Source organism: Larimichthys crocea, chromosome XXII, assembly GCF_000972845.2.
Source record: "Larimichthys crocea isolate SSNF chromosome XXII, L_crocea_2.0, whole genome shotgun sequence".
NCBI classification, from domain to species: Eukaryota; Metazoa; Chordata; class Actinopteri; family Sciaenidae; genus Larimichthys; species Larimichthys crocea.
In genome coordinates this window covers 5376358-5588773 of record NC_040032.1, presented here as the reverse complement: position 1 = coordinate 5588773, position 212416 = coordinate 5376358, and the positions used below count along the sequence as shown (strand labels likewise).

General features: G+C 40.2%; 1 protein-coding gene across 1 annotated transcript; it reads right to left on the bottom strand.

Moving 5' to 3' along the window:
• Positions 1-19247: 19247 nt before the first annotated feature.
• jade2 (jade family PHD finger 2) lies at positions 19248-204319 on the bottom strand. Its single transcript, XM_010737760.3, has 14 exons — positions 203994-204319; positions 179383-179446; positions 174181-174266; positions 149601-149758; positions 111493-111647; positions 108374-108585; positions 104587-104754; positions 100150-100266; positions 93024-93521; positions 91699-91863; positions 59100-59217; positions 45338-45469; positions 33979-34124; positions 19248-32158 (listed from the first exon to the last, which is right to left on the bottom strand). Exons 2-14 carry the CDS (start codon positions 179444-179446, stop codon positions 31358-31360), a joined length of 2820 nt encoding a protein of 939 aa, XP_010736062.2. The 5' UTR covers positions 203994-204319; the 3' UTR covers positions 19248-31357.
• Positions 204320-212416: the final 8097 nt, after the last annotated feature.

Here is a 212416-nt window from a genome sequence, read left to right as displayed (position 1 = left end):
GACTTTCCATTACCCATAACTTTGCCTCCCATGTTCTCGCTTCCAATCAGCATTCAAGACACACCTCAACCAAGCCACAACAATACACAAGACGTTTACAAGAACCGGTCAGACATCAGCTTATCCATTTAGAGGGAACTGCTATCTAATATTTCATCCTAAAATGTACTTTATTAAAAGTAAATAGCCTAATAGCCTAGAAATTCAACTGCATTGAGGTGTGAGCCTTTTATACGGGTAGTCATTTGGTCAGAGTTCATGAAAGGATTTGAAAGGTTTCTTTGGAAGTCTTTATACGTGCAACCCACTCATGCAAGGATGGAGATGAAGAATTGAGTGATTTATTAAATGGTTCAGGCTTGTGAAAAGACGTGATTTGCATTTTCGGAATCTTTTGCTCATTCTTAGGATTGTTACAGCAACTAACAATAACCGCTCCAATACAACAATGTGTCCAGTGTTGAAATGAATGAAACTGAAATCAGCCTTACACGTCACAACCAAACTAATTTTTCATGACCGAGAAGGGAGATTTTATCATGATCAATATGCAGCTATTAAATGAAACAGTACTCAAAACAGTAAAGACTGATTTATCTTTAAGTTTTGCCTTTTTCTGGTTTATTTCATGGTTTTATGTTCCTTCCATAAGACAGAAAGTGAAAGAGATATATGAAAATGTCACAGGTTCTTAGGTTAAAGGTCAGAGAAGATTTGTGTGTAAGGATATAAAAGACAGCCTATTGAAACATATTTATAATATGGTATAATTAATAACTGTGTTCTGTTTATGTGTGTAAATATACTGTAGCCACGGCAAACAAAGTCACATCTATAAAAGACTGAGAGTGTGAAGCCATGTTTGCAGCTCTGTGAGGCTATACGCACAGCGGTAATTATCAGAGCTAAATGCTAAACATTAACATTTGTTAATTAGCACTGAACACAAAGTTCAGCTCACAGGGTAATGGGGCTGTCATGAGTTTTGACAAATATGGTCATTTTTTAATTTATTTATTTATATAGGCCAATACCATAAATTACAAATTTGCCTCGAGAGGCTTTACAAACAAAAGGACTCTCTGATTAAAACCTTTGAAGTTGTCATATGTAAGACTCTGAAGCATTCTACGTATTGATTTGACATATTAATAACTTACTGCCAGTTTATCAACAGGTTGTATTGTAACCAATGAGCCACTTCCCTACAGCATCAACAGTGTTCAGGTTCAGGTTCAGGTTTCTTTATTTGTCTCCACCAGGGAGAAATTTGTCTTAGAGATAGGGAAGGTTACAGCACCATAAACACATACGAACATACCACAAACAATACAGACAGAGCAACCTACAATATACACATACCAGCATGACATGAAATGAGATAGAGGGGTAGGCACGGGCACAGACACAGACACATTGGGTGTTCTCACCCCCTGTCTCTGACTATCCTAAACCATACCATCTCCCGCTCCAGCATTCGCGAAGCATTCACATCACCGCACATCACATCCATCCCTCCATACCATCCCACTCCCATACCAAGCACATTCACAGTACATATACCAGTAACATTCATCCTGCCATAAATATAGCTCATTCATACATTCCCTAAAAATGATCACACTCACAGCCACCAATCCATTTCCACACCAACATACATACACTAATTTCATAAACTTTATAAAAGTTAAGAATCCGTTCAAAACAATTAACATTAATTTCTGGTCATTAATTAGCTTAGTGGATAAGGGAACAAAAGAGTACTTGAAGCGATTGTGCTTGCTTGTTGAATACTAGCTAATGTTAACTCAATGTAAAACATACTGTGATATTGTGGTTTTATAAGTTAAAATTATATTAAGGCTTGAAGTTATGCTTTGATCGACAGGTGGCTGCCATCAAAGGTGGCTTGTTTGAGCAACCAGCCAGGCATCATTCAGCCTGCCTCAGCTCCACTGATGATCCACGTCTTTGCCAGTTTTTAGATCACCGGGAGGAGGAAGAGGCAGGACTGCCAAGATGGCAGCGGCCAGAGCCACCACACTCACGGCTTTTCAGAAACCTGTGGGTGACGTCACAGATACCACGTCCATATTAATACTATCTATGCTTTCTACACAATGTTGCTTTAACAGAGAAAAATGACTCAGGGAAAGCAGCAAAGGAGAGGCCTGTCTCCCAATATTGACATTAGGTATTTCTATCTAATAGCATAATAATAAATAGATGAAAGGTCAGAGGATCACCAAAATGATCACAATTCATCCTGAGGGGGATTTTAACATGTGTACAAATTTCATGGGAATCCACCCATGAATCTGTCAGATATTTCATTCCGGAAGTGTTCAACTAACAGACAGACTGGCAGAGCCATAAAGATCGTTCCTAGAAATGCAAGTAAGTGGAAATCCAGATCAATACCTTTATTTATGGTATTTGAACCTGACATAAAGAATTTTTCCCCCGGGAGCTGAAGCCCTCACACTCTTTCAATTTATTGACTGAACGTTGCAAGCGCAGCTATATTCATTCTTATAAATCAGATGAATATATGATTTGAAAAAAATAACCTTGAGATGAAAAAGAAAATTCAATCAAAGGACATTATAACATGTGAGACTCATAGGCTTTGTACTCACTTTAGGTTTACTCTGAGTGCACAAGTTACTGATTGAAGTATATTAAACACTGGAATGGAAACTTATTGAACACTTATTTTCATTATAGGTTTTTTTAAGAGTTAAGTTTTATAAGATAAACTTATTTTTGGTTACAACTCATTTGTGACCCCCCCTTCCTTTGTCCAGCCTTGAGCTGGTATCAAAGAATGAGAGGGACCTCATTATAATACAAACAGAGATGATATGATAAACACTTTTATTGTTTGTGACCTTCTGAAAAAAAAAAACAACAACAAAACTTGGATCAGATAAATAAGGAATAACGTCAGAGACGGAGCATGGAATTTTCCGTCTGAATTCGACTTCCTTGTTACTGAGAAATGAGTCAGCTACATGTAAACAGCCATGCTCACAGTATCCGACTACGGACAAAATAACATGAACATAACTGTACATGAAAAACAAGAAAATTACAAACAGAAACTACACTAGAAATTAAAAACAGCAGCTACGTTAGAAAATCATATTCCACCCACAGATCCCATGTAGCCCTCTGAGAAAGCAGCCATCTACCTATCATTATCAAATTACCAATTACCTGTTAGAACAGTGTAAATTGACCTGGCAGGTGCAACAAACTCAACAGAGGGTGAGGGAGATGTCAATTAAGTGCGGCATGTTAAGTGGCGTAAAATCCCGAGAAGAGGTCTAATCAGGCAACATGTATGAAAAGAAATGTGAAAACTACAACTCCCTGCTAAATGTAGTGGGTAGTAAAGAGTGCGGTCTCTGCCACTGAAATGTAGTGTATAAAGGATAAAGTAACTTGTTTTGTCTGTGGAACATTTGCTTTTTGAATGTTAGTTTTTTGGAGAGACTTTCATAACTGGCTCTCAAATGTCCACCTGCTTATTCCTTTCTGAGGTGAAATTTTTGTTATATTTATGTTAAGTCTTTAAATTGTAGGCAGGATTTTTGCTTAAAAAGGTGACTTTAAAATCGCTTATCAAAATGTTTTTCTGATTGAGTAATAAAACCCGGTTTTTAGGCGACAGTATTAAGATGATTTTTATCCCCTTCCTACTCATGTTCTCTTATATTCTTCCCTTCTTTCTCTATGTCTCTTTCACCTTCTCATAATCAACAGTCTGGTAAACACGGTAACAAACATATACACACAAACACACACACACGCACACACTGCAAAAAACACTGGAAGCTATTTATAGTAGGAAACAGAGGGGAAAGGTACACAGGCCATGGAGATGTGTCCTTCACCACTGCGGTGAACAACGCTGTCTGCCAAACTCACACCACACATACACAAGTATGCGCACACTCAACATGGACATGCAGGGACCTCAATTAGTGTAATATAGTGTACAGACCAACATAGCAGCATACATACAGCAAATGTAAACGCTAAAGACACGTGCACACAAACACACACGTACCACACACAGGAAAACCTTTACGCATGCACACAGAGAAAATAAAGGTCTCACTACTGCTTTTATTTCCCCACAAGTTGGTGATGACTTTAAATATAAAAGTATTCCACAAAAGAATTATGGTATGAAAGGTAGAGCGAGTTTTAAATGAAGTTTTCAGATGTAACCATCATGAGAATGTAAACATCAAAATGTGTCCCAGGTAGCTTACTTTCTATGGTCTTTAACTGCTAACACAGGAATGGAAGATCACATTGTTACTGTTGTTGGTGTTCATTTTATATCCTCAAAGTTGCAAAATAAGCCGTTTTTGTAAAAAAAAATAAAAAATCTTGAACTTGAATCTCTACCGCTGTGTCCCAGTGTGTAAAGATATATTAATGTTGGTTGCGTTAACCATACTATATTTTTAACAGCATCATAAAAATATTTTGTGAATTTTGAACATGGAACATAACAGTCTTGTAAGGAGTTATATGTAGAGTCCACTGCTCATTGCACTTGTCTTTTTTGTACTTTTAGTAGGAATATCTATGACAAAACTCTTTAAGCTGTAACCCTATACACTAATGCAATAGTTAGATAGATTTAGTTTTGCATTTATTTGAAGTTAAAGCAGGTGGCTCTGTGGTGGAAGAGGAATTTAATTATGAAGTCATATCATGCCACCAGAGGGCAGTATAGGCAGGTGCTGGAGGGCCACTGTCACTGTCTCCATCTTTGAAGTCTTTTTGCTGTCAGTGATGTAAACTCAATGTTTAACTGGTGATTATCAAACTATCAAACTTTGGATGAAGACATATTGCACTATTGTGGACATATTGTACACATATTTACACAACAATCACTCAGACAATGTCTGTGATATCACATTAATTATACATACATAATTATATCTATATGACTTAAACGTTAGTTCAACACTACAATTTGTCAAATGAACATTTAGGGACACTAAAAATCATTTAATATCCAGAAAGCCTGGATGAATGCAGAAGTGACGGCTCTGTTTATACACACACACACACACACACACACACACACACACACACACACTGCAAAAACACTGTAAACTATTTAAATAATTGCAGTTATTTGCACACCATTGTGTTAAGGGTCCTGCAGCATCCTCCACTACTACAAGGTAGTTTACCAGTACAGACCGGAGTCTGTTAACAGGCAAACAAACGCTCGTCTCCTCTATGAAACCTAGTCTGTCTCTTCACTGCGCTGCATTCTTATAAACTCGGTTCATCTCAACTCATGATCAATACAGTCAGTTAAATGACTAAACAGTCACACACATTTATTTACAAAGTAGTAAATAAATGTAAGACCTTTTGCCTTCAAGGTTATTTAAAATTTTATTGAATAAAAAATGTAATTATTTTTTTTAGAATTTAAGTGGAATAACATTATTGTGAAAGGATGAACTTGTGATTTATACACTTCCCATTTGCATTGTTGTCTACTATATTTTCAGTCAGAACCTAAAATCCATTTTCAAATTCTCATAACAAGGCTGTCTACACTCAGAGGTAACCTGGCTAACATTATATCTGCTTATGCTATTTATGGCCAAGTTTAGCTGAGTGATTCACTATCTGTATCAACAATTTAGATTTGTTTTATAGTTTTATTTTCTTCTTCTGTACACGGCTCTGTACATTCTGTTGATAGAACGAGTTAACAAACCCCACAGTGCAGAGATAACATTATCAGCCATCAGTAATCAAAGTTTATTCAGCCATGTGGCCTTTAGGCAAACAGACTGCCTACATACATGAATGCATATCAGATTTAATCATGTGGTCTGTCCCAGTGTGCTGTATCACATAATCATTAACCTTTATGATAATAATATTTAGCTCACAAGCTCTTTGAATGGAACCACACTGATCATGATCTCCTGCCTTTAGGTCTGCTGTGTTTCAAGATCGATTGTGTTAAACTTCTGGTTCATGCAACAGTACCTGGAATAATTAATGTACATGCTATCAGATATATACCAATCATGACTTATGTACATTACAAGTTATCATAATCAGTTTTGAATTATGTTTGGTGCAAAGGACTGTGGAAGCAGGTTTTTGTCTTTATTATAATTTAAATTCCCTGCATATACATGCTTGTCTTTTAAAACTAGATTTCAGTTTAATTATTTACTGTAGGGAAACAAACAATCACCTGCTGCATTACAAATGAGGTTCAGGTGCATAGTCTCTTGTAGTGTAAGAAAACACTGTAGGCAACACTTAAAATCAAATCAAATTGTATTTGAATAGCCCAGATATACAAAACACATTTTGCCTCTGAGGGCTTTACAATCTGTAGGTTTGAGTGAGGAAAAACTTGCCCACAAAAAAGAAGAAACCTCAGGAAGAGCCACAGAAGAGGGATCCCTCTCCCAGGACGGACAGACGTGCAATAGATGTCACATGTACAAAACAAATCAACAGAGACATATTGTACAATTACAATGAATGATAGAATGACAATGAATTACAATGAATGATAGAATGATTACATTAGCAGTGCCTGTGATAGAGATAGAGAGACACAGATGCACAGATGCACAGCAGAAGCAAGTCATTAATTAACTATAAACTGTAATGGAGATATGGTAACAATAATGACAGTAATAATATATGTAGTGGACGTCGTGCAGGACCACAGCAGCAGCCACGATCCATGAGAACCTGCTGGACGAGAGAGCACAGAAACTCCAGGAAAGAAGTTTAGTTAGTAACATGCATTAATGAGTCCCCTGGCAGTCCTATAGCAGCATAACTAAGGGATGACCTGAGCCAGCCCTAACTATAAGTTCTATCAAAAGGGAAAGTCTTAAGTCTACTCTTAAAAGTGTTGACCGTGTCTGCCTCTCAAACCCAGAATGGTAGTTTGTTCCACAGAAGAGGAGCCTGATATCTGAAAGCTCTGGCTCCCAATCTACTTTTGGAAACTATAAGAACCATAAGGATTCTGAGTGCACAGTGTTCTAGAGGGGTAGTAAGGTACTATGAGCTCTTTTAAATATGATGGTGCCTGACCATAAAAAGTTTCAGTCCGTCAGGAGGATAATTTTAAATTCTATTCTAGATTTAACAGGAAGCCAATGCAAAGAAGCCAAAATAAGAGAGATGTGATCCCTGATCTTGGTTCCTGTCAGAACACATGCAGCAGCATTCTGAATTAGATGCAAAGTCCTAAGAGGAATCTTAATTAGAGCAGCCTGATAACAAAGAGTTACAATAGTCTCTACAAAAGAGAGTTTCTGAGGTGTTTGGGTCCAATTACAAGAACTTTTTGTCTAAAAAGTTTTGTCTGAATTTAGCATCAGAAAATTGTAGGTCATCCAACTTTTTATATCCTTAAGGCATGCTTGGAGTTTAGTTAACTGATTGGTTTCAGGCTTGATCGATAAATATAATTGGGTGCCATCGGCATAACTATGAAACTTAATGGAGTGATTCCTAATAATATTCACCAAAGGAAGAATATATAAACTGAATAGAAGTGGTCCTAGTACAGAACCTTGTGGAACTCCGTGACAAACTTTGGTATGCATAGAGGATTTATCATTGACGTGAACAAACTGAGATCGATTCCTTTGATACCAATTTGATGTTCCAGTCTCTGTAAAAGAATTTGATGGTCAATGGTGTCAAATGCGGCACTAAGATCTAACAGGACAAGTACAGAGATGAGTCCTTTGTCAGATGCCATTAGGAGGTCATTTGTAACTTTGACTAGTGCGGTCTCTGTGCCATGATGCACTCTAAATCCTGACTGAAAATCCTCAATAAACTGTTCTTATGGTATCAGTCTGTAATTGGCTAACTCTGGATTAAGAAGAGGTTTAATTACAGCTACTTTAAAGGACTGTGGTACATATCCTGATAATAAAGACAGATTAATCATAGGGCTAACTAGAGGTAAAACATCCTTGAGCAGCCTGGTTGGGATGGGATCTAAGAGACAGATTGACGGCTGAGATGAAGAAATTACTGATAAAGATCGATGAGCGAAAAACAGTCTAAATATATATCAGGTTTTACAGCTGTTTCCAAATTTGTTGTGTAAGAATGCAGATCAGTGCCTGTTGAGGGCTTTTTTTGTCTCTAATAGTTATAATTTTATTATTAAAGAAGTTCATGAAGACCATTTCTCTGTCAACTTTTTCTGAGGTGGTTACTGGCATGAAACCCACGAACTGTCCCTTAGATATCATTCCAGCCAAGTTTTTGAAGGAGGTCCTGAGTTCTGTTGGGCCAAGTCTGCTTGTTTTTATAAACACTTGTCTTAGCTCAGGGTCTGTTCCAGCTGTCTTCAAACACGCTATGGTTAGGCCCCTCCTAAAAAAACACATCTTGACCCCTCTGTGCTCTCCAATTTTAGACCTGTCTCCCACTTGCCTTTTCTTTCTAAGGTTTTAGAAAAAGTTGTTTTTATTCAATTACAGACAGTCTTGGAGATCAATTCTATCCTCGATAAATTTCAGTCTGGTTTTAGATCCCGACATAGCACAGAGTCAGCACTGTTAAAGGTGCACAATGATATTGCCCTGTCTGCGGATGCTGGGAATCTTGCTCTGCTGGTGCTGCTGGACCTCACAGCAGCCTTTGACACAGTTGATCATGCAGTCCTTCTATCTCGCCTAGAGCACCACACTGGCATCCGTGGCACCACTCTCCAGTGGTTTAGGTCATACCTGGCAAACAGGAGTTTTTCTGTCATGATTGGTGACCACTGCTCCTCAAGTGCATCCCTGCCCTGTGGGGTGCCACAGGGATCTATTCTTAGCCCTATCCTCTTTTCATTATACATGCTACCTCTGGGATCAATTATAAAAAAAACACAACCTCTATTTTCACTTTTATACCGACGATTTGCAAATATATTTGCCCATGAGACAGAACAAGAACACTGCACTTGCTGAGCTGTTGGATTGCATCACCGACATAAAGCAGTGGCTGGCACAGAACTTCTTGCATCTAAATGACAGCAAAACCGAATGCATTTTGTTTGGTTCACCATTTATGCCAAATGTTTTCACCACAAACTCTGGCACTCTGGCCCCTCTGTTTAAAACACATGTCAAAAACCTTGGGATAACATTTGACAATTAGCTCAATTAATTAATAATTAATCAATTAGCTCTGTTGTCAGCACAAGCTTTTTTTCAGCTCCGTCTATTGGCAAAAGTGTAGTCTTTTCTCAGTCAGCAGGATCTTGAGAGGGCAATCCATGCTTTTATTAGCTCAAGACTGGACTACTGCAACGCCCTTTACGTTGGACTCAGTCCTCTATTGCTCGTCTCCAACTTGTGCAGAACGCTGCTGCCCGATTTTTAGTGGGCATGTCCAGATGCAAACATATTAACCCCATGCTGGAGTCACTCCACTGGGTCCCAGTCCGTTTTAGAATTGATTTTAAACTTCTATTGTTTGTTTTTAATGGCATTAATGGCGTTAAAATAAACAGTGGGGTGATAGTTCCTTGCTGTCGCTGCTCCCAGACTGTGGAACAAACTGCCCGCCGACATCCACACTACTAGTGATCTCAGCCTTTTTAAATCAAAACTTAAGACCCACTTTTTTAGATTGGCGTTTTATTCTGACTAGGGCAGTGCCGTTCCTTCAGGTGTACTCAACTCTGTCTGCTGCTTCTTACGTATTTCTGGAAGGTTTTTAACAATACAGCACTTTTAATTTGAATTGTATTTTAATTTAATTTTAATTGTATTTATTTGTTTTGTACCTGTTATGTATTGTTTTTACAGCTTTGTTGTAAAGCACTTTGGGTACCGTCTGGTTATTGTAAAGGGCTATATAAATTTGATTGATTGATTGATTGATTGATTGATTGATTGATTGATTGATTGATTGAGTAAGCGAGATTCTTCTAGTTTAGTGGCACACCATTTGTGTTCAGATTTAGGTGCCTCTTGCTTTAATTTGCGAGTCCGCTGGCTATACCATCGCGCTAACCTCCTTTGTTTAATTATCTTCTTTTTCTTTATCAGTGGTCACATTGGGCAGGGGTCACCCAACCTGAGTAGACCGTCCAATTGTCCTTATCGTTAAAAGGTGTCTGAGATGAAGGAACATGGCAAGGAAATAACTATTACGGCAAGAGGACCCAAGCTTTTTGTACTGTGATTATGTCCGGACAAGCGAGGCAATACCTGCAATGTGAAACTGAGTACCCATAATCACAGTGGAGAATATTCTTAAGGGCATGATTGCTTTTATTATATTAACCAACACATTGTCTGGAAATCTTTTTTTCAATGCTCTTGAAAGAAGCTAGACCTGTAAGCACCCAATATTAACTTATATTATTATTATAATAATAATTCTCACATATTTAGTGCCGGAGAGCCTATCCCAGCATGCATGAGGTGAAAGAAATAAACCAGTTTTTCAAATTGCTAAAGTTTCCAGTTTGCCTAACTCGTCTGTTGCAGGACAGTGGGGTGAATTTCTGGGTTTTTTGGGGGTGAATTTTTGGTATTTTTTCCACAATGTAAACCTTGTCTTGTTGTAAACAACTTTCCAGACAGTGCGTGTGCATCAGTAGGCTAACTGCTGTGTAAACGTCTTTGAGGATATTCTTTCCTGGGATTGAAGGCATGTCTGTGTGTGCATCATAATTAGCTGTCAGAATTACTTTGAAAAATGCTCTGCAGGATATTTTTCTTTAGTGAAGAAACTCATTGAGGAGAACATACAGTTATAGCCTTTGAAAAGTTGGAGTTGTCACCCCCCCACACACTTTCTTTGTCTTCTTGTTTTACAGCTTTTTATTTAAATGACCATTCCTATTTTCGGCATAGTTTTGCACGTTTACTATAAATCTAATCTGTATGTTTTACACTTGATCAGACCCTCTAAATAAAAACATTGACTACTTGAGATTTGAATGGTTTCATGACCAGTTAGCTAATTGTGGCATGCCTTGCTGCCACCGTTGGTAGTCAGCACAGATTACACTACAGACCGATGGCTGATCTTATTTTAATTATATTCTACAGACACACAATTTGTTACAGACAGTGCAGACTCCCAGTGCATCTTCCCTTCCAGGTCCAGCTTGCTACTGTGTTAAAAGGAAGAGTGATTAGACAACTAGCCGTGCCCACACCTCTCCTCTCTCTCCTGCAGCTGAGTGCCAACCCAGGACCCCTCCACGCTAACAGAAACACAAATTTCACAGATATTTGAACAAAAAAAAAAAAAGTTGAAATGTCACGTCATTTTAATTGTCAACATTTAGAGAGCTGAAAGACTAGACTTATGATTTGCTTGAGACTTGAGTTGGGCTTATCCGAAAAGATTTATATTAGTTTGGCCACAATTCATGTATATTTTACATTTCAACAAACCATTTTGCAAACCACGTGGTTGTGACAGTTTAGACATTTCAATGCAATTTCCTAAATATGAAAACTTTTTGGCAGACTCTTGACCAGTGAATTTGATCTCAAACTGAACCACCACAAAGTACATAAGTGAATGAAAACCAAAAAATGTATGTAACCATAGGAAACATTCGATATATTGGATAACATATGTTGTTTTATATGTTATTGATGTCAACTTAATTCCCAGTTTTAAATTTACTGTAGTATTTTCTGTGTTATGTTAAAGGAATAGTTTACCTTTTTTGGAAATAAGCTTGTTGTTTTCTAGTGGAGAGTTAGATGGGAAGATTAACACCGTTCTAATATCTGTCTGTGTTAAATAATAAGGCTGCAGCAGTTAGCTCAGCACAAACATTGGAAACAGGGGAAGAAGTTAGCCTGGCTCTGTCAGAAGGTAACACAATCCACCTACCAACACCTCTGAAGCTCATGATTTAACATGCTTATCTTAATCCTGACTAAAACAAAAGAGTAAACACAACAAAGAGATAGGTGGCACAATTTGTCTTGGACCTGAGCAGTTGCCAGGCAACAGGCAAGTCGGATATACATAACCTATAACATACAATGTCAAACTGTCATTTTTACACTTTTTTAAACAAACCAAAATATAACATATTAATTAGTGATGTTTACAGGTCCTGGGAGGCAGATTTTGTTATCTTTGGGTTTCCTGTCTTTGTGCTAAGCTAACTGGCTGCTCGCTGTAATAGATTACATCAGAGACATCAGATCTTCTCACGTCTCTCTGTCTCTCCCTGACAGATGGCAAACGAGCTAATTTCCCAAAATGTCAATCTATACTGAACTCTTTCATAACCAATAAAGACTAATTAAAGATTCATCTAAAAAATGTTATGATAAAAAAGAAACTACTAATCAGGGTGGGAGGGGGAGATTTGTATAACTAAACTCTTGGATATAAATATAGTTATAGGACTCATAAATCCAGTCTTAGTCAGGCTCTAATTTATAGTTAAGGAACTAAAACTTGCCAACACATTGCTCTCTCCATCTGGTGTTTTTTTTCATAGCTGCTCTCTTTCCCACCTCACCTCCACCCTCCTTTGACTCTGCTAAGTATTTATAAAGGGTCTCATAGGGGAAGCGCTTCGTCACTTACTGCAGAACGTCCTGGACCTGGACCAAGAGCAACAAAAACAAACTATCTTTCATGTCCACAGGGTCTGTTGTCTTTCTTTCTTCTTTTTAGGCCAAGCCCTCTGCTGAGTCCATTGTTTGTTGCTTTAAGAGGAACTCGATGACTTATAATTCATCAGGAACACACTAAACCCCAGTGGCCTCTTGACATTTCAGCGTGCTGTTGTACTGGATGATTTCAACACCTAACGTATGAAAACACTGGTCTGGGCTGGATGTGTTAGTATATGTGATAAGGATCACCTGGGAGTAGGGAATGAAAAAGAGATTTCAAGTACTTGTGTCAGGATTATGATGATCTGCTGGTGTGTATATGTTGTCGCTGTGTGTGTGTGTGTGTGTGTGTGCACGCATACAGGACAGTATATATATCAGATTGTAGCAGATAGAATTGTTCAAACCCCCTGAGCAGAGCCGCCCACCTCCTTCCTCTGTCGGTTGCTGGACGTCCTGAAACTAATGTGGATTTCACGGTTTCACAATGGTGGATGTCAGCTGCCAACAGTTTATCCTAACAGTTTTTCTGCTCTCTATTGATTTTTCAACAATGTGTCAGATTAACTGGCTGCCAGCACAAAAGGCTGTTAAATGGATGCCTCGACATTTTGAATTTTCGTCTGTCATTTTTCTTTGCCAGCCACTTGTCACATCGTGGAGGAAACTTCTTTCTGCCTCCTGTCTTTCGGAGCAGGGAAAAGCATATCAGCATTTCTCATTGAGCATGTGTGTTTGCTGGAAGGCTAATGAGCTAGCTGATATTGTGGGTCTCACTGACACATGGGAGGAGTTACTTATAAAAAAAATAATAGAATTACAGGAGATGAGTTTTACCGAATTCCTTTTATAGAGTCAGGAAAGAAATAGAATGCGCTATTAAAACTTAAAAGTATAACATGATATGACAAATTTCTGAAAAAGAATACAAAAAAATCTCCCTGAAACAAAAAAGCTCAGAGAGAGAGAGTCAGAGAGAAGTGCCCATGTATGTAATTAAATCCAAGGATCCATCATCCTCAAAGCTTCTTTAACTCAAATAGTCTTCAGTTATCAGCCGCTGATCCCAATAGATTTCCCTCGTGTACTTCTTCTGTTTCAGTCAGTCAGGCTTAAATATCTGCACTGTGGGGGTAATGGATCACTTGACAGACAGTGTGAGAGCTGCTCTTGAGTACATGAATGATGCTGCAAAATTACTTGCCACAGTCCCCCACTTCAAATAAGAGAAAGGCATCTCAAAAAGAACTAAACTAAAAGCTGCAACTAAATCAGGATCCGGTGATCTATGTCAGATTGAAATGTTTGCACATTTTCTCAGTTTCATCTCGTAGCAGATGTCATTTGTTACATGTATGTCAAGACTTTTAACCTCCACTTCGATTACAGTGAATTAAATTTTGCTTGTGGTACTAGCAGCATTGAAAGATTATATTTAAAAATCAACAGCAACAGCAGCTCCTTACAGTTATTACGCACTGCCTGCTTTGTCAATATGAAATAGTTCCAAACAGTGGCGTCACTAGGCCTATTTTAGGGGGGGCTTCATAATTTGGTGGTGTTTTATTATTATTTTTATTTATTACATTTTTTTTTCACAAAAAAAAAGCCTATTTATGCAATACAAAGTGGCCAGAATATGAGTTTAAACCAATAATCATATAAACTGTCATTATTCACTTAAATATGATCATAAATCTCATTTCATCGGGTACGGTAGAGAGAGCCCCTTCAGTGCGTCATTATACAATCCATTCCACTTTTTCATATAGAGAACGCCCACATCACTGAAATTCCAGTCCATGTTTTCCATGCGACCCTGCTCACTGCCGCTTGCGTGTTTACCTCTGAAGTACACAGAGCCGAACCTCACAGCGGCAAGAGCAGAGCGCGAACGCATGGGTGAAGGATGGACATTAGAGCCTTTTTCAAGAAAGTAAGCATTCATCACTGCTGGTAGTAACACTTAGCTAACAGCAGAAAAGTTCCATGTAATTAATAAACCAAAATGTTCCGTGTTTGAATCCCAGCTGGCCAGCTCTGAAAGTTCCTAGCTGCTGCTAGCTAGTTGAGATGACTTCTGTTAACCATTCCCGCTATTCGTTTCCTGACCGTGGTCGGGAAACACAGGGGAGATCTGTCTTCTCCAGGGCCGAAGTAGTTTCTCCGGGGTGAACTCCCAAGATTCGACTCCACACTAGTGATGCGCGGGCCGGCCCGAAACCGCGGGCACCCGGGTCGAATAATGTATATTGGGATTTTTTTTTTCTTCATTTTGTGCAGGTATGTATGGCACCTGCAATTGTTTTTATTTGTATTTTAGCACAATTTAACTGGTGTTGTTTAGCTGGTAAAGCAGCTGAAGGTGTATGGAGGCATCATCGTCTTAGATTAATCAATTGATTGACAAAGCTTTAATTGGTGCTCTGAAAAAATTTTCGGCGCGCGCTAAGCTTTTCTTTTTAAACTTTTCTCCTCTATGGGCTAAGCCACCCCAGTTTCTTAAACCTAGTGACGTCCCTGGTTCCAAAGCTGTCGATTCTGGCAAGAGATGTTAAATTTGTAAAATGTCATTTTCAATCTCACAACCTGTAAGGCGAGATATCAGTAGAGATCAGTGCTGAAATATGTGGTTCGACAATTGGAATGAACAGACCCTTTCAGTTACAATTATTTTAAAGTGGAAAAAACAGAACAAAAAGTCCCTAAAAAGTTCCTAGTTTTGATATATAATTGTGACAAATGGAGTTATTCCTTGCTCATTAGCACTGCAAACTGTAGAGTGGCGAGTTTTACAAACTTGTCATCTCAGGAGTTATTGAGTAGCTTTGATTTTGTTGGACTATGTTAACTAGCCTCATCAAAGTATGCTTAAAAAAAAGTTAATTAGCCTTTTTTTGTTGTTGTTGTTTTTTTTTTTTCCCAAAACACTGACACACAGAAAACATTTCTGGCAGCAGTTGACTAATGGAGCAGGGCATGAGTCCTCTAGACTACAGACATCTAAGTTCTCTCAGACTCTAGTGCTAAAATAAGAGTTTTGAGAGTTATTCTTTGAACCAAAACTCAGAATCTTTAAGTAAGGACTGACACAACCATTATTTTTTAAAATGAATTTCTTCAAACTCAGCCACTCAGAGCTACTTTTAGCCTCAGGGTGAAAATGACCTCAGTATATTATTAAGTTTGGAAATGTTCACTCTGAATGCCTGTGATGTGATTGTGTTACATATTTCAAGAAAATGGTCTTATGGGCTGTAACGCTGCCATTTCGTTTCCATTCACTTCCTGTATGATAAAGAAATTAGTAATATCACAATTAGTGGGATAGAATAGATGTGTAGCTATTCTGCACTGCAGTGTTACTTCAAGATGCAGGCAGATAACACAGGTGTGTTTTTACATAAAAAAAACAAGAAAGAAAAAAAAAAAAACTTGCCTACCGCAGCTTAAATAACTGCTGCTTGTAAAAACACCAGGCACTGTGGCAGGTGCATGAAAAAGTTTGCTCGAGTCCCCTGTGGCACACTCAGCTCTGAAACTTCAGCCTGCTGTTTCCCAAACACCATCTGATGATGTGAACCTGTATAGCAGACACAGTAAATAAGACTGAATTAATACAAGAAAAAGGTCCCTGAAGTTGAGGTGGGATAGTAAGTGTGGTAGTGGTTTAACTATACAGCAGATTGAGCCAGTTAAGCCTTCACAATAGGCTGGAAAAATAATATTTAGATTGCAAAACAAAATGATTTCCAAAAAGGCCACAAGGGAGAAGAATGAAAATGAGAGCTTTGTGAGAAAAGCCAGGTGCATGAAGTCTCTTCAGGTTTTTTTTCTTTGTGCTGCTAAATTGATTTCCATTATTATGAGTATGTCTGTCTGTTTGGCTTGTTTCCAGGGAGTGTCAGATAGATGAGAGAGTGGAGGCCTATCTGAATCCAAGGGAACATTTTAGATCATTTATCGTTTTTAGATGATTAGGCAGTAGAGCGAGATCGAAAATAGTAATACGATACGTCAGATTGTGATGGGAAAAAAATTATGTTACAGTTAAAAAGCTAAAACAGAAAGCAAAAAGGGAATTTTTGAAGGCTTGTTTCTTGCTCTGAAGCCCTGAAATAAACCCACAGCCTTGATTTAGAGTGCGATCATAAAGTATTAAAGTAATTCCCCTGCATTTTATGATGCCAGCCTAGATTAAAATATCCATTTACTTAAATATCCTAACTTAATTTTTTTTTTTTAAATCACAAACACAGAGCTCGGGAGATGTCAAAATCAAACAAATCTGTGTGCATGATTTCATTATTTGTGCTCTCAAATTAATTTGTGGTCTTGATGTAGCATTTATCAGCTTCATAACTCTTGCTATGGATTGCTTGGATTTAATACCTAAAATAAAAACTAATCTTAAGATATGTGGATATACTTCAGATTTTGTCTCTTAGTTATCCTATACATTTCAGGGATCTCAAACTGTTAAACTTGCTGATGATGTAGACGTTGTCTAGTTTATTAAAACAAAAAGTCTTCTTTGTTGTCGTCTTCAGACTTTTGGTTGACTGAATGCCCCACACCAAAAGGTGGTTACTTTCGTCTACTGAGCTGAATGATTCTCTGGTCTGGCATCATCAGACACGAAACAGCAGTTCCTTGATTGAAATGATTGGCCCAATGAGCGCTGCAGGGGACTAATGATTAGCCAATCAGCACCACAGGGTGGGGTTAACACTCGTCAGCTGTGCACTGACACCAAAAAGGAGTAATGACAACAATGTCAATGACTATAGACAAGATATACATCATCCAGGCTGGTGTGTACGCTGATCTTTAGTGATTGGTTAAGGAAAATGTAATCCCAAAATAATGGGCTGAAAGACGCTAAAACGGTCAGGTCAGAGCAGATTGAGTAATAATGCTGTGTATTTGTCACTACAACAGACCCCTTTCACACCATTGATAAAAAAAAAAAAATGCAGATTGAGATGACACTGTCACAGTAACTCTTCTTGGAAACATTTACATTGGCTCGACTCATTTGGCTTCAGCTGATGTGGCTTGATCTTCAAGTCATTCCACAGATATTCTCTGGGATTCAAATCTGCTATGCGAGGCTGCTGAAGGACTTTTACATTCTTGTTGCGAGGCCACTCCAACATTGACTTGGCAGCATGTTTGAGTCCTGTTGGAGGAGAAATTTGTTGGACCCCCTTCTCAGGCCTTTGGCACTCAGAAACCCGCTCTCCTCGAGATTTGCCTGTGTTTGGATCCCTCCATTGTTCCCCTGGACCTCTGGCAAAATCTCACTCTCCTCCCTGGCCAAGTCTAAAGCTGCACGATCGTGCGTCAAGGTAAGGATCGTGTTAGAGGGGTGATAAGCTCTGCCCAGTTCCAGTAGACACAACACTTTGCATCAGCTGAACCGTTTTGAATTTAGTTTCATCAGACCACAGAATCTTTTTTGCGTCATACTCTGTCTTTCACACGTCTATTGACGAACTCAAGCCATTCTGCCAAGTGGTGTTTTTCAGGAGAGGCTGGCATCTGAATTTATTTGAAGGCTTCTGCTGACAGTTTCTGTCCTGGCTCATTATTCTATCACGATTGAAGAACACTGGAGGTTTGTCAGAATGGTCTTGATGTTTTTGGCTGCCTTCCTGATCAATGTCTTTCTTGGCAGGTTGTTCCGTTTGGTCAAAAACCAGCTCTATGAGTCGTCCTGGCAAAATTACATTTTTGTTCCTCCCTTAATGTTGGGGTCTGCTGTTGACTACTAACCCTTTTTTATGGTTCTATTCTATTTCCTAAACCTGACCTCATAAGGTTTTGCATTAGTGATGTCAATGTAGAGCTGAAACATCAGTTGATCCATGGAAAACTAATCAGCAATCACATCAATAATTTTGATAATCAGAATTGTTTTGTGCCAAAATTAACTGGTTCTGACTGCTTAAATGTGGATATTTACTTCCTCTTTAACACTCAAGCAAATGGAAGATGTCAACCTTGGACTCATGTATCAGAATGGGAAACTTTTAAAATAAACTACAGCAAGGTGACTGTAGGAGAGTCTTGCATGTGATTGACAAAGAACAATTTGGCAGTGAATGTGTGGGTTTAAATAGTGACTGTCAATGGAAATCAGGTGTGTGTGCAGGTAAGTAGCAGGTGCGTGTGACTGTCCTGATTGCAGTGCAGAAGAGTCAATGAATAAAATGAACTGGGAAATGCAGACTGTGACGAAACTAGCAGTCTGTCTTTTTTTGAGGGAAATAATTAAACAAAGACAAATTCAGTTTTTGGATTTGTGAAACGTTTTTTTTTTTTTTGCAGAAAAGGTTAATGAGAGAGCCCCTTACAGAACTATTGTGCATAACCCTTGCCAAGCTTATGCTCCCTTAAAACATCAATATTTTTCTACTGAACCAAAAAGATTTAAATATGGGTTTGTCATTTAGATAATTCAGATCTCTTCATGAATATACAGTACATTTTAATCCGGAGCTTAAATGCCAATTTAAATGAGAAAATAACTAAGAAAGGACCAGTGAAACATCAGTTTGTGTGATGAACAGAGAGGCAGAGAGTTTTGTGTACACAGAAAGCACTGCTTTATTGACTGCACTGGACTGGACTGGATTGGTCTAGACTGGATCAGGTGGGACTGGGACTCCATCAGATGAAGGTGGAAGTTGGGAGGGGTGGGTTCAGAGTTGGGGGAGGGAGGGGCCTGACAGGTTGGGGGTAGGGTGGGGTAGAGAGGGATCAAAGTGGGACGCAGCCATCATTAAGGCAACACAAACAGCATGCAGATACAGTCACAGGAAACATCGTCATCATCGTCATATTGCTTTTCAAAGTCTCGCTTAAAACATCGAAATTGTACAAAAAGGAAGAAAATAGGTTTTTCGCACTAATGAAAAATACATTTTTTGATTTTTCCCTCCTACAAAGAAGATTCTAATACAAGAAAATAAATATAGCAAAAAAAGCCAAAAAATAATTTAAAATAGCTCTTCTTTTTCATATATGTTCAATAGTTCTCTTTGCTATTAACAAATGGCACAACATTCTTTGAAACAAAGAATACAGAAGGATAAACTCCTGCAACATTCATATTATTGTATTGAAGAACCGATGCAGAGTGGAGGAGAAACTGGACACGACAGCAGAGATTTTAACACTTTTATAAGGACAAATAAGACAGGACGAGGAGGAGACAAAACCTGTGTCCAGCTCTGCTTTGATTGGATGAGGCTGATTGGTATTCAGATAGTGCCTAAATATGACCAATATGATGCAAAACAATCCCATGTTGCAGAATGATACCCAATAATGTTTAAAAATGTCACGAGAGAGCAGAGAGGAGGGAGAGTAACTGTTCAAACAAGAAGCAGCTTAATCAATTAACCTTATTTCAACAAATGAGGACATACTAAGTGCTTAAAATAGCAGATTAACATAAAATTGGATATTTATAAGTGCTCATAGGAAAAAGGACTTAAGAGAAGTTTATATGAAAATGTTGCTGAAAACCTGCAAACCAAAACTCCACTGAATTTTAGCTGTGAATAAGTTTTGTTTTTTTTTAAACCTGAGGGAGAAAACTTGAACCTGTGAATCGCAGGTCAGGAGAGGAGAGTGAGATCTTTTTATTTTATTAAATTTTTTTATTATGAGAGTCAGAAACTGCCTGCTCTGCACTGAGGAGAGAAACAGAAGAAGAAGGGAGGAGAAAAGTGAAGCTGAGAGTGCGACAGAAAATGTCAAAGCAACACAAAGTAAGAGAAAGACAGACTGACTATAAATAGAGAGGAGAGGGGAAATGCATAAAAGTACATGCACAGGAATCCATTTTGGCTCTTTGTCCACACTTAGCCGGTGTCCTTCTAAAACAAAGCTTTTTGAAAGCAGTCACCAGAGTGGGAAAATGCCAGCCTTGAGTTACCCTAACCCTGTGTGGCAGTAAAGATCTTTCTGTTGCCTGCTCTGTGGTCACCCGATCAATCACTATTTTCTGCCCATTCAGTTCTCTGAGAAAAATACGGATACTACTATATTAACTAAATCATTCCATCAGCAAATCCTGCCATCGTGAAGGTTACATGTTCAGGTTTTATTATTAAAAAGAGGTGTGGATTCTGAAAGCTGTAGTCTGTGTTGTACTGAGAAACGAGAATATATTTAGTCCACTCTCACTGATATAAATGGGGTAGACGAGTCAGTATGTTTACATGCAATCAAGAAACCGGGTTATTTAAAGAAAATCAGGTTCTGCATTCCCTACCTAGGTTATTGAAAACGGGTTTCTAGTTTACTGTAAGCCATTTTTTTGAGGGCATATAGAAACAGAATTTTACTTGTATGGCCCAATAGCACATATACCACATTAGGTACAGCTAACCAACTACCAGTTAGAAGAATATGGTTGTAGATAGGATTTTTCCTATTGTTCAAACATTTAGTGTGGATCTTTACTTATCTGACCTAAAAAAAAAATGCTTGAGTGAACTTTTCAGTTTTCTTAGGTAAACAGTGTTTTCAAAGTTAGCCAGCTTAGTGTGGAAATAGCCTGAGAGAGAGTGAGAGACTGTTCCAGTTCCCTTCAGATGAGGAGGAGGAGGAGGAGGAGGGGGAGGAGGAGATGGTGGTGATGGAGAAAGAAAAGGAGGTGAGGAGAACAAAGGGAGACTGAAGCAAAAGATCAGTCACCTCACTGGGAGAACAGATGACCTGCTGGATAGTTTAAACTAGATTTAACCCAGTTTCTCTGGCTCACCGTGTGCACATAACTATACTCCTATGCCTTCTGCAACCACACACACACACACACCTGTTTGGATACAGTGTATTATCACAATAACACATGCGTACAGAGGGACAGCACTTTCCCCAATTTATGTAATCAAGAGGCATTTTTCTTCCCTGCATGCATCAAAGATCGGACCTTGGAGGCAAATAAATACATATTTGCCTCAGAGGAAGATGATAAACATGCACTAAAGAAAAAAAGAAGTCAGATTACAAAAGCATTGATGGGGAACAGTGAAAAAATGGGATAAAATAACCAGGAGAAAGAAATAAAGCAGTGACAGGCAGAGCAGTGAAGTTATGACTAGAAGAAATAGCAGAAACACAGTACAGAGGGCCTCTTAACCTGCGTCTTAAATTCAGATTGTGTCTAGATGTGATTTATCCAGATCACATTTACACCTGGAAGTAAAGTGTCTCCAGTGCCTGCGCTGAAATCACTCTATTCTTCATAAAACAGACTCCCACCAGTGTCCTTTTCGTTATATTTACACTTTGTGTGCAGTTCCCAGCCAAACTCAGAATTTAATGCTAACAAATGTTGCTTTGACCACCGGTGGGGGACGGTAGCTTCAGCCAAATGGATCTTCAGTGCGTTCTTGGTTCCATTCACACCTCAATTTGTCTGCTGTGATATATGTCTGAGTCCAGTCTGAACCTCCCTGGAGCCTAATTGTAAAACCAGATGTAAAGAGGGTGAATAAATTGCTCAGATTGTAAGGGAGGAACCATAAACTCAAGCCATGTTTCCATCAAGGTTTCAAGTTGCCAAAAATGATATAATACTCGATTGTGACATTTAAAGAATAAAGCTGCTGCTGTGCTGTATTTTTCTTACTGTCAACATTTCTCCCTGTCTGTGGCAGTCCAACTCAAGCAGGGCTGGGTGATATGGCCAACAAATAAATATTAATAATCTTAATTTGTGTTGAACTTGGGAACAATTCAGGATTCAAACTTTATAAAATGCACCAAGACAAAACATGTCTGAAACATCTACGTACTGTGCCAGATAGCAGGAATAACAAAAGGACCTGCACCACTTGCAAGGCTGTCATTATTATGTACATTAAGAAAATAGGTTTTGGCAGCAACACAGCTAACTGGATTGTCAGTACCAGATGCTATAAATAAGTATAACACAGACATCCACTTTAATAATCAGTTTCAGCATAGATAGAGCTCCTGCTGTTTGTGTTTCTTTTGTGAGTCAGTTTGCACAAAGGATAACAAAGATATGCACAGTCAACTCAGACACAAACAGAGCTAATTTCAGTCTGTTCCTCTCATAGATGTGACCATTAAATTCACTAGTTAGCCACCTGAAGTCATCACAGTTAAATGAACTGTGACAGGTGTGCATATAGCCTCACCTGGAGTTTACGGGATAGTCATAACTCAAGACAGTTATCGTAGCCAGCTATACATGTTACTTTTAATGTACATTATGTGCTGCCTAGCTAAACTTGCCTAGACAAGCCCACATGTCCCTAATGAATATTTAAATATTCAGTATATAGAATAATATTAAAAAGTAAAAAAAAAAAAAATGGCTGAAAAATATATAGTTTCATTTAAAAAATATGTTTTAATATAGCTGGTTGGTAGGTTTAGCAAAAAGGAGTAAATGGTGCATTTGTTGGGGACTAGTTTTAGCTGCGGATTAAAACACAATTGACACATCAGTACTTACAGCAGCATGATGGTGTATGCTGCACTGAGGTTTTTATATATGTTTTTGTTATATATAATATAATGGAGGTCTATGCCATTGAGGAATAAGATATATCAGGGTTGGGGTACAGCTTGGACGTACTTAGTTGTGAGTTGGATCAATTAATTGTTGGTTTTGTTGTTGACAGTAAGGAGAAATAAAGAACATGGACAGCCTTCTCCTTGTAAGCCTTCATTATTATCTGTGGCTAAATTTGTTGTTTTTTGTCTGAATAAAAATAAAAGCATCATCTAACCACAGAGGGTGATTCATATTAAAAGTCAAGGTCGATAATAAAATATCTTCCCACAAAACTGAGTTGTTTTCCGGACTGGCCATGCCATTAAATGTAAATTTGACCAGTTTCCGTTCTGCTTTCCTGATTCAATTGTTACAGCTTGTAAAGGAAATACTTGGATGGAGACCTGGCTGTACAGAGGGAGAGAGAGAGAGAGAGAGATAGAGAGCACAGACAGAAAAAGAGAGAGAGAGAGATGAGGAGGCAAGAGGGCAAGGAGAAGGGAAGGGCCTGGTGCTGTTTATATTAGCTGCTTGTTAACTTGACTGTGTGGACAGGCTGCAAACACAACACAGGGGAAAGAACAAGTTGTACTCTTTCTCTGTCTGCTTCTCTGGCTCCGGTTCAGTAAATGTCTCCCTCCTCTCCTCCCTTTCTTTCTTTCTTCTTTCTATCCATCTCTCTTTTTCCCTCTCTCTCTCTCTCCAGGCCAAAGCAGAGTGCAACATTTCCCCCCTCCTCACACGTACTTTCACAACACGTGCCTGTCATTATTTGTCCTTAAAGCTACAGAGATCCTTTTTTCTTTTCTTTTTTATATCTTTTCTTTCCTTTTTTTTTTATTGTCCTATGCTTCCAAAGCATTTCGAATAGAGCCACATGCCGGCCAAGGAGGCTGATCTCCAGAGATAGGAGAGGAGAAGAAAGGAGAGAGGAAGAGTTGTGGGCAGGAGGGACACGACAGGAGGGATTTTTTTTTCTGTTTATTTGTTTTTTAGGGATTCAGGATGGAGGAGAAGAGGGGACTTTGCTGGTGGTGGGAGAGGAGAGGGAAAAGTGAGCAGGGAGGGGGAAGATGTTGGATGGCAGAGGCAGAGTAAGGTGCACAGTTTGCACAGATGGGAGTTTTAGTTTTAAAAACGTGCTGGAGCTGCTCTGGAGGCAGATCTAATATCACAGTTTGACATGAAAATACACATCTGCTTTGCGTGGTGCTATTGGAGAAGTGGGTGCTTTCAAAAGTGGATAAAGGTCTAACTTGAATCATGAAACAATTGATTGACTGATACGTTGAGCTATAGATAAATAATTCTGTGGCTATTTTAATAATTGACTCATCCTAACATTTGTTTATCCAATTGTTTCTGGTTTCAGCTTCCAAAGTGTGAAAATGTGCTGTCTTTCTGGGTTTTTCTTTGCGCGTTGAGACTGTTGGTTGGATTAAACAAGGCATGTGAGCAAAACTTGTGTTTGGAATTTTATAAAACAAAAGATTAAAGAAAAAATAATCTACAGATTACTTGATATTTCTCAGATATGGATGCAACCACAACATCCCTGTTTTGTGCAGCAACCTGAGTGGTAAAATTCGACTCTGTAATCTGTAAGGCTGCAACTAATGATTATTTTCATTGTCAATTTATTTGTCATTTGTCTAAACAATGGACCAAAACACTAAACAATGTTTTACTATCATGTATGACGAAGAGCAGCATCAGTTTCTCACATTTCAGCAGCTGGAACCAAACAATATTTGCAGTTCAACTAATCAGTTGTCATCAGCTCTAAAAATGACTTCAATGATTATCAAAGTTGCTGCATAATGTTTTTCTGTTGACCACCTATAATTGACTAATTATCAATACGAGCTCTACTGATCTGCTTTTTATTTGTCAAAACAAGATGTGGCCCAGTCATAGCACTTTCTTACATATGGCAATGCACCTGGTTGATCTAGTTCTCCGAAATGACCTTCCAAATTCAAACTGACTACTTGCATGTATTGATCCAGCTCTGCCTAATATCTACACTGTAAGATCGTGAATAAATGAGAAATCACCGTGGTTCTTTGACTCCACCAATTTAGACTTAACTTGACAAATCAAGCTTGTTTTGCCTCCACAGCAGCTCCGATTGTATGACTAAACCTCCAATCTGTGGAGGGTGTCTGGGTTGTGGATATTGAGACCTTGAAGCCATAACTTTACTGTAACAGAGAGGAGAGCAAAGCGCCAGTAAAAACAGAGGAAGCAGATAATGAGTCAGCTTTCTAGTTTGATACGAGCCACGGCGGCCAGCTAAAGCATTACAAAAGAAAAAAAAAACAGCTTCCAAAGGCTTTTTCAAAACACGGAAAATGAAAATGTTTCTAGTAGTAGTATTTGAACAGTATTATACATTATTTGTAGATGTGTATAAACTCCAGTGGTACATAGGTAGGTGGGTGGGTGGGTTTGTATGGCTGGTGTAGAACAGTAAAGCAAGGATTAGACAAGATCAGACACAGGAAGCACTAAGAAGTAGGGGTTACCATTATTTTCATTAGTAATTAATCTGCAGATTTTAGATTAATCGATTAATCGTCTGGTCTATAAAATGTCAGAAAATTGAAAAACTTCAAAAGTCAAAAGGTGACGTCTTCATGTCTTGATTTATCAGTCCAGGTTTTGGACTGACAAATCAAGACATGTTTAGTTTAATATGATATAAAACTGAAAAAAGCAGGAATTCTCCACATTTGAGAGGCTGAAAACATTACAGATTATTACAATTATTAAACACAGACGTAGTCTCTTTTTATAGACAGTACATTTTATAGACAGACAATAACTTTTTAAAAATCTAAATTTAATATCGATAATCTGAAGATGTGTTGTCTGTAATCCTACTCACCTTTTGAGGTGCTGTGGCATTGAAGGAAATATATATTATCACTAAAGAATGTGGAGCACTTGCCAATCCTGTCTTTACTGACCTTAGAACAGCCTCAAACCACTTTCTCATCGAATGAAGCAGCAACCACAGAGGAAGAGAGACATCCTATGAACAGTATACTGATGTCCTTCTGGTTCCTCAAAACCACCTCAGGGCAACAATCAATTTTTGTCTGCGGAAATTCAACTTTTTCATCCAATAAGTGCGACACAAGGTTTTTCCTGTTCAAATCAAAAGATGGTTTTCTTTGCGAAAACTGGCTTGTACAACAGATTTTGTTGCTGGATGATCCTAACCTGCCTCCCTGCAGATAAAAAGCTTTAAACGTGACCTTTGCCCATCTGAGGAAGATCTGAGGAACCCAGCCCTGCTGGTGCAATGATGTCTTTCCAAGGGGTTTTTACAAGTGTCGGTACAGTAGACAGCAGCTGTGTGAATTATAGGAGAGGTTCCAATCGCCTGCAGCAATCGGCATCAGACTTTAACCAGCTTTTCAGCAGAAGTCTGGGTGGAATGCTTCACTGTGTGTAGGTGTGTTTCCGACCTGCTATTACGTGCATGATGCCCACCAGCTTATTTCTGTAGCGTAGCATTCATGCCAACTCCAGGGGGAGAGGGTGTTGCTCACACACATGCACCAGCTCAACCACTTACAAAACAAAAGTTGTATATTTATCCGTTATGCATAATATCTTTACCATGCACACTAAGTGGCGAGCTTGCTTCCAATATTCCACAAGGTCTTCTGCTGGTACCGACACTGATGCTTCACTCTGAGGCAAAAACTATTTAAATGCCATTATTGATATCACATGTTAAACCCAGAGAAGAAACAAATCTGGATCTCACATCACGTGGATATCCAAACCTGACAAGAGCTGCAAAATTCGAAGATCATCAAAGCACATTTTGGGCTACAAGCCAACACCCACACCGACGTACCACACAGAGGACAGTGATGCTTTGAAGTTGTATTCTAGTGGATATTGATAAAAAGAACCTGCAAAAGACTCCAGTCTACAGCATCTATGAAGCGGAAGGAGAGGGCATTGAAGCCACACTGTAAATATAGAATAATAACCAGTTTGTGTATGCCAAGGCTGCACAGCATCGAGGAGAAAGAACATCTGAGCTGCAATTTGCCTGACAAGGTAGTATGGTGCTGTTCTTGGGTTCAAATCTTTTAGAAACAGCTACCTAACTACCTCTTCATCTTTCTGTAGAGGAAATTCAGCCAAAGAAATTGTTCTTTATTCCTGCCTGCGCTGTGCAGCCTTAGCATTTGCTACTACATGTTAAGGCCGTAAATGTGAGGCCTTGTCTAATACCACTGTCTACAAAGTCAGGCTACTTTGAACATTGAATATTGAAACCAAGATTACATTTTTCTGTCTTCGCAACACATGAATGGTAACAACCACCCAGTGGAGGATAACTTCATCACGTCATTGCTTCAGAACACAAGCATTGTTGTAGTTGTTGTATGTGTTGTTATGGTCAGTTTCCATGGGGGTTGTAATAACAGTAGCCATCATAGAAGTCCAAAAAAAAGTCCACCTGTACTCTTATCTATGCTGTTTTACAAATACAGCAACAGTATTAGACAATACTTTGCACACTTCAACACAAAACCTTCTCAAAAGAGACAAGCGTGGACTAACGAACAATATGAAACTTCTACAATGGCTACCCCTGAAGGACAAAGGAGACAGAAATGCTGTGCTGTCACCAGTAATAATACTCTCCTGCTGTTAGGGGGCGTTTCACTCTGAGTAAGCTCATACTTCCTGATGCAGTCAGGACCACATATACATAAAAAACTAGTCATCTTGTACATTATAACCCTGTTATACCAACTCTGGTGTGTGTGTGGGTGTGTGTGTGTGTGAGAGAGAGAAAGAGCTGTATGTTGTGTGTTCAGTTCAGCAGCATTTGGCATTTCCTGTAGGGGGTTAATATGTGAGTCTGTGTTTAACAACCATCGTCTGCCCATTACTGCAGCAACAGTCTTTTCCTATGTGAAGCCCCCGTGAATGCAGATTTGGAAAAATCCAAGTTGGTTTTATTGGTGGTGGATTTAACAGTGCCCCCTGCATTGGAGGACGTCACATAACACCACGTTTGACTGAACCATGTGGAGCCGGGTGGAACCAGGTTGAGATGTGGATTAAACCGAGCTGACCTGTACAGCGCTGGCAGAGTCGTCTGACATCCTCATCTAACATTTTTTTTCATTATTTAAACCAGAGACAGAGCATGTGTAAGTGTGTTTGTGTAGGTAAGGTGTAAATATGCTGCCTTGATACACAGATCTGTTCTTTGGCGTGGTCACTTCAGAAGACAGGTTAGAAGCTGTCCATACAAAAAAACAAAAAAAAACAAACAAAAAAAAAACAAACAAACAAAAGAAAAACCCAGAGGAAGTAGATTGGACTTGCACCTCTACCTAAGCGTCATCAGGCCTGGGTCAAGCAGCCCTTAAAAAACCCTCAAAAAAACACTTGAGATGCTTTATTTCACCCTAATTTGGGACCAGACGGGTGGGGTCTTAGTTGCAAGAAAGCTGAAAGAATAAAAAGAAAGTCCTTCCTTGTAGTTGACCACCGAGCCAATATTATCTGACCTGTCCCACTCACATGGTAACTCAAACAAGCTAAAATGATCATTAATTATTGGTTGAGACTATTGAACCCAGGGCTGATGGTCAAATGGTCATACTGAGAGAAGGAACATGCTCAGTAGTAGTCGTGTAGGAGTTCAAATAAGGAAGTTTCTAGACATACACACATCACTTATATATATATATATATACTGTATATGATATAAAATATGTATGTGTATATATATATATGCATCTATGTCTTACGTCGCTTTTTCCATAAATTTTTCTAACCTTTTATTCTTTTTTTAAAGTTTTTTTTTTTAACCCCTGAGAATACCATGGACTGCTTTAAGTACAAAATACAACTCTCTGAGAGAACAAAAAGGTTTTTTCTCCTTTTTAAAAGCAAATTTACAAACGACTCAATTCAAAAACTTAGGAGCACAGGCCTCTGAAGCTGATTATTACATTGTCATCATTCATCTAACAGGAGAACAGGTGCAGCAGAGCCATCCGGGTATGAGAGCTTGTCCACGTCAAACTAAAGTGGCCACCATGTTGGTGCCATAAATCTGCTCGGTGCTTAGCTGAATAAAACATGTTGGACATCTTACGATACTAAATTGCATAGATACACCTGGGTGATATTAAGTATGGTTAACAAGTTTCTCTTGATGCCTGTTGCTTGAAAACTGCACTGTGAAATCCGGTGGCCTCATATACAGTATTAACCAGAAATAAGTGTGACTTTGAGGGCTTTACTACCTATAAATCATCCAATGACTTGGAACACAGTGCACACCCGTGTAGTCAGTGATTATTTTATATGACCAAGACAAGAACAATATGTTGAGAGGGAAAAGCTGTGTAATTGTAATTTCTAAGATACTCTTATGTCATGAGTTGACACCCAGGCCACTGGGAGTTGTGGTTTCAAGCTCCAAAAGCTTTCACTTGGGTTTGTCTTGTCTCGTCATTTCTTAAAATGCTAAATGCTTTTTTTTACATGAGGAATTCTGAATAAAGAAGCATTATTGATCCATACCACTGACCTGACCGCTGGCAGAGGAAACAGTCTACACAAAATACAAAAAATTCATGTTTTATTTTCTGTGTGTATTTTTTTTCTTTTCTCCATGTGTATCTATGGTTGCAGCAACATGATGGTCACAGTGTAACCTGACCAAACTCTGTTTATTGATGGCTCTGTACTGCAGCGATCTAGTTAGGGGGGCACAGAAAAAAGTAGGCAGCTCTTTGCGCTGATAGTACAGTGTGGCTCTGCTTTGCTAACTATTGCAGATGCTTTGTTGATTAATGGCAAACGCTGCATTTACATCCTTGTTTCAGGCACTAGACAATTAAGGTGACAAGGAGCCCAATGCTGGCTACGCTCTGTAACCAATCCAACGGGATATCCTTTTGGTTTGATTGTTACAAATCCGATTGAGAAACGACTGATTGATCTACTTAGCGATTGTTTGGTTGAGTGATAAGGTTGAGGGGTCGAGGGGAGGTAGGGGCACAGGGCAAGCGACAGAAGGCACAGAGTTTCTATGATGAATTTTCTCCAAAGGTTCAGGCTAAAAAAAAAAAACCTCCCCCGAAAAAAACAAAAGGAAAAAAAAAGAAGAAACAAAACAGAACGCAGAATTAGGAAGAATTTGAAAGCAGCTGACAAAAGTCAGATCAAATATTTCAACGGCTTTTTTTTTTTTTTTTTGTGAGCAAAAGGATTTGATAGTAGTATGTATGTCAGTATGTCTGTGTGTTTGTGTTCGTGTCTCTGTGTGACAATCCGAATGAGCACCAGGGTTGGGGTCAGTCAATTTGCTATTCAAAAACTGGATTAGTTGGAATTCTGTAAAGATTAATTTGAATATGACCGCTTTAGTGTGCATTTTACAACTGAGTCAACATAATGAGAATTGACCCCAACCCTGAATGAGCATCTATTATACACAAGAGTGCTTACATTACAGCTCTTACGACTAGCTAGTTGTGCTTTTCAAGGCTGAATACATGTTGTCCCATGTCACCATCTGTACATATTCAGACCAGTTCTGGTGTGAAATTGTCTTTCCACTGAACATATTCAAGAAAACAAGGACTCATTGGATGCATCTCAGGCCATAAAGACCAAGAGCGAAGCAGACCCTGAAACCAGCTTGAATAATAACAATAATAATAATAATAATGCCCCAAAGTGTTTGTTCCCAAGTCTGGCAGATACCACAGACATGAGGCCAGAAATGGGTACTTCAACGCCCAGAAACAAAATGGATCTGAAATACAAAAACAAAAAAAAAAAGACTAAAGGTAATGTTTGTTTCCTATTTGTTGAATGTATCGCATCTTGTGGTAAGCTAACGACAGACTACAGTCCGGTGGAGAAGCTTTACTGTACGACAGGCAAACAGCTACATTCAAATTCACCCCAAAAACAAAGCAGGTAAGAGCTGAAGAGATTTTCCACTGGTAAATGTGACAGCGATTTGGTTGAACAAAGCCATACAGCCATGTTTTGTAGACTGTATACTGGGCACAGATGGAGAAACAATTAGCCAGCGGGACTGCTTGGATAACCGTGTGTGTGTGTGTGTGTTAGTTGGAGTCTCAGTGCTTTAGGACGCCAGCACGCTCCTTCTCAGCAGGTCCTCATTCCCAGAATGCAACTGCGGCAAGCGGAGTTTGCGTCCGCCAGAGCGCGTGTCCGTATCACTCTGCTCGCCATCAGAGAAGTACCCGTCAGTCTCTGCAGTGTCCAGCAGGGACGTGTCCTTTCCTGCCAGTGGTAGGTCCACAGATCCCAGCCCTGCTATGCCTCCACCTCCAGTGAAGCCCCTCCCTCTGGATTTACCTTGGCGGGACAGACGGAGCCGCGGGGCTCCGCCACGAAGAATCGCCCCTGTGTCGGGCACCATGACCCCAGGGCTGGAGGCCAGAGGTGGAGATGAGCTTGCAGTGAAACCAGATCCACCCCCTGATGTAACACCGTTTCCTGTGTGGATGCTGTCCCACCGTCCGGAGTCCTCTGAGATGTGACAGGAATCCATTTTGGAGATGGGTGGCTGTGGTGGAGGGTCCCTGTGCAGGTCAGAGCTCCTGGTCTGGTGGTGATGAAGATGGTGGAGAGCCTTGGAAGATCCCCTGAACCTTTCCCCTTTCCGGCCCACATGGCTGGGCTTTTCCTCCGCCACGCTCGCCCAGAGGCTCTTTGCAGTGGAGGGGCTGCAGGCGGCGGAGGCAGCTGCAGCAGACAGGAGCGTATGGGGGGTCTGGGTAGGGGTTGTGGACTGCGGTTGTCCTCGAGCACGGGGCTTGTTGCTCCCTCGTGGTTTGCGGCCCAACTGGGGTGTTTTCCAGGTGGACTGCATAGAGTTCTCCATCATAAGATTTAGCAGGCTCTCCTCGCCCTGCAGGAGCTGAAATGAGAGCAGGAGAACAAAAGGGGAGGTGAAAAAAGAAAAGGCAGGCATTGGAAATGAAAGAGGAGATGGGTTATAGGTGTAAATCAGAAAAGAAGAAAAGAGAGCTGCATTAGTTCATGTTTAAAGTTTTATACAAAACGTTCATGATAGACTACAAATGTTGCTCGTTGATCAAAACAACAATTTGCCTATTGCTTGCTTTCTGGTTTTTGAAACCTCACATTCTTGCCGGTAATACCAAAATCTCCCCACCCACCACCACCACCTACCCACATTTCCAACAGCTCAACAATGGAGGGTGTGAGCATCTGATGTCGTAAGACATTTTGTTGTCAAGCAGAAATTCAAATGACAAAGTATCTTGTGTTGTGATGTTTAATGTCTTCATGAGAAGTTTCTGTCGACTTCAGGCCCTTTTTCAAAAAATCCTTCTTAAGGATATCAGATTTTCATATTAACATCTGACTTTCACTAAAAAATGACCACGTTCTTGTGTTTTTTCCTCGAACAATGGAGTTATATCATGCATTCTGGTTGGAGCCCCCTGCCAATCAATACACAAACAGAGCACATTCCTGAGGAGAACAGCAGGTCAGCCACAGGGCAGCTCTGCTCTGACCATCAGCTCTCTCATCGAACTCATCAACCCACAATGAGAAGTGAGCAAAACTCAAAACTCCACTTATAAGGATTCAGATGCAGAGTTAGATATAATTCTGAATAAAAAGGTATTTCAATGTGGTTTCAAGGATGGAGGCCAAACTCTTTTCTGTGGGTTTGTGGGAATGATTTTCAGTTTGGGAGACTTGACAACTTGATACAATAAAAACTATATAGAATACAATAAAACTCTTTCACTCTTTAGTGGCTTAAGTTATATACATTTTATTTATATAGCCTCAAATCACTAATTTCCTCAAAAGGCTTATTAAAAGGACCAGTATGTATCTAGGATGATGTATTGGCATGAATGGAATATGATACCCACAAGAATGTGTTCATTAGTGTATAGTGTAAAGTAAACATCACAGTTAGCATATGAAATATGATTTGCTGTTTGAAGAAACATTATGTATCTTTTAACTTGTGTTGTTGCACCTACTTGATGTTTGGCTGTTTCGTGTCAATTTCTCTCCTGTACTCTGAAACTGGAAGCACTGAACTGCAATAATATTAATTTCTATGCAATGTTTCTTCACATTACTACAACAGTCCTCGATTTTACATGGCATCTAAACACTGATGCAGTAACATAACTTTTAAGGGAAATGAGTTAGAATGAGCAAATATTTAGAATATTTAGAATGTTGGACAAACATTAAAAAATATACTAAATGTATCTACTGTATGTATTCTGTCATACACAACAGGCAGTATGAGCTGAAAAGTTATTCACCCTTTTTTCTGCTCACTTTCGTCTGGAGCCCTTTTGCCTCCTAGTTAAGTTTTTTAACTTGCAACTTGATGTAACTTTGGATGTCCATCTTAATCATGTCTGCACGAAGGATAGTGCTGCTGGCACTAGTTTTGTCCACCGGGATTCAGTTCAAGAGGTGATGGACAGTTTGACGCTGCTGCTGATTTCAGCTGTTTGAATTTTGCAATGTGTGCTGGTGTTCACTGCCAAGACCCAGACTGCAGTTCTCTCAAATGTAATCCTCCTCCTCCTTTAACTGGTCTGATCTGTGTGGTGTCTGCACACACTGACACTGTAATTATGTTCAGTTTGCAGATCACTTTTTTTGTATTATTATGGAAGTACTGAATGAGTAAAAATCTACTGTGTGTTTTAGTTATCACCACATCAACCCTACCTGGTCGGAGAGCAGGCTGCCGCTCTTGTCCCGATGTTGGGCACCAAGAGCCCACTGGCTCAGCATGTCATCAGCGGTAATCTGAACCGACTGGGCGAGCCAGCTGTCGAACAAAGAGTTGTCCAATGGGAAGGACTTTGACAAACCTGAAGAAAGGGGAAGGGAGACAGTGGGAGAGAGAATGGAGGATACAAGAGGAAGGATGGATGATATCAGGACAGAGGGAGCAGGGGTGGCGAAGAGGAAAAGGGATGAAAGAAAGAAAGATGGAGATGGAGAGAAGGGGGAGAAAGACAAAAGAAGACAGGTGAGAGGTGCTGCACATTTTTCACAAATTAAAAAGAAAATACAGAAATGGTTGTGCTAAAAGCATCAGGGGAGCTGTTTCTCAAAAGAAGCTGAGAAGTAAAAAGCATGAATAGAGTACAGCTTTTCAGAGCTGCAATCCCAAGACGTTTGTGCCAAACCTTAAATCCCATGATTCTGTTAAATACAGGGTTAGCGTAGTCAGTTCCCTTGATTCAAAAGTGACACTTCAATCTAGGCTTACAAGTTCATATTGAATACATTCACATATTTTTGCATATTAAAGACAAACCGCTCAATTAGGATTATGTTTCCAAAGTTATACAGTCAGTGCATGAATCTTAAACTTCTTTCCTAAAATAGGACGGACATGTCTAAATGCACAGAGACAACATACATGCATCCAAACAGCTACAGTCTACACACTACAGGGCCATTAGAAATCGCAGCATCTTCCAGTTTTGTGCCATAAAGCAACATAACAGTTCCCTACACTTAAAGTTCCCAAAGTGGAGGCCACATCAATTCAATTTATTTCTATAGCACCAATCATAACAGAATGTTATCTTTCCAAGTGAAGCAGGTCTACACTATGTGCTATTCATATTGATCTATATTATCTTAAAATGAAATATCATTTAAAAAGTAATAACATCTCTAAATTGATCATGTCACACATAGCACCTGTTAAAGTATTTGTATTCTATCATAATAATTCTAAATGGAAAGAGAAAACACCTCCTGACACAATGACATTTACAGTATGCGTGATAAACTATAAATCCGAACAAGCTGTTTCTGTCGCTTCATCAGCAATGAACATATAAACCCATTCAACAGCAGAAATCCATTTCCAACACTGTGGTATGTGTGTGTGTGTGTGTGTGTTTGTTGTGTGTATATAATTAGGAGATTTTCATGGCTCCTTTTCTATCATTGTGGGCTGTGAAAGTGCTGCCAAAGCACTGTGTGTCTGTCTGTGGCATTTTAGTCTTTCTTACTCTGACACGCACACGCACACACACACACACACACACACACACACACACATGCATATACAAAGCAGTGAATACAGTTGAGGCTAAGGAGAACAGAGAATTGGGGGGGGGGGGGTTCATGCACTAGTTCATGCACTTCTTCTCTCCTGTTCCCACAGAAGAACGTGCCCACATTTTGGCTTGCCACTCCTTCACCCCTCGCATCTTCACAACCTCAAACACTCAGAGATAGACAAACTAACTTTGTTTTTAACACTTTATATATACTTTATTTTGACAACTTTAAATTACACAATGTAATAATTAAGAATTGGAGTTTTTTAGAGTCAAGATAGAGTGCATGTGCTATATGCCTACACATTGCTTATTGCAGAGGAGATTAAACAGATATTTTTAAATATTATATTTGAGACAACGTCCAAAAAACTTTCTAGTGTTGGAACCCCAGATAGATGCACACAAGACATGAACCCTTCTGACAAAAATTTGCACACAAACAATTATGTGTATGCAAAAAATGTTCTGGCCTGAGCTTCTTTACTTTCTTTTCTTTTCTCTTCTCTGTCTTTTTCAGCCTCCCTGTAAATCTTCAGTGCCTATAATGATCTGCCAAGCAGGACGGCAGGAGGTGCTGTTAGGGTGGCTTTAACACCAGCTACACACAGACACACACACACACACACACACACACACACACACACACACTGAGCCGGTCGTTTCCATGACGCAGCATGTCTCTGCAGGAGTCGAGAGAGCTCCGAGGGAGAGAATAGGTGACAGAGGGGGGAAAAAAAAGAGGCAGTGAAGAAGTGTGAGGAAGACAGGAGGGGATGATAGAGGTGAGGCGAGAGTAGCGGAGTTCAGAGACAGGTAGGAAGGTAGTCTGTTCAAATCACATAACGTACATGGTGACATTATATTACTATACCACAGCTGGAAAAAATACAGAAACAAGAGAGTACAGCCATGCTAGCAGCATATACTGAGACATATCTGTGGTCTGAGCTAAATGCTAACATCTGCATGTTAACATGTTGATGTTTAGCAGGTGTAATGCTTACCACATTCTCAATCTTAGTTCAGCTTGTTACCATGCTTATTAACATATATTAATTAGCACTAAATACAGAGTACAGCTAAGGCTAATGGAAAAAAATGATCAAAATGACTAATGGTGCTTTAATTCAGGGGGGGTATTGCATAATGTGTTAAAAATGTGTAAAAATGTAAGGTAATCTATCCAATGGTTGTAAGGACATTGTATTCAAAAGCACTAATGGCATCCTGATAGGAAAAGTCAGATCTCAGTAAAATCCTTGTCTACAATAGTTAATGCCTCATCTCATCCTGGCGTCACTTTGTTGTTGTTGTTTCTGCCGTTTCCACACTTTACACTCAATCTCGATTGATTATAAATGTTTCGCTAACTTCTTGGAGGACATTTTTGTATTTTCTATTTTCCTAAATGGTAACCTAGTATGTTTTTAAGTGGTCACAAAGGGGTGGTTAGATGTTTCTTTAAATAAAAACATATTGCAGAATAAAAACATACTAAGACCAGTAATGAGGAACCAAATAACATTTATTTCCAGAGGAATCTGACTGATGTAGCTGTATCTTTTAAACCAGATGATGACGCTGCCGACTCCTCCTCCTCCGGCAATGGCTAACATGTTGAACTAATGGGATACTGTGGGCTAATGCTACGTATCAAAAGGTGCTCGTGCTGTTAAAGCTAATCTAAAGCCCTTGTTCAAGGCTGTGTTGCGTGACAACTACAGTCTGGGGAACAGCCGGCCTCGATGCCGGTGCACACTAGTCTCACAATGACGAAAAACCCCAGTATGGCATTACAGAACAGCTGATATTGTAGCAACGGGAAAGGATTTGCTAGCCAGTGCTACTAAGGCAGTGCGGGGTAAGGAATGCACAAGCAGCGGGACAGGGCCAAGACCAGGCCTGTACATGACGGCGTGTGTGTGTGTATGTGTGTTGCTAGGTCTAAAGCCCTCTGATGATTGTTCTCGGGTGCTAAGCATCTGCCTAGAAACAGAAGCAGAGAGGCTGAAACAGAGTAAAGGTGCAGGGGGAGCAAGTGAGCGATCAAAAGACCCATCGGAGCGATGAAGGAGAGATGAGAAGTCAGCAGGCCAAAAAAGAGCTAAACACCTGAATAAAGGAGTGAAATCACAGAAAAGGACATAATAATGGCAACCAGAATAAAAAGCTCAGCGTGAACCTGTCAGATTTGTTCTCTGCAACAAAAGAGACATTTTACTTTTATGTCTCTTAGCGTATTGTGTGAGAAATTATCTCACACTATTCCAATCTGTAATTTCTCCTCATATTTTTTTAACTACCTGAAAGAAATTTCATTATTCACATTTTATCATTTTATTTGCTCTATATCAACAGAATGGTAAAGGAAAAATCCACTCTCACACACTTGACAGACAGGCACTTCTCTCACTCCTGTCCAATGTTAAGATTTCAAGGCCCTTTTGCTTTTACTGTCACCACAAAAGTTAAAGAAAGGGAATCTCTAAAAAATATTAAAAAAGAAAGAAATAATAGCACAAATGCTGAACTGTTCCTGGTAGATTGTTGGAACCATGTGTAAAAAGATAAATAATAACAGAATGGCATAATTTGCAAATCCTTTTCGAACCTATATTCAACTGAACATTGTATGAACAGAAGACTTTTTCACAAATATACCACTTGAATTGAATTTGTCGCCTCCAATACGTTCTAAAACGTTGGGACGGAGAACAAAAGACTAGGTAGTCAAGTAGTCCAACAGTTTAAGAACATTTCTAAATACACAACTGCAAGATTTACAACCGCCATTTACAACCAATAAAATCATGAAAGGATTCAGAGAATCCAAAGAAATCTGCATGTAAAGGGCAAAGCCCATAACCAACGCTGAATAAAAGATATAAAAGATGTTACTTCATGGGCTCTGGAACACCTTCGGGAAACCGTTGGTAAACACAGTTTGTTGCTGCATCTAAAAATACAAGTTATAACTCCACCATGCATAGAGAAAGCCAGATATTGACAACATCCAGAAACACCGTTGACTTCTTTGGGCCAGATGGAAACTGGGAACGTATTACAATCGTCCAGAATTAAAAATTGTTTTTGGATACCCACACTCACAGTGAGTGTCATGTCTTCTGGGCTAAAATAGCATCCCAACTTTTGAGTCAGGGTCCTGGTCTGGCAGTGCTTAAAGTGGATTTGCTTGGGTTAATGGTGTCATCATTTGACAAAGACCACAACTACAAATGTGACTGCCAATGTGAAGATCAAATTTCTCTTAGATGATCTATTGAAATACTGTACTGTACTGAATAAACTCATACAATGCCCAGTTTAAAAAAGGTATGCCAGGTTTCATAGACTGAGAGACAATTAGTCACCTCATCATCTACTCCTAGTTTGCCAGTTGTTTCTTTGTGGATGTTCTCCAGATATTTTAGATTCATCACTCAAACAGCAGATTCGACTGGATTACATTTTCTCTCTGAAATTCATTATGGATCTCAGTTTTGAGGATGAAATTCCTCAGTGACTATGAGGGTGACAACAAGAAGATTTCGGAACAGTCTCCCTTTTCCAAATCACCGCTGGCATATGGGCTCCACTAATAAACAGTGGGGATAGGGGACAGTACATCTGAGAAGGAGTTCTGGTACATATCTGTCTTCTTGATCCCAGAACACTAAGAGGAAGACAAAGCCCTGGGAGTCAGGACCAGACCCGACAGAGAACAGATGGCCCGGCACACAAACACACACACTGAGACTGTGAGATATGAACACATACGGCATGCAAAAACAAACACACAGATGACACACTGAGACAGGAACGATATATATACAGTATATAACGCTGGCAGAGGGAAGCATTGCTACACACGCACAAATGCAGACAAACGATATGGTTGTGCACGACATAAGTGCACCACTTGCACAGAAGGGTTTGTTTGTCATGGAAACACAATGTGAGGGATGATTTCCCGGCATCTATTCAACATCAAGTTGCAGATCTTATCCTTCATCAGTAAGATGGAGAGATTGAGACAGAGGAAAAAGATAAACAGAAAGGGAGAGTGTTATAAGACAGAGCCAGGAAGAGAGGGAAAAAGGACAGATACAGAGAGAAAAAACAGATGAGAACTAAGAGAGATAATAGAAAAGGTGAGGGAGATAATATCACAACAGGAAGCAAGTGAGGCAGAACTAAAGTACTCTCCTGTCTAGTGTAATCGTCTCTGTTTATTGATCAAATTTACTTCAACAGGAAAATACTGTTGGCTTCGAGACCCTCTGCTCTGGTTAAATAAGGAAATGAGAGAAAGTCCTGCGTCATCGCTGATAGTCACTGGGCGTGTGGGTGAAAATCTCAAAACATCACTGCCAGATTGTACTCTAAGATACAAACGCAGATACTGTATGGTAATGATAAGAGACCTGGTACATATACTGTATATTAAACTGTATATATTGTGCTAGAGTTTGACCTGGTGAGATGTGTAACCATTATTATTCCCAATAAATCCCCCCGAAATCAAAGAATTCAGTATTTTCTTGAGAACATGAAATACCACCGTGAGTAACTGCTAAATTCCACCAGGTAAAGCTGCGACGCGTTGTGGGTGCGCCATGACCACTAAAGCTGATTGCGGCCATTCTAGGCAATGTTTGTAACTCCATCAGAAGCACCGCAGTAACGGCATAGAGAATCCAGTTGATTTTCAAAATAAAACACCCTCTGCAAATATCCGATCGAGAACCAGCCAAAAGGAAAACAATTTAACTACATTAACACAGCACATTTACCCATGGCAGAAGCACATAAACCAAGGTTAGTTACGAAGTCTGACAGGCAAAACACTCCACTTCTGAAATGCTTCTTGTGGGGTTTGAAGCTAAACGTTCCCTGTGGGATCCAGATGTAAGAGCTGCACCAGCAGCGCTTCAACATTTAATGTACAACAGACAGTTTAACATTATTCAAACTATTAAAGGAAAAAAATGGTAAAATTAGGGAGTTGTTTACAATACTTTGCTTTTGTTACGTGCGGTACTGGACTGTAGCTCCATCTACAGATAACAGGCAACAGATAACAGGTATGTGGGGGGCTTTGCAGTAAGAAGGTGAAGTATGACTGTGATCTTCATTAAGACCAGTTAGCCTGACTGCTAGCTAAGATTCATATTGCATATCAATGGACTAAATATACAAAGTGAATGGTTTGGCTTTATTTACTGCCTACTTTGGTAATACTACTTGCATTTTGATATTAAAAATAAAAAGAAGTAGAATCAAACTGTGAGATTCCCAAAGACAGCCTCTCTGTATAAGCCAATAGGAATGGTGGCTAAAATGACAAAAGTAAAGCCTACGTTGCTCTAAAGTGGAGTTGCCTTTTGAGGCGAGTTTGGCAGCAGGACCCATTTTAAGTTTTCTGAAGCCACTGAGTAAAATCTGCAAATATGCAGGTCTAACTCCAGTAAGGTACATGACACCACTTCACATTCATGCAGGAGATTCAGGCTGACAAACCATCCACTTGGAGACCTATTTCTCAAAACTCTGCTGCTGACACACAAAGCCAAAACTCAGAAGTCCTACAAGTGGAAACTGAATCTTTGCAGATGTATGGCTGGATTTCATGTTACAGAAATGTTAACAATAGAGTGAGGTTAAGCTTAGCTGTATATAATTCCTACCAAAATGCTGTAATCCCACAAAGGCAGAAGCCTATTTCTTTATCGACAGAGTAGCTCCAGGTTTTGTCCTTTGATGACAGCGTGAAGTCTTTGTTGGGTGGTTTTTGTAGCTTTGAGCAACGTTCTGTCATGTTCGTTTTCTGAGATCACACGAAGGAGCCGAGTGCCTCACATTTTACATGTTGTTCTAGCGCTGCTGCCAGTGCACCAATACGTCCTGTTAATGTACTTTTAATGCTTCCATGTGTTGTATGTTGACGTTTGTTGTTATGTTATCATTTACACTGTTGTTTAGCTGTAGGACTTTTTTACTCATGCACATAAAAAGGAGGATAAATGATATTAGAGAGCACAGTTAGTCACCAGAACTCATTTTCATTTAGACTCTCAGATATAAATCATGTACAGTAATTGTCTGTGCAGCCCACCGCTTTTTATTCAAAACTTATTAAATCCAGGTATATGTAAACAAGAATTATGCAATGCTACAAATACACCCACTTGATGTCCTACATATAGAAGCTATTCACACTGGAGTGTTTTTAGAGGAAGCCTAAAGATATATAGGACTTTGTTTTCCATTTTAGTCGCCCACACAGTATATCATAAATTGTGTTTCTTTCACTTACACAAGAACAAAAATTTAAACTAAAACTAAACTTTAGAGTTCCTAAACGTATTACCCAAGGGTCTGCATCTGATTTTTATTGAAGGTCCAGAACAATTGGTGATAAGAAAATAATATTTAATCTACCACATTTACAAAAAGAAAAAATGCATTTACTAGTTTTAGAAATGATCTCAACCAGCACGTGAACTCGGCAGCAACAACGCATTTTCTCTACAGTTAACATCGCTATGACAGTAATGTTAACGCTGGAGACATAAGCTACATTCGGGATTCGGTTTTTCAACTTTGGGATTCGGATCTTTGCATACACGCCTACACATCTACCTTTTCTACTGCACACACACACCGCACTGAACCACCCCACCTCTTTTGGTTCCTCTCCGGCTGTATCTGTATAGACAAAACAAAACATGTGTTTTTCAGATTTCTTCCCCAGCGATTCCATTTTCAACAACAACAAGAAAGTCGCGTGTGGAGGGGGCTTACATCTCTCTCTCTCGGGAAGATAAAAAAATAATAAATAATGCTCAGCACCCATCACATTGTCGGCAAATGTTACACTGCACGTGTGCTGTATTCATAAATCGAGGTATGGGCTGGGTCCTTGAGAAGGCCTGCTTTAGAGTTTCATCCGCAACATAGATAATGCATAGTATAGTCACACAGTGTATTGTGTATACATATACACACTTTTGTAATATAAAATCTTCATAGAAGATGTAATTGTTGTCATTAACACTTTTTATAGCTTTATACGACTGTGTGATCTAAGCCATCCATGAAATGTTTCACTTCATTTTCACTACTAACAGTTTTGATTTTATTTAAGATGCTATTTCATACAAGGAAACTGCAGTAAAACTTTTTTGTGCAAAGGATCCAGTCTGTATTTTGTCGACCATGTGGTTCCAACTGCTCCTTTTTGATTTTTACGCTATCAAATGTGAGGTTGTTACCTTTTTTTTTATGGCATTGAATGGTTATGTAATTTTGGGGGAAAACATTTTCAAAATAAAGCCTGAAAAGAAAAAAAAGCCTTTTGAGGGGAACATTTCCAAAATAAAATCCTGAAAGCTATAACCTGAAAGAGAGGAAACACTGTGTTTGATCCTGACAGTGCGCTCTGGTTCTGCCAAAACCGACAGCACTAGCTCTCATCAAACTGTCACAGCTCTACTGCCCCATGAAGCAGCTGTATCTGAAAAAATAAACTGAGGACGTTTTCAGGATGTCAGGAAATACAACATTACGGGAGCTGCCGACACATCCGTGAGTGGCACTTCTTTCAAAACAAGCCTATCTACCTCAGCAAATGCAGATGGAGCGGTAAACAGATGGACATGAACAGAGGGATGGATATTCAATTTAAAACCTGAAACTCCCATGTTTGTGAACAGAGAGGCTTTAGTACATCAGTCAACATGTTTATACCCTTGCTAACATGAACCTGGAATATTTCCTGAGATATTTAAGGTCTTAGCCACAAAAAAAATAGTTACTCGTCGACTTCGCCAGGCTAAACATGTCACTTCTGCTCAGCAGAAAATAAAAAAAGAAACCTCTGTCACTGCTTAGTGATGGACAAATCGCTTTACAGTACAGTAGTAGACTTTTTATGCATATGTCGTTCATTGAAATGTTAATTTGCACCCCAATAGTCAGGCAGGTGGCTTGTCTCGTGTTGACAACTTAAAAGCTACAGATTCAATTGTGTATGCATCAACAGTCTATCTCATGTCCCGAGCCTTTTTCTTCTCATTCACTTCAAGTCGTCGCTGATACGAGCGTCAGCTAAACGCCTGTGAACTGTCAGTGTTATGAACAAATATCTACATACACATAATCTGGGTGCTCAATTTCCATTTAATATCTGTCTTCTGTGCATCATATGTAGCTGTAATGATAGGTAGTGGAGAATGGATCACCTTCTAGCAGGATAGACAACCATTATCATCCATCCTCATCTCACTAATGATCGGGATTGGCAGTGACAGGCCTCTCTCCTTTATTCTAATGGTGTCTCGCTCACAGTTACCCATTAATGACTAAGAGTGACGCTGACAGAGCTTCTTGCTCTCTTCTCAGTTTTACCATCATGGCCATGCTTGTTTTCGCCATCTCTTATTCCCAACTATTAAAGTTTGGATCATGGGTCAAACTTTTTTTTTTCCATTTGATTCCATGCGGAGGGAATGATGCGTTTAGCACTTCGTTTTACAAAAACAACATTGCCGGATTTATGGTCAATGCAAGGGTTAACAGGAATTTCACCATAGAAACCTCAGGGAGTTTGTTTTTATGGTTCACAGTCAGATTTCTCCAATTAATACCACCAACGCAAGACTAGACGGATGTATCGTACATAACGAGGCGGTATTGTGCTTTTATTATATTCCCCCATACAGTTGTAATTGTGTTTACATCATTTCCTGCTGGGTTCGGTAGTCTTTCATCCATTGTGAGAGTTAAGGTTCGCATTAGCTTTGCTTTGTTACTGAAAATGAGAAGATAACTGAACTTTTTCTCAGCTTGCTTCATGTTCTCTTCACTCTTAACATGCTGTAAATCTCCATTGGCATCAGAAAGACAAAACACTACAGTACCCATGACCCCCATGAGCCGCAGCACCACTCTGATTTGAGCTTGTTATATTACTTTTTCAACTGTAAGTTCCTAGAGATCAAAGTGACATCCACGGTTTGGTTCAGCATATTGTGTTTCTGGCTTGATAAATAACTCAAAACAATAAATCTATCAAATCTATTCGTCTGTTCTTTTCTGTTAATCATTCATTTCGTGTTTGCTCATCCACGTGTCATTTTGAGTGACAAAACTTTAAGGAATAATGCTCAGGCTTTCAATCTTACTGTTTGTAGGATGGTTTAGCCATTAGTCCCTCGACTGGAGTACTAAAGCTCAGTCCCAATATATCCCAGGCTGATTGTTACTCGTGTTTTACCTCTCAGGAGGATGTTCTACAGTTCTACAGGCTAGAACAAGGTGATAGTTATTACAGCAAAGCTCAGAGGTCTGCATGATTTTGAAGGATGACATCTTATAATATCCAGTCTTGCTGCATTACTCTACCTCTCTGTGAGTGCCAACAGACTGATGCATCAGATCAGACCCGCTGGACCAAGCTACTGTCAAGTCTTATTAAAGATTTTACCGTTGCCCCCGACACCTGATCTACACTGAGCGACACACAGCAAATGTATGTCAACACTGATGGTGGAGGCATGTAAGTCTGTAAAAAAATACACACAACAACAAAAAAACAGAAAACACACAAGCATGGAAAGGATGGTCAGCAGAATAAAATGGTTTGTTTGCATCCTTGATGTACCAATATTTTATTTAAGACAAAGGTTCTACATATGAAGTCTTTATCACTTCAAAATAAATTATTTCAAACTTTGTTTTTGAATTTAGCTCTAAACACTACCTCAAATAAATTATTGATGCATCAAGGTTACCAATGTGCTGTAAGGTTTTCATCAGCAGGATATTTATATGGACACACAAACATACGTTCAGCCAATGAGGTGCATTTGAGCAGTTTGGAAACACTGCAAACACTGCAGGGCGTACACCCACCCACGCACACACGCACACGCACACGCACACACACACACACACACACACACACACACACACACACACACACACACACAATGTACCTAGCTCTTTTAGCAGGGAGCCGTTCTCTGACTTCAATCTCTCCTTTTTCTTCTCAGGGCTACTCTTCCTCCTCTCCTTCCCTTTCTCCTTCACTCCATTCTGCTTCCTCTTTTCTCCCTTCTGGGTTTTCTCTGCAGGGAGACACAGAAGGGATTTAGTTGATTTACTCCATTTAAGCTTGATTTAGCTGTAAAGTGTCACTGAGCCTGGGGAACTTCAGGTAGAATTTGAGTAAGAAAGTAGCATACAAACATTATAGCTGGAGAAATGTAGTGCAAAAAAAGACCCATACTAATCGATGATTTGGAGTTTTTCCAGATGTTTTGTTGACATTTTAGGAAAATGTTTTATTTGGTACTATTCAGCTGATGGAAACACATTTAAATCTGTTTTTTGACAATTGGATACACACATAAACACACATTAAAGAACACCGTGTTGGATTGTGTTATTGCCCCCTGGCACTTACTCTGTTTACTCATGTTTTAAAGCACAAGTGCACAAAGAGCTTGTGACTGACAACTTTAAGTCTGATTAAGAAATGTTTGTACAGGACAGCTGAAGGCATTCTCAAAGGCTTGTAAGCCAATTTGTGGTTGCATTAAAGGGTAGGTGTCACTGGTCTAATGTAATACAGCCGTAGTTCATCTTCAGCAGCACATTTACTCTTCTGCTCTTCTCAGATAAAAACCTGAATGCCCAGGATGCATGTTGATTCTTCTTCTAAAGGCCATTTAGTATTCTGGTTCAGGTTTGAGGTTAAGGCTGTCAGATTTAAGACCCATGTGGCCAATACCTCAGTTAACCTCAGACTTAAAACCAGGGTTCTCACACCATCCTAAACATCAAATTCAAGAACCTTCCAGGCCTAATTCTCTCAATCTCAAGAACTCAACGTGGCACAGTTTGAGACACAGATCAGGGTTAATAACTGTTAGAACGCTGGTCATTTTTATAATGAGAAGTAGCAGGCTTTCCTGAAGCTTTTTGTTCAAATAGCTACATATCTCGTCTGGCTCATGTAGTTGATTTTTTCAAGTATTCAAGGACGTATGGGAACCATGTAAAACAAAAAAACACAAACAGTTTAAGTGTGTGTCTCTGTCTGTGTGTGTGGATGCACTGTGTTGCAAGATCCCTGTAGGTAAAAAAGAATAAATAACAGTGTTTATGTAGCACATACTTTATGTATATATATATATATGTACACACAGACTAACACTTGTGTGTTAGTCTTCAGGTCTGTAAGCATGCTGACACACACACTGTTCGACATGTACCAGAGCCCTGCAGAGCGCCACCCTGCTGCGAGCTGTCCTCTCACTCCGGGCGACGTCGCTCTCTCCCTCCAGCTGAGTGCGTGGCAGGTAACACACCAAACACTGACATGTACACATGATGATCAAAGACCAAATAAGAACAACACCTCACAGTCTAATTTAGTCCAATACAGTATACTAAGTGTAAATACTAGCTTAACACAGGTTTTATTGTTACTATATACTGAAACTGTCGCCTGCATTGTTGGTAGTTTAATGTAAATGAAATCCTATATTTTTTTAAATAATATAATCAATGAAGTTATTTAAAAAGGAGCTATACCGTCTTACCAATTTCTTTGTATTTAATTTCACTTGTTAACACACCACTGCAAATAGGTGCAATAATAGAAAATAGCTCATTTATTCTATATTTCCATTTATCTGGTGTTACCAGGGTGTGTAACTGAAGGTTATCTCCCTTCTTCCACATGGGGTGGATGTTACTTTATTAACTATCGATCATACAGGAATTAGGGATATGACCAGAGGGAGGGTACGTTAAAGAAAAGTTAGGACCACTAAAATTAAAATTTTAACGTAAGCATTAGAGATGATTTTATTAAACATTAACGATCTATCAACACAGAAAATAACAGTAAATAATGAATTTCCCTGATATTACAGTACAGTCAAACTTAACTTTTGAGTTCATGAATTTTCATTATCGATTAATCTGTCGGTCACTTTCACAATTAATAGTTTAGTTCATAAAACATCAATAAATTCTAAAAAAAAACACAATGTGACATTTAATTATTTTTAGAGAATTGTTGGTGGTTTTGCTTGAAAAATGACTTAATTACGATTATCAAAATAGCTACATATAAATGTTCTGCCTATTAATTTTTGATATTAATTAATAGAACAATTGTTTCAGCTCTCTACTATAAAAAAACACTTTTATTTATGATACGATTCTACTGAGGAAGAATTGATTATTGTTGAGCTCTGCGTTTAACATAAACACACACATACTCACACACAGCATGTAAGGAAACAATGCAGTCACACTCCACTGACTCTCACATATACAGCACAGTGATGATCTCTTTCTCCGTCTCTCATTCTCTGACATGGGAAGCCCTTATTGTTGGGATGTCTTGTTGTTACAGACTCCAGCTGTTTACACAAACACAGTCCTGACTGCACGGCTCACCAACTCTCCTGCTGCTGCTGTGTATCGTGTTTATATACTGTACATGTCTGTGTGTGTGCGTGTGTGTGTGTGTGTGCACTGGTACAGCAGGTGGCAGCTGCAGGTTCATTACAGCTATACTGGGGTTTAGAGAAGCTGAATTTACGTGTTTATGTGTGTGTGTATTGCTCAGCAGTCACTGTAGGGTGAAATAGTCGACATGGATGATCTGATACCATAAGCAAGTTCATCAGTAAGTGTCTGTAAAAAAAAAAAGTAAAACACAGTACACATGCAAGCTTACTGTTTGTTTTTCATTATTCATATAAAGAAATTATGTTAAGTCTACATTCCAAATGTGCCATTTATTGTTTTTAATTCCTGGTATTCTGATGTGCAGAGTAATGCACAGACCTTTTGCGCGTCACTCTTTTCTTCTCCTTACTTTCTATTCCTGGTAGCAGCTGCCTTCACCACCAGATGACCCCGTTTACAGCAGGAAATGGAACAAGGTGTAAAAATTTCAACTCTGATAAAATCTATATACAAAGACTATAGCCATGCTAGTGGCCCTGCGAGGTTGTGTTTAGACACAGCGCCAGCGATTTGAGCTAAATGCTAACACATATAACCCCTGGATTCCAGCTAGGCTTTGTTAACTCCTCAGATTTGGTCATTTTTCCTTGGTTTATGTACTTCTACCATGAGTAAGTAGGCTGAGTAGTTTCACTTTTAGTATTTTTTTATGATCTGAAGTCTGCACAGGTATTTTATTTTGAAAACTGACCAGTGTCTGTGTCTGATTTCCTAACAGCACACCGTGGCGCTTCTGGTAGGATCACGATCATTCTCTAGAACAGCTCCAGAATGCGTTGCCGCCATGACTGATGGGATCAAGCCTTTGTTTTTCATTTTAGCACGGCAACAATCACTAATAAGCACCGAACACAAATTACTGCTGAGTCTGTGATCATTCATTTGGTATGAATTTAGTCATAAAAATGTATTGCACAACTTAAAATTTCAATCTGATGAACATCGTTGTAAACATTGTTGTAGACATTTTAGTGCAGAAAGTTACATATCATATTTTTTAAGTAAAAAAACAAACATTGCTATTATATTGCAGCTCTTCTGTGGCATCCAGTATAAATAATTTTTTTAAGTTGTGTGTGTGTGTGTGTTGGTCAGTACAATACATGCCTATGCTGCGTGTGTGCCTGTCATAGCCAGCAGTAGGCTGTCCTCATGCTTGCTTTAGCATGGAGGAGCAGGACATGCATGAATGGAGCTGAGAGAGACCAGAGAGAGATTTCACACTGAGACGACCCTGTGTGTGTGTGTGTGTGTGTGTGTGTGTGTGTGTGTGTGTGTGTGTGTGTGTGTTTGGAAAGAAAGAGAAAAAAAGAACATGTATGTATATTTTATGTTTGTGTGCACCTGAAAAGTTTCCATTTTTGTTTAGGGTTATTCATGTTTTCAGAGAACATTTTCATGTTGCACCTTCATTTCAAAGATGAAATATAAGGTGGAAGAAGAAAGAAGTGAAAGAAGAAATGATGTGGAGACGTGAAACATAAAGTGTCAGCGTGAATGTTGATCAGGAAGATGTAATGGGGTGGAATGAGGTATTAAAAGTGCAGAGGGGTTTGATTTCCAAGTCCATGCCAGATCATCGCCTGGGTTATGAGGACGCATGAAATAATGTCTTCCTGTGAAGAAGTTATTTGAATGAAAACTGCAGCTTCTAAAAGAGTGTGACAAACACTAAAAGCAGGAAAAACGTGGAGGTGGAGATGTAATTTAGATTGCAGTGAGTTAAGTTTGTTAGATGGAAGCATGGCACAGTTTTTCTTCACGTTAGTTAAGCTTGTTAGTCATTAACTTATAGAGGTTAGACTTTTATGTGATTTTTGTATGCTCACATAAAGTAGCATCTCTACTAGGTGGAGCTTTGCACCAGAAACAATGCTAAACTATGCTTCCTGTTCACAGCAGCATTCTACATTGTAATCTAAGCTCCTATGTACATAATAGAAAGCCTTTAAAAACATTTTAGGGATAGGTTTTAATCCAGATTCAAAGTCATTTAGACTTTCCTGAATTGGGTATGAAATAGGTGCGCCCAGGTGGCCGAACGGTTGGCGTCCAAAGCAACGTTGAGAAATTTCATGTACGCATGCGCACAGCGCTAGAGATCCGCTGGTCGCGAGTTCGAGTCCAGCGAGGCTCACAGTTACATGCACTTCATTTCTCTCCTCTGTAAGTCGCTTTGGATAAAAGTGTCCGCTAAATACAATGTAATGTAATGTAATGTAATGTAATGTGTGGTTATGCTCATACGTTTATTATGCATTATATCCTGCTAACCAATAAAAAAAACTCTCAAACTGTCAAGAAAGGAAATATTCTTACACCCCTTTTCTTTATTAAACAGAAAAACTCTTTTATCAAACTAAGATTGTCTTTATTGCCTTGTTAACTCATCGTAAAACAACCTCATTCAAATGAGACAGAAACAGAACTAAACTAACCAAAGACATCTTGGTTAGTCTTTCTGCTGTTTCAACCATTACCAGCTCTGGTCTGGTCAATATAAATTCTTGATTCAGCAAGTTAGACGTGAAAATATTCTAGTTAAAATGATTTTTTTTTAAAGGAATCTGGTCCGGTGTCTTTAAAGAGAGCATAGATTCCTTCAGTTCCCTGTCGGAAAGGGCTGTCTGACGGCAAAGTAAAGTGATGAAAAGATTCTTAGTAGCATACACAGATTTTGTCCACAGCAGGTACCATGTTGGTACTCGTGAGGGAGATGCATTTAAAATAGAATCTGCCAAGCTGAAACTTCTGCGGATGCTCAACTTTGATATTACATATGCATTGTTACTACTTCAAGCCACATTTCTTTAAGAGACTTTAAAGACTGAAAATAGCTCTTTAACAATGACAGTTCAAAGAAAAAAAGTCTTGAAATACACACAAAATCTTATAATAGAGATATTAGCAATAATATAGATATAGTTTTATCTGACCATGACAGAAATTAGTTTTGACAAGCACTTGCATGTAAAAAAATCTTATTTTATTTAAATACTGGCTTTAAACTCTGGCTCATACAACCTTGTTTGACAGTGGGAACGTTACCAGGAACTCAGAAACCTTTTTAGGAACTTTCTCTGCATGAATTTTCTCTGCATTTAAACCAGAGAAAACGGGGTATAAATTTAGTTTCTTGGCTGTGGTTCAGGTGTTTTCAATCTCATTTTCTCTGCCTACACTTTTCCTTTCCAACATTCGTTCAAACATCAGAGTGAACCCGAGTGATGAAAATAGGGCTGCAACGATTTATATTGATAGTACGAGGAAAATTACTGTACTTCCAACACTACGGATGTATAAAATCATGTATAGTTTTTTTTTTCAAAAGTCTGTTTGTTTTTACCGTTTTAGTAAAATAAAGGAAAGAAATTGAGAACATCTCTAGGGCAGGTGGATGAGGGGATGACATACAGTACTATTCTGATTTTTTCAAAAAAGGTTAAGTCTGGAGCAACTGGACGGTTGTAGATCTGACGAATAAGCTTCTTGGCCTTTGACTGACTGCTGAGGAGATCCCAGTACATATGATATATATATATATATTAGGGCTGTCAATCGATTAAAAAAAATTAACTAATTAATCGCAAAAAATTCTGTTATTATCGCGATAATTATATTAATATATATATATATATATATATATATATATATATTATATATATATATATATATATATATTTATATTATATATATATATTATATACAACCACATATAATATATACACACACACACACACACACACATACACATATGAAACGTCTTCAAGGATCTACAACCAAGTCCAGTTTCCCCCAGACTAAACCTTTTTTGAAGAGAGATGACCTGGATGACTGAGAACCTTCACAGACATGCCATTCCGATGAGTGTTACATTTATAAACTGTGCAGTGCTCGTATTCCATTTCATTTGTTGCTGTTGGTTGAAAACCCAACTCTTGACTCAGTGCTACTTCGTTGACTGCAAGTGACAGAAACACTCGGTGAAGCTGAGCTTTTACGGTTACAAAACCATGATGGTTTGAACTGCAGTTTAATGGCTGCATCCCTAGATGAAGCACGCTAGAATACCAATGTTTCCATCGACAAACACAGTCCATCAATGTTTCTATTAGCCGATTGCCTACATTTGCACAGTCAAAGTTGAACTTACATCAGTTCTGAACTGTGAGTCTGCTGGAGATCACATAGAAATGGAAAACAATTTGTTCCTTGTGCTAAGCTTCAGTAGAAGTGAGTGGATGGATGTGAGCATAATAAGACTGCACTCTAATGGTTAAACTAAACCCTGACGTGCAATCGGTGTGAAGATGGCAAGAGTACTGTATGACTGCATTAAACTTTTTTTTTATTAGGAGGTTTTGTAAAAGAGTGCAGGTACCTGACATTTCTCCCCCTTTTCCAATTTATTTTATGGCTGTTGCTGAAATTGCGGAGGCCATTAACGCCAGGGGATCTTTGAGGGAGCTCCCAGAGGGAACGCTTCCTCACACAGCTCTTAAATTGTAATTTCTTTCTCTTTTTTTTTTGTTTTGACAGGAGGGACTATCTTATCCTCTGATCTCCCAGGGACCATTTTTCAACATTTTCTCAATTTTTTTTTTGTCTAATCTGATCTTGTTCTTTTATATGTTCTACAGCTCGGAAAACTAGTCTTTGGGTTTTCAAGGACGCCTGCAGGCTGTGCTTGAGCGTGTGGAAGCTTTCCGCCTGCAGTTTGTAATCTCAGCACAAATCCAACTATCAGCAGTGGAAACCTTTTTAAACACTTTTTTTTGTCAGATCTGTGCTTTTTTCCCCCCTCTTTTGTCTTTTCATTCTGCTGTTGCATTTCTCTCCATTTCTGCAATATTATCCTTCCCTCCGAAGCCCCTTCCTTCTCTTGTTTAGAAGGTGCAACAGCACCAGGGGATTCGTCTTTTTGAAGTGCGTGATTAATTTCCCCTCTTTCTAGGTGCACTGAACTGCAGTGAGTGTATGTATGTGTGTGTGTGTGTGTAGCCACTGTGTCCCATTTCTTACCTGAGCTCATTAGTGCAATGTGAGAACGTTTTTTACTGTCTTTTCCTCCCTCTCTCCACCCTTTCTTCTGTCCTTCCACACTCCCCTCCTCTCTTTCTCTCTCATCGCCGCTACTCCTGTTTCTCTCTCTTCTTCTACTCTTTCTTTCATCCTATTACCTTCTTGTCCCTTCTCATCCTCCTCTTCCTCCGTCCTTATTTTCTCTGTCTTTCTCTCACACACACACACATGCCGAGAGCAGATCAGAGAGGCCAATACTAACCACTGTCAGCTTGTCACAGTTCAGTTTGAGCCAGAATGTAAATGCAGTGCACTTCCTGCATAACAATAATACTCTGCGTGTGTGTGTGTGTGTGTGTGTGTGTGTGTGTGTGCAGTTTCAAGAAAAAATCCTAACTACAGTGCAGAATATAACTAACCCTGTATTTTTTATGTGCATCAATATGTATCCAGAAAACATCACCTGCAGAATACTGTGCTGCAAACAGCTACAAGCTGATACATGTATAAATAAGATTGTAGTGACTGTCAGCTCTGCATTAAAAACAAGCTGGGACCAAATTAACTGACAACAAAACCTGCTTTCACCATCAGGTTTCAGCTGATAGCAATAAGGGGAAAATCCTGTTATCTGTTCTGGAGAGAAGGTTTATCTGTGTACAGAAATGACTCAGTGTCTTCTTTTAAATGAGTCAGCTTTTTACTAATAAAAGAACTTTAGTCTTATCTGGCATCAAAATGTGACTGTCACCAGACATTAAAAACTTTGTGCATGACATCTGATGTCTGATGTCTCTAATGTCAAGCCAAAATATGTTATGAAAATATGACCTCATGCATGCACACTTTTTTTTTTAATGACAGCAGAGGCTCTAGGGATGTACAGTAAATGTAGTTCTGGCTGCCACTTTTATCCAGACTGAAGTATCTCAACGAATTTGATGGATTGCCATGAAATTTTATCCAGATATTCATGGTTCCCAGAAAATGTATCCTAATGACTTTCCCTGACTTTCCCAGTAGCACAGAGAACAACTGTGGGAATGGATTATAACAGCTTTGGTGATCCCTCAAGTTTTCATCTAGTGCCGTCATCAGGTTCAAACTAAAACTAAACATATTTCTACCAGCCTCGACTGTACGTATGGATTTTGTTTTAATTAGCCAACAACAGCATAACACCATAAACTGCGATGGTAAAGAGGCAAAAAATTATACTAGCTAAAGATCTGCAGGCCAGCACAGCTGTACTTAAGTCCAGCCTCAAAGAGCCGCTAGCATGCCTGTAAACTCTCCAGCCTTGTTATATTGTATTTTTTTTCGGCTACAGGAACAACCTTATTGCTCCTCAGAGATCAAGTTACATTATATTATTATTATTTTAAAAAAAAAAAAAAAAATTTTAAAGATATTTTTTTGGCCTTTGCTTTATTGACAGACACAGCTGAAGACTGACAGGAAATGTGGGGAGAGAGATGGGGAATGACATGCGGAAAAGGGCCACACAGGTCGGGATTCGAACCTGGGCCTCTGCAGCGACTGAGCTAAACGCCGCCCCACATTATATTATTTTTTATTTAATCTTACAAAGACTCAAGTTAAGCTCACAGAAATCGGTAGAGAAAATCTTGGGACAACCGGATCTTGAAATTAGCCATCTTCACTTGAATAAAGGTGGTGCTGGTATGTCTTTGTCCTTCTGACAGAGCTACAGATCAGCAAACTACTCAAACAGATCAGTTTGGAAGGCAGCAGCAGTTAATAAGTTATATTAAGGTATGAAAACTTGTTCCTAACTCTCTCTAATTCTAATTATTTGCACATTCTCTCTTGTAGAGGTTTTTACTTATGTTATCATATAGGTATTGCTTGCTACAGAACGATACCGTATCATCATATCTTCCTTTTATTTTCAGCATAATGCCTCCCTGTCTGCATGCAGGACTACAGGGATATTGCCCGCCTGCACGCCCGCCCGCCTTGTAACATGCTAGCATTCACAAAGCATGACGAGAGCAGCCCTCAACATGACAGACAGGCAGATAAACATGACAGACAGACCGTGGAACATGACAGATTAAGTAACTGTGAGAGACAGACAGACGGACAGAGGTTTGTGCTACTGTTTCAGCTGGGTTAGAGGAGAGATGTATGTGTTTTCCACATAGAAACAAGCCCGCAGGGAAATGAGGGGAGGAGAGCATAGCAGTGCCGGTGCATGGTAAGCTCAGTGTATCTGAAGGTTTCTAAAAGTCTGATTTTAGTGTTATAAAACCTTTCTGTGTTGCCTAGAACTGGACGTCAGACTGACAGCCAAAAAGATTAAACACTGGCCAAAACAACCTTTTTTTAAGAATGAGAATATATTTTTTATCACTAAATCTGCAGTGTCAGCACATTCATCATAGTGACACATGATATCCAGCTTATTGTATTACTCCTGTTCTGCATTTATATAAGACCAAATATGCATTTTTGTTTTTTTTATCAAAGTCAACATACCAGTGACTGTCTTGACCAATCTAACCATTTCAACACAATGTATTGGTAGTACTGTCTGAAAAAGGTAACTTTTGGCTATGTTGTCACTCACTTTAACATCACTTCAGTGTCAAAACATCAGTTTATGTGGCCAGAAGGACAAAAGGAGAACAAACTGAGACAAGTGATGGACTGACTGAAACTCGGTGTTGGATGAGAAAATGAAAATAAGGTAGAGGAGAGAGAAAAACAGGGTAATCATAACCCTTGGAGGACACAGCAAATGAGAGAAAAAGAAAGAAACAGATGGAGGAGAAAATAGATTAAAGACGAGGATGAAGAGAAACGGAGAGTGGAAAATAAGACAGAAAGATAAAAGAGGCAGAGAAAAGAGGTAGATACAAGGTGAGGGACACGACAAATCATTACAGCCGACAACCTCATCCTTCACTCCCTGGTGCTCTCTCTCTCTTTCACACACGCACACGCACACGCACACACACACACACACACACACACACACACACACACACACACACCAACTATCCCCTCTAATCTAGAGTGTGAATAGATATGGCTGTTTAGTGCCAGCAGCACAGCTCCTGGTACCTGATGGCAGCAATCTGCTGAGTCAGGACCACAGCACTGCATGTGTGTGTGTGTGTGTGCGTGTGTATGCCTTTGGGAGTGTGAGTGTGTTAGTGAGAGACACAGAGGGAGTTAGAGAGTGAAAGTGTTTGTAAGATTTAGTGGAGTGCATAGATGTGTGTCAAGCCTTCCTCGGGAATGATGAGCACTGCAAATTGAGGACTTCAACCACGCACACACACACACACACATGCACACAGACTCTACAACACAGCCACAGGAGCAGGCTGACAAGAGTTCACCATCATTACCATGCCAGCAAGACGTCAATGGTATTACCATGACAACAAGCTTTCATTGTCATCGCCATGACAGCTGCAGGTCATAACTACGAGAACTGACAGGGTTTTTTAACATTATCCCAGACAAATACAGGTCACTATCCGTTTATAACTATAGTCATCACCATAACAACAACAGCTTGGAAGTCTGGCAGCTAAAGTGAAACTGAAAATCTGGGTGGTGGTGTTTGACTTGAACCTCCTCCAAGATTCTTTCTATCTACTAATGACTAAGAGGGAGTTATTTCTTGTTCTTTTTTAGAGATCTGAGCTTACTCAGGATATCTTTTTGTTATCTGGCTTTGCTAATTCTAACAACCACAATCTCGCCAAGCGTTTCCACTGCAGTGATTTACTCACTAAGTCAACCCAGGGTTTCCTAGTCCAGCTATGATTGTGCTCACGTGAAAGATTAGGTGTTCGCGGCATACGATAAATTGCAAACATGGACAGGTTGCTGCGGAGCAAACTATAATATTAGAGAAATATGAAAAGTGATACAGGCGTGAAACAACACAGCTGCAGGTGTCAAATGCAGGAAAGATGGCTAGCCAAAGACAATCCCTGACTGTGTGAATGTAAAAAATTACCATACTTTTATTTATATATATACACACTATCACTACGCCATTAAATGTCGCCTAGATGTATTCTAATGCCATGTGACAATTTTACCTTCTACTACTTTCAAGAACTTCTTGTCACTTCAAAACTGAATTGAATTAACTTCACATAGCAATAAAACTGAAAGAGTTGAAAGACTGCACCTCTTCCAAAGGTTCAGTTGCTAACATCGGCTGAAACTCATCCACATACCTGAACCCAAATAGTTCATGACCAGTGTCTATATTAAGCTGTAAGAAACACATTCAACCCAAAGGCATAAACAAATTCACATTTAACTGCAACGGCTGCAACAGGCGGTGACTTATATGAAGTACCTATATGAAAGTATGTCTACTCACCGCCTTGAATTATGTTTTTATATTTATTTTTTATTTGTTCCCAAGCACAAGGCTTTAATACCTTTAGTTAGTCTGTCGTAAGACGATGAGTCAGTCACTGTGACTAGATTCTACATCTGTCATTTAAAGGGCTTTAAGAGACTGTGGGATCTTCTCATGTATTATTCAAACATCCACAGAATCTTTTATTAATGATGTATTTTTCTAAGAGAATTGATTGGCCACTAGGCAGTGCTTTTATAGCATTGATCTTTTGTCTCAAACATAACTCAAACTTTTTTTTTTCCCCAACCACTTTCCAGTCACAGTACACTTTAAAAACATGCATGACTTTTTGCATATTCTCAACCCAGTCTACGATCTAAACTCTACGCTCTAGAATTGCTGTGCATCCTGGTAATATGACTGTCTGGGCAGTCATGTGTGATGTCTTAGACTTTGGTAGATAGCTAACCTCCAGTACTTTCTATATAGCTGTATTTATGTAATGCATAGTGACGAAATCATTCGCTGACCCGGCCGTTGTGACATGAAGAAGGGGCATGTGAGACAAATTTTAGGTAGCAAATGATCTGCATTCTCATGTTAAGTAGTGGCTTAATTTGAAAGCATATGAGGAAGTACTGCAGACATCCTCTGATCCTGGGAGATCCTATAGTCTATATACACTGCATGGTGCTGCTCGTCTATATCAACTTTACCTGATGAAGGTCTAAAGACTCCAACATCATGAATCACTACAAGTGATGGATTTTTTGCTTTCTTGCTCTTCTAGACTTGGCTATTACAATTCCCTGTCCTCCTGTCTCAGCCACAGCTCCGTTCATCGATTTCAGCTGCTAGGCTAATAAAACATGTTAAAAAATAAAAGAAACATGACAACATCACACCAGCTTTTGATGCTCCACATGGGCTCCCAGACGGTTTTAAGAATTGATTTTATGATTTTACTGCTAACTTTTAAGGCTCTTAACAGTCTGGCCTCTGGTTACATTGTTAAAACACTGACCCCATGTTCCCATGTCTACCAGAGCCTGGTGCCATATGCCTAGATGCAATTTTACTAGGCGTAATTAAATCCAAATTGGTGTCAAAAGGTGAAGTGTCCCCAGCTCTGGAGTTGCTCAAACAAGGGACATTAATCCATGCAGTAACTCCTTGTTTTAACTCATTGACTTTCTTGCCTCTGTTTAGTCTATGCTTTGTATAGTTATAGTAATTTCAATGAATCTATAGATCTATTATTTGGAAAACACTTAGAATACAGTTATAAAGATGATACGTATGTAATTCTTCTTCTTATTGTTGTTGTTTACTAGCTTCTTTATGAAAAGCGTTGATGCTTCCAGTTGAAACAATACTGATGCAAACAATCCACCGTCAAATTTAAATAAAATTCTCATTTTGAGCTGATATCTAGCAAACACAGCAGCATCAACTCAAGTTGCCAGCTTCATCTTTCCAGCTGCATGAAATGCATCAAGTCATCTTTGTAGAGTGGTTAGGAAATCGAGCTCCATTTATGTCGATGGTGTGCATCGCAATATCTGGCTTAACTGTTATTGCAGTGTTCTTTGCTGTGCAAGTGTCAAGTGTGGCCTGCTGTGCAATAGTGATGACAGGCCATTTCCAAAACTGTCCACCCACTACATTCAGTCAGCAAAGGTTTGGATGTAACTGTTATGCACTTGAGCTTTCTAAATTGTACTGTTTTTTTTTTTTGGGTGGACAGAGTTTGTGTTGGCGGCCTTGGCTAGAGTGCGAGAGTGGGTGAAAGGTAACAGGTTTTTCTACTGGTGTGTTTTTCTTACCGCCAGCAATGTCCTCTTCCAGTAGTTGTATCTGTAGGTGGAAGATTTTCTCCTGGAGGTCACATAGGGTGTGTTTCATTTTCTCCCTTCGTGTCACCATGTAGCACAGGTTACGCACCTGAAACATGAGACATCAGTGTTACAAACAACAGGACAGATGTCTTATTTCAGCATGATTTAGTGCAGGGATGAACATAAACCGGACAGCGAGGATAATGGACACATAAACATAATGTCCAACAGACATGTGGATACAGATATGGATATGTTCAGTTGTGTTGCTATGTCACAAACATCATAACTACACGGCAACATAAAAATATATTAGATGTACAAGTGGCCAAAACAAGATGAGAGTTTTGGAAAATAATATGGTTTAACAACCTCTATGAGACATTGATCTTTTAGGTTCAAACATAGGAGCGCCTGGGGGCATGTTCCTCCATTGATATTTTTTCCCCATTCACAGCAGCATTAAGCACTGTTTTACAAGCCAATGGAGGTAATAGAATACCTAAAAATGTGTACATCATTTAGGAAATCATTTAGGAAAAACATTATAGTTGCCCAGGAGAAAAATCCTATTTTCTTCATCATCATGAAACTGTAACACAACAAATGTTGAGGACGACTCATTTTTACTCCTACCACCTTAAAAGGCAAAAAATGTCTGATGTTACCATTTAAAGTAGCATAAGATAAGTAGAGTAGGGATTTGACATAAACATACAAATCTCAAAACCAAAATCTAATGTAACCTAAAAAATATTAATGTTTAGTTGACAAATTGTGTTTTTTAAACAAAATCTTACACAGAGGTTTTATGTGCATCCCGTAATGAGACAATAAGAGGCAAGAATCATGAGGCGGCTTCCTGTTCCCTGCCAGTAAACTGGATCCCAGACTCTTCTTCCACTCAGACCCAAACTCCAGCTGAGCCCTCCTGCTCCTCCATAATGCCAAATTACTATCATATGGCCCAATAAGTAGTATATGAGTGTGTGTATGTAAGTGGAAGAAGAGCTGGGAGATAAACATGTGAGTGTACATGTTTATGTTAAGTGCATACGGATGCTCAAAAGAAAAGCCGTGGTTGTAAATGTGTGTGTTGCCATTTTAAATTGGGCAGAGAAGAAGAAGCAAGAAGGAGACGGATACAAGAAAGCAGGTAAAGAGGCCGAGAATGTGACTAATAGGAGGACAGAAATAGATAAACAGAGAGAGACAGGTAGGGAGAGAGAGACGGGTGCAAAAGGCTGAGTAAACAAGATTCAGAGATATAGAAATAGAGAGCTGAAGCGCGGTCCCCTGGCAGCTGTAGTTGTTAAACGCTAACAGAATAATTTTATCTACAGATAAGACAGCAATTAGAGAGAGTAGATGTCCATGTCTTAGAATATGGACAGAAAACTCCAGGTTTCTGCTGTTCCACTTGCTTTTGTATATCTGAAGGGAAAAGGAGCCCAATACTAGTAAAAGAGGACGTCATGATGAATTAACTCCACCTCCATGGCTTCAATCCCACTTTTATCTGACTGAATCTGTAAAATTATCAGTTCACCCATTTTTTCAAGATAGTTTGGCTGAAGAAGGTAGGACTGGCCTGTCAATCTGGAAATGTTGATTGTGCCCAGTATAATTTGCATAACAGTGTTTTCATCAGGGTATATCTACAGACGCCGTGGGTCCTCTTCCATGGAGTCCACAAGTGATGAACTGCCATGTTTCTACAGTAGCCCAGAATAGGCACACGAAACACTGGCTCTAGATGGCGCCTTTTGTGTTTTGTTTTTTTTAGTTTCATGGCCACCATAGTTTCTCAAGGAGAGGATTGGGAAAGGCTTCGCTATACTGTATGCCACTAAATTCTACAGCCAATACAGCCATGTTGGAAGAATTATGTGTTTATACGGTAACTATTCCGAATGACTACACTCAAAGCTAACTCTACTAGAGAGGCAAGATACAATAATTGTTTAAATACAGAGAAACCAGCATACACTTTAGGACAATATTTCTTGGAAGGCATTCATAAAGATGCAGTCTGTTGTATACATGAAAAGTGATAAATAGTTGTGTAAAGAATGAAAAAAAAAAAAGGTTTGAGAGAAAGGTTCATACCCTGCATACTTTTCTAACTTCCCCAAATCATGGCATTAAGTGGGTGTAACTGGCAGACTCTCAGTTTTGGAAAGTTACAAAAACCGTAAATCAATTCTGTTGTTTTTCAGGTTGTGAAAATTTCCAGTTTGTGTACAGCTGTGAATATACTGCACATAATATCCCAAATGACAACAAAGTGACGAGAGAGAGAGGGAGAGAGGTAGGAAGAGAAACTAATTGGGTCCAAGCCAGAGCACTTGAATCCCAAACTAACAAGCCAGAAACTGGATCTCTGCCAACTGGATTTCTCTTACAACGGTAAATCAGTAATCATGTGTCTCAAACCTCATCTGTGTGTGTGTGTGTGTGTGGCAGTATCACGCATCTGTGAGGCTGCAGATCTGCCATGGTGCTAATGGGACAGCGTGCAGACTGTGTGTGTGTGTGTGTGTGTGTGTGTGTGTGCAGAGTGTAGGAGGGCACAGATTCAGGTATTTAAGAGGCAGAACATACAAGGGAATACAAATATAAACATATATCAGAAAGATATTAAACTGGAAGTGTGCATGCGTGTGAGTGTGTGTGCGAGACAAGAAAGCGAACAAGGGTTGTATTAGTTTGCATGAGTGTTGACTACTTTATGGCTGATAAAGAAATACAATTGATTTATTTGTTTATTTAACAAATGTGTGTGTGTGTGTGTGTGTGTGTACTGCCGGTCCAGCAGGCTGACTCTTTATCTGTTGGTCTTGATGGATTCGTCAGCCTGGCCTATCTGACCCATTCCATCCCTGTTAGAGCGCTACAGATAAAAATAGCTGCTCAACTGGGACACAATGTGCAGAGCCTGGCTTTGATTAGGACACTCTGTGTGTGTGTGTGTGTGTACCGTTTTCAAAAACAACTACCTCTGCTTGGACACATGACAGGGGGAGTGGAGGGCAGGATGGGAGGTAAAGGGGAGGAAGAGCGATGTAAAAGGAGAGGAGTTTGGAGTAAAATAAAACTGTTGAACCAGTCTGCCATAGTTTACTTTCTCCATTCTCAAGCCATGACCCCCTGTATATATTTCAACAAATGTATAAGCAAGTGAATGAACGTCTAAGCCTCTCCTTCCAAGCATGTAAGAAAAACTCTGGCTGCCAAATCCACATTGAAAGCAAAAGGTCATATCTAGATCAGTGTTTGGTTTGTCTGTTCTGGGCTACTGTACAAAAATGGTGGGTCAACATGGCAGACCCCATTGAAAAGGACGCGCTCTCACTGTCGATATAAACGAAACACGGTTCTTATTTTCAGGTGATTAAACATCAATGGACTGTATTACATTCCTACCAATGATCTTACACACTGGCCCTTTAACTAATAATTTAACATTAACACTGTCTTCAAACCAAATCCGTGTTACAAGGCAGCAGAGTTTTAAGATGAAGATTTGAATTTCTTGCTTCTTTGACACAAACCTCGGACGTTTTCCCACTCCATCTCCTCTGCCCATGACCAACTCTTTCCTTTGTCATTATTCTCCACATTTTAATCTTCCATCCTCCGATCTGTACTGAAACGTATCTTCCCAACAATTTATCTGCACTTCTGTCAGGCTTTTTATTCCTCTTTCGCTCCATCTGTCTTTGTCCCGTCTCTGTCTGAGTCCATTCATCCTGAGCGGCTATCCATCTCTGAATCAGCAAACACAGCACTTCTCCATTTTCTCTGCCCCAGTTACATATATTAACCCACAGACACAAATCTGAGAACATGTGTTGGGGGGGGGGGTCGATAGCTGTCTTCACTGGGGAGACACAAGTGAGAGTAGATTACTCAGAGCAAAGGTGGTACACTTCTGGCGAATAAGTCTGCAAAGAGCACTAAACAAGTGGAAACCTCAAGTCGCACACACCTCTGCGACGGAGCCAACAAAACCAAAGCGAAACAGCACTTTTACGTCATGATAAGGGAGTGGATGAGATTTCATTGTTTTTATTCTGATAAAGAGAGATGTTATTATGCCTAAAGTATCAATATTTTTACAAGTCTAATCAGGAGAGACTTATTTGCCTCTGGATATCTTCACCAGCCTGAAGTACAATGACAACATGGCCTTTTTTATGCTGAGAGGATTTCATGTGAAAGCGGAGATGGGTTGTGAATATAATGTTTGTGCACTGGACATGTCAGGAAATGACCATGTAGACAATTTCCCTGATGAAATCAGCCATGTTGGTGTCAGTGACAAATGTTCACATGCATTGTGGTCAATGGACATTCATTTGGCCAGTGTAAATCAGAATCGACAGGTAATATGCTGTGTGGCAGGCGAGCTAAAGAGGTGATTTAAAACACTTGTTGAGACCAGAGAGAAGTAACAAATGAATTCAAAAATGAATCCATCAATGTAATGTACATTTAAAACACAACAGCAACTAACAAATAAAATGAATGCTTGAAACCAGGAAACAGATTGAAGATGCATTCCTCTTTTTCTTCCTCTAACCATCCATCTACTACTCCTCTTACCGGTTCATCCATCTTTCCTTCTCCCTTAATCCCTTGACGACAGAGCCCACCTTTCTATCTCATCCATCCATGACACGACAGGCTGGAGATAATCGGCATTATAAGTGTATTAACTGTGCTGAGCAAGGCCAATGCCTGTCATACCACACTGTCCATCTCTCGATCTCTTTCTAACCTTCACACAATAAGGCTCTCTCTGCGCTCATCATGTCTCTCTGGCACTATTACTAAATGACTGGCAGGAGCAGCTGCCAAACAAAAGCCATAGAATTATTTTCATTGATAACATTACAAAAACCTATATTTCATATATTTTTATTTTCATATATTTCTTTACACCTAAAACAACAGTTTGGTTGTAAATTTACAGATAATGTCTGTCATTTTACACAGATTTGTATACAATTTTAAAAAACAGAAAACAACTGTAATAATTAATGTTATCTTCCGTAATTAGGTTCCAGAGTTTAAATGTGAAGTTGCACATTCATGTTACCCAATTATATTTGTCTTAACATTTATTAGAAAAAAGTTAAATTGCTAGTGTAGACATAAACATTAATATAACAAGTCACGTATTTAATTACTGATCAATGCTGCTATTTTTAGTAATTTGGTTTTGTTAATTTTTTTTATGTGTTCTCTCTCTCTCTCTCTCTCTCTCTCTCTCTCTCTCTCTCTTCTCATACGTCACACACACACACACACACACACACACACACACACACACACACACACACACACACACACACACACACACACACACACACACACACACACACACATGCAAGCCTGCACACAGAGCGGTCAACAGACCACTGGCTGTCATCAACCACTAATTACATCAACAGGTGTCTGGCAGGAGGGCACCATGCCCTTTGTGTGTGTGTGTGTGTGTGTGTGTGTGTTTGTTTTCCATCCAAATACTGAACAAATTTGAAGCACATTTTCAGGAGATCAAACATTATCTATTGAAGTCCAATTGATTTTTGGACCAATATAACCAAAAATAATTTGAACACAAATTGGACTATTCGCGAACTACATTTACGCATTATGATTATGTTTTTTACAACAACAATAAAATTCATTACTAAAAGTTATTTCTCGTTAATTTTAACCAATACATGTAACTGGAAATTATAATAGGCCTTTTTCTCAGCAACACATTTTGACTTGTCATAGCAGGGAAAGCACAGGTGTTAGTAATAACATTAACGATGTCTCTGTTGGATTCAAGTGTCCCAGTAAACTGTGACAGTGTGACAGCATGCACCGAAACTGAAGCAGCTACATGGAATTCAGCCATCATTATTCTATTATTTACACTTAAGCTTTTCCTACATGTCAAAATGCCTTCAGTAAAAAATAAACACTAAATATAAAACACATGGCAGTGAAACTTATACTTGTATTAAGAATAATAAAGGTCATCAACAACAGCCTATAGAAATGTAAAAAAAACTATCTTATGTAGTTATTTATTGTTCATTTAGCAGGGATGATGCACAACATATGCACCAGATATAGCTACAAGCTCATTTTAAACTGTAGTACCTGTAAGGGGGGCAATATTGGTTGATAATATTAATCCTGCCAATATATAAACCTATATGTAAAAGCATGTTTTTGCTGCTCTTCAATAAACATGATGTTGGGTTTGATAAATGTGTTTTCAGTTTACCGTATGGTGTTTATTTGTTTAACACATGGTGACAATATGTCAATGGTGTGTTTACAACAACAAAAAACAAAGAAGAAAAATGTTTTAATATGCTCTCTCTCTTTAAACTTATTATTATTAATTCATCCATCTATTCATTATTGACACTGTTATTTAACGCACACTCCTACATAACAACAGGTGGGTGGAAACATACAGTTTTTAATGAGCGTCTCTTTCCATTCAGAGGCAGTGTGTAGATGAGTTTGTGTATTTGTAGCATTGTATGTGTGTGTGTCTGAGAAAGACAGTGTGTGTCCAAGTGTGTGCTGCCCCGGGCGGAAAAGAAGGAGCTGCGTCAGAACTAATTCCCAAACTGATCTCTGAGATAGAGATAAACCCAGTGGGACCAGACAGGGAATGCATGTGTGTGTGTATTGTGTGTGTGTGTGTGTGTGCGTGTCTAAGTGTCTGTGACTAAAAATGGATTTCATGGTATTGACTTAAGTGATATGTGACGCACATGTGGTGAATTACTGTGAAGACATACTATCAGAGGGGGAGAGTGAGGAAGAGATACAAGAAAAATAAGACAAAAACCCCTGATACAATACAGCTAGTTTTTTATATTTTTCATTTTACTATTCAGTTATATCACTCAGTCAGAGAAGAAAATAAGCTAAGAAACAAAGGAGATAAGAATATATCTTTTCCTTTACTTCCCCAACTAACTTTCAGCTCAGATCTATATTGACCTGACACTCTCAGCTCCGAGCATATTGGCTACAAACCTGTGCTGCTTACTAATGAGCACCATCGACTGTTCGTTGGCTCTGAAATACATAGACACCACTGTGAAGAAGCGGCTGGCTAAAGATCAGGATTATTGATCTTTAATTGGCCCAATATCACCCCGAACCTAATATGGAGAGCCCGGGTTAATTACTAACAAGACAATCCTAACAGGAATAATTAAACGGGACTGTGCTCTTAAATGCGGACAGCTTGTTATAGAAGGAGCTCTGTTGTGATTACAAGTGTAAACAGTTAATCAATTGGTCACAAGTATGTTTCATCTATTAGTTACACTGCTGGGATTATTGGGCTCATTTACACATGAGTGTGCTGCTATTTACATCTACATCGATAACCATGAGGACAGCCATAAAAAGGTTTAAATGATTCGATCAAAGCATGCTGTTGTTTTTCATAGACAGTATGAATGTGTATCCGTGATGTCACCCATAGGTTTCTGAAGAGCTGCCATCTTCACAGTCCTACCTCTGCCACCTCTCGGCTAATTTAAAAATGGGCAAAAATGTGGATTGTCATTGGACCTGAGGTGGGCTGAATGATGCCTGTGCGCTCAAAAAAGCCACCTGTGATGGCACTCACCTGTCAATTAAAGTGTCCACGCTTTTAATTGTGCCTAACTTTGGGCCTTAATATAATATGAGTGGGTGAATTATATAGAAATCAGCCTCAGTCCAACTGTCATGAGCAGGGGACTTAGCTATAGGGACCAAAACTGTTTTTCGTACAAGGCTGTAAAAATGTTTATTTCTGCTGTGTAGTTGGACATTTTAATGTGGGGGCTTATAGAGATTGACTTGTTCTGTAGCCAGCCTCAAGTGGACGTTTGAGAAACTGCAGTTTTTGGCACTTCTGTATTGGCTTTGTGTCACTGCTAAGAAGTTTGTTGCTTCTTCATACTGCAATGAAAAATTATGAATTCTGCATATTTTAGATAATAATTGCTATCCTATGCAGCTACTTATGGACTGCCATACAACAAAAAGTACACTTGTCTACTTTATTTATCGGTTTAAGCAAAGGGAGGGTAAAAAGTGAAAGTCTGCTTACTAATTCATCTGCGCTATCTGTATTGACACCAGCCTGATCAACACACTAGCTAGCCCACAGACAGCTAGTCAACGTCCTCTGTATCACATATTATACCCAGTGATAATATCTCCTTAATAAACACCAACCAGGAGTCGAGAGATCAATGTGTGGAGTCGTTTTTCAGTTGGCTCATCATTCTCGTAGATGCGATCTCTCGATCGTGTACAAGATAGCCAGAGTCCGTTAACCATCCTGAGTCATGAACCCATAAACCGCTGACAGGTCCATGAAGGCTGAGACTATTGACGCTACAGTTTCCGTGTCCATGTAGAGTCACACTCTATATGACTTTCTACTCCTAAATTTTCTCCATTGTAATGACTAGACTCCACAAAGAAGTAGAGGTAGGGATAGGAAACTATTGCAAAGTCTCTCTGTGTTGTCCAATGAGTACACAGCCAAAGATAAGGCAAGGACCGATGACTGTTTCTTATAGTTTCTCATAGTATGTGTACTACCACGTTGGAGAGAGGAAGATTAGGATCGGGGATTCATTTATAATAGGTAACCACTCCCTACACATTTCAGAGCAGCGATTTTAGGAATCAATATCGGATGATTCAAAGTATCCAAATTAATAGGATTTAATGGGAAATCCTATGACATATATATATTTTTGCAAAGGTTTAAATGACCAGATTTCAACACGTAGCTTCAAATCATCAAATAAAAAACAGTGGTACCTATAAGATTCTGAGGCATTTTATTGGTAATACTTTGCCTGATATTGGCAATTAACTGGAGACTACATCTTCTAAAAGGTGCCTTTAAAGGTTTTCCTTTACAGTCAAACATTAAAAAATACACCCCAGTGACCAACGCCGTCAAAGCAATAGGTCTGTGCACATCACAAGTCCTTTTCATGATCCTACAGGGACAGTAAAATACCTCCCACACCCAGCATCCTCATCTGTCACAATATTACAAATTTATGAGGGAAAATAAAAACCTGTCTCAGAGACGTAAATTTGGTGAATCTAGTGCTGCTGCCGCAGCGCCAGAAAAGAAAGTTTAGTTTATGGTTGTCAAAAAGCTTGACCTGGTTTAGAAACAGACTAAACAAATGGTGTTTTAATCACTATTGATGGACCAACACACACCACAGACATGTCAAGCTACTGAGCCAATATTGGTGCCCTATGACACAGACCTGTGGTGAAGAAGCAAGTAATCAGGAGTACTGACCTGCTTCAGCACTTTACTGTTGATAACCTTATACAAAATGAGAGCCAATTAGTTAGAAAACACACCAACGGAGAGCTGACTGATCTATATGTCTTTGGCTAGATTCAAGTCAGAGTAAACCTATGCTGTTGATTATTTAAATATATATGAATATTTTCAGGTCAAAATCTCTGATTGGTTACTCAATAAAAGAGCAAAAGAAAACAATAATAGTACCTCCTATTACTAAAAAACCTTCTCAAGCTCACTGATTAATATTTGTTTGTTAAGAACATTTCAGGATTTATGTGGGGTTAAGTGCTAGACTATTACTTGGTTGAGAGTATTGGTTGTCTGTGAAAGCCTTTTACCCAAATATTCTTTTACAATATTGAGAACTAAAGGCATTGCAATATTTCTAATGAAAGTGCTTTTATTTAGGTAGACTGGATTAAATGGGTGAACCTGTTCACGATACAGCACAGGAGCAGAACGCATTACTCTTTTAAATCAAGGCTAAAGACCTTTCCTTTTTTTTCTTCATCAAAGTTAAGGCACTTGATCACTGTAATGTGTTATCAACTCTTTGTGTTTTTGTTTTTTTCCCCCATTTTTCACGCTCATACTCTTTTTAGTGCCATCTCATGCCATATGTAAATCTCTCTGAAACGTCTTTGTGTTTAAAAGGTGCTATACAAATAAACTTGCCTTGACTTGCTTTGCTTTGCCAGATTCCCTACAAGTCCCTGCAACATAAACAGACTGTATAAAATACTGTGGGCTGAAATAATAGCTGCCATAAAAGCAGATCTTGGCAGCAGGAACACAAATACCCGTGTTGTGGATTGTAAAGACCTTCAGATAATATCAGCTACCTAAAGGATAAAGTAGCTTGGTGTGAATTTGTTACCATCCCTCTGTAGTACCCTTCAGAGGACCCTAAAACAGTTGGTGACTCGATTTAACCCACTGAAGCTGTCAGAGCGCAGATCAATAACACTGCTCACAGTGGGGAACGCTGGCCAATGTGCATTATCTTGCTTCTTTAACTACTGGTCACGACCCAAATAGCTCATGTAAGGAGAGTGAGTGGGCGCGCACAAGATAAGAGCAGCAATATCTGTATTCAATAAGTGTGAACGCAAGGGTGATATTACATTTCTATCTTGAGTCCTGTGCACAGAAGGACTTCCTTTTTTTCGGCTTTTGTGTTTGTGTCTACATTGTCCACAAAGAAATGCAGTTATTACCCAGTTATTCTTGTGTTAATTTCGATCCTAACTCTGCTCTGGAAATATAAACACATCATTTCTTATCTACCTGAAGAGCTGAACTAGCACAGGAGAGAAATTGTATTTATTTTGAAATTAGCTTTACTATAGCACCTGTTTTTCACAGCATTGGAACTCACAAAAAAATCCTGATGAACACAAGTTAAATTCGTGACAGTCAGCAGTGTCTTCAGCACATTTATTTTTTTTACCCCCCAAACTTTTCCGGTGACAGTAAGTTAAGTTAAATTCTATATTTATATTCAACGGATAAGTATTTTCTGGGCTGTGGTTTCTAAAGTATCTGCAGCTTCTCAGTTTCTAAGGGGAGGCTTTTCCACAATACATCTATGTCTTCCAGATTTAAAGAAAAGTAGTGCTTTGCATAAAGTCTGTATCTGCACGTCAACATCTGAACAGGATTTTGACACCTAATCCTAACATAAACAAAAATATGCAAGTTCAAATGCAATTTTGAAAGAATAACTGCACTTATAGGCAATGGGTATATGCAGAATGTCACTGAAATTAAAAGCTTGAAGCCATAACTGTGCACTTAATTTACTGTCAGCATGGGTACCTTCATAGCCATGCTTTGACTTCAGCTCACAGTAGAGAGACTTAAAATAGGTTGTGGGTCTGTTACTTATGATGTTTCCCCAGCAGGACTACTTTTTATTGGACTTGCATCCACAAGGTGAGAATGAATGTAATAAAAGTTTAAAAACAGAAGATGGATAACTCATGAATAGCATATGAGACATTCAGAAAGACAGATGGGCAGCGAAACAAGAATAAACTAAGAACAGAGAAAGAGGGGTTCTAGATGCGCAAAGCTGGACTTAGGCATGATGCAAGGGAGTCCCACAATAAATGGCATGAGATTTGATTTACAGTTCAGTATCAGATTTCACCACGAGATCGATGAATGAATGTGATGAGGCCATATTGTGGTTCTTATCATATTCCCCACAGTAACCGTTTTAGATTATGATATTGAGTGATAGTGCGCACATAAAAAGCTAAATCTCTTCAATAGCAGTATCTATGCGAACCACCTCAGTACATGAAGAGAAGAGAGAAGTCAGTCATGACAGGAGCCCAGGAGTCTTATGTAATTGCTACTCATCTAGCTTTACTCAATGACTCCATTGCCTGGGCTCTGGGCTGTGCTGCAGAGTGCAGGTATTGCCATTTCTGTAAAGAGACTGACCGTCATGGATTATGTGATTCTCTTCCTTCTCTTAGAGTTGGACGGCAAAGCTGACAGCGCCTCCATAATTCTTAGGTGATGATCACTGTATTCTTAATGGTTACAGATTTTAGTTTCACAAATTCACTGTATTACTAAAGTTTTTGATTTTTGTGAGGTAGATTCTACACACAGCATGCATATTGTCCAGTTTCTGCTTTCCAGTAAGTTGTGCCCTGATGTCCGCTTTCAAAATGTTGGCTGTGTTTTATATCACTTGCTGCAGCCATATCATACTTATAAGAGTCACTTTTGCCTAAAGTTCACCTATAATTCTATGCAAAAAAGTTATGTTGCAGCATAAAGATGTAACTCCATAACTTTATTGTCCAGCTGAGGCCAGAAAATCAACATGTCAGCTCTAATTCTAGGTCTCAGCCAATTATGTGCTATTACTGTATGGATTTTTCACATCTGCATTATAGAAGAAATTCCCACAGGTAGCTGTGCACAGCCTATACATAGTGTAGATTTGGTGCTAAGTGAGTAGGTGCTGTACAACTATAAACCAAGCTTAAGAGGAGGGATAAAAGATATGTTGAGAAAATAAATAAACACAAAGGGGGAAAAAAAGGAATAATATGCTGTGGGTTGTTCATTGAGTTCATGATCATCTTCAGCTTGTCAAAATTGCAAGACACATAGAAGTGAGGGAAGAGAGAGATTAAAGGCACATGAAAGAGATAGAGGAAGAAAGGACAGCAAGATGGAAGGACTACAAGACAAGAAGAAACGACAAAAGGAGCTGACAAAGGAAGGAGGGAAAGAAGGAAAGGGGAGAAAGTGGGTCAGACATGCAGACAGACAGTGGAGGCTGCTGCAGCTGGATACGGCAGACTGAAAATTTGTGAAACCCTCCCTGATGTGCAGCACACATAGCCGTCAGACATACACACACACACACACACACACACACACACACACACACACACACACACACACACTCACACACACACTACAATCAAGCACACACGCCAAAGTCTATCACTTCCACACAAACACACCCAAACTACATGATTTATTAACTCCTGCTAGTCAGTCACTGACAGTGTAGCCACGCCCATCTGGGATCCATGGCAACATCATTCTCCAATCAGAGCGTTTTGGTTGTGTGTGTATGTGTGTGTTTTCATCACATGCATCTAAATGTCAAATGTAAACAAATCTTCATGTAACAGTTTGCATGTTTAAGTGTGTATACACATATAAAGATTATGTGTGTGTATCCAGCAGTACACACACACACACACACAGACACACACACACACTGATATGCCTGCTGGAGGAGTGTGAGGAGGGGGTCTGGAGTTCTGCCAAAGCAATAAACTCTAAATAAACCGTGTGACACCAACACTCTGCTCCTCTTTCTCCTTTCATTCCTCTGAAATCACATACTCCTCTTTTCGATGGGCACTACTAATGTGCACTGCTCTTCCTCCTCCCTCCTTGCTTGCACTCTTTCATCCAGCTGCCTACCCCCTGTTCCATCCTGTCTTTTTTCTAATTTTTTTCAGCCCCCTCCAACAGCTCCTCTACCTTTCCTTTCTCCTGTTTTTTTTTATCTCGCTCACTCCTCCCTTTCTCCAGGTTCTTCGTGCACAGTTCATGTAGAGATGAAGGGGAAATGAGAGAAACGGAGGGAGGAAAAGAGAGAGAGAGAGAGAGAGAGAGAGAGAGAGAGAGAGAGAGCAACAAACAGGCAAACAACACACACACACACAACACACACACCACACACTCACACACATGGTTTAATTAAAATGAGAGGAAAGCGAGGACACGCTATGTCTAATAGCAAATATGTAAAGATCAAATCCCGGTTATGAAAACCTTATTACTCCAAAGCCCTCGTCTCCATTGGATTGAGGTTTTACTGGACAAACTGTTTCATGTCAGCAAACAAAACAGGATTTAGGGAGGGATTAAATTGTCTCCAAAATCTCACTTGACAATGTATGCAGACAGCATGGATCGCCTGTCTTGCATGCAGCATGCATAAGCCCTGACAGGATTAAAGAAGAGACTGATCTGGGCTTTTGGAAATTTGCAGCTCTCCTTGTCACAGTTCCTTAAGGAATTCCTAGTACTGCACAACACAAATATAGTCTACTACTGGTAGGCAGCAGCCCTCTGCTCATTATTACTAAGTGTTTATTTGTGCAAGTTTCTTTTTCTTTCTTATTTTTAAACTTATTTTTTTGCCTTATTTGAGAGGGCAGTCGAAGACAGCGAGGAAAGCAGGGTTGAGGAGAGGGAATGACCCAGGTCACTGCTAACGTTGGCTGACTTAGTTGCAGTAGAATGTACATTTGCTGTTATTATACCATTAAGATACTGTACACTGACTATTCAGTTTGGGTTGATGAATTATGAGGTGGTGCTTGTCTGTTCAGTGTCCTTATGCTGCATTAGTAGGTGTAACCAAAAGGTCTAATCGGTGAGGGACGTGAACTATCAAGTTTTCATGCTATGATTATTCTAGTCAAAACTATCATGATAAATAGTATTATCACAATATTAATCCAACTTTCCTGAAATATTAGTATTAATATTAATATTAATATTTTAAAAATCAAATCATTACATAAGAACTATAAAAACCGTTCCACTTAAAAAACACAATACATACAAGATGTATCGACAGCTGACTACATTAAATGCAGCACCATGTCAGTGCCTCATATTTTCATACATGTTCTAATTTCTTTTGCGTATTAATGATTTGAATCTTCTTAAGAATGTTCGGAAATGCACACATAATCTACAGGATGCAACTAAGTATTCAAATAGTTGAAAGAGAGACTTCTACAGTGTCTTGAACTGCCCGGAAATAAAAAATAGAGGATGGTGACATTTCAGCAATGGATAATACTGGATACAGCACTAATGAACAGAGGCGGTGGCGCAAGAACCGGAGAAGTTTCACACTTTTTGGCAGGTAAGGTAGAGAAGTTCTTCTCTGTACACCTCTTCTAAGGAGGGGGAGTCAGGGAGGAAGTAATTCAGACTCAAATCACACTCAGCAGCAGGAGAAGGGCTTCACACAGCAAGGAGTAAAGCCTAATTGGCTATATTTTATTGCCCAACTAGCCAGGGGTAAGTGGAGGTCTGAGGAATGTGTTTGCAGATGCTACAGGGTGCTCAGCAGGGAAGCTTTATTCCATAATGGTTTGAGAGGCTGGCTGGGACAAAATTATAGCATGTGGGAACGTCTGCCAAATTGTGTTCAGAGCTATATGCTGAAACTCAGTTAGGGAAGTGATGGATTTTGGGCACTAACCGGGTGGGCCCAGCTGACTATAATCTCTGAAACCTCCCAATTAGTTTCAGTTTTATTGTACTCTGGATTTACAGACTGAGGACAAGCTTCCCTGCTGCAAGAGAGCAGTGTGGATACTATATGCCGGCAGCTAGTTTGGTCTGCTCTGAACATAAAAGCAAGTTAAGCAGGTGATCATAATAAAACCAAGCTGCCTGTAGCAGTATTGATATTTACCACCTCATTCAGCATCATCTCCGCCCTCTGAAAAACAGATCTTCATGGCAATAACAAACCTAAAGTTGTTCTGTAAATTTGAAATTACAATTACTGTCATGATGTCAAACTGTGAACACATTGTGAAGTGTTCTATGTGATGAGGCTGGTTTAATGTGTAACTGGTACGGAGATCTGATAGTGGGAAGTGGGTGATGACTGTTTTACCGACATGGTTGATGCTCTGAGAAAGTTTTGATTGGTTTTTAACAGGAAGTTGGATCAGAATGTGATGTTAAAAGTGTGAACTGACTCAACGATTTGTAAACAGTGGTCACCTTTCCTAACGTTAAAACTGTCATGACTTTATCTGGTATTGACACATACCACATAAAGTCATCACAGACAAACCATTTTCTGTAACTGCTCAACCATTACCAGGATCGTGGGGGGCTCGAGCCTATTCCAGTTTGAGATCTGGGGAGAATGTATCTGGGCAACTCGCCAGTTGATCAGAGGACAGACACAGAGATAGACAAATACGCTCACATTCACACCAACGGGCAATTTAGTCACCAATTAACCTGCATGTCTTCGGTCTGCGGGAGGAAGCCGAAGTACCCATGCAGGCAGAGAAATAATGTAAACTTCACACAGGCCCCAAAATCATATTCAAACTAGGGACTTTCTTGCTGTGAGGTGACAGTGCAAAACAGTTGTCACCTTGGATGCTCTTACCAAACTTGCTGCCTTGTTTGACATTTGGTTTTGGTTCAGAAGTTGTGTGTGTGTGTGTTTGAGCAGTTAACTTCACTCAAAACAACCCCTGATTGTGTTACAGTAACCCAGAATCCAAACTTTGGACTCCACTTTATTGTAAATGTTCTAAAAACAAAACTTACATACAAGTATGTCACCCACTTCTGTTGTCACACTTTGGATTTATAAGTCTGTGACACTATCCTGATACTAAACCAAAACCAAACATCAAACAAGGCGGGTAGTTTGCAGCAAGTTCAGTAAGAACAACCAAGGCGATGACTGTTTTGTACTGCAGGTGTTAACCAAAGAGGTGACACAATCTTCACCGTGGAGCAGCAAAAAACAGTTTGAGATGTTTTTTCCCAGTACTTGGTTTAACTTCAGTTATTGCTGAGTCACTCAGGCCATGAGACTTTCTAGAAGGTGGAACGGTCATATCGCACCCTTCCATCTACATTAAAAAAACATAAATGAGGACACAGTTGCACTGGGAAAAAAAAGCAAACATGCAAAAACTAGGTCACTGGAAACCACATATGTCTTACTTTATGCTTCAATACTGGCTGAAAATAGACAAGTGAAACTAAAAATCTAGTCTGTTGCACACTGTGTGATTCTAATCTGTCATCCTCTGCTAACTGCAATGGCACCCTCAGAGAAACACTCTTAATATAAATACTATAAACCATCATATAAAAGCTTGGTTTTGCAGCCTTGAAGAACTTCATGTTCCAGCAAATAAACACCTGTCTCCAATAAATGCACGGTCAGGAGACATGTTTACATTGCACGCCATAAACCTGCCCACAAAACCACTAAAATGTGCCTGAAGCAGCCATGATAGCATCACTGAAGTATGTCCCCAAAGTAATTTAGGCCTTTAATATTTAAACTGGACACAGTATGTCTTCAGCTATTATAGAAAGTAATGTGTTTGTGCCTGTTATTGAGAGAATTTTGTTTATAGCATCTTGGTTTTGATGTGTAGAAAAAAAAAACAGTCTGTCTGTGGTTAGGAGATCTAACGTGGTTATCTGTGGCTGATTCCATGGCTGAAACAAATTAAGTATTAGACTATTATTAGAAGTTTTACAAAAAAAATATACAATAAAAACAGTCAAATGGAAACAGATTCCATGATCAAAACTAATAAATTCTGTGCCTTGCTCGTACAACACTGCCTGTCCTTACTGGAAATGTTGCTTTGTGTGGGCAGTTGTTTCCTTGTGTGCCATGTAGAAGACAAAAATACACATACTAAACATGCACACACCAAATGTAAAATAGCAGTTAACCTTAAATAAATCAATCAATGAGTCTGGCAGGTAAACTTCTGAGACAAAAGCTTAAAAATCTTACTTTCAGTATAATCAAAACCAATTCTGATTGGTTGCCTGCTGAGTTGATCTGTACAAAGTAGCAGCACCGAAACGTTTGCTTTTGCAAAAGTTTCTCTTCTCTGAGTCTCAGCTGCCTGTGCGGTTAACAACACATTTTGATTTGAAGACAGAGGGTTGTACACTTTCCATTGTACATAAGTGAGAAATTGAGAATTTTAGTACAGAGAAGTCTGATAAGTTTAAGATAATCTGTGTGCAGTCAATTACTAAATATTCATCCTAAGATGTGCTGTTGCTGTGAGGAACCCACTGGCTAATAATAAATAATTACAGGGTCTGTATTTGTCTTCTGTCCTCGTGACTTTTGTTTTTAAATTGTACTTTAGTCTTGTTGAAGAAGTCACAGAAGACCCAAAAGTCCTTGTAATACTGCATGAACTGCACCCTGATGGCTAATTAATATAATATTTTGCACATTTCACAGCTTGTGATCTAAACTGATAGGATAAATCTGGGGAGAGAACAGCAGCACATGCCGCTCCTTCATGATTACCATTACGCCTTTGAGCAAGGCGCTAAACCCTGAGCTGCTCAAGTGAAGCTGCTTAATGGCCAAGAGTGTGGTTGTACTAATCAGCCTTTAAGTGCGAACATGTGTAGCTGTAAGAGTGTGAAGCAGGCAAAAAAAAAAGCATGCTTTGATTAAAGCAGGTAGATATCCAAGTTCTTCATTGCAGGCATACAGGAGGCTAATATGTGTAAAGCAAAATGATAATAAGGTACAAAAAGCATCAATTCCGCTGCTTACAAATTAATGCTGAAGTCAAATTACCGCAAGAAAAATGAGAAAAAGGCTTAGACTTTCACCATACATAGGATTTAAAAGTTCTATAAAGCGCTATTTGAGCTGACTGCATTGACAGGCTCACAAAGGATTTTATTAAATTGGACCCTAGAGGGAGGCGCTTGCCATCGAGTCCTGCGAAGTGAGATTTTACAGTTGAGTTGTGGCAGTGTGTCGGCTGGTACCGCCTGAGAGACCCTACTGTAAAATATTAAAGGCCCGGGTCAACCGGGGGCCCCTCATATCACTCTCATTACTTATTGATGTACCCCTATCTGTGTATAACCCTGTTAGTGAGCCTGTAGGAGTGTGTGAGCGTGTTGTCAGAGTCAGAAAGGACTCATTACTTACAAATGCACACAGGTACACAAACATTCACGCATTCATACAGCCAGAAATAGACTTCAATGGTAACCTATAATGCACACACATATGGACAAAGAGACACACACAAAGTGTGTTTCTGTTACTTAAGTGTTACTTAAGTGTGTACATTAGTGTGTGCTCAGCATATGGATGTTGTATTAAGCCTGTGTTGCCTTTTGTGTGTTAAGGTTGCATGGAAGCTTATCAGTGTGTGCCAATGTGTGCATTCAATTTCATGCAAGTACATGTTTGTTTGCAGGAGTGTATGTTTTCATGCATGATTACTGTATAACATGATATCTGTGTGAAACGTGTCAAACTCTGCATGTCTGAGAGCCCATATGCTAACTGCCAGGTGGTGTGTGCTTGTGTGTGTGTGCTGCCACACTGCCCCTATTGTATTATCAAAGTGATGTGAATTTAAGGTTTAACTTCCAGTGAATTATTTATCCCTGTAGCAGCATTGGCACCTGCACTGGCCAGGGGTCTGAAAACATGTATCAGACACACACATATTACATGCATGTATGTGTGTGTGCGTGTGCGTGCGCGCACACACACACACAGAGTGCAACACACTAACGTGCAGTATTATACAGCCGGAGCACTTATAAATATTTATCCCTCTTCCTCCTCATATTTATTTCATCCAACAGAGCTGATATCAGAGGGGCAGCGGGATGGTGAGGAAATCCAGAGAGAGAAAGAGGGAGAGAGGAGGGGGTGGTAGAGAGAGAGGAATAGATAGATAGAGATGAAGGAGAAAGAAATTAGAAAGATATTGAGCAAGGAGGACGAAATTCTAATTATTTCATGCAGGTGAAGAGAGACAGTGATGAAAATGAAGAAAATGAGGCAATGAGAAGAGATAAAAAGAAAATATGGCGCAAGGGACTAAACAAAATGAACAAAATATCAACTAAAAGTTGTGTGTTGGCAGATGGATGAAAGAAGTCAAGCAAGTACGTAGAGGAAAGAGTCAGGACAAAGACGCTAACGGCAACAAAAGAAAAAGTTAAGAGAACATAAAACGAGGTCAGAAGCAGTGTGATGGGGGGTGAGAGATTGGTTGAAGTCACTCAGGAGTGTCATTGTTGCCTCTATCGAACCGTCTAAACAGCGGTCATCGAGGTGCACAATTGAATCTGGCCTACCACGCCACTTAGCTGGGATAAAAGGCTGCATGGCCTGGCCTGTCGCTCTGACTGGAAAAGACCAGCCGCTGGGTTACAGCAGCCTGGCGGGAAATGTCACGGAAAAATCACTCTGACTCTAAAAATAAAAGTAGAATAGGAGACGGACGCAGTCAGCAGATGCTTTGTTTCCCCCAAGAGTTGAAGAAAAAGTTTCATGTTGCTCCTCGAGAGTCATGCACTGTTACATAATGCATATTACAGCAATATGTAAAGGTCAACAAGCAGAATGGGAGGTCATCAGAAACATTTTTATATGATAGTATACAGGATTCTAAAACTCACCCTTGAAACGGTGGATCTATGTAGAAAAACCTCATGTTGTACGCTAACGCAAGCAGTCCCACTGTGGTTTTTCAAGGATTTCCACCTATTACCAATCACAAGCTTTGTTTGTGTGCACACTGTGACCAAATCAAAGTTTAGAAGTTAAAAGTAGGCAGAGAAAGCCACAAATAGGTCGTCTCGGGCAAATGCACATTACCCAAACTACACATTTTGTGTAAGTAAGCATAAAGAATAGCTTAAAGACCACAATGTACAGGAAACCCTCTTACACGAACCTTCGACCGTCAAGATTACCACTACCTCTTGTCAATTTGGTCGGAGTTTCCAGTGTGCTATACCAGTAGTGGCTACTGTAGCCTTGAGCTGCAAGCTGAGGTGAGAAGCAGGCTACAGAGGTCTGTCTGCCTAGCCACAAAAAGATCAGATGTACAACAAACCATGGCAATTACTGTAGACGGTGACAACACAACAAACTTTCACAACCTCAATTAATTTTTTTTTTTTTGTCACATATAATCATAAAATAACCATTATAGTAAAATTACCCTTAGAAGCACCTGGCTGAGTACAGCTCAACATTTATTGTGAATTTTAGACCAAAAATAATTTTCAGTATTTTGTCATACTGTCAAGAATCACCATTACTGCAGAAATACCCTGAAATATTATGATATTATTTTAAGGCCATATAATTCACTCTTAGACTTTACTTGAGCCAATTTATCAGATTTCCCATAACCCTCTTTGGAGCCAAAAAAAAAAAAGCCATATGTTTTTTCACATATGGAGCAGTACTTACTCCCCAAGACCTTCAAACACACTTTTGATGTGTAAAATCAGTCAAGTTTCCCCACAAAGATCTCTGCTGTTACATACACACTGAAGAGAGGACATCGATGACTAGACTGGACAACTGAGACTGAATGACCACCCTAAACAGACAACATCAGCTGTCTAAAAACCAAAACTGCACACAGCATAGACCAGAAAGGACTTGAAATCATCGAGTCAGTGGAAAGATCAAAGAGGCCATTCACCTGCAACTCCAGAGATCATCTCTATCTACAAGCACTTCTTATCATGTGACCAATATCCGACACTGTGGTGAAATAATCACAAATCGTGGTTTGCGAAACCTTCAAAGTCAGAAGGTGGACAGTTGAACTTGTGGGACAGTAGCTGAGCCAAGGTGCAATAATGTTAATCATTATTTTTTTTAATATCGTGAGTAAGAACCAAAGCTAGAACAAACGTTGGAAAGAATTCCAGTTTCTAAGAGGAATCCTGAAGAGCACACTCAGTGTTCAGGCAAATAATTTGCTATACTAACTATACAACACATCATGTTTGGTTGATATTATTTCTTTGCTTGTATCTTTACAACAAGATTTCCTTTCAGATTTCAGGACAAACCTGATTAAACCTGGTCATTATTTGTAGTAAATCTTTCTTCCATGATTTATCATGTCTTGTGTCATGTGAATCTCTTCACCAGTATAACCAAAATACATGCTTTCATTGAAGTTGGCATAATTAAGTGTTTCTGATCTCTTCTCGTGCCATAGGAAGCCGTTCTGTGACCTTGTGGCGAAGCTTTATCAAAGGCTGGGGCCAAAGGAGCAGCTCTGTGTAAGCTTTGAAGCCGTAGGGCTGTGTTACACAGTCAGGCTTAGCATGCAGCATTTTAAACAGCAGTGGATCTCAACAGGCGGTTTCGAGCAGAGTGAATGAAGCTTGAGGCTACCTGAAGGTGTAAAGCCTGTTCTTGCCTTCAGCTCGTACAGAAAGATGCAGCCAGATTTCTGTGCAGAACAAAGAAGGGAGCAAAGGAGCATTTTCACATTTACAGTAAAGATTTTAGATTTGATTTGTATATTTTACTTTATTCACTCTCCATAGGTTGATTCCTAGTTATATTTGTGAGCTTACATCACTTTTTAGATGTGACCCTTTCCCCCAAAATCTGCCAAACCAAAGACTAAAGGTTTTCTCTATAGATTTCTTATTAATTTCTAATCAACCTTGCGTGTACACAAGCTGCTGTGACAAGAGAATTTCCACAATGTGGAATCATTAAAATCTGTCTTAGCTTTCTTTTGTCTTCCTGTGATTTGCTTTCTAACAAATAAATGTCACATTTATTAAAAGCATTACTTTGTTCAGTGTGTAGCTTAAAACCAAAATATGGCACTGTAGGTGTGTAAGTTTTGTGTAAAATACACAAAAAAATGCACGCAACAAACTTTGGACAAGGCTGACCAAAATTTAAACAAAATGTTTTTTCTTGAGTAGAACATGTAAGTGGTTCGATATTTGGTGTAAGAACCGATTAGTGAAATTTAAAATACAAACATTTTCAATGTTTGTTTGACTATTTGCAGTAGTGATATGTTGCCCAATGCTAGGTAGCAAAATTTAAAATAAAATTTGCTATAACCCATTAGGATGTGATTAAATATACAACAGTATCTCCTGCCTTTGGTGTATGGGAATGTTTTCACTTAATGAGATGTAAGTGAATATGAAAAGCAACAGTTCCAGTTACCTGAGAACAGTCCTGGCATTTTTAACCCTAATTTGTTCAAAATGTGAAGTAAACCTCAGAATATCAACTGTGCTGATAAATCTCCATGATTAGTACAGTCAGATCACAGCTTGTCCTATCTGAATGAGCTCAAACACAGCAAGTGACGTGTTGTGTTTGATCATTACTCAAAAACGATGCGTCCAAATCCCATCGATCAAATGTTTTTTTGATGTCTGGGAAGTCTCTCTGGAGAATCCATCAGCTAGCACGAACGTAGGCCAAAAATCCTACAGCAAAGGGCTCGTAAACTACAGCAAGAACTGGACTGCCTCCCTCAGGAGTCTACGTTTCTCTACCAGTAACTTTGGGAGCGAGCCAAGCATGATTTCCAGTTCCTTCCTAAATCTACAAATGAGACCTTGTTGGCTGGTAAAACACTTAAAAGTGGCTGTTGAATCTTGAGATATAACAGTGATCGTTGCTGGTGGACAGATGAGGCCCTTGTCTTGGATTTCTCTTAGTACCTTCAAACATCTTGGAAAGGGATAGCAGCCTAAAAAGAAGAAGAAGGGATCGTGTCGAGTGAGCCAGTATTAGGTTTGGAGCAGAGTTGTGTGTGTGGAGCCAGGTTGACGTTAATCCAACAGGGTGGGTCTGTCTGCTGCAAGACTCGGCCCGTCTGGCCCGCAGCTACCCCCCCCCCCCCCCCCCCTGCAGTAATGTGTGTGTAGGTGTAAGAGTGTGTGTATGCAAGCAATGCATGCCTCTGTCAGTATGCATGTATGCATATGGGTGATGAGTTATTTTATATGCGTGACCGTATGTGTACATATAAGTGGAAGTGAAGCATGTAAGTTGACATCACTGTGTTATATACTATATACTCATATATATATATAGATATATATATATATATGGTTGTGTGTGTGTTTGTGTGTGTGGAGGGGAGAAAGGGGGATCTTATAACTAAGGCGATGTGTCGCTCTTTCAATGTCTCTGTCCTCTCTCTGACCCTACCCAACGTTGCGTAACACTGGAGATGTTTTCATGCCAGATAAGTGGCTGGGTGGGTGCATGATGCACAGAGGTGAAGGGGTGGGGAGGGTATTGGAATGGTCCTGTGTCTAAAACAATCAGATGAATGTAATGACAAGAAATGAAATGAAAAAGGGGAGCCAAATGACATATCTCTCACCACCTACAACCCTCTCCCTCCTCCAACTCTCTGTTGTCCGTTCTCTTTTCATCAGCTGAAATGAGTATGCTGGCTATGAAAAGAGAAATCTCTATGGTGAGAAGCTCCAGGTAGAAGGAAAACTCATCCAGCACATATAGCACATATGTGCTGTACATACAGTACAAACAATTTCATCTGAGATGCAAAGCTGTCACTTTCAATCACTACAAGGTCATTTTTGCTTCACATTTGAGACGTTACATCAATTTTACACAACCAATTCAGTTCACCAGTCATAAGAGGAGCTACTCAGCCAGTGAAAATAGTTTTATAATGTCTTCTGTGGCTCTGGGGGAATTTCATCAAGTCAGACAAAATATCTTGGACAAATTTATAACAGAAAGCCTGTGTAGCAAACTGCAGAGTTTGAAGGGCTCTGACATTTACCAGGCAGAGAGAAGATGTTATCGGATGGCTTTACTAGAAGCATAGGATCCAGTGTTTTTGGAGCTTGACCTGTTTTTAAATCAGAATATTTCTGCCTCTGCTGCTTAAATTATTACAATTTGTTTTACTCTTGTGAATCCCACAACTTTATGAAAAAGCAATACTAAAGTTCACCTTTTAATCAAGGTGTACATGGAATAAGGAACTTTCACAGGTAAAACAACTGAATTTGATGCTTTAAAAGAAGATTTGTGCATGCCCATGATCTCTGCAGGGGTCACATCCCCTCCAATGTCCAAATGATGATTGTTGTTCAAGCTTATAGCTTTCTGTGTTTAATGACACTTAGTCGTTGGAGGCAGCATTGATTGTACTACGAGAAGTGTCGTATAAGAAAAAAAAAAACAACAGAAGAAAATACTTTGTGTACCCATGCACACCTGCCGATCGAAACTCTTACTCAAACTCACATAACAATATTGGGGATAGTAACCGTTATCATGAAGCTGGTTACCACCTAAGTCTGTTAACACTGGAGTTTCCAGCTTGTTAACTGCTACATTACAAGGCACATAACCATAATTATGAATGAAGTATTGAGGTGATAAGCAGTGACAGATGTCAAGTGTTAGAACAAATACATATTAAAGTCCTTGCATATTACACTTTTGTTCCAATTTCTTTTATGTCACACAAAAAAGCAGGACAAGAATCCATGTAGAAAAATCATATTCACAAAATAAAAGCTCTATATGTACTATTTTTATGAGCAACAAGTAATTTGAAAAAGCTGGAAGTGCAGAACGTTCATGCTAAGTTACTGGTGGTAAAGTGAAAAGGTTTAGAGCCCTAAAAAACTGAAAATGGTGTCATAAATAATGTGTTCCTTGGATGATTGTATCAAAAAAAGATGAATAAAACTCCAAGGGTAAGAATCCAAGGGTGTTTTTGTGGTTCCTTCTGTTTGAAAGACGAAATTGGTGGATTATGTGGAGCTTGGCATTTATGAGTTGTGGATGCGAGTCAACACAGGCTGCAAAAATTGTCGGACATCCATAGATGCTGGCAGTCTGAGATAATAAAGATACAAGCGAGCCTCATCTGCCAAGTAACTTTTTTGTCTTCAGCTTCTTCAGATGTGGAAAAATCTTCTCTTCAATCTTTCCCCGCCTAGATTTTTACAACACGGCAAATGCAAACTGACGAACTTCTCATCACGAGCTTATGTATACAGATATTTTCCCCTCATTCTTTACTTTGCTTCAAAACTTCCTCTCCGGTCCTTTCAAACAGAATGGAGCACCAAGGGGGGTGTGGAAAGAAAATAAACTGTGAAACTGTAACCTGTAGCCAAGGAAAACTAGCTGGTGGGCTCCCCTCCTCCACCCTCACCTCGGCATAGAGTGTACCTACAGAGTCTACCTGACAGATATCAGTCCTCAGCCACCCTGCCGTTTCCAAACTGGCAGCTAAAAGCTCGAGGTGCTGCCACTGCTGCTCTCTGTCCGGGTTTGGCTCTCTCTCTCCAAATCCCTACTTTCTCACTCTTAGGTCTCATCTGTTCCTTTCTTCAACTCTCCTTCCCATAAATACCCCTCCTTCTCAACACTCTTCCGACTCTACGCTTGTGAGTAGTGAAAGAAGATATATAAAACATATGTTAGCGACTCATAATCAAAACTTTCCTTGCTCGCCCTTCTCTTGAGTGGACTGTTTCATAAGTGTTCTACTCTGCTCTGAGAGCCTCCTGGGTGTGGGACTGCTGACCTGCTGGGCCGGGTGTGCTGCCAAGTCTTTACCGTGAGAGAGTGAAAGAGAGCAGAGGGCAGGGCACAGAACGGCAACGTGCCATCGGACACTTTGCCAGCCTTGGCTGGCGTACTGATGTACTGACGGGAGGGAAAAGACTCGCTGCAATTGTTCGGCTCAAGTAGTTATAGATGTGAAAACATACAAGAGGAAATGAGTAAGGAAAAGGGATTCTTTCACACCTGCTTTTCCCTCCGTCAGCCCCACTTCTCCCCTGTCTCCTGTCGCAGGCGGCCAAGCTCTGGCATTTCCCACCACCAATTCATCCACCTCTTCCCCAGGCCTACAGTCTTTAGCCTCTCTCCCTATATCGTAAAGTCGAGTCCTGCTCCTTTCCCCGCTGTGCTTCCAGAGCCTGAGCCTCCACCCTGCACTCCTTTTGCCGCCTCCTCCTCTGTGGCTGTAACCTATTTTCACCAAGCTCCAGCTCTCTCCCTCCTTGCCTCAACTTCTGCAGACTTCTCTGGATCAAACCTCGACCCTTTGCTTCAGGACTTAACCTCATACAAAAGCCCAGCCAGAGGATGTAAACACAGCAGTTCTAATCCACTGTAAAGGAGAACATATTCGTTGCTGCATTTGAGAAGCACATTTCATGTGATGATGATGTATCTATAGATAACATAGTTAGATCATCTATACTGCTGACTTGATCTAAACTTCTCCAACGTCATCAGCATTTAATATCTGACTAAGCGTTTGATGTCAGCCTTCCATACTCGTGCTACACCGTGTTTAATACTTCTACTACTGTATACACAACCATCTTTATTAAGTTCGAGGAATAGTTTGTCATTTTGTGAGAGATATTCACCTGCAGAGAGTTAGATGAGAAGACTGATAGCGCTTTCATGTCTGGTAAGTATGAAGCTAGACCCAGAAGGTGATTGCTTTAGCTTAGCATAAAGACCAGCCACAGGGAGGAAACAGCTCGCGTGGCTCTGTCCAAAGTTAAGCTCAATAATCAACACATTATATCTTATTTTGTGGTTTTAGGGGAACATCATCTTTTCCAAAAAGTAGCTTGAAGCCTACAGTTAACTAGTTTTTGAGTCAACTCAATTTAGAAAGAGGTCTGATACACAAAATCATTTATTTCTGCTTCATTTTAACATGACCAACATGACTATTTTCAGTTTTTACAACATATTTTCTGGCTCATGTCTTAAAGATTTAGGTCTGCACATTACTTATTTAACTGGATGATTTAAAACTTTTTACCAGAGTAAGGCAAGTCCGCCCCAGTGTGAACTATGGTTCGTGACATGTGGGGTTGTAGTGGTTTGTAAAAGGGCACTCCTGTGGTAGACCTTCCCAGCTGGTGCAGGCATTTACAAGGACAAGCTTCTCAACAGAATCAACAGAACCAGCCTTTGACTCACTCCAGCACCATCATTGTGATCTTGCTGTAACTCCACACACACACAAACACACACACACACACCTCCACTGCAGCCAAAAAAGATTTGAAAACACCACACCAAAAAGAAGAAGCGACATTTAGCAGCTAACTTACACTGCCCAATCATCATGCCACACATTGCTTCGGCATGTTGCACGCTGATTGGATGAGTGATGTGGGTGAAAGGGTAGGAGGAGGAGGGGGTGGCCGGGTGGTGGGGGTTTAGGGTGGCACTCAGGAGAGGAGTACAGAAATGGAGAAAGCTCACCAGTGCATTAGGGACAGCACGGTGCAATTCGTTCCATTGGCAGCACTTCAAAGAGGAAGAGGAGGGGGATAATCCACCCCAACACTAGCCCCCGGATTCTTCCACCACCACCAACATGCACACACACACATACACACAGTTATTCACAAAAGCAGCAGGCTGGAGGGTTTGGTCGTGGGGTCTGATTGGGTTGGGGTCTAGGGATGACGGGATGGAAGGATGGAGGGGATTTTTCAATTTGCCAGCAAATCAGAGATGATTGGAATACTCTCTTGTGTACAGATACACACACTTGCCTTGCCACGCACACACACACACACACACACAACACATATCCATCTCCACGGAAAACACCTCACACTTGAACTCAGGAAGGAAACAATCAAACAAACAAACAAAAAAAAACAGGCAGATAGTTTATGGGTTATAAATAAGGGTCAGCAATGAATGATAAGACCTTCTTCTTACAGGTTAATCTCTTCTGTGTGTGTGTGTGTGGGGAGTGCAAGGGGATGGAAAGTGAAGGAGATGGATGAAGACAAAGAAAGCTTGTATATCGACAGCCACCAGCATCAGTAGCTGTGAGCTGTCAACACTTGCTCGGCCAATACTTGACCAATTGATGATCAATCCTTCTCATGGAAGACCTGCCAGAAGCAAACAAAATCAATCCTCCTCTCACTGTCAGACCTTCGAGTGATGTTAAAAAGGAACGCTGCTCAGTTTGAAGCACCAGCAACAACTTGTTGTCATTTCCTCAGTTCAAATCGCCTCTGAACATGGTAAACATCACCTACGGATGACAGAGTAAAGAGCCCAACTGTGGAACCAACAGAAACAAAGTGTCTAAAGTTGGGTCATCATCCAAACGTGGTTACTCAAAATTGCCATGAGGTGGTGGAAGTCCAAATGGTGGAGGGAGACACAGCACGCCAGCGAAATGCCAGAATGGACGACTAATGTCAGAAATACGTAACATCAGTATTTGAGGATAGTATGAGTTTTGCGCAGATGCCAAAGCTGAGTCTAAAGATATTGAAAGTATGTGCTTGGTGCTCACGGCATCATGTTCATTTAACATTATCTTTTCTTTAGTATCACAATCCAAATCATGAACAGAGCACAGAGCAGAAGTTTTGGTGGGCAGGCATATCAGAAATAAAGTGTCAGATCCACGGAAAAAGAGACGGCAAACTGGTGTGTAATTAAGGATTTAAAATTCAGTCACTTGTGTTGATTAATGGGGCTCAGCGGGTGGACATGCCACTCAACCCGAGAAAATCTCTAAATGCACAGTAGGGTGTAGATTTGGGATATTATAACATCTTAGTTCTGATAGTGAGTTAGTCAGTTAAATTATGAGTTCAGACAAAATCCAGTCTGTAGTGTTTGAGATACCATGTGTATGATGTCTGAGCGAACAAATGGATCCAGGGCACACATTATTATTGGAGATACTGGCTATACACCTAGGGTATGTTCCAATATTCACACTTGCAATAGTTGCCAGCAGTCAAGTTCCTTTTTGTGTAACATATTTCCTGTAACTGTCAACGATGCTCAAGTGCCCGTTAAGACTGCAAGCATGTGGAAGTTTATCAGAGCTTGCAGGGATAAACTTGATTAACAGGATTATAATGTTACTCATGCTCAAGCTCAGGCGCTTTGTTGGTTTTACTTAATTTCTAGATAATGAACAAATACGTAGGATAAACCTTGCAGTACTAGAGCACAAAGATAGCAGTGAAAACAAACAGATTCAGGGGGATTGGGAGGAGTAATATAACTAATAAAGTGAGTTCTCTGGACACATGTATGCCAAACTGCATAAAAGAGACATAATATATTGAAGTTTAAGTTTAGCTAGTTATTATTTATGTCAGATGAATATTTTTGCTGTTATTTATTTATTTTTTTTACTTTACTTTTACTTATCTTAAATTGTTTTACCTTTTATTAATGGGATAGGCGGAGATAACCTTAGAGACTCAAAGTGGTATAGTTCACTTTTTCAACACACACATCAATAACGGGTGGTCTGGAGGGAGAAGAGTGCACAGAACACTGAGTGGTCAGGAGGTTAGAAAGGCCTGCAACAATCAATAAATCCTGACCACTGGAGACCACTGTGGTATCTCTACAGTTACACATGTCTATAGGAAACAGACACCTCTGTAGGGTATTGTTTCAATCACAGACTCTTTCCATTATTTTGTCCACCTCCCAGACAAAATGGTGTACTCAACTTCATTCTAGATTATGAACTCGATCAGCCACTTTTAAACTGTTAAACCCACTTATTAAGAAGTGACTATCTGCTTTTTGGGAAATTTCTCACTCCATTTTAAAGTTAAGTGGTGAGAAATTGTTATCTAAAAACCAAATTAACCCTGTGGGATGCTGGGCAAAGCACACAGAATCAGAACTCCTTGAGTCCACTCAACAAATATTACCAGCTGAGGCTAAATGAGAAAACCAATGTGCAATTAAAAAATGTCGTCCAATTATTTCCCGTGTTGGTATATTATTCTTTTAGTTTGTTACAGAATAACGGGTCATTTGGCTGATATGCAACCACCTAATTGCCAAAAGGTTCTCCTACTGTGAGTCAAATTAAATCAACCAAGCTGAACAAAACACATGCAAGCCAACTGCACCATATCAAATCACATGCCAAAGAAATGAAGGAAAAAAGTATTTAGGACACCAGATTATTTGGTTTATCTTACAGTCTACTGAAAGAGAATACATCTACACTGGTTGTTAAGAGGTTTTGTGGGGAAAACTTTCTCAACACAGATACTTTTTGGTAGATTTAGTATCAGAAAGTAAGCAAATACGGTATGACATTTTTTAGATTGCGGTAATGATATAAAACATTTGTGCAAACATAAGATGCATCACAGCAGTCTAGCCGCCTGTCCTTGGCAAAGCAGAGTTAACTGTATCCCCCTAAACTCGGGTTGCAGTCAATGTTTGGCTGTGGGCTGCCCGCTGTCATTCAGATTCTGTAGGGTAGATTGCAGGGTCAGAAAGAGGTTTTGAGAGCACTGCTGTAGTGAATGCCAATCAACTATCAGAGCACTGCGAACATGAGCCTGGAGTGAGGTTATAGGCATGCATGCAACCAATCCCAGAAACCGAGCAAGGAAATTTACATAGTGGTTAGTATTCAGCTGCCAAGTGTGAGCTATGAATCTGAAGGCAGTGGGAAAATACTTTAGTATGTGCTACTACATTCAGGTTTAGACTGAGGTACTGGGTGAGCAGCAAGCATTTATTGAACACCTGACATTGGTGATTACAATGATAACTGCTGCTGTTCATAAAACATTTTCTTTAACTTTTTGACTAGACTTTAAACCTGTGAATGGGTAAGGTGGGTGACTGCTAAAGTAAGTCCTAAATCTAAAAACCTTAAAGAATGTCCAAGTCCAAGCAGCAATGGCAGGTATTGAGACAGAAAAGAGGATTATTGAAGAATTGTGTAAACAAGGACAACCAACATCTTGGAGCGAATCTCATCCACTCTTGGCAGAGAAGACAACTCTTTGACTCTGTGTTGTCCACAGAGGTCTGTGTCCTGTCCATGCCCTCCCTGAACTTTTGTTTCCACGTCCTTCTGGCCTGTCTGATATAGTTTCCTTGACTAACCAAGTTTGATTCTTAGTTTGCCACCACACAGGCACGGGAGGTCCCACAAGGGAGGCTTCTGGCCACTAAACCTTCCATAGATGCAGAAAATATTAATCTAAAGAGTTGAAGACCTCGCAGACTGGGTCCTCAGCCAGATGTCTTCACTTCACTGTAACTGCACGTTTGGGTTTCAACCAAAATCTGATCCACCTGAAGCAAGGACCCGAGTACACAACTACATAATCGATCAATGCTCTTTGACCCAAGGTCCTGTAATAGGTAGTACTGTGAAACAGACCACACTTGAACATGTTGGCCATTATGAATAGTCTCTGCACAGAAGTTCAATTTTAAAGCACCACTAGGGCTTAGTTTAAGCAGGAAGGACCAACCTGTCTGTTTGTTAGTGTTGAAGTCCCTCAGCAGAACTGCAGTAGATAGTTCCTTGACAGTATTCTCTCTAGGACCCTTCGGCAGACTTCAAATCAAAGTCTTACTCTACATTACATGCAGTAGCACAAGTATTAGCATATTTTCTCTGGGGAACACCAACACAGTAGTGCTCAGTAAGAGGCTCATGAGTACCAAACGCACCCAGAGTCTTTCAAAAATTCCCAACTATTTCTAGTCGGTACAACTCCACCTCCCACAATATTCCATTATAGAGGTAACTTTCTACATCCTAAGGGACATACATATGCTATTTCTGTGCTCAGAAGCACAAGAACCAAAACACTCCTGCTGATTTCATCAAGAAAACTCAGATTTGAGTACTCTGTGCCGACAAGCTTTTACTTATAGTGAATAAACTGTCAGAGTGAACACAGATCAGAGGAAAACCAAACAAATTCTGTGTGTTGGGTGGATTTTCCCTTTTTTAGTTTTGAACATTGGACTATCATTCAATCTCTTATTATATCATTCAGCCATTTCATTATGCCTTCATCCTTCAGGCTATTCATTCATTTAAGATTAATATTCATGAAAGTCAAAATCAGCTTCATATGATACTGTCTATGATCTTTTTAATTAACATCCTGAAAATTTCAAATTACCCTTCAAAGCCAGCCACACTGGCTGGATAAAGCACATGCAAACACACAGACGCACACACAGATAGATGCAAAATGAAAAATTACCTCTCGTCTGCAAAGCAACAAGTTTCACACAACACAAACATATCTACTCACCCTCTCCAGGTCTTGTCTGAGGTGTGTGAAGAGTTTGAGGCGTCTGTAGAGGACGTCCTGCTCCTGCTGGGCCAGGTTGTCCACCTCATCTCTCTTTAAGGTCACCAGGGGTCGATTAAAATTGGCCTTCCTCTTCATTTTCCAGAACTGATATAAGAAGTCCACCTAAAAGAAGAGATACATATATACACATTCATCATGTTGTCTTTTTTTCGTTTATTATTAGTTCACCAATAGCATCCATAGTATCATAAAACATATTTTCTATGGTGCATTTACACTGCAAATGTGCTGCAATTCCAAAGGCGCAAATTAATATGCTTATATATTTTAAACTGTTGGAAAGTTTTATGTCTATGCATGAAAATCTGTTTGCTTACAGTCGTAGCCTCCTTTGTAAAAAAACAACAACAACAACAACAAAAAAAAACTCTTGCCTGCAGCCACAACCATGTTTGGAAAGCAGAGACCAGTTAATCATGGCACGTTTTAAACGAATGCCTGTGATTTATCAGACAGTTTACCTGTGAAGTGGGAGCACTTTATTTGATGCACTCGGGCCAGCACTCCAAATGCAACTCATCAATACCACATCTGATTACATCTAATTAATTGTGGAAGCCAAACCCTTCATCTTGACTAATATATGAACCATGCATGCATATAAAGATAAAGATGAGAATAATGTGCAGGCGAATGGGGGAACCTATCAGGTTTTTATGTACAGTATTATTTACAGTATTATTATAATTTCTTATTTACACATTACATAATAAGCCAAAATGTTTGGAAAGTTCTTAAATGCTCCATAGTTAAAGGTAACTCTTAGGGGAAAAAATAAAGAAAAATTCTCCTGTCTGATGCAAACTATTCATTAGTTTACATCCATTTCTTTTTTTTCCTGTCCTGCCCTTAGAGCATGCCCACAGCACGTACCCACAGTGTGTCCATTATAATCAAGTGAAGCTGCAAACACAGAGTCTGTGTAACAGGTAAAAAAAAACAAAAAAACAGTGCCGCCCCTCAAACGTAACGTACTGAAACACCGAAAAGTTGTCATAGATCGGGAGAGATATGGGAGATGCTGGGAGGAAACCAGGAGACGACAATGAAAAATGTGAGTCTCCTGGGAAAATCAGGAGGGTTGGCAAGTTTGCTCGTCAGTGAGCTGTGTGTCAAGCCCATCTGCAGGATTTATACTTATTTATAACTGCCTCAGTTTTAGTGCACATGGGGGTACAGCTATTAGAAAGAATAACAAGTGTATGGTATCATTTTCTATCATTTCATATGACAAATATTAAAAGTATTTTTGTTTCATGTACCTGGGAGATGGGAAGCGCCAGATTTTCAGCCACCTCTCTGGGATCCACCAGTCGGTAAAACTCATCCTCCAGCTCCTGAAGCTTCTGTTTCCTCTGGCTAACCTTCTCTCTCTCCAGCTGGTCCCGTTCAGCTCGCTCTGATGCAGACACCGAAACTGGGTACAATACCGACCTCTGCTCCGGGTCACTGCTGCTGTTTGGCTGGTGCTGCTGTTCCAGCCGGAGGTCAGAACTGACACCAGTGGTGGCCCAGTCAGGTCTGGCTGCGCTGTGTGCGCCGTTGGTGGTGGAAGTGGTGTTGTGGTTGCCGTTGCTCACACTGGTTAAACTGGGGTTGCTGTTGATGGTTGCACTACTGTTGCTGGCAGTGCAGCTGTGCTCCAGGCAGAAGGACTTGAAGCGCACCTCGTCGTTCTCTGCCAGGATGGTCCTCATCTCCAGGCCGTGGTCGAAGGCGCAGGTCACATGGAAGGCCACGATACAGGAGGGCATGGAGCACTGAGAATAGAGTAAACAGAGTAGAGAACAGAAATTACAAGAGGAGAAAAGAAAGTAGGAACAGGAGGTAAAACAGGGAATGGGAAATCCCATTTGAGTGTTTATTCTGTCTCAGGGTTCATTAAAAAGACAAGAAGATTGTCAGAAACTGGTTTTGTTATAAGCTTGGAGCAACTTCACTCATAACCTCTCTCTTTGAAACACACATGCATGTAAACACACACCCAGATTTTTTTTTGTCTTAAATGTTTCAGGCACTTTGTCACAACTATTTGTTTTAAAGTGTCATTTTCGGTCCATTTCTTCTGTTATCAAGGTTCCAATAGAAGTGCAGCAAAGCAGAAAGACAAGCCGAGTCACAACAAACACGGTTCTCCCATTTTTGCTGACATTTCGGTAACGTTGAATATACGTGTGTGTGTGTGTGTGTGTGTTTGTGTATCTCACAGTGCTATCCCTTACAGGTCATACATAAGAGTCTGCCTCCCACTGAGTCCCTCCAGGCATGGTGTGATTTGGTGTGTGTGAGCCCTTGTGGTTGTGTTGTAGTCGCTGCGTACATGTACATTTGTAAGCGTGCGCGAGCGCAGGTCGGCGCTTGTATTTTTCAGAGAGTGTTCAGCATTCAGCAGGACGGTGACTCTCTGTGTTGTTTATGAGCGTGGTGACAAAAACCTGACTGATCCTGCTGACTCCGCCATCTGGGAATCAACTTCTGTCTAACGTTTTCACAAGCAACCTTTCCTCTCTCACTCTCCGTTTCTCCCTTTCCCTGGCATAACTTCAAAAGTTTCGTTTACACAGTAGCTCTTTGTTAACAGTAAAAACCTACGCTACTCTTCTAGAGAGAGACAAATCTTACATTGAGAATTCTGAAGCTTTTAGCTGATTTAACAAATAAAAATAATAAAAGTAGGCAGTACCTGTACTTATCCCAATCTTTTATCTTGCTGTAAAAACCTAGTACTTCCTACAAAAGGAATAGTCCCTATGAAAAGTGTTTAAATGGTACCAGGCCTCGGACCATTTCCTAATGTGGTTTAGAAGATGTGGCAAAAAAAAAAAAGAAAAAACGTTAAAGGCTATTATATCCTGTTTTTGCAGTAATTACCTTGAACACTGAAGACTAGTCCGTGCTGTATTTTCCCTTTTCATTCCCTGCCACACCCCCAACAACAATTCACTGATTTTGAACTAAAGTAGGTCATCAGTACGCAAGGTAAATCAGTTCATCATTGCAACCTGTCAGCCTTCAGGATCCACCAGCCTTCTGTGTGAGGCTGCAGTATTGCTGAGAGGTCTATGTTCTTACTGTATTTGGTAAGAAACCACAGTCAAATGCAGAGCAAATTATGTTAAGCTTCTGTTTAATTTTGTTTTAATGCAGCTCAATCTCTCTCCTGCACCCTCTCGTTTCTTGGTCTGTCTCACTTCCTCTTTTTCTACTCAGTATCAAGGCTTATTTGTGTGTTGGGAAGATAAGCAGAGAGACATAATGCCTGAACCCCTACTTTCAGAATTTCTAAACAGGCATATGAACCCATGTGAAATCACAAAAAGATTGACAGGAGACCCCTTGTCTACTTCATATTCGAGGATAGTTGGCCTAATCTGCAATGAAACTGTAAATATAGAAACAGGAACCCCCGCTGTAGATGAATTCAGAGTAACACACATTGGGACACATCGTGTTTGGGAACAGATGGAGCCTTTGAATCTTTTTAATGTAATTTTTCCAACGCTTTGAGCACCACAAACATAATTACATGAACCTGGATTATAGTTGGATGAAGACAGAAAGACTTGTTATATATGTCAAATATGTGTCCAAATAATTAAGTACCTTGCAGAGCAATAACATTGTAGTAGGTGTGTGTTTGGAGTTGAACTGGAAAAAATAAGTGGTTGAGGTCTAATCTAGTCATTTCAATACCGAACTACCAAGACTTTTCTTCCTACATCAGACCACACACAAAAAACCTGGGTGTCATATTTGAGTTTTAGGTTTTTACAGACCAGATCAGTGTCTTCCAACTCAGAACATCTCCAAACCAGGCATTTCTTATCACCTGCTGATTTCAAAAGAGTCATTCACGTAACTACATCATCCAGGCATCTCTCAGGCTACGATGTCCCGTGTATAACTAGTTCATAACACTGCAGCCTGGTTACTAACAAGATCCAAGAAATGAGACCTCTCACCCCAACATGTATCTCAGAACTTATCTTCCCTATAGAACCACTACACCCCTCAGATCATCCAACGATGCCCCATTCAAAGAAAAAAAAAAAAAAAGGCTAGGTACATGCCGTTTTTGGTAATAACACCCCTGGAATATCCTCCTGGGGGCCATTAGACAGGCTGCATGCTGCACCTTAAGCACCTTTAATTCTCTGGCTTTAAATTGTATATTTAAGTTATATTTGTGTTTATGTTTTATATTCTGGGTCTGTCTATAAAGGAGACGTGTTTGGGGTTCTCTGCAGCTCCATATTCCTGTATAGCTCCATTCCATGATGTGTTGACATAGACATACCCGCTATTGATCCAATCACACGTTAGAAATTTTGAAATTTAAATCGATGTTGTGGTTTTATTCAGAAATATGTCACATTACTTACACTAAAGTGTTTAGTCTCCTTAAATCAATGAGAAAAAAAACAGTCCCAAATTTAATAAATGACTGAATAAAGACAAAGTCAGTGATAGAGGAACAGAAGGCGTGATCCAATAATCATATCTGGCCTGTGTGAGACGCCACTATACATCATCCTGTTAAAAAGTGAGTTAGAGTCAAGGAGAGTTACAGTCAAAGCTCTTCACTGTAGACCCATTTTATTGCCGACTTCTCCAAATGTCAGCAGCAGCTGCTATTACTTATTCGGTGTCAAAAGGCAAAAGGTTGAACACAGCGTGGAGCTGACTAGATGTGTTGTTTGGTACGGGCCAAGTCATCGCAAAAATACTCATCTGGCCTTTTCGACTGCACCTGCTCAGTTCAGGAAGGGATTCATTAATAATGTGTTTTTTTAACACCGCCCACGCTAACTGAGTACTTTTAAGGTGTTTGTGGATAACAGAATGTTTGTTTGACTGTGCAGTTATCTTCAATCCAGTTTTCTTTTTTACACCTATGTTGGTGCTTTAGAGCATCCGTAGGTGTAATTCTTAAATGTTTGATAAATATGGACCCAAAAGTCCAAAAAACCCATTTATATGAACTTTTCAGCACTGCCTACTTACTTACTTACTTACTTAGAGTATTAAGTATAGTGTTAATTAATCATTTTTATCATCTTTGAACTGTTTTATTTGTGTCAAAACAATACTCCCCACACACATCTGCTCAACGATCCTAGATAATTAAGGTGGTAACAGGACACACGCTTATGAGGACATATTTTGTTGTTGTGTTAAAAACACAAACTGACAGGGGCGAGACATTCGTCATGAAAATCTTTCCATTTCTAACTTTGTCAAGTGAAGAAATCCTGATGAAATCATGGACTTAAAGCGCAGCTACAGTATATCAGTGCCGATATCCATCAGATGGTTTTCCTGAAGATGTGAAATGTGGATCCTTGGATGGAGAGAGAGCCTGACACCTGAGGAATATTGATTATTTGTGCCGCTATATTTTATTCATTCATTTTCAAAACCTTTGATTTTGCTCAAATCCACAAACATTCAAGGATTTGCAATGTTCAGTTGAAATCTAGGCTTACATTTTACTTTGAAAACTTTTTCCCCCCCAAGACATTTATTTGTCTGAATCTTAGCCTTTTATGTGGTGTCCTGCTTGGCGTGGTGCTACACTAACAACTTTGTGGTGAATAAACATCCAGTTTCCCTCTCTTTAACAATGTTAAAATCATCTTATTGCACTCTGTATGGGAGAATAACATATGTTTTGGTATTTATTTGTAAATCTTTGCATTTACAATAGATCCTAAAAGAGAGAGAGTACAGTTCAGCCTGCAAAGCATGAGTTTGAGCCTAAGAACTGACTTAAGTTGACTTGATTCATTTTCAGTAAATTTTCCAACTTATTTTAGCAACAGCATAATTTGTTACCTGCTGTAGCTATAGCCTGGTTACATGTATTTAAATCTAAAGGGCTGCCATGTTCCTCTGAAATCTGTGAAGAAGACAAACCAAAAACCATGAAGCAAAAGTACTTTCTTAATTAGCTGAGTGTGTCACCTTATTACTGAAGACTGTTGTTCACAGACCGACTCTCAATGAGCTTTAACAAATGCAGTACAGGCTTGACTGTCTGACCTTTTGCCGTGCACCTTCCTTTAATAAAACTCTAATTAAGAGTCCCGTTACACTTGGAGAACTGTTCAATTAATGCAACAGGTCATTAAATACAAATATTTATGCCTGAACACTTAACACACATGAAAAGAGACGCGGCAAGGTATCATTAACGAAAACTTGTTATGAACAAATTACCAAAAGATGAAATGACCAAAGACGAAGTCTTCTTGAAGTAGAACATCTTAGAGCAACATGGCTTACACTATCAAAACAGATAAAGGCAAGAATTCTGATCTGATCTGAGGGGTCTGACCAACCGTAAATTAAACACACATACCTAGACAGACGTGCTACAGATGCACGGGAGTGATGAAGATAAATCAGCTCATATTTAATCTACAATGAGCAGACCTGATCAAAAATGTGAACGCTGGCTTAAAGCTGCTTTAACTTCATGTGAGATTTTCCTCTTTGCTCTTAGAGTATAGTGCTCGCAGAGGCAAAGCGCAGAGCGATCAACAAGAACACATTCTTCTTCACCAAAGACAAATCCGTGTAATGTAATTTCCATGTAACACCATGATGGGATTTGCTTGTGATACGAAGCTTATCCACTGACAATGTGTATGCCTGGCATAGTTAACGTACATAAACAGCTAACTTTGGTACTGGATTTAGCAAGCTGGTACGTGCACAACTGACTGTTGAAATGTTGCCATAGATTGCTCTTTCTTGTGAGATCGTGGAATGTATTTAATGTAGCGTCATACCAATGGGTATGAAAAATAAGTACATTTTTCCATCACTCTCTGCCTCCCCTGATTGTATGTGACATTTAACAAACATTTTTACATTGTTTTGAGCTGTGGCCTTAAATGACAGACCACAATTGAAGTGTGAAAAAAAGTTTGAAAATAAAAACTGGCAATATGTTTTATTCTCTCACAGACTCTCCTGTGTAAAAAAAACTTTTCAAGACAGAAAACTGATTTGGTATTTCATACTTTTCCAGACATTAAAGCCTACACAGGACTCCAGCTGCTCTCAGTGTGTGTAGCGCTGAATCTTTACCTTTAGAGTGAGGTGGCAGCTGTTCAGCGAGAGTTTGTACAGCCGGCTGCCTCCAGCAAGCGAAACATGAGAGAGGCTCTCTCACTATGAGCAATGCTGGCTCAGGGACTCACTGTTAATCTACAGCATCAATACTGGGATAGCAAACACCCCTCGCCGCTGCACAAGCATCATGAAAGATGCAAGTGTCTGCACACACACAGTCATCCAGCACACATGTACATACATCGTACGTACACACACGCAGGTGGAGCGTAGGACTTTGGGAATCCAGTTCACCTCAAGAGAACTTTTAACGCTGAATGGTCCGGCGGCTAATAGCTGTAAAGTGGGTTAGTGTTAGTGTGTCAGTGGGGGTTTTGTTTGTGCACTCAGCAGCATGTTAAAGAGGTTCAAACACATCCACCCGCACCCAGCGAGAGGCTAAGAACTACGATGATCTGTGTTGTTGAGAGACATTTTGAGTGCGAGTGTGTGCACGTGCGCTGAATTTGTACTTTGCTGTCCTTATGTGTGTGTACTGTATATAGGTAGACTAGATTGTGTGGGTGTACCTTTACGGCTTTATTTCAGAATGTACATCCATGCTATTTATAAAGAAGAGTGGGTTTGAACTCTGATGCAACTCTAAAAGCTACACCTTTATATTGAATTTCACACACAATTAAAACTTTCCCCAGTTTTTAAAAAAAAGCTTGCTTGGATTCCAGTGCCGTCCTCAGATGTAAGATACGCATGCAGATGGAATGAGGATTGGAATAGTAAGAAGATGAAAGAGAAAAAATGGAGGAAGAGGTATTGTACATGAACAGAAATAAATAATGAGATTATTATATCCGTCTTCGCAGAAGTAATTGGAACTCCCTGTGATGAAGTTTTATATTCTAGCATGCCACCTATGGGGTTTTTCACAGGGTCAAGTATATGTCCTGAACTTAGATTGTTGTGGGGACTCTGACGACGTCTCCTTCAGACACAGAGCAGTCGTATATTTGTGTTATGGAAAGCAGATACCTTATATTGGAGATGCATTGTTTGTGGACACAGAGTAGCTGTGGTACTATTTTAGAGGAATAGAGACGAGCTAAAGAGGACAGCAAAACATGAACATTATCAAAATGATGATCTAACAAGCGCATGTTAACCTAGCTTTAAGGTTAAAGAGACAAGAGTGGACAACTAAATGTGTGTTTTTGGCATGATTGAAAAAGAAAAAACAGAAAAGAAGAACTTCATTCATCACAAGCACTTCATAACACAAAGCATGACTGATTCAGTGTTTATCTGACGTACCTGTATGCAGGTTCCCGTGTGTTCTCGACACAGGCTGCAGGACAGAGCCCAGCGGCTGGCGGGGATGTGGGACACCTTGGTAATGGGCTCCATCTTCTCTGGACAGCCTATACTCACCTACAGTGAACACATAACAGGTAGAAATACATGTATCAAATACAAAGCATCATTTGTAATAAACAATCTGGACCCACCTAAAAAAAATTCCACTATATTTTTCATCGAAGATAGGTCACCATAATAACAATCGTGGTAGGCATCGTCATAGTTTCATCTTAATATTTTTTAGTTGATTCACTTATTTATTATTCAAATAGCATTTTGTAAATATTTAATCAACATGAATGAATAAATGAATGAAATTAAACTGGTAAGTCTAATGTCTTGTACCATTAGTTATTTAATTAATGTAGAGATGATTTTGCCTCATTTTTCTTTTTATTTAGCACAAAATCTCTGGATTACCTTTGGTCCGCATTTCATAAAATTATAAAAACTTATACCACCAAATTATCTATGATAATCATAAACTTATTGTAGCTTAATGATAATGATATTTTTTTTCCATGTCTTCTAATGTCAAAGCCAAGATCTCCAAATTTGAAAGTCTGTCCTTGGACCCAAAGCAGGGACACCTGTGCTCTTTGGAAAAACATTACTGTTAAGCCCAGTGTGACTCATTCTCTGTGAGCGGTCTATTCAGAACAGCTTTGGCCTCAAAACTTGCTCCACCAAATACAACCAAAATGCCATTGACCTGTGCCAACCAGCCATGCAGAATAGAGTGGAGACACTCATCACCAAAGTGCCGTTTTCTTCCTTCCTTCCTCTGCTGCTTGGTTCTTTCCAAAAATCCTTCCACCTCTTTCACATTAACTCATTCTCATATTTGTGGCATGGCCCGCTCTCCTTGTCCTTCACGCTTGCATTAACATGCTGACTCTTCATCCACTCGTCCTTCTATCGGATTTTCTTTTCCTTCATCTGTTCATCTATGGAACAAGCCCACGGCCTCGATTCTTTCTTTTATTATTGATGTCTTTTGTACAGTGCACTCAATTGGAGTAGGGGTCAATTTTCACTCCATTGAGGATGTCAATAGAAAGTGTGATTCAGACATTGATGTCACAGCTGTCACTGTCAATGTTTGCTCCTTTTATACAGTTGATCAATGGCACAGGGATTTTCAGTTTTTCAATGCTGTAGTTAATTGATTGGATTGTTCTCAACAACTATTGCCCCTGCCGCCCCTCGTACACACACACACGCTCAGATGGCTTACAGTTCTTCCATCTTCCCCCCTTCTGTTGGTTTGTCAATACTCAAAAGACTGAAAAGACAGGGCTATAGCTTTCTATGTACATCCATGTGTGTACTGTATAAGCACATGCAGGTCTTTAGCATGCTCATTCCCCGATGAGCATATTCCAACCCCAATTACTTCACATTTCAAAGCCAGGAGACAGAAAACTGACAACATTTGAAATCACTTCAGTGGAAATGGGCAGAAATCACAGTGTTAAATGAAAAGGCATTTTATAAGAGGGACTCCACGTCTTTTAGTGTGTGTGTGTGTGTGTGCAGAGTGAAAAAACGCTTCAAGAGAGACCTTAAAAAGAGGGGTTGAAGGCAGAGGGCAGAAGGCAGCTACACACACAGAGCTGCAGGGGGGCTGTAACGTTTGAAGGCTGGGTGGTGTGTTTCACGCACACAGACACAGACGCTCACATGCAGGCGAATCTCTATGAATGACACACAGAGCCTCTTTTCTGGAAATTTCCACCACTATAATAGTGAATCAAAATCTACTAGCCACTGTTGTGATGTGTGTTTATTCGTGCAGATGTCTATTAACAGCCCTTTAGCTCATGGAAGCACACACGACTGAATCTTTGCAAGGACATGCACACAAATGCACATGCAAATTACCCCCCCCACCCCACACCCCCCTTCCACAGTAGGAAGAGAAAACAAAAGCGAACGGAGCAACGAAAACAATTAGCCCAATCAAGGGTGACAGAAGGCAATTAGAAGTAAAAGGTTTGAGCTGCCAAAAGCTACTCTATTACTGAGAAATCTGCTGCTGGAGTGTGTCGTTGAATAGGCTGAAGACACGACTGACTCTCTTAACAGTTTAAAGGTGTGTGCAAAGCGTGAAGCAACATCCGGCCCTGAACCTCGGAAATGAGCAGCTGCTTTATGTCCATTTTAAGCATTCAGAAAGAGAGATGTTTCTAAAAAGGTATCATCAAAGCACATCACAACGAAATGAACGGCTGCTTTGCCGCACGCTCGACGAAGAGGATCGTCACGAATCAATTGACATTATCTGTTAAGAGTGAGGTCTTGACTGGTGAAGCTACATGAAGTATTTTAAGCATTTAAATGTCAACAAGGAAACCCAGGTGGAAAAAAAAAATAGACAGGTGTGAGTTATTTATTCTTTTTTAATCTGGGCCACATTTAACGTAAACCCTCCGATTTTAGACTTTTTCCAAGCACACTCACATGCCATAAATACATTTAAAGGATTATAGTCACTGTAATCACCATCATCCTCTCCACGCTCACTGTGAAGCAACACCTTCATCGAGAGGGTCAAAGTCAACTGAGTATTTTCCAACATTTCACTCCTCACTGCAGTGAAGGGACGCTTTCTAGTACTATGTCAGCTGCAGGGACAAAACAACAAAAATATACCAACACACAACTGTCAGGGCGAAGATGCCCACTTAAGTCAGACTGAAGCCTCATATTAGTTTTGACTGAACTTTCTTTTGCACAGAACGAGGACAGATCTTGTCCTGTTTATTGCTGTTATTACTGTTTATTTCTTGAAACCACTCCACAAAGCTATCACTTCGCAGTCAGTATAGAGAGCAGGGATTCTTACAGAGCCTTTACTCCTTTGACATACATATAGTATGTGAGTGTTGTATTAAAATACTAAAATAGACTTGGAAAAAATCCAAACCTGTCCAACCTGCTTTGCGCCATAAAGCTAAATTTGATAAATTGACCACAGAGGCTAGGAATGGAAACTGCAGCACACAGTCATTTAGGAACTGCATATCCTTTCACCACTTACCCTGTAAGAGTAATGGCTAAAAGAATGGTTATTACTTATTGATCCATAAATGTGAGCTTCAGGTAAGTAAAAATAGAATCCCTGATACGACGACAATGAAGTTGAAGTTTATCTTGTCGGTCCAATGTAACGGACCTTTCACCAATAGTTGCTATTCACTTCAATTCAATGTCAACAACTGTTGGTGGAATTTTTTGATCACATCATGGAAAAACACTTTTTTTCCCCCCCATCTTCTCTACTGCATAAAAGTATAATTATCTCACCGCTTTGGAAATTCAACTATCTCATGAAAACATGGGCGGACTGTGATAATAAACAATGACGGAATTGTGCAGATGAACAATTTTATGGCTTTATGACTATTTATCTCAGACAGTAAACGAAACAGCACGAGTTCATCAAATGCAAGAAGACAGTTTATCTGTACTTGTGTATGTATACATGCGTGAGAAAGTGAGCGCAGAGCGTGAAGGTCGCATTATTCATCAAATCTTCGATTACAGTATTCCTTCTTCTCCATCCTGAACAGGATTTTTCTTTTTCTCTATTTAGCCCGAGTGTTGGGTTCCAGCATGTTTCTGCAAATTGTGGAAAAGAAAAACCACTGTGCCTGAAAGAGTGCGCAGTACGACTAAGCATTTCCAGAGATGGATGCGGAGTCGTTTAGGGTCAGGATGAGAAAAATAAAGTTCAGTCAAAACACAAATGTAGAAGTCAAAATAAGCACAAAGTGGGTCTTCACCAAAGTGTGTCAAACACCACACGGTCTTTTAGGGGGTTTTCTTTTCCCTTCTTTCATGGTGTACACACCTTGTCCAAGAGCACCATGTTTACATACTTTTAACACCACACACCCACCCACACACACTAAATCTTCTTTGCGAATTCATCTTTACATAGTTGCTGACTCCACTGAGCTTATGTAGGATAGATTTATACACAGATTTGGACAAAGACTACAGCTGTATGCACTCATGCGAATGTAAACAACAACCATTCACTCTCTAGAGGCACTTTTTTCACCAATGTTCAACTCTCACTAAGGTAAAAGAGGAAGCAGGGAGGCGAATTACTGCGTCAAAAGTGTGCTTTAAGTGTTTAGACTCCTGAGTGTGGTGTGTGACTGGGATCACAAACACAAACACCCAGGGGTACCCACTTTGAAGCTACTGATGTACCTATAGGATTGTCTTTGAATGAAAGAAACAAGTCCAATGCTAATTACTACCTTAAACAAGAGAACACACAGAGGCTGACTGAGGACGCGCAAGTCATGAAAGGAAACCCGAGCAGTTATCTACACCAGACTGTGGATCTTTTGGCCTTTTGTCTCTCCTTGGTCTCACCTCAGGGATCCATAAGGCACAGCTGACGTGGACCCACTTGGTTCCACTGCGAGTGGGCTTGAGGGCCCCCCCTCTCTTGGGGCAGAGCAGACATTTGGGCTGGACGCCCAGAGCGCAGGTCCGACACAGCCAGTTCCCTTGGGGTACCTTCAGGATGCCATAACAGGCCTGCAATAGGAAGAAAGAGGGGGGGAAAGTTAGGAGAGGTGTGAAAAGGACAGATAAAGAGAGAGACACTGCCTTCAAAGCAACCGTTTGACATTTTGGCTGTCTGAAGGTAACAAAATCCACCTATTCAGGTTTTGTATAGATGAACAAGTGACATATGAAGACTTAGCAACCTTCAGAGGTGCTGGCACGAAAAGATTTCTTACCTTTGGATACAAATTGTTTCCCCTGCTTTAAGTCTTTATGCTAAGCTACTGTAACTGGCTACTAGCTGTAACTTCATATTTAGAGGATAGACTTTAGAGCAAATCAATATTCTCTTTTTTCCCAAAATGTCAACATAGTTTTGCACACTGATGCCTATTAACTACTAACAACACTGGACCATTTTTCTACTTTCAAGGCAGTCAGTGCTTTCAGTACATTTTATTACATTAATATGAAAATAAACTTGCATCTATTAGTAAATCTGTTACAGTCACCTTTATTATTACATTTATTATTTCTTCATCACAAATGAAGCAATAAAGCTCCAGCATATGGCAATTGATAGCCAGTTTCTGTGCCATGCATTCATAAGGAAATTAAACCCAGAAGACACAGAGTGAACACACATGGGCATTGTGAAACAGACAATGTGACTAACTGGATAACTTCTACCATATCTTTTTTCCCCTTGCATATTCAGCTGCCTGGAACATAGGCCAGTTTGGTGTGTTAATGATTTTCAAGCAATATATACTCATCATCTACCAGATGTGTGCACAAATCTTTGTTATGGTCTTTAAATGTATATTAACCTGCTTATAAAGTGAAATAAGTTGCTATCATCATATATTTTGGTAAGATAAAACACATTCATTCATTTTTTGGAACTACTTTAATAAAGAAGCCAGACTGCAGGAGAGAAAGAACAATGATTTACAACAGGCTGGATTTGAACCCAGACATGATTTTAACAAGCTACGCAAGGCTACACCAGGCCACTTCATCGACTTTTTCTGTGTCAGTCTTTTCATTTTTGGAAACAGCATACTTTAAAAAGGTCAAAAACGAAAACTTAAAAAGTAATTGCAGTCTGCTTCTTATTTCTTCTGTCATATAAAATCAGCAAATTCACTATTTTCAAAGTGACACGGAGAAAAACACTCCTCCTTTCTCCCTGTTACCTCATAGCTCTTTAGAGGTTATACTCACTGGTGCTGCAATAACACACGCCCCAGAAAGAATTACACTGGAACAATTCCTCCCCACATTATTGTCCCGTGAAAAAACTTTGAAGTAGAATCACAAAAACTGTCAGACACAAAACATTTTCAAAATGCTACTTGGTGTTGTTTTAAAGACACAGAATGTTATTGTACCACCAGTGTTCCACCTATTTCCCCTTCCGTTAATACGCTGGGTGCCTTGAGCATGTTTCATGCCGACATCATAGCACGCTGACTTATATTTAATAAGATTCAGTCCCCAGGGTCAGAAACAGAGATGGATTTTATTGTCAGATATGATTTACTCCTTAACTGTTTCAAAGTGCCTCTACTGTGGAGTGTGAGTCATTCTTAACGCCTATTTCTCTTCCATTATTCTAACTTCACTGTCAGATCTATCAGATCTAATTCATAGTGAGTGAAGTCACTATCGTTTCTTTAGTTGAGGTTCGAATGAAATTCAAAGACGAAAAAACACCCCGAGCACCCCCAAGACGTAATTTCAGGAATCACTGTTACCACTCTCTCACCCTATTCTACGGAAGGAGTTACATGACGTGTTATATGGCTGAAAAGCTAGAACACACAATCAGTTCTGATAAAACAATAGTAAGGTAAGAAGAAAAAAACCTCAGACTTCACACTGAGGAGTAGCAGACATCAAAGACTCCATCTTCATTATGAGCAATTAAAGCGCCTTATTGATCAAAGGATTTGGTTGATCGAGCAAAAAGCTTCAGTAAGAAGAGACAGTTTTTTTACCTGCTGAAGGTTCGAGAGTGAACACTCAGTGTTGAATGTGTTTACTCTATAAAAAGCAATAATATTACTTAATCCTCCCCGAGAGCATTTCCTTTCACCGCTTGTTACATTTTGTTTCCATGACACCTCAGCGTTTGGCAGTTCTTCTTCTACCTAACAGAAACTTGGAAAACACAGTGATTACGCTGTGGAGTGGCACTATACAACAGTGTTTTGATGAATTGGTCCCAAATTGATTTATATCTTGTGTACTTTGAATGTAAACAAACAAAATAGCCAAATAGTGCAGCTGTCTTCAGATCTAGTCATCTTTCCACTGAGTGGAGTTAAGGCTACAAAATGCATGAGGGACTGGGATGATTCGGTTTTTTAACCTCTCTAGCCATGAAACACACAAAAAACGCAAATCCTGTCTTGAGCCAGTGTGGGCTACTGCAGAAAAGTTCAACATTTTGTGGAAGAGTACCAAGTGGCAACATCTGTGGCTGTAAAGTAAAGCCAATGCTGGAGAGCCAAATTCTGCAGTTCCTCAAACGGACACTTGAAGCTGGCTACAGAACAAGTCAGTCTCAATAAAATGTTAAAAGCAGAAATAAACATGTGTACAGCCTGGTACAAAAAACAGTTTTGGTCTCTGCAGATAATTTCCCCCAGTTAATGACAACTGTACTGAGGCTGAATTTCTACACAACTCACCTGTTCAAATTATATTAAGGCTTAAAGTTATGCATAATTAACAACATGCCTGCTTTGACTGACAGGTGGGTGCCATCACAGATGGCTTGTTTGAGCATGCAGACATCATTCAGCCCACGTCAGATACACCAGTAATCTACATTTTTGCTGATATTTAGCCAGGAGATGCCAGAGGTAGGACTGCCAAGATGACAGCGGCCGGAGCCACCACAGCCCCCGAGCCTCAAAATGTCTGTTAAGAAACCCATGGATGACATCACAGAGACTATGTCCATGTTTTATACAGTCTACGACAGAGGACCTGGAGCATCCGTAGATATAACAGACTCATCCTAAGGTAACAAATACATACAGATTTTTTTTTTCCAGGTGACTATAGACTAATGGAAAGATACATTTAAAAAAACAATTATTGATGAATAACTTAGGTAACACATTAAATACCAGACAACATTTGGTGCTAGGTGTCGCAGGAAGTAGGCCTTTTCATTTTCTCACATTGTGAGAGATATATTAGGTGACAGCGACATGAGATTCGGAGGTAACTATTTCAATCCAGTGTCATAACAGCAGGTAAGCAGAGGCAGTCTGATGACACTGAAGGTGTGTTAGCGCCAAGGGGGCCGACAGAACAATTAACACTGTGTCAGTGTGAAACAAACACAGCAGAGCCCCTCAAGCCTCAGGTTGTCACAGGCACCATTTGTGAAACTGCTACTTTAAATGATAAATGAAGTCAGTGGGAGAAAAATATGAGCATCGCACTGTACGTTTGGAAAACAGCAACACCTGAACAACCTTGGTTTTGCATTTTAAATTCATACTTTCTGATTTTATTTTCCCAGAGTGACTTTCTTATTCTTTTTCCAAAAGGATATAATACACAAGCATGCACAAACACACACGTGTTTGAATAGAGAGATGTGCCTTCTAGTCCCTTAGTTCCTGACCTGGTGGACACAGACGTTGCACTTGTCACAGAAGACCATCTCGTTGCCGTCCTCTCCCTCTGGTGAGCGGCAGACGTCGCACACCACGTCCTCGTCGTATTCGATTCCCAGGCCTTCCTCCGTCTCGATAGCCTGTCGCATCTTCTCCTCGCACACACTCTCAAGTTCAACCAGAACACACTCCATCGTCAGCTCGTCCAGCTCTGGTAATGCTGGTGATGAGAACACAGAAAGTAAAGCTCGATTATTCTTAGTTTATTCAACCTTGACTAGAAAACTGAAATCATCTGCAACTCTTCTAAGGCACAAAAGACTGGAGAAGGAAGAATGATTAGAGATTTTTCTTTTGAGGCCTAACAATCACTCGTGATTACAGAAGCAATCAATAAGGGGCCATTGTTGGACTTGAGAGAGTTAAGACCGAGAGTAGATCTTTCAAAAAATGTAAAATGTGTTAAAAGCAGAGGTTGCGGTGACCACAGGTAAGAGGGATGAATATCTGAGAAAATACTGAGCCTGTATAGAGCAATTAAAACAAAGAGGGCAGCAAAGAGGTTTCTTTTACTTCTTGTTATCGACAAGGGCAACCGTAATGGGAAGCTGCTCCTAGGAAACTCAAACTGAGGGAGCCAATCTACCAAAATTCCTGTTATTTTTGGCTGTCTCACACTTTAATTGTAACTTTCCTTTGCAAGTACACCTCACACAGGACACATTCTGTTTCCTTTGGACTGTCTGAGGATAAAATGTGCTGAAAATGAACTGCAGGATGTGGGAGTATGTGAAGGTGCAGCCGACTCTTTGCTAAAAGCAGTGAAATGCTACATGTGCTCTGTCACTACGAGCCTGTTTTACTATCAAAGCCAGAAAAACGGCAAAATTTGCCAGCAAGCCGTTCTCGCAGACAGCTCACTCCACCATGCCACTATGTGTTGTGCATTAGCATCAGTATTCCTGCCCCATTTGCATCTCAAAGTTCAGTAATACCTTGCTGTAAGGCTGGTTAATAGTTGATGAAAACTGATTTAACTGGAAAATGCAAGCCTTTTTACTCATAAAAAATAAAGTATTTGAGGTAGTCAGTAAACAGTAGCAGTAGTAAATAGTCTGATTTTCAGGACAGTAGAAGGGAAATGCAGCATACTATTATCTCATTAAAAAGATGATTATTTGGATATCAAGACAGGACATTTTAGATGATGAATGTGTATGCCTCAAATCCTGAATACTGGCTGTAAATAAAGACCATGGCAACACAAAGTTTAAGTGCGTAATCATTTCTACGTTCAGTGTATACATTGTTCTGTCATGCTGCCTTGTCTCACTGCTCCGAGCAACACCAAAGAAACTTCTCCTATCCTGGTTTCTGTAGTTGGTGATTGTTTATTGATTTATTTGGAGGATTTCAGTGCTCAGTTGGGAGGTTTTTTTTAAGTGGAGCTGAGCATCCTGTTGTCTCTATCTATTATTTATGTCACTCAATCCCTTCCCATCCAAAAATAAAAACTAATAAATAAATGAAAAAAAAAACTAATTTATTTACCTCAAGCAGCTTATAACAAACACGTGCAACCTGAGCTGCAGTTTAAATAAACGAGTCGTACTTAGACTCATAGAAATGCAAGCAAAACACTGGGATACTTCAGTATCGTTTTGGAAATGTAACTTTAACACGGAAGTCGATGCTCGCTGTCGATTTGAGAACATGTTGACTTTTGAATCATACTGTAGGTTTTGCATAAATAAAGAAATGACAGAAGCTGTTTCTGAAGCAGCAGAGAAAAGGGAAGTAGAGTTAGATATTAACCCGCTGTGACATTTACATCACAAACACACAGGAGGGATTTGAAAATGTGTGTACGTGTCTGCACTGTGTGTGCGTGTACTTTGAGTGTATTTACTTTATATTTATCTTCTGTGTGTGCGTGTTTCCATGTTTGTACATGTACCTGCTGTGTGCACATGCAGATAGATGCAGATAGTAACAAACGTTTTTTCCTTTTACTTTGTTCCCCCGCTTTTAATCTGAACATTGCCCATGCATTATGTGCCTTTATGTATTTAATTTTATTTACTTGTTTTATTGAATGTATTATAATGATGAGTTTTTTCTATTACCACTGTTTTGTGCTGCTTTAATGGGATAGTTTCCTCAAATTTCCTCTTTGCTGAATCATCCGAAAATCTAATTAACCTCATCTCTAAACTCAATTTTAAGTGTTTGAATAACCAAAATTACAGCATGGCCAATGTCAAAGTTCAAGTCTCAAAGTAAACACACTCGTATGCATGTATACATTAAGTATAGGACTCAAAAATAAAATGCTGAATCACCCAGAGCTGTATAACCTCACCCAGCAAAACCAATCAACTGTCAGTTTGTTTGGTCTAGCATTCAAGGTTATGAGAAACAACCCACTTCTGCTCCTGGAAGAGGCTGTGTGCGTATGTGTGTGTTTGTGTGTGTGTGTGTGTATTAGATTTAAGGACAATGCGTCCCAGAAATAAGGTCTGAAACCCCAGCAGGGATTTCTAAACACAATTGCTACGCTTTATCTGAAAGGAGACGATCAGATATTGAATAAAATGGTGGAGATGGGAGAGATGCTCGGGGTCAGCAGTTGTCACCATGGCAAAATGGAGAATGTAGCAAATAGAGGAGAGAGAGAGTGACGGCAAAAGAAGAAGGAAGAGAGAAGACAGAGGTGATGATAAAGGAGGAGAGGAAAGAGGATGTACTGTACGGTAAGTTGGTGTACAGTAGGTGATTTTTTAATCTAAATTTTCACAGAAACAGCTGTGAAAGTTTAAGGGCGATTCAGACATGAAGGTGAAAGAAAATTGTCCCAAGATAACTATATAATAATTCAGTCTTTTGCAGGTCTAATCTCTCTGGGAACCTTTGATGAACTGACTGTAATGATAAATGGGCTCAGTTTTTATAACAGAAGATGGCATCTGTTTTGTTTCTGTTGCTAGTTCATGTCTTACCACAGTGTTGAACAGCTAGTCAATTATCTCGGGTTTCATTGTGGCTTGTGAAGAGCTTTTCTGCTCAATGTCAAAATGTTTTCTGGCTATTATTTATCAAATTAGGCAGTGAGTCAGTTTGCACTCACCCATCTGTCTGAACTCATGGTTGACCAGCTCCAGCCAGGCGACGTCCAGGTCATCCAGGTCATAGCAGCTGTAGCGCTGGGTGGGAGGAGGCTGGGTGCCGCTCTCCCTCTCCTGCATGTTGTTGGACAGACTGCATGTCGACTCTGGCAGCAACCTGAAACAAACACAAAAATATGCACAGACAGTTTCATCATGTGGTCTGGACACAACACAACAGCAGAACTTTGTCTGAATGTCTTAAAGAATTTGCTTCATGTTTGGTTTCAAACACAGCTTGGAAATAAAACTATTCATTGGACTTGTTAATGGCTGATAATTCCAGCTCTTGATTGACAAATTCATTAAGCAAAAACATACACAATGGAGTGCTGCGGTTGCTGGCACCTGTGGGTTGCGGCTGCATATTGACACAATGTTAACACTTGTCTGAATACGGCACAACCTCAAGTATGTTATTACTTAATGGCTCGTTTACAACATTACCAGCTGCATCAACCAAAATGAAGACAGAAGCTTTTGGACATTAACAGTTTTATTTCAGCTGTAACAGCAGTTTTATTTTTGATCTTCTGTCCTTTAAGGTATTCTGAATAAACACCTGAAGGGATTTTTTTCTGCATAATGGAAGAAATTAGATCCTTTAACTGTATTTATTAAAAGAAGATTGACTCAAACCCCCAGTCTTTCTAACTGTATAGAAAGGTTTGTGTCACATGCATACACCTCCAACCAACAAGAGTTTGTCTCTCACTCTCACCCTGTGGTCCATTCTCCATGCAGATTCATACCCCACCAGGTGAGTAAGAAGCGGAGCGCTTTGCCTGCCATACCATGTGAACAGATTTGGTCATTTTCCCTTGATTTATGTGCGTGCACCATGAACAAGTAGGCTATGTAATTAAATAGTTTCTCTTTTGGCTGTTTTTAAGTGTTTTATTTTGAAAATTGACTGCATTTTCTATGTCATTTCTGTGTCTGACTTTCGGCCAACTCGATCTGCTCTGTACTGCTTGATGCAGATGGTCACGGCGTCCAGCAAAAATAGAACAGCTGCCTATAAATCACCGATCACAATCATTGTCTAGAATGGCCACGATCAACTCCGGCAACTACTTCTACTGAAATGAACATATTCCAAGTCAGGAAAAAGTTTCCTGAAAACTGGACAAAACAGAAAAGGGTATCACAAGGCCTAAAATAAAGATTATTATATTTTTTCAAATTGTATTCATCATTGAATTAAGATTGATCAAGAAAAAATATGCTAAATATATTAACACACCGAAGTGACTAAATCTGCAAATGCTGCAACAAGGTTGAGATGTAAAAGAGGTCAGAAAAGTAATAATTAAAATTCTTGAATGTTTCAGTGGGAACTTTCTGATGAACATGTGTTATAAACAATGTGTGGGCTGAATAGATACTATCCAGGTGTACTAATATGGTTTCAACCCATGCGGGACCTTTTAATATGAAACCGCTGTCATCTGACCACTGTCAAGGGCCAAAAGAAAAGTTTCACTTTTACTTCTCTTTTCATGTCCATGCGTGCTTTCTTTCTCTCCCATGGCCACATACAGTAATACATCACTTTATATTTCTCACAAGGGGTCGGTTAGATGACATTTAAACATGATCATTGTTAAATTGCCACCTACTATCACCCACATTTGTTTCAGTGTTGTATACCATGGTAATGAAGTCACTTTAAAGTCCATAATCCTCCACCAGTGACCATACAAACTGGTCATTTCTAAAACTGTCTATGCTTGCCCCGTGACTAACTACAAAGTTCTCTACTTTTCATGACAACAGGAATTATCAGGACGCCCTTCTCATGTCTGGGGCTCTCCCTAATGTCAGGTCCTGACCTTGTGGTCCAGAAAAATTGAATCAGAGTTGACGAATGCCAAAAAAGTGCCAAAAAAATGCAATCAAAACAATGACAAATCAAGTGGTTGTAGGCAGCGGTGACAGGAAGCTCCTCCAGGCAGTGTCTGGTTCTCTGGAGCCTCAGGCCTGAATGTCTCTCTGTCAACAACAGCAGGAAATGGGGTCAGGAACTCTGCTCGACCCACTGTGAACCAATAAAGACTCAAATACACTCTGTGCACACACACACACACAGGCCCGCATGAAACATCTGGATACTCCAAGAGCTAATAGATAACAAAAGAATCGCACAAAATAAGGCAGATACGCATTAAACACACACTTGCTATCAAGGCCGGGAGACACCACACCCGAGAAAGCAGGAGGAAATTTGACACACTGGGCAGAACACGCACACACTCACACACCATTTTCCGAAACAGCTCTGTGTTTTGCATAGTAACACACGCACTGCGATGATTCACACTCTCGCCTGGTGGAGTCGTGACCTTTTTGTGAAAAGGTGAAGTGCTTCGCTGATCACAACAACAAAACAAAACAACCTTTCACTCTCTGTTTAGCTCCCATCCTCAACGCCTCATTATCATACCACTCAGTTATTATCATCATCCTCCGTCACTGCCGTCGCATCAAGCGGCACTGTGATCATCGTCGACATCATCATCCTCATCATTATCATTATCATCCCCATTATCATCACCACTACTACCGTCATCATAACAACAGCTGCCACTATTTAATTCAGTAATCTTCACTACAGTGACATTTCACGTGTGTTGCCAGCACAGTTACAAATAGAATATGAAAATAACAGGAACAATTAAATAAATTATTTTCATAATAACAGATGGAAACAGGTGAAGAATAAGACACAATCACTTATGGAGCTAGAATTAGTGTGATTTTACTGTGGCACCACTGTCAATTTTGACTCATTGAAACAATTCTGGTGTACTCTAAAATATCTAAATATGAGTTATTATACAATACTACACAATTAAACATCGAATTGGCTGATGCATAAAAACTTAATTCTTTACTCCTCTCTTTCTCCTGTAATTTATACATCATCCCTCGACTCCTATTGTCTTCCATCCATTCCACTTTCTCCTCTTCCTCTAATGCTGCTTTCTTAAAAGGGGAAACATGCAAATACATTTCCCTGGATATTTACACACTTAAGGTTTGGACTTGTGGCTTATTCTGTGCAGATAAACGCAACTACCCCTGGATCCTTGGTCTTCCAGATCAATTGATGTCAAGATCCCAGTGATTATGAGCTGTTTTCACAGCAGATGCTGCATCCATTCATCTAATAAAAAGCACAGATCTGATCCATGTCTGTCTGTGAATGGCCGATTTAGACCCACCAGTGCGGGATCAATGGAGGAAACTGTGTAATATAAATCCAAAATTCTACTATCTTTCTGTGAGGACAAAGTGGCAAATAATTGAACCCTGTTTTGGCCTGGTATCAGGCTGATATCTGATACTGAACAAACAGGCCCGGCCAGTCAACTGGCAGGGGAGAAAGGAGAGAAAAGAGAGAGACAAAGACACACAAGAGACACACACACTTTCACAGGGAGAATAGGTTTCATACCGGAGACACTGGGCTGGTTGTTTCTGTTATGTAACGTTAAAAGCAACTACAGTGTCTTATTACATTGGTGGGTGGTGTTATTGCATTATCAAAGGATACGGCTGTAGTTTTTGTTACTGTCAAACTTCATTAAAAGACAAAAAACAACGTGTTAAAACTGCATTAATGGTTCTCTTAGGAAAAAGGCTAAAGAACAACAATAACAACTAGGCACTGTAGTATGGAGCTCTATAGCTACATCAGATACAGATCAATCACACACTCAATACTTGTTACTAGGGTCAATTGATTGCTGGTTTTGTCTTTTCAAAGGATTTGTTGCTAGTAATAAAAATATATTTTCCAGGCAAAAACTGATTGCCAGGTCTATAATGTGATAACCAGTCAGTAGAATAATACACTGCTGCTGTTGCAGTTGGATGTTCTTAGCTTTGTTTATTCTAATATGGGCTTTATTACATTTAGTTTAATGACTCTGTTGGTGTTTGGCCTCTAGCTGTGACTCTGCTTTAGCAACACAGGGATGTAAAAAAAAAGAAAAGAAAGAAAGAAAGAAAGAAAGAAAGAAAGAAAGAAAGAAACAAAAGAGGTGAAAAGAGAATAAGGCCAAAAACAAGAACATGAAAAGAAGACGTGAGTGATACGCAGCCAACATTTAGACACTGAGTAAATGATATGTGTACCAAAACTGAAAACCTGAGTACATTTAGAGCAAAAAAAAAAAAAAAGAGAGTTGATATCATATCAGAAGTCATCCAGCTAATACAATCTGAGAGCTTGGCTTGACTGATATCACTTCAAAAGAGTTGAAACAACCATGCAAAGAGTTTTAAAAGAGACATAAGATCATATTTAAATCTAGTGCTATAGTTTAGTGCAATTCCTACCCTGCCTGTCAAATCTCTAGGTGTCATCGCTCTATCTTAAGTGTGGTGACATTTAAGGTGAGCTCCTGGTTTGGATGTCAGCGGCTCAGGAGCCAAAACATGAAGTGACACATGAAAAGAAGGTATCACCTCATAATAATGTCAAGCCAGCCCATCTAACAGGGTGTGAGTCAATGAGGGTACAATGTGTTCTTCCACTGGTAAGTATCATGTATCCCACACACACGTACACACACACACACACACACACACACACACACACACACACACCTTACATAATGTAGGTAAACAAAACCATGTGCAAAAGGGCTCCTGTTTGTCCAGTCTTTATCATGACTACAAAGACAAAGATATATTGCAGAGTCATCTGTCAATACTGAACACAATTACAGCTGTGTTTTTATGGAGTTAAGGCTCAGAAATGTATAAGAGCCAAAGAGCTTTAAAAGTATTGACTCAGTTGATATGCTACTGATTTAGATGAATGTACATTTTTGGTTTATTTTGGTTTACTAACTACATTGTAATGTATTTAGGGAATTTAGGACTTATTTAAAAAGTCCAACATATAAAATTTAATGGGCTCTATTTACAGATCATGACAGAAATGGAAAATAATATGCATAACTATGTTTTCATTAGTGTTTAATCACCTGACGTATCCCAGATGAGCCATGGCTGCACTGAGCTAATCGTAGCTGTTCTAGACAATGTTTGTAACTTCACCAGAAGCGCCTTGGTGTGTTTCAGAAGCACCCCAGGAGCAGCTCCCCACTCTGCTCTGCCATGGACACGTGGCTGTTCTATTTTTGATGGATGCCACGGCCTGCCACGTCAATCAGCACAGAGCAGATCGAGCTGGCTGGAAGTCAGGCACAGAAACGGCAAAGAGAATCCAGTCGATTTTCAAAATAAAACACCCTATGCAAACTTCTTATCAAAAAACAATTTAACTACGTAGCAGATTTACATATTTAGAAGCACAAACACCAGGGAAAGATGACAAATATTAGCAAGTTAACGAAGTTTGGCGAACAAAATGTTCTGCTTCTGAAACCCACGCGGAGAATGAACCTAAACAGCGTTCTGGCTACAACGTGACCAACCCATACCCAGCTGGGTTCAGGCTTCAGGCTTTTTGTAACCATAGCAAAAAAATGAAAAAAAGGCCATATCTAGAGCCAGTGTTTAGTTTGTTTGTCCATGGGCTACTGAAGAAACATGGCATATTAACACTACAGACTCTTTGTCTACAGTGTCTGTAGATATAAATGGCTCATTCTAAGGTGACAAAACATAATGATTGCACACTAATGAAAACATACATTTACACATTTTTCCCATATTCTGCAAATAGTTCCCTTAATTTGACACACTGGACATGTAAAATAAGACCTGTGAAATATTGGAAAATAGGAACTAAACACTAGAAAGTTAAATGTAAAGAAAAGAACTAGAAAAGATTTTACAAAAATAAAACAAGCTACAGTAGAAAGTATTGGAGACACACACCACAACAGATCAACTCTTCAGTGCAGAAAGATTTCCCGGTATTTGAAATTTGGAATAAAAATGTCAAGGTTGCTTTTTAATCACTAGGTTGAATATTTCACAACAAAAATGTCTCCTTCTGAAACCCATGATCACATGGGAAGAATATTTTTAGCTAATAATAATAACAACAATAATAACAATAATAAATAAATAGTTTCAAAATCACTTGTGTTTACATTTGAGGAGTCCTAATGAGGAGAGCAGCAGAGGGGGAATATTTAGATGTTCCCTCCTTGGAATAATAACAATACGACAGCAGAGTTTGCTTTGATCTTAATGGCGCGTCCCATGAAATATTTATCAGGAGGAACTACACACTGTGGGGCTCTGATTCTTAAAACAATGAAAACCAAAGTCCCTCCTCCATCCCTCTTCCAGCGCAGAGGCCCTGAGGAGAAGTGTTTTTGGTTTACTGCACGGGATGTGCCTCTTGGGAGCAGAGGAGAGAAGAGGGAACTGTAAAGTATATCTTGTGGCACAACACTGACTGAATAGGACGTTATATGAGCATGAGCAGGGAGGACAGGTGATTTATGTTATGTGTGAGTGTGTGAAAAGGAAAGAAAGAGATAGAGATAGAGACCTGGGTCAAATAACTGAAGCAAATACTTTTCTCTGTATTTGACCTAAATCCTCACGCTATATCTTACTCCTCTATCTTATGCCAAAACTCGGCCATGTCAATAGTATCATCTCCAAATTGAGAATGACATACCTTGTTACAACCTAAAAAAAAGGGACATATAGCAGTAAAAGTACTTTTCTTTTTGCAACATCCACAGCCTTCATTTCCACAGAAAACAGAAACAGCAAACCTTTTTAAACTTATTTTTTTATGCAAATGTATTATAGAAAATCACTAGGCTCAGTTACTCTTGACTTATGATCACCCACAACGGCTAGAAGCTAGAAGCTACAGCTTCTCTTCAATGTTCTTCCTCAATAAGGAAACTGGAATAAAAAAATGAAATAAACATAGTGATCTAAATAAAAATTTAAAACAAAATACTTTATAGCAAAAAACTAAATTTATGTAACTTATCCGTGACGTTACAGTCACAGAGGTTGCAGTTTGGTTAGGTTATACTAATAGGTGTTTCTAATATTTCTGTCTCCCCCATTGTTTGATAGACTTAATATTAGAATTAATATTAAACTGCAGCCTCCACAATGGCCATGAAGTTGAATCAACACCTTTATAACAGTTTCAACACTGAAAACATTGTGAAAGTCAGATTTATTGCAGGACTGTTGTATCAGACTGTGTTAGTGTACCAAATAAACTGGAAACTGAGTGCACATTTCCTTGTATTTGAGTGAAACTATGAATGTCTGGGCAAATTATGTGACAGGAGCAGAGAAAGCTACAACTTGGTTTCAAAAAGGCAGACAGATTAAGAGAAAGGCGGGTTAAGAAAAAGTCAACTTAGCCTTCTTCTCTTTCCTTGCTCCCATATGTTTCTCACCACTGTGTAAATCTCACTTTCCTCCTTTCATAAAACATCAATAATAATCTCCTCTCAAGGAGGGATGAAGTGGATGGTGTTTACATAAGACATTTCCAGTGTGGGCAGAGCGACAGCGGCTGAGCTCAACTCTTGGTCTGACTCTCTGCCCACACAGGACACGTCTAGTTTAAACAGACATCAGCTCCTGACAGATCGCTCATGAAGAGCAGGAAGTCCTTCTAAACGAGGCTGGAAATGTATGACGACAGAAAGTAAGATAAAGAGAAAGAAAAAAATGAGTGATGAATGAGTTAAAGAAAGAAAGGAAATGAAGAAAAAGACATGGAGGAAAAAGAGTTTCCGACTACTGTTCACATCTGCATTATCCTTCATTTACAAGTGACAACTACCTTGCTATCATACGTGCCAACAACATGTATAAAAGAAAAGCACACAACACTACAATACTTTTAAGAAGTGCTCTTAATTAGCTACAGCTGATTAAATGCTGTCAAGAAATGCCGACAAGTGCCTGCGAAAACTTTCACCTCTTCAAAACATGCAAAGACATCTTTGTTAATAATCCGAGCTATAATTACAATCGCAGCACTGGCAGATTCATGGTTTTCTGACAACGATTAATAGTGGGGAGAAAGTCAGAATAAATTAGTACATTTTTGTGACATGTAACATTAGGCTTATTAAACTTCAGCACGGGTGCTAAATCACACAGCAAAGACAACATATTTAATGAGAGAGGCAACTGTTTAACTATCATCTAGCAACTACATCGGTGACAAGATGAAGGCAGTGACCAATCAGAGCAGTGAAACATGAAACAATAAGATGGAGGTGAGAAAACCAGGCTAAAGATCACCAATCAGACAGGTTTTACACAATCTGTCTGCAACAAGTTCAAGTTATTTCTAAAGTCTTACTAACCCGCAGGACTAGATGATGGGAAAGTGAAAGTTGCACTCTTTGAAATCACAATTTTAATGTAGGAACGATTAATAAATCCGACATAAAAGGGAGGTGGACTGCAAGAGGAAAGGTGGAATGATATACTGATACAAGTCAAAAGCGTATCCCAAGCAAAGGAAGATGAAAGAGGGAAAAGTAGAAAAAGCTGGTAAGAAGACTCAAATTTTACACATATAGGGCCAAAACAAAACCATACACGCACAAAGGACTTATAGACATGCAAATGCGGAGAGGCAGTGGAGTGATGGGCAGCCACTTAGTGGCGCCCTGGGAGCAGTTAGCAACCAGTCCACACTGCATACTGTGGTCTATGATGGACTTGAACCGGCCACCCTCCTGTTCCCAAGCCAAGTCTCTTCATACTGAGCTACTGTGGAAGTAATAAGTTGAGAAGGAAGAAAGATGAGGAAGAGACACTTCTCCAGTTGAATTTTAAAAAGGAGGGGTCAAGTTCAGTTCATCTGAAGTCAAGACTTGAAACTCTTTCAACAAGCTCCTCTCTTCTTTTGAATTCTCCCAGTGTGATGTGTTATCCTTTAAAACATGTTGAGTGAATGTGGCTTCTAACAAGGCTGCAGTGCGCATTATTGGTGCAATAACAGAACAGCAGACAGCAGATGTGACAGAAGAACAAGTTTCTTTTCTTTACTTGCAGCAAAGTCTGAAGACACAACTCGCACCAAAAATTTAAATTAAACCGCTTGTTCAGACATACCATTCTGGTCAGATGCAAACAATCACGTCCCTGTGTGTCCACATTGTATGCGTGTGTGTGTGTGTGTGTGTGTGTGTGTGTGTGTGTGTGTGTGTGTGTGTGTGTGTGAAATAATCTCTCATTCTTGAAATACCTCACTGTCACAGTACGGCTGAGAAAACCAGCTATTCCCTTTTCTTCCCTGTAATCCCTCTCTTTCTTCCCTTACTTTTCACACCAGACTGTGTGTGTGTGTGTGTGTGTGTGTGTGTGTGTGTGTATGCGTGCATGTGAGTGTGTTGTGCCAACAGCCCCCTATCCTTGGGCAACCCGTACAAACACCCCCCTACTCTACAACACAGTCCCATATCTGCATGCAGACTGGAGAATCAGGCAAGCGTCCAACAGGGCTCAGGGTTACCCGCCCGAGGGTGCAGGGGCAACGCCTTGTGCTGGAGGGTGTCTGTGTGTACATCTGCAGAAAAGGGGTTAAAGAACCACAATACTGTGTGTGTGCGTGTGAGTGTTTCTGTCAGCATACTTTCCTATTTGCCTGTCCATCTTCATATCCCGTTTTATAAGGCTGGGTGCCGGCTGATATGGCAAAAAACACACTGTCTCTATGACTGACTGTTTATGCAAATACATACTTAAACCTTAATATCAACTAATTTGACTAATATATGTGTTACGGTCTCCCCATCACCTGATGGTGCCAGGTGTCCTTTAACTCTGGTTTTGGTCTCCGCCAAGCTTAGTGAACTCAAACAGTGAAATTGCAGCTTTAAATCTGACAGCCAAAGCATGGATGTTTGGGTTAATCCCCAAACAGGTGGCCAGAGTGAAGGTGGAAATGTTTCAGTCTGAAAACACTAAGTGGAGTCCAACCTCCAGTTTGGATGTGAACTTGCTTTGTTACCCCCAATGGCACTGGTTGCTATCATAAACATTAAATGCCACTGCAGTAATGGCAGCTTGTTTACTTCTGCCTTTCCCAGAATCATCTATGTATGTCCTCAAAACTAACACACACACACAGGTGGCAGAGTAAAGAGGACCTGGACTGACAGCCAGACAGATGTTAATTAATTGTTGATATGTGTACAGACACACACACACACGCTTTCCTGGATTGTTGCTGTATTACTTTGGAGAAATGAGTCATCTTCATATCATATTTATATGAAAACACACACACACACACACACACACACACACACGCACACACACAGCAATCCCTTTGCACAGATAGTCATCTGTTTTATTTATAAGAAATAAATGATGTAACTATATCTCAAACAAACACACACACAGAAATTGGTACGATGATCCATGGGAGCAGTGAGTCATCTTCATGTCATATTCATGTCAATAAAATCAATCATTGCCCGAACACACAAACATTATTTGCACAGTGACCTTTCAAAGATGACTCACCCCTGTGTCGCTTTTAGAGCAATCACCTCGAAAACCACACACACAGAAAGATCATGTAAAGCATGCTTCAGTCAAAAATCACCCTTTTCTTTAGACCGTGACTATCTTACTGCGCATTTCTTGAATTCATTTGAAACCTTTACTTCCTTTTAACTTTACAGACATTCAGTGGAACTATTAGATATCAGATCAAATCATGTGAACACATTAAATGAAACATTAATTACACTAGTGTGGACTAGTGTGGAAAAAAGAATCCTTGCATCAAGTACTGTAAGCAGCAGAATAGGTTTGAAATATTAATAACAGGAATATATAAAATATACTAGAACCAAGTTTTCTTGCAGCAGTACAAGAAGTTTGCTTGAGGGATTAAAAGAGAAGAAAAACAGAATAGTTAGTTTGAGGAACTATTCCAACTTTTTTCAACAGAAATACTAAGGAGAGGATGTTACAGCGCTGCCCACACTGTTTGACTGACAGTTGATCTCTGGGAGGTGCAGTGTAGAAACACCACAGTAATGAGTGCTGAGCACCAAAGATGGAGATAACATTTTTAAAAATGGGAATCCAGAGAATTTCCATTTTAAGTAGGAGCTCATGAATGAAAAATGTGGCTTCATTATAGTCTCTCCTCTCTTTCCGTTCCTCTCTTTCTCTCTCTCTCTCTCTTTATGTCAGTGCCACTCACTCTTGCTCTCTCTTTTTTTCTCCACCTCCCACTCGTTCTGTTTTTGTACATGCTTTAGAATATCTGTCCATCACAACCAGAAAGATCGTACCTGCTATCACTGTCAAGTGTCTGTCTGTGTTAGCACTGCGCGATAGATTTAAAAGATATATTATAGAAAAGACTCCACCATGGTCCATGGTCCCATACAAATATTAAGTAGATTTTTTTTTGTTTGTTTATTTTGACTTTTGAATGAAGAATTTAAAACCCATACAGCCAGAACAACTTGTCTAGGACTATTGATTTAAAAAACTTTTATGTGTTTTGTTACTTCCAGGAATCAGAGTTATTGGAGTTATTGAAGCTAAAATAAAATAAAACAACACTGTAATATTTCTTTTGGGAGCTACACTTTAGTTATTATGGTTTAGCCTATTATGGGTGACTACACAAGCAATGTTATAAAATAAGACTAAATTAAGGGTTATGTTACAGATTTAGGAGTTACAGATATATTTTAGGCTTAGGTCATATTTAGACCAAATCTGGCGCTCTGGCAAAATGCAATTTTTCCATTAATTTGAGTTTGCATAGTGCATTTTAGCTGCAGCAGTGTGGGCTGAGAGAGAGAGAGAGACAGACAGACAGACAGACAGACAGACAGACAGACAGAGCAAGCAGTTGTCAAGTGACATAGACTGAGAATGAGAGTGAGGGAGCAGCAGTATTGAGAAAGCCGGTTAATCAGCAAAATAAAAAAAAGTATTTCCTGATTGTTCCATAACACTTATGTTGAGCATGAATAAACCTCACCCTCTCACCGCCATACAGCCCTGCACCGATTCGGCTCATTTGGTCTGATTACAGCATTAGGCATTAGGGTCATAATATGGGCCAAAACAATGTCTTTTTTTTCCCCTGATAATTTTCCTAATTATTTAACCTTTTTGAATGTGACTCATTTAGACGATTAAAAAATCATGTTTGTGAATGAGTAGTAAAAGAGAATTTGTGAACTTCATCATTAAACATGTTATTTTAAAGGGTTTAAACTTGACCTTTAGGTCAAAGTTTAAGGGAATCAAGTTATCATCCCTGATATCTCACGGGGTTAAGGAGATTGTTTTTCTGGAAGCCAGTGTCAGTGTGTGTGTTACAGTGAGCTGCCATTTTGTTCTGTGGTTCAGATGCTAGTACAGTCTGCCCGTTGTCATGGATATGACTCAGACTTATTAACACCACTACTCTAAAGCACTGCAGGCTACTGCACACACACACATACAAGAACACAACAGTTACACACAGATACTGCGAGTGCGCCAACAGACACACACACACACACAATCAGAACTTAAGTTGTCAAGAGTGCACACACATGCACAAAATCAAACACGCATGACCACACACACTCCTCAATGGAAGCTGACAGACACACACAGACACACAAGTATACACACACACAACTCTCGGTGTGTCACCCTGTTTGCGTTCCCTCGCCTCTCTCCAAACTCCCACAGTTCCTCCACAAGCAGTAACAAAAAAAAAAAGAAAGAAAAAAAAAAGAAAAAAACCAAAACTAACTCCCCCTAAGCTCCTTTCTTTCAGTCCTGTCCTCAGAAATGTGCAAACAATGTTAAACAAAAGAGACGAAGCCCATAATAACAAGAGGAGGAAGAGAAATGTAGGGGGGCAGTGGAGAGAGAGGGAGGGGGTAGAGAGAAGGGATGGGGTAGTGTGTTTGTGCCTGGAGCAGGGTTTGGGCAAATGAAGCGGGGGAATGTTTTCATTCATATTTTCCACCCAGTTAGTTGGGAGCCAGAGAGGCACAGGAGTGAGAGACAGAGACAGTGAGAGGGGCAAGAGAGACTCAGCAAGAGAGGAATCCAGCACAGACAGGAGACCACAATGTTTTGTGGGCCATTTCCACATCACCTCTCCCAGCTCTCTTTCTGCTTTCTCTCCACTTCTTTACCCTCCTCACACTACATCCACCTGTGCTTGTCCTAAGGTTTGAGTTGCATAGCATTTTATGAAATCTGAACCCAGTATCTAAACGCTGTATCATATCTAAATCCTGTTGAATCCCTCACCAAATCCATTAAGGTTCAGCTTTCAACATATGAAACACTACAGGTTTAAGTGGTAGTTGAAGAAATGTTTACAACCTGTAGCTACAACCTGAAACCCGAGATGAGCAGCGGAAGATATTAGAAGTTCATTAAATATGTATCAATGTGACACATTATAACGGGTGAAGCCTACTTACTTACAACCAGTGAAACTGATTTCAGTCAAGAAGACTCACCTCTCTGCTCAACTCTTGTTGAGCTGCTAAAACACAGCGTCCACTTATGATCGTAGTGCTGATATTAGGTGATATAATCTGTAACTTTAAATATTTCAATATGTTGCCGGACAAAAATGAGAAGCCTGCTACCTGGTTGTTGAGTGACTTGTTCTTTGGTAATAATGAGAAAGGAGGAGGTTAGATTTGTTATTTTTATATAAATAATTCATTAATCTGGAAATTGATCCAAAGGATGACTGGCTAATGTCCTTCTGTTTGGCTTTGTCACCAAAACACTGTTTAATCCTTGAGTCTGCATACATTTGCACGGGCGATAATGCAGAACATTATTTATGTCAATGTTTGTGTGCTGGCAGTCTTTTTTCTTTTTTGTTGGCACATTACTGGTTCTAATTGTTGATTGGTAGAATAGCATTAAAACCATTGGCAGGACTCAGTTCATCTTGTTTCATTCATGCATGTGCCCGTGCATACATGGACGTCCTTGCAAGCGTGCAAGAAACCCACAAAATGCAGACCTTAAAAACACTGCTCTGTATCTCTCAGGGGACCACCTTAAATTTTGCATAGCTTCTAAACACACAATCATTTCTAAAGCCGCTGAAGTGAGCGATCAAAGATAGTCATTACATTTTTCTGAACATTTTGTGCAGCAAAAATCTAAATTCAAATCTCCTGGAAGAAGAAACAGTAATTTTGTCAGCCTGCTCGCTGGCAGAAAAAAAGTAACTGCCAAGTGCTTGGTTACTGCACAAGCTGTTCAAGAGAAATTAGATTATCACTTTATGCCTTTGTTGGAACCAGACCCCTTTCACTTCAATAGTTTAAAAGAAAGCAGTGAGAGACTGAAATGTATTAGCACACTCACTGGGTATGGTAGCCATATGAATTTCAATTGACTTCCCACTGTTGGGGTGGTAGCGAAAAATGCAAGAACTGTTATGCTGCGGTTGTGGGAGCTTCCAAGAAAATACACATTACTTCACATGTAATTACATACAAGTTAGTGTAATCAGAGTATGAATATCTACCTACTTTACAAGCACATATGCACTGCAAAAACAAGTATACTAAGGGCAGAAAATGTCAAAGAATTGATACTTCATTGTGTAATTTTTGTATATTTTGGGGCTCCTTGATGTCAACACATTTTGGGGCCTGAGAACTTAACAAGCCTTCCACAGTCGTTCTGTCCTCGAGGCAGGAGAGGAATGTCACCCAACTGAGCCACAATGTTCCCTATGTTCCTTTTAGGAGGAAACACTAATACCTCTTTATATAAATGATTACACAACGCTCAGCCAGTTCACAAGGAGGGGCGGCGTGTTCATGTGTGTGTGTGGTGGGGGTTAGCTGGCTGAAACAAAAACACACACTCTTTCACACAAAAAAACACATGAAAAGGCGGAAAAACAAACACAGACAACCATGCACGACAACACAGACAGACATGGAAACACACAAATACAGACGCAAGTAAACATAAATAGTCAGCAACAGTGTGTAAACACACACACAAGCACATACAGTGAATGGCACAGGCACACTGATGGGAGGCGCCTTCATTGTGCTGCTCTGTCAACAGAAACTCCTCCTTCATTGATCCGTCTGCTCTGCAGACACGCCGGTTAATTTAAAACCCTCACCTGAAAATTGAAGATTGTTCATGTTAATATTTTTATATCAATGGGTTTCTGCCCAACTACTGTGTCTGCTAGACTTAGGACGCATTCAGACAGAATCCACCACTGCGGTGAAAAGGCAGGTTTTTCCATTCATTTTAGTTGGGGTAGTATGTTCTGGCTGCTGCGGGCCACTGTGGTGTCCACTGAAACAGCAGCGACCTGGGGCTGAGAGGTTGAGCCAGATCCAACTTTTGGAAAAACCCAGCCTGGATGTCACACTGCAGGCGCCAATCAGAAAATCAGATCGGCCAAACCTCCACAGTTAGTCAGAAATGTCTCTGAAACTGAGGCTGTCCAGGTGGATTCATTGGCTAAACTATGATACTTTACCTGTTGTATTCTAGCTGTGTTCATTTTACATACCAAGCTTCTAAATCTGTGTCTCACTCACAATTTGTGCCACAAAATAGTGACACGAAGAAGAAGCATTGGTCTAGAGACATAGACAGTGAATGAGGATGAGCGAGCCTTGATAAAGCCGCTTAATCAGCAAAATAAAAAGTTATTTTGCCACAACCCTGCAGCGATCAAAGATGAACAATGATCCAGATCCAAAGGTTCATAACACTGCACACAGCACTTTATAATACCATGTGATTTTGTAACACTATCACAGTAACAATCATTTATCCTCTACATTGATGACACAGTAATACACATAGCAACACAGCAACAGATGACATCATGTTAGCAAAAGTTAAAAAAAGTCAAACTTTGCTGGATTGTTTTGCTTTTTGGGGTTTGTTTTTATGTTGGCACCTCTGTTGTGCCAATTTTATCCCATTGAAATGCATGCGGGGGTCTTGTCTCTTAATGCAGTGCTGGTGGCTAGTGGCAATCTGAATCAATCAACCAATAAGCCACTTCTTTGGTTTAACCTACAGGGGTTTTCTGATGGTTGATGTGATAGTGTTTTGCTGCCACAGAAGAAATTATTACGAATAGAACTTTGAATGTTTTTCATATTTTTGTCTTCTGATTATCACTGATTGTCCCTGAGAAGTATAATTGTTCTTTATTTCACATTTAAAAGACGCTACATAAAGGTATATCTGTCTCCCTGTTTTATTAAATTTTACCCACAACAGAATAAAAACAAAAGGCACAAACTGTTTTTCCTGTCTTCTTATAACCAACATCATTTTATGTTTGAGTTCACAACAAAATGTGGCTTTACGGAGTCTTCTGTCATTCCCCACATCAGAAACTACAGGTCTGTTACATATTAATAGATATTTTACAGCTGGACACCACATTTTAAAAAAAGAAACACATGTTTGACTGTCATATGCTATCTGAGGCTGTGTTAAAGTCCCAAGATCAATGTGAGGATGATGAAAACAAGAAGATTACTGTGCCAAATTTTGACAGCTTCAGCTGCCCTTCGGTTCTCTCTGAGATTACGGCTGGGATTTTAAAATGTGACTCCTCATTCAGATCCAATAAAACACAGCTGAAAAAAATACTGCGGAGCAAATAAAAGGTCTCGTGGAAAAAACATGTTGACAGGCTTTCAGTCTGATAGCGCTGCCTAGCCTCCGTTCTCCTCTGTGTTTATTATCGCAGGGTTTATGAATATGAGATGGCGTCGGTGCTCTTCCAAGTTTTTCTGAAAAAGAAATGAATCTGCAATGTTGGCCTTTGTGGGTGTTAGGTGTGTGTAAAAGCAAGCTCTATTTTGTTTTTGAGGACTTGAGCCCTCATTACATGCATGAGACGAATTGCAAATCGTGCAACCCTATGTGCGTATGTGTGTGTGCATGTGTTTTTGCTTCTGTGCTTTTGTAAAGACAGATCAGAGTAAGCGTGTGGGAGTTGTGTTAAAAGCTCCCTTGAAAGATAACAGACCAGCGAGAAAGGGAAAAGAGATACGGGGCTACAGAGCAAAAAAAGAAAAAAAACATAACAAAGGAATGTAAAAAGCAGTGAGATGAGGAAGAGATGAAAAAAGCTAAAGAGAGAGACAGTTAAAGGAAGGAGATAAAAGAGAGGTCAGGGAGAGAGAGACGGAAATTTCAACCCTCATATGACACTCTGGATGATGTTATGAAAGTAACCATCTATACATGTTTAGTGTGTGTGCGTGTATGTGTGTGTAAATGGGGGGGTGTGCATGTGTGAGTGAATTGCTTTTCAAATGCCATGTCAGAAGGATGAGTCACTTTTCTTCCCGAAAGAAACATAATATAATACAGTGTGTAAATGCAAGATGTGTGTATGTGTTTTTACACACACACACACACACACACACACACACACACACACACACACACACACACACACACACACACAGGTTACATTTCCATGTGAGGTTTCAGTGTACAAACACACTCACGCAGGCAGCCGGAGTTCGTTTTCATCACCTCATCGCCTCAAAATCCATCAGTTACACACTTTCACACCCGTGACTCTCTCAGTATGTAATAAGGGTTCGACAGTATTTTATTGAATCTGAATCCAGCGCTGAATCCACAAATCTAATAGGAATCCGAACAAAATCCTTTATTGAATCCATTTCAACATCTGCAAAAGTTAAACATTCAACAACTGGCCTGAGATCTGTAACCAGCTGTTGTTATCTGAATGGCCTGAAATATCACATTAATGTATCCCGTGGCAATCAGTAGCTACAACATGGAAGAGGGACAAGGAGCAGAAAACACGAAATATTTATTATTTATGAGTTATTGTTTATAAATGCGTGTCTATTTTTGTACGCCTTATTTTAACCTTAATCTGTTCCAAATGCTGGAAGTCCTGATTCAGAACTATGAAGCTAATACACTTATAATATAGATATATGTATGGAAAACTAACTGAGAGACTCCAAATATAGAAATCAACAAGAACGGCCAGATGGTTACACACCGGGACACACCAATTCGTTGGTCTTGTTATAATGTTGTTGCAGAGTGCAACTTCTCTCTCTAACAAATGACCTTTGGCCAAGTACAGACATCAGCTTGTAACGAGCACATTAACCAGACAACAAACCAAAAGTTTCATTTTGGCCTTTTGGCAACTTACTAAGGACATTATCATTAATAAGCCACAGCTAATACAATCTGCTGGTGGCTGAATTTCTCATTATCATTTAACCGGCGAAAAGCAGCAGTCAACGCTGCCTAAAAATGAGACGCCTGGAGCATCCTGGTGGCCTGGTGGATTAGATGCATGCCATGCCGCTGCTACATCCCCAGTTTACTACACGGATGTTTACTTTGTTGTTTGCCTCTCTGTCCCCATGATTCCCGCTATTAGCAAATACAGGCAAAATGCCACACAGTACCAAAATGACCAAGAGTTTACGGCTCAACCAATAGATCGTTGGGTAATTTACTGGCCAACATTAGCCTATTATAGACATATTAACCTATTATGGATATATTGGCATTGGCACTGACACTGAGAGAATGCAGAAAAAGATGCATGGGATCATCTAGTTCTATTAATTATATTTTATTTGTGTGGGATTTTCAGTTGTTTGTAGGTTAATAATAATTTTCAAGTGAGGTTTCTGTGCACTGACAGTCTTTAGTATTGGCCTGGGTATTTTAAGCAACTTGGTTCCAAATCTAAAAGAGAACCAGCTATCAGAGTCCAGTCCCATTATGCCATGATGTAGGTTTTCTTATGGTGACATTTGCACGCTTTTATTTTGGTTTATATTTCCTCCTACAGGCTGCTCCACAGTGACCCGATTTCCCCACAGGGATGATTTAATCAATGATATAATGACTTTATCTAATCATATCTGATCTAATCTAGTCTGTGACTTATAATATCACTATCTACTATTTCAGAATAACAGCCAGGAGACTCTCCTAACTCCCTGCTTCTCCCTGTCAAAGCCCAGTGTGCTGCCCTGAATACAGACAAGCGGATAAGAAAAACAAATAAAAAAAGAAACGGGTATAAATACGGAATGAAGAATTGTCTCTTCCCTGGCGCCTTAAACGCCACCACACACACACACAGACACACACACACAGAGCGAGAGAAAATGATGGGAGCAGACAGTCAAGTGTTTTCAGTTCTGTGAAACATATACAGGTCATGAATATTAACACAAACCAGTTGGTGGCTGAGGGAGAGCGACAGAAAGAGCTAGAGAGAGAGAGAGAAATGTGGTTTTGCTGTCATGTTGTCAAGCAAGAAGCAAGACTCTGTGTGTGTGTGTGTGTGTGTGTGTGTGTGTGTGTGTGTGTGTGTGTGAGTGTGTGAGAGAGTGAGATAGTTTCTGGGAAAGGGTATACAACCAATTAGCTGCAATAAACTGTCCTGAACTGGTTCATTGTCAACACTCTTTACAAGTGGAATAAAAAAATACAGTGAAGAGGGTGAAACAGAGACAGGGAGAGTCATGAGCTCTGCATTTTAACACACACGCCCATCGTGCTAATCAGCTGACGAATAACCTCTAGGCTTAACTTTCTACACCGCTTACACACACAAACATACAAACACACACACAAACACACACAGTCTGTCTATGAAAGCTATCAGTCAGGAGGTGAGAATGCTGAGAGGGTTCGGGGAAAAGAGTGAGAGGAAGAACAAGGGTTTTGGATTGAAACATCAAGGAGGGAAAAGAAACCAGGGGGACAGAAGAATGGGAAAAGATGGCAGAAAGACATTCCCATTTCTGGAATGTTATTCACACCTTTACTCCCTAAGTTATCATCATCAGTGTGTTTGTAAGGATTTCTTTTTGTGTACTTTTGGTCTGTGGTTGTTCATTGCTTGGGTTAGATCCCTCTCTACGCCACTCAATGATATTTTCGACAACAGTGTGGTTCGCCAGTTTAGGGGAAGGCCCCTGAGCACAAAGCCAGGTTCATAAAGAAATGGAACTTGACTGGTCTGCACTGAGCTCTGACCTCAACCTCACAGAAAACCTATTAGAAGAATCGAAATGACTGCGAGCAAGGCATTATCGCTATCAGTGGGCAACCTCACTAATGTTCTTGTGAATAGAAACAAATCTCCGAGGACAGTTTTTGCATGGAAATCCTTCCCAGGAGAGTTGTAGCAGCGCATTAAGCTGCTACTTACCATAAATACTTTATAGCTATAACTTTAGCTATTTTTGGATCATTCAAAAATGTTTCAGGAGTGATGCCTCTCTCTTTCTCTCTCGCCCTGATACATGTGTCCTTCTGTTACCTGGCTAAAACTAGGTGACAGTGAAGGAGAGAGACAACTAAAGTTGTCATTGCGTACAAAATAAAAAATAGGAGAGATAAAGCTTGTAGCACTCCAAAACAGCATGGTATCGACGCTGTCACTGCAGGATGGTGACATGGTCTTACCGAATTTGAATTCTGACAGTCTCACTTGAGCCCATTATGAACCTAACCTGAACCAGTCCCGCAGTCCCCCTGTTAGCAGATGCTTACTAATCCTACGAGAAACCAAATCCAAAGAGCCTGCAAAAGCAGATGGGGTGAGCAGGAAAGAAAGATGGAGAGTGAGAAATGAAGAGAGAGAGAGAGAGAGAGAGAGAGAGAGAGAGAGATGATTCAAACAGATAGAAAGTGAGAGCACTTACTCCAACCTGTCGCCATGTCTGCTCTTCTGTGTCTCCCTAAGACGAGAGTTAATAGGCCAACTTTCTGCCTCTGCTCCTCCAGCAAGCCGGTACTGAGAGCTGCTTCATTGCAGAGCCTCCAGCTACCCTGCCGGCAATTTGTCTTTTTGCCAATGCAAGGATTTTTTCCCCCATTTTTTTTTTTTTCATATTTTTTTTATTTTGCTAAATCAACATTTCTCAAACAAATACAGCACAAACTTGCAAACTGGTATATCCAAGGTGCTAAGTGTAGTGTTTGTAACATCAGTAAACCATTAGTATATTACAATTTGAAAGATTACTATAAACAAACAAGACCCTTGCCAAAATATATGGTAGCTTCCACTGACTCTTACATTGGTTGTGAAGCAAATGTCACATGAACAGGAAGGTGTGTTGCCTGTGTGCACGGGCCAAATCTTTGAAAACGTGATTTATTAGTTATGTCACCATTTAAGTAGTTACAGTTAGTTAAAGCACAGCCGTTGTATTGAATTAGCCTGAATCCTGACCTCTGACTCACAACCCACATCTCAGGCTTGTTCGGCAATTGTTCAGCATGCTGCGTTGTGCCTATCGGCAGCTGTTTCTGTCATCTGAGACTCTTCCTCAGACCAGCAGGAAGAGTGCCTGAATTTTCAAGCCATTAAGTCAAAGTGACCAAAGCATGTAATGACAAGGGTGTGCAGTTTCTGGATTCAACAGTATAGTACAATGTATGAGCTTAAGCCGGTTTGATTTTATGCCAGCAAATTAAAAAAGAGACAAGCAATGTTAATTAACCCTTAGGAGGTCACTGCAATACTCTCAGCTCTGTCTGCAGCACATTAGGACAGTATGTATCACAGCTGAGATGATGATGATGCAGAGTTAGCAGTGTCTTTCACAGCAATTTGATAACTAGTTTGTGAAATAGATTGCTGGAAAGTTAATAAACAATGACCCCATCAATTTCCCTTTTCAAAATAAACTCTAATATAACCCTGTCCCTGACAAATGCTTATCACGTCTGTCTCACTTCCATTTCCCCTGTTAAGGTTACTGCAGCTAATACAACACTTCTTTCTATATGTTTAAAATTAAAAGTCATATAGCATATCAGTGTAAAAAATGCTAACAAGGCTTTTATTGTGAAACATTTGCCGCAACATGTTGTGATAAACTGGCAACTCGAATCTCATTCATGGCTCTCATTATGTTTGATCCATTCAGTCTGAAAACAGAAGAGCCGCATGATTAAATCATTTTATCCCCATTCAAGTTAGCAGGGGGCTAAACCAGAAGCCGGTGAAAGTCTCAAGTTGCATGCTCTTTGGGCCACTTGGCCCAGTATGCATTCATATATATATTTTTGGCTTCATGCGCCACTGATAAACATTAAACTTTTAGGAAGGAACACAGACCTGCCTCTATGGCAATGAGAAAAAAAGGTTAACTTCTCCCAGTAATTACTTCTGTGTCATCACTGTATTATGCTTGAATGATGTCTAATATTCTGCATGTATATAAATTGGAGGAGGAAATATTACAATTACCTTTTAATGCAATACTCTGCAAAAGATTAACTGCTGTTCTGTCCTAACCATGATTTTGTATTGACAATAACAGGTCACAAAATGTGGTAAAAAAAAATAAAAAAAATAAAAAACCACTGTGGCTTTTTCTAGTCCTTTAACTTAATGTCTTTTATTTTAATGTCAGTTCCTCATTAACCTTCTTCCCCCTGTTAATTACAAGAGAGACCACAGTGGAGTCACAGCCAGATGTGTGAAAGGCTGACTGGTTGCAGTTTTCCTTTTGTACCTCACCTCTTTCTCCACATACACACGCACTCTCTCACTCACACACACACGCATGCGCGCGCACGCACGCGCGCACGCACACACACACACACACACACACACACACACACACACACACAGACACACACACACACAGACACCTGGCCTGTGGTTAAAGGATAAGAGGGAGGTTGATGAAACTCGCAGTAAAATGTGGGATGTGTATGGCTGAAGTTTCAAGGTTGGTCGGAGGGAGCACTAAAGCAGAAATCATTCAAAGAGAAACATGTGCAATTCTCAGCATGATACTTTATAAAATAGATGTTTGTGACTGGAAACAGGAAATCAGATTTGTTCCACAACAACTTGTAACTGTCAGAGTTTTCACAGCTGTCCGGACATCAACACCGCCAGAGTCGTTATCATTGATGTATTGATCCAGGAAATAAACTGTGAAATATGACAGGGTGTCTATTCTGGCACTGGCACAGATCCAACATCTCGGTGACACAGAGGTTAAAAACTTGAACAGAGTTAGTCACTTCCTCTGTTGGAAATCATGATCGTGTTACATTTTTATGTTACAAGTTTCAGTAATCTGATCACAGTTAGTGCTCTTAAAGATTTAGGTTTTACAATTACAGTCACAATACTTCAACCTCATTATTGTTATGCTATATATTCAACAATTCCTTTTACCTTATTCTGAACTTGAGGTGTGGCAGAAATGATGGTTTAGAAATAGGTGCATGCACATATTTAGTTGTAAACAAAACCGACAACAGTCAGCGTTTAAAAGTAAGTAGCTAAATACTTTCTCTGTAGCAGATTACTAAGTCTAAATTAATACTTGTAGCAGCTAGTTTTTTTTTAAAGACCGGCTATTATTTGTGTATGTTTTGGCTCAATTTGCTGTGAGGCTTTGGGGAGAGTATGTTACAGTTGAAAGGAAAGTGATTTCTAATATACTGCTTTGTTGAGAAGTCCAATAATTGGCCTGGGTTCTGAGAAAAACTCAGTGCTCCCAAGAGAAAATAAAAAACATCATCCCGCCCAGACTGAGACATGAAGAGTCCTGTTAGTAATCCGCAGAATTCTTTTGATTTCATCGACTCTTTTAAGGCAGCTGATCCAAATTTGATGCACAGGGACCTACAGCTGTACGCTGTACTTTATCTTTTTTTTTACATGAATTACTATGACTATTAACACATCACTCTTTCTTATTACAGATTCAGGGGAGCCCAGGATGTTTACATACCAAGATTTAAATGGGAATGATATCAGTTGTTGTTGTTATTGTGTGTTTGTTATTGCCTGTCTTCCTTTTCTTCTTGTCACTGTGAAACTAATTTCCTCTTGACGGACAGTAAAGATGACCATGGATGTTTAATGAATGAATGAATTTAATCGCAGTTGTCATGGGAAAACTGTCAAAATTCATAGCTGTGTTTACAACATTAAGTTTTTCTTTACATCCTGAAAATGTTGCCCTGTCTAGGTGCTAAACCCGGCCGAATGTCAACCTTATAAGCAGAGACACTGGGAAACCCCTGTGGACTTCAAAACTGAGACAAGGGGGGTTTGAGCCTTGAAGCCTTAAGCATGCATGCACGCACACATACTACACATATGTACACATCAAGAATGAGGGGCTACCCCAGCCCTGTCTCCATACATCTCTCTCTCTCTCTCTCTCACACACACACACACACACATACGCACACCAAACGCACACCCACACACCCTCTTCCTGCATTCCTCTCCTGTCTGACACACTTCCAGTAAGCCCACCAACACTTCAAAAACAGCCCACCACCACTACCACCAACACCAGCCCTCCAGACGACAGCGCCTGCTAAAAACATGTACAGCTCTGTCGCACACAAAGACACAAACACCGACATCTTATTGGAGAAAAACATGCTACAGGTGTGGCCAAATACTTGGTTGGATTTGGTATGTTTTCCAGCCGTACTAACCACTTTGGTGCTAGCCAGAGTTTACGATCCAAAAATAAAGTTTGCTTGTAAAAGTAGTTAAAGTGTCGGGTGAATTTGCTGCTCTATAAGTAAACATTATAGCTGAAACAAATAGTCAATGGACAGAAAACTGATTATGATTGTAAAGTCTTTGGCTTTGGGGTCTTTTGTCAGACAAAACAATGTATATGAAGATAGGAAATTTTGATAAGCATTAGATTTTATTGTACTATAAATACCAAATGTTTTATCCAGTCATGGAATTTTTCCATATTTCAAAATACATGTATGTCCTTGGTGATGTTAGAGCCTTTAAAATCCTCTCCTGCTGCTGGGCTTCTTTGATGAGCTTTGTTTCAATTTCTTCTTCTTTTTACGTTAGGGCTCCTCAGAGGTACATTCCCACTTGCTTTAATTCTGTGCCTGAAAGCTTCGATTAAACCCACATATACAGAAAACAGCGGAGAGGCAACACAAGGGAGAGGAAGGGGGAGAAGAATGAGGGAACTACTGTTATTTGATAAAGCAATGGCAACGCTCTGTTGTGTGTCCATCCCTCTCATTGTCATTCCCAGCAGATCTGCAGCCATTCATTCAACCACCTCATCTACCTGTTTGTTTACTTATTCCCCCAGTTCATCACCCATCAGCATCCCATCCCTCCTCCTCACAGTGTCTCTATCCCTCATTCCCTGGATAATTCTCTCCATCCTTACTCTCCACCCCTGCATTTTCTGCCTTCGTCTTCCGTCCACAGTCCTTCCTTCTTTCTCTTCATTTCCTTCTATTTTGTTATCTTCATTGCAATGAAAAAAGAGATCAAGACAGCAAGAGGCCATTCAGAAGATCATCTCAAACACTGGCTGTGAGCCGAGGTCCAAAGGGGAGAAGCATCAGTTCATATCATTACTCGGTTTCAAGGGCTTTCCCTGCTTGAAAATAGGTGTTTGGAGGAGCTGCTGAGATGAAGGACAGATGATTTTATGCTGATTTGTGGCATTAGTGAAATCATCTGAGGCAATATTGGTACAGAAGTTTAGCCAAAATAAATCAATAACTTTAAATAACTCTGAATGCAGACTGAAAAATGAACATTAAAAAAGCAATCCTATCCATAAGATATGTTACCCCGCTCTCCCTCTATGTCTGGAGAGACTTGCCTCAATGGTATTCATTTCCTGTCTTTGCAATGAGCAGTGTGACTCATTATGAGGCCACAGGTGCCTTCAGGTCCCCGTTTGCCAATCTCCTCCATCGCTCACCCCCTCACTGAAAGCCCCCGGTCTCTGTTTGTGCTGAAGGTCGCATGCTATCATTAGCTCGCGCTTCTTTACAAATCACACACTGAGGCGTTCCTAACAGTGTGAAAACCTTTGCCCTAGTGGTTCAGAGCCTGCATCTGCCACTCAATTTTGTTACGCTAATATCGAAGGTGCCAACAGCATTGCCTGTCTGCCGCCAAGAGATCAGTCCATTCTCACTCGGATAGTTCCACAAACTGTGGCAAGTGTGCACCCAAGTTGAAGCAGTTTAACAGAATTGCTCTAAAAGGCTTTACCAACAATCATCACAGTCAGAGGTTTTCTCTGCTACATCAGGCTGACACCAAATGACTGACGATGAACTACGTATAATATGGACTTAGACTTTAGTTCATGTTTTAAAGATCTGCATTTAAATGATCAGTTTTTACGCATTAACATTTTTTCCTTACACTCCCCAAACATGTTTGTGTGTGGGTTGCAGTCAGAAAAGCTGCTCCATGCAACAGAGATGCCACTTTCATCACATATGTTCCTTTTTAGCCTAACGGGAGTCAGGGGTCCTATTTCCAAAACCAAATTTCAAAAGACATATGCTGCAGATTCTTTGTGCTTAACAAGTTACCAAGTTCTGGTACTGGCGCCTGCTGCTCTTTTCACTGCATTGTGCCAAAATCAAAAGATTAGCTGTTTATTAAGTAACAGACTGAGATGTTTAGGTTTGACTTTCATTTTGGGAATAAAAGAAAAACACCTGCAGGAAATCTCTGGCTACTTCTGAACAATATTTACCAGAAAACCTAAATATTTACTTTGTAAACCTTCCTTTATACTGCAGAAATCAGATTGCTGTTAGTCTGAGAGATCAGTCAGTCCAGTCCTGAAGTCTTTGCCATTTAGATAAATGGCAAGGAAGTCATATTATCAGATGCTCATTTGTCTCACCCCTCAAAAAAGTGTATCTCCATCTATCCGTCAGTCAGGTTGTTTACCTTTTTTCTATTGATCCATCCATCCGTTTAAATCCAGGGAGGGGATTTTATGTAAAGCCGCAGCCTCTGGGCTCTACCGGGAGACAAAGCAGCAGTAAACAGTGTCTACTCTCCTGGAGGCAGTTGGTTTTAAGTGTCCAGCCAGGGTGCTCCAGTCTCCCTTATGGGACCGTGAAAGACAATGACCACGCCTTATCAATAAGGCTGAGGGTGCTGGTGGGAGGGACAGAAAAATATCAAAGTAGATACTAAGATAAGAAACTGAATCTAAGGAACATTTGCAAGGGAGCAATGCATACTGAAGTAACTTGAAGCAAGGCACTGGGACCAAGGGAAAAGAAAGAAGCAAATTAGTGGAAAGTGTCAACACATAAAGCATCAGGGGAAAAGTGAAGGGGAATTCCACTATCTATCAACTGTCTTCTCCTGTGATTCTCCCTTTCTTTGTCTGTGTTTCGTACGCACACACACACACACACACACACGCATGCACACACACACACGCACACACACACCAGTCGAGTGAGGCTGGCAGATGGTGAATTGGTAAAAGGCGGACAGCATCGTCCAGATGTTCCTGAAGCCACAGTGCAGAAGGCAAAGGGCTTTGATCTACCATACCACAGAGGAACTACTGTAGAAGAGGATGCTGACTGGTCCTTGAAAGGAAGGACAGGGGAAAAAAGAGAGTGAAGTGGAGTGACTAGGAGTGTGTGTGTCTAACAAGAGTGTGTGTTAGTGCAGCAAAGTGAAAGAAGAGGTGGATGATATTCCCGTATGAGATGCATCACTGTTTACGAGGAAATACCACAGGGATAACTCTCACACACACACATACTGTACATACACAATTGCACACAAAACGCACGTACATTAGCTGTGCATCCAAGGGTGCAGGCGCCTAAACACACGCAGTCCAGACACCCACACATAACTCTTGGGTTTACTCGCATGACACGTGACATCCACGTGGGAAACAACAAAGACGCATGCATACCAACACACATATACACACAAAATCAACCCACACTGAGCCCGGGGGTAGCCTGCAGTAAACACCACCAGCCACACAAGCCACACATGCTGGGTTGGAGGATTGCTTTAATACACACAAACACACATACACAACCGTTTTTCTCTGAATGTAATTTAAGAAAAGCTGCATTCATTTATCAACTCAGTTCAGTTCTCTTCATACTTTTCCTCTGAACAAGCAGACTACTTATTGCCTTTCCAGTCAAGTATATAATTTTTTTTTCTCTCTCTCTCTTTTTTTTGTCACTGGCACTTAATAACAGTACCCTGGTTAAATAAAGGTGAAATAAATCAAAATTCTGCCAACTTAATCTCTTGGTGGGGAATGTGGAGTAGGCACATGCCAACACATTTAGGTGTTGGCAAGCTGTTTCGCCAGTTCCAACACACATAACTCAGCAGGTTGAAAACTATTGTTTGGAGGTGAAATGTTTAAATTTCCCAGGTTCCAGTCGCCAGCCTTTGCCCGCACGCCTCCAGAGGTGAATGGGTTTAGCTGGAGTCTGACTCACCCACTGGAATCAAAGAATCGACTCGGTTCTGGCCGGTACTCTGTTACTGTGGTCAGAGAGCCAGCCTGCCAGTCGGGCAGGCAACCAGTCATTCAGTCACCCTGCCAATTCTGACTTCTCTGACATTTCAGTGAGGTCGGCCAGCCGGTCAGTCAATACAGTCAGACAGCTGTCCTAAAAATGTGGTCAAAATGGACCACACAAACAGTCATTCTGCTATTTGGTTGGATGGTGGCCATTAGCACAAGAAGAATGTTCACTCAGATTGCCAGATGTCAGTCAATTCAATCAGTCTGTAAACAAGGCAGCTTGTCTCTTATGTGATTAATAAAGCTCCCAGTGACCCAGCCACATACTGTGGTGATGAGAGGGCAGAGAATTATCTTCTTATTTTCATTCAACCACCCATTGACCCTTTACTCATCCATTCAGTCAGTCAGTCTAGCTGTTATGCCAGGCGGTCGACAAGCAAGCCACCCAGGCAAGCGGTCGCTGTGGTCGGTCAGCCAGTCAGGCAGTGAGCCTGAAATGTGGTAAGCGGCAGCCCCACTGACCCAGTCAAGTGGTGAGGAGGCAGAAAATGTGTGCTCGGATAATGGCAAAGATTACACAGTGAGCTTACCTCCATACATTTTTTTCATTAAGTCAGGAATCAGCCAAGTGGCAAGCAGTTCTATCAATAGGGGCAGTCAAACAGATAGCTAATCGGTCAGCCATTTATCCAATCAGTCAATAAACCTGTCAGCCAGCAAGCTGGATAGTCACTCTGCCAGTCAGTGACTCAATCAACCAAGCATGGTTCAACCAGGGAAGTTGTCTCCATTAACTGTGGTGAAAGATGTACCCAGTGACTCTGTGAACTCCTCCAGAAATGAGAATGTATTATTATGGTGCTTTATTTGCCATTACAGTACCCCTCCAGCCACAGTGGGGAGTTTGTTAAGCCCCTTCCCTCAGGAAAGACATCAAAAGCTATTTCTCACTATAACATGTTATTAGTTTTGTCATGTGGGGACCCACCAGAAACAGGCACAAGAGCCCAATTTGGCTCCTTAGCCCATACTTTAAGAAATACAGTTCTCATATTCACTCGCCCATGCAGCCAAAAGCAACCAAATCAGCCTGTGGTCAGGAATACACCCACTGACCCCTCATAGCAATGTGGTGATGAGTTAATGTGGGTGAATTTGGATTTTGTTGTAGTCCTGGTTGTCTATCAACAGGTCAGTAAGTCATCCATCCAAGTCATTGCTGTGGTTAGTAAGTCATCGGTTCATCTCTTGCCATTCATATCATCAAGGCATCCAATTTGTATTTATAAAGTCATCAAGCCAGTAAGTATCCCATCAGTCAGTCAGCAAATTACTAACACATCTAGTTGTCAATTCAAGCCAGATCTTGTTCCCCTCTTGACTTCTTGTCTGTAATTACTCCTAATTTACTGTATAATGCACTATATTTATACATTTTTCTGGGTTCAAATTCTGACATCATATAGTTTTCTGCCCTCACTGTGTAGGTGCACATTCATGCTGTGAGGTAAACTTACTTCCAATAAAAAGTTGTAGACAAGAGTTGGCTGTGTTTTACTGCAAGCTACTGTGAAACTGTGATATTGATTAACAAATCAGAAAATGTTGAGATTTCATAAAAAGAGTTGGAAATGTCGTTGGAAAAAAATTAGTTAGGTTTCTTCCTGACACGAAGCACAACAACAACAATTCGATAATGCTTCTCATGAACATACACATAGAAGTTCTCTACCATATTAGGGTGTAAAGTCGACACTGTAGTTTTAGTAATTACTAGTTAGTTCGTAACTAAATCAGCTACCAAAATGAGTTGGAGCATGATTACATGGGGTATTACTAGTTTGGACCTAAAATCTAAACTAACTAATTGCCTAAGTTATGAGGTAGTCAACCAATGATCAAAGATAGAGTTCCAATGTCGTAGTAGGCTAGCGTGAGCCACTTGGCATTGGAGCAAACCCTAGAAAGCTAGGTCAATAGTGAAATATAATATGAATAAATTAGGTTTCTGCTGTTGCTACTCAGGGAAAGGCCAAGAAATAGACCAACCATACCACCAACCTGGATGGGCTGGAGTACAGACCAATCATGCTGTTCAGTTATCAAGTTATTATTAGGGCACTTACTGTTACACTAGAAAATGGCTGCAATCAATGAAAAAAATACAGTACTCTGTAGCAAAAAAAACCTGCTCTTTCTCCATTAGTGAGTATAATTATGGGACATTTCATTACACCTACTCTGGGAGGTAAAGCATATGTGTAATTATTTAATTGTTGCATAGAGCTATGTTATAATATTGTTATCTCTGTGGTGCAACTGTTTTTACCAAAGTAATGCATGAATCAACTTACGTTGTACTAGGCTAAGGTTGAATTTACACAATGTGCCAGTTGTGGTTACTACTAACGACAAAACATATTATATAACAGTACTATAGTAATGACTGGGCTCATCCAGAAGAGATGGGCATAAACAGTATTAGCAGCATACAGCAAATAACACTAAATATAATAAATTCAACTATAGTAAAGACATACAGTATTAAGGCTTTTTAGTACACTAAGAAACAACCAAAAATACCTTCTAAAGGTCTTCAAAAATACCCACTTCATGATATCAAAAACCTCCATCAACATAACGAGATGAATGGCTGGAGAAAACATTATGTGTTTAACTCTTTTAGATAAGTTTGAAGTGGTGCAGACTAGAGATGTAGCAAAGAGCCTCAATACAATAGTATATCAACAAATGTCAGTAGTGCGTGGTGTGGAAACCATTAGTTTATGTGCACCCACTGACCCTGTACAGTGCACGATGAGGGTGATGATACTGCTCTTAGTCATCCTATTATCTGATGTAGAGCTGTTTTGGAAAGAGCACAGGATATCTTGGGGGAATTTCCAGATGTTGTTGTGGACGATACATCAAACACACTTCGATAAAACGTGTGTACATACAGCACACAGGAACTTGTGTGCTCATAAAAGTGAACATTCAGACACACACACACGGTGAGTTACTATTACACTGGTGGACGAGGCTGCAGCTGGGCCTGGCAGCTAAAAATCCCTGAGGGTCACCTAACCACCGCTCTTTTCCTCTTTCCTCTTTCCCTTTGCAGTTTTTCTTGTGTTTTTATTTTGTCACTGATGTACTTGTATTAGTGTTTCTGTCATGACCTTTAGACGGCCATTTCTCTTTCAGATACATTGAGAACGGAAAACAAAAGTTATTTATTTGTTCCGTACTTTCTTTGGTACTATAGTTAAGATTTTATCCCAATGTCAGAGTATGACGGAATACCCCTTTATGGGTTTTATTAGTTCCTGCACACCATAGATTATACTGTACTGTGACTTTTATGTTTTTGTTCTGCTCTTGAGTCTAATTGTAGTGTAAAGCAGACTTCTGTGAGCAGAAAAAAATATATTTAGTGAAAATTTAGGTCACAGAAAGTCTTCTTCAGACAGATAATGAAGATAAGATATAAATCTATTCTTAGCATTCCTCACCAACCACACTAACAGTAATGAGCTAACTTGTGGCTTGTCATGTCCTATGATTTTAATGAAATGTGCTAAAACTTCCAAAAAGCTATTTTACGCAAACAGGCAAACACATTTATTATACTCACAATATGACAAGAGCATGGGAGGAGAAAATAACTGGCGATGACTGATAATGCCATGGTTTACTTTTAAAGCTTTAAATATAGTTGAAGCTTTGCAATACATGATTGATGACATTTAGACTGTCCTCGTTCTTCACTATCCATTTGTCCTTCTCCTCATCTCTCTATCCATCTGCTGTCAGGTTCTCTTCAATCCATTATCTGTGTATGTGTGTGAGACAGTCACAGATTCATTAGTAGCCGATTAGCCTTCTGACCCGCTGCTTCACCGTCTGACTTGCCCAGTCAAAGGGTGTGTTTGTGCGTGTTTGTGTGTGTCGAGCCACAGTGCATGCATCTGTATATACAAACGGAAACTGCCTGGTTAATGAATAACAATCTGTGACTTTAGATACCATATCATGTTCCATAGACATGTGTCTATTCAAATTATGTTGGTTGACTTCCTCTCTATACCTGCACCCAAATGCAAAGCTTGACATACACACTTCCCCTCTGGAAACCACCATTCCAACTCAATCAGTTTTACTGGGGGAGGTCCAGGACAATTATAATTTTTATCCAGTCTGAACCTGCCAAACCCAAAGCTCTCACAAGTCCAGAAAGTACAAAAAGCCTTGACAAATTACTGAATGTTTTTTCAGCAGTGCTCAGTGTGAATTGACATCTCTGTAATGTTATAATGTGTTCAGTATTTGGCAGCTGTCAGACTGTCATAACACATGCAGGCTAATAGTTGAAATTGACTTTGGATCTCGTCTGCTCCTGTATTTCAGTTGTGTTTGAGTTGCTATACTGTCTCTGCATGCAAAGCAAACACTAAACACGTCTGCACGCGGCATCTTCAAATATATAAATTGTTGGCATGTAAACCATTAAAGACTTAAAGGTTTTAAAAGGTACATCAACTTTTCTACCCTTTTTTGTGTCTTTCATTTTGTCTTTCTTTGGTCTTGTGTCATGAATATTTTGACAATTTTAATTTGACAGAATAAAAACAGACCTAACTTGACTAGTAATTTAACAGTAGCACACATATTTTTTCATACTAAGGTCTTGTTGCATTGTCCATCAACATTATTTACATCCTCTCGCAATGTCCACACCTTCCATCCCATCTAGGCAGGAATTAAAGCTTGTTGACCTAAAGTTTTACATAGCGTCCATGCCTGTCTGACCAAAGTTTTGCATATGATCACAGCTGCCGGAAACCTGACCTTCAGATATTCCACCACTGGAACGCACAATAGTCCTACAATCTCAAGTGAACCTAAGCTGTACATCTCATGAGTGCTATAGATGGGATTGGAAGTTTGTGAACTTATCAATCAATATCAAGTCAGTAAAACGTTTGGCTGTCGACCAAGTGGTTGAGCACTTGAAAGCACTTTTTGTTTTTAATCTGCACAATCAATCTTTTTGTCCAACAGTATATAAACCACTTTGGTAAGGAGTCTCTCCATGTGACGCTCCCCATGGCCACAGCTTTACACGCCGTTCAGAAAGCCAACGTGTTCAGCCAAACCACAAACAACGGGTTCACATTCATCGACTCGGCCACCAGTCCGAGGGGAAAAAAATGAAGCAATAAATAAAATAACCGCTATCTCATTTCTTTCATTTTGTGAAAAGGCGCAGATCTTCTCATGTGCATGTGTAATTATTTCCCTCTCCGGCTCGGCGTTGTCATTGGGGACCGAGGCTGTCGAGTTGCTGCCAAAGCCCCATTCACTGTCTGCACATAGCCAGTGTTACGCAACGGCTAATTACTTCCACTCGGCCCCGACAAAACCGTGGAGAGGGAGAGAGAAAGAAAGAGAAGGGAAAAAGAGGGGGAAGTGGGTGATAAAATAAAATAGACAGCAGGCAGGAGAGATGGCCAGGCAGGGGGATAAGCAAGAGGGAAGTCAAAGGAAGAAAGAGAGAACTGGGAGAAAGAAAGAGAGTAGAGAAGAAGGAAGGAGACAGTGAGGGAAGGACAGCTCACTACTCATCCACCTCCTCCTCCTCCTCCTCCTCACCCTGCGTCTCTCCTGCAGTGTTTTGGTGAGGAGAGGCACAAAAAAACAACATCAAACCATAATGACCTCTTCACCATGCAGCAACATAAAACAACAGTTTTACCAAAAATCATGCAGTGGCGGCCAAAGAGAGAGAGAGGGAGAGAAATGTGGAAGGCAAGTTTTGTCAAAGCCAGACAGGGCCTGCAGCCCTTTTCCTCTCCAACAATTTTTGGAGATGATGTCATTATTCATAAAAAAAATAGAAAAAGAAAAATGTGTCTGCGCCTCTGGCTGAACTAGAGCAAAAGTAAGAGGGGACGGTGGGAGTGGAAGGAGGGAAGCCAAGGAAAGGGAGAGATGAATACATAAAAAAGGAGAGTTGGAGCAGGACGAAAATAACTAATAGAAAAAGCAAAGAAACATGACATGAATGGAGAGGGAAACAACCCCCGTTTATAATTTACTTAACAAAATCTCTTTTATGTGAGCAAAATTAAAAATGAAAGCAACATCCTGTTCACCTAGCAGTCAAAGATGCATTCGTAACCTTAAATAAAGAAGTAGATATGACATATTGATTAGTGAGCTTTAAAGCTACTGGTATGTGGCTTTTGTTGACATTCGGCAGAGCAGGCTCGCTGTTTCCAGTTTTTCTGCTAGGCTATCTGGCTGTCTGCTGTAGCCTTAAAATAGGGTTGCAACTAATGTTCATATTCCTTATCGACCAATCCGTTGATCATTTTCCTGAATAATTGATTATGTTTGATGCATAAAATCTCTGTAAGTGGGGAAATATGTTTCCCAAAAGCCAAGGAGACATCTTAAATGTCTTCTTTTGTCCACAATCCAAGGAATTTACTGTCATAGAGGACTTTCTTTCTTTTTTTTTTTAAATCACTCATAAGGATTACCAAAGACCTGGTGATTCATTTAATTGTTGACAACTAATCTATTAATTGACCAGTCATTACAGCTGTAATGTGAATGTGATCCTCTCATCCAACTTTCCGCCACAAAGCAAATATGCCAGTCCCAAAATGTTATACTTTTCCATTAAGATTCCCCCAACCCAACCCAAGTTTCCTATTGCTTTTCCTTCTTCAGCTGTCCAACAAATAATAATAACATGCAAACATGGAACACTGCAGCATATTTTATCAAGTTAAGTGAGAATATTTGAGAGACTTTTTTTTTTACTCCCTACAAGGTTGCACCTGTGGTTAGTAACTTAAGGCAGCAAGACCTCCGCCACATGATCAACAGCAGAATCACTTTGCATGTGAGCCAAGTCCAATCTTGTGGCAGCGCTACCATGTGCACTGCACACCATGCTGATTTGGCCCATTTGCACTGCATCATGGAGATTCTCTCATTGCTTTCCTTCAATTCTTCCAAGGCCCAGTTGCTTCAAATTCTTTTGTTGTCTGCCAGACAATGTATACTTTTACAGCGGATATCTGAACATCCTGTTATAACACAATGGATCAAATCTACTCAAAGGCTTCCATGGGCTTTTTCTTGAAAGACAAGCCAATTCAAGACTTCGTGGCCTTGAATGGCTATTATGAGTAGATTTTTATCACCCTTTCTCTTTTGGAAAAAGTTCAAACTTTCATTTTTGCTGGTGACTTTTTAATGCACAGCCAACAAGATGACAGCACCTGTGTTGTTAGCCTAAAGCTCAGTGTCTAACACCACCTTGAAATTGGAATCCAATCTATATATCTTGGGCTTTACAGGGATATATATGACAAAGCTAAGCACTTTTGTGATATTTTTGTAAAGTTTCATAGCACTGATTGTTGATATATTCTCCTTTCTTGTTAAACTAATTTCTTGCTTGTAGACATTTCTTACCCAATAATGAAAAGGCATAACTTCCTGTGTGGGAATAAGGTTTCCTAACCCTAATTCTACCCGACCACAGGGCCTTGCATGCGTAAAACCAATGAGAGACGCAAGCATTGCTTGTGATTTCAGGCCAAACATATTAAAAGGATGGAGCTAGGAGAGGAAAAGAGAAGAAAGGAGTGGCTTCAAGATGACAGACGACAAAAAGAAGATGAACAAACCTCTGTCAGAGACTCTGACAGAGACCATCAGCTCAGTCACACTTACACTCAACCTTCTTCTCCTCCATCTCCACATCTATCCATCATCACTCCATTTCAGCATCACTGTATATCACTGCATCATTTTATCACACATCAGATAATATATAAGCCCCCATTCATCCATCTATTCTTATCTATCTTTGCCGTTGCTCTTTCTCTCCCAATCTGCTCATCTATCTCCCTGCCTTCCAGGCTCTCTTCAATCTGCTCCGCTCCATACGGTTTTTGTGTGTGTCTGTGTTTGTGTGTCTACTGAGATATTAACCTATTAGACAATGTAAACAGTAAGGGTAACACATTTATCATCTCATATCTTAGAATCATAAAGATGATGCACTATAAAGTACTTTCATCTCTATTATTTATTACTTTTGTCGTCTGCCCCCATTAAGAATTCATTCAGTCTTTGGTCTCTGTTGGACTGCGCATTGTGATTTGTCGTTTTTGTTTTTTTTATTATGGAAACTCGATTTCTCTTCTCGAGTAAAACTGCTAATGCAAGCCTTTCCACTGGCTAGTCAAAGATTCATTTCAGTTTCTCTGGTTTCCTCATATGGTATGCCATTTCATTTGGCAACACTAGATTTGTTTTACATTGTGTTTGTTTTATTTCAAGTGTTTATTTTATGTTATTGGATCTGACTGGCTTCTTTTTTTTTTTCTTTTCAGCTGCCCAGTTGCTATTGAGCATGGTGAAACCGTTTTCAGCCTTTACGATGCAACTCTTTATTTTCTGCTATTATGACCCTCAAAAATCAATTGAGCAATTTTTCTTTTTTTTAATCTTATTCAAAATAGACTGGCTCAATAAATGTATTTAATGGATTTTTAACTTGTGGCAAAGCAGTGACTCTACTCCACTCTAGTTCTTGAATTGATTGGGCAAAAAAAAAAAAAAAAAAGGCAAACAGCATGAACTGCCTCCAATAACATGAAACAGCAGAGCCAAGGCCTTAAACTTCACTCGAGTGTAGCAATAAGAGCAACACACACTGACAAATGAAAGAGGAGGAAAACATTTACCACAGTTTTCAATTTATCATGTTCAGCAGCATTTTGGCTGTTTCATATGCAACAAAATGTTTTGTTTAGTTTTGTTTTCGTTTACTTGTCTTTTATCTGTGAGAGTTTAATCTGCATCTGTTTTTCTTAAAGCAGACAAGAAAAAAAAGAAGAAAAAAAAAGCTCATGGACACAGAACATTTGACCAAATCTCGTGTGACTGGCTGGATAATTTCTCTCCCAAAGAGAATGCATGCTTGTGTGTGTGTGTGTGTGTGTGTGCGTGTGGCCTCCCAGTATGACATGTCTGTCTAACAGGCATTACCAGGCAGTCTGAGCATTTTCATTAGTTCCTAGAATGCCAAACAAACCACATGGGCATGTGAAGCAGCTGCAGTAGTACTAGAGAGAGCCACAACAACCTACCCGGGTAATAGAGAGAGAGAGGGAGGCAAATCTACAGTGAATATGAGAGTGAATATAAGTGGGTCGAAGTGCATGCCTGCACACATATGCCTACCAGCTTGCTTGTGCCTATGTGTGCTTCATTGCCTACATGTGCACCCAAACCTGTTTCCCACAGTGTGTGTGTATGGGTTTGTTGTGAGAGTGGTCTTTGTTGGTGTCCATTTTTCTGCATTTGTGTGTGTGTGTGCGTTCCATTAACAAATACATAATGCCTACAAGTGTGCTGCTGAAACATGGTTTGCACACTTTTCATTACAGTTCAATGCCAAATATTTTCAGAATCTTTCCAAAATGTGCAACAGCTGTGTAACTTAAAAATCCTTTTATTTGTTTATTTTTAGGATTACTTCAACAACTTTGCACAATATTCCACAAGATTATTAACAGTTTTTTTTTTCAAAACAACCATTAGTGTCAACACAGGGTCAAATTTCATAACTGTGCAGTCAGAGGTTGAACTGGTAGTGAGTCACTATTAAACAGATAACACTTTGTGTGCTATCCTTATTTACTTGATATCGACCTCTTGTGTGTGTTTGCTGTGCGCCCTACCTGACCACAGGTTCTGGTATGGCCTCTAGGCTGGCAGGGACCTGCACACCCTTCTCCCACTCTTGTCTCCACGGATCAGAGAGCACGTAGAAGTCATCCGGGCCAAGCTGAGCCGAGTCCGGCAGCTTCATAGCCGTAATGAAGTCGGTACGAAATACCTGCAGAGGTAGAGAGGAGAGAGGGAGACAGAAACCTTTGGTTAAATGTCAAAATAACTCTACAATATTTAGCTTCTGAGCCAAAAAGGTGAAGTATCTTTACTGTTACAAGTTTAAACTTTGAGTATCTTTTTCTTTTATGATTTATTTTAACCTGCATATTGGCTGGTTTTTAGAACTTTCCATCACTGAACGCCTGTTGAGATCCTCAAAGGGCCTCACAGTCTGTGGGCTCAGACTCCTCATGATTTAATTATTACTGATAAAAAAACAAAACAAAAAAAAACTGTCAGGCTCATGTATGATTCCATAGTTCAGCTAGACTATAAATTTGCTGTGGCCTCAAAAGGATTTTTGGCATTTCTGCCTGACTGCTGCTCGACACTACACTTCATTCTGAAATTACTGAATACGAAGAAAGATGAAGAACAGATGTAGGAAGGCCTTGAGTGGCATTTGTCTAGCAAAGTATTAATCCATCATTTTGCATGCATATATTATATCTGCATATTTGGCTCTTTTTAATGCTCTCTTGAGTGTTTGAGTGATCTGACGACAGGATTTTGTTTTTGTAAGATGTTTTTTTGTTTTTTTTTACTTTTGTTTGCAAAGACCACAGGTGCTTTTGACTGTCATCATCTTTAAACTGGTGGATACATGTATTTGTTCTTCCTTACCATCACTCCACAGAGTTTCCACAACTCTGACACACTTTTAAATCAAACAGAGGCCTGAATCAAGATTAGGATCTTATCTCAATTAGTCATAAGTCCCCATTTTTGGGACAACATGCAGAGACTAATATTTCTGTTTTTAAGTAGGAAAGTAACTCCGCTGCTATAAAAATATCTAATGTTTTGTTTTTAAGTAGGAAAGTAACTCCGCTGCTATAAAAATATCTAATGTTTTGTTGTTGCTTGCATGAAATTTATGTTACTTTTTGACACCACACTAAGATACACTCCAAGAGCTTCTCAATAGTTTGCCCATTCAGAGTGGTAATATACAAACTATTGTCCACAGTATATCTAGCTAGGGAATAGCATAGTCTTATTTGCCGTCCGGACTAATTTGTCAACGGCTTGTGCAGTATCAGCAAGACAATGCAGCACTGTATCATCCGCATAAAGAGTATGGAGAGTGCATCACATTATCAGTACAAATACAAACTCCACATGTGACACCATCATCAGTAGATAACATTGTTTAGATGATGCTGAGTGGGAACACTCTCTCACATCATCATTACAAACATGTCTCCTCTGTCCTTTGTCTCCTCATTCCCCTCACTTTCATCTTTTCGTTACATTTTTCCTCCTCACGTCTTAAATGGGAGGGACTAAGATACAGGCAAAACATGCAGGTGAGAGAGGACACATTTAAGATACATGAGAAGCACCTACTGAGGAAGTTGGTAGAGTGGTAGAGTGATAGATAGATAGATAGATAGATAGATAGATAGATAGATAGATAGAAGGAAGGAGAAGGAGGAAGAAGCGAGGGGAAGTGATGTGGTTCACGGTAACCATTAACCAAACTGTTGTTATCAAACTTTTATAGGTTAATGCCAACTACAATATGTATGTAGAAGGATTCAACTGGAAACTTGTGTGTGATTTCAAAACGTGGTGGAGTGGGTGTCTCTCTCTGTCTGCTCTATCAGGGACCTGAAGCAATGATATAATCAGGCATATAGTCAAGGACATCAGGCAAGAATACGCACACATACAGTAAACCCACACGGGAAAATAAGCAACACACACACAGCAATGGAAAATCAACCGTATGACGTATGACATTTTATCATTACTTTTTAAGCCTCCTTATCCCTGCTTTATTACCACCATACTGCTCCCTCGCTCCCACTCCCTCTCTCCATCATCCCTCTACCCCTTCTCTCACTCATCCCTTCAATCTGTTTTGTTTTTTTGTTTTTTTTACTTTATTTATTTTTTACCTAAGAGACACAAAGTAGAAAAAGTCAAAAAGAGACTTGTGTCCAGAAAAACATGGTAATAAAAGATATATAGAAGAGGGAGCCCTGGGCGGGCAGACTGAGATAAAATGAGATGTTGGAGGAAAGAGGCAAGAGAAATCTATGATCTAAAGAGAGGAAGAGACAGATTAATAGAGATGGAGAACTGCGGTCAGTTTCTCAATTGATTTTTCATCCAATGTCCATGGCTTTCACAATCTAAAATTACCACCCATTACTTTCCTGAAATAAAAGTAAATATTTTATAAAACTTTCATTTAACAACAAGTATCTCTGCAACCTTTAAGAAGGGGACTTGTGACCAGATGGTTGCTGGTTCAGTACCTGGATCAGCAGGATGAATCAGGGTGGGAAGGGCTAACAAGCAGCGTTTGCACTTCCCTTGTTACCACCGCTTATAATAGTGCTAAAGACAGTAAAAGTACTGAACAAATAACATTATTTTTTTTTACTTGATGATGGCACAACATGATGGAAAAGCTATTAAAGTTCATTCTGAAGGCAACGTGTGTGTACAAAATTTCATAAAAATGCATCCCATAGTTGTAGGAAAGTCACGGATCACCAAAGTCATTAGGAGTCATGGACTGCGCAAAGCAGATGCTGAGATACAACAGACAGACCCTGACATCGCCATCCCTAAATCTGTACCACTACTTTGACTTAAACAGAAACTTGATGATTTCGGTTGGTATTCAAAATGTTTCAGGGTTGGACAACTGTTACACTTCCAAAGTTTGCATATTATTTGAGAAGAAACATCTGCTACTCTGCGACATAGAAGAGATGCAGAATCATAGAGAGACATAAAAAGAGTGTGTTCACGAGACGGAAGCAGCAGGGGAAAGAATAACATGCTGTACACTTGTCTTGACTCTCGGAGGAGCTTATCTTTCAAATTGGACTGCTAGAAAGAAATGACTGCCGACGGGAGGAGGGGAGAAGAGAGGAGGGGAGAGTGATGGTGATGCAGGATGACAGAAGGAGATGAGGAAGAGGAGAATGATGTTTAACTAAGTGAAGAGAGAGAGGATGGAGGTCAAGATCAGGAGAAAGGAGAACGCGAAGACAAATCACCATGAGAGGAATCAGAGTGAGAAAGAGAGAAAAGGGAATGATATTAATGTAAATGGAAGGAGAGATGAAAGACAAGGACGGACGAGCAAGAGACTGGTGTGTGTGTGTGCGTGGTGTGTGTGTGGGTGTGTGTGTTAGTGTGTGTATGTGTCACAGAGCAGTATATGAAAAGGCCATATGTAAAAAGCAGCATCCTTGCTTCTGCTGCTTGGCTGCCTCGACTGTCTGCCAGCCAGCACAGATAAATAATGCAATGAAGCAAGGGGCTCTGTGTGTGTGTGTGTGTGTGTGTGTGTGTGTGTGTGTGTATAACTGCAAGAGTAGATTTAACTGTGTGTGTTTGTTTATGTGGTGTAAATATATATCCATGTGTGTGTGTTCCTCTACAACTGTGTACGTTTCTGTGTATATGTGTGCGCATGAGCACAAGAGCATGTTTTTATGTACGTGTATGAGTGTGTTTAAAAGTGTGTGTGCGTGTACGTGTGTGTGTTTGAGCCAAGGCCATGATGAATCTTGCTTTCCCCTTCAGCCATACGAGAGGAGGACAGACAGAGACTGAGGGTGATCCACTCCTCCTTAATCTTTCTCTTTTTTTGTCTCTGCCTGTCTTTTTCTCCACTTCCACTTATATTCCCTCACTCTTTCTTCATACTCCTCATCATGAGGAGAAGAAAGGCTGAAGAAAAGGAAAAGAGTGAGAGAAAAAATGGAGAAGAGGGGGAGGAAAAGGGGAAGAGGAGAGGGGATTAGAGGTAAAAGAGAAAACGACTAGTAGAGGAAAAGGCAAAACAGGAGGGAAGAATAGAAAGGCAAAAAGATGAGATGACAGGAGGAGAGGAGAGGAGAGGAGAGGAGAGGAGAGGAGAGGAGAAAGTAGAAAAAGGAGAGGAAATGTGTGGGAAAAGGAAGAGAATGGGGAAGGAGAAGGGAAGAGAAGAGGAGGAAAGGAGAAGAAAACAAGATGAAAAATCAGGAGAGCAGAAGAGGAGAGGAAACAAAGGGAAAGTAAAAAGGTGAACGGCAAAGGAAGAAGTGAAGAGATAAGAGATAGATAAAAGGAATAGAGGAAAGGAAAGTGGTGGAGATGTGAGGAAAAGAGTGGGTGGGGAAGAATGGAGTAAAAAGGTGGAGGAAAGGGAAAGAGGTAAAGAAAGTGAAAGGAAGAGAAGGAGAGGAGTAGAAAAAGGTGAAAAAACGAGGAGGGGAAGGGAGGAAAAGGGAGGTGAGGACAGCAGAGGACAGGAGACGAAGGAGTGGAGGCGTGAGGAGAGCAGATGGAAAAGGACCAGAGGAGGAGAGATTCTCAGTATATCAGTTTTATTACTGTGTGTTTGTACAGGAATGACTGCAGCTAATTAATGTCTAGGAAACACTATTACAAGCTCCTGCAGTTTAATGCTCTGCCTTGTTTTTCTCCCTCCCTCCTCCTCCTCGTCCTCTCTCTCTCTCTCTCTAGCTCATCTCCAGCCTGCTCTTCCTCTCATCCACCGAGCGTCCTCTTCGTCTTTTCACTCTTTCTCGTGACCGACAGTTGGGAGTCACCCAGCCTCAGTGATGGATGACAGGCGGACAGATGGAAAAGGAGCATTATAAAAAGATGAGACGACTGTGTAGACAGGCGGAGAGTCAGACAGGTAGAGGGCAGGCGAGCAGTCGCTGTTGCCAAACTGTCAGGCAAGTTTTTACGCAAAATATAAAATGCAAATGAGGTGCGTTTCCCCTCAGCTTCCAGAGTCAAAAAAACACATCAGGTAGAAAAATGGGCAAAACAGAGTCCTTTAAGAGCTGATTAGATTTGAGTAACTTATTCGCCTTCTACAGAGTCAGTTAATGTCAGCTGTATTTCTTGCAAAGAAAAAAGAAACGCATTTGGCTGTATTATAACAGAGCAGCTAATGAAGAGTTATGTTCTGGAGTGACGGTACAAATGTCTGGCTGGTTTCAGTGGACAAAGACGGTTGTGCAATAAGCTCCGAACAGCCATGGAAACTCTGTCAGTAATCATTCAAACAGTGTGTTTTCTTTTTTTTTTTTCCCATTTATCACATGATTTATTTATTGCTGGAAAGACTTTCCACATCGATCAACTTTAATAACTTTTCTGAGAACATGTGATTGAATTTTGCCAGTTCCACTCAGCTTTCCAAATTTGATAAATCATAATTTGCAAATGAAAATATTGGGTGTGTGCACAGCTCGAACAGGGGGAGGCAACGATTCAGTGAATTTCCAAAACAGAGAGTAAATACCCTTTAGCGTGCAATTAATTCATATGTCATCACCATCATCCTCTGTATTTAGCTGGCCGCATCAAGTTTGTTTGCATATTTTTCTCCTGCACAACAAGGTGAACACATTAAATTATCTGAAAATGTTGTGGTGAGATTAGCTGGAGGCAATGGCTTAATTTACTCCATCTACAATTATCTACACCGTCTACATCTGCTCCTCTCTAAGCAGCACATTCTGTATGTGTGTCTGGAAAGCTGGATCGTTCAGTTTGGGAATCCTAACACTTAAATAATGACCTTCTCTCCAAATCATGATTTAGCAACAATCAAATTATTTACTTTTCCTCCGTAGAGAACCCACGCCGTCTCATTTCCCCCTGTCATGTGACAGGCTGTAGTGCTGTAAACGTCGCACTCATTTGCATTTCAGTAACTCAAGTTTTAATTTTTTTTTGTTCTGTCATCGGTTTGGGTTGTATCACATGCAGTGCGGAGTGATCCATGACTGAAACTGAATACATGAAATTCAGCTGCTCAGGCAAACATACGTAGAAAACTCCTGTGCTGTGAGGGCAGGAAAATACGCACACACACACAGTCAAACAAACACAACTAGTCCCACTCACGCAGAAACACACACACACACACACACACACACACACACATGCACACATTCCTCTGGCCAGTCAGTGAGTCAGTAGGTCAGTATGCTATGTTGAGTTATGGGCTGCATGCATGCAGGGTTCTCATTAAGTCCAATCTAGATCTGGAACGATGACATGACCAGGGGCTATGGAGTGAGTGAGTGTGTGTGTGTGTGTGTGTGTGTGTGTGTGTGTGTGTGTGTGTATTTGTGTGTATTTGTGTGTGTGCGTGTGTGTGTGTGTACTAGTAAGGGGGCTGACAGCCTGACGTGCATTAACAATCACACAATCACACACAGACTGCGTTTAAGAATTCCTGTCTGAGGACTGTTCATGACCAGTGCCAGACTTAAGGTATTTGCGGGGCAGGCATGAAAAAAAATAACGAGGGCACCAAAGTCATGATGCATTTATGGTGAAACCGTACAACTTCCATATTCCTGCACATAAACCCAACTGTGCCACGCACTGTATTACACCACAGATCAGTGGTTTAGATCAGAGTTACAGTGGCATAACCAGAAGTATGAGCCATCTTAGATTAAGATTAGATAAAAGATTTTTTGAAATGTCTGACTCTCGCAACAAAGAGCAGATCTGTGGTGTGATTCAGTGTGCGGTGTAGATGCAGCAGTCTGGCATCAAGGTAAAACTTGAACAGATAGTTGGGCCTTTGTTATGTGGTTAAAATGTGTGACCCTGTCCACAGCAGTGTACAGCTTTGCTTCTGTGCCAGGATCCCTGTCTGTCTCTCTAAACTGGGAGTGCACCAACAACCATCTACTGTAGGCAATACACTGACTATGCATATATAAATATGTATGATACTACTAGCAGTATATACACTATCACCACCACTTTAATATAAGCTGTAGCAGCAGTAGATCAGGTCGTCCAATAGATGAGTGAATGCGTATGAACAGTTGGCACCTTACATGACAGCCAGTGCAACCACTGTATGAATGTGCGTGAATGGCATATGTAGTGTAAAAGCGCTGTAAGTGGTCGGAAGACTAGAAAGGCGCTGTATAAGTACAGTCCATTTAACTGATTAACATCATTTGTACTGTTGCTAACTAATGCTTTCCCACATACAGTACTAGTAGAGATTTTCTTCTACCACCAATAGTGTAATCACAACCACTACCGCTGCTTCTGCTACTGCCAGCACTGCTCATCCTGCCACAAATAGTTGCTGGGAGTAGCAGCAGTAACTGTAACTGCTACACTGCTGCAGCTGCTGACATTTGTGCGACCTCCACGATTACCCCTAATATAAATTATAATGTACAGTCAGTCATGTACATACAGCAGGAGCCACAAAGAAAAACTGCCACTATGTATAGATATATAGAAATATAAAATCTATCCCTAGCTTGTACAAGCCGGACAGGGTGTTTTCAACATGTACTCTTCCAGGAACAACCCTCACCTTGTTCTGTAAAACTATAAACTTCTGCCAGCTCTGATTCAGCTTGTTTGTACGCTGTATGAGGCGGTTTGCCTTGTCTGTCTTATTTTTGGGACTCGTACCTCCATCTGCGGAGCGGTGATAGATTAGCACTGTCTGCTTCCCCCTGAGCCGAACAGAACAGAAACCACAGAGGATGACTGCTGAAAGCTGACATTTCAAACCAGGAAACACACTCACACACACACACACACACTCAGGCAGATCGGGATACACACAGGACATGTTCGCATTGACACCAAAGCAGAAATGCACATTCACATAAGTATACTTACATATACAGTACTGACCCAACTAAACACAACCAAACAGGGGAGGAAATGACCACACAAGTACAGACATTCACATGCATGAATATATATTGTCACATATAAATGCATTTGACACAAAAACACACACACACACACCAGCAATGCATACACACACAGGTGCACAGCAACACTGCCTTCCACCCACATAATAGTCCTTGTTATTATGGTGTTGCTGAGCCAGTTTCCTTGAAGCACAGTGACAAAGTGCTTTGAGTGCTTTTAAAGGCCAGCTGACATCACACACTATCGTTGCACTCGCTGGTTATCTTGAAAAACAATCAGCATTGTTCATGTATGACTTTGAAAGAGATAAGAGCCGTGATAGGAGGAGAAAGAGCCGGACAATGCTGTCTCTCACTTCTCATCCTGCTGTTATTATTAGACTAAACCTTCTTTACTGTGATTATGGCTGCAATAGTGGTGCGATACTTATCAACACCCCATAAGGTGCAAAGGATGGGTCCTATGTTGAGCTTGAGCCCAGCTCAACATACGGAATGTACAGTGAAGTAGAAATTTTTGTCTTGTTATTGACCAAAAATAGCACTAAAATTGGACCAAATCACACCACAGTATAATAGTGTAGCATACTAATACACCAAGTTTGTGTTTATTGCCAAAAGGTCATACATGACCCAAAAGGAGTAATACAAATACATAATTATTACTTTAAACTGAATCAAATATACAGATTCAAGTGAAAACAAAGATGGATTTATCCAGTAGTCAAAGTGAAGTGAATAGGGAAGAGATTTTTTAGTCTAACAGTGGGATATGTTGGCTTCCCATTCATAAATTACATTTCTGCAAGGACAAAACATTTTGAAGGAAATAAAATACTGATCCATCGAAAATGAAATGTTTATATTCAAACATGTCAAAATGGAACAAATTCACCCAATTACAAACCCAGCTAAATATGCAGCTAATGACATGACAGCTCACAAGTGATGCAGCATGGTTTCCGGCGAGTGCATTTTCCATGAGCGCAGCCACCGTGACAGTCGGCGCAGTGATGGAAAGATTTGTCACTGTAAATAGAGCTCACAGAAATGCTGATACAGGATATCTCAGACCTCAACATTGTCAAAGCTGACAAAAAAGTACTGAAAGTCCCACAACAGAAAGCCTCATCTGAAGAAACAGATGAACCAATTATGCAAGGTAAACTCAGGAAACATCTCAAGACAAATACCCTTAGAGGGTAACTATAAAACAGAATAAATAAGTGATGAATGTGTGTTTGTTGTCCTTGAGAACCTCAACAATAAGCTTATTTTACTTATTGTACTACTTCTACATTGACTGCATGTTCAACCAAATAGAAAGAAACATTTATATTACCATCTTTGTTAACAAACAAACATAGTAAGCAACTGGAAATATTATACTCATCTACTGACTGAACTGTAAAGGACTACATACATCATACATCCTCCAGCACTGGGACAGATTCTCAGGAACAAGGTGTATCATAGTGACTCTGTACTGTTAAAAAGTAGCACTGAAGCAGAACCAAGATCAGTGTACAGTGAGTAATACCCTGTACCTGAGATGCAAACGGGTTCAAAGATTTGACTTAACATAGTGAAAAGAGTGAAAGGGTGCACATCTACATGGAGATAAAAGAAAGGAAAGGAAAGGAAAGGAAAGGAAAGGAAATGAGATAAGACGAGAGTTAAAGAGAGGAATAAGGAGAATATTTCTCTCTCTGCTGGGCATCATGGCTACCTGGCTCTCCACAGTGAGTCATGGCGGATGTCGACTCACAGAGAGAGGAGGCTAATTTTAGCAGCCACATCACAGCACAGGGACGGGCTCTGATGATTGGCTGCTTGGAAGGTCCACAGGACTCAGGAAGAATTATGTGTGCATGTGTGTGTGTGTGTGTGTGTGTGAGAGAGGGAGCGTTGAGTGGGTGATTAAGAGTGTGAAAAAGAAGGATAAGGAGAAAGAAGGAAAGAGAGGGGTTGATGAGAAAGTGACAGAATGAGAGAGAGAGGAGAAGAGAGCTTGTGTGTGTGTGTGTGTGTGTGTGTGTGTGTGTGTGTGTGTGTGTGTGTGTGTGTGTGTTTGTGTGTGATCACTGCATTAGTACAGTGACTCAGTGATTTCAGCAAGCACAAACACATACAGACACTCGAACACACTCTCTCTAACATGCACCAAGACAGGAATCTGGTGCCTTGATACCAACAGAATGAATTTAACCAATTATGGCGATGCACATGCAGCCCGTCTGGTGTGATACATCATCCTGCTACAAAATCTGAACTGTATATATGGTGTTTACAGTTAAAAATGAACAGATCAGTATGTCTCAAAAGTAAAACATTTGGCTTTGAGGCTATTTTTGTATTTTATAATGAATATACTTACATAAAACGCACACATGGGAACGCTATATGTGTTATAAAAGATATTCTATTACAAAATGATAAAATGAAGCAAAGAGAGACAAGGACAGCAACCTGTATAAAAAACCACCTGCAACGAGGCCAGTTTACACACTGGGAATCACTCAGTTTTACTGCAAGATTTTGCGTTAAAGTCTTGACCTTCAGTAACTTGTAAATGTAACAACAGGGCTGTGGATGTGCTAACCAGAGATGGAAGAAGTATTCAGGTCTTTTACTGAGTCAAAAGTACTAATACCAACCCCACTTTGAAAATACTCCAAGTAAGAAGTCTGCATTCTAAATTTTACTAATAGAAAATGTGTAAGAATTATTAAAGAAATGTATTTAAAGTACTCATTCTGCAGTAAAATGGTCTGTATAGAGTGTTACTATAACATATAATCTTTTTTTTATTACTATTACTTCTGCATTTATGGTTATGTCACATTGTCCTGCATAGAAACACATAAAAAAATGACACAACCTAGATTAAATCTGGGATCCCCACAAAGTAATATTTACAGTGGTTAGTGTTTCTCAGTCACTCAGCTGCCAACAGGACTTGTTCAGACTTGTCTGGAGGGTGAATCACACAGATGATGACATCACCAAAAAAGTTCACGGTAAGAAAGTGAAATTAATATAAAAGCTCCTCAAATAGTACATAAACGACGAGAAAATACTGCATGTGCTGAACCAAAACTGTATAGTATTCTATTGAAGTACATATGTAACACACACACACACACATATATACACACACGTCTGAATCTCCTTACTGCACTTTACCATCTTGCAGCAGCAAGGTTTCCCCATGTTATTCTTTATCAGAGGGCCACAGGCCTCCTCTCTCGCTATTTATTTCTCCTCATACCGAGCTGGACAGGGAGGAGGAGAGAGGGAGGAGAGTTTAACGCAAGAAAAGGCAAAGATATATGCTTAACAGACGGACAGGATGAAATGGGTAAAAAAACACAGGGAGAAGAGAAAACATAAGGCTTGTTGGATGCCTCTCCAAATGCGCAAGAGATGAGTGGAGGAATACGGCAGCAGCAGAATGAGGAAGGCAGAGTAGAAGGAGGGAAAAGAAAGGAGAATTCAACTGGCTAGCATCCTTTTCTGGTGTTCTTCCAGGAGAAGCCTTTTATTCTGGATCTTGTGTTTCTCCTCCATTTTTTTCACTTTCTAATTTTCCTTTTTTCCTTTTTTTACAGTCTGGAAAACTGGGTTGGATTTCAAATAGTGGTTCAGGTGGTCTGTGAAAAAAAATGCAAAATATGAAAAAGAAAAAAGGAAAGAGGGAGAAGTAAGAGAGGCACCTTTAGAGTAAGATAGGCTATCTAGAAGACAAATATGTTCTGAGAAACTGTCCCATATCAGCCAAGAAACTGCCGAATATAATAATATAAGGCTGGATTAGTGCGTAGCCCAGATGTTCTTACAGTAAATATCTATGACATTTTTTATCGCATGCTGCTCTGAACCATGATAAATTGCAACACTGGTTCAAACTTTAACCAGTTCATAGAGCTTCTACATTAGCTGTTTAACACTATAGACAATATATATATATATATATATATATATATATATATATAATACATATAATGCCATAATTACAAAAAGTTCAGATAAATGCTAAGATACTTAAACTTGGTTAAAAGCCAGGGAGAAAAAGTGTGTTTTTGGGGAGGATGTGCCAGGGCAAGTTATTCCAGATATGTGGATATGAAGAAGCTCGGTCAAATACTGGGCGGCTAGGCCATTATTAGTTTTAAAAACAAACAGTAAAATTTTAAAATGTACTCTAAAAGCAACCGGGAGCCAGTGTAGCGATGCCAGGACAGGGAATATGTGGTCACGCTTGCGTTTGCCGGTAAGGAGACGTGCAGCAGTGTACCAGCTGCAGGCGGTGCAAGGGTAAGCAGTCCAGGCCGAAAAAAAGTGAGTTGCAGTAATCCAATCTCGTATTAATAAAAGCATGGATTACAGTCTCCAGATCTCTACGTGGCAGGTATCCTTTTACTTTAGATAAAATCCTCAAATGATAAAAGCTGTTTTTCACAACCGAGCTAACCTGGTGATCAAATTTCAGCCTGTCATCAAATATTACTCCAAGATTTTTTTACAGAAGACTGAATTTTTGGAGTAAGGGGGCCCAGAAAGCCAGAAGGAAAGTCTGCTGGACCACATCCAAACATTATGTTTTCAGTCTTGTTTTCATTTAGATTCAAAAAGTTTGAGGTCATCCAGGATTTAACATCATATCAGGGCCCACCGTACTGCCTTAATATATTTTCAATTATAAAGAAATTCAACCTCAGTACAGTTGTCATGAACGGGGAAATTAACTCTGAAGACCAAGAACATTTTCTGTACCAGACTGTTTATTTCTGGGGTGAAGTTTGACATTTTAACATGGGGGCTTATGGAGATTGACTCGTTCTGTAGCCAGCCTCAAGTGGCTGTTTGAGGAACTGCCGTTTTTGGCACTGCAGCATTGGATTCACTTCGTAGCCACAGAGGTTGCCACTTGTTCAAAACACTACAAGCACTTTGCATTTCAGCAACCACCATTGGTTTTCAAAGAAATGATGAACGATAGTCATTAAAGTAAGGATTCTTGGATAAACCCACAGCACTGAATGAATGACTGCAATTTCAGCAAGTTCTTTTGAATAACAGTTCTAATGGCAAGTAAATTATCAACATCTACACATTATACAAAGAAATATGTACACAGATACACAGTATCTCAAAAAATATCTCATTATTTGTGCAGCACAACCTTTGTTAATGACACAGTTGGTTATATTTATGTAAACTCTTTTGACAACCCACCTGTGATTTTTTTTTTTCTTACAGCTGATCCAAAAATATGTTTTTCTCTTTTTCACTATCTATGGTGTCAGACATAGTTCAGATGGTGGCTTGTTTTTTGTGTCCGTGCTGCAGAACAGGCAACATGCAGTGCAAAGAGAGCAAAGGCCTCAAGAAAACCTTTCAGTGCGCTCGCTACACCCTGCTTCAGCTCAGGACGGATGAGAGGGAAAGAGGCGTAAAAGCAACAGTGAAGGGAGTCGCCGTTATTATGCGGAAACATTACCTCTCGCTAAACTGAATCGCTCGCATCAACAGCCTTTACCGACTTGACACTTTTCAAATAACACATAAAGGATTTGATAGGAATGTGAAAAGGATTTCCTCTTGCTCTTTCTATAGTCCCCTCTCCCCATCTTAGATTTGAAATGTCACATCCGCAGCTATTAGCCAAACTTCGTACTGCCGAGCTCTGAAAAGGCACTCAGCCTACAATTTATGCCCCTCATTAGCGTGAGACGAGACAGTGAACAAGTCCTTTTGAGATTTCTCTGAACGCCGGCTCCTCATCACAAGGCTGTGGCCTGAATGACGCGTGGAGCGACGGCGCTCTCCTCCACGCCAAGGGCAGGCTGATTGCCAAGGCTTCACTCAAAGGTCATGCAATTAAGCTTTGTTCCCGCTTCAATAAGGATTTGACTGACTGACTGTGCTCCTCCGTTTGAACAGATGTGATTTTTGGCCTCGAGCAAGCTAAAACCCTGCCCTCTGTTCATGTTCACTATCATGTATTCAAAGAAATGACTCTGAGAGAAGAAGCATTAAGAAAAAGGCAGAAATAATCCATCCAATGTAAATATCAATATTAAGGACTGCGATGGTTTAGAGGTTAAGTAAACTGGACTCTGAGCCAGAGGCTTCTAGTCTGGTCAGGGGAAATCTCTTCTCCCTGAATGTCCTTGGGCAAGGCATTTAACCTCTAAACTGCTTTACAGAATCTTTGTCAAAGAGGGTAAACGTGCTGGGTAGCTTGCACAGGCTAAATCATGTAACAGCATTAGTTTTAATCAAAACATTGCACTTACATCGGATATCATTTCTTCAACTAGAAGAAGGTATTAAAAGCATGAAAGAAAAGAACCCACAATCTAATTTAATACAAAAAATTCAAGCTTTTTATACGAGGCATGCAGCCCCTCAAACCGCTCAAGTGTATCTGTTCAGTCGAGTCTGCGCTTGTACTCCGCATCTCCCAGGTGTGAATGTGTGTAAAATCATGAACATGAGGCAAGATGTTTCTGAGAGGGAAAACAGAGAGAGTTTGTGTGTGTGTGTGTGTGTGCAAGGAACATGCTCAAAATGTTCCCTAAATAAATAAAGGTTAAAAAATTGGATTACTGACAAGAAAGAGTGACAGAGACTTAAGAGGCAGGAGCAATACGCCAATTTCCCCCTGCAGAGTCCGATGCAAATATCATTCTTCATATGGCGAGCTCAGGCAGACGATCTGGTAACATGGCAAGCAGAAGCTGGGGGGAGATGTGACCTAGTTTTGGAGTTGTGTGGCTGAAAAACAACCAAAACAAATACATGATTAATGCTGCTTTGCATGTCTGAATCTCCTGCAAGTCCAATAAGGTTGTCATGCTTTTTCGCAGCAGAATTTGCTAATAGGGAATAACAAAGTTGATGAAATGGAGACCAAACTAGTAGCAGCCTGCTTTGAAGCTCAGCAGATTTACCTAAAGTAAAGCCTTCATCAACAAACATTGAGTCAAATGTCCAAATACTGTCCGACAGATCTGTAGCTTGTTTCATCCGACATGGAGCGTCAGATTGGGTGGTATGTGTCACACGGAACAATATTTTGTCAGTTAATTTTTATATACTTTTTTGTGACTTTTCTTGAATTGCTCAGATGCTGAACTCCACCCATGTGGTGCTGTGCGAAGGCCAAAGTAAACACTATGACTTGTGAATAGGAGTTGGTCTGCAGAGTCTTATAATAACACTTACTTCTCAGCTGGCCTCATATTAACGCCCACTCTAACGCTAAGGGGCTCTGAGTCATTTTAAGTAAGAACCACTCATCAAAAGATCTTTTGATTTTCAAAAAAAAAAAAAAAAAAAAAAAAAAAAAAAAGATGGTCATCAATCTGTGATGTTCAGTTTGTTCCAGGAGTTCTTTTTTTCTCAATCGCAGCACTTCACAATTTTTTTGTCCATCAATCTGTCTCCTCTGCTTCGACTGAAGTGATTCAGTACAATCACAGAAATTACTTTACACTCGCCACAGAAATTGCACATGAACATTTTGTTTTCTATATATGCGAGAGTTTTTCTTCTACTCGAGAAAAAGTGAGAGACACAACACGTCTCGTGGACGGACTGCATGCTGGAGTATTGATGCTTTTCTCAGTTTCATTGTTGAATGTCAGTGAAGCATGGGGAGGGGGGGTATAGAACGAAGCCTCCGCTCCTTGATCCTGAGGAACATATCAATTTCATATCAACATTTTGATAATCAGTTCCTAATGGGAAAATGAGCTCACTGCTCACTTAATTTATTACCTTGGTAAACAGTTTCCTTGTGATTTTTATGGTCTCAATCTCTAGTTTCAATCATCTTCTTCCAAACTGCATGATGTTCATTTTGTAAGTTATGGTCCCATTTAGAGTAGAATAAACAACTTGGTGGCTTTGATGAGACTGGTTTTAGACTCTAGTCATCGATAATAGGAGTTTGTTAAACAGCAGCTTAAAAGATGACTCTAGACACCTTGAAATCTCTGTTGTAGCTCTAACACAATGACAATTACCTCTCATCATCGCAGAGAGGGAGAACCGTGCAGATAATAGCAGGGTAGCGGAGTGAACTTTCATTAAAACGATGGAGTTGCACAATGTTTTAATACTTCTCGCTACCCCACTGTGCTTGACACTGGTGATGATGATGGTTGTTCACCACAGTGTATTTGTTTGTAAGTATGTGTCTGTGTTTGTGCAGGGCAGCAGAGGTAATGCAGAGCCGGCTGCTGAAGTCTGATTTACACATATTCTTTCAAAGAAACAGAAACCTGAGCATCAATTAGGAACACAGCACTAACATCAGGGAAGCGATAATGATGACACACATCTTGAACAACACAGATACCTGCACAGGTTAGACCTCAGAGCGACAACTTTCAAGTGCAGTACAGCATAGAGTTGTCACGATACCAAAATGAGTAACCACGATACTATACCAGACAAAGTATCACTTCTGTTTCTGGGTATTATCGCGATACTGCTGCCTTTTTTTATTATTATTATTTTTATGAACTGCAATGTATTTGTACAAGTTATAAATACTTAGTAATTACTTATAAGGTTGTTTGGTGCATGATAAACATAATACTGGTGAAGAATTAGACTGAAACAAACATGTAAGTGCCACAGCCAATCAGCTAACAGACGGGTGGACCATGTGTGTGGAAACAGCCTATCATATCCTCGGACGTCACCAGTAACAGGCAAACAGCCAATCATTTAGCAGCTGTGTAGTTCGGTTGCAGTAGTTGCCATGTTGGTTTGTTTACATGGAAGTAGCGTGCAGTGAGAAGCCGGGAGGAGAGTAGAGGAAACTGGCACCGGTAGTATAGTAATCCACGGTAGTACCGTCGTGTAGAATTTCTAGTATAGTAGGAACTGTTACGATTTGGCACCGCGGGGTACCATGGATACCGTGCAACTCTAGTACAGCAAAGAAATATAGAATAAGATAGTTGTTTTTGTGTGATAAGTAATACACCAGCTGTGCTTCTTATTCTAAGTTTCTCACAGCTTCTTTATCTCATGGTATCTATCTGCCCTTTCTCGTTCATTTCAACGCCCATAACATTCTTTCTTTTTTTCCATGTCATCATGTACTCATTTGCCATCTTCATTTATCACTCTGTAGATTTCACCATCAAACCACAGGCAGGTACAGTATGTAGCCCTCTGATGTGCTGCCATGAAGCCATCACACATGACTGAAAGTGGAAATATGGGCAACTTTACCCATGAAAGACAAACACAAACACACTGGAAACAAACAGACACATGAAGAAGATAAATGATACATGAAAAAACAAAACAAATGCTCAATATTCACTTCCCTCTCCAGACAAAGTACACACCATCTGATTATTGTTTATATTTTCCCAAGAAGTTCTCCGGCCAACGCTGTTAGTTTATGTGTCGAGTGCAAACATTAGCGCTCAGTACAAAATTGTTTTGCCACAGAGGCCAACTCTGAAATAGCCCTCTATCAACGTAGAACAACTCTCATTGGGTTTCTTAGTTTGAAGCAGTTGAGTTAAAACTATACAAACTATGACTGTCCAAGGAGAGATTACTAAAACATCTCACAGACTAATTTTTGATCATTAGGGACACTCATGTCTGGAGAACACTCGATAACAAGTATGAATAGTTGAAAGCAAACAGCTAGTTCTTAACAGGTGGTACAGTACTTCACATGAGGATGAATGATAAGATGTGGGGTGTTTTGATCCAGTTTAAATCTTGATAAAAGAGATTTTGTCAATTAAACACAAAGACTGTGTCACCGGCTCTGAGAAATGATAGTTAAACCAATATTGAAGAACAATGTCACATAACATTTATCATTTCCTCCACCTGTCATCATCCATTTCTCCATCTATGCACTAATTCCCCATCCATGTCTTCACCTCTGTATTCCTCCACTGTATTGCTCCTCGCCCTCCTTCTACACCTTTACATCCATCATTCCCATCTCACTCTGTCAACCTAAGCCATCTTTTCAGCATCCACACTTCCTAATCCATCCTTATTTCCTTTGCCCCCTTTTTTTTATTATTTAAGCACCTGGTATGTGAGCAACAGGAGCAATACTAACATTTTAATATAACTCCTAGAGGCTGTGTAGGCTTGTGTATGTGCGTGTGTGTGCATATGTTTATTTGCACTTATCTTCTCCCGGCTGGTATGTGTCGACATGCAAAGCTCTCTATCATCCAACTAGGCTCTCCATTCATGGGGCCTGGCGCACAAAGTGATAGAGGCAGAGAGAGTGCGTGTGTGTGTGTGTGTGTGTGTGTGTGTGTGTGTGTAAAACTGTAACATCAACTCTTTGCATTCCTGTAGCTGTTTGCATCTGGTTGCCATGGAGTTTCACAGCTGTTTCTACCAGAACCTAATGAGCTACAGCAGCTGCTAGACTGCACACACATACACACAGGACACACATACACACACACACGCATACATATATACATACATACATATGCTTGTATATGTACACATGATAACTAAACTATTAATACATGTCCAACAGTATTGCAGAGGAGTAGAACTCATAATGCTTTGCACGGATGTTGGCACCTTGACGAGTTAACACAAAGGCCATCACAACTCTGACAGTGATCCAGCTATAACATCTGCACATCTGGATGCAGCTGCCTCGGACTCTGAACTTAAAATACAAGCTGTTTAAAAAACACTTCAGACTGGTTCACAGAGCTTGTCAATACCCCGAGGAAATTTTCCGATGTCTTAATTTGATTGCGATATTACCTCCGCAAAGTGTGAGCAATAAGAAAAAAAAAACAAGACAAGCTTGCTTTGTTTTCCATCAGTTGGCTGCTCTTTTGATTTTAGCAGTGCATTCTGCACTTTCAAAACACCCCTCCATGAGTTTTTCTTGGCTCACCTTTTGTAAAAACCTCTGCACTTTGTACAAATTATTAATAATTACTGATGAGTGCTTATGATTACTGATATCCATTGGTATATTCTACTGTTAAAACTATTCACAATGAACAGAAAATGACCATCTTTGCAAGCTAAGGTACAACTTTTACTGACAATTTTGGTGCCCACAAATAAAACTTGTCTAACTGACTGACAAGTGTCCATTAAAATCATATAGCAAAACATATTAAACACTGCTCCTGTCAACAGCTTAAAAACAAAATGTTGATCTGCATTTTAGCACAAAAACAATTCATGCTGTATTAGTGAAAAAATCCTACAATTGATTTAACTTGTGTTTTTTGGTATATAACTGACGTGTTGATGATAACACACTCAAAGGGAGTTCTGATATCAACAATAAATAACAAGGCCTAAAAAACACAGTTATTTTCTTATATGGACTTCTTGTAATGTATTATCACTTGAGGACTGGGCTAGATTTACTGATAATGAGTCGACTTTTATCTGTTTATCATTTCAGCTCAGCCTGAACTCTACATGTGCGTTACAGATAAATGTACAGTAACTCCCACTGAATACCAACACAAAATGCGTGTTCTGGTTTACTTTTACACACCCTGGTACTGCGGCTAACGCCTCTCCAACACACTGCCACTGTCAGATTGTTATGGTTACAGTTGCATATACACACACCGCATGCACACTTGACATGCATCTTCACACACATACACAAACAATAAACACACTGCTATGTATGCTCATGTAATAGAGAACGTTTCACACCTCCTAAGCCATTATCTTTTTTGGCAACCCCTGTCAATACCACTTCCTTCCTCCCATGGTGCAACGAGAGTGGCTTTCGCTCCTGATATCACTTGTTGTTCGACAACTCCTTCTATGCTGTGGAACCTCAAACAGTAAAGTCTGCCAAGCTTAGCCTTCCTCACTTATGAAATTACTTTTGACTTGGTTCAAAGGTGTGAAATATCTGATCAGACTTCATCACGCCTCCACCAAAACACAGTGACAATTAAGTAGTTTGGCATCAGCTTGGAAGTTATCTTACAATATAAACATATTTTAAAGGCTTTCCCAAAAAATGTGGACCACAAAAACCACAAAATTCACTTGGTTCACCCATGCACCATATTGCATCATCTATGACCGTTCGCTCATTAATATTTGACTCAAAGCGCATTAAATATACTTTTGATCCGATATGACGACCATTGGTTGTGCAGACAACAGTGCATATCTCATACTCACAATAATAATGGCCCAAGAACACAGTGATGCTCATGAAAAATGCTACACAATATACAAAAAAACTGTTTTCAAATTACAAAAAGGAAAAAAAGGCAGGCTGAAAGCGCTACAAGGCCAGTTGCTGTTATTTTCAAAAGATCTGTATCTGTATTGATTTTCTGCAGCTGTGCTTTCACAATCCAGTGTCGTATGTAAAAAAAAACATATCAACACAAATCATGAACAAACACAAACTACAGGCATCTTCACATAGATGGACTGGACTGTCTGGATCATCAGAAAGAAAAAAAAAACGATTCAAATGAAACACAAATTAATTTGAATACAGACATCACCTGCCAAAGTGTGTGCTAGAAAATTTAAATATCATAAGTCAGGAAGAAACCCTCAGAGTGCAAAGAGTGTGTGTGTGTGTGTATTCAGGTTTCGGTCTCAACATGTGTCAAGCACCCTCTAATAAGTGTGTGCACGTGTGTCCTCTAACCATGCTGCAAGTGTCATGCAATCTTCTGGTCTGGGGGGATTTCTCTGAAGAAGGTGAGCTCTGCTTTTGTCAGGAGAGATGAGGCCAAGAGCTGCTTAGAAAGGTCTTCACTCTCACTGGTGACTCAGTACCAACACATTACATTACATTACAGTGTGTTTTCTTAGACACAGGGTACAGGAAAACACGAATGCACAGTTTTTTTTTTAACATGTTCTCAAATGCTGCCCATAACCATAATCACGAGACCAAAGTCATAACGACTTCCTGTTTGTCTACAAAATTGAAAAAATCCTCACTCTCTGCCCTCGTCTAAACTGAGATATAAACAGCTATATATAAAAAAAAGGAAGCATTTCACTGTGTCCTCCTTCCTCCAAGTTAAGCTCCCTAAACCACTTCTAAGAAAAGTCAAAGCTGGGGCGAAAGACTCGCAAAGGCGCAAATAGAGACGGCTCATTTTTAGAAAAGAGCTACATTGTCATTACAAGTCCACAGTGTTTACCATTTGCCACACCTCCCTTACCGAGGGTGAGTATCATTCCATAAACTTGTCCACATTGTGAGCCACTGTTCAATTTTCTTCCCAGTAGGCATGCACTGATGAGGATTTGTCACTGCCTAAAATATCACCCTTTTTGGACTTTTTGTTGGATCGTTTCAAAAAGCACTTTGTTTCAGTGATGTCTAACTTACACCATCATCAAACAACATTCATGTCCAATTCTCAAACGCTTACCAGAAACGCCTCAAACAGCCAATGTACTCCATCCCAAGTACCAAATTTACACTGGCATTTGTAGTAAACTACAAAATACGCCATGCATTTCAATGAAACTTGTCTGTGAACAGGCATAATTGATTGATGGATGTGTGTGAGAAAAAATACACTACCCAGTCCAGCAGCAAAGTTTTCAGTTCATTTCTGACATGGCACTGATAAGCATCATCTGCTAACAGGCTTTTTTCCACCAGTGAAACTTGCGGACCTGTATTCTTGCTTATTATCTAATTCAAAACCAGATGCCGCATGTAAATGTGACATATGGTGTTGGTAGTTGTTTCTCTGATCTATACTAGCCTGATTTATCCACAGCTTCGATACAAAGAAAGCTTCTGCGTCCTTTTAATTAGCCAGGTCAAAAAAGAAAACAGTGTACATCATGCTTACTGCTTAAAAAAAAAAAAAAAAAAACTCCCACTCCACTCCACTCTCAGCTGCTGTGGTTAGCTCTCTGCAGAGTGTCTGTTTTCTGTTTATGTCATGGCTGCTGCCCATTGTCTTTAAAGTTAAAAAAAGAGAGCTGGTAGTTTGGACAAAACAGAACACTGCAGATACTCGGCAGGTGAGCTCCTCTCTGCAAAGCGTTGTTGAGTCCGTAACAAGTGAAAATGAGGAACGCGCCCTTAAGTAATTTGTGTTAAAGGGTAATGACCTTTGACCTGTAAAGCATACAACAAGTCGCCGCAGAAGACTGAGAGCAATTACTAACACTTCAATACGAGTTGAAGTGCTGACATGCAACCTGTTGTTGCGATAATATAAACGCAAACGAAGAGTTGGCCTTTAGAAATATGAGAAATAACCTACAGATGGATTAAGAACTCTAACTAGCATGGAGTCAGAGAGTTTCCTGGCTCAGTCGACTAAAGGTTTAACTATGCTTCAAATGAACTAAGTCATACAACGTGTTACCTACCACGTCTAAAGGGAAAAAGTGTTTATACCTGTTCCGGATGGCCACACTTGAAGTCCTACTGCCTCTCTGATCTCTTTCCAAGACCTCTGTGTCTTTAGATTGTTTGCAGTCTGGATGAAATAAATCAAAATGATTATGAAAATAGCTAAGGGTGCACAGTTTTGGATGGTTTTAGAGTCTGTCCTCAAAGGGACTTATGTTCCTGCACATTTGATCCCACATGTTCCTTGTTTGAAGCCTGCATACTATGAAATAAGTGAACTAACTAAACTAAGCTGCTGTACCAGTATCCAATCACAAGACAGTTAATGCATTTATGATGGGTTTTCAGGAGGTTTCAGGAGATTTGCCTACAAGGTAAATGTACTGCAGATGAACTCTCTTGATTTAGATTAAGAAAATCAGACTGTGGGATTCCCGTCATTCATCCATGCACAATGATACACTAGAACAAAATGTCTTTTCTTTTTGCGGCTGAGTTGCAAAAATAGCATCATATGGACAACGCATCAATGCAACCAACAAATAAGTAAAACCTCAGGAAGTGTAAGTAACTAAAAACTTAGACAAACTGAGAGCAGCATGACCTGTCAGTAGCTCTCCAGCGGACCGGAGACAAATGCTTGCACACTTTTCATGCTCGACAAGTTAAGCTTTTCTGACATTAGTTGAGATGCACTTGTAACATCCTTGACTTGACAAAATTTTGCACTGAACCCATGTTAGATGTCACCCGCCCTTTTCTCTTTGTTCAACCTTTTCTGTCGCTCACAGCTACTGAAAAAAAGCAAAAAAAAAAAAAAAACAGAAAGATTACTGCAAAACATCATCCTTTACAAAATAGTAGTGTGCCCCGGAGAAAGGCGAGGAGGCAGCGTTATGAAAGGGAACGTGGCCCCTGGCTCTTCAGCTGAGGCCCGGGTCAAAGCAGAGAGCTACAGTAGTAATTACTGAGAGACTGATTGCTGACAGGACCTTCCAACAGCCTGTGGTTAACTGGATGGAGCTGAGGGGGAGGAAGCTTCAAATGCACAGGCATGACAGATGCTCTGCTGATGACTTGTACTTCGGGGTGGTTCAGGGGCATGCATGCCGTTTTTGCTCTGTTCGTTCTCCTTTCACGAAATACAAAAAAGAAACATTTGTGCTCTTCAACTTTAGATGATTTTTTACTTTTTTTTTCCATGTGAAGGACGTGGAGAAGTTACAACAGATGTGAGACCAAATTGCCCTCTAAAATCGTATTAATTCATGTTTTAAAAGATTTTTTTTTTAAAGTGCTTCGTGGAACATCTTCAGGATTTCAGAAGTGCCATCGGAGGCTTTTACCGCCTCTCCTTTATTCAAAAATCACCCCTGATCATTTTTAAGAGAAGATGTAATTTGTTCCAAATGGCAGATAGTTATTTTTGAATTGAAACTCTTCAAACAGCAAGAGACGAGTTCTCCTTAAACAGATTTGAACCCACTTCACTGACAGAGTGGGAGGAATGTGTGATTGTGGCAGGCAAAGCATTGCCACAACTGGTAGAGTGCACCATTTTCCAACTGGTTTATGCCAGTTTCTTCCTCAGGGTGGTCATTTGAGAGCCCTTGGGATTGTTCATCATGACCATATGGATGTTCCAACCTGGTATTTTAGCCAACCAATCTGTGCCATCCATGCGCCTAGTTGATTTAGCTGTGGTGACAGAGATGGCTGTATTTACATTGGACAGAAATGTTTGCTCCAGTTAAGAGCTGATATACAGCTGCAGTGTGGATCACAGTTTGCACAATCTTAAATCTAGGTAGGACACTGGTGTAAAGCTTGGCACTGATGCCATAAATGTCTCTGTTCATTCAATTTGCCTTTTGAATAACTGTTCACGCTTTGACAACAGAATGATCTTGTTTTTGCATGTATTGTGGTGTGCAGGCTTTTCTAGTCTGTTACAAATCTTCAGTATTACAGTAATCAGCTCTGCACAAGAAACGACCCAGTAGCAACCCTGCCATCTGAGCTTGTCCAAAAACCATACACAGCCCTGACTTTTGGATGCTAATCTGGTTTAGATTAGCCACTGGATCATAAAAGCTGCAGATCATGCCAGTGTTCAGCAACCCCAACAACCAGACCAAATGTTGGAATCTGACCATTTATGACAATTCAGCAAAGCCACAACAAATAACAGACAGACAGTGAAATGGAGCAAAACTGTGAGCTTGTAATGGCCAAACAGAGACTGTGTTTCATTAAACACATTTTTGTGTACTGTACATGCCTGAGGGACTGAACCATACTGCCACAATGACTTACCTCAGATGGTTTCTTGTGCTGGTGGCGGACCCATGTGCTGCTGGTGCCTGTATTCTTGGATGACCTGGACCACGAAGTCACCTGACCTGTGGGAATAAAAGAAAAAGACAACGATTATCAGTGTAATTATTTTTTTAGTTTACAGGTGTTTGTTGACCACAAGAGAGAGAGAGAGAAGCTTGAACCTTGTCGGACAAATTAACCTTTTCTGGCCTTCTTTTCTCGAGCATGAGACACAGCTGTAAAGTGTTTCAAATCTTCAATCATGTGGAGGAGAACATCTGACAAACACATAATCTGTCTTTGGTTTGTCAAGAATGTGAATTCATGAGCGTGAATGCTGATTTAAATTGGGGAAAAAATGAAGAACAGGTCTTTGGCTGCACATCAGACTTCATGTACACAGCATGTGTTCAAGTTCACTCCAAAGAAACTTTATTGTCCCATTGGAGAAATTTGTTTTGCAAAGGGTTTATAATATAAATACAATAAAAAAATACACTGTAACATCAGCCATCATGAATCAGCGGGGTAACAGTTACTTACTCAAGAGCAAAAAGCTGCTCATCAATGTAAAAAAAAGTTTTTAAATGAGCATGTGATAGGAGTCCAAGGCCTCTGTAATTCACACTGATGATGGCAATTTAAACACTGTGGAGAGGCACTAAAAGAAAGCAGCCAAACGAAAACCTTCCCGATGACTTTTCCAATGCCTGTAGCAGCATTACTGCATCCTGACTCAGGCCTTTAATTGAAGCAGACTGATGATGATCTATTAAGAGGTTTAATAAGTAATGACAGTATAAATAGCATCTTGTTAAGCAGTTAGTCCACTGTGGTCCTTTACAACCTCATTAATACACAACTTAATGGCAATTAACCAGACACCGGAGCCAATATCCCACCCACCGCTTCAATCAGCAGCCTTCCTGTCTGCCCTGTTTGTGTTTTCCTGTGTGCCCGTGTGTGTCAACAAAAGTGTATGTGTGTGTGTGTGCGTGCGTGTAATTTTATTTATGTCGTTTTCGTAATCACCAAACTGCTGCAACATATATAGCCGAAAGCTCATTTTTATCTGTTCGACGTGAAGGCTGTCATTAAAAATTGCATCACATTGCCAATTAAATTACATCACACTGTCATAATGGGAAACACAAATTTGCCAATACTGTGTAATATAGCACAATGTGACAGTGACTGTATGTGTGTGCGTGTTGCCTCCTACTCAACATATTTCCCTTGCCACCACAACATTACTGCCACCGTGCTAATTTTACTTGTGACGTCTGAACAACTAACACTGTCGAGGGCAGAACTGCTGTCAGGCTTGTCTTCAAAATCACTGACTCCCTCTCTCCCTCTCTCCACACACACACACACACATAATTGAGACATGAACATATACATACAGCTGCCAACACACCCATGTATTTGCCACACGTGCATGCCCAAAGTCACATACTGTATACCCTCACACATACTTTACTACATTGAGGTGATCCCTGGTTTTATATACTCACTATTACACAGAAACACACTTTCACATGCCACAACACGTCAGGAAATATGGTGTGAACTGACAGACATTCAAATTAATCCTCCACTCAGCTGTTCTGAGTGATGGTGTCAAAGTGTACCACCTAACAGACTGTGGTGGGACACAGTGTGTGCATGTGCTTCTGTGTGGGAGAGTCTTTAACCTTTAAAAGTAAAGGGCAAAGAGACTCTACACACACTGTGTTGGTTTGTCTTTTCATTAGTCACAGATTTGTTTGTAGGAGTGTGGTTATGCGCACGTGTGTGTGGTAGGTATATACATATTCAGTGGGATTGCGTGCTAATCTGCTGGACATATTTGAATGTATTCATGCATCTGAACGACACTAGTGTGTGTGTATGCAGGTTCCATCCACACGCCTCACATGAGGCAGCTGCAGCACTCCATCATTGCGGCCAGATAACCAAACGGGCTGCAGCGCAGTTGGAGGTTACCATCATGGCCGTGTGTTAATTAAAAGCCCCGCTTGGTGCAAGGCAGCCAAAATTATCATGGGCATCCTTCAATTAGAAACCTGATAACCTCCAGTCAACAGATGCAGCTGGAGCCCACGCTGCACTGGCCAGGGGAAGCTAACGGCTAACAGCTAATTATAAAGCAGACAGCATGGCCTTCAGCATGTGGCTCAGTCAGGTCCGACAAACAGCCTGTTAAACCTGCTGTAAAATATTTAATACATGCAGATCTGTGAACACATGACAGTTAAATCTGTAAGGGGTCACTTCCACCTCTGGTGGCCCCCACTGCAGTCAACCAGTTTGTCATGTTTGAATTGCTACATTACCAAGAATACATCTCCATAGATCTAAAAGTAAATTAGCTTAAAAGTTGTTTTTTTTTAATGAAAAGGGTTAGGGCATTTCCCTCCCATGACAGCCTTCAGCTTTATTTTAAGAATTTCTTTTTCATTACCAAAAGTGCCTGAAAATAAAATAAAAATGATTATACTGAAGTACAAAAAAATGTGCCAAAAGCTTTTTATTAGGTTGTCGATTTATAAAAAGTCTGAATTTATGCTTTGTCAGGTCTGTCCGCAAGACAACATGCAACTTTTAAAATGCTGTTTTCTGAACGGAATTCTGATCGCTCACAGCTGACTTGTAAAACAAAACAGCTAAAATGAAGTAACAGACACATATCTCCAAGACTTACCAAGTAGTCCAACTTCTGTTCTTACTTTTTCTCCAAACAATCTCTTTTTGTGCAAGGTCTCTAAAGAAATAGATGAAGTAGTAAATGAAATAGTATCATATAGCTCTGGGTTAAAAAATAAACTCTCTAAAGTTCGGGCTCTGTCCTCCAGAGCTCCTTGGTGCTTAGCATCTGTCTATCTGGCTCTGTTCCTGTGCTCTGCTCATCCTCCACTACACAACACTCTGCAAAGCCCAGTGATATCTCTCAAACTGAATATACTGAGTATTTGTGTCACTCACGTCCAATTCATTTTTGCATCAGGTTTGTATGTAATAATGCCATATGAGCACACCATTAGGCCTGGTGTATCCGTATTTTTTTTCACCCACAGCATTGAGAAAATGCCATTCTGTGGGTGGTCTGGATTAATGTTAATGATTCTCATAGCCTTATTCTTGCAGTGCCTGGCGTAAAGAATAGAGCACTGCCTATTCTATATTCAGTTACCATTCCTTGTAGAGCCTTGCGGTTGCATTCAGTCCTGTTTCCATACCAGGCAGTGATGTTCTCAGTCGGGATGCTGTCGAATTCCTCAGTATTAGATGGGATACCTGGAATTTCCTCAGGAATCCGAAGTGAAACAGTCTCTGCCTCGCCTTTCTCACCACAAAGTCAGGACACCAAGGTACCTGAAACTGTCTATCGACTCCACATGTATCGTCCATTAGGGAGGGAGTAGTTCCTTTTCTGTTTCTACTGTCATCTACGTAGGAGGTTGTTGTCTTGACACCAGTGGGTCATGTCCTCCATCTTTCCATTGTTCATTGCCCACCACAGCTGTGTCATCAGCAAACTTGATGTTGGTGCTGTTGTGGAAAGTATTAGTAGTATATATTTGTACTCAACGGTTTGTATCTAATCTTCCGTCTATGCTCGCCTGACAGTGTAAGGCGAGTGACCAAACAAATATATTTGCTTGTTATTGCAAAATGCATGCCACAAAATGCCAAGAATTAATCATGCTGAGCTCCCAGAAACCAAGAAGAATGACTTTTAAAAAAAATTTAATTGCTAGCTGTCCTAAATGACTAAATCTTCCTATTTTGTAGACAGTCGTCAGCTGTGAGAGCCAAGTGCGCTTGTGTAACACTGTACTGCTGTTCAAAGATGTTTATTATCAAATGATTTTCCAGCAGAAGCTGCCAGTGCCGGTAATGTGTTAGACTGGCCAGATGTTCCCATCATCATGCAGTGTATCTCTTCATGGCTGTCTGTCTGTATAAAGACATATACAGCCCATGAGACTGTCTTTATATACAGTCAGACTTTATATACAGTCTGTGTAGGTGGTTGTTTAAGTCTGCGTCATGACTCTTTAGTAGTAAATGCATCTATCAAACTATCAGGCCTATTGCCTATTAACTACATGTTGCATGTGCTTAGCATTACTTCCGAAGCACATTCGGCCAGATTTAAAGGAGGAAAATGGCACACCACAAATGTAAGATGTGGGTTTTATTCAATTTAGGTCCACAATCTATGTGTATTAAGCTCCTGATTTACTAAAGCAGAAGCTCATTACACAGTCAGCTTCCTGTCCAGACACTTTCTGCAAGTGAGGGAGAGCTAAACTAGGCGCAGATCAGCTGTGGGATTTGTCTGCGATCACCAAGCTCAGAAAATAATATGATGTAGTGCAACCTTCCAAAACATTTATTTCACCCAAGTGAGACTCCACCTAAAAAAGTAAAAAAAACAATTACTCATAAAATGATATTATTAGAAATATCACTAATGATATAAGAGTCAGACGAGTGAAGAGATCCAACCAGAAGGTCCAGCTGTTGACGTCTCGCAGGAATAATTGAGGTAAATGCAGCGAAACGCACATTGTGAATGACTTCTCCAAAGAAAGTGCAGCTGCAGCCAAATTCAAGTTTAATGAACACAAACATTAATTTCCCTGCCTCCTGTTTGTTTGTTACAAATATCAGATATAATGTACATTCATGGTACTATTATCTACTAAATATTATATACTACATCTTCTCTACCCTTCATCCACCCTGTGTCCAATGTAATTTATTTTTCCACCACAATCTTTGGCTTGTGTAGCCCTTATCCTCATCTTAACCTGATCTTTCATGGGCAAAGAATTTAAAATTCCACATTTACTAACTGCTTGGGCTACCAATCATATTTCTGTTGTATCTATGTTTAAAAAGGGGAAGTCTTAATGAGCTGAGGAGGGACGACAGTGAGACAGGAAGAAAGTCTATATGGAGAGTGAATATGAGAAATACCCTGCGGGAGTTGACTAAAACCAGGCAGCTCATCGTATAACAGCAGCACAGGAACTCACTTTTCTGACACTTTCAGGTTTCTTACTTCTCTCTCTCTCACACTCTCACACACACACTAACACACACAGGCAGCCATATACATATACACACACGCACGCACACACACTCCCTTCCCTATCCTTCCCCGAATCTCTCTCTCCAACTTACTGTCGGTGGTGTCGGAGTCGTTGCTGCTCGTGGAGTATTTTCTCCTCTTCTTTTCACTCTCCATCTGTCATGGGGGTGGCAGGCAGGCAGGGAGAGAGGTTGGGAGGGAAAGAGAGAGGGGGGGAGAGAGAAAATGACGAGTGAGAAGATGTTCACCATGAAAACACAAGTGTTAATGAAATAATGCGCTGATGGCACCAATCTGTCACAGCCTCCAGCAGGCAGCCTGCCAGAATAAACTGACTCGATCACCGTTACACATTAGCGCTTTGGACTCGCTGGGAACTTCACAATGATACAGTTGTTCTGTTTCTTTGCATACAGTGAGAGTCCTTGTACATGTGGACTGTGAATTCATTCCGCATAAGTGCTGTATTCATTGGGAGCTATTGTGCGAGTCCCTCCTTTTATGCATCTTTTTTTTAATGCTGTAGGATCTTCGTTCCCCATTAGAGCAAAACCAAACACTTTGTGTCTGTGTTTCTTGCCAATAAAGAAACCTCTATGATAAGACCCAGGAATGTAACAATTATAGATTTCGATGATACTGATAATTCTCTGCTTGTTTGCGTGTCTAGTGAAAATTAAAGTAGGGCCTTGAAAACATCTCTTATGCAGGTGTTATGCCCTTGAGGGGATTACATCCAGTTTTGGGGAGTGTTAAATTTAGAAATGGTGCAATGCTCATTTTCCTGCTTTGTCTGTTATCTTGTACTGAAGAAAACCGACTCTTAACTCACGACTACTTCTTTGATTTTAAGTGACAGAATCACTCAGTGTAGTTGAGCCTTTGCAGTTACAAAACCATTCGTTCATCCATTTTACAAACTGCCTATCTTTATTAGGGTCATGCTGGGGCTGGAGCCAATCCCAGCTGACATTGGGCATAAGGCAGGGTACACCTTGGACAGGTTGGCAGTTCATTACAGGGCTGACACATATAGACTAACATCCATTCACAATCACATTCACACCCACGGGCAAATTAGAGTAATTAACCTATTAACCTGCATGCCTTTAGACTGTGGTCTTTGGGTTTTTGTTTGAGTTTTCTGCAGCCCCAGGTTACAAAACTATGACCTTTTAAACCATGGTTAATAGTGAAATCTGTTCATGTCTGCCTTTCTATATTTAACAACCTCATTTTGTTCATTTGTGCCTTATCTTTCTAATTCTAAGAGCAATAACTGAGGGAACTCTCCAAGCTGGAAACATTCCAGCTTGTTCCAAGAAGGATACATTATTAGACGTGATTGAATCTCAACCAATAAAAATATTAAGCCAACTTAAAAAAGGTACCCCATGGAATAAGTAATAAATATGAAAGTCAACAAATCAGAAATTGCTACAGATTTAACATTACAGACTTTTTTTTTTTACTGAATAGATTCTCTCATCTGAAATGAATGAGCCTCCATTGGGACACAACAGGTGCAGTGGCATCTATGGGAAAAAATAATTCATTAATTATTTCCACTGAAGTCATATATGCGTTTCTGCTTTTCTAAGACGACAATTGGAAAAGCAAAAAGATAAAAAGAAGTCTGGTTGCTTGCTTTTGTGGATTTATGTGAGTCTACATGCTTAAATGAACCCACAATTACGCCCATTTTCCAAGAGTGACAACAAGTGTTGTACAGAGAAAGCAATTTTACTTCAATTCACAAGTAACAACAGTCGAAAACCACTTTAATTGTACTATTGTTGAGTATGAGTCTCACTCCAGAGCTGGAGAGGACAAAGAAAGATGTAAGACAGTGGTAAAAAGCAATGAGGGTAAAGTTTATGTATTCAGCGTATTTAGTGTATTCAGCAGATAGACTGGAAGTTTAATTTAATTTTCTGTCCAGAAAGGAACAGAGTGTAGGAGTGAAGAGATGTTTAGACCTAATAAATACAGGAGATGTTACAGGAAAAGATCTTTCCAAGGAAGAGTCAACAGAAGAACATCAGAGAAAGAAATCAGCGTGCATCAAAGAGAAAAAGGTCAGAAATAATCATGGAGAAACTGCCTTTATAAAAATCTGATTCTTCAGCACGTGTGGAATAAGGTGTTTTTGAAAACATTTATTTATCCGGGAAAAGCTGAACTAGCACCTTTTACATTTTTTCCAACAACACTCTGCTTCACATTTGAAATGTTAGAAAGTACATTTGGGGCGCTGAGACTCGAGTTGAAGAGAAAGCTAGATCCGGTGCCAGTGGGAGGAAAGACTGACAGATAAGGGCACAAATAATGGCACTTATTATTTCAAGTAACTGCCTCATCCCATTTTCATTATTTGATCCAAACAGATGCAGACAGAGATTAGACAAATGCTCATAAACACCACGGCCGAAGGGCTCATTGAATGGTTCGGTGATGATAATGTGAATCATATGCTACAATCTTCAGAGTCACCAGATCTCCACCTATGGGAGATTTTTGGGTCAAGGAGCAGTGAAGTTCATCTGATTCGTCGTGGATTAACACTTTATTAAGACATTTTATGTTCATTGTCCTTCAATTTGTCATCTTTGTTGCTTCGCTGTCATCATGTACTAACATGTTAAAGTTAGTAGTCCTGGTGGGCCACTAAAAAAAGATTCAATAGTACTTTCAGATAAGAACATGAACATAAAAAAGAGGGCTGAAAGCACTGAAAAATATCTGGCAGTCAACTTGTGAAAATGATTTTACATTACAATTCAAGATTAAATCAATCTTATAATCACAAAGTCTGGGATTTATGACAGAGCCTTTCAATGTCAAAGATTGTGCAGGCAAAGAAACAGCCTGAAGAAATGTTTAATCTTGTGCACTGGTTGCTTGAGGGTCAAAGGAAGAAAATATATAGAGTACCACTAAGAGGAAAAAATGGAGGGCATGGGTCAAGAGGATCTCAAAGAGAGAAAAATGAAGCAAAAGTGAGAGATAGACAGAGTCAAGAAGTCAAAAGGAGGCTTCAGCGTACTGCTAGAGCGAGGCTGGAGAGCCAAAAGAGGAGGAGGGGGGTTACAACCTTCCGTGTGGGGAACGGAGATTTATGTGGCCGTAAAACTGGGCTATTCCCTCTTATATGGGGCTCTTCCTGTACCCCAGCCACCCCGCCTGCCCTGCACACACTTAACTACTCTGACATTTATGCTGACACAAAAACATGGCACTTCTTTGCTGCCTTTTCCCCTCTTTCTGCTTTTCCTCCCTGCCTAACCCTTCCCCATCACCCCTTCCTTACAATAGCAGGGACACAGAGAGTCTGTGGAGTAAGGTTAAGTATACGTTATTGACTTCCACAGCCTCTCTCGCTTCTCTCTCCATCTTTTCCACCTCTTCTCATCTGTCTAGCTCTACCTCGTCTTCCTGCCTTTGAGAAGAGTGGTTAAGTACATCATTGACTTCCTCTAGCTATGTCTGTCTGACTTCAAATCTGCACGCTTGGATCCATCTCAGGGTTTCCCCTTGCCTATTAAACTCTCAGGCGACCCACTTAAACCACACTCAGGGTGCTAAAGGTTTTTGGTTTTGGGTTTTTTTTTTAAAGCTGCCTAGTCAATTTCTTTTCCTGACCACCCAAAGGAAAATATGAACACTATGTCATATAAAATAGTTTTGAGGATGTATGCGTTATACTAGCATTGTAAATGAGGCTCTTTAAAGGTTGTCTGAAGCATTTACACAACAGGCTTTTTTGTGGAGGAATGGTGGCAACTTTTAACCAGACAGTCGACTGAACTTGCATAAAAATCCATTTTTGCAAGAAATATTCACTCAGGTGGCTGAGTTTGATTGGCTGCCTTAGATATAAAGGACTCCTCCACCATTTAAATGAATGGGTCAGGTTACGAAACGCATTTATCTTGAGCTGGGAGCCATTTGTGTCCAGAATGCTATAAAAACACTTTACTTTGTGAGACATAAGAGGATCTAGCCATGCTGATCCCACTGTAACTCGAAGGACAAAACATGCCCTCTTTTGTCTTTTCCCTTTTTTAATCGATCAACGCAACAACTTGGTTTCAATCCCCAGCTGCAGGCTAAGAAACTCCATCAACTACATCTTCCAGAGCTGACTGCGCTATAGAATTACTGGTTGGTTGAGTATTTGGAATCTGAAGAGGAACGTCATAAATTTCACACCCATTTTACTTTGTTGGTGGAACTGCTTGCCATCAGGTGAAGAGGCGGCTGGTGATTCCACATGTTTTGGGGTAAACACACCTGTCCGCAGTAGGGCTGTACCAAGTAGTTCGAAACTTCATTCGTAATGTTGACATTCAAATCATTTAAATCATCTGAATGTTCAAATTAAATCAAACATTCAGATCAACATTTTGTTCCTTTGCATGTCTATTGATTCTGTCTAAAGATTTTTGATAAAGATTAGGCTGTACCAATGTTATTGGTATTATACTATAAGTAGAATTAGATTCCCGTGGCGGCTGCGTAGGATCGTGTCTGGCTCATGTGATCCAAACATTTCCACAGAGTGTTGCAAAGTCTAAAAGTCAGAGTTATTAGTCAAGTTATTTTGTTGGGTGATGACTGTATAAAATATGACAATAGGCATTCAACAATTGATTTGAAAACCTCACTCTAAGCTTTGAATGTTAAAAAAAAAAAGTGACATTCTGCACAGCCTAGTCCACACTACACATGTATGAACTGCATGTTCCACAAAATCGCCAAGTAATTCCCAAGTGAAGCCAGCACAGGTTTGTTTCTGTGCACCATACGCACATTAGCGACTCTTATCCCAGCCGAGTTAAAACCTACACTGAGATGACATCACACTCATCAGCCAGAGACCAGACCAACAGTCGGGAGATTGCGGTGACAAAGCGAAGGTTGAAATCCCAAATTGTGTGAAAAAACCGTGAGTAGAGCATTCATGTCAAAAAACCTTTTACAGGTGCAGGATCAAAAACCAAACTGAAGGCAAGAGACAAAGGAGACAAAAGGAATGCACACTGTACTGCTGTCACCCAGAGGATTTTATAATCAACAGGGAAGCACAATAGGCCATTTTTACCAAAGACACTTTGAAATTTCACAGTAAGAAAAACACTGGTGTAAAGAAACAAAATCATGATTGTTGAATTCCATAAACGCCTACATGCACATTTATTGTGCGTGCAGGTTTGGCAGGGAAACACTCAAACCAAGCCTTTAAAATCTCTGGACTCTAAGGTTGGCAGATATGACGATCAACTACTATTCGGTTTTGATTTAAACATCTCCGTAACTAAGACTCAAGAGTTTTTAGTGTTTATTTTCATCAAACAAGTACCTTAAGTGCATCATTCAGCATCTCCTCCCTCTGTTCAAGTTAGGCTGCTGCTACTTGACAATCTTTCACAACAGGTTTTGCATTTAACAGACACTTGAGTCTGGAACAAAAACTTCTATTTTGTCAACCAGACTCTTGTCTCCACAAAAGAGGTTTTTCACACTGACATATCAGTGAACTTGTGGCTAGCTGCTGACATTTGGTTTTCATTTGGTTTGCTGACAATGCTAACCAGCCGTTGTGTGGCTAAGTGCGAAAATCCAGAAAGTATTCCCTGTTGTGTGAAGACAGCCCTCAGTGATTCTCCCTATAATTTGGTTTTTTTATTGTGTGTGCATGTGTGTTCGTGCGTGTGTTACAGCAGCAGTTGGAGAATCATTTTGACTTTGGTTCCACATTCTGTGTTTTAGTTGTAAAACTGTGTTTGGCTACACTCTGACGAAATTTGATGGAAAGATGAATCTCCCAGTCACTTTCACAACCAAAAAACAAAGCCTTCGTAATGGATGCACAAACTTTTATTTGACTTATGCTGACTAATTTATTTATGTGACACATCCATTTTAAGAATTTACTGGCTGCTGGTTTCTTTAATGAACAGATAAGGGGTTCAGTGTCTCTGTCAAATGTAGCTGTCATGGGGGTTGAACCTGTGATAGTAAGCTGACAAGACAGACTCTTTAACCTCTTGTTCTGGTGGCAGCCCTGCATTTCTAAATGCATATGTAAGGAGGGAACCGCTGACCCGTTAAAGTCAAAGAACTGACAGTAATTGGAAATGTCACTGTATCTTCTTAAAATCCCTGTTCCTTCATTTTTGGAGCAGGATCATCTAAAAGGCACAAGGCAGACTAACAGCTCTAACTGCCAACAAAAGTCTTTTAAGTTCATTTTCTCCATCTCCCTGTCTCCACCTGATCTCCTTCTTTTTCCTTCCACTCTCTCTCTCATCCTTAGTTTCCATGTCTGCTGTATGTCTCCCTGTTTCCCCTTTCTCTCATGCAGCACACAGTGAACCAGAGCCCAGACCGTTGATTGAGATATTACTTCTTCTCTGGAGAGATGGAGTGGGTGAAGGAGAAAAAGTGGGAGCCAGCAAAGACTGAACAAATGTACAACTTCATCTCAATCAGTCCAGTGAACCAGACTCCAGCTCTGCACCGGGCTACTTCCTGAACACAAAAGCAAAAGAGACCCAGAAAGAGAAGAGAGAAATACAGAGAGAAACAGAGTTTTGCCAAACAGCTATAACAGATGGTACAGTAATCGTGTGCTTGTGTCTCGAGCAGGAATTTGAATATTTCAAGTCACTTTTTTAAAAATAATTGTAGCCAGTTTTAATTTGACTCTGATTTTGCTGCTTAGACCTCTGACTGAGAGAGAACTTCTAATTAAAATAGTTAACCTAACAATCAATTTAACAATTTAACATTCATTCTTTAAAAGGCTCGGTGTCAAATGATATCCTTACAATCCCAGCAGCAGCGAGCTTAATTCAAAAGAACAGCAGCAATGACTGAAACCTCGCACAACTGTTGTGCGTGCAAATGTTGATTACATTCAAAAGGTCCCACATTAAATGTTGATGTAGTAGTTTCTCCTCCAACACGGCCAACTGTAACCATTAGTATCCACTTTCTGTGTTATGATAAAGTACACAAACCATTGAAAAACACTGCTGTACCACAACTTTAAATATCTGGTAATTAAACACACAATGTTGGATGTACTGCTTCTTCTGCCTCCCGGATAATCTAAATATCGGCAAAGACGTGTATCATCAGCAGAGCTGACACCTGAGTGCTCTTTAAGCCATCTGTAATGACACCTACCTGTCAATCAAAGCGGCCAAGCTGTTAATTATGTGTAACTTTAAGCCTTGATATCATCTGAATTACAGGTTTTGGCATTTCTGCATTGGCTTCATTTCCCAGCACCGCAGGTTGCCACTTGGTTGGAAGAGACCGGGGGAGTCAGCACTGATGTCACACATAGTCGGACTTGTTAGAAGCTACTCATGCAGAATCCTCGGAGGCCAAGATGGCAGACTCCGAAATCATCCCACAAGAGTGAACTGATCTGTTGTTTTCAAGTGTGATCCACTTCTTACCCATAAAGTAAAACCTGAACTGCCTACATCAAGAAGTTTATCAGCCAGACTACTGTCACATGAATGATACACAGTGCTGTCCTGCATCTGTGTGCAAGTCAAACAAATGTCCTGCAGTGGCCTCATGTAAGTTATGATGTGATTGTATAGGATTATATTTTCATTCAGTATGTACCTGAGGTTTCTACATTATTATGTTATGTTGCATCATTATTCTCCATTATACTGTCATATGCTTTAGGTTGTATTATGACAGACTTACTGCATAACAATTCACTGCAACACTGTTTTCATCCTTTTGTGTTCCTGATAATACTGTTATTCCAGATTTTTTTTAGAATGTATTAAAGCCATCATAATTATATTGTTTGATTCATTATTTATTTGAATTTACTGATTCCAACGTCTATGTGATGTTTGCGTATTCCATGATAGTGAGCTAAAGCAAGTACATATGCTTGAAGTACTGTACAGAGAAATTGTAATGTAATTTTTTGCTACATATCATCAAAATAAATGTTAGTAATCACACTGTATACATACAGTATTACTGTATAACAGTGCAATATTGTGTATGTATTAGACTGCCTTATCACACTATTGTTTTTTGTTGCATTATGATCCCATACTGTTCCAGCACTGTCTAAATCTGCACTCTGTCTGAGCTGAAGCCCGACAATAGCTGGAGGCAACCATCTGTCAGAGTCAATGAAACCATGTTGTACGAGGGAGAGAACACTATCAAAGAGACCGAAATACAACCATATTGTGAAATAATGTGGTTTTGGTCTTTATTTCTGACAAATCAAAAAATCCCCTGGCTAAATAAAAAAAAAGAAGAAATGAAGTTTGAAAAGGAGCGGAGAGAAAGGAGGAAGGCTCAGAGATTCACAGATCAATATGGGAGTGAAGAGGGAAAAAAAGACGAGGAAAAAAAGAGGGGGGGGTGGGGATATCCCAATAGATGGATGAGGACAGAACGATGAGAGATAGACCGGGAAAAAAAAAAATCCAGACAGTGAGACTATATAACGCCAAGAAAAATAAACAAGTCGGAGAAAGACAGCAGGAAGCACACAGAAGCAGACAGAAATGCTCTGCTCCATCTCCACACAAACAAAATTACATTTTAAAACACAAATGTGCAGCATATAAACAACCACATATTGGAAAACAAGGAGACATATGCACAACACACTAAAAACATAATCCACCTTAAACCTTAAGCTCCCTACATCCTGTAATCACCACGCTATATTAAACAGAACTAGCTTTGCTAATTAACTCATTAATTTAAATAATATGCTGCTCGTCTGAAAATGAACTCTGTGTCTTAAAGCTACTTGGAGAAACTGCTTTAGAAAGATCCTTGTTAATAATATGCTAATTTAATAAGAGGAACCTGTAGTGCAAATTTCTCTGTGGTGTTCTCATGCACGGACGTATACAACGTAACAGTTGGCGTGCTACCTGCTGCCCTGTGGCCAAGCTACGTTACATTAAAGAGCTATGTGACTGGGTTGTGGCCTCCTTTTCATGCATAGCTCACGTTAGCCAAGGGGAAACGAATGGCAGCCAGACAATGCACGGCACACACACACACACACACACACACACACACACACACACACACACACACACACACTCATAAACAAAACAGAGGAAATGGCCAACAGCATGACTAATAACTGAACCAGCAGGATTAGGTGTGATTGAGCCAAAGGTAATCATCACTCTCCTGAAGGTTAAGACACCAGCCAACGCTACACTTCTCAGTGTTAAAGGACCACTACTTTAGTCTAGATTAGTCAATTAAATGTAAATCTAGTCTAGTCTAGATTACTCCTGCAGAGTCCATTAGTGTTTACTTTTTAAAAAGGTCCTGTACGCCCACACAGGTGTTTTCCATTACTGTGGATGATTACACTTGTAGTGAGGTTAAAGCCGGGTGGAGTTATGCTGAGAATTACATGCTGCAAAACTACTGTAGTGTATATGTACCAAAAGAATAATAACGAGGCAAATTGTCCCGCCCTAATGGGTGCAACAAAACTAACAGGAGAGTGAGGGAATTGTCAGTTGAGCCCAGTCTGTAAAAAGCCACAAAGTCCTGAGGAGAGGTATAATAAAGAGACATAAGTGAAAACACCTGAATTGGTGGACTGGATGGATGTGTAAAGGGTTGTAATCATTTGGATAACTTTTAATAATCTGGATTATTAACAATGTCAATCAGGCTGGAAAATTTCTCGCAAATCAAACACCTGGACCCCGTCAGGGGCAATGCTATTTTGGTCTGTTTTCCACACAGCTTCAAACCCAAAGCGGAGCATTTTCCCCATCAGACTTTGTGAACTTGCTCAGATTTAGTCATTTTTTTCTGTGCTTCTACCACGAGTTAGTAGGCTACACAGTTAAATAGTTTAAGTTTAGTTCCTCTTTGGCTGTTTTTACGATCAGAAGTTTGCAAGTTTGGTTACTTCAGCAGGCCCAGGGTTCAAATCCCCCACTTTCCTGTCACTCTACAGCTGCTACTATAGCTCTGGCAACTGTGGTGCACCTGGAACGTATGGCCGTGCTTACCGTGCCTGGTAAGAAGTTAGAGTGGCCATATGATGTTCAAACCCAAACAGAGACAGAGAGAAATCAGACTGATTTGGGATTTGAGTTTATTTACACTCATTCACCCTAAAGTCATGGTCATTATAGCCGACTGCCCAAACCAACCTGTAGTGAGTGAAATATTTGTCACATTAATTTAACTTTCAATCAACAGTTCTGACAATGATTAAAGAAATGTGAAGAATTTCAATAAGTTATTTTTATAAGTAGACTTACAACAGCCTCATCAAGCTTGTTTTCCGTTTGAGCTACTTAATTATGTGAGAATCATTAAACACATGGGAAACAAGGGATTAGCTGGCTAGAGCAAGGCTAAACAGAAACCAGCACCTAAAGTTTGAACCCACAGCAGCATCCATCACTAGCCTGGAGCCCTGATTAAATGACATTTCTTATCTGTACACAGCTAAATCCTTCAGAAATATCCACCTAAATAACATTCAAATTCCATTTCATTCATCGATGCCTACATTCCTGCACATTTAAGACCAAAAAAAAAAAAAAAGAAGCAAGAAACAAATATCTGAAACAAAAACCTGAAATTTAAACCTGGCTCAGACTGCACAGATTTAGACAGCCACCTCCAGCTCTCATTTCAGTGCTATCACCTGGTGTAAGCCACATTTTCTGTGCATAGTTTAATGTCAGCCCAAAACATTTACAATAAGACAAACAGTGGGAAGGTTGACTAATGCATGCTGGGAAAGCCAAGTCGCCTGGGGAGCTAATTAATTGGCTGACTATGACACCACCGAGAGCACTATGTCTGACTGAGCGTTTAAAGAGGACCGTTCTCTGAAATGTTCAACAAATCAGACCTGAGAAAACAGCCGTATCTGGACACCGAGCTGCAGGTGAGAAATAAAATAATGTGTCAGCTGTTTTACCAGTTCAGAGGATGTGTAACACAACCTTGTGCTATAAAAGTAGGGTAGGCTTCAGCACAGAAACCCAGTTTGGATGTTGGAGGAAAAAGTCGGGTGAGAACAGCTGTTACTGCTCAAAGACTAATAGTGTATAGGCTCACACTCGCAGCATGTTTATAGCAGCTTATTCGCACTCTGAAGCATTTCTTCCTTTTAGATTTGTTCATTTGGGCAGGTGAGAACGATGTTGAGCTGAGGGAACCTGCACCTGAAAAGCCGAATATGATGTGATTAAATGGTATTAAACATTATCAGTAGCCACTGAGAGCCAATGTAAAACAAAAATAGAACAGAGTAAGCAACCTTTTTTTTCTAAAATTAGTTACTAAAAATCGTGTTTCAGAAGTGGCTCTTTGCTTTGCTCTAGAGTTACGATACCAAAATGAATTAACCACGATACTATACCAGACAAAATATCATGGTTACGGGTATTATTGCGATACTGCTGCCTTTTTTTATTATTATTATTTTTATGAACTGCAATGTATTTGTACAAGTTATAAATACTTATGAATTACTTCGTTCTTGCCAGCAGAAACACACAAACGGCCAATCAGCTAACAGAGGGGATATCCCCGGTAACAGGCAAACAGCCAATCATTCAGCAGCTATGTAGTTTGGTTGCAGTAGTTGCCATGTTGGTTTGTTTACAAGGGAGTAGCGTGCAGTGAGAGGAGAGTAAAGGGGGCCGCTATGTAGCTGAAACTGGCACCAGTAGTATAGTAATCCACAGTAGTACCGTTACGATTTGGCACCGCGGGGTACCATGGGTACCGTGGCTATCCTGCAACTCTACTTTGGTCCACTGAGAATAAACAGCTGTTCTATTTTTGATGGTCACCACAACATGCCGTGTCAATCGGCACAGAACAGATCGAGCTGGCCGGAAGTCAGACACAAAAAACAGCACAGAGAAGCTGGTCGATTTTCAAAATAAAACACACCCTGTGAAGACTCCAGATCGTAAAAACAGCCAAAAGGGCAACTATTTAACAGCACATTTACTCATGCTAGAAGACAGAAACGTGCCCGGTGGGGTCTGGGCGTAAGCTATAACAAGAAAATCTGTGGTTTAGCTCCCTGACCTGGCTCCTCCTGAGTGGAGTTCTCTCTTTAAAACAGTCTGTAAAATGATGTGATGGACTGGCAAAGTGTTTCCTTGACGTTCCACTGAGTTTATGCTGGCACAGACATTAAAAAACTTTAACCCAGAGAATAGAAAGAAGAAAAGAATAAAGATATGGAATCATTTCAGAGCCTTGAAACCGTTATACCAACTTTGAACAATTTGACTTACAAAGTATGTCATGGATGAAAAAGTTGATACAAAGATGATGACAAATGTTCAGACCACATTCTGCAGAGCGTCATGATGACTTTACATTACACGGCACAGTACAAACTGGTGTATCACTTCAGCTTTATTAGCGCAGCCACTGAAACTTCATCAGTCATCACCGAGTGAGCAGATGCCACTGCAGATGAAAATGGGAAATAAAGTGTCATAAAAAAATTAAAATAAATAAACGCTTTTTGGTTTTAGAACACCTTGACAGCGACATACGGTCTACCTAAGGCAAATATAAGTGTGCTGAGAAGTATTACACTTTAGTCTGATCATATCTGTCAGTGACATCTTATTTCTTGAGATTTTTTGTCACTTTCTTCATAAGTTATGTCAGATCTTGTGATATTTGCTGCAAGCAAAATGCTGCTGAAAAGGTCACTGATGTTAATATAAAGTCCTACCAGATAAAACACAGAGTGATTTTTCTTGTTAATCACTTTCCAGGTTGTTTTCTGTTTGATCCATTCATCGTGCGATGTAGAAAATGTCCAACAGTCCAAAACCCAAAAGTTATTCCGTCCACAAAGATGAACAGCAAATGTTCACATTGTAGAAGCTGGGAAACAGCAAATGTTTGGCAGTTTTGCTTCATAAATGAATCTATTATCAAAACTGTCAATTAAATGCCTGTCGACTGACTAATCTATTAAGATAATGGTTAAAGCAGATTCCGCCATGACTGTTTTATTGATCAGCGCTGAAGCGTAGTGAGACAGACAGGCACTTGTACGAACATGACGAAGATTATTCAATTTAACAATCCGATTTATCCCGAGTGAAAACGACAGGATGTTTGCTGGACATTCTGTCTGTCTCTCTGTCTGTCTCCAAGCTTCCAAATCCGTCTGACTGGCTACGTCCCATTTGTCATCCTGTCCATCCGTCTGTCTGCCTGTAAGCTTGCCATCTGTCTTTCTGTCTGTCTGACTGCTTGACTCTTTGCCTTTCTGCCCGTCTACCCATTTGCTTGCCATCTGTTTGTCTGTCTGCAAGTATGTCACCCCTCTGCCTTGTTGTCTGTCTCTCTGTCTGGTCTGTCTGTCTGTCTGTCTCTCTCTCTCTTTCTCTGTCCTCTCTCCTTCAGTCAGCCCTGTAGATGACAGTGCTTTTACTTCAGTGGGAACACTGTTGTGGTTCGGTGTCTTTTTTCAGCACTTTGCAGCACTTAAGGTCAGCACACTACAACGGTTGCCATGATGGTGATCTATTATTAAGAGACTGTAGCTGCAGAGGCCCAGCAGGCAACACACACACGCACACACATATATACACACAGAGTACTCTCTCGAGATGAGTAGGCAGTCTGGCTGTCAGGACATTAAATGAATGTTGGAACATCTGGACAAACACACACACACACACACACACATATTTGTTTTTTCTTTAGAAAAGCACACTAAGCATTTAAAAAAAAAAGGATATCAATTGTGCTGATGATGCTTGCACACATACATGAACACACTAAAAAGACACAAGAATCAACAATCTGTGGAAGTGAAGTGATTTGCCGAGCATGCACGCACACACACACACCCACACCCACACACACACACACAAAAACTGGCCAGTGCAGAGCTCCTTGAGGATATAGAGGTCAGTCAGTTTGATAAAGAATCCTTGCACATAAATTGCTTCATAACAAGCCATCTCTCTGAGGCAGTGCTGCTGCATCTGTGTGTGTTTGTGTATGGACAAGTGCATATCAGTGGATTTATTGTGTGTCTTAATTTGTGTGTCTTTCTTTCACTATGATTCTGATGTGTGTGTGTGTGTGTGTGTGTGTGTGTGTGTGTGTGTGTGTGTGTGTGTGTGTGTGTGTGTGTGTGTGTGAGTGATGACCAGCCTGCCTGGGGAACAAAAAGCCTAAAGAGCCTTTGGCGACAACCAAACCGGGGGAATGCAGAGCTGCTCTCTCTTCACTACTTCTTTCTCTTCTTTCCTTTCCCGTCTCGCTCTTCATCCCATCACTCACTTCCTCACCAACCTCCTGCTGCCTCTCTCTTATCATCTCTTTCTTATCATCATATCTTATAGATTCTCCCCTCTGCCAAAGCTCTTTACATCCTCCAGTCATCCTGTCCATCGTGTTTTTTTCCCTCTCCACCCTCTGCCTCACTTACTCCCTCTCACCTGTCACCCTCCTTCCTCCTCTCTTCCTCCCTGTTTGTTCTAATCTCACCAACACTGAATATTTCCACTTTTTCAGGGGGAAAAAAATGACAGGAGGCAGGATGAGATGGTCAGGAGTGTGTGTGTGTGTGTGTGTGTGTGTGTGTGTGTGTGTGTAGCTCTACTTGGCTGTGCAGTGCTAGCACTGTGTATACAAGCGAGACAGTAACAGCTAGAAGGCATGCAGGGAAGACTGCAACATAGACATACACACACGCACACACACGTCCAAGTCTATTTTCACTCTCTTTCCTTCAGTCTCCTCCCCAACCCATCTCCTATACACACACTCACACATATACACACACACACACACACACACACACACACACACTTTCAGAACTATTTTTGGACAGAGCCGCAAGAGAGAAGGTAGAGAGGCTCACACCGACAGAGTTTGACAGGTATAGAGAGAAAGAGCACCAAAGAAAAGAATCACAAAGATTTATAAAGTGAGGTTGAGAGACCAGGGAGAGAAAAAGAAAGGACAGGGAGACAGACAGAGAGAGGTAGATGAGAGAGAGAGAGAGAGAGAGAGAGAGATGGGGGAAATAGGGCAGCTATTATGAATGAGCTGAAAGAATGAAAATGTCAGGGTGTGTGAGTGTGCTTCTTGAAATTTGTGTGAACAGATGTGTGATGTTGGGTATCCAGAATTTACCTGAACATCAAACGCATGTGCATACACAAACACACGCATGTATGCACACGGTGAACACACGCACACAGTGAAGATAAGCTCGCCAAGGAAGAAAAAAAACACACACACACACACACACACACACACACATTTGGCACACATCAAACATCCTCATCAGGGCCATGCTAACAGGTGTGCAAGAAAGAAGAGCCTGCAACCTACTCACACAGGCAGACATGAAAGGTAGAAACACACACACACACACACACACACACACACACACACACACATTTCCCTTGCTCAGTATATGGATAAAATAGAAATACATCCTTCCGCATCCTGTCATTTAAAGACGATGACATTTTTTTTGATGTGTTGTCTAGATGAAGCTCAGTTGTTTGGGGACAGGTTTTGTATACGCCTCTCTTATTTAGACTTGTCACTTAAAGTATGCCAAGATGATTTCCCAATAGCAATTTATCTGACACCGAAATGCTTCAAAAGTGAATCCATGGCATCTTTATACAGCAAGAGACAACTGGAAGCTAATATTGGAGAGGTGCATTTTCACATCAGTTCAGCTCTAGTGCAACGCCAAGCCGTAAATGTGTTACTACACCACACAACAAATACGGAAACACTAAAAACTCTTTTGTTTTGGCTTTTTTCTTTCCAAGCGTTCTATTTTTTTCTCAAATTTCGTTCAAATGTATTCCTGAGCTCTTCTTCTTCTTCTACGCCAAGATAATCCATCAAGCCGACGGTTGTGTGGTGACTGAACAGTATGATTATTGTACAGGTGTGTCTTTGCACTGGTCACAATAAAATTCCACTCCACCACAATTATTAGGCACAGAACTATTTCTGTTTCACAAAGGCACCCGCAGACAAGTTATGACCCGCCCTCCTCTGCCTCTGATTGGTTCACCCTGATACTCCAACAAAGGCAACAAGTAGGCTGTTGCATTTCTATTTTAGTTGAGTGTATGATTATTATTTACTTGACTGATTATTTGATAAATGCTAAATTAATAGTGAATGGAGTGGATAATTCACCATAAGTCTTTAAGCAAAAATAGAAAATATCTGCAGGTCTTCTGAGAGAATTTGTCTCTGTTTAACATTTAGAAGCACGGCTCTTTGGCCAATCGATCAACCACATTGTTTCAGATTTAATATTTCAACAACTATTAAACAGACTGCCATGACATTTCATACAGTAATGGTTCCCAGAGGATGAAGCCTTCTGTTCTGTTTTGTTTTTACTGCATGGACTCCTGTGAAATCTACCCAAACATTCATAAAATCGTTTCGCCATTTCATCAGAGGGTTGACACACAGAGTCAAACAACCATTCCCGCTCATATTCACACCTATGGGCAATTTAGAGTCACCAAATAATCTATTGAATTATTGAAAAAAAAAAAATCATCTCAAGAAAATAGTTTTTACCTGTGCCTGGTAGTAACATGTTACTAACAATGTGCGTGGGGCACGTTCAGTTCAGCTCTTTAATGTTGGTCGTGTATTGTGTTTGCAGAGGTAATAAAGTTCCTGTTTATGAACGCCACCACCATGTCTTGCTACCGTGTGTGTGTGTGTCTCTGTGTGGAGGGGTCTTTGAAGAATGGTCGAATAGCTCCCAATTAAATATCAAATAGTATTTTTGCTTGAAATGACCTAAACTCGATGTGCCTGCTGTGTAGACCGGAGCTGCTGCTCTGCGAACATGCTGCATTCGCCGTGGAGCTTGTGTAAACATTGTGTCAGTGTGCGGATTATTGGTCAAATAAAACAAGCAAACTGAAGATGAGAACTTGTGATGTCAGTTTTTTTTTTCCACAACAGATAAATTAAATGAAAAATAAATTGACAGATTAATAAATATTCAGGGTTTTAGCCATGAACGTGGCTGAATTACATTTTGGTTTGAGATTATTTGATACACGAGAATTCAATATCTAGAAAGAAAGCAGACTAAAGAGAGTCACTGCTGGACTTTAATTGAATACATTTCTTAACATGAGCTGTTGTACGCTGGACACTGCTGACACAGTAAGAGCTGCAACAAAAAGGTGTAAAACCACAAATAACCCTGAAGTGCATCCGCAAAAACCACAGCGTAGAGCTGTGCTTAACTCCTCAGCCAGCAACCTTAATGTTTTGCTCACGGCCGCGCTCAATAACACACTTACACACACCAACATCTCCTGACTGACGGGAAGGCTCAGAGCCACTTAAGAGCAGTCATGAGTCACTCTCTGATGCTGATATCACCATCACCATTCCCATCAGCCCTCTCCCCTGTGGTCCCCCCCACCTCCGCCCGCCCGCTGAACACTCCGTGGGGATGCGTTGGATGGAAAGGAAGGTTGATCCTTATGTCAAATACAGGAGACTGTTGTCTCCGAAAAGTGAATTAGCTTTCTGGTATTACTCTCAGGGGAGCAAAGCTACCCTAAGTGAAGTGTAAAATAACACAGAAACAAAGAATAAACACTCCGTGCTCTAGCTGTAGCGTGGTTTAAATGGGGAACGCTAATGATGCTCAGAACCTACGTCTCAGGGAAACACATTAGAGATGACTTCCAAATGAAAGGTATGACTGCCATCTAAGTGTAAAAGCGTGAAAGCAAACATGATCAGTATAAGGATGTCCTTCAGATCAAACCATAATATAAAATATTGAAATATCATTTTACTTAAACACTAAAAGTCTGAACTGGTCAGGTTTCCACTGGTTAGGAACATCTCTCTATGAAGTCCTTTGAGGAAAGATTGCCTAAAAGCGGGCAATCACATCTTCCTCTTGGCCCGCCTCTGTTAGTTCGAGGCTGTGATGCTGGTGTTCATACCCCGCCGGGATGTTTTTCAGAAGCAGAGGGTTTTTTGATGATCAGAAGTTTACACAGGGTGTTTTATTTTGAAAACTGACTGAATTCTCTATTTCGTTTCTGTTTCTAGCTTAATCCGCTTGGTCGTGGCATCCGTCAAAAATACAGCGGCGCACTCTTCAAGAAGTGGAAAGTCGCTTCTGGGGCACTAACAATCACAATCATTGGCCACGATCAGCTCTGGTGGCCACAGCACACCAGGAATGCATCACAGTAAAAGGCTTTTTGTCTATCCTTTGAGCGTAGGTGTTAGTATGACTTCATTTGACTTTGTACGCGGCCAGACGAAAGGTCATACCAACAAATTTGTTTCATGCATACCATGCCCTTAAGCAGCTTCCTTGTGTTACACTTGGATGAAACAGAACAGGACAATTATTTTACAGTGGCTGGCTCTCAGTGTTTCAAGCACTTTTGAGTGCTGAGCATAAAGAATAAGAATTGTGTCCTTAATATAGCAGTGTCAGCAACTTCTGGAAAAAATTAAAAAGGATGGAACAAAGTAGGCAAGGACGAGTGAAGGGAGTGAACTGATGTCAGAAAGAGGAAATGAAAGGAAGAAACTGTGCGTCCTAAGCCACACACACACATACAGACACTGTATATTGGTACACATATGGACACAGATATGCACACCAACCAAAGAGGCGTCAGGCCAAACAAACGAGCCACAGAAATCAAATAGATTTCCTTTATCACCTTGCTGGCTCCAGCCACCAGAACATTAACACAATATTTATTGATGCTGCCACTGTTCCTGCTGCTGCCGCTGCATCATGGGAGCAGGAATGAGAGAGCAGAAAACAGAAAAGGGAAGAGAAAGAAGAAATGAATAAAAAAAAAAGGAGGGGAAAGAAGAGGAAGAGGCTGAGGTCCAAATAATTTTCTAACTAAGCCTCCCGCTCCGTCTCCTGAAATCTGCTGACAAACAATGAAGGAGGTGAGTTGGAGCCAGCTGGGGCCCTGCCAAAAAGCCAGGAGGAGAGAGAGCAAAAAAAAAAAGGGGGGGGGGGGGACAGGTGGGAGGAGGAAGGGAGAGAGAAAGAAACACAGAGAACACAGAGAAGTGGAGGATTGATCCATCGCTCCTGTCTCCACTGCCATCAGGAGTTCATTAGCTCCTGGAAGGGAGTGAAGGAAGGATGAAAAGGACAGAGAAATGGAGGATGAACACTCTGCCCTTCACTCCCGGCGACCCTGACGACCACCTCCCTGTTTATCTACCTCCACGTCTCCCTCCCCACCCCTCCTGTCTGTATATCTGCTCCACTCTTCTACCTTCTGTCCCTGCTGGCTTCACCTTCCTTGTCTTCTCATTTGCCTTTCTCCTCCTCCTCCTCCCTCCATCCTCTATCCATCTTTATACTTTGTCTCTATGGTCGCAAAACTCAGCTGAGCAGCCATTTTTGATACAAGGTAAGGTGTCCTCTTAGTCCCTCTTAACCTCGGCTCTGGTGCCTCCTTTCATTCGTTTGATATATTTGATGGTTTTTAAATACATATTAAGCACAATTTAAATCTTCCAAGCATGACACGGTGAATCAGCAGCTTATTTCCATCTTGGATCGCCGGGTGTTCAAACAGCAAAAGGAAGGTCTGACATATTGTTTCTGTCTGTTGTTTACTCGCCCTCTCTCCTCACAAACATACACACACTAACTCCTGAAACTCTTCCCATCAGGAGCTCAGGCAGCATCTGTCAGACTGTCCATCACTGTGCTTACAGCCTTCAGACTTATTTTTTTTTCCTAAAGAAGAGTAGGAGGTAGCTGATAAGAGACAGAACGGTCCAACATTTAGGATGATAAAAGGAGAATGTAGCTAATGGGATAATACATTTTAATGAATGTTTCTGGAACATAAACTTTTTGTTGGGGGTGGCTGTACATTATATCCGTAATATAACATCATCAGATTTCTCAGAGGTGCGTGAAGACGCCTGATTAAAAATGCCAGTGCCAGTTTTGACTTCTTGAGCACCACGCAGTTCATCACGATGGACATTAACTAGACAGCCTGACATGATTTTCCAGTGTTGCCTCATTCAGGGTGAGAACAGAGCTGCTTTTGGAATTGGGAGGCGCACCCATGCCCGACGGCTGCAACAAAGTAACGGAGAACGACAGCGTAACTGTCGGCGGCAGCGGCTTTATGACCCGTCTCTGAGCCGCCTTTCCTCTGTCATTTGTTTTGCTCATTTGTGTTCAGCCGTGCAGCGATGTAGCTGAAAGTGAGACTTAAGTTCCGCCTGAAATGTAAAAGTACTTTCGGTTCATTATGAAACTGTGGTAGGTCGCCGGAGTCCAGGTATTTGGAATTGGAAACACTGTTTTCAATACCTGCAAAGATGCCGTATAAAGATGCTGTATATTAAATCACCTGGTTGTCAGGACAACCACCCATAATAAGGCTTGTTTGGAAACCAACACTACACAAAACTAACTTCATTGCATTAATGAGACATACGGCGCTGTCTTTGGAAATGATCCTCTAAGGGATTTTTTACTTCTATTCATATACATATATATATATACATTTTTTCCATCTTTGGTAATCATCTCCTCTACACCAGTATTTTCAATTGTTCTGGCTGATTAGACTCAGGCTGATATTAGTTAGCACAGTCTGCACATGGACCTGATAAAGGATCTAATCAGTTACATGAAGTAAAACGTGTGGGTGGCTTGAAATAAATAAACTGTCCAATTCTGGAAACTATCTTTCCATTACTGATCATATTTCTGACTCATAGATTAGTCATTTATTCTATAAATGTAAAAATAAAATGTCAAAATCACCCAACACAATTTCCCAGAACCTAAGTGACATCTTTGTCCAACCAACAGTCCAAAAGCCAAATATTTTCCAGTCACCAAATCCTCACATTGGACAAACTGTAGCCACAAAAGGTTTATCATTTGTGCCTAATGAATAACTTCTATAAACATCTATAATCTAAAATGAATAGTGTTCCACAGTAGAACCGCTGTGGTTAATGTCTCATTTACAGAGAGGAAATGAAAACACATGAAATAAGTATGATGGAAACGCATGCTTGGTGAGATATGCTCTAATGAGATCACTGTCAGCTTTGTGGTAACAACACAGACTCCACGGTGAACTATGACAAAATATGGATCATTAATTTTATCTGAAAAACCATCTGCTGCAGCAGAACATTCACTGCTCTTATTCAGTCAGTGAGGGACAAGTTTTGCAGGACGAAGACTTATGAAGTGCGTTCCAATTACTCGTGCAGGAATCGTCCTGTGAAATACGCGTGTACCGTTTCCCTCCTCGCCAGTGATTTGTGCAGGTGTGCGGCCTTTGCAATTATCCTCATTACTAACGAGGCTGAGTCACGGTGTCAACAAAAGTACAAATGAAAACAGAAGTCTGACGTCATCTCGTGCCCACTGAACAGCAGGCGTGCACACACACAAACACACACGCAGAGGCACACACACTCAAGAACCCACTAATGAGGTTCTAGGCCACAGCAGGGTCATCTACTGAAAGCAAACACACACGGGCTAATGCATACAAACATGCCTGTAGCCTTTAATCCACCACATGGTTGGTTTTATGTTGCAAGACGTGTAGGACGTGACGAAAACTGTAACCGAGGAAACCAGAACAATCCCAAAAATTTGCAACACAAAAAATACACAAATTAACAACTCTTGATATTAAGTAATCCTGAACTGCAAGTGTAATAAACATGTTATTATATCAAAGAATTCATGTTTTATTACAGTACAAGATATTATTATTTTTAATTTAAAAAATATTCATGCCTAAGAACATTTTTTTATATTATTCTGTCTCTTTAAATTCTGCAAGAGAAGTCCAAAAGAAATTATGACAAAGGAAATGTTTTTTTTACATCCCTAGGGATACTGGAAACACAATATTCTCAACTCGCAGAGTGCACAACACAGTACACAGCACATGCAGCTACACATCGACAAGGACACACACACACACACACACAAAAAAATCCTCTGCAGTTAGTAGTAATACCCTTGTGGGCAACATGTTGGTTAGTTAGTTAGTAAGCAGAGCAGAGCGCAGCAGAGAGCTGGTGACATGACAGCTAGCCAACCCGCCTGCAGGCAGCGACACACACAAACACACACACACACACACACACTCACACACATAAATCCTTAAGCTCAGTTGGTTCCCATCCTTCTTATCTGACATGTATTTCTCAATCACACACACATTTGCCCTGCAGCCCTTTTTAGCATTGTGTGTAAAAACTTGTATGTGCACAAATGGAGGGGAGGGCATGCGTGTATGCGCGTATATGGGGGGTGGATTGAGGGTATGGTTGATGTGACGTCAGTGGTCCATTCATGAACAACACACCCCCCAACACACTCCTCCTCCTCCACTTCACTACGTAGCTGCTAATGCGATACAACACACCACGTGGGGGTCCTTACCCCCTTTCCAAGCCAATCAGAGCTCAATGCTTAACGCAGCAGACACAAATACACAGACACACACTACGCTACCCGCCTGTACACACGTGTGCGTATGTACACATGTGAGGCTCAAAAGGTCCGCGTGCTCAAGTTTCACATGACACGCTGCACAGGGAGAGTTGATACACATAGTCTCTCTCTCTCTCTCTCTCTCTCTCTCACACTCACACACACATTCCTGCTCTTAAGCCAGATGATGAGAGAAATCACAGGAAAATCTTCATATCAGGACATGACGAGGGGAAAGATGTCAGGATGGCAGGATGGATAAAAAGGTTAGGAGTAACAGAGCAGAACAGGAGGAAGGACAGAAGGTTAAAAAAGAAAGGACGGATGATGAAAGAGGGATGGAAACGTGGATGATTGGCTGGAGGGCTGGAGGAAAAAACGGATGCAAAATGAAAACAGCTCTTATCCCCGTTCACTTGCCTTGTAAACAACCACTGTCTCTAGGCGAGAGAGGCAAGCCTCGAGGGAGGGGAGGGAGGAAGAGACAGAGACAGAGACAGAGAATGAGTGAGAACAAGATAGCAATGCATCAGGAAAGATATGAAAGACAAGAGAGGGGAATAGAGGGACAGAGAGGGAGTTGTTATGCCCCCACACACCATGACTCATCTCCAGCAGGAAGAGGGATGTGTGCGTGTGTGTGTGTGTGTGTGTGTGTGTGTGTGTGTGTGTGTGAGTGTGAGTGTGTGAGAGAGAGAGAGAGAGAGAGAGAGAGAGAGAGAGAGAGAGAGTTTGAAGATATGAATATGTGTTTAGAGGGCACAAGAGGTATGTGTGCAAAATGCATGCTTGTGTGTGGTGATAGTGGTGATGATGATGAAGATGATGATGGTGTGTGTGTGTGTGTGTGTGTGTGTGTGTGTGTGTGTGTGTGATGGTGGGAAAAGAGGACGGGGGTAAGGGGAATGGAGGGGGCTGCTGTCAAAACTGGGAATATTTAACAGGTCCCCCGACGATCTCGGCTTAATTGATTCAAGACTAGAGCCAGTTCAGCTTCACATGTGCCATCAAAAATATTGCTCCATTCATTAGTGATCAGCACTAATACGCACACATAATATTCTTTATTTGCCCCACTTACACCCTATCTGACTCTCAGCATCAGCATCTGCATCCACATGTCAAGTCCTTGTTGTTGTTGTTGTTGTTGTTTTTCTTCTTCTTCTGCTTCAGGTAAGGATGCTACAGCCACATTCTGTCCAGACAGGGTTCTGACTTTGAGGAGGTAAACAACAGCCACTCCCCCCCTTCATCTAAAGCCAGCTAGATCTGCACAGCAGAGAGCAGGAGGAGGAGGAGGAGGAGAGGGTGAAGGAGGCAGAGAGGAGTTGCTCTAATTCCTTGATGTGTGTGTGGTTGCGTGCTCAGCCTTCCTAAAAAAAAAAAAAAACTAAAAAAAAAACAGTGCTGCTCCCCCTGGTCTACCCCTCCTCCCCTCTTTACTAAAAAGGAGTGAAGGAACCTGCATATCCTCCAGAGACTGGTGCCACTACTCCTGCACCCAGAACCTGCTGCTCCTCACACAACCCTATCATCACAACTTCATCTCATATATAAATAAGACTATACATACATGTTCCAGCTCACATTCTTCTGCAACTTACAGCTCACAGTCTTTGGCACACCGCTGCAAACGAGCCTATTTGTTGCAATTACGCGCAAAAAAAAAAATAACACACTTGGACACTCTCCAACTACCCGCTCCGCTCGCACACTTGATTCCCACCGGAGGCGCGTTCACGTTACGTTTGCAGCACAATATGGCTTAAGTTTACCCGGTTCATTTCATCTGTGTTGTGCACACACGCACACACACACACACACACAAGGGGGGTCTGGCTTCATTTGTCTCCCATTTTCGCTGCGCCACATAAAACACGTACCCCCTCCTTGACCCACATGCACCGCGCTCAGGCTAACAAACAGTGCCGCTGACTGTGACTGACAAGCCCGCTGCAAAAAGTGCGTACAGAGCTGCTGCTAACCTAGCACTAATATAGCACTTGCAGCAGCAGCAGCAGCAGCAGCAGCAAAGTGGACTTGAGAGGTCCTGCAACACTCCCACTTTAACGTTTCACCTTTTCCATCCGTATGTTAGTGCTGTTTGTATTTATTTTTTTATTTATTTACCTTGATCGCAGTCAGCTTCGGGTGCAGAGACGTCCTCAGTCCTGGACGGCGGGCGATTCCCAGAGATTAGGAGATCATTGGGAGCCAGGCACATGTAGTTTTTACAGTAGAGGGTTTAGCACTAGTTCAGTTTGCCCACTCCGTGCCCTGGCAAGGCTGCTAGCAGCGCTGCTAAACAGCCCCGACTCTGGATCCACGTTGGGTGACAGGACTGTCCCTTCCCCTCCCTTTCCCTTCCCCTTCACGGTGCGTGTTGACAGCGCGTCAGCTCCCCGCAAAGAGGACCGGCGCGACCGAGTCCCCCCCCCCCCAAAAAAAAAATAAAAAATAAAATCCCAAATTAAAAAAAAAAAAAAAAAAAAAAAATGGTCCCCCCCCACCCCCCACCCCCCCCCTAAAAAAAAAAAAAAAAAAAAAAAAAAAAAAAAAGTGGCAGCCGAGGCGGAGTTGCAGCCGTTATAAGTCAACAACAACAAACGCACAGTGGTAGTGCCGCCGCTGGTCCTGCTGCTGTTCACGGTTTAGCAGGCTGCGAGGTGCGCACAACATACCGCTCACAGGAAAGCATGTCGCATTTTGCAAAAAAAAAAAAAAAAAGCTGCCCAAACGTGGTGTCAAAAATCCTACTGTGTTTTCCTCTCCGGTGCCAGCGGTACGGGAGGAGAGGGAGGGAGGTGAGGGACGAGGGGGGGGACGGAGAAGCAAGAAGAGGAGGGGTTGAAAAAGAAAAGAGAAAAAAAAGAAAGGGATGCTTTATTTCCAAACGATGAGTCAGAAAAGATTACAAGCCAGTTTCGCAACGTCCCTCCTTCAAAAATAAAACATCCAGCAGCAGGCTCCTCTCCTCCGTCTTCACTTGCTTGCCTTTTGCCTTTGCTTTCCACTCCTCTGTCCTTACCCCCGGTGTACGTGCACACACACACACCGCTCTGCACAAACGCACAGCGGGTCTTGTCTTGCAAGCTCTCCCCTCCACCCCCAAAAGAGAGAGAGAGAGAGAGAGAGAGAGAGAGGAAGAAAAAAAAAAGACAACACAGAGGTGTGGGGGGGGAGAAATCAGCTCTTATCATCAGCTTGAAAACTCTTTTGGCGCCATATTTATGGCGTACTTTCAATTCACTGTTACCGCAAGCAGCACTTCCTACTCTGAGAAATGCTAGATTACTGCGCCTCGGAGAGGAGAGGACGGGGATTGAACCTTCACCTGCCAGCTCTCTGACAGGGAGACTTAGTTTGTGGCAGAAAGGGATGAAATAAGAGATTTAAGCAGTGATTATTATATTTATATTTATTACTTGAGGACTCATGTAATGTAGAGTACAGCTTTCAAAGATGTTGTTTTAAACTGTATCAAATAAATCCTAAATAAAAAGAGAATATATTTGAGAGATATCTGCACGCGGTGTAAAGTTTTTACAACTGTGGAGTGCTCAAAATCAGCTAAATGATAGTAGTAAACCAAAAGCAGACAATTTCCTATGTGACTATGGAGGAAAATTAAAATTTATAGATTTTAATTTCAATCTGCCTATTTTTAAAGCTGATGCTTAATAACTGCTGTCAAAATAATTGGCAGCCGGAGCTTCAGTTCAAAGTGAAGGCCTGTAGTTGCACTTCACTGTAAGTGATAATATCTCTCCACCGGTGATTGATTTGCTCACTGTGATCCAAAGGGAATGGTTGGCAAGTAAATTACCTTCCTTCACATTTTCTCTAAAATCTATATTTAAAGGGGTGGAGGGTGTTTGATCAATGTGTAATCTACTACCATCCACTGTCTCTAAATCACTGTCCTCTGCTTGTTACCAAGCATTTTCTTCTACTTTCTCCATTAGTGTGACGTTTGCAGGGTGCATTTCAGTTTTCACGAACATGCAAACTCCCCAGTATCACCATGTGCAACTTTTAACTCTGTGCAGTGACAGTCAGCAGATCATGTCAACTGCTGTAATTTTTTATATTTTTTTAAATCTAAAAATGTCTAGTCAATACACAGAGATGCAGAGCCAGGAGGCACACTGAAATTAAGGTCATTTGGATGAACAAATGGGGGCGATTCTGCTTGTATCAAACCTTGCACAGACCTGCAGGCGCACTCGCACTTACACAAAACCACTGAACGCACAGGGAAGGATGTCAGGTGCACGAATGCTCATATCAGCTGTATCAGGTGTCACTCAGAAAGTGGAGAGATGGTGGGGGAGGGAGACAGAGAGAGAGAGAGAGAGAGAAGGGAAAAGAGGGTGTGATGCTGTTTTGCACAAAGTGAAATGAGGCGGTGAAGGACACAGAGGAGGGATTTCTCTGGCACACATTCAAATGCAACAGCAGCATCCCACAGTTTGTCCTCCCCTCCCTCTCCTCCGCACATAACGCAGGTAGGTAGTGTCCCCTGAGGAAACAGCCTGTGACCCTCTTCATGGTCGTTTTTAATGTGAGGTAATTCAATTTCCTGTCTGATGAGATGCACACAATGTTTATTCAGGAAGCAGATCCACCCAGATCTGGGTCAAAGAGTAATTGTAGTTTGTTTAATCTGCTGGATGCACCAGATGGGCGAGGTTTACAGCTGCAGAGCAGTTACGATTGTTATTGATGCACAGTTAAAGGTGCTACATTTACCACATTATGACATTAATATTAATAACTACTATCAGCCGATACGGTGCATGGACTGTATTTATAAGACAACACCATCACAAACTATAGCCTGAGGTGAGTCAACACCTATCTGAGAGTTAGTCTCAACAAATAGTTCACATTTTAAGTCGAATAATAATTAAGGTCCTCATCATGTTAACACAATATCTCTGAATGATATAATCTTTTTTCTCCATCTTTTTATTCCTTCTGGTTTATTACTCTCTGTTCTGTTCCATACAGGCAAAATAAAACAGTAAAAAAGGACAAATGTCGTCTACATACCTGAAATATCCAATAATCTTGGCAGTGGACTTCTCCCATGAGTATTTTTGCAGGGTGGCTCAAACCTTCCTCGATCAATTTGTGTTGTATTTTTGTGCTGAGGTTGCCACTGTTGTGGAGTATCCATTCATTTTTATCAGTTCCTGAGGGAACAAGTTTGTATTTGTAGAAGTCGAATAGGACACAGTATCACCTAAACACTTAATGCTATATCTGTGTGAGTTATAGTGAATACAGTTACGGCTACAACATTTAACCTTGCAAGTGTGTCAGCTATATGAAGACGTTAAGCAATGGTTGAAGGAGTATTTAGGTCTTTTGCATTACTTAAGTGAATGCCGTAATAAGCTATTACACAAAAAAAGTCAACTCTCTAACTTGTAACTACGAAAACAGTACGACAATACTTACAGTAGGCACTTTTCAGCACTTGTTTTAATTTGGGTCATGTTGCCATCAGGACCATCAGGAGAGGGTCCTCCACAGAAGATTTGTGTTTCGATCCCCGGTTCCTGCAGTCTGCATGGGATTAATTATTTGATTCTTGGTTCATGCTCTTGCAGTATCCATCCATCCATTTTCTGGAACTGTTATCAGGGTCGCAGGGAGCTGGAGCCTATCCTTTATTCTTGCAGTATAAAATCGTCAAATTTAGTGCTGATAATAGCTTTGACAATATAACCTTGTTCCAGTGTGGCTGCTTACAGCAATGCCTTTTATCCAGCGTGATATCAATGCAACAATAATATTCATGGTCCTTATTATTCATAACTTTACGTCACGTACAGCACAACAATATTTTGACATTTCATTGTACGGAAAGCACAGTTGTTAGTAATAACTTAAATAGGGCTGTTGTGGTCAAGTGTTCCAGCAAGTTATGACAATGTGACAGCGAGCCAGTCATGAAAATCAACACAGTTACTTGAGGTTTTTGAGGCACTTCATTTTATAACTATAATTCTACTTAACTACCTTTAAGTACATTTTTGGTAAGACTATGAATCTACTCTGACATTAATAAGAGTTGCATGACTTTTTATGTGTACCATAGTATTTTTACATTGTAATATTGCTTCTTTTACTTCAGTGAAAGATCTGAATACTTCCACCAAAGCAGTGAGTCTGCATAATACCGTGTAGCATTTATCCGATGACCAAAACCACACGCAGAAAATTCAACTGAATACAGATGACAATTACTTTGTTGACCATGGTATAACAGCACCATGACTTTCCAAAGTGTGTGTGCCCCTTACATTAGATTTAAAGACAGTGGCAGTAGCAGAGCAGTGTCACAAAGCACGAAGAGGACAAATATAATAATTATGGTTTGAAGTATTGAGGTCAAGTTAAATCATTTCAAACATTTTTGTCCTTTAGTTCCTCTTCTGTTACTCACGGAACATAAAACAAATAACATATAATATGTCAGTATAACTTTCTGGTAATATCAGTAATGATCCCTCTCCCACCACCACAGTCACCACTAAGGACAACAACACACCCACACACGCACAGCATCAGCCAACATTACACCATTTTTCCATGACATAGGTTGCATTTGATTTTCATAACCACAAATAAGATCAACATGTGAATGCAGAGATGATGCTGTATAGTGTGGGTGTTCTAACTAAAGAGATGCATGCTCTATTGTGGCTCCAATATCCATGTTAAGTGCAATTAGGTCAATAGACAGATATATATCCTAATTTTTCTTTTTTTTCTTTTTTTTTTCTTTTTACGATGGGTCAGGATTCAGGACCTGAAATAGCTGGCAGGCCCTGCTGCTCCAGCATCTCTACATGTCAAGAGCACTAGTTTTAATTAGTCTGGGTCCCAGGGTGACAGACTACATTTATCACTTGGGTCCCAAGCCTAAAGTTTTGAAGCACCCCTCCTCTATGGTAGGCTAAAGTCAATGCAATGTCAAGTGTAGCCTAATTGTAATAGTACAATGCATTTTTCCACAAGCTTCAGAGATGTTCTTCCTATTTTGGTGATATATGAAATCAAATCTTTTATTTATTTATTTTACAATAAATATGTGTTTTGTTATGCTCAGTCCCCTGGTGGCTAATGAACTAGTTTTCCTGCTTTACCTCCTACATGCTTATGCTCACAACTAAAATAGCTGCAGGGTATAATCATAATTTAATATTAGTATTTACATAAATGTTATTGAGCCTGGAAGTAAAGCTATTGCAGTGCAGTCAAAGGTTTATATTTCCCACTGAGCCATTTGACAGTGATTAGCCCTCTGCTGCTGAAATGTTTTAGACATGTTGTGAAAAAGCAACATAAAGTTTAAAGTTTATTTTTTGACCTTTATATAGCAAGGCATCTCTAGAGATTGAAATGCCACACTGAATGAGCTGAATAAGAAGACAAAGACGTCCAAACGCGATTTTCTTTCTCACACATATCTTTATCTTGTGCATTTTTGATCAAGAAGCAGCTCATTTCAACACAAGCAAGGAAAATATCTGTATTCATCTACCATGTGTGGTTGCAAACAGGAAGTAAGAGAACAAGAAATGTGATGAAATGTATTTTATTTTATTTGTTACAGTAATAATATCATTTAAATATGTTGCCCCACTTTGGAGTTTAAAGGTGTATTTCTTAACTTTTGTGAGGAGCTGCTACTTGATCCCTCTGACATCTGAACCAGCAAGTCCTCCAAATTAAACAATTGCACCACCTTGTTTGTTTTATGCCTTCTAAAGAAATTACTGTTAGATTGGCAGGATGTTGGATCAACCAATCTGTATAATGTGCAGGTCCACACGCTACGCAACCTTAACCGCAGCCTTAGGACCTGTATCGGCTTTTCAAGATGTTCATGTGTATCTCTGCAGGGGCATAATTTCAGTTTGAAGGTAAGTTTAGCCACAAAGATGACCTGATTTGGGTTAAAATAACTACTTGGTTAAGGTTGTGGAACAGTTGGTGTAAATGTTCTTCCTTTAGATCTGAAAAAGTCTAACTTCTACAGCTAGTCAGGAGTCTACACACACTACTCAGCGTACCTTCAAAATGTACACTGAGGACAAAGAAGTAAATAAGATGGAGTTTGTAACTATTTGTGAGGAAATGGCAGAATTACTAGAAAATACCTGACCCTGAATTAAAGCACGGGATTGTTCATGTTCAACAGTCTGTGTCAGCTTTTGAAGGACCTCAATGAAGGTTAACTCTGTATTCAGTGATTTACACCCTGCGACATTCTCATATACACATCTCATGGTCTCCTACACCCCTAAACAGGTTCAGAATGATCTATAACAACCTTGTTTCATGCCTGTCCCATTCTCCTCGCTGTAATCTTGATACCCACAGACACTTTACAGAGTGGGTTAATCCCTTCGTGTTGGCACTACCCCAGGACTCCGGCTGAAAGGGCTACCTGTTGTCTGCGTGTTTCCCAATTATAGTTTTCTCCTGAGTAAGCATGCATTAGGTGACTCATCAAGAACGGCTGTCTGCCAGAGCTGGCTGGAACGCAGTGTATTATTTCAGCATCAGTGTATATTTCAGGCTGAGCGAGAGGGGGAGAGTGAGGCCATAAACTTAATGGGTTAGTTCACTCAATAAAGCGGTGACTTGTATGACTTGGAAGGTGCCCAAAATATAACATACTCAGAAAGTGCCACTGGTGGTTTTTCTGGGGGAATTTGAGAGGAGGTGAATGTATGTGTTTTCATGTCTTTCAAGTTCTGGCTCATGGGGGAAGAACACGTCTGAGGAGACAACAGTTAAGGGGCCACACTTCTGACAGAAACAGACTTAGATGATTCAGAGCTTAGTTAAAACATGTGCCTAAGAGAGATATTGTGTTGTTAGGCACACAGAGGCTGTGTGCATGCAAAGTCCAGTGTGCAGGGGAAAGATTCAGACAGCATCGAGTTCCCGTGTTAAGTGAGTTTGTTCATGTCTCTCCTCTCTGTGGTGTGTTAGTAAAACACTTGATTCAGAGAATCAGGGGAGTACAGCCTGTTGGGAAGTTTTGTAACCACTTAAAGTAAACTGACACTCCATGGAAATGGAATTACAATGTTCAGCTCTCCATGGAAAACAGGATGAAGCTGAAACATGTGTGAGACATTTAAAAGGCACAGAGGGAAATGTTAAAAAACCAATGGCATTTTTCAGTTTGGTTATTCCTAAAATAAAGCCAACAGAAACACTCATAGAAAGATGTGAACACTCATTCATCATTAAGTGCATTTATTTCTCTCATTCTAACCTGAATTTGTTGTTGACCTAGAGAAACCTCTGAAGAGAAACGGTAACGCCCACACACACTTATCACCTTTGCATTTATTTAAAAGTTTAAAGGTCGATGTATTGGTCAACTGGACATACTGAACATAAAGTGACACAGTGCTTAAGTAGAGCCCAGATCTGCATGATAGTCCCCCCCCCCAAATTCAGCTTAAACTGGTATATGATTGTAGTGCTCAGTGTTGCTGCACTTGTTTAGCTCTGCATCATGTGGAGGATGAATGCAGTATAGTTCTCAAGGTAAGACAGTCCTTTTTTTTTAATCAGCTCAGTGTTTTCAATCTTCACTGAACCTGTCACACATTAAAGAAACTCCTGTCTGGATCTGCACAGACATTACTTCATCTCTGCATGTTTGACTGTTGTTCCAACCTGTTCACGCTTTCTTTGGCTGTGTCTCCACTGTTCCTTCACAGCCGCTGTGAAACTGAATTTCAGCTGTTTTTTAAGAGTTTTTTTTTAAAAAATTACATTCTTATCTTGCTTATTTAATAAGCGGGGCGGGTCCTCTTCCATGGGGTCTGCCATGTTTCTACAGTAGCCCAGAATGGACAAACTAAACAGTGGCTCTGGATAGAGCCTTTTGCATTTTTCCATGTGTCATTTCATGTCTCGCAGCCGCTGCAGTTTAGAGGGTAAAATGAGGAGTTACACTGGATGCAGCTACATGACTAGATGCTACTCACTAAGTCTTGCACGCTAGTCCTTTAAATCAGTTTTTACTCTGCTGTGGAAACAAAACCTGTGACAAAGCTGTGAGCTGGTCTGTCTGTCTATCTGTCCATCTGTCTGACTTCATGTTGGCTTGCCTTACTCTGGAATCCCTCTGCATATAAATGACTTCATGTCAAAACAAGCCCCAAATCCCTTGTTCTGCTGTGTGTGTCTTTATGTGTGTGTCTTTATGTGTGTGTGTGTGTGTGTTTTGCAGATATCTGTGGATAGAACTAAAGGACACACTGTGTGTGTGTGTGTGTGTGTGTGTGTGCTCAAGTGAGAAGAAAGCAGAAAATGAAAGTTTGCGTGTGTGTGTGTGTGTGTGTGTGTGTGTGTGTGTGGCGGACATTTCACCGCCACACTATATGCTCTGTGAGTTTTATATCTCCCGGCAAAGCAAGAAACACAGACATATGAAGCTGGAGGGGCAAACATGAGTCTGGGAAGTCTAAAACTGTGTTCGCCCACCTGCGCTCTCCTGTTAGTTAAAG

Bases quoted from the DNA above. Each gene is read 5' to 3' on its own strand.
- jade2 (XM_010737760.3), bottom strand. From the start codon at position 179,446: ATGGAGAGTGAAAAGAAGAGGAGAAAATACTCCACGAGCAGCAACGAC. The intron at 174,267-179,382 runs GTAAGTTGGAGA...TTATTCCCACAG, and splicing joins CGACTCCGACACCACCGACA to GTCAGGTGACTTCGTGGTCC. The intron at 45,470-59,099 runs GTAAGAAAAACA...GTCTCCCTGCAG, and splicing joins GGAAGAGGACATTGCTGGCG to AGAAAACCCAGAAGGGAGAA.